Consider the following 262,235-nt stretch of genomic DNA (forward strand, 5'->3'; position numbering starts at 1 on the left):
GACCATGACAGAACCCCCACCCCCGAAACGATCTCGTTCAAGAACACAACAGTCAGCATAGCGTTCATTTCTCCTACGGTAGACGCGCACCCTGCCATCACCACGTTGTAAAGAAAATCTGGATTCATCCGAAAAAAGAACGGTATTCCAGCGTCGCCGTATCCAACGAGTGTGTACACGTGCCCAATTAAGACGATTTAGACGATGACGTTGCGTTAAAACGCATCCGACGTAAGGACGTCGTGCATGTAAACTGTTCTCCCGCAGACGATTACGAACAGTTTGCCCACTGATTCGGTTATTATGAAGCCCAGGTGTGTTAGCAGCAGTAGCAGTGGCAGTTTGGAATCGATTGCGCAAATGCGTGTTCATGATATAGCTGTCTTGACCACGCGTTGTAACACGCGGACGTCCACGGCGTGGCAAGTCGTTGGTGCTTCCTGTCGTTCGAAATCTTACGCAGAGATTTCGTATCGCTCGACTAAAACTCCCAACATGCCTCGTAACGTCTTCTGTCGACATGCCAGCATCAAGCATGCCAATCGCCCGTTCGCGTAAATTATTGGGTATTCTTGGCATACTAAAAATGCTTTAATGTAAAAAACGTTAATTTTTTAACACATTTTGAAGCGTTTTCGTTCACTTGACAACAATGTCAGTAAGACAAGTAAAACAAATTGACTGAATACTACACGGGACATGTAGAACCATGCATGCACGTGCAAATTGAATTTCACGATGTCGACGATTAACAGTGCAAAAATAATCGATAAAATTCATGAATCCTGATAATACAGCTCAAGGCTAATACTACCTATATAATTTCATTACACAATGAATTCTTTAACACAACAAATACTATATGTACAAATCGGAAGTTTCTTTTTTTGTTCAGTATATATCGCCGTTTTGTGGAACGTTTATATAGGTAGTCCTTCTTTGCGAAAAGGTTTCTGCACGATATCGGATATATAGTATCACTGCTGCCGAGTTAGATGTTGTGAAAATACGCAACATCGATTGGTTGGCTTTGGACACATGGGCGTGGCCATGGATGTTTTAAGCCGTTTGTGGGCGTGTCTCCCTGAATGTGCATGTACGTGTTTTAAACTCAAACTATACCCGGTTTTTTTTTGTCCCCTCCCCTCCCCCCCCCCCCCCCCCCCCTTAATTTATCAACAAAGCCCCCAAAACAAAACAGAAAAACAACCCAACAAAAAAAAAAAATAGAGTAATCGAAATTATATCCAACCATGTTTTCAAATAACTGTCATTAAACTCTTGCTATTACAAAATGTCTTAGTAAACTGAGTCACCATTTATTTTACAAATGAAAAACGACATAATAAACTGAGTCGTCATCAACATTTTGTAGTCTGTTGCTAAACAATTTTTCATTAAACTTATTTTTCGTGCTTATATCCAATTAAGGTTCAAGCACGCTTTCCTAGACACACACCTCAACTATCTGGGCTGTCTGTCCAGGACAGTTGTTAGTTAGTGGTTAGTAAGAGAAAAGGGGGTGTAGTGGTTTTACCCCTACCCATTAAGTCGTGAAAACTCGCTCCGCGTGGGAACCGGTACCGGGCTGTGAACCCAATACCTACCAGCCTTATGTCTGATGACTCAACCACGACACCACCGAGACCCGCTAACAAAAAGGGTTAGCAAAGGCATGACACCAGCGGTTTACCCTTCTCATTATGTATGTCCTTAAAAGTTTATTTTCTTTAACCCACTAGAGCACATTGATTTATTAATCATCGGCTATTGGATGTCAAACATTTGATAAGTTTGACATATAGTCTCAGAGAGGAAACCCGTTACATTTTTCCATTAGTAACAAAGGATATTTAATATGCACCACCCCATAGGCAGGATAGCACACACAACGGCCTTTGATATACCACTCGTGGTGGACTACCTGGAATGAGAAATAGCCCAACTGGCACACCGACAGGGATCGATCCCAAACCGACCGTGCATCAAGCGAGCCTTTACCACTGGGTTACATCCCGCCCATACCACATATATATGATACCATATAGCCATAAATAAAAATGTGTTGAGTGTGTAATTAAATATAAATTTTATTATGTTTTACAATTGGTAGGCCTACAGCGTATTTTTTACATATATAGGGAAACTGGTGCATGTTAGGTGGCATTTAGGCCAGAGGTACGGTGCTCGTTTGATATATATGATAGATGAACACTGGTATTTTCCAGTCTCTAGTGACTTGTATATCAAAGACCATAGTATGCACTGGCATAGCGCCCCCCCCCCCCCATCACACCTTCCCCCGCCATAACGTTTTATATTTGTCTATTATCCTATAACACGACTATTAATATCAGTGCATCTCCAGTATAAAATTCTGGCTACTCCAGTGATGGTATGTGCTATCCTGTCTGTAGAAACAACACACATAAAAGATCACTTGATGCTCTTTAATAATAGTCCAGAGAATTCATTTACGCCCCCCCCCTCCCCCAATGACATGTTGGTTCAAAGTAAAAAAACAAAAAACTCTAAAATGTGTAATAAAAATATAACTGTCGCAAAATTTAGGAGGAAGCAGATTTCCTTTCTGATTGGGGCAGGACGTAGCCCAGTGGTAAGGTGCTCGCTCGATGTGCAGTCAATGTGGGATTGATCCCTGTCGGTGGGCCCATTGGGCTATTTCTCATTCCAGCCAGTGCACCATAACTGGTATATCAAAGGCCGTGGTATGTACTACCCTGTCTGTGGGATGGTGCGTATAAAAGATCCCTTGCTGCTAATTGAAAAGAGTAGCCCATGAAGTGGCGACAGTGGGTTTCCTCTCTCAATATCTGTGTGGTCCTTAACCATGTCTGACGCCGTATAACCGTAAATAAAATGTGTTGAGTGCATTGTTAAATAAAACATTCCTTTCTTTCTTTCCTTTCTGATTTTAAACTGTCAATGTGTCACCATAGTTACAAATTTTCTAAGGTGTTGTAAAACTAGTATCTTCCTGATGAAGGTTTTGTGATCAAGCCAAGATGACCAAATAAGCATACCATCTACATTTTTTTTTAGTCCAGTGTATATATTATGTCTGGGTCTCCCACTCTCGCTGTATGGTGTAACTGTCTTTCTTTGTATGGTAATATTTGGGGCGGGACCATAGCCCAGGGGTAAAGTGCTCACTTGATGCGCGATCGGTTTGGGATTGATCCCCATCGGTTGGCCCATTGGGCCATTTCTCGTTTCAGCCAGTGCACCACGAGTGGTGTATCAAAGGCAGTGATATGTGCTATCCTTTCTGTTGGATGGTGCATATAAAAGATCCCTTGCTGCATTAGAAAAAAAATGTAGTGGGTTTCCTCTGATGACTATATGTCAGAATTACCAAATGTTTCACATCAAATAGCCGATGATTAATGAATCAATGGGCTCTAGTGATGTCGTTAAACAAACCAAACTTTACTCTTTGTTATGCGAGTAGAATCTAAGTCAATCAGTAGCTCTAGAGATGTGCTTAGGTCAACGTAACAAACCCCCTCAATGGACCGATTTTCACCCCCTCCCCCAACCTGCACCTCTTGAGTAGGACACCAAAGATTATGGTATATACTGTCCTATTGCAAATTAAGATTTCCCAATATTTTGACCACAATACCTTATGTGGCAACAGAAGGTTTCATCTCTCTTGAACCTAAATGTACGAGACAGCAGGGCAGGGAGGCAACTCCCCCCCCCCCCCCCCCCCATCCTAGAGCTGTAGCAAAACCTTAAATTTGGGAAAAAATTAGACATATATGGGGGAAATGTGCTAGCCCGAGACCTTTTTTACCATGTATTTAAATCATTCTACGCTCAAAATTATTTGTAATCTATGTAAAAATGTGTAGCGATTCATTTGCAACCCCTATATAGCCGTTTGGTAGTAATGTTGTTATCCAGATTCAGGCATTTTCGTCTAATTCGGACAAAAGCCAGCCTGAATCCCCCAACAAAAATGGAAGCCCTATGTCAATGTAAATAACCATAATATGCAGTTTACCATGTGCCAAGGTTGAGGTGTGGTAAACAGCCTTTTTATTTGTAGATTGGGTTAGTTTATGTGCATCCCGGACAGGACATAGGCCAGTGGTAATGTGCTCGTCTGATGCGCAGTTGGTCTAAGATTGATCCCCATCAGTGGGGCCCATCGATCTATTTCTCGTTCAAGCCACTGCTCCGCTACTTTAATGGGACATTCCTGAGTTTGCTGCATTGTAAGATGTTTCAGACTAATAAAATATTTCTACGATTAAACTTATATAATTAAACATATCTTCTGGTTTAGAATACCAGTGTCTGTATATTGAATGTGTTTCTGGTCACCTTAATATTTGTAAGAATCCCAAACTGAATTTTGTCTTCAAATAATTTTGTACGTACGAAAAAATTATATTTTTGGAAATGAAATGAAATTTAACCTAGTACAAATATTAGAATGATCAGAAACACGTTTAATATACAGCCACTGATATTTTATGCAGAAAAATATATTTGATATTTAATTACAATCGTTAAAAAGTATTTTAGTCAGTAACATCTTAAAAAGTGCAGCAAACTCAGGAATGTCCCTTTAACAAACTCCATGGTATGTACTATTCTGTCTGTGGCACACTACATATTAAAGATCTCTTGCTGCCAATTGGAAATTGTAGTCCAATGTGTGGGGAGTCAGTTTCCTCTCTTATTATCTAATCAGGGGCGGAATTTAGCTCAGTTGGTTGAGTGCTCGCTTGAAGCGCTTGTGTAGCAGGATTGAACCACCTCGGTGGATCCATTCAATTGATTGTTTTTTTTTCCTTGTTCCAACCAGTGCACCACAACTGGTCAAAGGCCGTGGTATGTTTCTTTCCTGCCTGTGCGAAATGCATATAAAAGATCCCTTGCTGCATTAGAAAAAAATGTAGCAAGTTTCCTCTGATGACTAGGAGTTAGAATTACCATATGTTTGACATCAAATAGCTGATGATTAATTAATCAATGTGATCTAGTGGTGTTGTTAAACAAAAAAAACACCCTTTTTTAATTCAACATTTCTCCTTGCACTGAATTTTCAATGAGAATGTCTTCTGCTGTTTATTGCAAACTAATACTTCAAAAAAAAAAAGAGGAAGAAATTAAAGCACAACTGGATAAAAAGAATTGAAACCCCCCCAAAACAAAACAAACCTGCTCCCACATCTCCCCCAAAACTATAACAAAACAAAACAAAACAAAACAATAACAACAATAGGTTGGTAAATGTACTTTAATATTGCTGCCTGGCAAACAAGTGCCATTCTCGCCAGTGAATTAGAATTTAAATATATACATGAATATATTTACATAATATTTATATACATATAGTAAATGAAGAAATCAAAGAAAGAGTAACAAGTCTAAACATAATATGTTGACAACAGCTACTTCTGTGGAACCTGAATTCCACAGCAAGATATCACAAGATGTGTGTATCGATCAAAATATACCAAACAAAAGAAACCTAAATTCCACAACAAGATATCACAATATGTGTGTATCGATCAAAATATACCAAACAGTAAAAGAAACCTGAATCTTATTTAAGTTTTCTCAAATTTATTTTAAATATTTTTAATTTGGCCCAATTCATTCTTGTGTCTATTAAAATTATCATTTCCATTTTCTTATTTTTGTGCTTATATCCAATTCAATCACACTGTCCTGGGCACACACCTCAGCTATCTGGGCTGTCTGTCCAAGACAATGGGTTAGTTGTTAGTTGGTTATGGTTAGTAAAAGATAAGAGGGTTACACCTACCCATTGAGCCCTTAAGAACTCGCTCTGGGTTGGAGCCGGTACCGGGCTGTGAACCCTGTACCTACCAACCTGTAGTCTGATGGCTTAACCACTGTGCCACCGAGGCCGGTCTAAAATGATCAATGTCTTGTGTAATTTGTTTTGGGCCAATTTTGACAGTTTATTTATGGAAACAAATATATAAAAAATATCTGCGTTTCTTTTGTTGTGCAGTATGGTAGTTGACCTACTAAAGGTAAATACATACATTAGTGTTTTCCCTAGCTTGTTTTAGCATGGTGCGGCACCATGCCTCCGTAGTCTAGTGCCATCTTGCCGTAACCAGCACCATGCTGCCCTGATATTAAAGAAGCCTTTTTCAATAATTAATTCTAAAATAGCCTTTATAAAATACCCCAAAAGGTATTATTAATTAATAAAATATGCCTTTTATATCTTTTTCCATTCATTTATTAAAGCAAACACATAAATAACATTAATGTTTATTTTAATTAATTTTTGTCTATTTTTAATGAAATACAAGTGCCCCACAAAATGGTGAAAATGCCCCAAAAGTGTTTGGTCTACCATGCCTTGCCTAATTTCTAGGGAAATCACCAATACATGACTTGAAATATACACTTCGTGTACATTCCTTTCAAGCAGATCACCCACTGTGGGTGGGGCGGGTGTGAGGGGTGGGTTGGTGTGTCAAAATAACCAAATACACAAATTTGTTTCTGTTTATCCATATATCAAGGAAGCTTTCCACAAAATTTGACTGAAATCGGTCAAGTAGTTTTGGAGAAGTCAGAACTATGAAAAGTTTAATCACAACTGATGACACGGGACAAAAACAGATTGCAATAGGTCATGTGAGACTTTGGCTTAGGTGACCTAAATATTTTTGTTAAAAATCATGTGAGGTACTTTGTGACAAATACATATCCATAGCAATGGTTAAAAACTGCATGTACAGTCAACCCTGTCTATTAAGGCCATCTTCAATAGCAACCACCTGTGTGAATAAAGAATATACATGCATTAAATACCTAAACACTGACCAGTGATCCACAACTGGCAAAAATTATGTCCTGGCCCATGGTGATGCTGACTGGCTAAAACCGACCAGGATTGCATTTTTTTGACCCCTGCAAAGAAATCCAACCATTTTGAAATATTTGTCCAAAAAAAATAAAAAATGAAAGGACATAATTCTTAAAGGGCGTACTTTAATGTGATTTAATTGGCTGGGAGCTCACAATTTGTAGTAGGGAATAGAACATGTTCTAATTACCAGGGTTAAAAAAATCCATTATCCGTCGGTCCCGGCTAGTGAATTTATGGTCTGGACTAGCAGATTAGCCAAAGCATCTGTTAGGGCTACCCCGTCGGTGGGCCCATTGGGCTGTTTTTTGTTCCAGCCAGTGCACCATGACTGGTATATCAAAGGCCGTGGTATGTACTACCTTGTCTATGGGATAGAGCATATAAAAGATCCCTTACTGCTAATCGAAAAGAGTAGTCCATAATGTGGCGACAGCCGGTTTCCTCTCTCAATATCTGTGTGGTCCTTAACCATATGTCTGACGCCATATAGTAAATAAAATGTGTTGAGTGTGTCGTTAAATAAAACATTTCTTTCTTTTTTTCTTTCTGTTAGGGCTAGTGACTTTTTTAAACACAAATTACTATGATGTTTATATAACTTATAATACCCAAACATGTAATTACGATTTTGGGGTTCACATTTTACGATTCACATCTACAAAAGTTGTACAAGAAAACACACCTTAAAGGGACAGGGCCACAGCTAGATCCCCCCCCCCCCCCCCCCCCCCCCCAATAATCTGCCCATTTTTCGAAATTTTTCGACAGGCTTGACTGTACAGGCCAATTTATCGAGAATGATAGTAAATATACATATTAATGGAAACTAATGTATATTGTTAGTAATGAATATATACATGAAAAGTCAATATCCACAAATGTGATAAATAAAATACATGTATATATACATAAACATCATAATACACTAACAATTTAATAAATATAGGTCAACTCATATGTTTCTGCTGTAATGGTACACTGATTAACATTAAAATTGTAATCGATTACATTGCCCATTAATTTCAAGTAAAATTAAAATTATTTAACGGGCAAAGTTAAAATATATATAAAAAAAATAATTGCGTAAAAACAGTTTTCATAAAAATATAAACCATAAAGCAACAAATATCAAACTGATATACAAGTTTAATTACATATACATGTAGCAATAATGCACCAAAGAAAACAGAAAACTGGTGGGTAAGAAGTAACCAAGATAAAAACCTTTTAAAGGGACAGAGCCTAGTTTCAACCTGTGATAATTAACACAAAATTTAGTTAATCTACGAACCTGTAACACATTTGGATAAAGTTACAATTGAGTGAAACATGAGTCAGTGACTTTGAAATGGTGAAATACCCTCTAAAAATAAGACTAAAACTCGACTCCATAACTGTTACTTCTCAGATGCACATGCATTAAAAAAAATATGAGAAATGCATTTTGTGATATTAAAAACACAAGGATGACCAAAAACACTTTAAATTTATGCAAATTGATAATCTAAACCATATAATCTAAGTAAAAAATGATTTCAGTATCAAAAATGGCTATAATAGTAAAAATTATGCCTTAATGTTTAAAAACTAGGGTGTGTCCCTTTAAAAAATCACCAAATTGTATAACATATGATATAACCTGGTAGACATGGGGGTTTTGTAACTCTGTTTTCAAATGAGTAAATGTTCATGCCTCTGAGAATTAAAAATTTGTAGAAACCATTTATAAATTAGTAATCCCGGTTACGCTAATAATTTTAGGTAACCCAATCCTTTCTGTAGTATCCGTTATGAACATGTTAATGATGTCATAAACTTAATATGCAAATGAAAACTGGGTTACACAAGACCAGGCTTGTGTAAATGAATCTATTGTTTTTGCCATTTTCAGAGAACTGAATGTTGTATATATGAAAGATAATACAATGTATATGTATGCTCAAGCTGAAATTAAATAATATATATATATATATATTTTCTCCACAATGGAAAGTTGAAGCTTGGGCCTTACAATCTTGAAAATATCGGTTGATGAATGTGATGGGTTACAAAGGTTATAATATTGGTCACAAGTTAATTAACTACTGTGCTAAAATAATAAATTACTCAATCTATAGATACACATGAATATGTATTTTAAAAATAAACATTAGAATTTCATTGGATAATGCAACTGCTGTGTAAATAAAGACCTCATAATTAAACTGGCAAATCAATGAGTTATGGCATGGACTTTGTGGGGGTTGGGTGGTTTAAAACATTTTCACATAGGGAAGAAGTGGTGGAAGAGGTGGATGAGAAAATCAAAATTTTAACATAAAATTTTGTTACATGTTATTTACTGCACCCTAAAACCTCAGGATATGAGTCTGTAACATCACAAATAAATAGAATATATTAGGACCATTCTAGAAATTTGAGTAAACCATTTATGGGTTTAAAAGCAAAAATGAACTCGCGTAACCCATTTTGTTTTTATGTAACCCATCATGAACACATAAATGATGTAGTAAATTCTATTTGCAAATGAAAAAAAAAAGGGTTACGCAACTATACTTATATGAGAGACGTGTGAACGAACCTATCACTCTTACAATATTCAGAGGCCTGCCCTGATTATGTTTGATTTAGAAAATTTGTTTCAAATTTTTATTATTATTCATACTTACCTAGTACTAGCACAACAACAATGCTATACAACCTGAGTCATCTCCTCCACTGCAGAATTGTCTTCCCTTGTATATCCATATCTGTGCATGGGCAGACCATTGTTCTCAATTCTGAAGTCCTCCATTGCGGACGTACTTTTAACGAGCTCTGCAAAACGTTTCGGTTTTTTGTCTTTTTGTACCACGTGAAACATTTTATTAAAATGTAATATTGTCTCTGTTCCATAGCCCTTACCAAGACATAGGTTGTTTTGGCGATAATTGGGGTTACGTATTTATTTATGTTGTATAGCATAGTTGTTGTGCTAGTACAGTAAATTGAATAAGACTAATACAGATATGTGTATTTGGAATTTAATGCAAATAAAGTCAAATTACATTTACTTACTTTTCTTCTATGCAGAACTTACCATTCAAGGGGAGCTATCACTTTTCATCCTTTATCACTTCTTTTAGACTAGTTCAAGAAGTCATTGTTATCTCCCCTTAGCGTGTCAATTTATAAATATCACCATGGTAATATTTTTAATGGCTTCCCATGATCCAAGTTCGGGGAGAAATTAATCATTCTTCTTCATGTTGTTTTAATGGTGAGGTATGTTTGTGGTTGCTGAGAATTCGGGAAAAAAAACAGTCAAACTAAATTTATTTAAATTTATTCTGTGATTGCTGGGTATAAGAAAACTTACATTGCTGTCTTCATGTAGTAATTTATTCTATCAATTTGATGGTAATTTTTTCCAAATTGATATACTTCAAGGATTATGACATACATGTTGGGGTGGACAATACATGAGGGGTCCACAAGAATAACCTATGACATCAAAACAGATATTATTATAATGGTTGTGTATGTCAAGGTCACAATGACACACTAAATAAAACCCTATAATTATGGTAGGCCATTAAAAGTAGTTTGGTAAATTATGCTTGGGAATAAATATTCCATGTTTGCAGAGTTGTAAACGTCAAAATTATAAAAAAATCACCTTATTAATAATGTGACATAACAGGTTATTTCCATGGACCCTTCACACATGTATAAGCTATACTTTTTAATAATGATATATATAACTTGTTGATCCTTTGCCAAATTACAAAATGTTAATTAAAGTTGAATTTGGCAAATGTATTTCATTAATAAATGATAAAACGTTTTAAATATGTTGAATAAAAGAAGAATAAACTAAAATTCAAGAGTTGGTCGGCAACCAGCAACCACTAAAATAAAAATAATACAGTAAACAGGCTGAAATGGCTTTCACCTTTTCTTACAGGGAACATTTTGCTTTCAAAGTCTTGATTAACAAATATTTGTTGTTAATTAAAAATTGATTAGCAACTACTGTTGAATGTTTTAGAAGTGTGTGGCAATCTCTGAAAATTGCGTATGTTGAGTGATACTGAACAAAATGTTTCCTGTGTAACATTATTAAGTTTCTGTTAAAATAAATGTGATAATTAAAACACCAAAACTCTAGCACTATACTAAAGTAGAAAGTTTATCCTTATCATCTGATAAGGAGCGGTGTTTAAACTGGTCGGAAGATTTGCTGCCGGAAGCCATTTCCCAAGGGAGACAACTCTCAGATACATGATTGTAAATGTCATGATTTCCTTTAACTGGGACGGGACCATTGGGTCTGTTCAACTGCATACCAAAAGAAGCCACTCTCAATCGGGACTTGACCTCGGAAACCGAAACATTTGGTTGCCATGACTGCGATGGCATGGCGTGAAAGCTATGACGGTGCGATGCCGATTTGACCTGCGAAAAACCTCCCGGATGACTCTGACCTTGAAACAGTCTATAAATATCGGTCGATGCAGCAAACAACGGTCTCCCTGATTTCAGCGACATTTCGGAGGAAGCACGAATCTGATTGGACAGTTTTGGTGGCTCGGGTATCCGCTCAGACAAATTGTGATTGTCTGTATCGCTGAATTTTCCTTTCAGAGAATTAACATCACAGTAGTCCCAGGAATGGCGTTGTGACCGTCGCGCGGGCGCACACATACCTGACGGTTTCGGCCTCATCTGCACATGTGACGTGTCGACACCATTTTCAAAATGGTTGCCAGCTTGATCAAAAGGAGCATTTAAGTTGGGCATGGAAATCATGCGACTCGGTTTCTGTCTTAAGTCCTGTTGTATGGAAGATACATCATGCGGTAAACATCTTTGAGAGGTTTCTGATCTAGAATTACCGTTCCTCAGAATACCTCGGTGACCACCACTCACATTTTCACTTCTCTGATCACGGTCAATGCCGTTCACCAATGGATAACTGGATTCGCTAAAATAATTATCATCCGACACATTGTCTGAACTATTCCAAGAACGATTATTTCCATTAGAAATTCTGTTATCCAGTATTTGGCGATTTCCAACATCGGACGAAACATGTATGGGCTTTGCCCTGAACACCCCCTCCCTAACATAACCCTGCCCCATTCCTTGGAAATTATTCCCGTCCTGAATGCTGTTGAAGCACTGATCAGCAGAATACTTGCTGCCAGCACATGAACCTGCGGAACTGTTTCTCGTGTTATTCCAATCTTGATCGACGGCTGCCGATGACGATGATTCCTCTTCCTGAATGGTGGTTAGAGCTCGTAATCTCTCCATTAAAGAATTGTCACTTTTTTCCACGGGCTGTGCTTTCTTTTTCGCAACCATCGCTGGCTTGTTGCCGACGACCAATCGTCCGCTTCCTTGAATTTGCTGCGGTCTCGAGTTCAAGTTCATCACGTGACTCGTGTTTTTTTTCAAACTGCCTTGACTAGAAGAGCTCTCCGATGTCAGTAGCGACGACAAACTAGACGACAATGGCGATGCCAGTGATGCAGTCGTGTTGGTGCGGCTGTCAGTGCCGTAACCTTCGTCCACATTTACATCATAATCCAAACACTGGCCCGACCGAAACTCGCCAGCTGTGCATTGCTCATAGTTACTATGGTTACCAGACTGTACGCTGTATTCCTGAGAGAACGGATGTTTCGAATGCTTCCGGAGTTCGAACGCTAAGAAACTATTTTTAATGCTTTCTTCATTTTTACGTTCTTCCTCTGTGGTCATCATAATCATGGTATCGCTAGATGAACCACTTTTGTCACTACCCAAATCGATTAGTAAATCCAGTGGATCAAACTTTTCCCACAATTCCTCGATAATTTCTGGAGTAATATGCTTCAGAGGTGGTGAAAACAAAGAATTCTTATTAATGTTAAGACCATAAAATCCATCGGATAGTTCCTTATTCCATATGCGGTCGTGTTTCGTCACGTTCAGGCGAGTAAGAGGTTGTGGCTGTGTCGATAGCTGCATAGTTATCTCCCTTCTCCGTCACTCTCGTCTCACAAAAGATCGGTTTAATGAAATGCATGGATTCCATTGGTTTTCAATCAAAAGCTATTCAGCCTTACATAATTTTTTTTTTTAAATAGAAATTTGTTGGTTTCACAAATATTTGTTAACAGTTTTTAAATAAGACCTAAAATGTCATAAAAAACATTTAAATGAAATAACGATATTGAAATAACAATGCCTTTTCATGTATTTCCACAATTTTTTCTACATCCACGTCTTTCTGTTTCTGAATTCTGCGTCAACAGCACAGACCAAAATTATGAGCTTTCTCAAGTATTGCAGCACTTTTTTCACATTCACAATTTTCACTTTAGTTTTACTTTTACTTCAATAGCACAAACTAAATCAAAGCCTTTCTCAAGTATTGTAGCACTTTTTTCACATTCACAAATGTCCTTTTGTTTTAATTTTACTTCAGTAGCACAAAATAAACCAAAGCCTTGCTCAAGTATTGCAGCACTCTTCTTCACATTCACAATTTTCACTTTTGTTTTACTTTTACTTCAGTAGCACAACCTAAACAAAAAAGCGATTGATGCACTTTTTCCCCCCTTCACATTTACAATTCTCTTTGTGCTGTAACTCCAGTTCAAGTAATATTCCCAGCACCACTCACTGACAAATCGTTCCTGCAGGAAGACAACAATGGCACATCTTCTTCAACATGTCACACCATATTCAAGTTACGACAATATTTTCCCGGTAATCCTGACAGCGCTATGTCACCATGATGGATCAGCAGTTACGGTTGCGATGGCCGTAGTGGCCGAAGTTTCCCCTCGACACCTGAAAAATACAAATAGTGATTGGTGAAAAGCTGTGTGGATAAGTCACACAAATGGACGAGACAGACAAACAACACAAATCTGCGAACGCTTTTTAAACCTGACGGTTTAAGACACTGAAAATGGATTTGTGCAGGGAAAATGGAGGAAACAGGAGAATGTTCGTTTAACAGCACCTGGTTTAATCAGAGGTTATCAGAAGAAAGGAATGTCAGTTTAACAACACCCCAGTGCATTGTTCTATCAGCAACTACATTTAGAATGGAAAGGAATGTTAGCTTTTGTTTCCTTCTTTTTTAATGACACCACTAGAGCACACTGATTTATTAAACAATGGCTAAATTGGATGTGAAACATTTGGTAATTTTGACATATAGACTTAGAGAGGAATTAAACCCGCTACATTTTACCATTAGTAGCAAGAGATCTTTTATATGCACCATCCCACAGCAGGGGCGTTGGCTGGGGAAGCAAATGGTCTGCTTTCAGAACTAAAACATACAGGTTTATACATATGGAGTTTCTGGTGGTGCAAAAACAAAATAGAAAAAGGTCGACTTGAACCCCCCCAGGTCCAGCTCACGCTACGCCCCTTCCACAGACAGGAAAGCACTGCTTGGAATGAGAAATAGCCAGTGAATCCACAGATGGGGATTGATTCTAGACCGACAGCGCATCAGGCAAGCACTTTACCACTGGGCTACGTCGAATTCATCCACCCACCCACCCAGCCAATCATTCATCCATCCACCCACCCACCCAGCCAATCATTCATCCATCCACCCACCCACCCAGCCAATCATTCATCCATCCACCCACCCACCCAGCCAATCATTCATCCATCCACCCACCCAGCCAATCATTCATCCACCCACCCACCCAGCCAATCATTCATCCATCCACCCACCCAGCCAATCATTCATCCATTTCATTTACTTTAACCTGGCACTGTTTGTGCCAGGTTAATACAATCAGAAACGTGTGGATCAAGTCTATGAAAATTTAATTGCTGGACAAACAAATTAGAAGGCAAAGAAAAAGAAAAGAAATTTAATTAATCTTGTGTTTTCGGAACCTGATCAATAAGTTTAATTTAGCACCACTATACACATGTATACTTAAGAAGCATGCTCCCTGCGGCTCATAGCAAACATATCATGCAGGGCTTGAAATTAATGTTGGCCCTGACGACAATTGCCACAGCTGCAATATTTCATTCATTTAGTGCTATTTTCATTCATATATCCAATTAAGGTTCAAGTTTAAAGTTTGTTTTGTTAAATGACACCATTAGAGCACAATGATTTATTAATCATCGGCTATTGGATGTCAAACATTTAGTAATTTTGACATATATTCTTAGAGCCGATATGTATTTTTGTGCTGGGGTGTTGTTAAACAAACATTCATTCATTCATTCATTCATATTCTTAGAGAGGAAACCTGCTACATTTTTTCCCTAGTAGCAAGGGATCTTTAATATGCACCACCCCACAGACAGGATAGCACATACCATGGTCTTTGATATGCCAGTCAGGGATCATGATTACGGTGAGACAGGAGAAACCTTACCAATGGTAGTTTTTTGCTGCTGAATTAAAATTATTGCTATTATTATTATTAATATTATATTGGGATAATCCTTACCAGCCTTGCTGGAATTGTGGTTAAGCCATCGGACATAAGGCTGGTAGGTACAGGGTTCGCAACCCGATACCGGCTCCCACCCAGAGCATTTTTTAACAACTCAGTGGGTAGGTGTAAGGCCATTACACCCTGTTCTCTCCCACTAACTAACCCACTGTCCTGGACAGACAGCCCAGATAGTTGAGGTGTGTGCCCAGGACAGCATGCCTGAACTTTAATTGGATATAAGAACGAAAATAAGTTGAAATAAAATGGATAATCTTTGGTTTTTAATTTTGTGTTTATATGTTGCAAAAATGACTGGTTTAAAATTACTCTAGGTGAGTATTTAGCCTGCAACAAAAACTTTCAAAATTGCCAAAACAAATTCTTAAATCCGAGACCTGGATAGGTACATCAGTACAAAAAGGTCATACAAAGACGATTAAGTCTTTACTACATTTAGGGCATTGAATGACCAACACTGAACATGCATGTGCTTGAAATATGAAATATAATAAATAAATTATATAAAAAAAATCACTAAAAATATGGTCTTTAACTTAATTTATCTGTGCTTGAAATATGAAATATAATAAATACAAAAGAAATTCACTTGAAAGAATGTTCTGTGTTGACTTAACTTGTCTGTGAGAAAAGCACACAACAGATGATGGCTAAGAAGACTACAAAGTTCAAAAGATTAGAAAGCTTATCACTAGAACAGCTCTTGGTATGATTAACATCCACGTCATGGCAATGAGCTAGAACATAGAAAGAGCTGTTTTAACAACCTCCCCCAACCCCAGGACATAGTTCCAATGATGCAAAATGAACAGCTATGTTCTGCATATTAGACAATAAGTCCCCAATGGTTGATCAATCCCATGATACTTAAAAATATTTTTAACAGGTGAACAGTATACTGATGGAAAGAAATAAGGGAACACATCGAATTGTAGACCTAATTTAATTAACTACTAGCGTAGTAATGTCTGTATTTCATACCAAGTTGTAATGTGAGATTGAATGTCTGTAGTGTTGAATGTACTGCCTATATAATGTTCCCAGTCAGCTTCTGACAATATGAATTGATTTTTAATGCAGTCATTATTTCTTGTTGTTATCTGTGTGATCCTTTATTTCTTTCCATCTGTATATATTGCATTACCATAACCATACAATTAAGGACATAATTTTGTTAATATATCCAAGCAGAGAGAAGTGTAACCCAGTGGTAAAGGGCTTGCTTAATGCGCAGTTAGTCTAGGATCAATCCCCATTGTTGTGGGACCATTGGGCTATTTCTTGTTTGTACCAGAGCACCACGACTGGTATATCAAAGACGTGCTATCCTGTCTTTGGGATGGTGCATATAATAAATCTCTTGCTACAAATGAAAAAATATAACAGGTTTTTAAAGAAGGAAGGAAATGTTTTATTTAACAACGCACTCAACACATTTTATTTATGGTTATATGGCGTCAGACATGGTTATGGACCACACAGATATTGAGGAAGGAAACCCACTGTCGCCACTTCATGGGCTACTCTTTTCGATTAGCAGCAAGGGATCTTTTATATGCACCATCCCATAGACAGGATAGCACATACCACAGCCTTTAATGTACCAGTCGTGGTGCACTGGCTGGAGCGAGAAATATCCCAATGGGCTCACCGACGGGGATTGATCCCAGACCGACCGCGCATCGAGTGAACGCTTTACCACTGGGCTAGATCCAGCCCCTGTTTTCAAAGACTAAGTGTTGGAATTACCACATGTTTGACATCCAGTAGTGTATGATTCATAAATCAAAGAGCTCCAGTGGTGTTGTTAAACAAAACAAACTAACTGTTAACTGTTCAATGATGTAAAATAAATGGCTACTGTAGACTGGACGATAACACGTTACACAAGTCCACCAATAGCTATCAATCCTATTATTTACTTCTTTTTTTTTTTTTTTTTTTTACAGGTAAATACAGAATAATTCACACAAACCATACAGTTAATGGCATAATTTTCTTTTACATCCAAGCAAACATAACTAGCAATGAAATATTTGTACAAACAACATTTATAATAAATTCATAGAAAAAAAAAGTATTGCCAAGTCATGAAACATACATTTATAACATGGTGTCATTTTAACATTATATTTAAGGCAGTGGCAGATCCAGAAAATCCATTTGGGGGGGGGGGGCAATGACATCAGGCTGAATGCCAATGGAACTTTGGGGGAGGTTTAGAGGGAATCGTAAAAAAAAGAAGAAAATTAATATAAAATAATATTATAACTGTTGCAAAATTTAGGGAGGGAGGGGGATCACCCCACCCCCCCAGGATCCACCTCTGTAAGGGTTCAAACTTAATGATGACAATTGCCATAGTTGTGCTATTAACTGCTATAAATCAGGGGCTTTTCTGATGGTATTTGTTTTTTTTGCAATTGGATACAAATTATTCCCATCCATTGATGATACATTTTGGTTTTTATATTTGTCACAAAAGATACTGGTTTAAAATCGCAATAGGTAGGCTAAAAAATGTTTGTAGGTGAGCATATTTACCTGTGGCAAAAACATTCCAAAACTGTTGTAGGTAATCAATTCTTGAATTTGAGCTCCAACAGTTATAATACTGACCCTATAATTTTAAAGGTACAGGCAAAGATGAGCATTTTACCTGTGGCAAAAAACATTCCAAAATTGCTGTAGGTAATAAATTTGAGCCCCAACAGTTACAATATTGACCAGATAATTTTAAAGGTACAGGCAAAGATGAGCATTTTACCTGTGGCAAAAAACATTCCAAAATTGCTGAAGGTAATAAATTTGAGCCGAAACAGTTACAAAACTGACCCTATAATTTTAAAGGTACAGGCACAAATGAGCATTTTACCTGTGGCAAAAACATTCCAAAATTGCTGTACCGGGTAGCTAATAAATTCTTGAATTTGAGCTCCAACAGTTATAATACTGACCCTATAATTTTAAAGGTACACGCAAAGATGAGCATTTTGCCTGTGCCAAAAGCATTCCAAAATTGCTGTAGGTAATAAATTTGAGCCCCAACAGTTACAATATTGACCAGATAATTTTAAAGGTACAGGCAAAGATGAGCATTTTACCTGTGGCAAAAAACATTCCAAAATTGCTGTAGGTAATAAATTTGAGCCGAAACAGTTACAAAACTGACCCTATAATTTTAAAGGTACAGGCACAGAAATGCTTTCATCGTATTTGTGCACTCCAGATAACTCCCAACACAATGAAACGGAAAATACCTTGCAAAGCAACTGACCATTTTTCGGCTGGCAGCCATCGACAATAGTTTAATCCGCATAGCTGTCATGCTTATCGGAAGAAAGGCCTGACACAGAGAACACAACAGCACTTTCTCTTTATAGCTGTCCTAATACTTTTGTCCCTGATAAGACAGCCACACATTGCTCTCGCTTTCTGAATGAACCCTGCAAAGCTGGGTATCTAAATGGTTTTCATAACATACCTGCCTGCTTCAATGTTCACAGTGGCGGATCCAGAAAATCTATTTATGGGGGGGGGGGGCAATGACATGAGATGGAATGCCAATGGAACCTAGGGGGAGATTTGGAGGGGATTGTAAAAAAAAGAAAGAAAATTAATATATAATAAAATTATAACTCACAAAATTTAAGGGGGGAGGGGGGGGGTGGGGGCCCCACCCCTAAATCTGCCTATGGTTCAAAAGAATTAAAGGGACTGTCACGAGTTTGCAGCTATTGTAAGATATTTCCGTCCAACAGATTGAAGTTACAAATTCAATATATTTTCTTGTTTAAAATATCGCTGTCAATATCAGTATCAAATTCAAGCATTCCAGACCCGTCATACCTTGTTAATAAAACTACAAATAGCAAATAGCAGACTGCCAAAATATCTTGTATTTGTGTAAAGCAAATTATATCAACCATCTTACAGTTACATAGGCTTTGGTCCATCAAAAATATGGTGCATATAAAAAAAGAAGACGTTTGTTTTGTTTAACAACACCACTAGAGCACATTGATTTATTAATCATAAGCTATCGGATGTCACACATTTAGTAAATCTCACAGTCTTAGAGAAGAAAGCCTCTACATTTTCCTATTAGTAGCAAGGGATCTTTTACTTGTATATGTACCATCCCACAGACAGGACAATACATACCACAGCCTTTGATATATCAGTCGTGGTGCACTGGCTAGAACGAGAAATAGCCCAATGAGCCCATCAATGGGGATCGAACCTAGACCGACCGCGCTTCACCACCGGGATACGTCCTGCACCCCAGTGCATATAAAAGATCCCTTGTTAATATTGCAAAAATGTAGCAGAGTTTCCTGTCTAAGACTATACATCAAAATTGACCTCCAATAGACAATGACTAATAAATCAATGTGCTCTAGTGATGTCAGTAAAAAAAAACCCCAACAAAGCTTAGTCTTGTACTATATAATGCAGCCCAGCTACACAGGGTATCTGCACTTGAAAAGAAAGTTTGTATACATGTAGTAAGTAACTGCAGTATGGAACCAAAGCCGGAGTGTAGCATTATCTAAGACACGCGCGTATCATCTTGCCTCCAATCTGGCAGAACATAAACCCTCTGTTGTTAGCACACCCACAACCAGCAATTTACCAGACTGTCAAAACAAAACGCTTCTTGTGTTCCCAGCTTAAACCAAATTTGACACTCTTACATCCACAAAACTGTTGAATTTCTGTAACGATAGCATCCTTTTTTTCCCCCTACATACTTTTCCCCCCTACATACGTACCTTTGTTTGACACCCCAATAGCGGATAGAGTTTTATGGTCTGGGGTATCATTTTAAACATTTAAGTATTGATTCATTTACCGGCAATCCCTGTCATACCTTGTTAGCAAACCTTCAACCAGCAATACCCTAGACTGCCAAAACAAAACACTTCTTGTATTTATTCTTCCATCTACAAAACTGTTGAAATTTTGTACCAATATGTGCCAGATCCCAGTTATATCCTGTTAGCACACTTTCAACCAGCTATACCCTGGATTGTCAAAACAAAACATTTCTTGTATTTATATTTAAACCAAATTTGACATTCTTCCATCTACAAAACTGTTTAAATTTTGTAATGATAACATCTGTTTCATCCCCCCCCCCCCCCCCCCCCCCCCCCCCCCAATATGTATACCCCAATAGCAGATTACGTTTTTTACTTGCCGGGTTATCAATTTAAATATTCATGTATTGATTCATTTAATCCCTGTCATACCCTGTTAGCACACTTTCAACCAGCAATACCCTAGACTGTCAAAATAAAACACTTCTTGTACTTATACTTAAACCAAATTTGACACTTAATTCCATCCACGAAACTGTTGAATTTTTGTAATGATAGTATCCTTTCCATCCACACAAACATATGTATACCCCAATAGTGGATTAAGTTTTTATGTGCTTGGGTATCATTTTAAACATTCATGTATTAATTCATTTAATCCCTGTCATACCCTGTTAGCACACCTTCAACTAGTAATACACCAGACTGTCAAAACAAAACACTACTTGTGTTTCCGCCTTAAACCAAATTTGATACTCTTACATCCATAAAACTGTTGGAATTTTGTAACGATAGATTCTCCTTCCCTGCCTCCACATACGTATACCCCAATAGCGGATTAAGTTTTATGTGCTGGAATATCATTTTAAACATTTAAATATTGTTTCATTCAAATACTGTCATACCAGACTTGTACCAAATCACACACAGACTGTGTTGTACCAGACTTGTACCAAATCACACACAGACTGTGTTGTACCAGACTTGTACCAAATCACACACAGACTGTGTTGTACCAGACTTGTACCAAACCACACACAGACTTGTACCAAATCACACAGACTGTTGTACCAGACTTGTACCAAATCACACACAGACTGTGTTGTACCAGACTTGTACCAAATCACACACAGACTGTGTCGTACCAGACTTCTACCAAATCACACACAGACTGTGTTGTACCAGACTTGTACCAAATCACAGACAGACTGTGTCTACCAGACTTGTAGCCAATCAACCATTTCACACAGGCTTCCGTCCACCAAAAGATTCAAGCATGCCTGTCCTGACCCACAGGAATATTGGATATGACTTTAATTGCACAGATTAAGTGACCAGTTTTAACCATGCATGTACACTGTGTGTATCTTCCTATTCAATTAATGCTTGCCTATGTCCGCTGTTTTCCAAACATTTTAAATGGCTAACATTAAAAAAAAAAAATTGTAAACTTATATACAGGGCAGATTATTATAAGATTCTAAACCCGTGCATCAGCTATTAGATGTCAGACATTTGGTAATTTTAAAAATATATTCTTAGAGAAAACCCGCTACATTTTTCCATTAGTAAGACATCTTTTATATATATATATATATATATATATATATATAAGACAGGATAGCACATACATGTATCACAGCCTTTAATAGGCCAGTCGTGGTACACTGACTGGAATGAGAAATAGCCCAATGGGCCAACCAATGGGGATCAATCCTAGACTGACTGCACATCACGCGAGCACTTTACCACTGAGCTACATCCCGCCCAGACACTGAGAACAAAGATGACCTGATGCTCGTATTTTACTGAAAATAATCTATTATATCACACACAAGTCTCAACTAATTCATCAATCACAACACTATACCAGTGTGTCACTTATAGCGCTACTATACAATATACTACGTAATTACTCGTGGATATTAACACAGAATCGAACCTAAAGCGACTAAAGTAATAATGTCTTTTCAAAGAAACAGTATTGATCTACATATAGCAATGAGTTGGGGGGTTTTGCCAGCTTAGAAGATTTGAATATCAATTTTTAATTTGTATTTATTGTGTTCTTCTGCAAATGTCAGAAAAAGTATTGACAAAATAATGTGCAACTAACAGCATGGGAGGGAAAAAACATGAAAAAAAAGAATGTTTAAAAAGTAAAGTTTGTTTGTTTTATTTAACGACGCCACTAGAACACATTAATTTTTTATCTCATCATCGGCTATTGGACGTCAAACATATGGTCATTCTGACACTGGTTTTTTTTAGAGGAAACCCGCTGTCGCCACATAGGCTACTCTTTTACAACAGGCAGTAAGGGATCTTTTATTTGCACTTCCCACAGGCAGGATAGCACAAACCATGGCCTTTGTTGAACCAGTTATGGAACACTGGTCAGTGCAAGTGGTTTACACCTACCCATTGAGCCTTGCGGAGCACTCGCTCAGGGTTAGGAGTCGGTATCTGGATTAAAAATCCCATGCCTCGACTGGGATCCGAACCCTGCACCTACCAGCCTGTAGACCGATGGTCAAATGTTTAAAGCTTATGTTAAAGACATTGATCGTTTAATCATGCATTGAGAAAAAAAGAGAGAGAGAGAGAGAGAGAGAGAGAGAGAGAGAGAGAGAGAGAGAGAGAGAGAGAGAGAGAGAGAGAGAGAGAGAGAGAGAGAGAGAGAGAGAGAGAGAGAGAGAGAGAGAGAGGGGGGATAGGAAGAGAAAGGGAGGGAGAGAGAAAGAGGGAGGAAGAGAAAGGAAGAGAGAGGGAGGGAGAGAAAGAAAAAGGGAGAGAGAGAGAGAGAGAGAGGTGGATAGGAAGAGAATGGAGAGAAAGAGAGGGAGAGAAAAAGAGAGAGAGAAAGAGAGAGAGAGAGAGAGAGAGAGAGAGAGAGAATATTTTTCTCAAGCACTTAATTCTCTGTGTTTCACACCTCTGTCCAATACCCAACAGTATTTCTTTCTTTCTCACTCCTCTCTCTCTCTCAAAGACCACACTCTCCTCTCCACAGCCTTACTGTCTACGTATATCTTCTCTTTGTTTTTTCTCCATGCCCCCCTCTCTGTCTGTCCCTCCCCCAAAATATTACTTAGAAATCATCATGAAATATCCACCTATAATTTCTTGTGGTGACATGCCAAACTATCGGACGTATCATCGACATTAAAACTATCAACACTCGACAAACAGAGTTCATGTTGAGAAATATTTACGATCTCTTAAAACTATGTAATATGTTGACCCAGAGGGAAGCAAACAATCCTGAACAGATTACACAAACATGCAGGACAAAATCAATCGAATACTTTCCACCAAAACCTTGACATTTTGTCAAACTTGGAGAAAGAGAAAAAAAATCTCTACAAAAAAACCCACCTCATTTTCAGCAGGACAAAGAAAGAATCAAAAGGAGATAAAAGAAGCATTATATTATGTTTTGGGGACAAGACAAGTAGAGGAATTATGACAGTTGAATTGTAAATTTGGAATATTAGCCTACACAGAACCTTAAAATATCATTTTACCATAATGACTGCAGACACTTTGAACAATGTCGGCAAGTTTGGTGGACCGCACAGTGCCACCATTATTTTCAATCTGTGTTAGACGAAATGATGTGAGAAAAAGAAAGGAATATATGTTCACTGATACGTCAGCATATTTTAAACTATAGCCATTTGGTATCAAGCATATATTATTTTGACACTTGGTCGAGAGTATAGAGGAAGGAAGGTCCTTTTCCACAGACAGAAACATGTTAAAGGGACAGACTAGATTCAACCTGTGAAAATTAACACTAAGTATAGTTAATCTACAAACCTGTAACACGTTTGGATAAAGTTACAACTGAGTGAAACACGAGATTGTGACTTTGAAATGGTGAAACCGGCCTCGGTGGCGTCGTGGCAGGCCATCGGTCTACAGGCTGGTAGGTACTGGGTTCGGATCCCAGTCGAGGCATGGGATTTTTAATCCAGATACCGACTCCAAACCCTGAGTGAGTGCTCCGCAAGGCTCAGTGGGTAGGTGTAAACCACTTGCACCGACCAGTGATCCATAACTGGTTCAACAAAGGCCATGGTTTGTGCTATCCTGCCTGTGGGGAGCGCAAATAAAAGATCCCTTGCTGCCTGTCGTAAAAAAGAGTAGCCTATGTGGCGACAGCGGGTTTCCTCTAAAAAAAAAAAATGTGTGTGGTCCTTAACCATATGTCTGACGCCATATAACCGTAAATAAAATGTGTTGAGTGCGTCGTTAAATAAAACACTTCTTTCTTTCTTTCTTTGAAATGGTGAAATACCCTAAAAAAACATATAGACTAAAATTCGACTCCACAACTATTACTTCTCAGACACGTGCATTTAAATAAATATGAGAAATGCATTTTGTGATATTAAAAACACCAGGATGACCAAAAACACTTTGAATGTACGGAAACTGATAATCTAAACAATAAAATCTAAGTAAAGTATTATTTCAGTTATCAAAAATGGTTATGACTTTAGAACCTGCCAGTTTGTCTACAAAGTCCTCAACAAACTATCTCCATCATATCTAGAAACAATGTTTCAAACAACTTCAGAAATTCACTCCTTAAATCTGAGGTCAACTCAACATAATCACCTTTATGAATTAAAACCAAGAACAGAATTTTATCGCCATAGTTTTTCATGCAGGGGAGCTAAACTGTGGAACACACTACCTTCAAAGATAAAATATTCTCAATCCCTCGCCTCATTCAAATCCAGTTATTTTAAGCACTATTCAAATAATAATCAATTTTAAGATATACCTTTGTTGTTGATTTTGTGTTTGTTAAAATAATTATGATGTATTGAGCTATCACTGACTCAAGTTTCTTAACAAATTGAAATATTATTTATATATTCATAATATGTGCTATTGTTCCTCATGCTATACATATTAAATGTATGTTGATGTTGTTTCTTTGAATGTATGTATGTATAATATCATGTATAGATTAGAGAGGGCCTCATGGGAGACCAGTCACCTTGTACTGAATGTGTTTACCCTCTGAAAATAAAGAATTTTATTTATTTATTTATTTATTTATTTAATAGTCAAAAATATGCCTTAGTGTTTAAGAACTAGGGTATATCCCTTTAAAGTTTGTTTTAGGGCACAAATATTTCAAAATCTCAAATTACCAGAAGTTGGTTCACATCATTTTTTACCGAGATAACCAAATGTTCGATTACATGAATTATATTTTCAAAATTTGGAATAATTGATGCCATCACTGCCACGACCATTGTAAAAGTAATACCTGTATCAGCTGTATGTCACCTTCTAACTGGTATGGTGTTTATGAAGATGGCTGAATAAAATACATTTAGGGACAAATCAAATTATATTTGATCAGGTAATACTTTGTTAGACCATTAAATAGGTCAGTGGTCTGTGACGATATGCCTTTAAATAGCAGATGCTAATCAATTTTCAACTGACTAGAAATATATTGCTGATCAAGATTTTAAAAACAAAATGACATTTAATGCACCACTCTACAGATCAAATATCGTATCAACCTTGAATGAAGAAGTTTTGTTTAATGATACCAGTAGAGTATATTGATTAATTAATCATTGGCTGTTGAATGTCAAGACATTTGGTACAGTACTTCTGACATGTAGTAAACAAAGGACTAGGATCAATCCCCATCGGTGGGCTCATTGGGCTATTTCTCGTTCCAACCAGTGCTCCACAGCTGGTGTTAGAAAGGCTGTGATAAGTACTATCCTGTCTGTGGGATGATGCATATAAAAGATCCCTTGCTGCTAATCGAAGAGTAGCTCATGAAGTGGCGACAGTGAGTTTCCTCTCTCCATATCTGTGTGGTGCTTAACCATATGTCTGATGCCATATAACCATAAATAAAATGTGTCGAGTGCGTCATTAAATAGAACATTTCTTTCATTAAAGGAAACCTGCTACATTTCTTCCTAATGCAGCAAGGAGCCTTGAATGATGGCTAATACTAAAGTAAATAGCTATACATGCAATTTCAAAATGTTCTCGGGTGTCATTAAACACACATTCCTTTCTTTTAAACCACAGCTTCTTGTCTGAAAAATATTCATGTGTGTGTAACTTACTTTACTTTAGCCTAGAACTCAACATGACTATGACCAAATGGCCAGAGTCCATAGATTGTAAATACTTTCTGAAGTCACCGATAGGATCATGATAGAGATAAAATGTAAATAAAGATAGATAGCCCGAGCCTACTACCAACAGGTTCGCATGTCCACCTGTCACCTGGGGCTAATAACACAGGTGAATAAATGAGAACTCGTCAAGATCAAAGAAACGAACAGAGTGCAACCTGCATCTAGAAGAAAGGTTTGATTTGTGAGGCAGCAGACATCAGTTATAACTTGATATACTACATCAAACTACTGGCTGAAGATGGGCACTTTGAACTGTTGTAAATCATTATTTACAATATCATAAATACAGGTACAGGTAAAATAAATATCTGTATGTAGGTAAACCTTATATTTATATATCTGTACAGGTAAACTATATATATATATATATTATATTATATATATATTTATTTATATAATTGTACAGGTAAAATAAATATCTGTACATATGTAGGTAAAATATACGTATATGTATAGATCAAATAAATATCTGTACAGAAGAAATATATACACAGGTAAAATGAATACACTCACTCTATATCTATATAGATAAGGTAAAATATACCCATACATATATAGATAAATACATATCCAGTTAAAATAAATTCATGTAAATGTAAAATTAATACATGTACAAGTAAAACATGTGTGTGTATACAGGTAACATATATACAACGTACCTGTACAGGTGAGATATACAAGTGTACAGGTAACATATATACAACATACCTGTACAGGTGAGATATACAAGTGTACAGGTAAAATATGTGTGTATACAGGTAACATATATACTATGTACCTGTACAGGTGAGATATACAAGTGTACAGGTAACATATATACAATGTACCTGTACAGGTGAGATATACAAGTGTACAGGTAACATATATACAATGTACCTGTACAGGTGAGATATACAAGTGTACAGGTAATATATATACAACGTACCTGTACAGGTGAGATATACAAAGAAAGAAAGAAATGTTTTATTTAACGACACACTCAAAACATTTTATTTACGGTTATATGGACTCAGACACAGATTTTGAGAGGAAACCCGCTGTCGCCACTACATGGGCTACTCCTTCTGATTAGCAGCAAGGGATCTTTTATTTGCGCTTCCCACAGGCAGGATAGCACAAACCATGGCCTTTGTTGAACCAGTTATGGATCACTGGTCAGTGCAAGTGGTTTACACCTTCCCATTGAGCCTTGCGGAGCACTCACTCAGGGTTTGGAGTCGGTATCTGGATTAAAAATCCCATGCCTCGACTGGGATCCGAACCCAGTACCTACCAGCCTGTAGACCGATTGCCTAACCACTACACCACCGAGGCCAGTGTGAGTTATACAAGTGTACATGTAAAATATGAACAGGTAAATAAATACAGTGAAAGCTCTCAAAACTGGACCCTCTGTAAACTGGAATTCCCCCAAAACTGGACATTTTTCACAGTCCCTTTTTAAAAATAAGTACAAAACGTAACCTCTCTAAACCGGATACCTCTAAACACTGGACATTTTACCTGGTCCCTAGGGTGTCTGGTTTAGAGGGGTTTCGCTGTACATGTCTAGGTAACATGAACAGTTGTACAACTAAAATAAATTTTTGGTCTATTCAATGAAAGAAGAACCCCACCACAAGCACAAATCAACAGCAGTGTCTCATATGCATTATTCACATCCATGATAATACATAAATGATATGACATTTAATATATCAATCACAGATTGAACAAAGTGGCTTGTTGATTTTAAAGATTTTAAATTCAATTGAGCATAATTTAAATTTACATGCATGCAGTAACAACATATTTATATTTTGTAACAACAAGTTATGCAAAACAAGATGATTACCGTAATTCTATCCGAAACGCAAAGTATCCAAAGCACATAACAAATAATGCAGATTTCCATACCACCCATCCATCAAATCAGGACAATAAAATGTCAATTCGACTGCCGATTTTAACCTGTCAAGAAATATTTTCCCCAAGATCTTTATCTCCAAGCTATAAAAAAGCTAGTATGTTCGCCTGGAAAAATAATCCCATGGGTTGAATGAGGACACTGTCTCCCTCCTTAGATCTGCATTGCCAAAAACCTGTCCCTCTGTTGGAGATAGTCAATTAAAATTCCCCGACCTTTGTTCTCTGTGGCTGGATCTCCCTGCTAAGTGGAGGAAAACCCAGCTGACCAATGAAAGTTTGAAAAGAGCCCCGAGGGTACAAGGTCCGTTGATTTGGCCTGCCCGAAGGTGTCAATCAGGTATGTAAAATAACAGACAAGAATGAATAGAAACAACAAGAAAAAAACCAAAACAAGAAAAACAAGAATGGGGGGGGGGGGGGGGGGGGGGAGGGAATGAAAGAAAATGAAAGGCAATTCAAGATGAAAAGAAAAGCACCAACAAAAACAAAAAAGATCAAGAATGGATATCTTTTTCCTCCCCACAAACAAACAAAATTCCAAGAAAGGAAAAAGTATATGAAAAAAGAAATGCAATTCATGATGAAAAGAAAAACAACCAAAAAATAACAAGAATAAACCCTCCCATGAACAAAAAAAAAAACGAAGAGAAAAAAGAGAACAAATTCCAAGAAATGAAAAACTATGTGAAAAAAGAAATGCAATTAAAGATGAAAACCCCCCCAAAACTCAACAAGTTTGAACCTCTCCCCCACCCTCAAAAAAAAGAGAAAGACATTTCAAGATGAAAAGAAAAAATTCAAGATGAAAAAAAAACCCCAACAAGTTTGAACCTCTTCCCCCAAGAAAAAATTTCAAATAAAAGAAAAACCAAGAATGTTGAAGAAAAAATAAAAATAAAGAAAGAATAACCCCGACTTGAAAAGAAAAAACAACACACTTCCATTTGTCATGTCCTTACTTGCTGTAGCAGCTTAATAAAGTCCAGTTTAGAAAATAGTTCCTCAATAATAAAAAAAATATCACAAAATTCTCGACATTGTTGTATTTTTTTTACAGTATATATTTTGACATAGAAATTGTATTGAACTGCATGGAGTAATTAATGGTGGTGTGTAAGTATAACAGCAACACAAAAAATTTTTTTTGTTTTTGTGGTTCGATCCTATAATCTAATCACTTCGGACTGGCCTCGGTGGCGTCGTGGTAGGCCATCGGTCTATAGGCTGGTAGATACTGGGTTCGGATCCCAATCGAGGCATGGGATTTTTAATCAAGATACCGACTCCAAACCCTGAGTGAGTGCTCCGCAAGGCTCAATGGGTAGGTGTAAACCACTTGCACCGACCAGTAATCCATAACTGGTTCAACAAAGGCCATGGTTTGTGCTATCCTGCCTATGGGAAGCGCAAATAAAAGATCCCTTGCTGCTAATCGGAAGAGTAGTCCATGTAGTGGCGACAGCAGGTTTCCTCTCAAAAATCTGTGTGGTCCGTAACCATATGTCTGATGCCATATAACCGTAAATAAAATCTGTTGAGTGCGTCGTTAAATAAAACATTTCTTTCTTTCTTTCTAATCACTTCGGGTTAGTGCATTACCGAGTTGAGCTAAATCTCGCCCCAACTTGACATGTCAGCCAAGTGTAATCAAACAATGGTGCCCCACAATAAGAAAAGCAACCTATAATCCATCCCATCCTTCTACAAAACTGTTTTTTCTTAAAGGGACATTCCTCAGTTTGCTGCATTGTAAGATGTTTCCGACTAATAAAATACTTCTACGATTAAACTTACATATTAAATATATTTTCTTATTTAGAATATCAGTGTCTGTATATTCAATGTGTTTCTGGTCATCTTAATATTTGTAAGAAGCCCAAACTGGATTTTGTCTTCAAATAATTTCATACGTACGGAAAAAAATAGTTTAGCAAATAAAATTAAATTTACGCTAGTACAAATAGTAGAACAATCAGAAACATGTTTAATATACAGCCCCACTAATATGTTATGCTGGTAAATATATCCGATATGTAATTACAATCGTCAAAAAGTCTCTTAGTCGATTACACCTTAAAAATTGCAGCTAACTCAGGGATGTCCCTTTAATCATTTCACTTTGGTTTAATGTAAGAAGAAAAGTAAGTGTTTTGGAAATAACAATAAAATACTATTTTTGTGTGCAAGTTACAAAATAATTGGCTCAAAAATAAATAACTTATAGTAAATTTCATAGTATGAAAAAAAAAAAGGCGTTCCCTGTGGAACAGACTATATATTTGTCTGAATATTTGTAAACAAATAATCTAAAAAAAAGAAAAAAGAAGGAAAAAGGAAAAAAAACCTAGCAAAATAAACGTGTGCATATAAAACATAATGTAGTCCAGCCAGTGCACCACAACTGGTATATCAAAAGCTGTGGTATGTGCTATTCTGTCTGTGGAATGCTGCATGTAAAAGATCCCTTGCTGCTAATAAAAAAATGTAGTGGGTTTCCTCTTAATGACTGCCAAAATAACCATATGTTTGACATCCAATAGCCGATGATTAATAAATCAATGGGCTCTAGTGGTGTCGTTAAACAAAACAAACTTTAACTTTTAGATTTCTCAGAATATTTGTAAAAAATTATTCTAAAAACAAATTAGAAGGAAAAAGGAAAAAAAAAAACTATCAAAATATCAAAACATTATGTGTGGTCCTTGACCCAATCAATACATTCCTTATTCCGTTATCGATTCTTATATTGATGTTCGTCTTTGATTAATACGATTACTGTAGAATGCTACTTTCCTGCAGAGTAATGATGATTAAAGCTAATCACCCAGGTGAAATAAAAACATACCTGTCTAGATTTTTCCTGAAGTGTTTTAATCATTTGTGACAAGTGACAGCCAGGTGACAGTTGTTTGGCACTTTGCCAGTTATGAGGACTGCAGTGTGAAAATATCACATAAGGACTGATCAACCGAATGAATGAGTCGCCAAACGTACACACACAAGCTACGTCCATGCTACAATAAGTTTCTACGATCCATGCATGCCAAGCAAGAATTGCAACAACAGCCTTTATACACTAATTGATTTTTTAAATACATTATTTAACATTTAGCATAGAATTTATGACTTTTAGTATTTAATAATCACTGAACCTGGTCGTTCAGTTACTGGAAGAATTTTGAAACAATATCAGCTACTTGGTAGCTACATGAAAATCTCAAAAAACAAAAAGTTAAAGTTTGTCTTGTTTAACAACACCACTAGAGCACATTGATACCTGTATATTAATCATTGGATGTCAAACATTTGGTAATTTTAATATATAGCTTTAGAGAAGAAACATGCTACAATTTTCCATCATGGTCATGATCATAGGTTTTAACATGCACATTCAGAGCAAGCCGGCTACTCTGACCAGGACAGCAGCTAGGAATCTTTTACATTCACCATCTAACAGAGAGGACAGCACATACCACAGCCTTTGATAGACCAGTCATGGTGCACTGGCTGGAATGAGAAACAGCCCAATGGGTCCACTGATGAGGATCGATCCCAGACCGAATGTGCATCAGGCTACGTTCCACTGGCTAGGTTCCGCCCCCCAAAAGAACACAAAAGTTACAGATAATTAACTACAAATTGGAATGAAAATAGTTATTAAATATAATTACTACCTGATATATATATATATATATATATACATTAACAAATTATAAATATAAAATGTAAAATTTAATTTGAAATAAATAAAAGGAAGGAACTGTTTTATTTAACAATGCACTCAACACATTTTATTTATGGTTATATGGCGTCAGACATATGGTTAAGGACCACACAGATACTGAGAAAGGAAACCCGCTGTCACTACTTCATGGGCTACTCTTTTCGATTAGCAGCAAGGAATCATTTATATGCACCATCCCACAAACAGTATAAGTTCATAACACATACCACAGCCTTTGATATACCAGTCGTGGTGCACTGGCTGGAACGAGAAATAGGCCACCGATGGGGATCGATCCCACACAGACCGCGCATAAAGCCAGCGTTTTACCACTGGGCTACGTCCCGCCCTTAAAATAAATAAATGTGCTTTCAGAAATCTGTCAAATCTAGCCTTCTCGGAGTAGATCTAACTTTTGATAGAGCACTCGCATGTGGTCACAGGATCAAACCTCCATGGTGGACCCATTCTCTTATTGGATTCCCCCCCCCCCCCCATCCCAACCAGTGCTGAAACAATTGGTGTATCAAAGTCTGTGGTATGTGAAGTCCTGTCTGTGGAAAAGTACATTTAAAAGATCCCTTGCAATTTCCTCTTAAAGACTCAGTCAAAGTTACCAAATGTTTGACATCCAGTAACCAATGATTAATAAATCAATGTGCTCTAGTGGTGTTGATAAACAAAACACACAACTTTAACCTGTGGTCCTTCCTAGCAGCAACCTGTTTATTTCTCAACTGATTGTTGTTGTTTTTTTAAATTACACACAAAAATAGTGCTTTATCGTTATTTCTAAAAAAACTTCTACTTTTTTTCTTCTGTCAAAGTAAAGTTTGTTTTATTTAACGACGCCGCTAGAGCACATTGATTTTTTATCTTATCATCGGCTATTGGACGTCAAACACATGGTCATTCTGACACTGGTTTTTTTTAGAGGAAACCCGCTGTCGCCACATAGGCTACTCTTTTTTACGACAGGCAGCAAGGGGTCTTTTATTTGTGCTTCCCACAGGCAGGATAGCACAAACCATGGCCTTTGTTGAACCAGTTATGGATCACTGGTCGGTGCAAGTGGTTTACACCTACCCATTGAGCCTTGCGGAGCACTCACTCAGGGTTTGGAGTCGGTATCTCGATTAAAAATCCCATGCCTCGACTGGGATCCGAACCCAGTACCTACCAGCCTGTAGACCGATGGCCTGCCACGACGCCACCGAGGCCGGTTTCTTCTGTCAAATGAAAGTGATATTATTTTCAAAAAACAATGTTCATGGAGGCTGGAAAGGCCAACAGCTACATGTACCTGATCTGTACGACAATTTCTCAGTTTACTTCATTGTACAATGTACAAGGAAGGAACTATATAGATTGCATGGTACCAAAGGAGAGAGTTCCGTGTCAAAGTTCGAAGTGCACCGTCAAATATTTACGGAGTGAAAACAACTGTGGGTGTGATTGGTAGTAATATGTGAAATTGATTATTTGTGCAAATACTATTATCCACTGACAATAAATAAATATACTTTTATTTGTTATACAGTTCTTATGCAGTATATACCAGAGGTAGAAACTAATGCGGGGTACCCCCAAAAATGGAACAGCAATTTTCAGCAAAAATGATGGTTGCTATAAAAAACATTAATTAAATCTCTTAAATGGTATGTGATCCCCCATTTTCTTGGAGGTAGATTAGATGTGAGGTGCCACACTTTTTATTGCTGTACTAAATTCCTGGGTGTTTTGATACACTGCTTATATCACTTTTATTAGTAAAGGTTAACATTATCGGCAGTAGTAATTGATTTGGTCTATTAGAACCTATACATGCATGCTATTTCTGCAGAACTGTTTTCCTGAAATAACAGCCTGATGAGGTGTATATGAGGAGAAGACATTACTGTTAAAAGATGAGAAATTACTAAACCGGCTGCCGAAGTCGTGAAGCTGAGAGAAGAATGATTGCCCAGCTGTGAAATGGAAATCAATTGTCGTAAAACCTTTCCAGTAATTCCTAAGCAATTAGCAATGATCAATCAATCACTGAAACCAGAAATACACGTGTAGTTATGGAGAGAAGAAAGAAAAGAAAGGAATATTTCTTTAAGAATACCTTAGCAAATTTTTAAACTGCAGCTGGGCCATTTTATATATGGCAATCATGGATCCAGGGAGATGGGGTGGGTGGTGGTGGTGGTAGTGTGTGTGTGTGGGGGGGGGAAGAGGGGGAGTGGATCTCGAGCCCCCTGCTTACTTATTGTGAAGTATATTCACCATGTAAAGGTCTCACTTTTGTCCAACCCAGAACATGTATTGCTTATTGCAAATAATTGCAAAATTGCAAAAAATGTCTGAAAATTTGAAGGAATGAAAGAAATGTTTTATTTAACGACACACTCAACACATTTTATTTATGGTTATATGATGTTGGACATATGGTGAAGGACCAAACAGATACTGAGATTAGCAGCAAGGGATCTGTTATATGCACCATCCAACAGACAGGATAGTACATACCACAGCCTTTGTTACACCAGTTGTGGAGCACTGGCTGGAACGAGAAATTGCACAATGGGCCCACTGATCAGAATTGACTTTTGATTGTGCATCAGGCAAGCACTGTACCACTAAAGATTTGAAAGCAAATTATTAAAACAATTCTCAATAAATATATGTTATATTCCAATTATTACAGCTCGAAACTACCCCCCCCCCCCCCCCAAAAAAAAAAACCCCCACAACACACCCACACAACAACCAAACAACAAACCCCCCCACAAAAAAAACAAACAAGACACACCCCTCACAAAACAACCAAAAACAAAACCCAAACAACACAAAAAAAAAAAACCCCAAATACAACAACAAAAAAACCTCACAAAATCAAAATAACACCCCATCAGTAAAAATAAAATTACCATTAACCAACATATGACTGCAAATTTATAAAAAAAAGTAAATTAAAACCACTGCTCAATCATAAATGCTATATGTTCCAGTAATTACCAGTTACACCTGGCCCTCTCCCCCCCACAAAACAAAACACCAAAATCCCAACAAGAACAGCAACACCCCAGGAAAGCGAATGAAAATAAACCTACCATTAAAGCAATGTATGTCAAGGAATAGGACAAATCACTGTGGTTTTTGCCTGGCTAGCTCCAATGTGGTCCCAATCTTTTGATCAGCATTTGTTAGCACTGCCATCGACTTACTTATGCCATTCACAGTGTTTCGTATCGGGTATCAGAATACCAGGGCAAATACTTGTGGTCAGGATATGTCAGCACTGCCATCGACTTACTTACGCCATTCACAGTGGTTTGTATCAGGTATCAGAATACCAGGGCAAATACTTGTGGTTAGGATATGTCACATAAAGTAGTAACGGAGAAAGGTACTTATACATATGTACACACAGGTACCTTAATATAGTCGGACTGTACTGAAACGTACTTACATATATAGAAATATAGTTGGACTGAAGAAACGGTGACTTACATACCGTACATACAGGTACCTTAATATAGTTGGACTGTATATAGAAACGGCTGAAAGGTACTTACATACGTACATACAGGTACCTTAATATAGTTGGACTGTATATAGAAACGGCTGAAAGGTACTTACATACACACAGGTACCTTAATATAGTTGGACTGTATATAGAAACGGCTGAAACGTACTTACATACACACAGGTACCTTAAATAGAAACGGCTGAAAGGTACTTACATACACACAGGTACCTTAATATAGTTGGACTGTATATAGAAACGGGGCTGAAAGGTACTTATATATGTACATACAGGTACTTAATACAGTTGGGACTATATAAACAGTTAAAAGGTATGCTACTCAATTTTCAACTGATCACCATATGTCAACATTTTAAAAACAAAATGTTTGTTTACCACATTACATGATAACTACATGAACACTACAGAAATCAAATAACATTTTAAACAATAAAACTTGTAAAATTCCTGAAACGATTATAATAATTACAATACTAAATTAAGCAATAAATACCTTTCTGTAACTTATATAAGAGCAATGTGTGAATCTCTAAACAAACAAACCAAAAAAATGCACATATTCAGAATATGACAAATCAACTGGTCCCTGGACCTGGCTTTGAATTTTAAACTTCTAAAATTACTAAAATGGTTCTAATAAAAGATTAAACAATTTATACCTTCCTATATAACAAGAGCAGAGTGTGAATCCTTAAACAGACAAGACAAAAAAATGCACTTACTACGGGCAATTACCTGTACACAAACACAAACACACGAGTGTCACTATCTCGTACTCCATCCATCAACTGTAAGTACGATCTCAGGTTAAATGTGTGTTGTTTACAACAAGCAGATATATAAAAACAAACGCAGTGATATAGCTATCCCTTACAGAGGTGCGGCCGAGTCATTCGGTAAACAGCGGTCACAACATTTTATAAGCCGGTTCACTCCATCTAAACCTGTATCACTGTACAATCCACAAATGTGTCTAATCGTAAGGAGATTAATTAAACTTGATAGCCTTAAGTCTAGTGTTAAGTTGATATTGATCTTAAAGGGACATACCCTCGTTTTTAAACACTAAGACATCTTTTTTTACTATTAACCCCATTTTTGATAACTGAAATCATAGTTTACTTAGATTTTATTGTTTAGATTATCCATTTCCGTACATTCAAAGTGTTTTTGGTCATCCTGGTGTTTTTAATATCACAAAATGCATTTCTCGTATTTTTAGAAATGCATTTGTGTCTGAGAATTAACAGTTATGGAGTCGAGTTTTAGTCTATTATTATAGGGCATTTCACCATTTCAAAGTCATAGACTCATGTTTCACTCAATTGTAATTTTATACAAATGTGTTACAGGTCTGTAAATTAACTAAACTTAGTGTGCATTTCTGTGGGCTGAAACTAGGTTCTGTCCCTTTAAGAGTTGAATTCAATCTGGAAAGTTGCTTTTATATATACTGATAAGGGATCACCTCAGAAGTATACACCAGTGTTTACTACTGGTATTTGTTTTTACTTAGAGGTGGGACATAGCCCAGTGGTAAAGCGCTCGCTTGATGCAAATGTCGGTTTGCGATTGATCCCTATCAGTGAGCCCATTGGGTTATGTCTCATTCCAGTCAGTGCACCACAACTGGTATATTAAAGGCCATATGGTATGTGCTATCCTGTCTGTGGGATGGTGCATATAAAAGATCCCTTGCTAATAGAAAAATGTAGTGGGTTTCCTCTCTAAGACTATATGTAAAAATTAAAACATAAAAAAAAAAATGTAATAAATACAGAACTTCACATACGTTGTTTTCGCATCATATTTATTGCACTCATTTATTTTGCGAAAGAACATACCACTCGACCGCTACGTGATCTTGTGGTTTATATTCTTGCACAAAATAAACTCGTGCAATAAATAGGAAGCAAAAACAACGTATGTGAGGTTCTGTATATTTATTATATATATACTGAGAGAAACAAGGGATCACCTCAGAGTATACACCAGTGTTTGCTACTGGTATTTGGTTTTACCTTCTAAAATTAGGTACATGTATACTCTTTCACTCACTGGAAAAGAAAGGAATGCCTGTGTAATATGACACCTTATTATCCATATGGTTCAACATAACCGAGTTAATAATAATGAGACGAAGCACATGTGTAATAACAAGTGTTATTATATATGGTTCAACATAACCGAGTTAATAATAATGAGACGAAGCACATGTGTAATAACAAGTGTTATTATATACGGTTCAACATAACCGAGTTAATAATAATGAGACGAAGCACATGTGTATTAACAAGTGTTATTATATATGGTTCAACATAACCGAGTTAATAATCATACAAAGCACACGTGTAATAACAAGTGTAATGCCGTAATTTTGGGAAGCGACATCATCACATGACGTTGCTTCTCCAGTCCAAACTCAGACTGTGCATTTGAAATATGACATCGTTTCGTTGTCTCCTAGTTGTGGCTGAAACATTTGTAGTTGGGTCTTCTTATTGATACAGAAAACAACAATAATAATATGGATAATAAAGAAATTAATACACTCGCGTGTGAGTCGTACTGATTTTACGAAACTCGTGTCAGGATTCATGTATTACCCTTGCTCTCGCTCGGGCAATACAAAAATCCTGACTCTCGTTTCGTAAAATCAGTACGACACACAAGCTCGTACAATAATCTCTATTTAGTATATATTGTTTAATCAGCTGGTATTATGTACGAGATGAATGTGATATATGTCAGTTAATACACAATGGGATTATTATAGGTTTCGCCTCAACTGTTAAGAACATGGTGTAGCACATCGATTTATTCATCATCGGCTGTTGGATGTCAAACATTAGATAATTTTGACAATTTTGACATATTCTTAGAGAGGAAACTAGAGCACACTGATTTTTTAATCATCAGCTATTGGATGTTGAACATTAGGTATTTTTGACATAATCTTAGAGTGGAAACCTGCTATATTTTTTCCATTAGGTGCAAGGGATCTTTGATATGCACCATCTCACAGACGAGATAGCACATACCACAGTGCTTTTATATATACTGATCACAAAGTTTGTTTTTAATAACACCACTATAGCATATTATAGTCTTAGAGAGGAAACTTGTTACATTGTTTTCCATTAGTAGCAAGGGATCTTTTATATGCACCATCCCACAGACACTGGCTGGAACGAGAAATAGTCCAAAAGGTCCACTGATGGGGATCGATCTATTGTCCGAACCAAATTGTTAACAACTACGAAAAATTACTCTCCTACCTTTAATTGCCGTTAGATTTCCTCCAAAGTTTGTCCAGATACAAATCTTGAAAAAACCATTACAATGACACAGATTCCACATACCAGATGATAACCATATCACCTATATCAACTTCGTTGAGAGCGCATAGGGAAAAAAGCATGTAATTTTGTATCAGCTGCCATTTTGACTTTTTATGGAATATTCTTCAAGAGGGGTGAAAGGATAGGACTGAATCTAACAACGTCATAACATGTTATGATATAAAAGCAAATGTGATGACGTCATATTATTATTTTTTATTATTATTATTATTATTATTATTTTAATTATACCACTAGAGATCATCGATTTCATAGTAATTGTGTCGCATACTTTGGAGGCTTTCACCCCTCTTGAAGAGTATTCCATAAACAAGCAACATGGCAGACGGCAGAAAACTGCATGAATTTTTCCCTATGCAATCTCAGCAAAGACAATATCGGCGACATCGTTGCAGTCTCATGTGTGGAATCTGTATATTTGTAGTGGTTTTTTTGCGATTTGTGTCTGGACAAACTTTGGAGGAAATCTAACGGCAATTAAAGGTAGGAGAGTAATTTTTTGTAGTTGTTAACAATTTGGTTCGGACAATAGAACTGACCGCAAATCAGGCAAGCGCTTTACCATTGGGCTACATCCCACCCCTCACATTCAATCCCACATCAGGTTTGTATTATACATAGATATTGCCATGCCAACAGTCAATAAAATGTTGTAAACATCATAGCATAATTGCCTAACTAATTTTTAGAGTTTTTGAGACCAGTGGAATAAACAGATTTTTATACGAACATAATGATTTTTTTTTTAAAGATTATTTTAATAAAAATAAACAAAATCTGCCAGTTTTAACAACCCAACCAACAATTCCAAATTCTGCTTATGCCAGTGTGAATGTAGACCTGTTTAGTAATACATTTGTTTATTTACTTTCACTATAATATAAGAAAACAACCACTCGACCAAAACATACTTATACAGGAGTGTTTCTGCTTTTATACTCCCAGTAATAAATCAGATGTGGCTTTCCACCAATGAATAATGTATTAAAAAAGGTTTTAATATCAATACCTAGATCTGAATTCAAACAAGAGTCCACCATGTAGGTACTTAGTAATACACTTGTTTGTTTACTTCCAGTAAACTAAGAAGAAAACCAGTCAACCGAGTCACACTTTAACAAGGTGTGGTCCTCTTTTCATAATAGTATAACTAGTAAACCAAGTGTGTGTGGTGACTTCTACCTACATAATAATTTCAGGTATTGAAAAGTGTTTTTTTTATATGGCAATTTAATCTAGTGGTTAAAAGTAAGTGATTAAATGATGTCAAAACTTATGCTTGGCATTAAACCAAAACATACATGTACTGGTACAGGTAAACAAAGTGTAAAAAAAATTAAAATAAAAAATAATAAAACTAGGAAGAGTCTCCACGAGCACTCAGGCATGAGCAGAGTCTGGTAAGACTCGTATCCATTCACAGGACTCTAGTCCGTTCACTGGACTCTAGTCCGTTCACAGGACTCTAGTCCATTTACTGGACTCTAGTCCGTTCACAGGACTAGTCCGTTCACTGGACTCTAGTCCGTTCACAGGACTAGTCCGTTCACTGGACTCTAGTCCATTCACAGGACTCTAGTCCATTTACTGGACTCTAGTCCGTTCACAGGACTAGTCCGTTCACTGGACTCTAGTCTGTTCACAGGACTCTAGTCCAGACAGGACTCTAGTCCATTTACTGGACTCTAGTCCGTTCACAGAACTAGTCCGTTCACTGGACTCTAGTCCGTTCACTGGACTCTAGTCCGTTCACTGGACTCTAGTCTGTTCACAGGACTCTAGTCCGTTCACAGGACTCTAGTCCATTTACAGGACTCTAGTCTGTTCACTGGACTCTAGTCTGTTCACAGGACTCTAGTCCATTTACTGGACTCTAGTCTGTTCACTGGACTCTAGTCCATTTACTGGACTCTAGTCCGTTCACAGGACTCTAGTCCGTTCACAGGACTCTAGTCTGTTCACCGGACTCTAGTACCCATGCAAGAAAGAGCATTGTCATTTAATTATTATTATTAATTTGTTTACATCATTTTGCCATATGCCAGTTACATTTTAGGGCTATGAGACATGGAGGAAAAGCGAAAGTCGAATGTGTGGAATGTAATACAATAGCATGATTTGGCATCCACGTTCAGTGAAGGAATTAAAATACATAATGCTATTTTACTTTATTCCTTACTCTCATTATGATTATCATCTTAGATTCTAGTGTAAGTGTTGGGTACTTGGGTCCGGGTTGAGTTTGATGCTGGAGTACCCAATATTTTGGACTCGTGGAGGCCCAGTAACAAGGGATGAGGACATATGAAAACAAGGTGTGTTTGTTCTGGGGAAGAGGGGACAGACTTGGTAATTTAAAGTTTTTAGGGGGGTTGGGTCATGCTTGCCAGAAAATACATTTAAAAAATATTTAAAACATATTTGAGTCCGGGTGTTCAATCACCAAACTCACCTTTTGCACACACACTTGAGGTCCTGTAATTCTACCCCGACTAGACACAATGGGCTATGTACATCTGATATGACTATAAGTGACATTTGAAATACATCCTTGTTGTACACAAATTAGTGTAGGTATTCATAGATATACTGGGGTGATTTGTCACATGTCACAAGTGATAAACTGTTGATAATTATGATCTGTCAAGTAGTTTTTCTCATATTTGTTATGTAAATGGTATATAAATTTTTTTCCAAATGTTTGAACTTGTATTTTCAAGTAATTAAATAACAAGTCACATAATTATTTTATTTGCATTTTATGGGCTCCAGTTTCTCCCCATATCAGTTAACAGTGCCCCACCAACTAGTACATCAAAGGATGGGGTATACATGTGCAAATAAACAATTCCACAGGAATAGCCTCCAAACCCCCCACCCCATATCTCTGTCTTCCTTTCTACTTTCTCCTTCACTGTTTGACAGCCAGATCTTTCTGTGTGTGTGTTTCTACTCAGTCTGTCTGTCTGTCTGTCTGTCTCTCTCTGTGTGTGTCTCAGTCTGTCTTTTTGTCTCCCTCATTTTCTCCCTCTCAATCTGTCTCTCTCTGAGTCTCCACTCTCTTTCTCTCTCAGTCCATTGGTCTCTCTCCGAGTTTCTCTCTCTCTCTCTCTCTCTCTCTCTCTCTCTGTGTGTGTCTCAGTCTGTCTTTTTGTCTTACTCATTTTCTCCCTCTCAATCTGTCTCTCTCTGAGTCTCCACTCTCTTTCTCTCTCAGTCCATTGGTCTCTCTCTCTTTTTCTCTCTCTCTCTCTCTCTCTCTCTCTCTCTCTCTCTCTCTCTCTCTCTCTCTCTCTCTCTCTCTATGTCTCTCTGTATGTCTCTCTCTCTCTCGTCCAAAAGTCAAAATAACCTTACCTTGATTAGCTTTGCAGCATCCAGCAACAGACAGAATACCGGTAATGTAGGTTCAGGGACAGTACGTGTCAAAGTTCAGTGACACACACACACACACACAGAGAAATAAAGTACAGCCATCACATAACAATTATTATTGCCATTATACCTCACCGTAATGTGGCCCTTTCTGCCAACAACATTTACCTCACATATGACATATTCCCACTGGGGCCATGCACAATACATTTATCACATTGTTAATGCCATCCATTGTTTTCTATTGTCATACTTGATCAACCAGAGAAATATAGGTTGCATTAAACCAAACAGAATCCAATAAATGACAATGTAAATGAATGTAGCTAATGTAGCTAAAAGTATTACTTAGTGGTCGAAATACTTCCGTCTTTTTGTCTACCATCCCATCAGACCGGCAATTATCCATTTATACTGTAAATAAGATAAGATAAAATTTATTGCATTTAATCATTCCACATGGGAACAGAGTGCACAACATATCATCAAAAATGTATGTGTTGGTTCATGATAAAATATTTGGCAGGAATTTAAAGGCATACTGTCATGGATTTAAGGACCTTATTTCTCTAAAAAGTGGATAATAACTAAAAATTACATTAATTGTTGGAAACCAAATCTAGCTATTGCATCACCTTAACTGAACAATGATGGAGTGAAATCCATGTCAACCCTCTCGGCAATTTTGGTTTTTGAATTATGGACCATTGCCATAATTCAATTATTTTTACAAAATATCATTAATAAATTGAGTATGGTGGTTATAAAGATAGTTGAATAAAGTACATTTAGGGACAAATCAAATTATTTTTGTTCAGGTAATACTTTGTTAGACCATTAAATAGGTCAGTGGTCTGTGACAATATGCCTTTAAGTCAATTTCAATTCCTGCTATTAGTATATGAAATATACCAATCAAATTATGACCCATAGATTTGTATACTACAACCCCTCCACCAATATACATGTAGTACCATAACTAAAGAAAGCGGAACCTGTCATGGCTCATTTTCAATATAACAGGATGCTTTTACAACACCTCTAGTTAAGCACAAAATTGTAGTACAGTTACTTATTTATACAAGTATCCCATACACCTTTTAAGTACATCAGCTGAATATAGTACAGTGGTACTGTATGAAATACAATTGCATACACTTTTTGCCCAGATAAATGTTTATTTGACAACCAACACTGTCACATTTATCACCAATGGTAGGATTGGTAGTATTAACTGTGTTATTAAAAGTTAGGTGCACTTTGAACTCTGACCCAGTCAGATATTAAATGTTATAGTTCTATATAGCTTCCGACAGTCACACGTCTTTAAAATAAAAATAAGATATTTTGCTGCTTTATAGTAGAGTACATGTATATTATGTTGAAAATATATTATTTTTTAAGAAAAAAGTATGGTTAAAAAAAAGACTGCATTAATTAATAGGATTAATATAGATATAAATAGACTTCTATAAATATGTAAAGAACTCTTTCAAAAACAACAACACACACACCCGCGCACATACACCTACACCTACACGCACGCACACACACGAACTCACACACACACACACACACACAAACACATTTACTGCTTTTCATATACAGTGAAACCTTTCAAAACCGGACCCTCCGTAAACCGGAATTCCTTCAAAACCGGACCCTCTGTAAACACGAATTCCCTCAAAACAGGACCCTCTATAAACCAGAATTCCCTCAAAACAGGACCCTCTGTAAACCGGAATTCCCTCGAAACATGACGTTTTTCATGGTCCCTTTTTAAATATCTGTGCAGAAGAGAACCTCTCTAAACCGGATACCTCTTAAAAGCAGACTTTTTAATTGGTCCCAAGGGTGTCCGGTTTAGAGAAGTTTCACTGTAGTGGTATTGAAAATATTTGACATGCATATAAATTTACTTAATATTTTAAATCAGAAATATATTCTTGAAAGAGCTCATGAATAAAAGACCACTAGAGGTTTTAAACACCTTTTACAGTGTTCAAAATAAGCACCTGTCTATCTGTCTGTCCTGACAAGTGAAAATCTGCTCGGACAATGTACCTCAATGGTTATCAGTGGACAAGTAAAATGTTCAATGCAGTTTCATTTTGAGCAAAACTACAGTCCTTGAACTTGAATAAAACAAAGCATTTGACGAGTGAAAATATTACTGGACAAGTAGATTTTGCAATGTACTTGTCCGGTGGACAAATACAAAATTCTGCTTGTTTCTATTGTTGTTTTAAATAAAATGTTTTTGGTTAATTAACCCTTCATGACAACATTACACTAGTCATACTGCTTGCTCTACTATCAATATTTAGATGTGTGGATAGAAAAAACCAGTTTTTACCTTCTTCACGAAGAGTTCACATTGGAAAGTAAATCAGTCTTGCCCTTTGGCAGTATTGCCAAATCATCACTATCTCTGCTCCTGGCGAAACATTACATAAATTTATACGACTGCCGGTTCTTCCATTAACTGATCTTCATTTACAAACATTTGTTTCTGCTGATCTAAACACCATCTAAGAGAAGGTGATACTCTAGGGAACTGACTTTGCAAAGGTATCTGGGATAAAAAGTTATTTTAAACCCACGATCAATGTTAATTATTATTGATGACTGTTGGAAGATGAGGAATTTGATATAGTATCTGCCAATTTAGAAATAGCTGGAGCTCCTGCCTTACAAGTGGAATGTAAGCAAGGAATATCTGGCATGTGTGTTAATTATATAAAAATAGGAAACAGTTTTGTATTAATAAAAGAAATGATACTATTAAACAGAAAAATTGGAACATATAAAGAAAGGAGAAAAAACAGAAAGATACAAGCATAATGGTAAAAAACAAACAACCAATAACAAAAACATCATACCACAGTATTTATATAACACATTGCCACAATGAAATCTATTCCTTTTTTTTTTTTTTTTATAAAGAACAGATCAACCAGTCTCACATTCCAAGATGGTCGCCATCTGTTTGGCAAAGACAGATGTAAAGGTTTATGGACCTGCCCTCACCCAGCCACCACCACCCACACAACTGACTGATTCCCTTTCATATATATGCAGTATATACTGAAAACACATGGATGTAATATTCCGGTTTAATAAATAAACAGTATATAGACATCATATTAATAGGTCACCTATGCAGACACCTAGGAACCAGGGGGCTTAATGTGCCCCTCCCCCCACCCACTTACGAACAAAACTGTATATATATGTAAAGACTTGTACCCCACTAGAGACTGTGGCACCCCCACTAGAGATTATACCCCCACTAGATTGTGCCCCCCCCACTAGAGATTGTGCCTCCACACGGGCCTGCTACATGTGTATGTTAACCAGAGATTAATAACAGATGGGTAACAGACTGATGTATTAAAGCTTGTTTTTGTTTAATGACACCACTAGAGCACATTGATTAATTAATCATTGGCTATTAGACGTCAAACATTTGGTAATTCTGACCCGTAGTCATCAGAGGAAATTACCCACTACATTTTTCCATTAGCAGCAAGGGATCTTTTGTATGCACTTTCCCACACAGGACAGCACATACCACAGCCTTTGACCAGTTGTGGTGCCCTGGCTGAAACAAGAAAAACCAAGGTGGTTCGATCCTGCGAGCTACTCTCGATTCACTAATACCAAAACCTATATTAGCTCAGCCATTTACCTTTCGACCGACCGTTCAAAATTGCACCAAATTTCCTCAATCAAAATTGCGCACCCTTTTCTCTTTGGCATTAACTGCTCCATTCAAAATTCCATAGCACCACCACCACCACCACCCCCACCCGCCTCTCCCCTCCCCCCACCTTTCCTGTCATGGCGTGCACTACAACAGCTTGTTCTGAATGTGCACGTAAAACCCTATGACATGACATGACATGATCCTGCGATGCAAACACTTCAGGTGAGCACTTAACCGACTGAGCTAAATTATTTAATATATGCAGTATGTATTTGAAAACGTGTATGAAATACGATTGTGGTGTGATAAAATTACAAAACAAACCTTATAATGGGTGATCTATGTCTCTGAAGGACAGTATAACTGAATGAAATGAGTAACTGAGGTTTTTAATCTATAGTTCCCCTCATCCCCCCACAAAAAAAGAAAAAAAGAAAAGAAAACCCCAACAACTCTCAAAGACTAATATGTTTTTATACATGTATATTTGTGAAGTATTTATTTGAAAACACACTGATGTAACAACTCTAGTCTGCTAAATGGTATGATAAATATTTACAACAGGTATTTAATCTGAAGGGCAATAGTTTTTGAATTAAGTTCATCCCCTGCCCCACCCCCACCCTCCAAAGACTGAGTTGTTATTTAAAAACAGATTGATCTGCTGTGATAACAGAATAAACAGAAAAAACCCGTATAATATGTGATTTATATAATATACCAGATGGATGACAGAAGTTGTGAATCCAATGCCAAAATTCCCCACCACCAAGATTGATTTGCCGGTACCAGTATTTGAAAACAGATTGATGCAAACAAGGCTGGTATGATAAATAAACAGCATATTAACATCACTACAGGCGACCTATGTCATATGGAAGGTAACAGAATTTGTATCAAAGAGATCCCCCCACCAAAGACTGGTCTGTTTTAACATGTGCAGTATTTATTTGAAAACAGAATGATGGAATAAGAATGGTATGATAAATAAACAGCATATTAACATCACATATAACCTATGTCATATGGAAGGTAACAGCATTCGTAACAAAGAGAACCCCCTCCAAAGACTGATCTATTTTAACACCTGCAGTATTTATTTGAAAACAGATTGATGCAATGAGAGAACAGATCTTATACTCATAATAGGCGATGTATGTAATCTGAAGGGCAGTTTAGCATGCTAGATGGGTTAAAAAAAATGGTTTTAATCCAGTGCCAAAAACTCACATAGGATTGATTTGTTTTAATATATTCAGGGGCAGAATGTACCCCAGTGCTAAAGTGCTAGTTTGATGTGTAGTTGGTCTATGATCTACCCCCATCAATATGTCAACTGTCTTGTCTGCGGCATCGTGCATATAAAACATCCTTTGATGCTAATTGAAAAGAGTAGCACATTGAGTGGTGGCAGCGAGTTTCCTTTCTCATTATCTGTGTGATCCGTAACCATATGTCTGACGCCATATAACCATTAATAAAGTGTGCCGAGTGAGTAATGTTTTGTTCTTTCTTTGATATATTCAGTATTTATTTGAAAACAGTAAAGTTTGTGTGACATATGAACAAAACAGACTTCGCAGCAAGTAACATATGTCATATGGAAGGAAACAGCAGATGGTCAAGTACTTTTATTTAATATGCCACCCCCAGCACTACTGATTGATTTGCTTTAATGCAAGACTGACGTAATATTTTCTGGTATGATAAATAAACAGAACAGAGCTCAGAATAGGTGACCTACTGGTATGCAGTATTTTTGTTTGTGAAAAAGGTTTATGTGATGAACGTTCAGCACATTTCAAAATTACAGCTCTTTGCTGTCTAACATATGGTGTTTCTACACTTAGTAAAGTATTTTTGCTTGTAAAAAGGTGTATTTGATCAACGCTCTGCACATTTCAAAATTACAGCTATTTGCTGTGTAACATGGTATTTCTACACTTGGTAAAGTATTTTTGCTTGTAAAAAAGTGTATTTGATCAACTCTCTGCACATTTCAAAATTACAGCTATTTTCTGTCTAACGTATGGTATTTTTACACTTGGTAAAGTAAAATGAGTGAAAACGTAAACTAATTCTACCCCCCCCCCCCGCCAAAAAAAAGCACCAAGGGATCTTTTATGTGCACTTTCACATAAACAGGACAATACATACCACAACTTTTGATGTTTCAACTGTGTGGCACTGGTTGAGATGGGAAATGTATTAATTTAAAAACAGACTGCTGGAGAAGACTCTACAGGTATATTACTGTGATCAGATTCTTTCTTAACTGACATACCATGAAACCACCACCCCCACCCCCACCCTCCAATGCATTATTTTGGGCTAGATACCCTTGTTGAATATGCAATACAATGACACCCCTCATAACTAGACCCTCAGTAAAAAGAAAAGAAAAAAGTTTGTTTTGTTTAACTACACCGCTAGAGCACATTGATTTATTAATCATTGGCGATTGGATGTCAAACATATGGTCATTTTGACAATCATAGAGAGGAAACCTGCTACATTTTTCCATTAGTAGCAAGGAATCTTTTATATGCACCATCCCACAAACAGGACAACACATACCATGGCCTTTGATATACCAGTCATGGTGCACTGGCTGGAACAAGAAATAGCTCAATGGTTCCACTGACGTGGATCGATCCTAGACTGACCACGCATCAAGTGTGCACTTTACTACTGAGCTACGTCCCACCCCAGACCCTCAGTAAACCAGATCTCTCTCCAAACTGGATGTTTTCACAGCCCCCTAGTAAGTATCAGTTCAGGACAAGAACCTCTCTAAACCAGATACCCCTTAAAAGCAGAATTTTTACCTAGTCTCATGGCAGTTGTCGGAATACTGTCTTCCCAATCAGTTTTTGCTTGTTAACATCATTGGCAGATTTTTATTAGGTCCGGTGGAATTTGTAGCTTGCCGTACCAAATGTCTGGCCTGAACCCACCTGACATCCTCGTCCTCTGCCGTTAATAAAGGTGGTCTGGCCTATGGCACTAACTAACGACCGCCGGTAGATGGGGAGTATAGTAGGTAGTTGCAAGTGCCTCTTAACAATGCCAGAAGTAACTACTAAACACTCTCCGAAGTGGTCAGACTAAAATCACAGTTAAAAGCTGGTCTGACCTACGGCACTAACTAACGACCGCCGGTAGTAGGGGAGCATAGTACTACTAGTAGGTAGTTACAAGTGCCTCTTAACAAGGAAATTTAACGACACACTCAACACATTTTATTTACGGTTATATGGCGTCGGAGCCTCTTAACAATGCCAGAAGTAACTATTGAACACTCTCTGAAGTGGTCAGACGCAGCCCACAGGGAATGAATGACAGGTGTGTGGCATGGATAACCACAAGAGACAAGCACCTGTAGCGGTTGGAGAAACCAGGACTGGGATGTGGAGGTGGACAGCAAAAGAAGTTGAAAGATGGGAGTTGCAAGATCGGGAAGAAATGAGATGGAATTCAAAGGAGTCAAAGGAAAGGGGCCAGTGGGATATATTAAAAAAAAAAAAAAAAAAAAAAAATGTCTGGCCTAAATGTCCACCAATTTCGACCCCTGCATGGGTGTTTGGTTTAGATGGGTTTTCCCTGTATTTATTTCAAAACAGGTTCTTGTAATATTCTCTGGTCTATTCTGCTTAAAATCGGCCAAATTGCTTCACAGTTTCTGATACACACCATCTGGTGGCTAAACCTTTAATGATTAGTGATTAAGACATCAGCCATGGACGGTAATATACCTAGAAGCTGTTAGTCTGCCAATTAAGACAATGAACAGATGCATTGCTGGCGGCAGCGTGGCCAATAAACGTGATCATCTTTAAACAGTGATGTGATAGAGATGGCAACAACTGTCATTAACGAAAGTGTCAAAGTTTAACATTTAGTTACTGTCCAAAATGATTGGATCTGAACTGTGGTGAAAGATGGGGAAAAAAGAGAGCAGAATTGGGTAGGGTGACTCAGAGCAAGGTGGAATAGACAGGGTGTGGCATAATAAATGGTAAAATATATACATGTACTTTATTTCATAACACAAAACCTGCTCGATAGCTACTGTAGCTATATATAGACAGTAATGAAATAAAATAAAATGCAAGGAAAGCAACGGAACAATACCCCAGCACATTATTCAAATTAAACTATTTTTTTTCTTTTTTGTTAATGACCGAGATATCCATTAGGTAGTACTGAACCAAATAACTTCTGGCATGGATCAAATTTCGAGGTGCACCCAACTTTTGACAGAGAAGTGAACACCACAAGTCCTGTGATTGGTGATAAATGTGAGTGTATTGGTTGTAAAAAAAATAGTTTCATCTGGGCAAAAAATTTATGCAATTTTATTTCATCTTGTATCACTGTGTCAAGTAGCCTTGTACTTGAAACATGTATGGGGTACCTGTAACAAAAGTACTCAAATTGTGTGCGGAACTAGGGTAGTCATAGATGCTACCCATTATGTCAGAAATGAGCAGCTTGACCCCAAAATTTTCTGATTCACTTTAAAGGTGAGGGGTGGTATTTATATCCGTAGTGTTTGTCGACTGATACGCTGCAGGTAGGAGTTTTAGCCACATATGTTACTATTGTCATCTATGGGATTTGATTTGGTCATATACACCCATTATAGCACATTGATTTATTAATCATCAGCTATTGGATGTAAACATTTTTATAACTTTGACAGTTTTAGAGAGGAATCCTGCTACATGTTTACATTAGTAGCATAGGATCTTGTATAGGCTATGCACCATACCACAGACAGGATAGCACCAGTCATAGTGCACTTACTGGAATAAGAACTAGCCCAATGGATCACTCCTAGATCGACCACACATCACACTTTACCAATGGGCTACGTCCCGCCCCATAGTGCACTTACTGGAATAAGAACTAGCCCAATGGATCACTCCTAGATCGACCACACATCACACTTTACCAATGGGCTACGTCCCGCCCCATAGTGCACTTACTGGAATAAGAACTAGCCCAATGGATCACTCCTAGATCGACCACACATCACACTTTACCAATGGGCTACGTCCCGCCCCATAAGAAAATGAATGTAAATAAATCAAAAGAGGAGAAGTGGTTAGAATGATTGGGAACTGTTAACAATGGCCTTGCATATTACATTATAGGTAGCACAAAACCAAATAACTTCCGGCTGGGTCACAGTTCGAGGTGCACCGAACTTTTGATAGAGATGTTAACATCACAAGTCTAAACTAGGGGTGTTGTAAAAACATCCGGTTATACCGAAAACGAACCATGAAAGGTTCCATTTTCTTCAGTTAATACTTTGAGGTAGGGGTTGTAGTACTGATATTTATGGGTCATAGTTTGGTTGGTATATTACATATAGTGTTTTTTAAACATAAACGTTAACTTTGTCGCCTATGGGATTTTATTTGGTATAGTATAACCTCTAGAGCAGGCTCATGAATCATGTATATTGAACTCTGCAGCAGAACAATAAGATAACAGGTGTTGCACCCATTATTCACCACTCCTCCACACATTGTTAAACTCTTAATCTGCAATATATACAGTCAATCTATTCCTATGATGTCACACTATTGTGTAAACCTATCAATAATTGTTCTACAATCGGCAGCTGGGAACAATGCTATTTGAAATTTCTCAGTGTTCAGGTCAGGGATTCGAACCATAAACAACTAAATCTCATACACTGACTAAAGGTTTTATATCCTGTCTTTCTGGTATATCAAAGGTAATGGCAAGTGCTGTCCTGTCTATGGGAAAATGCATATAAAAGATCCCCAATAGGCTAATGGAAAAATGTAGCTGATAAAGACTATGTGTTAGAATTACCAAATCTTTGACATCCAATAGCCGGTTATTAAAAATGGTATCAAGGGCAGGATTTGGACCAGTGGTAAAGTGCTCAGTTGATAGTGGTCGGTTTAGGATCAATCCCCGTCGGTGGGCCCATTGGGCTATTTCTCGTTCTAGCCAGTGCATCACAACTGGTATATCAAAGGCTATGGTACGTGCTATCCTGTCTGTGGGATGATGCATATAAAAGATCCCTTTGTACTAATGGAAAAATGTACCAGGTTTTCTTCTCTAAGTCCACATGTCGAAATTACCAAATGTTTGACATCCAGTAGCTGGTGAATAATAAATCAATGTGCTCTAGTGGTGTTGTTAAACAAAACAAACTTTAACATTAACAATGGAAGGAAATGTTTTATTTAACTACGTACTCAACACATTTTATTTACAGTTATATGACATCGGACATATGGTTAAGGACTACACAGATATTGAGAGAGGAAACCCACTGTTGCCACCTCATGAGCCACTCTTTTCAATTAGCAACAAGGGATCTTTTATATGCACCATCCAACAGACAGGATAGCACATACCAAGGCCTTTGATATACCAGTTTTGGTGCACTGGTTGGAATGAGAAATAGCCCAATGGGCCCACCGACGGGGACTGATCCCAGACAGACCGCGCATCAAGCGAGCGCTGTACCACCGGGCTACGTCCCGCCCCTTGATATACCAGTCGTGGTGCACTGGCTGGAACAAAAAACAGCCCAATCGATCCCAGACCGACTGTGCATCAAGCAAGCGCTTTACCACTGGGCTTGGTCCCGCCCCCATTAACAATGGTGTCATTAATCAAAACAAAAGTTCAACCTTGGACAGGAACTAAACATCACACATGGCTTGCGTAGGAAGCAGGGGGGGGGGGGGGGGTGTGTGTTACAGGGCAGTTTATAATAGTGTAAAAATTTGTAAATATAAAAGTGTGCCCCCCACCCACCCTTTTTGGCACCTTCCTACGCCACTGGATGCACCTGTCACACATCTGCATCATGAAATAAAACTGTAATCTGAGCCTTATAAACCTGATACTACAGCAGTATAGTAATCTAAGTAAGGCTGTCAAACTCTAAACCAGTAGTCACGGTTTACGGATTTTGCACATCATGGGCCTAATTCACAAAGGTCTCTTAAGCTCTGCTAGACAAAAGAGCATTCTCTTTGCATGTCTCTTGCATTGCACTGCGATATCGCAAAGTTGCGAGAGTTTAGTGAATTAGGTCCCACGTCTATAGATGTAACATGCTTTATAAACCAGCCATCCACTCGGGGCTTCTAGATTATGGTAGCCCGACTCCCATGGCTAGTGATATTCAATGTTGGGCTAGCAAATTACTATAACTAGCCCGATGGCTAGTGAAAAAAAAATACCTTGTCAAATGCAGTGTTTACATATTTTGTAAATATAAATATCCTGGCCCCTTTCTACCCCAATCTAAGGATTTTTAAGCTCAATCTCCCTCTTTAGGTGATGTATCTATTTATTACTATTAGTAAAGTAGGGCTAGTGAATATTTAACCACGGCTAGTACATTTTTAAAATCACTGATCCCATGGCTAGTGGATTTTTATCAAATTCTAGAAGCCCTGTATCCACTGCTGAAAGAAAACCGGCCTCGGTGGCGCAGTGGTTAAGCCATCAGACTAAATGGTTCGGTACCGGCTCCAACCCAGAGCGAGTTCTTAAGAGTTCAGTGGGTAGGTGTAAGGCCACTACACCCTCTTCTCTATCACTAATCACTAACCAACTAACAACTAACACACTGTACTGGACAGAGCCCAGATAGCTGTGGTATATGCCCAGGACAGTGTGCTTGAACCTTAATTGGATATAAGCATGAAAATAGAAGTTGACACACATGCTGAAAGAAAAGGATGTTTGATAATCCACTTTCTTACACACAGGACAGTCAATACCACAGTCTTTGATATATTGATATATTAGTCACCAAGCATAAATTACTACTAAATGTATCTTTGATAATCCACTTTCTTACTCACAGGACAGTCAATACCACAGTCTTTGATATACTCATGGCTAGATCTGGGTGAGTAAAACATTTAACCAAATTGTCTATTAAAATTCAAAAATTGCAGAAATCAGAAATCTTTAAAATGTCAATTATTACCTGAAATTATTTTGCCAAATTAAAATAAAATTCGCCAACTGCTTTCAAAATTTGCCCCTGGCGAATTTGGCAAGTGCTAGAGCTAGCCCTGATACTGATGTATTAGTCATGAAGAAAAAAGAAAAAAAACCCTAACCTGTACTACAACCTGATACTACAACCTGGTACTAAAGTAAAGTAAAGTTTGTTTTATTTAACGACGCCGCTAGAGCACATTGATTTTTTATCTTATCATCGGCTATTGGACGTCAAACATATGGTCATTCTGACACTGTTTTTAGAGGAAACCCGCTGTCGCCACATAGGCTACTCTTTTTACGACAGGCAGCAAGGGATCTTTTATTTGCGCTTCCCAACCTGGTACTACAACCCGGTACTACAACCCGATACTACAACCCGGTACTACAACCCGGTACTACAACCCGATACTACAACCCGATACTACAACCTGTACTACAACCTGTACTACAACCCGATACTACAACCTGTACTACAACCTGTACTACAACCCAATACTACAACCCGGTACTACAACCCGGTACTACAACCCGATACTACAACCCGATACTACAACCTGTACTACAACCTGTACTACAACCCGATACTACAACCTGTACTAGATACTACAACCTGATACTACAACCTGATACTACAACCCGATACTACAACCCGATACTACAACCCGATACTACAACCTGTACTACAACCCGATACTACAACCCGATACTACAACCCGTACTACAACCCGATACTACAACCTGTACTACAACCTGTACTACAACCCGATACTACAACCCGATACTACAACCTGTACTACAACCCGATACTACAACCTGTACTACAACCCGATACTACAACCTGTACTACAACCCGATACTACAACCTGTACTACAACCTGATACTACAACTCGCTGCATTTAAGGTGAATTCTCTACCACGGAGCTGAGGTGGGACATAGCCCAGTGGTTAAAGCACTCACCTCATGCAAGGTCGGTCTAGGATCGATCCCCATTGGGCTATTTCTTGTTCCAGCCAATTCACTACAATTGGTATATCAAAGGTTGTGGTATTTGCTCACCTGTCTGTGGGATGGTGTGTATAAAAGATCCCTTGCTATTGATGAAAAATTGTAGCAGGTTTCTGCTCTAAGACTATCTGTCAGAATTATCAAACGTTTGACATCCAATAGCCAATTAATTAATCACTAGTGGTGTCATTAAACAAAACAAACTTCATGGCATTGAATGAAAAATAGTGCAATGGGCTATTTTATAATGAAGTACAATGCAAAATGTTAAAGCATAATTCATTATATAATTCTTCTGGGAAGGGAGAAGTCATTTCTCCAACTTTTTCAATTCTAGAGTACGGCCTGTAATTCTAAGACATTTACCTTCTACCAAAAAAAAACCCCAAAACATTTTTTTTAAAGTCTACAGCTGCGTTTACTTTGATTTAATCAAAAACATGATGGCCAAGTCAGCTAGATGGCAATTCAGCTGGCTGCTGGCTGCCGGCTGCAAACAAACAGGCTCTTAGTGAAGGTAAACTAAGAACATTTCCTACATGGTTGATGTCTATCAGCTACACTTGTTTATCAATTCCCCCACAAGCCCTAAAGGTTATTTGTCAGTGTATTATTGCAGGGGCTAAAATTACCAGGTCTGGGGTGTTTAATGATGCCCTGAACTCCTGTTATGAAGTCTATGGTGCTTGCAGAGGCCCTCAAAGAACGTCAATATTATTTCTGGACACCAACAATAATCAAGTCAGTTTACTGCTGGGAATTAAGCAAATAATAAACACTGGGAGGTTAACTTTACAATACCAGAATAGCCCACTAATTATAGTGACCAATATACTGTTAACTTTACAATATAAAAGCTCCAACATTGACCAGAAACAAGATTTTTAAAGCTTCAAACTCAAGTATTATTATTTAATCATTTAAAATACTAAACCATGCATCCACTTTAATTGTCTTCACACAACATGCCAAAATGTTCTTCGTATCTCCACTGTTTTTAGTACAAATATATCTTACAATATTAGAACTGTAATTTTAGGAATACCAAAAGGAAAGAGAGAATAATCTACTGACACCAGGAAATGTTTTATTTAACGACGCACTCATCACATTTTATTTATGGTTATATGGCATCAGACATACATGTATGGTTAAGGACCACACAGATATTGAGACACTACTTTCCCACAGACACAGGAAAGCACATACCACAGACTTTGACCTATTGTGATGCACTGGTTGGAACAAGAAAACCACCAATCAAATGAGCACTCAACTGACTGAGCTAATTCTGGCCCCACCTAACAACAAGTGCATGGTCTTTTAATTCAAATCCTTAATGGAGACAACTTATGTTCAATAATTCTTTGAAATGTTTTAGAAATGTTTTATTTACCAACACATTCAACACATTTTAATTACGGTTATATGGAGTCAGACATATGGTTAAGGACCACACAGATATTGAGAGAGGAAACCCACTGTCGCGACTTCATGGGCTATTCTTTTCAATTAGCAGCAAGGGATCTTTTATATGCACCATCCCACAGACAGGATAGCACATACCATGGCCTTTGTTAGACCAGAGCACTGGCTGGGACAAGAAATAGCCCAATGGGACCACTGACGGGGATTGATCCTAGACCGACCGCACATCAAGCAAACACTTTACCACTAGCCTACGTTCCACCCCTCATATAATTCTAACCATTTGTGTAATCGAAAGTTGATCGGTTGTTACCAACTGATTATGACCAATGATTAATGATGAGATTTCAACTCTGATTCCCAACACTACCAGTTGGGACGAAAACAAAGTAAAATCCGCCAACGGTTCCTGATCCTACAACCTCTCACATCTCGAGCAAGTGCTCTACCACAGAGCCACATGCACATCCCAACTACTTTATGGTTATGTGGAGATGAAAAGAAATAATAAAACGAAATGTGAAGCTAAATGAAATGAAAAGAAAATGAAATGCGAAACGAAATAAAACAGAAATGTGAATGGAAATAAAACTATACTATAATACATATCAGAGCAAGGCTGACCGAGTTTCCTGTTTGATATATAGTAATGGCCATGAAGTCTACCTGAATCTAATCATTTCTACCTGACTTTCTCACCTGTACAGGTAATTATGGTACTTATCCTCACCACATTCCACCACCAGATCAAAGGCAGTTTTACCTGGACAAACGTGGCTACCTTGTCACACCTGGTCAGATACACGCCCTCTTGTTACACACCTCAGAAGTATACACCAGTGTTCGCTACTGGTACTTTTTTCTTTCTTTCGTTATTTACTAAGATAATGCATACTCTGTTTCACTCAAAGGAAAAGAAAGGAATGTCTGTGTAATATGATACCTCAGTACATTGTTTAATCAGTGGGTATTATGTACGAGATGAATGTGACATATGTCAGTTATTACACTTGGGGATTACAGGTTTCATCTCAACTGTAAGGAACACGATATAGCTCAGTGATAGTTAAAAGTTTGATTGTTTAATGACACCACTAGAGCACACTGGTTTATTATTTATTGACTACTGGGTGTCAAATACAATTTTGGTAATTCTGACATAGCCTTAGAAGAAACCTATTAGCATCTGTTATATGCACTTTCCCACAGGACAGCACATACCACAACCCTTGATCTACCGATCATTGTGCACTGGTTGAGATGGGATAACCCCTAATCAGAGCACTTGCCGAAAGTGCAATAGGTCATAGGATCAATTGCCCTCAGTTGACACAAGTTTTCTCCATCCCAACCAGTGACCACAACTGGTATATCAAAGGCTGTGGTATGTGCTGTCCTGTCTGTGAGAAAGAGCATATTTATAAAGAAACCCTTGCTGCTTGTTGATAGGAGTGACCAAATAGCCATAGATTATCTTTATCAGATACGGGGCGGGACGTAGCCCAGTGGTAAAGTGCTCACCTGACGCGCGGTCAGTGTAGGATCAATCCCCGTCAGTGGGCCCATTGGGTTGTTTCTCGCTCCAGGCAGTGCACCACGACTGGTATATCAAAGGCCATGGTATGTGCTATCCTGTCTGTGGGATGCTAATAAAAAAAGAGTAGCCCATGAAGTGGTGACAGCGGGTTTCCTCTCTCAATATCTGTGTGGTTCTTAACCATATGTCTCACGCCATATAACCGCGAATAAAATGTGTTGAGTGCATCGATAAATAAAACATTTCCTTCCTTCCTTTATCAGATAAACTGGACACCCATGTGACCAAATAAAAAGGCTGGTTTAGAGGATTATCCAGTGTAGGGAGTTTCTCTTCTGCATTGACATTTAATTTTTAAAAAGGGTCCACGAAAAACGTCTATATTTATATTTATTACTATATCCAAACATGTCCACACAACAGATGTTGATCGGTCAATCCTACATCTCACACCTATTACCGGTATTCTAAATCAGTATCCCAATATAATGACGTTTGTTTTGTTTACCAACACCACTAGAGCACATTGATTAATTAATCATCAGCTATTGGATGTCAAACATTTGGTAATTCTGACACGTAGTCATCAGAGGAAACCTGCTACATTTTTCCTAATGCAGCAAGGGATCTTTTATATATGCACTTTCCCATGCAGACAGGAAAGCACATACCACAGCCTTTGACCAGTTGTGCACTGACTGGAACGAGAAAAAACCCAATCAGTTGAGCGGATCCATAGAAGTGATTTGATCCTGCGACGAAAGCACCTCAAGCAAGCACTCAACTGAGTGAGCTAAATCCTGGCCCCACCATGTAACAAATACAAGTCAATAACTCAACTGAGTGAGCTAAATCCTGGCCCCACCATGTAACAAATACAAGTCAATAACTCAACTGAGTGAGCTAAATCCTGGCCCCACCATGTAACAAATACAAGTCAATAACTCAACTGAGAGCTAAATCCTGGCCCCACCATGTAACAAATACAAGTCAATAACTCAACTGAGTGAGCTAAATCCTGGCCCCACCATGTACAAATACAAAATAACTCAACTGAGAGCTAAATCCTGGCCCCACCATGTAACAAATACAAGTCAATAACTCAACTGAGTGAGCTAAATCCTGGCCCCACCATGTAACAAATACAAGTCAATAACTCAAAATAAGAAAGACATGTTTTATTTAACGACGCACTCAACACATTTTAATTACGGTTATATGGCGTCAGGCCTATGGTTAAGGACCACACAGATATTGAGAGAGAAAACCCGCTGTCGCCACTTCATAGGCTACTCTTTCCGATTAGCAGCAAGGGATCTTTTATCTGCACCATACCACAGACAGGATAGCACATACCACGGCCTTTGTTAGACCAGTTGTGGAGCACTGGCTGGGATGAGAAATAGCCCAACATTTTATTTAGTTATATGACATCATTTCATTTCAACTTATTTTCGTGCTTATATCCAATTAAGGTTCAAGCACGCTGTCCTGGGCACACACCTCAGCTAACTGGGCTGTCTGTCCAGGACAGTGGGTTAGTTGTTAGTTGGTTAGTGGTTATATGACATCAGACATATGATTAAGGACTACACGGATATTGAGAGAGGAAACCCACTGTAGCCACCTCATGAGCCACTCTTTTCGATTAGCAGCAAGGGATCTTTTATATGCAACATCCCACAGACAGGATAGCACATACCACAGCCTTTGATATACCAGTCGTGCATGGTGCACTGGCTGTGACGAGAAATAGCCCAATGGGCCCACCGATGGTGATCGATCCCAGATCGAGCAAGTGCTGTACCACTGAGCTACACGTACGTCCTGCCCCTAACGCAAAATAAGCACCAGCTATGAATTAAATTACTATAATCACAGATAAGCTACGCTTAATACAAATACTTTTCACAAAACATATTTGGCATTTAACAGATCCTATATCAATGTGAAGTCAAAGGTCAACCTGTTCTTTCCTTATTATTTACTGTCAGTGACCATCAATGTGAAATATCTTCAATGATGCAGAGAAGGAATTAATGCAGTCGCCGAAGCTCCGAATTGAGATGGAAAGTGCTTCAATTATATGACTCATTGTGAGTAATACACCAAGCTAGTAAAGTACTGATACCATGATAGGGAATCTGAAATAGCCATTAAATAAACGTATATAAATGTGTAATAAGAAATGGCCTGTTGCAGGGCTGTACCCAAAGGAGTGCAATAAGGGTATATATGCACCCCGTGTAGGAACAATTGTTTGAAAAAAAAACCCCACCGAATAACATCCATTTATAATTGGTATAACTCCTGCAAATGCCCAAGGCAATTGGCAATGCTGTGACAGTGTTCGAGATTAATGGTATCCCGATATTATCCTGGGGATACCAGAATTTAAATTTGGATACCAGACTTCAATAAGCCAGTATCCCACTGGGATACCATATAATGTTGTTCGGTTTTTTAATCCTGCATTGTTATTTTTCACTGAAACAATGAAAGTCGTCATTTACTGGTGAAGTTAAGTAACAGTATTTTCGAGCACATACCCAGTCTAATGCTATGCTGTAACAATATCTCACCCAACTCGTACCCAGGCTAATGCTACACTGGAGCAATAGCGGTGTAGCAATGGACTGAGAATCGCTAAGTCGCCATTGTTTTTGTTGGATGTTTCCTCCCTTCAAATTTTATTTGAGATATTGATTCCCCATCTGCAGAAAATTGACACAGGTAGATTTATCATTAGTACCGGGTAATGTCAGGAACACTTATAGATTACTGCTAAATATTAATTTATGTCAGTATTACTCAAAAATAGATGCAGCGATTTCGATTATGGCGTAGCAATAGACTGGGAATGAGAACAGTGTCATCCAAGTTTGTTACGATGTTATTTATGAATTTCATTTACACTGGATACTAAATTCTCAGGTGGGATACCAGATTTTGAAATGTTAGTATCCATCTGGGATACTGCCCCAAAGTTTTAATCTCGAACACTGTGTGGAGTTCTTAATTCTCCACAGCACTTTTTTTGCCTTTCGAGCCCTGAAATGGGATATGCCAGAAACCAATTCATTTAACTAATTTCCTTTTCGCGTAATCCGTCATGTCCATGTAAATGATGCTTTAAATTTTGCGAGGACCAAAAATAGGTTCCACAAAATTAGATAAGTGAATGAAATGTTTTATTTAACAAGGCACTCAACACATTTAATTTACGGTTATATGGTATCGGACATATGGTTAAGGACCATAGAGATATTGAGAAAGGAAACCCGCTGTCGCCACTTTTCTCTTTTCTTTATTCTTTTCGATTAGCAGCAAGGGATCTTTTTTATGCGCCATCCCACAGACAGAATAAAACATACCACAAAATTAGATATGCTGACACCTTTAGTTTATAGCCATCTTGAAAATGCACAACAAATCTCCATGTTTATGTAATGTGTATATCTGATGATGTAATGTTACAGAAAGTTGATTTGGCTGTGATTATCAAGCCCTGATTTATTACCTGCTAGTGTCACCAGCCTGACCAACATCCCACAGTCTGTCTAATAAACCGCCTCAAGGGAGAACACCCAACCTCGTATTACACAACCGTACATGAACTGGCACATATGGCTTGTTAATACATGTGTGGGGTATCAGTGGTATAGCACCACAGCTATGTAATAATCCAACAGTACACAGGTACATGGTGTGAAAATGTGAGTGGAATATATACATGTACGTAGCTCAGTGCTAGTATTTTAAATTGATTTTACCATCTGGAAAAATCCCTGCATTATACATTATATCGAAATCTGATGTGCAAAGAATAATTCCCATTTTCAAAATGAATTTTGAGCCTTGATCAAGATGCAGTAGATGTTATGGGTTTAAAAACCAGATGGGTCCACCGAAGGGGATTGTTCCCATAACCCATATCACACAAAGAGCTTTTACAAATTAAAGTCTGTTTTGTTATAACACCACCACTAGAGCACATTGATTTAGTAATCAATGGCTATTGAATATCAAACATTTGGTAATTATGAGATAAAACCTACTACATGTTTCCATGGGATCTTTTATATACACCATCCCACAGACAGGATTGCAAATTACATGGCCTTTCCCATACCAGTTGTGTTACACTGGTTGGAACAATAAAACAGCCCAATGGGGATCCATCCTAGACCGAACATACATTAGTTGAGCACTACATTTGTATATCCTGCCCCATCTACATCTATGAGAAAGTGTTTATAAAAGATCCCTTGTTGCTTTTTCTAACAGAAGTAGCATGTGTGGTAGTAGAGGGTTTCCTTTCTCTCTTCTGACCAACTTAGTTTCCAGACAAGTATATGTTGAACACCAAATAGCCATAGTTTAAAATGTGCTGATATGTCGTTAAACAAAGATTCCTTTCGTTTTCTTTTGGTAACACCCTACTTCTTTACTCTATTTATTATCTGTGGCCGTAAGGAAAAGTTACAGAATACATATACAGGTACATATCACCTTTATCAATTTATGACATGGAATAAAGGTTACATGCCTCAGGGGAAATAAATTTATTTAAAATAAAAAAAGTTACCTGCCTCAGGGAACAAAACCAGGGCTTGAACTACACAACTGTACATGTACATCGTTAATATTAATGAGTTCGAACACAAAGGAAATACAAGCTATCAGATTAGTGGTTGCGCCGGCCATTAATATTGCACATGTCGGAAGAAGATATTGACAGAAAAAGAAGACAATGTTTTATTTAAGATCCACTCCACATTTTATTTACGGTTTATTTATGGCGTCAGACATATGGTTAAGGACCACACAGATATTGAGAGAGGAAACCCCCTGTTGCCACTTCATGGGCTACTCTTTTCAATTAGCAGCAAGGGATCTTTTACATGCACCATCCCACAGACAGGATAGCACATACCACGACTTTTGATATACCAGTCATGGTGCACTGGCTGAAGCGAGAAATAGCCCAATGGGTCCACTGATGGGGATCGATCCTAGACCGACCACGCATCAAGCGAATGCTTTACCACTGGGTTGTGTCACACCTCCTGGCTGGAACGATGAAATAGCCCAATGGGGATTGATCCTAGAACGAACATACATTAGGTGAGCACTACATCCTGCCCCATCTATGGGAAAGTGTTTATAAAAGATCCCTTGTTGCTTTTTCCAACAGAAGTAGCATTTGTGGTAGTAGAGGGTTTCCTTCCTCTCTTCTGACCAAGTGTCCAGACAAATATTATGTTAAACACCAAATAGCCATAGTTTAAAATGTGCTAATATATCGTTAAACAAAGATTCCTTTCGTTTTCTTTTGGTAACACTCTACTTCTTTACTCTATTTACTATCAGTGGTCGTAAGGAAAAGTTACAGTATACATATACAGGTACATATCACCTTTATCAATTTATGACATGGAATAAAGATTACATGCCTCTGGGGAAATAAATTTATTTAAAATTTAAAAAAAGGTTACCTGCCTCAGGGAACAAACCCAGGGCTTGAATTACACAACCGTACATGTATGTCGTTAATATTAATGAGTTCGAACACAAAGAAAATACAAGCTATCAGATTAGTGGTTGCGCCGGCCATTAATATTGCACATGTCGGAAGAAGATATTGACAGAATGCAAGAGCTGTTTTAGAATTCACTATATAGGGAGTGGGGTGGGGGTGGGGGGTGGGGTGGGGGGGGGGGGGGGAGGAGCTGCATCAGGAAAATAGAATTGATTAAACTGAATGTTTTCCATAGAAATTTGGCAAGGCACGATTGATCGACTAAAGAATTTGGAGGCATTTTCGCCATTTTTCAAGGCACTTTTTTTTATCAATAAATAATTGGAATAGAAATAAATGTAATTGGAATAAAAATAAATGTAATTGGAATAAAAATAAATGTAATTAATGTGCAGGGATACTTTATTAATTAATAATACAATTTTTTAGCGTTCTATCATGGCGATTTTGAAATTATTTATTTGACTGCACTGATTAAAGGAAGATGGAGCTCGACTATTGATGCATGGTGCTGCACCATGCTAAAACAAGCTAGGGAAAACACTAATAGAAGGATCGAGGGAGACACTAAACATACAGAAATGTTTAAAAAAACTTTTAATCTATATTTTTAAAAATGTGTCTGCATTATTGAGGGTAAGAATCCATACACACAAAGACTTTGAGGGTACAGATTTTTACCCTTTTGAAAATCCCTGCAGTATACTATATTATGTATAAAATAGACAAAATTGTAGTCTTTTTCCTATATGTATATGTACACAATATACTTTTATTGACACTCAGTAACTGATACATACATTTTTATAATGTAATAATGTTTAATAGTCATTTAGTCACCAGTTTAAAACACCATTTTACTATCTAGATGCTTGGAAATTGCATTTGAGGCTACCATGCTACCCCCTCACCCAATTTCAAATATATCAGCCTGTCCTCCCCTAAATTCAAACATTCTTTCCATGGTCTAAGGGACACTATATTTTCTTGTAACTGATCTACTATATAGTAAACAAATTTAAAAAAATCCATACCAATAAAAAACAATATATATTCTCCTCTTTTATCACACTGTAAAATACAATGAATTACACACACACACACACACACACACACAAAAGAAGAAAAAGCGTACTCAATATTTTTACAAATAACTGATAACCTACAGTTCAAATATACATTAATTTGATGGCAGCAAGTTGTACATACAGAACTGTGAATTATATCCGACCAAATATATTGGTAATTTCTGGCCCATTATAACTACCGTAACTGTTCAGCTTTATGCAGAGTGTACGTTCAGTGATTTGTACAGTTATTGCTCATAAAAGATAAAGCCTTAGCAAATTCAAACATTCTTCCTATGGTCTTTGGGAGACCAACTATACTGATGGAAAGAAATAAAGGATCACATAGATAGCAACACGAAATAATGACTGCATTAAAAATCAATTCATATTGTCAGAAATTGACTGGGAAGATATAGGCAGCACATTCAACCCCACATTACAACTTGATATGAAATACAGACATTACTACGCTAGTAGTTAATTAAATTAGGTCTACAATTTGATGTGTTCCCTTATTTCTTTCCATCAGTATATGTTTTCTGGTAACTCATCTGCTATAGTAAAATGAAAAAAAAAAGCACCCAATAATCCTGTATATTAGCCTGCCCTCCCTTCAATTCAAACATTCTTTCTATGGTCTAAGGGATGTTTTCTTATAACTGATCTACTATAGTATATTAAAAAAAAGAAAAAAAAAAAGAAAAGAAAAATCCAAACTAATTAAAAAACAATATATTTCCCCTCTTTTATCACACTGTAAAATACAATTAATTACCCCCTCCCCTGCCAAAACAAAAAGCGTACTCAATATTTTTTACAAATAACTGATAACCTACAGTTCAAATATACATTAATTCGATAGCAGCAAACTGTACATATAGAACTGTGAATTACAACCGACCAAATATATTGGTCATTTCTTGCCCATTATATTAAACTAACTGCTCAGCTTTATGCAGAGTGTATGATCAGCGATTTGTACAGGAAGGAAGGAAATGATTTATTGAATGACACACTCAACACATTTTATTTACGGTTACATGGCGTCGGACATATGGTTAAGGACCACACAGATATTGAGAGAGGAAACCTGCTGTCGCCACTTCATGGGGTACTCTTTTTTTTTTTTTTGATTAGCAGCAAGGGATCTTTTATATGCACCATCCCACAGACAAGATAGTACATACCACAGCCTTTGTTACACCAGTTGTGGAGCACTGGCTGAAATGAGAAATAGCTCATTAATGGGTCCATCGACGGGGATCAATCCTAGACCGACCGCGCATCATGCGAACGTTTTACCAATGGGCTACGTCTCACCCCTGATGAAGATTGATTTGTACAGTTATTGCTCATAAAAGATAAAGCTTTAGCAAATTCAAACATTCTTCCTATGGTCTTGGAGAGATCAACTATGTTTTCTGGTAGTTAAAAAAAAAAAAAAAAAAAAAAACCATCCCAAAATGCTGTATATTTCCACTCTTTTTATCACACTATAAAATCATAAGGATTAAAAACACACGAAAAAGCATACTCATGGTTTTTACAAATAGTAAAAAACCCTAAAATCCTATATACACATGTATTTCCACTCATTATTATCACATTGTAAAATCCTAAGGATTAAAAAGACACAAAATAGCAAACTCATGATTTTTACAAATAACTGACAACATACAGTTGAAATATACATTAAAATCGACAGCAGCCAATTGCACATATAGAGCTGTGAATTATATCCAACAACATATGAAGAGTTTCATAGCAAAACGCGATAAACACCATATTAAAAACAATTGTTCACATGTAGACAAAGACAAGTTCAAATTCAGTTTTAAGCAAAATGATTGTCTGAGCATATATTGCAGATTGCAGAGAAACTGGTATAGTGTTTATGGTGGTTTGGAATAAAACGTTTTTAGGACTGGGTGTGTATAGTGGCATTTATCACGCTTTGCGATGAAACTCTTCATATATTGGTCGTTTCTTGCCCATTACAACCAACTGCTCAGCTTTATGCAGTTTGTACACTTTCAGATTTGTACACAGTTATTGCTCATAAAAATACAAAGCCGTAGACATGGAGATCATTTTAATTCTGTGATTACTCATACGTGACCGAGTTCAGATTTCTCGAACCAAAGATCAATCGCCAAGTATCAACAAATAGCAGAAGACTTATAAATATTCATAGTTTGGGTTTTTTCTACTATTTTGTAAATGGGCTGAGGTATTTATTGTTCATTCAGGGTGAACATATAATTAAGTCTCACCTATAATATAATTACAGTTATTTTCCACATGAATGATAATTTAATGTAATACCTCGAGTCTAGCGGTGAAGAATTAGACAAAGAACACCTGTACATGGGTTATTAAACCCTGTAATATGCTGAAATTTCTTAAAAATAGCTCTATAGATAAAACGTTTGCCAAACTTAGATTTTTTATTAGTTATAAATTTGCCATCTCATGTGTATTTTTATTACTAGATATTTTATCAAACACTACGCTCATTTCGATGTCAAATAAAACATTTGTCACAGATTTTTCTTATTAGTTATAAATTTGCCATCTCATGTGTATTTTTATTACTAGATATTTTATCAAACACTACGCTCATTTCGATGTCAAATAAAACATTTGTCATAGATTTTTCTTATTAGTTATAAATTTGCCATCTCATGTGTATTTTTATTACTAGATATTTTATCAAACACTACGCTCATTTCGATGTCAAATAAAACATTTGTCATACATTTTTTTTATTAGTTATACATTTTTTTTTTAAATCAAAATTAATGATGCCATCTCATGTATGCTTATAATATTTCGATGCGTGAAAAAATAGCTATAGATAAAATATTTGCCAAACATAGATTTTTATTACTTATAAATTTATTACTGGGTATTAATATTTTTTCATCAAAATTAATGCTACCATCTCATGTATATATTTTTATTACTATATGTTTTATCAAACACTATGCTCATTTCAGTGCCTGAAAAAAATAGCTGGATAAAACATTTCCAAAACAGATTTTTTAAATTCCTTATAAGTATTTTTTTCTTTTCAAATCAAAATTAAAGCTGACATCTCATATATATTTTTATTACTAAATAGATAGCCAGCCCTCATTAGCAGAGGCTATATATAGACCGCTACTGAATACACGGCTATTTCTATTCAAAGATAGTGACATCGAGGTTGTATTTATGGAATTCATCTTTGTATGCAACATTTAGTATGATGAGTGTTCAGTAACTGACAGGATCCAAATGCAAAATGATCCTTGTATGTATTGGGGGCGAGACGTAGCCCAATGGTAAAGCATTTGCTTGATGCGCAGTAGGTTTGTGATCGATCCCTGTCAGTGGGCCCATTGGGCTATTTCTCACTCCAGCCAGTGCACCATGACTGGTACATCAAAGGCTGTGGTATGTGCTATCCTGTCTATGGGATGGTGCATATAAAAGATCCCTTCCTGCTAATTGGAAAGAGTATCCCATAAAGTGGCGACAGCGAGTTTCCTCCTCAATATCTGTGTGGTCCATAACCATATGTCCGACGCCATATCACCGTAAATTAAATGTATTGCTTACACCATTAAATAAACCATTTCCTTCCTTGTGTGTGCGGCATCAGGTTAAATACAAAAAAAGGTGATCGGTAGTGGAGATCAAAGACTAGAAGTGATCAGAACGATTGAAAACTGTTAAAGAAATCTTCAGAATTATATTATTACTACATGTAACCCATACATCAAAGTATAGATGGGGGTGTGATGGTGGCCTATTCAGGCTTTCTTTCAAATATATAACCGTCCTGTAGATAGCCAGCCCTTATTAGCTGAGAAAAAATACAATATACATGGCAACCACATTTAAATAACAGATATGGCGAGCTCAATTACAGTTGTATTTATGGAATTCATCTTTGTATGCAATATTTAGCATGAGTGTAAAACAAATCCTTGCATAGTGCGGCATCAGAAACATGTAGAAGGCAGTTTGCAGTACAGATCACAAAATGAGAAGTAATCAGAACAATTGCAAACTGTTAAAAAGGCTTTGTGTATTATATTAACGATTTACTCATTTAGAACATATCCTGATCAATTCTATCACCATTGCACACCATTCTTCAATACCTTTTAGCCACAGTCACTATAATCCACATGGAGGTCAGATAAAAAATGTATTTGCTCTATTTTGTCAGTTCTACATACCTGTTTCCACTGCTCTTTGTTGCTTACAGTTTGTTAAACTTGTTGTGTTTTGTTTTTTCTTGGGATTAAAGGCCAATATTATTCCGAAATACACCTACATGATATACTGTGAACCACAACAACTTCAAATCTGACACACATTATAAAAAAACATCAATCTTGCCCAGCCAGCCATCTCACAACACGATTTATTTAATAAGTTCATGTAATCAACATCTGTATACAAACACTCCACTGTTTAGCCGGGGCTATAAAGACATAAATAAATATTGATGTCATATAAGCATGTTAAAGCAGAGGGAACCGGATTTGGTTTTGTCTAAGCTCTAGTATTTACTCTTCACATTATCAAGACCTTTTATCATTTAACTTGGATCAAATCCAAAGGCCATTGTACATGCAATGTACATGTAGAATTAGAGTTATCTACCCTAGCTGGTAACAGATTATTTTTAATTGCTGCTGAAAAAGCCCCTCAAAAGAAAACATGTTTTACAAAGAAAATAATGTGCAGAAGAACCAATATTTATTTAACAACGTTGCCAATTACAGAACAATGGAAATAAGTTTTCATAATAGTGTTATATAATAAGTGAATTTAATGAAGCTGGTATACTTGTATACAGAAAGGAAAGAAATATTAACATTGCTTAATAATACATGTATAGCATACTGTCAGCGACTATTACAGGATTCAAAATTAACATGAAAACCATGGTCGCCAGTTGGGCCAGTTGAAGAAAAATCTTACTGGCCCTTCTCAAATTCAACTAGCCCTCCAATTTAACTGTATAACCAAAATCTAAATCTTTGTTGAATAATAAGAATGTATAATAATACCCGGTAATATACATACTAGTATATATTATAATGTATATAGTCCATCTCCGTTAAAACGTATACGATGAATTGCCATGTAACTTCATAATGAATGAAGTTAAAAGTCATATTAAACAACATATTATTAAGTTTTAAACCCATACCAACCCCCAAAAACCTTTTTTGAAAAAGAAATCCATTATAAATAAAAATATTTCTTTACAAATTACAATTAAATAATACAGATTAAATATGTTTAATACAGGAGTAAAGAAAAATGCTAGAACAGCCAATTTATGCAGCTTGACGTGCATAGTTTCTGAAGTAATCGATAATGCAATATACAGAGACTAAAACCTTAAAAGGTAGTACAGCGACTGCTTTAGTAACTTAGTCTGCGAGTGGCAGTCCTGTCTATGGCGATGCAAGAGGAATGAACTCTAAAGTATAGGATTTCTTAGGGAGTGGCTGTCTGTAGTTTGCGCCAGCGGAGACGCGGTGTATTTTTTATTTTGTCACATTTGTAATTCAATTCAGTTTCAGTGCATTTATTTTTTAACAGGTACCATGCTCGCCAGACTCTAAATATCAATGGTCGCCCAATGGACTACCTTTGTAAAATTCTTAGTCACCCTTAACCAATAAAGGTCGCCATGGGCGACTGCTAATTTTCAACCCTGCTATTAGGTATTTAACATACAGTACTTGGGATACTCAGTTCAGAAGGAAGGAATGTTTATCTCACAAAACCGCTGCGCATTTTAAACTACATGTATGGCAAGTTGGTGTGTCATATACAATGGTGTAGGAAGGTGCCAAAAAGTCGGGGTGGGAACACTTTTATACAATTAAAAAGCAAATATAAAGCAAAATATCTGAAAAGTGGGGGGGGGGGGGGGGGGCAAATGCCCCTTGCCCCCCACCCCACTTCCTATATATATATATATATATATAGGAAGCAGGGTGGAGATATATATATATATCGTTATTCTGACACTAGGTCCAGACAGTGGGGTCTCCACGAGTACTCTCGGGCACAGGCCAAGTCTAGTAAGACTGGAGTCCATTCACAGAACCAAGTTACGGTTAAGCACCATGCAAGTAAGAGCATTAATTGTCATTTAAGTATACTTTTTACATCATTTTTGCCATATGCAGCATGCAGCCGATTACATTACAGGGCTATATGCTAATGTGTGCAATGCAATACAATAGTATGATTTGGCATCTTATGTTCAGCGCTGGAATTAAGATGCATAATGCTATTTTACTTTATTCCTTAGTCTTAGCATCATTAAGAGAAAGTGTCGGGTACTTGGGTCTGGGTCGAGTTTGACCCTCAAGTACCCGAGTCCAATATTTTGGACTCGTGGAGACCATAAATGACAGAGAGATGAAAAGAAATAAACATGAATTTAATAACACCTCAGCACATTAATAAACAATGGCTATTTGGTCTTTGAATGTGTTTATTTTGAAAATGTTAAAGATAAAAGTTTGTTTTGTTTAACAACAATACTAGAGCACACTGATTTATTGATCATCGGCTGATAGATGTCAAACATTTGGTTATTTTGACATAGTCTTATAGAGGAAACCTATTACATTTTTTCATTAGTAGCAAGGGATTGTTTATATGCACCATCCCACATACCATAGCCTTTGATATACCAGCCATATATGGTGCACTGGCTTGAAGGAGAAACAGCCCTATATGAGCCCACCGATGGGGATCAATCCCAAAACAAAGACGCATCTGGTAAGTGCTTTACCACTGGGATACATTTCACCTCTTACGAAAGAAGGACTTTGTTTTGTTTAATGACACCACTAGAGCACATTGATTTATTAATCATCGGCTATTGGATGCCAAACATATGGTCATTTTGACAGTCATAGAGAGGAAACCCGCTGCATTTTTCGATTAGTAGCAAGATATCTTTTATATGCACCATCCCACAGACAGGATATCACATACCACAACCTTTGATATACCAGCCGTGGTGCACTGGCTTGAACGAGAAATAGCCCTATATGAGCCCACCGACGGAGATCAATCCCAGACCAACCACGCATCAAGATGTGCGCTTTACCACTAGGCCACGTCTCACCTCTAAGAAAGAGAAAGAAAAACCTTAGCCACCACTTGTTTATATGCACTTTCTCATGAACATTACAGTACATACCACTTCTATTTTATAGTGATAAAATGCTCGCCTGATGTGCGGTCGGTTTGGGGGAACAGGTGGGCCCATTGTGCTATTTCTCGTTCCAGCCAGTGCACCACGACTGGTAAATCAAAGGCCGTGCTATGTGCTATCCTGTCTGTTGGATGGTGCATATATAAAAGAACCCAAGTTGCTACTAACTGAAAAATGTGGCGGGTTTCCTCTTTAAGACTGTATGTCAAAATGACCAAATGTTTGACATCCAGTAGTTGATGATTAATAAATCTGTGTGCTCTAGACTTAGTAGTGGTGTTGTTAAACAAAACAAACTTTATAAAAGATCCCTTGCTGCTAAAGGAAAAATGTAGCAGGTTTCCTCTCTAAGACTATATATCAGAATTACCCAATTTTTTTTCATCCAATTGCTGATGATTAATTAATTAATTCAATGTGCTCTAGTGATTTCGTTAAACAAAACAAACTGTTCACCTGTTAAATCTAAATAATGAAATTATTTGTAGGCCTGCTAAATGTAAAAAATGGAATTATTTGTAGGCCTGCTAAATGTAAAAAATGGAATTATTTGTAGGCCTGGTAAATGTAAAAAATGGAATTATTTGTAGGCCTGCTAAATCTAAATAATGGAATTATTTGTAGACCTGCTAAATGTAAAAAATTGAAAGCTTCGTGAAATTTGATGTTTCGAGCCCTGTTACCATGCAGTAGTGTGTGGGGTAAGCAATGTGACCCCGTGTCAATTGTGGTTATTACTGTGGTGTTGTGTGATGGTCCACACACACACACTGTGAATACACCGTAATTCCTCGAGTGTTTTGCGGTTGGCAGACTATTGTCCAACACTCTCAGCAGAAATGTGATACGCACTTCTGAATGGCTAATTTCGGTTTGACGTGTCACAAAGTGAACCGCAAAGTTACAGTGTCGGTTTGCTGTCAAAGGATACAAAGAACCCCCAGTTTGAACTTGCTGTCTTACCATGTTGACAGTTCATGCTTGTTTTTTATCTTTACAAAAATTTAAGTCTTTAAAAGAAGTTCCAGTCATTGATTATCAGGAAGTGAATTTTAGTGTGTGTATGTGGGGGGAGGAGGGGGATTCACACGTACACACATGTCAAGATAATAAAATAAATTCACCACTGAAACACAACAAAAACATAGTCTCAGGTCACCAAATATAAGTGTACAAGTATTTGATAAAACTGTGTTTTTCTGTATGCTTCACACATTTTCTTATCAAAAAAAAATCCAAGACTTTTATATTCCAATCATCAGCACAATTTAATATTATTACAGTTCTTGTTTACATGGAATCAGCAGGGCTACCTCTGGCACTCGCCAAATTCGCCAAATTCACCAATTGCGAATTTTGAAAGCAGTTGGCAAATTTTATTTTAATTTGGCGAAATAACTTCATGTAATAATTGACATTTGTTTAGAAAATAACTGTTGAATTCTGCAATTTTTGAAGTTTAATAGACAATTTGGTGAAACGTTTTTCTCACCCACAGCTAGCCCTGGATCAGGGAACAATTTGCTTTCAAAATCTTGATTAGCAATATTTCTAGTCAACTGAACTACTGTTTAAATGTTTGAAAATTATGTAGCGATCTCTGAAATCTGTGTAGCGAATCACACACGATACTTAACAGAATGTTCCCTGGGAATAAAATTAATGATGAACTAATTTTCTTTTTTTCTTAACTTTTCATACGACCCAACTCAAAAATGGCATATGCAAATATCATGACTTTCTACAAGAATTAGTTGTTCTAAACATTAAAAAAAAATTTATTTAATATTTAATTTTAGCCATTAAAAAGCTCTTGTGATCAAAAACATATTGCAATACAATTAATGATTGAAAACTCGATCAGAACAGTCTATTTAAGAATTCTGTATCACTGCTGAGCAAATTCGTGTGGGTCATTGATTTTGACTAGATGTTCTAAATAAGAACATACATTGTATTTTTATGTAATTTTACTCATTAAAAAGGCTATATTGGTCAATAACATGTTTAATACAATGGCATGAAACCCAGGACAGTTTCTCCAAGAAGCCTGTATTATTTCTCAAATGACAACAGAAAGTTTGAGTGGGTCATCGATTTTGACAAGATATTCTAAATAAGAAAATTTATTATATAACATTTAGTGAAATATCTTAAAATGTCAGTGAAATAAAAGTGTTATCAGTCACTCAGTGACGATAACACATTTTAGAGTGAACATTTCACTCTAAAATGTGTTATCGTCACTGTAAGAAAGCCAGAACTATTTTGCTGAAAACATTTTAAAAATAAAGGTAAATTGCCAAAAGTTATATAATAAATAGAAAATTTCATGTTTTTTATCAAACATGATTTATATCTCATCTCGTGAAGTTTGCAATCATATATTCCCTCACTCGATTACAAACTTCACTCTATGAGATAAATCATATTTGACAAAAAACATGAAATATCCTCTATATATTGTATTTTTATGTAATTTTACTCATTAAAAAGGCCATATTGATCAGAAACATGTTTAATACAATGGCTTGAAATGCAGGACAGTATCTCCAAAAAGCCTGTATCATTGCTCGGCTGACAACAGCAAGTTTGAGTGGGTCATCGATTTCGACTAGATGTTCCAAGTAAAAAAATATATTGCATTTTTATGTAATGTTACTCATTAAAAAAGCTATTTTGGTCAGAAACATGTTTAATACAATTAATGGCTTCAAACCTAAGACAGTTTCTTCAAAAAGTATGTATCACTGCTGGGCTGACAACAGCAAGTTTGAGTGGGTCATCGATTTCGTCTTCAGTTAAGTGCTATTGATACAGGATATCACTGTTGACAAATCAGTGCCCAACACAACCACCTGTTACCCTGGTGTGAATATACATTAGGCCATGGAGACAGGATATATACAACTAGTTTACTGAAACCGTGGCAACTCGCAGCACACTGCCATCAGCTTGTGACAGACATTAATTAAATAGAGCCAAGATTTATTCCAAATACATGTACGTAACAGATAAAATTAATATCCAAATGTAAGTGATAAATCAACCTCCACAGAGAGGATTCGAAACAGGAACACTGAGCAAGAGACTAGATAGAAGGAAATGGTTTATTTAATGACGCATTCAACACATTTAATTTACGGTTATATGGCGTCAGACATATGGATAAGGGACCACACAGATACTGAGAGAGGAAACCCACTGTCACCACTTCATGGGCTACTCTTTTTGATTAGCAGCAAGGGATCTTTTATATGCACCATCCCACAGACAGGATAGTACATACCACGACCTCTGTTACACCAGTTGTGGAGCACTGGCTGGAGCGAGAAATAGCTTAATGGGTCCACCGACGGGGATCGATCCTAGACCGACCATGCATCAAGCAAACACTTTACCACTGAGTTATGTCCCACCCCTTAGACTGGATAGTGCTTTATCAACTGAGCTAATTTAGGGAAATTCCCACTAGCCACTGCCAGTAGGAGCACCATAGGTAGTACTATACAAAATAACTTCCGTATGGGTCAAATTGTGAGGTGCACCAGACTTTTGATAGAACAGTTAATACCACAGGTCTTGCCTGCCATTGGTGATAAATGTGAGTGTTCATTGTAAAAAAAAAATCATTTCATTTAGGCAAAAAGTGTATGCAATTTTATTCTATAGTACCATTGTGTCAAGTAGCCTTGTGCTTGAAACATGTATGAGGTACCTGTAAAAAAATAAAAGTACTCAAATTTTCTATGAAACTAAGGGTGTTGTAAAAACATCTGGTTATACCGAAAATGAGCCGTGAAAAGTACTATTTTCTTCAGTTAATACTTTGATGTAGGGGTTGTACTTGTAGTACGGATATTTATGGGTCATAATTTGGTTGATACATTGCATAGTGTTTATAAAACACAAATGTTAACATGGTCACCTATGTGATTTTATTTGGTATAGTATACCCTTTATGCCAACACTAAAACATGTAGATGAAGAAAAAAGTCCAATGCTCTATCAGCTGAGCTAATAAGAGAAATTCCCACTAGATACATCATTCATTCATTTGTAGTTATTTTTGTGCTAATAATCCAATTAAGGTTCAAGCACACTATCCTGTGCACACACCTCAGCTATCTGGACTGTGTGCAAAACAGAGGGTTAGGTGTTAGTGAGACGGAAGTCGGTGTAGTGGCCTTACACCTACCCATATAATACATGTTGCATATATATGAATATCTGCTCTGTAAAATATATGTTGTATATAAATGTCTGCTCTGTATAATATATGTTGTATATGTCTACTCTGTATAATATATGTTGTATATATGTCTGCTCTGTATATGTTGTATATATGTCTGCTCTGTATAATATGTTGTATATGTCTGCTCTGTATAATATATGTTGTATAAATGTCTGTAGACATCTGCTGTCTGTTGCTGAAACTCTTTACCATATGAAAAACGTTCTTTCTTTGTGTAGATGCATGTTCAGGTACTGGCAACAAACAATGAATGCTATTTCTCCGAACACCTGTCGTCAATCTGGACACCGATTCACTCCAGCTGCTTGAAATTCTACACATTTCTCAAACTATTTTGTAAATATCACTACCACTTCCTCACCCCAGAATTACTTATGTAGTTAAAGTTTGTTTTGTTTACCAACAGCACTAGAGCACATTGTTTTATTAATCACTGGTTATTGAAGATAATTTTGACATTTAGTCTTCGAAAGGAAACCCACCACATTTTTCCATTAGCAACAAGGAATCTTTTATATGCACCATCCCACAGAGGACAGCTCATACCACGGCCTTTGATATATTAGTTGTGGTGCACTGGCTGGAATGAGAAATAACCCAAAAGGAATGATTCCAGACTGACCACACATCAGGTGAGCACTTTACCATTGGGCTGCATCCTGCCCCCACCAGCTGCTTCAAATTCTCCAGTCTCCACAGCACTTTTGTTTGCTGTGGGCTATATTAGAATGCTTTTTCCCCACTACTTGTTCTTTGCTGTGAACGTTTTCTTAATTGCAAAGCTTGTAGTAGTAGTACTGGTATAGGGTGTATACTACCAAATCAAATCCCATAGACGACAATAGTAACATATGTGGCTAAAACTCCTACCTGCAACGTATCAACCGACATAAACGCCACGGATATAAATACTACCACCCCTCACACTTAAAGTGAATCAGAAAAAATTGGGGGTCAAGCTGCTCGTTTCTAAGATAACGGGTAGCGTCTATGACTACCCTAGTTCCGCACAAAATTTGAGTACTTTTTTTTTTTACAGGTACCCCATACATGTTTCAAGCACAAGGCTACTTGACATATTGGTACTAGATGAAATAAAATTGCATATTTTTTTTGACCTAGATGAAACTATTATTTTTTACAACCAACACACTCACATTTATAACGTACCAAGCACAGGACTTGTGGTGTTCACTTCTCTATCAAAAGTTCGGTGCACCTCGAACTCTGACCCAGCCGGAAGTTATTTGGTTTAGTACTACCTATAAAGTGATCCTAATGACAGTAGCTACTTTGAATTTGCAGGAATGTGTACAGGAAATTTTGTAGGGGAGGAGACCTAAACTGGTGAGCACCGATGTAGGAAGTGTGTGTGTGGGGGGGAGGGGGAAGGGGGGAAAGTGCCCCCATTTTTCTTGATCCAGTAGCAGCAGCGATGGTTTATTTATATTTATGTGCCCCCTCCCCCCTCAACTTTTTGGCACCTTTCTACGCTACTGGTGAGTGATATGTTTCTAGGTGGGTTCAGATCATGCTCCCTTGGAAAATATATAGAGGATTCGTCACGAGTATTTTTTAATATGGGAAATATCAACCGAGGCTTCGTTAATCTGTATTTGTCGAGCCTTTGGCGAGACAAATACAGATTAACATGTCCAAATGGGTTGATATTTACCATATTAAAAAGATACAAGTGACGAATTCTATTTATCATATCACTGTCAATTTTGTTTATTTTTCACTTAAATGATTAATAAACAAAACCCCAACACTCGGACGTAACAATTTGTTATGACGTATGAATACATGTACATGTCAATCACTCAGCTGATAATCGGTTTGTCAATACACCTTGAAGGTTATCTATGCTTTCTGAAACTAGGTTAAAAGCGGACAGAACGATTGTAGCTATTTAAACAATTTAATACTAATTTAACAGTTTTATATATACACAATGAAATTATAATAAAATAATTGACAATAGCCAAATTTTTCAAAATAACTTTTCGCGGAATTTTGCTGAATACTACGTCATTGTCAGACATAGGCGTATCTACGTCACTGACCTATTTAAGGGCTTCATCAAGTTCAGTCGCCGTCGGAATCACGGTCAAAAATGATTCTTCGTTGTTTTATGGGGACAACAGGACTTTTAGGCTGAGCCAGATTTATTACGATGTTGCCCCCACTGGCATTGCCTCTAAAAATGGTGTTCACACCGCCGGAAATATTGATGATCTGTGATTGTTTCGAATTTAAAAGTGTTGTCAGATTTCCTTCGAAGATGAACACACGGGAACCAAACTTGAGGATTCACAAGATGTAGATATCGCGGACAGAATGTGCGACAGTTCTTTGTGTTGGTCGTGATTTATATGGCTGTATGCATTAACTGAATGAATATTTTTGTGTCCTGTTATCTGCATGTTTTAATGAGCAGGAACGTGATTGTCGTTCAGTTTTTGGACCAGATATTTGTGTGCAGAGTGGTTCGTCAGTCGTTTAGTGGTACAAATATTACCACTCGAACACATGTTTTTCATCAGTCCAGCAAGTTTATTTCTACCAATGCATTGCCCGAGGAACCACTGTTCTGCTTTCGGCATACCGAGTGTGTGTGTGTGTGTGTGTGTAGCAATGTAGAATGGGTCGTCAGCACAAACGTTTCGCTGTCGTTTTGAAGAATAAAACTTGAAAACTTCAACGGGACACCGAAGGGGATTTTGTGTGTTTGCCTACATTTTTGGAATAACGTCTCTGCAATTGCGGGGATTTTCTCATACTTTGCATACTTGCAAAAGACAACTTCAAAAGACAGTTTGTTTGTTCATCAACAATTTTGACAGGTGAAAATAGTTCCACATTTTGGTATATAATTTGCGTAATAATGTAATTTGCATACTTATGTTCTAAATATTTGCATACTTATGTCTCAAAATATGTGATTTATGTAATGGGCGTGCCCAATGCTATTCCTTAGTAGTGATATGATAAATTTAAACATCACCCTGGCTAACTTTTCTAAAATATTAACTCAGTTGATAGGATCTTGACTCTTATACAGCACGTTTCTGGTTCAAATTCCTTTAATGCACGGAGGCCGATATATTTAAAAAAAACTTTTTTTCTTAAAATTAATTAGCTTAATTTGTTTTCCTGATTCAAGCTGGAGGTAATACTTCAACTTATGTGGGGCAAGATTTAGCTCTGTCGGTTGAGTTCTCACTTGATGTGCTTGCGTTGCTATAGCGAATCACCTCAGTGGATCCATTCAGCTGATTAGATTTTTTCTTGTTCCAGCCAGTGCATCACAACTAGACAAAGACCATGGTATATATGCTTTCCTCTCTGCTAATGGGAAAATGTACTGGGTAGCAGGTTTCCTCTGATGACCAAGTGTCTGAAGTTGTTTAATGACACCACTAGAGCACATTGATTTATTAATCATCGACTATTGGATGTCAGACTTTTAGTAATTCTGACCTATATATATATATATATATATATATATATCTTAGAAAGGAAACCTGTTACATTTTTCCATTAGTAGCAATGGATCTTTTATATAATATGCACCATCCCAAAAACAGGATAGCACATACCATGGCATTTGATATACCAGTCGTGGTGCACTGGCTTGAACAAGAAATATCTGTACATGCAGCATAGCACCTCAGTAGGTTGTATACTTCACTTTATTAGTCTGTGTTAAAAGGGAATTGATGAACTGACACGTAACTCTAGTCTATAATGAATAAAGTTAACATTCTTACACACACACACCCCGACATATTAATTACGTTTTAAGCCGATACCAATTTAAAAATAAAATAAAAATCAATGTAAATAAAAAAAAATCTTGTGTCCCCCCTCCCAATATAGTTTGCATGTGCCCTCCACTCAATATTGTCCTCCCACTCCAGATCAGAGGCAGATCTAGGGGGGTGGTGGGGTGGGGTTAGGGACCTGGGACCCCCTAAATTTTGCGACAGTTATAATTTTATTATATATTAATTCTACTCTTCTTTTTTTTTACGATTCCCCTCCAAACCTCCCCCAAAGTGCCCTTTGAATTCTGCCTCATGACACTGAGCCCCCCCCCCCCCAAATGGATTTTCTGGACCTGCCACTGCCAATATAATTTCTACCATCATGTGTACAATCTAATATTTTATTTCGAAATCACCTGTTCAACAATTATCTAAGAAACAAAATGACTCATCTGCCTAGCTGTCACTTAGTCACATTCAGAAAGGGCCTCACACCTGTCGTTATTCCACGATTACCAGCACCCAGGTGTATTGAGTCTAAACAATTAATTATGAATAAAACCTCAACTTTCAATACTTATATATAGTCATAATTATAGTGCTCTGTGAAATTACACTAAATCCAAAGAATTAAAGACACATTTACATGCCACTACTAAATAAGAACATGTAAGTTCCAAACCTTTGAAGATTTCTGCTTCAATTCCAAAACACAAACTGCAGTGTACAATCGTACGGTTGTGTTTGAGATGGTGAAAGTTTAAGTTTAACACACGTTATACGGTTATGCAGGTGTTGGCAGATTTTGTCCTTCGTCGCAATTTCAAAAATAAAATAAAAATAAAAGACCTCCAGCTCCTTCTCATTGAATTCTTTCAATGTCGTGAACAGTCGCTTCTTTGTGTCAGTCTCTGTTTTTGGACGAGACCAGTGAATAAATAAAATCCCCTCAAGAATCCAAGAAAGCCTATACGCCGCTTGTTCGTCTGTTGAACGAAGTCGACGATAACAAACGAACGAAAAGCGCGCCGCGAGAACGAGGCTGTGTCCCAGTTTTCCCTGATTGCTATTTACACGGTCTCAGGTGCAAATTCCGTCCCGCAGGTGAGAGTGTCGAAGCAGTGCACGTCCTCTAACGGCGACGTCTGACACTTGGTTGCGGTATCTTTAGCGCTCGTGCTAAGTATGCAACTTGATATTTGTCCAGAGAAATGCCTTTTGTTTTGACAAAAAACTTCACGCGTTTTAAACGTCACCTTACATCCGCCAAAACTCGATAGTCACCCCATTTCCAGGGGCGTAGGCTGGGGGGGACGGGAATTCGGGGGTTCGGACGAACACCCCCGCTGAAGCAAATGGTCCGCTTTCAGAACTAAAACATACAGATTTATACATGTGGAGTTTCTGGTGGTGCAAAAACAAAATAGAAAAAGGGTCCACTTGGTTCATATTCGACCCCCCCCCCATGTCCAGATCACGCTACGCCCTGCCCCCCCCCCCACCCGCGCCACTATCCTAGCTAGAGTTTTATATTGAGGGCACCAAAATTTGGATAGAGACTACACTCATTGTGTTATATTATGGGGCGACAACAAACTATTAAACGTGCTGGAGGAAATAAGGCATGATTGGTGGGGCTATACCCACCCTCCCCCGGCTACGTCAGTGCTCCACCCCTACCAAAATGAAACCAGACCACACACTCCAACCACCACAAAACAGAACCTAATAGGGAAACGGGCGTGTGCAGAAGAGTAATCGGGTTTGAGAGGTGTCTCAACTGTGGCGAGCGAAGTTTGTAAGGGGGTTTGGGTAACGCTCCCCCCCTAAAATATTTGTAACGCATCCTATAATTTATTCGTCATCCTAAGCGTTATGTAATTACAAATAAATACCTAATTTTTAGCTGTTCATATTTGAGTTGCGTATAGACAGCTGACGATATTTGTTTATATACTCTTCAAAAAAAGAAACGCAAAAGGGTACAAATGGGTTATAACTCCGATTTTATGTTTCCTACCGGTTCATGCTTTGTGAATATAAGGTCATTGCATGTCCCAAACACATTCCCACGGTTACATTCGATAAAACGCAGCTACTGTACAACAAAGTTCCAAAATGTGAATATTCGCAAAAACGCAGCCACGTGCAAACCATGTCACCACTGCACGTGCGTTGTCTGCACGTGCAACATGAACACCGACAGTATAAAAGTGCAGGGTGTTCGCTTGCCTGGCCTCTGTATCTGGCCGACAGTTGACAATCCAGGACATGCCACGTCTCAGTGAACCGCAGAGAAACAATGCCATCGGCCGACTAGACGCAGGCGAATCCAGAACGGCCGTTGCCAGGGCATTCCATGTGTCCCCAAGCACCATCTCCAGACTGTGGGACCGTTACCAGCAACATGGATCAACACGTGACCTCCCTAGATCCGGTCGACCACGGGTCACTACCCCCGGGCAGGACCGCTACATCCGGGTACGCCACCTTCGGGAACGATTGACTACTGCCACCTCCACAGCCGCAGCAATACCAGGTTTGCGCAGGATATCCGACCAGACCGTACGGAACCGCCTACGTGAGGTAGGAATTCGTGCCAGACGTCCAGTTCGAGGTGTCATCTTAACACCACAACACCGTCGACTCCGACTGCAGTGGTGCCAGATTCATCGACAATGGCCTCAACTGCGATGGAGACAGGTGTGGTTCAGTGACGAGTCCCGATTTCTGCTCCGACGTCATGATGGAAGATGTCGCGTGTATAGGCGTCGTGGTGAACGTTATGCGGCAAACTGCGTGCAGGAAGTGGACAGATTCGGCGGGGGTAGTGTCATGGTGTGGGCAGCCATCTCACACACTGGCAGAACTGACCTGGTCCACGTGCAGGGCAACCTGAATGCACAGGGCTACATTGACCAGATCCTCCGGCCACACATCGTTCCAGTTATGGCCAACGCCAACGCAGTGTTCCAACATGACAACGCCAGGCCTCACACAGCACGTCTCACAACGGCTTTCCTACAGAACAACAACATTAATGTCCTTCCTTGGCCATCGATATCACCGGATTTGAACCCAATTGAGCATCTATGGGACGAGTTGGACCGACGCCTCCGACAGCGACAACCACAGCCCCAGACCCTGCCCGAGCTGGCAGCAGCCTTGCAGGCCGAGTGGGCCACCATCCCCCGGGACGTCATCCGTACTCTGGTTGCTTCAATGGGCAGGCGGTGCCAGGCAGTTGTCAACACACGCGGAGGCCACACCCGGTATTGAGTCCAGATGACCTTGACCTTGGTGGTGTGTCCTATCACTTACTCACAATGGACTAGAGTGAATTGTGAACAATCCTGCAACATTTGGTAATTATCGGACTCACCATTCAATAATTAAATCAATTCTCCAAATGTTACGACAATGTGGTTTTGCGTTTCTTCTTTTGAAGAGTATATAATGAAAACACACACATTTATTAAAACTATTTTACTATTAGTAAAATAAAGGTAGGCTCTAGAAGTTGAATATGCCATATTTGAACACCTGGAATTGTCTAGAGTAAGCATGCCCACCCACCCCTCAAACACCCACCCCAAAACCCAAACCAACCAAAAAAGAAAGAAAGAAAAAATCTAACCCATAGGGCTCTCAAATTTCCATCCCATGGCACTGAGTGTTCCCTCCCAGGCGCGTGCGCAGGAGGGGGGGGGGGGGGCCCCCCTGCTCAAGGCGAAAAAAAAAATCATATTCCCCCAGACCCCCCGCCACGGGCTTCGCGCCTGCGGCGCTCGGTGTGTCGGGCTTCGCCAGACACCTCGACCCCCCCCCCCCCCTGCAAAATTTCCTGCGCACGCCCCTGCCTCCCCCACCCTTTAAATATGCTCCGCGTGCCATATGAAGAGAAACCGATAAACGTTTTCATTTCAACTTATTTTCGTGGTTATATCCAATTAAGGTTCAAGCACGCTGTCCTGGGCACACACGTCAGCTATCTGGGCTATCTGTCCAGGACAGGGGGGTAGTTTTTAATTGATAGTGGTTAGTGAGAAAGAAGAGGGTGTAGTGGCCGTACACCTACCCACAGAGTCGTTAAAACTTGCTCTGGGTGGTAGCCGGTACCGGGCTGCGAACCCTGTACCTACCAGTCTTAAGTCCGATGGCTAAACCACGACGCCACCGAGAATGCGGAACTATTTGACGTGCCCATATCCAACTTAGGTCGGGCACGCCCGCCTCGGATTTGGCCTCTGACATAGCCAGTGAGCAATTCCGGGGCGGGAGGGTGCCACCGAGACCGGTACCGATAAAATATTATACTAATATATATGCTTAAAGTTATCAAGGGGGGTAACTGCGTAAGACGTGATATTACAAGCATCACCTATTAGCTCCCCTTTGGGCCGCTTTCACGTATCGGCGACAAATGACGACATTTCATTTCATTACACACACACCTCAGTATTAAAACTCGCTCTGAGTGAGAGCCGGTACCGGGCTGCGAACCCAGTACCTACCAGCCTTATTATTATTATTTTATTTTTTATTTTAGTTTTAACGACACCATTGATTAAATAATCATTGGCTATTGGATGTCAAATATTTGGTAATTCTGACTCGTAGACATCAGAGGAAACCCGCAATTTGTTTTCTAATACAGCAAGGAATCTTTTAAATGCACTTTACCACAGACAGGAAAGCACATTGTGGTGCACTGGTTGCAACGAGACTAAACCCAATCAGTTGAATGGATACCAGCCTTATATCCGATAGCTTAACTATACACCACTGAGGCCGGTAAATGACGGTAATAATTTTAAGGGGCCGTTCAAATATTACGTAGCCCTGGCCATTTTGGTTATAATTACAGAGACCCACGTACTCAATTTCTATTTGGATGCAACTTGAAGCAATACTAAAACAAATCACAGACGTTTGTAAACGGAGTTGTACATAACATTATTTCGTGATCATGAACAGCTCTAGATAACTTCCAGACGGCACCTAACATTGAGTCAGGGATCGGAACGTAGCTATTGGTTTTTAGCGCTCGCTTGATGGGCGGGCGGTGGGCCCATTGGGCTATTTCTCGTCACAACCAGTGCACCACGATTACTATATTAAAGACAGTGGTATATGTGCTATCCTGTCTGTGAGGTGGTGCATATAAAAGATCCTTGCTACTAATGGAAAAATATAGCGGGTTTCCTCTCTAAGACTATGTCAAAATAACCATATGTTTGACATCCAATAGCCGATGATTATTAAATCAGTGTGCTCTTGTGGTGTCATTAAACAAAACAAACTTTAACAGACTCTGACTTGTTTAGTGTCATTGCTCACTTGGCACCATGTCAGTTTGTGTTTTTACTTTGGTGGCAAACTACATCAACACATGTCGCGCCATTTACAGTGACCAGTCCAGCGTTTTTAATTCTTGGCCACATTCATTTCAGGATCAGTATTGTGCAAAAATACGGTATTGAATATGTTATAATGGCATATTCATAATCGTCATATACATGTACATCTTTTGACTTATATTGCATAATATCAAAAATGTATGTTGTTTTGGTGCAGGGTTCAACGCTGTTACCTACGGCAGTTTCGAAAAGTTAAATTTTTTTATTTCGTAAGCAAAATGCACACCTACGTACGGCAGTTTTGAGTATACCTACGGCAGTTTTAAACTTTTATAACAATTATCACTGGGGGGGGGGGGGATGAACACTACAGCCAACGGCAATATTTTTTATCTGGGAAAAAATTGCCGTTGGCGCCGTCGTTAAGTTCGAACCCAATTTGGTGACTTGGTGTAGCGCTCGCAAAAAGATTAACTCACGTCCCAAAAGCATTACAGTGTGTGTGGGTGGGTGGGGAGTATGTGGGGTCAACTTCCACCCCTACCCTTTGGAGGGGCAAACATTTGCATTCGGGCAAAAGCGATGAAGAACTTCCAGCAAAAGATCCTTGTTTATTATAAAATTAGGGAGCGCTGTCAACTGACGAAATTACGAATACTGTTCTTCATGTTTTCTATTTCCGGTTCCGCTAAAAGATTGGCTCAACGTTTTAAAAAAATTAGTTTTTTTTAACTGAACTTCACTGTGTTGTAAGTAATTTCGTCTCTTTAAAAATCTGTTTTGTTTATTTAGTAAGACTTGTAGTCAAAATCGACCTAAATATAAACGGATCCAACTTTTCGGAATCAAATTGAAATAGTCAATTGAGATTTTCAGCCAAACCTAAATAATAAATAAATAATAAATCCAAAAAATTGTATTTACAACTATGATAAATTATTTTCCTACCTTTAATTACCATTCAGTTTGTCCCGTATTTTGTCCAAACGCAAATCGTGAAATGTTTTTTTTTACACAAATTCCCATGCTATAGTCGGGATGCAGTTGATTTGTCCACTGGACAATTCGTCCACGGATGATTTGTCCACTGAAAATTCGCAGAGTTCGACAAATCCGCTAGCCCGACGCCCGTGGCTAGTGGTTTTTAAGTTCGGGCTAGTGAGAAACGCAAAACCACTAGCCCCTGTGGGCTAGTGGTTTCCCCCTCCTCTCGGCATCGCTCGATCGTGGTTTTTTTTCTTTCTTTCTTTCTTTTTTCTCTCGGCTGAAATTTCGTTTAATAAATTTGATTGTGACGTTTGTCATCGAATAATATCAACAACGCAATCAGTATATAATAATAATCCACTTGAGCTAGGTCTGCAAACTGCAGTAACATGCTATCTCTACATCGTCACAGTTACAGCATGCATTGTTTACCTTTCCCTTTCAAGTTTCTGGCACAGGAAATAAAGTCTAATGACATGCGTGTTTTGATTGGTTAGACACGTCACGTGGTAGTTAATCTCTCACATATGTTTTAGGCTAAGAACTTGGAAATCACCAATCGCGACGACAGGTTAATCTCAATCAAGTAAACCCCAGTCATGCTTTGAATTTCAGTGTTTGTTTTATTTACCTATTGTTTTCTAATTTAACACTTCGCTAACATGTGGTTATCGGCAATCAGGAAAACAATTTACTTTAATGGTAACCGCATATGCAATGACTCGGCTTGGCCTATTACGTGTAGCGGTTTGGATAATACGTCACAGCTGCCGATACAAGATAATACCTTTTTTGTTCATCAATTAACAACGGATTAGATGTCGCCGTTATATTCTTTTGATATCGGTCTGACACGGGATAATGCCCTGTATTTGGCATCACCGTTCCTGGCGACATAAATAGTAGGCCCTAAATATATAACCAACTACCAAATACACTGAACCATCTATTACCGTGTGTCACACTGTCGTACCCTCATTTAACTTTAATTATTTTGATAGTGTGTTTAGATACCAACCAAGAGTTTGCTCAATTATTTTTCCCCGGGGGGGGGGGGGGGGGGGGGGGAACGGGACAATGACGATGGATCACACTTGACAAAAGACAACACATACGACACGACAAAAAACTGAAAGTTACAACATGATTTAAGTGTTTGTTTTATTTTACTGTTATACTCGTAAATGTGTAATGTTACAAAAATTATATAAAAATCCAGTTATAATTGATCAGGAATTTGGGCTAGTGCTTTATCTTGGTGGGCTAGTGGTTTTCACAAACCCACTAGCCCTGTGGCTAGTGACTTTTCAAAATATTTGTCATACTCTGAAATTCGTCCACTGAGGAACTCGAGACGATTCGTCCACTACACAAAATCAGTTCCGGACGATTCGTCCACTGGGTTTTTATTTCCCCAGTACATTTCGTCCACGGCCTAAATAATGTGTACTACATATACGTGGGGACTAAATAAATTATTAGATATATTTTACCCCGTTTTTTTTTTGCTGTGTCATAAATGATATTTCATTAGATTACGCTTGGTAGATGTTTTTGTAACAATGCTCTGCAGACATAATTATTTGGTGTTTCTATTTATTCAGTTATTATTTGTTTTTATAATGTACGCCTTTCACGCTACATGTCGTAGGATGTTTTTAGTACAATATGCCCAGTAAAGATAATCTTTAGCCCTTCCCTTTCAACTTGTTTGGTTTCTGTTTGCTTTACCAATTAAGTGTACAGGTGTACTCTATTGTGATATCGTGAAGTAATTAGCAATGTAGGCTTATTACTGCTTACGCTTGTTTCACCAAGTTGGATCCAGTAGCGTCTAAAACAACACACCTTATTTCAAAGCGGCACCGCTAACTACCTGTATGGACGGAATGAATGAATGAATGTTTAACGACACCCCAGCACGAAAAATACATCGGCTATTGGGTGTCAAACTATGGCAATGCAAACAAATAAGGTGATGATCAACATCAATATAAAAATTCAAGATTTAAATAAAAACACTGTAAAGAATTGTGCAAAAATACAAATATCACAGATAGATACTGACTTTTACTCAAAATTTCAATGTGTGCTGTATTGGCCATACTCAAAGAGAATGTTACACCCCAGCACCACAGTGAGGTTACAGCATGCTCAGGGTGTATGGACGGAGGGGTAATAAAGTCTTCCGACGCAGAGGCTTGCATTACCTATTTACCACATCGTGTACGAGCGAGTGGACGAATCGTCCGTGGACGAATTATCCACATAATAATGAATACAAACAGTTAATAAAAACTGGATAGTAATGTTGAATTCTAACTCTATTTTACTTTTTTGGTTATAGTATACCACAAAATAATGTTAAGAAATGATTACAATGTCAAAGAAATAACTATTAATATGTTTGAAAAAAATGCAGTCGAGTGGACAAATTGTCCGAGGTGAGTGGACGAATTGTCTGTGGACGAATTGTCCAGTGGATGAACTGTCTGGAAAGCCTATAGTCCATCCCACATACTAAGTATGTAATTTACTACAAGTAGAGATGGTTGCTAGTCATTTCGTACCCTGGACATTTCGTACCATTGCAAAAATTCATTTCGTACCTTGGTCATTTCGTACCATGGCATAACAATTTATAGCAATCACCCTGGTAGTGTCTTTTACAAAATAACATTAAATTACAAATTTGTGGTTAATTTAAGGGATATTTTATCAGCAAAAGACTAAACATTATTGCCACTTTGTATAAAGACTAGCAGTTGGCTAATTTGGCAATCAGTAAGGTAGTTAATTTTTAATTGTTGTTATTTCTTAAACAAATAAGATGCAAATAAGTAATATTCGGCCATTTCGACTGGTAACTGAGTAGAAACACTGTTTCCCTTCGTAGACATATTTTTCCATACAACTGTGCAAGTAATCTGCCTCTAAGTTCTTTTCTCTTGTTTGATGAAAATTGTATAGAAAACTATACAGATTATCTTGGACCTGAAATGTATTCATATCACCTGCTTTAAGGACTATGTATGTTTAATGTGTTGGTTAGTTAGGGTACGAAATGACTGGGGTACCAAATGACTTGGGTACAAAATGACTTCACAATGGTATGAAATGACTAGGGTACGAAATGACTTTTTGCAATGGTACGAAATGACCAAGGTACGAAATGACTAGGGTACGTAATGACCAGGCAGCATGGTACGAAATGGATGGTATGATATGACTTGGGTATGAAGTGACTATGATTTGTAGAGACCGCACTGGAAGACTGATATCGCCACCCACTTCCGTTATACCATTTCCGTATGCAATGTTTATGTTTAGTATTGCAAGAACATCAGTACTTGTGACAGGTATAAAAATTAAAATACGTAGATAAAACTTTATACCAAATATAGAACTCATGTTACTTACACTTTACATTTTGTATAGTTGCAAATTGAAAAATTAACGATACCGCCTTTAATTATTGAAAAATAGTGTTGTTGTCGTTATTGCAAGTACCGGTATTTATTTTTGTGAGCTAATTATTTTTAATTTATTACTCATGCAGTACATGACAAAATTTAGATGTTTTGATTTATTGTATAACTTTGATCGCTCGTTACCAACATCATCCTATGTGTGTTTTTAGTGCAATCCAAAAATCAGAATGCCCTTGCACCGGTCTGCCAATTTAAATGATAATACTTCTCCTTCTAGATGCACATGAAAATAAAAATAGTTTTAAAGCAATGTGAAGGCAGAGATTTTTCCCATTCAGCATTATGTGTAGTTTAATAAAAGAAACAAATTGAGTAAAAAATCAAAACAACAATAACAAACAAAAAATTAGCATGCCTACCATTGACACCGGAATCTTCTATAACAATATTTAATGTAACTTAATTTCATCTGCTATATGTATGTATGTGTCTCTGTGTGTGTGTATATATAGAAGCAATGATTTTCCGCGATCGCGGAATTGTGGAAATACCTATCTGAAACGGAATTCCCGATTTTTTTCCAAAACATTATTTAACTTTAAATAGCGCATTTGATTAATTAAAATTAATTTTTCGAACTAGAAACTATGGACACCAACAGCTGCCTGTGCTACGCTATGACACTAGTACCTTTGAATGTTATGCCAAATGTTTAATGTAGAGTATCTAGACGTTTTACCAGTCGTGTTTTCTTCGCTTATTCACGGCGATTTAATGGGAAAAACCGAACATTGTGAGCTAAAATTGTCCGATATTTACTCAAGTGAAAGATATACTATGTTATGTTTGCTTATTAATTTTTAACATTTGTGGCATTGCCATACTTCCGATCTCACAAAGGAATGCAGTAATTGCATATTGTATGCCAGGCTTTGTTCAAAATAAATTATACAAGGGAAGTGGTTTATAGTGTGATTGTTTGTAATTATTTTCCCGATCACATCGTAAAGAAAACCGAAAATGTCCGAAGTCTGTGTTGTGGCGTATTCGTGTTTAAATTTAAACCAAAAATAAATACAAACTATACTGACATGTTTTGCCTCATTGCATAGTTATTTATTTTATACAAGCAATTAATTGCGGTGTGTGTGTGTGTGTGTGTGGTTGTAAAACAAAAACAGAATTTGTTTAATACTAAAATGGAAAAAACCGGAATTTGTAACATTATGAAACGGAAAAGGGAAAAATCTGAAACAGAAAATCAGTGCCTCTCTCTCTCTCTCTCTATATATATATATACACACACACTTTAATATTCACTTTCAGTGTTCACAGATAACAATTTAAATTTTTCTTTTTAGAGGCATCATGTCTGATTCAGGCGGTGCTGATAGTGCATATGAACAGGGTGAACTCGAACCAAGTCCTGAAGCAGAGCATCATGTGAAAGGACGACATCTTTCTCTGTCTCCACATTCACAGGAAACCATTGACGACGACATCATTATTATTAAAGACAGGTACTCGATAGTGGTGGGCGGCATTACCGGTTTACAGCCAATTGACCTATATACCATTCCAACCAGTGCATCACAATTGGTATATCAAAGGCCGTGGTATGTGCTATCCTGTCTGTGGGATGGTGCATATAAAAGGTCCCTTGTTACTAATGGAAAATTGTAACGGGTGTTCTCTCTTAAGACTAAATTTTAAAATTACCAAATGTTTGACACCCAGTAGCGAAAGATTAATAAATCAGTGTGCACTAGTGGTGTCGTTAAACAAAAACAAATTTTATTACTGGCTTACATCTTTGTATCCACATTTGCAAGAAACCATTGATGATGATGACATTATTAAAGGGACAGTCAACTCAAACAAGAGCCTTATGTGTTGGAAAGATGCATACCCGGACCACCAACACAAACTGACACTTTAACAAATGAAAAACGTGTAATTTTAGAGTTAATAAAAAAACATGATTATTCCTGCTAACTGGGGGCAGCCATTAAACTATTTAACTAAATATATTTCAATTTGCATCAATAGAACGAAATGGAGTTATAGTATTTTTCTCTTTTAAAAGATCCAAAGAAAAAATGCATATTATTAGGCCTATTGGTAGGGTACGTTCGAGTAAAAACGACCACTCACAATACCGAAGTGATAATTCTCTTTTCGTTGGGACTACGTAAATGGTCAGTTTTGTGATTTTAGATGGGAAAATCTACTTAATCAAAGGTTTTACAGAATTATTTACGGTAATAAAGCAGGATGGCTGATAATGTCCATTACGATTTGAGGGGTGTCTGCACGGTTATCACACAATACCCTGTGATCTTAATAAAAGAGGCAAGTCTAGACACAGTGTCTGAGGACTGTCTAAATATACACCTGCCAATCAGGAACCACAGATACAGGCCACGGAAAGAAAAGACCAATTAACCAAGAAAACATTTCGATTATTATTTCAGTACCTGGTTTAATTTATGTACAAAACATAATACAGTTATTTCAACACTGACAATGGTGGCTTATTTTGTATTGAAAAATAAAATATACTTGTTGCTGGCTTACTGGGATGGATATTATTACAGAACATTGCGATGCATCCGCAAAAATCAGGTATGTTTTGTTTCTTCAGTTCGAAGACTAATTCTTGACATGACACGTTAGGTGTTTTATGTAACCACCAGCTCTCCAGAGGGTGTATTCACTGGGATGGTACAAAATGGCTGCTCCCGTTAAATATAATAGCCATCACATTTAACTGTTTTATTAATTAACTATACAATTATACTTGTTATATTAAGCAATAATGTGCATTACATATCGTTGACAATGCATACCAGGCCAAATGCCTTAATTGTCCCTTCCTTTAAAGACAGGTGTTTATGTACTGTTGGTATCACTTAGGCTTCTGTTTCGTTTGTTTTACGTCCCACATTTTTTTATTCGTACATTAAATTTTATGCTTTGACTTACATGTATATAGTTTTGCCGCCATTATGAATTGAACAAAATCAAATGGATTATTTGAAAAATGGCTTGAAAAATGCAAATCATTAAACAAACATTCCTTTCCTTTCCAGAGACGACGGTGTTAGTGAACACGAGGAGTTGGACATCAAGCCTCCGCAGTCGCACGCGGGGAAGAAAGATAAGTCTCACAAACACCGCCACAAGGAGGAACACCGGCGAGAGAAAGAGCGCAGAAGTCGAGTGCGCAGAGACCGAATGGAGAGGACGGAGTGGGAACACCACGAAAACCGAGGTAGTTGGTCTATTTTTCATGAGCCCAGTGTGTTTGGTGTGAATGCATGGTTAAAGGGACATTCCTGAGTTGTAGGAAGCCAAAACTGTATTTTGTCTTCAAATAATTTCGTATGTACGGAAAAATATATTTTAGGAAATAAAATTAAATTTGACCTAGTACAAATATTAGAACGATCAGAAACACGTTTAATATACAGCCACTAATATTTTATGCAGAAACATATATTTGATATGTAATTAAAATCGTTAAAAAGTCTCTGTCAGTCGATAACATCTTAAAAATGGCAGCCAACTCAGGAATGTCCCTTTAATCAACATCCAGAGCTTTAGATTGCATCAAAGTTGAGGTGATACATGTTGTGCCTAAAATACATTTATGCTTAAAGAGACGGACCCTAGTTTCAGCCCATGAAAATTAACACTAAGTTTAGTTAAAGAGACATACCCTAGTTTCAGCCCATGAAAATTAACACTAAGTTTAGTTAATCTACAAACCTGTAACACATTTGGATAAAGTTACAACTGAGTGAAACATGAGTCTGTGACTTTGAAATGGTAAAATACCCTCTAAAAATAGACTAAAACTAGACTCCATAACTGTAACTTCTCAAACGTACGTGTGTTTTTAAAAATATGAGAAATGCATTTTGTGATATTAAAAACACCAGGATGACCCTTCGAATGTACGGAAAGTGATAATCGAAACAATAAAATCTAAGTAAAGTATGATTTCAGTTATAAAAACGGATATAATAGTCAAAAATATGTCTTAGTGTTTAAAAACTAGAGTATGTCCCTTTAAAATAATTATACCTAAATTAACTACAAACCAACTGAATTCAAAATATTTTACCAAAAAAACCCCCACAGAAATGTTTAAGGTTTATTAGATTAAAATAACTTGAAATTCATTTCTGAACATTGATAATTCTAAAACGACTTTCCTGTGCCCAAAAAAGACAAACGTTCCCACTGTGCCCAAATTAGTGAGATCTACAGCAGTGTGTCCATTTGACATAAATTTGGTTTGCAGTCACTGTGTAATTAAAATCAATCATTTTTACACACATGGAAAATGCGCCATACTTACCTTCCAAACCATAACATAGTTCATACGGGTCTTGGAAATACCTTAGCCGTCATAGAATTTCATTTTGTCAGAATTAAAAAAATACGTATGTGTGGAATTTTGAGTTAGCAGGCTAGCTCTGGCATTCATTTACAAATTTTATAAACAATTGGCGAATTTTATTTTAATTTTATCGAAATAATTACATGTAATAATTGAGACTATTGTGGAAAATTATGGAAAGTAAAGGAGCTAGCCATAACTCCAGAATGTTTATTCAGAGTTCCAAACTAAACCTAATCTTAAGCCTAACCCTGAGGTTCAGATTGAAAAAAACCCTGGGAGTCTGTATATCAACTGCAATAAATATACAATAAAATCTCGTTGGCTCGACCTCGGAAGGGTTGATCACACCACAATGCTCGAACCAAAAACCAATTATCGGTCCTGTCTGTGTTATTAGCTATATTTCCCTCGACTGGTGATCCATCAAATATTAAATGGAAAACCACTGAAAAGGACCAACAATTGCTGCACTTGCGCAGTTGGTTATTACAACCTTTGGATTAATTATATAAGTGGAACGAGCTATAGATGAATCAGAGAATCGCAACAATAGCCATGCAATCCCTTCTTTACCATACCTGTCAAGTTGTGTGTTAATTGGTTATCGGTAATGATCTTTCAAGTACAGCTAGTGGTACGGTACCTGTTTAATGAACCGTGATACCAATCAAACAATTAGTGCACAAAATGGCCTTGGCGTAAAGCGTTACTCTGAACAGTTTTAAATGAAACAATGGGCGAGTTACTCAGCTGTCATCACTTCAGCAACCACACAGTTAATTAATACTGACAAGGGCTTCTGTATCACACACTCAGAGTAATTTGTAATAAATTCCTTCACTGTGCTATTTTGCTATATAACACCTTGATGAAATTTTTAAGTTTGTAGTTGCCAAAATAATATGTATTTAATTCAACTTTCTAACTGATGTTACGGAGATGGGGTTCAAGCCAACGGGATTCAACTGTATATAAATTGCAGTCAAATTTGTTTGCCTGGAATGAATGATTGATTAAAGCTGCTAATCGATAAACGAAGTGTATATTATAAGTTGTAGAAGCATCACGAGGGGTATATGGCTTTTTATGTACCCTCTGTGTGTTCTTTTACCCCGAGCCGAAGGCGAGGGAGTAAAAGAGCACACAGAGGGTACATAAAAAGCCATATACCCCGAGAGATGCTTCTACAACGAATTTATCTTGCCGACATGTTAAACCATATAGCCAAATAATCAAAATAACGCCAGAAAATAATTGTTAACAATTTATTAACGGAGCCGTACCACGCGGACGCGAACGAAACCACTTGCCAGTGACGAAAAATAGTTCTGTCGATAAACGAGTTTTTAACTTCAAATGTTTGTAATACGAAATTGTCTGAAACAGATATTAATAACAAAAATAAAAAACACTTTTTTTTATATTAGAAATGTATGTAGTAAAAAAATAAAAATATTAAAAAACAAAACAACAACAACAACTGTTGCTAATCGCGCATTAATACAATAACACCACGACCGTAATTAGGTGGCCGAGTTCAACATTGCAGCTTTTAAAAGTATTGAAATAGTGTATTTTATAGTAAAAATAAAATTAATTATGTATACTTGGTTGATTATCAATGTTATTTATAATCTAATTATTGCTTTAGCATTAACTGGGGCGGCTGGATACTGTTGGAAATTACAGACGGGGTATAAGAGAATTTGGCTCCGCCCACAGGGGGATAAGGGATTTGTCCAACGGCAAACAACCAATGGGATTAAAGAATTTTACATGAAGGCGAGATGATATAATATAGTGGCAGCACTCTTGGAGTTTTAATGGGAGCCCCCAAAATACATGTATTAGCAATTTGACAATTTGGTCCATAAATCGGCAGTCTAATTCAGTTGAATTAGCCACAGACAGAATGGCAGTAGATGTACAAAGGAAAATATGAGGTTTGAGTTTAGTATTTGGGTGACTTAGTAACAAACTAATCAGGGTTCCCATTGGGAAAAAAAATATATAGAGTATTTCCTTCAAAATTATTAAAACATGGTTAATTTAAGAAATATTTTATTAGCCACAGACTAAATGATGAAGTCACTTTGTATACAGATTAGTAATTCGCTAATTTGGCAATGGACAAGGTGAACCCTAATATTTGAGAAATTCAACTTTTATTTGCATTTGATGATTTGGTGAATGACAGCTTAAACTGCTATCTGAATAGTGGGGGGGGGGGAGGGGGGGCACGTGGGACGTAGCCCAGTGGTAAAACACTCGGTTGATGCACAGTAGGTTTGGGATCGATCCTTGTCGGTGAGCCCATTGGGCTATTTCTCATTCCAACCAGTGCACCACAACTGGTATATCAAAGGCCATGGTATGTGCTATCCTGTCTGTGGGATGGTGCATATAGAAGATCCCTTGGTACTAATGGAAAATGTAGCAAGTTACCTTTCTAAGACTATATGTCAAAATTACCATATGTTTGACATTCAATAGCCAATGGTTAATAATCAGTGTGCTCTAGTGGTGTCGTTAAACAAAACAAACTTCTTTTTCTGAACAATGGTCTCAACTACCAGATTTTTTATTCAGCAGTGTCTTGTGATGAAATTGAATGGAACATTCCTCCTCTTTGTCGGGGATGAATAAATCTGTGTGCTCTAATGGTGTCGTTAAACTTAGACTTGGACTCGGAACTCTATTTATGTTCCCGTATACCGCAGTGGTTTCAGACACGTCCGTCCCAGGTCCAATCTCAGGCTCGGCCAGTGATCGAACTGACCTGGGATGGAGGATATGTCGTTAAAAAACCCAAAACTTTAACACTTTCTTTGCAGGGGTTTACCCCGGTCACACCGAGGCCCCGAGGGGCCACCACACAGTGCACAGTCACGACAGACGTGAGTTTAAAGATGCTGTGCCGATACAGCCGAGGAACCCTGGGCGTGAACGACCCCTGGAGCGCGAACGCAAGATAGGCCGGGACCGAGTGGCTGAAACCAGTGCAGAGCGGCAACTGCGGGACGAGTCGAAGGAAGCCAGAGAGATGAGAAAGAGACAAGAATCGTTAGATGAACGGTAAAATAGAGAATTTAATTAAATTAAAAACATTTCTCTGTCAAGTCTTGTTTTCTTTCTCTCCTCTTCTTGCATGTTTCTCCCTCTACTCCACATCACTGTAATTTTGTTTTCTATTCCCCTTTAACTTATGCAGGTCTCTGAGTATTGAAGATTTGTGTAACCCTTTTTGTTTTTTAGTAACCAAAAAATGGGGTTACGCTAACTATACTTACGCGAGTGATGCACGAACGAAACCATCACTCTTGCAATATTCAGAGGCCTGTTACGTTATGTTCAGTCTGTCATCTAGTTTATATGAAGGGATGGAATGTAACCCAGTGGTAAGGTGCTCGCTTGATGTGCAGTCGGCCTGGGATCGATCCCCGTCGGTGGGCCCATTTGGCTATTTCTCGTTCCAGCCAGTTCACCACGACTGGTATATCAAAGGCTGTGGTATGTACTAGCCTGTCTGTGGGATGGTGCATATAAAAGTTCCCTTGCTGCTAATCGAAAAAGAGTAGCCCATGAAGTGGCGACAGTGGGTTTCCTCTCTCAGTATCTGTGTGGTCCTTAACCATATGTTTGACGCCATATAGCCATACAAAAAATGTGTTAAGTGCGTCGTTAAATAAAACATTTCTTTTTCTAGTTTATATGAATGTGTCTTTTTTTATTTATTGAGAAAGGTCCTAATATAAGCTTAAGCATGTCAGCCAGCCCCACCGCCATAATAAAAGATGGAATACTATTGTTTCAAACATAAAAACATCGGGGTAAAATATGTTGGATAATATTTTTTCGATAATTGCTCATTGTGCCTACAGGGCTTCTAGATTATGGTAGCCCCACTCCCATGGCTAGTGATATTCAATGCTGGGCTAGTAAATAACTAATACAGGGCTTCTAGATTATGGTAGACCCACTCCCATGGCTAGTGATATTTAATGTTGGGCTAGTAAATAACTAATACAGGGCTTCTAGATTATGGTAGACCCACTCCCATGGCTAGTGATATTCAATGTTGGGCTAGTAAATAACTAATACAGGGCTTCTAGATTATGGTAGCCCCACTCCCATGGCTAGTGATATTCAATGTTGGGCTAGTAAATAACTAATACAGAGCTTCTAGATTATGGTAGACCCACTCCCATGGCTAGTGATATTCAATGCTGGGCTAGCAAATAACTAATACAGGGCTTCTAGATTATGGTAGACCCACTCCCATGGCTAGTGATATTCAATGTTGGGCTAGCAAATAACTAATACAGGGCTTCTAGATTATGGTAGCCCCACTCCCATGGCTAGTGATATTCAATGTTGGGCTAGTAAATAACTAATACAGGGCTTCTAGATTATGGTAGACCCACTCCCATGGCTAGTGATATTCAATGCTAGGCTAGTAAATAACTACTATTGTCATGTCCGATGGGGCTTCTAGATTATAATAGACCCACTCCCATGGCTAGTAATATTCAATGCTGGGCTAGTAAATAACTACTATTGTCATGTCCGATGGGGCTTCTAGATTATAATAGACCCACTCCCATGGCTAGTGATATTCAATGCTGGGCTAGTAAATAACTACTATTGTCATGTCCGATGGGGCTTCTAGATTATGGTAGACCCACTCCCATGGCTAGTGATATTCAATGTTGGGCTAGTAAATAACTACTATTGCCATGTCCGACGGGGCTTCTAGGTTATGGTAGCCCCACTCCCATGGCTAGTGATATTCAATGTTGGGCTAGTAAATAACTAATATAGGGCTTCTAGATTATGGTAGACCCACTCCCATGGCTAGTGATATTCAGTGTTGGGCTAGTAAATAACTAATACAGGGCTTCTAGATTATGGTAGACCCACTCCCATGGCTAGTGATATTCAATGCTGGGCTAGCAAATAACTAATACAGGGCTTCTAGATTATGGTAGACCCACTCCCATGGCTAGTGATATTCAATGCTGGGCTAGTAAATACATATAACTACTATTGCCATGCCCAACAGGGCTTCTAGATTATGGTAGACCCACTCCCATGGCTAGTGATATTCAATGCTGGGCTAGTAAATAACTACTATTGTCATGTCCGATGGGGCTTCTAGATTATAATAGACCCACTCCCATGGCTAGTGATATTCAATGCTGGGCTAGTAAATAACTACTATTGTCATGTCCGATGGGGCTTCTAGATTATAATAGACCCACTCCCATGGCTAGTGATATTCAATGCTGGCTAGTAAATAACTACTATTGTCATGTCCGATGGGGCTTCTAGATTATGGTAGACCCACTCCCATGGCTAGTGATATTCAATGTTGGGCTAGTAAATAACTACTATTGCCATGTCCGACGGGGCTTCTAGGTTATGGTAGCCCCACTCCCATAGCTAGTAATATTCAATGTTGGGCTAGTAAATAACTACTATTGCCATGCCCAACAGGGCTTCTAGATTATGGTAGCCCCACTCCCATGGCTAGTGATATTCAATGCTGGGCTAGCAAATAACTACTATTGCCATGTCCGACGGGGCTTCTAGGTTATGGTAGCCCCTCTCCCATAGCTAGTAATATTCAATGTTGGGCTAGTAAATAACTACTATTGCCATGTCCGACGGGGCTTCTAGGTTATGGTAGCCCCTCTCCCATAGCTAGTAATATTCAATGCTGGGCTAGTAAATAACTACTATTGCCATGTCCGACGGGGCTTCTAGGTAATGGTAGCCCCTCTCCCATAGCTAGTAATATTCAATGTTGGGCTAGTAAATAACTACTATTGCCATGCCCAACAGGGCTTCTAGATTATGGTAGACCCACTCCCATTGCTAGTGATATTAAAAGTTGGGCTAGTAAATAACTACTATTGCCATGCCTGACGGCAAGTGAATTTTTTTGGGTCAAATGTTGCAGTTAAGTCTAATTTTGTAAGTATGAATATCCTACCCCAACCCCAATGTTAGTGTTTTTAATCTGTATCTCCCTCTTTAGGCGACATGTCTGATTATTACTATTATTTAGTAAACTTTTATTAACTTAAAGAAAAGTAGGGCTAGTGAATTTTTAATCATGGCTAGTAAATTTTAAAAATCACGATCCAGTAGCTAGTGGATTTTATAAAAATTCTAGAAGCTCTGGCTTCTGCAGCCACTGATTGGCTGACTTAAAAATGACAAACTTTGATTGATCATTTTAAATTTTTTGTGGTTTGCCCTACTTACTTGCTACCTTTCTTCGACAGTCAGACATTGTTAACGGCAAGAAAAATTGCCAATGTGCCTTCCCATGCATCCCATGATAAGGATCTATGTATTCTACATTGTGAATAGTAATAAAAATTTGCGAAACAATTTACTGTTTGATGAAACGACTTGCAAAGGGTTTTTATCTCAATTTTTATTAATAAAAAATGCAATCAGTTTTGACATTGTGTCCCTTCAATGACATTGTGCCCCTTCAACTTGTCTTGATGTACAAAGTTTTGTTATTAAACTGAAGGCAACACTTGCTGTTATCACCCAAAATAAAAATTTACACATGACAAATATGTTTTTTCTTTGTTTTAAACAGTGACAGACTGGAGAGACTTGAGCGCGAGAGACAAAGGGAACGAAAAATGCGTGAAGAACGAATTAGAAAACTTGAAGAAAGGGTTGCCAGAGCGAAACGGAAAGAAGAGGTGAGAAGAAACGTCCAGTCCAGGGTCGAAGGTTGGTGCTAATGGTCGTTACAGTCACTTTTGTTTGTTTGTTGGATTCTTTATAAACAGCTGCTCATGTCATTGTTGGCTCTCTGAGAAATGTTTTTTACTGGCGTCGTGGTTAGGCCATCAGTCTACAGGCTGGTAGGTACTGGGTTCGGATCCCAGTCGAGGCATGGGATTTTTAATCCAGATACCGACTCCAATCCCTGAGTGAGTGCTCCGCAAGGCTCAATGGGTAGGTGTAAGCCACTTGCACCGACCAGTGATCCATAACTGGTTCAACAAAGGCCATGGTTTGTGCTATCCTGCCTGTGGGAAACACAAATAAAAGATCCCTTGCTGCCTGTCGTAAAAAAGTAGCCTATGTGGCAACAGCGGATTTCCTCTAAAAAACAGTGTCAGAATGACCATATGTTTGACGTCCAATAGCCGATGATAAGATAAAAAAATCAATGTGCTCTCGTGGCGTCGTTAAATAAAACAAACTTTACTTTACTTTACTGAGAAATTTTGAAAGTTATTGAGGCTGTACATTATGTGATCAGGGACCTAATTCACAAAGCTCTCTTAGGCTCTGCTAGACAACAAAGCTGTCTCTTAGGCTCTGCTAGACAACAAAGCTCTCTTAGGCTCTGCTAAACAACAAAGCTCTCTTAGGCTCTGCTAGACAACAAAGCTCTCTTAGGCTCTGCTAAACAACAAAGCTGTCTTAGGCTCTGCTAGACAACAAAGCTCTCTTAGGCTCTGCTAAACAACAAAGCTCTCTCTCTGCTAGGCTCTCTTAGGCTCTGCTAGACAACAAAGCTCTCTTAGGCTCTGCTAGACAACAAAGCTCTCTTAGGCTCTGCTAGACAACAAAGCTCTCTTAGGCTCTGCTAGACAACAAAGCTCTCTTAGGCTCTGCTAGACAACAAAGCTCTCTTAGGCTCTGCTAGACAACAAAGCTCTCTTAGGCTCTGCTAGACAACAAAGCTCTCTTAGGCTCTGCTAAACAACAAAGCTCTCTTAGGCTCTGCTAGACAACAAAGCAGTCACTTTGCCAGTCTGTTTTGCATTGCACTGCGATATCGCAAAGTTGCGAGAGTTTAGTGAATTGGGCCCCAGGTCTTTATATAGCCGGCAAAATTAATGTGTTATTTGCCGAAAGTCTGCTCAAGTCGCTGAGTCATTAACGTAGCCCAGTGGGAAAACGCTCGCTTGCTGCATGGTCGGTCTAGGATCGATCCCTGTCAGTGGGCCTATTGGGCTATTTCTCGCTCTAGCCAGTGCACCACGACTGGTATATCAAAGGCCGTGGTATGTTCTATCCTGTCTGTGGGATGGTGCATATAAAAGATCCCTTGCTACTAATGGAAAAATGTAGCGGGTTTCATCTCTATGACTGTGTCAAAATGACCATAATGATATTATGACATCCAATAGCCGATGATTAATAAATCAGTGTGCTCTTGTGGTGTCGTTAAACAAAACAAACTTTAACAGACCCTGACTTGTTTTAGTGTCATTGCTCACTTGGCACCATGTCAGTCTGTGTTTTTACTTTGGTGGCAAACTACATCAACACATGTCGCGCCATTTACAGTGACCAGTCCAGCATTTTTCATTCTTGGCCACATTCATTTCAGTAATGCAAAAAAATTATTATTATTACTTTAATTTTAACATAACGACACATCAACTACTTAGTAATATCACCGATAAATGTTCACTTCGCCTATTTTTATCAAACTTCTCCGCTTTCTTCTGGGAAGGGAGAAGTCACTTCTCCAACTTCTTCAATTCTAGATTTGGACCTGTGTGATGCCATTAAGAATGGAAACAGAAGGTGAAAATTAACTGTTATAACCAGTCAAAGTTGTTGGCAATGCTTCAAATGTCATGTAATATAACCTGGTTGAAGCCAAAGACCTAATATTAAATATTAACAAATCAGGAACACATTTTCAGAACCATGTACAAAATATTGAAATCTGGTCAAGAAATATTTAGTTTAATTCTGAGAATATCAACTTTATATTGTATTTTATTTTACTTTATATTTTAATTTATTATTATTAGGGGTCATGGCATAGCCCAGTGGTAAAACGTTCGTTTAACTCTTATCTACCCAGCTTTACAACCAGAAAACGTCGTCACTGACCAGAGTTTCCATTGTGAAATATGTAATTTTGAACCTACATTATTCAACCTCAAATTGTAAAACCCCCCAACAAATTTAACACTATTTTGATGTGTGTCATAGTTTAGAGGACATATTAGTGAGTCTAATTAAAAAAATAATTAAAAAAAAATATTAACAAGTTCTTCTAACTTATTAATATTTTAAAATTTCTTTTTTTTAAAAACCCTACAATCACGATCCATGACGTTATTGTTTATGACAGTTTATTTTCCCTTTCAGTCGACGATGAGTAATCCATCCATCATCTACTTCAAAGTCTGTACTGATAATTATCAGTTATTTTCGGCGATTACATCCTTTACAAATCTTCAGTTTTAAAAGAAATAATTATACAAATCATGAGAAATCGAACACATGTACACGTTAACGTTTACACAAATTTAGACCGATTTTTGTTTTCTTTTCGATATTGTGATAACTTAAATACAAATACTAGTCAACATAATACACTCAGCGTGTTCAACTATCATTCTACTATGTTCTAGCGTTCACAGAATCAAGATTATCTATCAGGTTATCTACTCCTGTGAATGTTGACAGCTGTGTTTACAAAGACCGGTCGCGTTTCGACTACAGTCGACAATGGGTTTTTACGTTAGTGTTTTGCGTGTCTTGACTGCAGTCGAGAATGGGAGGGAAAGAGTTAATGTGCTGTCGGACTGGGATCGACCCTGGTTGGTGGGTCTGTTGGGCTATTTCTTGTTCCAGCTAATGCACCTCGACTGGAATGTTAAAGGCTGTGGTATGTGCAATCCTGTCTGTGGCACATATAAAAGATCCCTTGCTACTAATGGAAAAATAAGTGGGTTTCCTCTCTAAGACTTAATGGACTAAATGTTTGACATCCAATAGCTGATGATTAATCAATCAGTGTGTGCTCTGGTTTCATTATTATTATTAAATCATTAGATGACATCTGATGAACATCCAAAAATACATTCCTATTCTTCCAAAATACTATTATTTTTAAAAATTAAAGGGACATTCCTGAGCTTGCTGCAATTTTTAAGATGTTAACAACTAACAGAGACTTTTTATCGATTGTAATTACATATCAAATATATTTTTCTGTATAAAATATTAGTGGCTGCATATTAAACGTGTTTCTGATCGTTCTAATATTTGTGCTAGGTTAAATTTCATTTTATTTCCTAAAATATTATTTTTTCGTACGTACGAAATTACTTGAAGACAAAGTCCAGTTTGGGCTTCCTACAAATATTAAGATGACCAGAAACACATTGAATATACAGACACTGATATTCTAAACAGGAAACTATATTTAATGTAAGTTTAATCGTAGAAATATTTTATTAGTCGGAAACATCTTACAATGCAGCAAACTCGGGAATGTCCCTTTAAAGAACCATAACTTAAGTCACAAACTAGGTAAACTGTCTGGGGCAGGACCTGAGGTGCGTTTTCATAAAATCAAGCATCTTTGGTGGATCCATTATCTGACTGAGTTTTTCCCATCCCTACCAGTGCCCCTCTTTCCTCTCTGGGATCGATCCCCGTCGGTGGGCCCATTGGGCTGCACTACGACTGGTATATCAAAGGCCATGGTATGTTCTATCCTGTCTGTGGGATGGTGCATATAAAAGATCCCTTGCTGCTAATCAAAAAAAAAGTAGCCCATGAAGTGGCGACAGCAGGTTTCAGCTCTCAATATCTGTGTGGTCCTTAACGATATGTCCGACGCCATATAACCGTAAATAAAATGTGTTGAGTGCATTGTTAAATAAAACATTTCTTTCCTTCCATCCTCTTTCTTTTCCAACTCTATTCACCAAGTGTTGATATAATCTCAATAATCTGGACACCACATACACACAGTTTAAATGTGTTAATGTGACATTAAACAAATTTTCTTTTCCAAAAAATAACTGTAGTTTAATATCTTCTATTGTGTCATTAAACAAACACTCCTGTCCTTTTCAAATAGTCATTATATAAAATGTGCTGAGATGTCTTTAAACAAACATTCCTTTCCTTTCCTCTCACTATCTATAACAACTATTGAAATAACCACACCAAATAGTCGTAGTCTAAAACGTGCTGATGTTTTATTAAACAAACATTCCTTTCTTTTCCTCTCTCACTATCTATAACAACTATTGAAATAACAGCACCAAATAGCCGAAGTTTAAAATGTACTGAGATGTTTTTACACAAACATTCTTTTCCTTTCCTCTCCCACTATCTATAATAACTATTGAAATAACCACAACAAATAGCTGAAGTTTAAAATCTACCGCCATGTCATTTCACACACATTCATTTTCTTTCTAAATAGTCACAGTATAAAATGTGCTGCAGCATTGTTAAACATACCTTCCTTTTCTTTCCAGATCGTAGTAAGAGGTCGCGCAATGAAAGGTCAGTGAGAGACAGGAGCCAAAGTGATGACAGACGTCACCGACGTGACATGGAGAAGAACACAGACAAACTGAGACTGAAGAAGAAAGACACAGTGGAACAGAGAGGTATTTTAGAAACTGTGTATGACTCTGAGGTTGATGAAGGGCAAAGTATTAAAAATATGGCACAACTGGACTGGAAAATAGTACAATCACTGGATGATGGTTTACAGCCGTGGATAGATTGTGTTATAAACGGCAAGAGGATAGATTATATTAGAAACGGCAAGAAACCTAATAGGTTATGAGAGAACTGGAAAAGAAAGGTATATTAGGGAAAGCAACAGTTATGAATCTAGTGGAATCGGACATTACTAGGAGACTTGATGTGTAAATGTTTGACTGTTGTACATGGATAAAGTCATACATTTTTTATAAACAGTACCTATAATTATAAACAACTCAACTAATTTAGATCGAAATACATGTAAATCAGATTTTGTATTGTTGTTATAATGATTAAGTTTCCATGACATCATCTGCATTTTTTGAAGGAATAATATTAAGTTATTTTAGTAGTGTCATCCAATTAGTTACTTAACTGCATACCACACATGAAGAATACATGTTAAAATACCCCCCCCTCCCATCCCACCAAAAAAAGAAAAAAAAAAAAAGATTTTTAATAAAAGTTGTCACACTGCCTGAGGAAGAGGTTGCTACTTACAAATTCTGTTTTATTAACTTTTTCATTTTCAGTGAAGGTTGTCGGACCGCACACCCCACCTGAAGAAGACTTTGAAACTCATAAACATGAGGAGACTGAGGAGGTTGAGGGTGAGAGTGAGGAAGAGGAGGAGGAGGAAGAAGAAGAGGAGGAGGTTGAGGAAGAAGAGGAAGAGGTTGAGGAGGAGGAGGTTGAGGAGGAAGAAAGTGTCAATTCGGAATCAGCATCGGATTCAGAGTCAGGTACACGATCGCACTTCAGACAGAACTATCAGTTCATCGTCTCTTTGTCTGGTCGGGGTGTGGTGGGGGAGATGTAGCCCAGTGGTAAGGCACTTGCTTGATGTGCGGTCAGTCTAGAATCGATCCATGTCTGTGGCCCAATGGGCTATTACTTTTCAACATCACCTGTACTCATAACTAGTGCATATTCCCTACGATTAGTAGACTGGTCCGAACATCGAAACAGCCAGTGGGATGGCTTAAATTCTTCCACTGTGTACCCTTCCTGTTCCGGTCACATGACTACAACTTCCTTCTTTTTCCTTTGCTTCTAGCGGTTCGGACGTTCTTTACTTGCTCTGTCGTAATCTGAGCCATCTGTTTTATTACTTTAGTTTATGTTTCGATTTATTGTGGTGACACATTCTTTAATGTTGTTACTTTGCTATTATACCATTATTTTGGTTGTAATCATTTTACTTTAAGTGTTATTTACACTTTACACTTTACACTTTTGCATGTGTGCCGGTTACCCTGTAGATCGCCATTTTAAAATGGCGTCTATTTGTTTACCGGATTTGTGCATTTTTATGTGTTTGCTTTCTCATTACAGTATTGTTGAGAATGTCGGATACTAGCTCTTCTAGAGTTATGTGTTGCTGTATCAAATGCAGGAACGTTTTGGCGGTAGAAGACCCGCACGATGTCTGTCCCGTGTGTCGGTCACCCTGTGATGTCGAGTCATGTTGTCTACTCTGTCTTCCTCTCGGCCCGGCTGAATTGACAACTATTTGAAGGTCTTGACTCAGCGGGCTAAGAAATCGGATTCTGTTTCGGCGGCTTCCCCTCCAGCTACGCCGACTTTGGAGTTTGTGGCTGAACTGCTCAAGTCGCTATTCCCAAGTATGGTTCAAGAAACTATCGCTTCACTACAAGCCACTACTAGACCAACGGCTACCGTGATGGTACCGGTTACTACTCCAGTGTCTACTACAGTGTGCGCTACAGTGACCACGGCTACCACACCGACGGATGCTACAGTGTTTCGACCGTCTAGGGATTCCACTGCGGATCATCGCCGATCTACTTCATCTGTTTTTGGGCACGATCTACGGCTTATTCCAGTTGCCGTCTTCGGTCGCGAAGTATACAGAATCATGTCTCACAGTCACCCTCCGGTTCCCGTTACGGCCGTTCACGGTTTCCACGACCTTCAAGTACTGAGGATCGGCATGCTTGTGGTCGACTTTTGCGATACTTACCTGAGAATGAACCACACAGTTCTGTCGTGGATGATACAGATACCGCGGATAAGATGACTATGAAGGTCTGTTTATCCGTTGTTACGAGCTTCTACCATCACTACCTCGGCCACCGGCGCCTACCCGGAAGGGACCGGTTACCATGATTGCTACCGACGCAGTCCCAGAGGATGTTGTGATTAAATCTTCACGGCCTCCCACGGGCTCCATGGATTATCGTCGCCGATTTTTGGCTGAAGCGGCTTCCAGAGTTTCTAAGGGTTCCAGATGGGACCGTTTACGGTTTGGTTCGGTTCGGTTCAGCTGCGTCTTCCACTATTGATGATCACCTTGCCGGTGTGCACATTATGAGAGCAGATGCGTCTTCGACTGCTTCCGTTATAGATACAGATTTGCGGACTACATGACGATGAGGGGTTGTCTGGCAGCGGTTTACGACATGTTCCGTCACGTCTACATCCGCCGACGCATTCCAAGATGGGCTTGACACCGATGATTGCTTCGGATGTTCATTGACAGCCGGTACTTTGCAGGTTTGCAGGTCGGTGCTACCGACGAAGTTGCAGAAGACGTTGTTCATGACTGCCATGGTTTCTGCGATTTAAAAAAAAAGAAAAAGAAAAAAAGAAGGCGGGTTCAGTGGCGTTTCCAGCGACACCTGTTACCGGCCCCATCTAGCCTTCGCCTGTCTTGATGTTCCGGATGCGTTCCATCCTGCGGCTTTACTTTGCTGTTTACATCGCCTGCGGCTACCCTGCAAGGGACTTCAGCGGTTTCACCGGAATAGCGTTCTTCATACTCTTCTCGTGACCAGTCTGAGTCATCTCACCGGAGCTGTGCACGCAGTCGGTCTTTATGGCCTATCACGGGTCTCATGGACCGTTGTCACCGATCTTCGTCTGATGTTCGCTTCCAGGTTCCTGGAGGATTCCGACGCGCCTTTTCATGGTCTCCATCTCCAGTGACTGCCTTTCTGTCCGTTGGTCTGCTTATGCGCGCCTTTTGACGAATTTCCACATGATGATCCAGTCTCATCTGTGGTTGAGAATACGGTGTTCTTACTTTATATGACTATGCGTGTTTGACTTGCTGCTGTTATGAAATATTAGTCACATGGAACCTTCGACGATATGTCTCTCTCCGAGGTTGATACAGACATTCCGCCTGATGACAAACTGTTTTCCAGTTTCCTGTTGATTGTTTGCTGTTGCTGTTGGGCCACACAGTCAGTTGTGCTATGGCATCGATTCGATGTTACATGCATACCGGGTTGGTGTTGATGACAGAATGCGTCGGTCCGGTGGTTGTTCGATGACTTTACCGATACATTCGGCAGATTGATCGCTACATCCGGTGGTGTTGCCAGTCAGTCGCTACTTCATCTAGCTCCGAAAGTTATTCAGTTGCCATCATGCGGTTTGGGTTTTTTAACCGCGACTATTTACTATGGTCCAGTGCGGTTTATCCTCTCACTGCGTTCACTGTTGTGTTGTCAGAGTTGGATCTCCGGTTCGTATTGCAGGGAGTGTACAACGAGTGGATGGTTTTGCCGTTGGCATTTTGGTACTTCTTTGGCTGTTCACAAGAATAACAGCCTCAATGGCACGGGTTTTCATCAGCAGGGCATATCATTTTACCCATGCCTGGACGACTGTCTTTTGAAGTGCCAGAACAAGACGAAGTTAGCGGGCCAAGTCAGCTACGTACGTCAGTTCTTGAACTGTCTCAGATGGATTGTCGACCAGAGAAGGTCTCTACTGCTACCAACACAGAATCTCCAGTTCATTGGGATTCAGATACGTACCGATCTGGGACTCCTTCAGGTTCCTGCAGACCAAGGGAGCCAGATTCAATTGGTGGTATCCAAAGTTCTAGTCGAACCTGTGACATTCCATATGTAGCAAAGCCTTCTGGGCCTGTTGACTTCAGCCCAGGACTTAACCTTACGGGGTCGCCTACAGTTACGAAGTTTACAAGTCTTCCGGAATCCGTACATAGTATTGAACAACCCCAGTCTGTTGATAACTCTACCCGACAATCTTCGACACAGTCTACAATGGTGGTTGACTCCGTCGAATGTCTTACGAGGAGTCTCTTTGATGCCATTCCAAGTGACTCACCATCAGTTTGTGGACGCTTCAAGAGAAGGTTGGGGAGCACATCTCAACAGGCAGACACCTCAAGTTTTCACATCAATGTGCTAGAGCTTCTGGGAGTGTTCAATGTGATACGTCATTGGCGTCATCTCTTGATAAATGCAACACTAATGGTAGCAACCGACAATGTGACAGCGGCGGCTTACATCAATCGTTTGTTCAAGATGACGGATGCCATTCCGCTATATCTCAGAGCATGATACATCTCAGGAGCGTCAAATGTTCTGGCCGACACATTGTCCAGACCGTCCGCTCCTCAAAGCACTGAGTGGATGCTCAATCCGGAAGCGTTCTGGTGGGTTTGTCAAAGACTGTGGACCCCGAATGTAGGTCTGTTCGCGACTCGGTTCAATCATCAACTAAGACTGTACGTGTCGCCGGTACCGGATTCCAAAGCACTGGATATCGACGCCTTAGCCATCAGCTGGGACAATCTGGACGCGTATGCTTTTCTGCCTCCAATATTACTACCACGATCCTCCAGCGATTTCAGGAGTTCCATTGTCGATTATTTCTCATCGCTCCAAATTGGCCAAGCAGAATCTGGTATCCAGACCTTCTACATCTTGCGGAACCAGATCCTTTACCGCTACCAGATTGGGACATTATCTCCGAGGGTTTAAGGAAGAAGGGATTCACTTCGCAAACCACATCGGCGATATTGAAAGCACACAGAGATTCTATAGCTGCTGCATAGAACGTTCAGTGGTTATGCTTTCATCGATGGTGCCTCAGAAAACAACTAAAACCTCAGACTATTCGCGTTGAAAGACTTGCTGATTTCCTGCTCGGGTTCGCTACAGCGGCAAGAGTGTTGGAAATACATGCTTTAAATGTCGACATGATGCGCTTTAATCGCGATTACTCTACAGTGTCATTGGGACTTTTGATGAACTTTGTTGCTAAAAATCAACTGCCTGATCAATGTCCTCGTACTTATGATGTTACAGCACTCTTCTATCGTTGGTTTACACGACGTGGAAGACTTGTCGTTGGGTCCTGTTCGAGCCCTTAAGCTGTATTTGGAGAAAACTGCCTCTTTTCGCAAACATCGAAAGAGATTGTTTCTCTCTTGTAATCAGAGACGTCTAAAAGACATTACTAAAAACACAGTGTCTACTTGGATCCGATCCATGATTTTGTGTGTCTACAAATCAGCTGGCTTACCTCCACCGCCGGCTTCTAACCCACATGAACTGCGTGCCTTAGCCGCTACTATGTTGCTGCATTGTAACACTCCGGTTTCCATTATTGTATCCGGGTGTTATTGGGCCACTGATTCCATCTTTGCTAACTACTATCTGCGGGATGTATCGACCAAAGATGTAGAGGGATTCCATCATCTGGGTCTGGTGGTTGCAGCTCAAACTTTGGTTAACTCTGGTCGTCCGTGTCTTCGTTGATGTCGGATTCAGGACTGTACCCCAAGATGTCCATTGAATCGACAAGTGAGGACTTCATTTGACAAATTGTTTTTGCACACCTTTCTGAAGTTTTGCACCAGTTGGTGTCGGAACCTTTTTGTATGGACAACACTAGTTAGTTAATGCACTGCACACTAACGACCTGTTTTCCTATTAATTGAACTAACTTCTCCACCGTTTTACTAGTAAGAAAAAATTGGGGCTTTGTTGGTTTAATGTTCTGATGGATGCTTCCACCATATTTGTATCCGTTTGGTATACAATTATTGGTTGGTTGGTTAACTGACACCTGCATCCGCGGTGTATGGATAACACTAGTTAGTCAATGCACTGCACACTAACGACCTGTTTTCCTATTAATTGAACTAACTTCTCCACCATTTTACTAGTAAGAAAAAATCGGGGTTTTGTTGGTTTAATGTTCTGATGGATGCTTCCACCATATTTGTTTCCGTTTGGTATACAATTATTGGTTGGATGGTTACCTAACACCTGCATCTGCGGTGGTGATGCTTACCCACCATTCAAAACTTCCTTGTTGGAGAACGAATTTCTGACCCTTTTCGTAATTCACGACTTCATTCATCCACACCACTGATGGATGCCACCTTACCCACTGTCAATACTAACAGCATGGATATTGGTTGTTATGCATCGCTTGGAGGATGGGCTAATTTTGGTTGGCTTTCTTTCTTCCACTGTTAGTTTTCTACCAGTCCATGGGGAGAAGACTTGTGCATCTTCGGAGTATGGAACCCGCCACCATCTGTTGTGAGGACAGGTGATGTTGAAAAGAAATGGAGAAAACTTGAGGTGTTTTCTCTTTTATAGATACATCACCTGTCCTCATGGGATGATTCCCACCCTTCCTCCCCTCTTCCAGTTCTCCATGCAATTCGCTCAGGGAAAAGAAGGAAGTTGTAGTGATGTGACCGGAACAGGAAGGGTACACAGTGGAAGAATTTAAGCCATCCCATTGGCTGTTGGGATGTTCGAACCAGTCTACTAATCGTAGGGAATATGCACTAGTTATGAGGACAGGTGATGTATCTATAAAAGAGAAAACACCTCAAGTTTTCTCCATTTTTCATTCCAGCCAGTGTTTTTCTCTATGGTCCTTAACCATATGTTCGATGCCATGTATTGTTAAATAAAACATTTCTTTTGTTTCTTTCGAAATAGGCATTAATTTTTATGGAGGTACTGGTTAGCTGAGTAACTAATTTTAAATGGTGCATTCAATAAGGCAACATGTGCCATTGATGAGACACATGGCAGGTCTTGTCGTAAAGTATTGTTTCATCTGGCCAGTAAAATTCCTGCAGTTTAATTTGAACTAGTACCAGTGTACCAACTACTATTGTCCCTACATGAGAGCAAAAGTAATAATAACGCTTTTAACTCATTGGAAGTAAAAAGTAAACTGTAAAATAGTTTTAAAACAGATACCTTATAGTTAATATTTAAAAAAAAAAATTTTTTAATTTTAAGGATGAGTGATATTATTATTTATATCCATAGTGTATATGTTGACTGAAACATTGCATTTTCAGGGCTAGCTCTGAGTGAACAATGAAGAATTTTGCCAAGTTATCTATTTAAAGTTAAAAAATTGCAGAAAAATACCATTCAGGGCTCGACCTTAGCGGTAGCCTAGGGTGTTTTGGCTACCAAATGTTTGCTTGGGCTACCAGATGCCTAAACATGGTAGTCCACCAGGCTACTATATATTTGTTTTACACGTCCAGTTACTCTGCAATCAATGTATACAAATGTATATTTCACGGTATATTTCTCATGATTTAAAAAACCCCTAAAACTTGTGTAAATAAAAATAAATGATTTTAATATTTTCTCGTTTTTTTTTTTAATGTATTAAAATTATGGGGCTACCAATTTTTACTGGGGGGCTACCAAATTTCATAACCTGATAGCTTGGTTGGTTACCACTGAAAAAAGTTACGGTCAAGGCCTGCTGGCATTATTTCCAACAAAATATCAATCATTATATACAATTATTTTGTGAAATTAAAATAAAGTTTGCCATTTGTGTTTAAAATTTGCTATTGGCGAATTTGGCGAGTGGCAGAGTTAGCTTTAGCCACTTATATTACTTACTATTACTGCTTGTGGGATTTGTTTTAATGGTATGCACCCTGTGTTTGATAAGACACAAGTCCTAACCCTGACTGTCTTTGTCTTTCACTGAAGACTTAAGGCGGGATGTAGCCCAGTGGTAAAGCGCTCACTTGATGCGCGGTTGGTCTGGGACTGATCCCTGTTGGTGGACCCATTGGGCTATTTCTCGCTCTAGCCAGTGCACCACGACTGGTATATCAAAGGCCATAGTATGTGTTATCCTGTCTGTGGGATGGTGCATATAAAAGATCCCTTGCTGTTAATCGAAAAGAGTAGCACATGAAGTGGCGGCAGCGGGTTTCCTCTCTCAATATCTATGTGGTCCTTTACCATATGTCCAACGCCATATTTCTTTCTTCTTTCATTGAAGACTCATCCACTGAGAGTGACAGCAGTGCACAGAACTCGGAACCTGGGGCCGGAGCCGGACCTATTGTGAAACACGGTGAGTAGGAGACACATCCACTGATACGTTCATAGACAATTCTTGTTAGGCCATAAGAAAATAAATTATAGATTTTCAAGCCGGGCCCACCGGCAGTAAAGTCCTAAAAATATAAAATGAAATTTCACCCCATGCCTATGTCCATTAATAAAATAATGGGATGAAAATTTATCATTTATTTTATTATGCCCTAAAAGAAACATTTAAGACTTTTAGAAGAAACTCAAGTCAAAATTTCATCATTCGAGTAGAAGTGTTGTTATTATAACTTTTGCAGAAAAAGTTAAGTGCATTTTTTTGTATTATAATAATTTTTTAAAACTATTTACAGAGAAAGTGAAGTCAAAATTTGATCATTCTGAGGAAGAAAGCGAAACAGAATCTCCTGTAACAAATGAAAGGGACAGCATGGAATATGTTCAAGCCTCCCCGTCACCATCCCCCGTCGATGAGGTATCGCACCTCCCCCTGTACTTCCCTGCCATACAGGGCTGTCGGAATGTGGAGGAATTCCACTGCCTTAACCGAATTGAAGAAGGGACGTACGGTGTTGTGTACCGCGCTCGTGACAAGAAGACGAATGAAATTGTCGCGCTGAAGAGGTTGAAGATGGAAAAGGAAAAGGAAGGATTCCCCATAACTGCCTTGAGAGAGATAAACACATTGTTGAAGTCGCAACACCCTAACATTGTAACTGTGCGCGTAAGTGTTTTAACCCAATCCCTGTCCTAAGACAGATAAACACCTTGTTGAAGTCGCAGCACCCTAACATTGTAACTGTGCGTGTAAGTGTTTTAACCCTTTCCCTGCCTTGATAGATATAAACTCGTTGTTGAAGCCGCAACACCCTAACATTGTAACTATGTGTGTAGGTGTTTTAACCCTATCCCTGTCCTAAGAGAGATAAACACATTGTTGAAGTAGCAAAGCCCTAACATTGTAACTGTGCGCGTAAGTGTTCTAACCCTATCCCTGTCCTAAGAGAGATAAACACATTGTTGAAGTCGCAACTCCCTAACATTGTAACTGTGCGCATAAGTGTTCTAACCCTATCCCTGTCCTAAGAGAGATAAACACATTGTTGAAGTCGCAACACCCTAACATTGTATCTGTGCACGTAGGTGTTTTAACCCTATCCCTGTCCTAAGATAGATAAACACATTGTTGAAGTTGCAACACCCTAACATTGTCAATGTGCGCGTAGGTGTTTTAACCCTATCCCTGTCCTAAGAGAGATAAACACCTTGTTGAAGTCGCAACACCCTAACATTGTAACTGTGCGCATAAGTGTTCTAACCCTATCCCTGTCCTAAGAGAGATAAACACATTGTTGAAGTCGCAACACCCTAACATTGTATCTGTGCACGTAGGTGTTTTAACCCTATCCCTGTCCTAAGAGAGATAAACACATTGTTGAAGTCGCAACACTCTAACATTGTCACTGTGCGCATAAGTGTTTTAACCCTATCCCTGTCCTAAGAGAGATAAACACATTGTTGAAGTTGCAACACCCTAACATTGTCACTGTGCGCGTAAGTGTTCTAACCCTTTCCCTGCCGTGAGAGATATAAACTCGTTGAAGTCGCAGCACCCTAACATTGTCACTGTGCGCATAAGTGTGAAACAGCCCCTCGACAGCAATTGAAAGCCTGCCCATGGCAATTTAAAAAAAAAGAGAGACTTTTGAAGGAAACAGATGACTGAAAGATTATTTTGCTGTATGAAGACATATTTTAAATTTACTAATGTTATATACTGGCAGATAACGTACATCAGACGTAAACATTTTGCCATCATTAAGGAGCTTTACTGATGGCACTTTTGTACTGTTGGTGATGTCCCTGACCTATTGCAATTTATATCAGCAATGACAATTGCGTCGGTGCTGTCGTTAAGTTCGAGCTCTGCATTAACAATTGTTATCCAGCAGAAAAAAGAAAAAAAAAGAGTTAAAATCTTGTCTCCTGTAGTTACCTTTGGTGTAATTTGCTGAGTTCAAGCCCTGCTTGACTTTCTTCACTCTTGCCTGTACCTGACGTGAGTTTGTTTTCTGCAGGAGATCGTGATAGGCAGTAACATGGACAAGATCTACCTGGTCATGGACTACGTTGAACACGATCTCAAGCGACTGATGGAGTCCATGAAAAGTCCATTTCTTGCAGGTAGGTCGTAGAGAATATTAGAAGAAGTTTGTTTTGTTTAACGACACCACTAGAGCACATTGATTTATTGATCATCGGCTATTGGATGTCAAACTTATGGTCATTTTGACACAGTCATAGAGATGAAACCCGCTACATTTTTCCATTAGTAGCAAGGGATCTTTTATATGCACCATCCCACAGACAGGATAGCACATACCACAGCCTTTGATATACCAGTCGTGGTACACTGGCTAGAGCAAGAAATAGCCCAATAGGTCCACCAATGGGGATCGATCCTAGACAGACCACGCATCAAGCGAACGCTTTACCACTGGGCTATGTCCCGCCCTAGAGAATATTAGACCATTAAATACCAGTTACCTTACAAAAAATTGTTTGAAAACTTGAAATCTAATGAGTGCAAGTGAGTAGTCAGTAAGTTGGATACATTTTTAACCCTTTGACGTGGAGAACGACATTTATGTCGCTTACAGCTTTACGGGCAAATCGACATCTGTGTCGTTTTAGCAGTGCTGTGAATCATACATGTTTTCAGACTGCATTGCATGCAAGTGCGTTTTTATCAGTGATTAATTTAACCAGAAATATAATTCTATTAATAAGAAAGGTAACTCTTACTGCGATAATTTGTTTTCTTTATGACACCCAGTTAATGTTACTAGGTAATGAAGTAAACAAACTGGCGGCATTCATGAAATATGCATTGGATTTGTTGGCTATTGTTTTTACAAAGCATTTGGTATAAACTGTACATAAATGTTTGTTTTTTTGTTTTTGTTTTTTTTAAACAATATTTATTCATTTAAAATAAATGAAATGGATCGGCAAACAGGCTGTAGGCCTATGTAAATGCCTCTCCACATGTTTTTAAATTCTACATTGTTAAATAATATGTCTATTTTTACTACTTTACAGTAACTGTTATTACTTTAGTTATTTTATGAATTAAAGTTATTTTATGAATTAAAGTTATTTTATTTTCAGTTTTTTTGTCAAATTAATTTTCCAGGGAAGTGTGGCTTAAAATATATCTCCCCTTCAAAGGGTTAACAATAACATGTGAGATAAGTGCTGTCGGTTTCTTAAAAAACAAGGTTATAAGAAATTTAAACATATTTATCACAGTGCATACATGTGTTTGCAGTTAACTCGTACATAATAGAATTCAGTTTGGTTTTAGGTTAATTTATAGATCACAGAGCAATCAATTTTGCTCATGTTAGTTTCATTAGATGGGATGGTATGGCTTTGGCATTTTGGGGCATCACTTTGGAGTAGTCAGTCAGATGTCTTTAAATAGATACCTCACGTATATATGTAATGACAAATATCTCGCATACTGTTTTCTCCAACGGGTGTGTAAGAGTTTGACTGTCTGAGATTCTAGACATGTAATACCTGTTTATCAACCAGTATGCTCTGATCAAGGTTTTTTTGTCACCAAAAATGCAGATTTTTCAGCAGCTAGGGAGAAAAGCTTAGTCCCTTTACTTTGTATATCTATGTTAATTTTTTCTAAATAAGATTTTAACCTTTGTTTCTGGGTAAGATAAAGGTATTAATGCATTTGTTAGAGCTGTGATTCAATATCCATAAACATGTAATGCAGCTCTGTGATACAGTGCTTGCATGACGAGCTGTGGGTCATAGGATCGATCTCGGGCAAGTTAGCCTCCCATCTTTTTGTAGCCATGTTATTTTGTTTCTAAATAAGATTTTACCTTGTGTTTCTAACTGAGGTAAAGGCATTACAGCTGCTATGATTCATTTCCATGGCAACTAGATGCAGTTCTGTGGTAGAATGAGGGGGTAGGATGTAGCCCAGTGTTAAAGCACTCGCTTGATGCATGGTTGGTCTAGGATCAATCCCCGTCGGTGGATTCTCACTCCAGCCATTGCACCACAACTGGTATATCAAAAGCCATTGTATGATCCTGTCTATGAGATGGTGCATATAAAAGATCTCTTGCTACAAATAGACCATATGCCAAAATTACCAAATGTTTCACATCCAATAGGCAATGATTAATAAATCAATGTGCTCTAGTACTATCAGTAAACGAAACTATGTTAGAATGCTCACTTGAGGCACAGTGGGTCTTAGGGATGATGTTAGACCAGCAGTTTTTATGTAGCTACGAGTGTATTTTAATTCTCAATACGATTTTAACTTGTGTTTCTAGGTGAGGTGAAGACGTTAGTACAGCAGCTGCTGAGAGCGGTTATTCATCTCCATGACAACTGGATTCTCCACCGTGATCTGAAGACATCCAACTTGTTACTGAGTCACCGCGGTATTCTTAAGGTAGGTGGGACAGAGGTAGATCAGTGGGTAGTAGAGCACTTGCTTGACGTGTGGATGGGTTTCTGGATCGATTGCTGTTAGTGGATTTGTCAGGGTTTTATCCCACGTGCCAAATATTGTCACAACGTAGCCCAATGGTAAAGCACTCACCTGATGCACAGTTAATCTGGGATCGATCCCTGTCAGTGGACCCATTGGGCTATTTCTCATGTTTAAAGACACCACTAGAACACATTGATTTACTAATCATCGGCTATTGGATGTCAAACATATGGCCATTTTGACACAGTCATAGAAAGGATACCTGCTACATTTTTTTCCATTAGTAGCAAGGGGTCTTTTATATGCCCCATCCCACAGACAGGATAGCACATACCACAGCCTTTTGATATACCAGTTGTGGTGCACTGGCTGGAACGAGAAATAGCCCAATGGGCCCACCGATGGGGATCGATCGTAAATCGACTTCACATCAGGTGTGCACTTTACCACTAGGCTACATCCTGCCCCATACAGGAAAGAGCCCTGTGAAAAATTCCTTGCTGCTTTATTGACAGGAGTAGGCTATGTTGCAGCAACAAATCTCCTGTCCGTCTGTCTGTCTCAGTGACGGAATCTAGCTAAATTGGTAGAGCACTTGGCTGAGATGCTTTGGTCACTGGATCAAATCAGGTTGACCCATTCATTTTCCTTCCCAACCAGTAGCCCACAACTGGTATAGCAAAGGCTGTGGTATGTGCTGTCCTCTATGCAAAAGTGCATATAAAAGATCCCTTGCTGTGATTTGTTGACATCCAGTGATTCATTAATCAGTTCTCTCTACTGGGTCATTAAAAATAAAACAAACTATCTCTTGATCTCGACTTTGTGTTAACATATCCATACGTTAGACATCAAAGAACCACAGTATAAAAATGTGCTGAGGTGTCGTTAAACAAACATTGCTTTCCCTTCAGCAGGTAATGTATTTGACAGTTCGACTGATCTACTTTGCAGGTTGGCGACTTTGGTCTGGCTCGGGAATACGGTTCCCCGCTGAAAAATTACACTCCAGTGGTGGTCACCTTGTGGTACAGAGCGCCAGAACTACTTCTAGGGGTGAAGGTACGAGATTTCTTATCTTATTGGTATTTATAGCAAGTATTTTAAATTACTATGCATGCTCTTGTTAGCAAATGTTGCCGAATGCTACGTCTTCCAGAATCAGTGGTTGGATGTGCTTCCCAGTGAAATACACGTATTGCAATCCAGATTTTAATCATTGTCTGCACACTATTAAAATTATTGAAATCCAATGAAAATATTTCAAATTTTGTTGCCACTTGCATGGACTAGGGTAAGTATCTTTTTTCATCAGCCGTAAAACCGTTAAATTTTCCTTTCTCCATCTCTTTCTCTTTTCCTCCTCTCTCATCTCTCTCTTGGTATCTTTTTTTTCTTCTTTCTGTAGCTCTCTTTCTTGCTGTCTCTCTTGTTCTTATTCTCGTTCACTCACTCCCATTCATTCTCTCACTCCCATTCTGTCGGGGCCTCTCTCTCTCTCTCTCTCTCTCTCTCTCTCTGTCTGTCTGTCTGTCTGTCTGTCTGTCTGTCTGTCTGTCTGTCTGTCTGTCTGTCTGTCTGTCTGTCTGTCTGTCTGTCTTGTTCTTGCTCTCGTTCTCACTCTCCTTCGTTTTCACGCACTCATTCTGTTGAGGTCTCTCCGTCTCTTGCTCTCTTTCTCTAGTTCTCTTGTTTTCTCTTTCTTTCTCTTTATCTCTTGCTGTCTCCATCTTTCTTCCCCCCCCCCCCCCCCCCCCCCAAACCCCAATGCACAAATAGCCATTTCTTAGACAGCAGGTAACTATAGTTTAAAAGGTGTCAATAAAATTCTTTCTCATTTTTGTTTTTAGCAATATTCGTGTCCAGTCGACATGTGGTCTGTCGGGTGTATATTTGCCGAGTTCCTCACCATGAAGGCTCTGTGGCCTGGCAAGTCGGAAATCGATCAGCTCAACAGAATATTTAAGGTAGGTCAACTTTTGTGATGAGGTTTTAGAAGTAGACTGACTTAATTTTCAAACTCCTCGATTAATTTTTAACAAAAACTGTGTCGGGTATATCTTTTGCTTATATCTTTTCACAATTTTTTTTTTAATAAATACATAAAATGATGTTCATATCTCAAAGGGTAAGAATTATTTTTATGTTTTTTTGTGTAAAATTGTGAGATAGAGGTATTACATTTGTGACAGCGGCAATGGCGTCAACTTTTGTGTTAAAAGTTTCGTTCTATGGTCAGTTTTTGTCAAAAACTTAAATTTACAAAATATGTAAATGCAGCATTTGACAAGGGTTTTTTCCACTAGCCGTCGGGCTAGTTAGTAGTTATTTACTAGCCCAACACTGAATATCACTAGCCATGGGAGTGGGGCTACCATAATCTAGAAGGCCTGGCTATCGATTAACACTGATGCGACTGTCGAGTCTGCATTAATCGGTAGGTGTGTGCCAAGCTTTAGGGTCAGCTAACTTAATATTAACCAAACAGTTAGTTTGTTTTGTTTAACGACACCGCTAGAGCACATTGATTTATTAACCATTGCCTTTTGGATGTCAAACATTTGGTAATTTTGACATATAGTCTTAAAAAGAAAACCCGCTACCTTTTTTCATTAGTAGAATAGGTTCTTTTATATACACCATCCCACAGTTACTTAGCTGAAAAGTAATTAACTGATTGATTTTTGTTTACAAGACATTTGGATATATTGTCCCTTGTTTTTGTTTTTTTACAAATAACATGATTGCATGCTTGCTCTCGTCTGCAGGATCTCGGCACCCCAAACAAGAAGATCTGGCCTGGAGTCGAGGACCTGCCCGTTATGAAGAAGTGCACGTTCACAGATTACTCGTACAACACGCTACGCAATCACTTCGGTTCCTATCTCACCGACACGGGATTCGACCTTCTAAACAAGTAAGTTTTATCTTACAACATGTTACGCAATCGCTTCGGTTCCTATATCTCACTGACATGGGATTCGACCTTCTAAATAAGTAAGTGTTATCTTACAACATGTTAGGCGATCACTTCGGTTCCTATATCTCACCGACACGGGATTCGACCTTCTAAACAAGTAAGTTTTATCTTACAACATGTTACGCAATCGCTTCGGTTCCTATATCTCACTGACACGGGATTCGACCTTCTAAATAAGTAAGTTTTATCTTACAACACGTTACATGATCGTTTCGGTTCTTACATCATGATATCGGGATTTGACCTTCTAAACAAGTAAGTTTTATCTTACAACACGTTACACAATTGCTTCGGTTTCTATATCTCACAGACACGGGATTCGACCTTCTAAATAAGTAAGTTTTATCTTACAACACGTTACGCGATCGTTTCGGTTCTTACATCATGATATCGGGATTTGACCTTCTAAACAAGTAAGTTTTATCTTACAACACGTTACACAATAGCTTCGGTTCCTATCTCACAGACACGGGATTCAACCTTCTAAACACGTAAGTTTTATCTTACAACACATTACACAATCGCTTCGGTTCTTACATCACGATATCGGGATTCGACCTTCTAAACAAGTAAGTTTTATCTAACAACACATTATGCAGTCGCTTTGGTTCCTATCTCACAGACACGGGATTCGACCTTCTAAACAAGTAAGTTTTATCTTACAACACATGCAATCGCTTCAGTTCCTACCTCACCAACACATGATTCGACCTTCTAAACAAATCAGTTAAAAAATTAATTATTTTTTTTATTTTTATTAAAAGGTATTTGCTTTTTGCTCAATGATAAATGTTTACCTCTATATCTCAGAAACTGTAATTTTGAGAAATTAAATCTCTTGCTTACCATAAAGATATTCAGTGTCACTAATAGTTGCACCGGCCTCGGTGGCATTGTGGCAGGCCATCGGTCTACAGGCTGGTAGGTACTGGGTTCGGATCCCAGTCGAGGCATGGGATTTTTAATCCATATACAGACTCCAAACCCTGAGTGAGTGCTCCGCAAGGCTCAATGGGTAGGTGTAAACCACTTGCACCGACCAGTGATCCATAACTGGTTCAACAAAGGCCATGGTTTGTGCTATCCTGCCTGTGGGATGGGCAAATAAAAGATCCCTTGTTGCCTGTCGTAAAAAGAGTAGCCTATGTGGCGACAGCGGGTTTCCTCTAAAAAAATCTGTGTGTTCCTTAACCATATGTCTGACGCCATATAACCGTAAATAAAATGTGTTGAGTGCGTCGTTAAATAAAACACTTTTTTCTTTCTTTCTAATAGTTGCATCCATACGATGTTCATCTCAATACATGTTAAAAACCCCCACCCTAAAACAATTCATTAAATTAAAAAAAGAAATTCTGTTTAACAAAATTCAGTTAAAATTCTAATTTCATTTTTATTTTTTTAATCTTTGTCACATGCAACTATAAACCAAGTTTCACTGATCTAGAACTTTTTGTTTTCCCCAGATTTTTAACGTATTGTCCTGAGCGACGAATCACAGCGGAGGATGCACTGAAACACGAGTACTTCAGGGAGGCTCCACTTCCCGTGGACCCGTCCATGTTTCCAACCTGGCCGGCCAAGAGCGAACAACAGCCCCGCAAACATCAAAGTTCACCAAAACCTCCGTCGGGTGGAAAAGCGTATGCTAAGTTACTGGTGAGGGCTTGCTGGTTATATTTGTAATTGTTGGAAAGTGACAGGGGTGGGTGGGACGTAGGCCAGTGGGAAAGCATATGCTAAGTTACTGGTGAGGGCTTGCTGGTTATATTTGTAATTGTTGGAAAGTAACAGGGGCGGGCGGGACGTAGGCCAGTAGGAAAGCGTATGCTAAGTTACTGGTGAGGGCTTGCTTGTTATATTTGTAATTGTTGGAAAGTGACAGGGGTGGGTGGGACGTAGCCCAGTAGGAAAGCGTATGCTAAGTTACTGGTGAGGGCTTGCTGGTTATATTTGTAATTGTTGGAAAGTGACAGGGGTGGGTGGGACGTAGCCCAGTAGGAAAGCGTATGCTAAGTTACTGGTGAGGGCTTGCTTGTTATATTTGTAATTGTTGGAAAGTGACAGGGGTGGGTGGGACGTAGCCCAGTAGGAAAGCGTATGCTAAGTTACTGGTGAGAGCTTGCTGGTTATATTTGTAATTGTTGGAAAGTGACAGGGATGAGACGTAGCCCAGTAGGAAAGCGTATGCTAAGTTACTGGTGAGAGCTTGCTGGTTATATTTGTAATTGTTGGAAAGTGACAGGAATGAGACGTAGCCCAGTAGGAAAGCGTATGCTAAGTTACTGGTGAGGGCTTGCTGGTTATATTTGTAATTGTTGGAAAGTGACAGGGATGAGACGTAACCCAGTAGGAAAGCGTATGCTAAGTTACTGGTGAGGGCTTGCTGGTTATATTTGTAATTGTTGGAAAGTAACAGGGGCGGGCGGGACGTAGGCCAGTAGGAAAGCGTATGCTAAGTTACTGGTGAGGGCTTGCTTGTTATATTTGTAATTGTTGGAAAGTAACAGGGGCGGGCGGGACGTAGGCCAGTAGGAAAGCGTATGCTAAGTTACTGGTGAGGGCTTGCTGGTTATATTTGTAATTGTTGGAAAGTGACAGGGATGAGACGTAGCCCAGTAGGAAAGCGTATGCTAAGTTACTGGTGAGAGCTTGCTGGTTATATTTGTAATTGTTGGAAAGTGACAGGGATGAGACGTAGCCCAGTAGGAAAGCGTATGCTAAGTTACTGGTGAGAGCTTGCTGGTTATATTTGTAATTGTTGGAAAGTGACAGGAATGAGACGTAGCCCAGTAGGAAAGCGTATGCTAAGTTACTGGTGAGGGCTTGCTGGTTATATTTGTAATTGTTGGAAAGTGACAGGGGCGGGCGGGATGTAGGCCAGTGGGAAAGCTTATGTTAAGTTACTGGTGAGGGCTTGCTTGTTATATTTGTAATTGTTGGAAAGTAACAGGGCTGTGATGTAGCTCAGTGGGAAAGCGTATGTTAAGTTACTGGTGAGGGCTTGCTGGTTATATTTGTAATTGTTGGAAAGTAACAGGGGCGGGCGGGACGTAGGCCAGTAGGAAAGCGTATGCTAAGTTACTGGTGAGGGCTTGCTTGTTATATTTGTAATTGTTGGAAAGTAACAGGGGCGGGCGGGACGTAGGCCAGTAGGAAAGCGTATGCTAAGTTACTGGTGAGGGCTTGCTGGTTATATTTGTAATTGTTGGAAAGTGACAGGGATGAGACGTAGCCCAGTAGGAAAGCGTATGCTAAGTTACTGGTGAGAGCTTGCTGGTTATATTTGTAATTGTTGGAAAGTGACAGGAATGAGACGTAGCCCAGTAGGAAAGCGTATGCTAAGTTACTGGTGAGGGCTTGCTGGTTATATTTGTAATTGTTGGAAAGTGACAGGGGCGGGCGGGATGTAGGCCAGTGGGAAAGCTTATGTTAAGTTACTGGTGAGGGCTTGCTTGTTATATTTGTAATTGTTGGAAAGTAACAGGGCTGTGATGTAGCTCAGTGGGAAAGCGTATGTTAAGTTACTGGTGAGGGCTTGCTGGTTATATTTGTAATTGTTGGAAAGTAACAGGGGCGGGCGGGACGTAGGCCAGTAGGAAAGCGTATGCTAAGTTACTGGTGAGGGCTTGCTGGTTATATTTGTAATTGTTGGAAAGTGACAGGGATGAGACGTAACCCAGTAGGAAAGCGTATGTTAAGTTACTGGTGAGGGCTTGCTGGTTATATTTGTAATTGTTGGAAAGTGACAGGGATGAGACGTAGCCCAGTAGGAAAGCGTATGTTAAGTTACTGGTGAGGGCTTGCTGGTTATATTTGTAATTGTTGGAAAGTGACAGGGATGAGACGTAGCCCAGTAGGAAAGCGTATGTTAAGTTACTGGTGAGGGCTTGCTGGTTATATTTGTAATTGTTGGAAAGTGACAGGGATGAGACGTAGCCCAGTAGGAAAGCGTATGTTAAGTTACTGGTGAGGGCTTGCTGGTTATATTTGTAATTGTTGGAAAGTGACAGGGATGAGACGTAGCCCAGTAGGAAAGCGTATGCTAAGTTACTGGTGAGGGCTTGCTGGTTATATTTGTAATTGTTGGAAAGTGACAGGGATGAGACGTAGCCCAGTAGGAAAGCGTATGTTAAGTTACTGGTGAGGGCTTGCTGGTTATATTTGTAATTGTTGGAAAGTAACAGGGATGAGACGTAGCCCAGTAGGAAAGCGTATGCTAAGTTACTGGTGAGAGCTTGCTGGTTATATTTGTAATTGTTGGAAAGTAACAGGGGCGGGCGGGACGTAGCCCAGTAGGAAAGCGTATGTTAAGTTACTGGTGAGGGCTTGCTGGTTATATTTGTAATTGTTGGAAAGTGACAGGGATGAGACGTAGCCCAGTAGGAAAGCGTATGCTAAGTTACTGGTGAGAGCTTGCTGGTTATATTTGTAATTGTTGGAAAGTGACAGGGATGAGACGTAGCCCAGTAGGAAAGCGTATGCTAAGTTACTGGTGAGGGCTTGCTGGTTATATTTGTAATTGTTGGAAAGTGACAGGGGCGGGCGGGACGTAGCCCAGTAGGAAAGCGTATGCTAAGTTACTGGTGAGGGCTTGCTGGTTATATTTGTAATTGTTGGAAAGTGACAGGGATGAGACGTAGCCCAGTAGGAAAGCGTATGCTAAGTTACTGGTGAGGGCTTGCTGGTTATATTTGTAATTGTTGGAAAGTAACAGGGATGAGACGTAGCCCAGCAGGAAAGCGTATGTTAAGTTACTGGTGAGGGCTTGCTGGTTATATTTGTAATTGTTGGAAAGTAACAGGGGCGGGCGGGACGTAGGCCAGTGGGAAAGCGTATGCTAAGTTACTGGTGAGGGCTTGCTGGTTATATTTGTAATTGTTGGAAAGTGACAGGGATGAGACGTAACCCAGTAGGAAAGCATATGTTAAGTTACTGGTGAGAGCTTGCTGGTTATATTTGTAATTGTTGGAAAGTAACAGGGATGAGACGTAGCCCAGCAGGAAAGCGTATGTTAAGTTACTGGTGAGGGCTTGCTGGTTATATTTGTAATTGTTGGAAAGTGACAGGGATGAGACGTAGCCCAGTAGGAAAGCGTATGCTAAGTTACTGGTGAGGGCTTGCTGGTTATATTTGTAATTGTTGGAAAGTGACAGGGATGAGACGTAGCCCAGTAGGAAAGCGTATGCTAAGTTACTGGTGAGGGCTTGCTGGTTATATTTGTAATTGTTGGAAAGTGACAGGGGTGGGTGGGACGTAGCCCAGTAGGAAAGCGTATGCTAAGTTACTGGTGAGAGCTTGCTGGTTATATTTGTAATTGTTGGAAAGTGACAGGGATGAGACGTAACCCAGTAGGAAAGCGTATGCTAAGTTACTGGTGAGAGCTTGCTGGTTATATTTGTAATTGTTGGAAAGTGACAGGGATGAGACGTAGCCCAGTAGGAAAGCGTATGCTAAGTTACTGGTGAGGGCTTGCTGGTTATATTTGTAATTGTTGGAAAGTAACAGGGGCGGGACGTAGCCCAGTAGGAAAGCGTATGCTAAGTTACTGGTGAGGGCTTGCTTGTTATATTTGTAATTGTTGGAAAGTGACAGGGGTGGGCGGGACGTAGCCCAGTAGGAAAGCGTATGCTAAGTTACTGGTGAGGGCTTGCTGGTTATATTTGTAATTGTTGGAAAGTGACAGGGATGAGACGTAGCCCAGTAGGAAAGCGTATGCTAAGTTACTGGTGAGGGCTTGCTGGTTATATTTGTAATTGTTGGAAAGTGACAGGGATGAGACGTAGCCCAGTAGGAAAGCGTATGCTAAGTTACTGGTGAGGGCTTGCTGGTTATATTTGTAATTGTTGGAAAGTAACAGGGATGAGACGTAGCCCAGTAGGAAAGCGTATGTTAAGTTACTGGTGAGGGCTTGCTGGTTATATTTGTAATTGTTGGAAAGTGACAGGGATGAGACGTAGCCCAGTAGGAAAGCGTATGCTAAGTTACTGGTGAGGGCTTGCTGGTTATATTTGTAATTGTTGGAAAGTAACAGGGATGAGACGTAGCCCAGTAGGAAAGCGTATGCTAAGTTACTGGTGAGGGCTTGCTGGTTATATTTGTAATTGTTGGAAAGTAACAGGGGCGGGCGGGACGTAGGCCAGTGGGAAAGCGTATGTTAAGTTACTGGTGAGGGCTTGCTTGTTATATTTGTAATTGTTGGAAAGTAATGGGGCTGTGATGTTGCTCAGTGGGAAAGCGTATGTTAAGTTACTGGTGAGGGCTTGCTGGTTATATTTGTAATTGTTGGAAAGTAACAGGGGTGGGGCGTAGCCCAATGGTAGAGTGCTCGCCTGATGTCTAGTCGGTCTAGGATCAATCCCCATCGATGTGCCCATTGGGCTATTTCTCATTCCAGACCGTGCACCACAACTCAAAGGCAATGGTATGTAGTTTGTAATTACCAGAAATGTTTTTTTTTGTGTGTGTGAATTTATCAATATACATGTACCTGTATATTACAGTAACAAAGAAAAGAAAAAAAAAAGAAGTATAAAATCACTTCACTAAGTACACTACGTAGTTTTATACAATTTGTGACTGTAGTACATTTATAAATTAACAAAAAAAGATATTGCTACACATAATGTCATAATTAGAAAATAACTAACAAGCTATGAGGAATTACGAGTTATCTGCCTCGAGTGCATGAATATAGTAAAACCAAGCCTCTGGCGAGGGTTTTACAACATTCATTTACGAGGGACAGATAATTTGTAAATCCTCATAGGCGAGTTGGTTATTCTCTTTATTACCCATTGTCACTTTTAACTGTTTTTTAATATGTCTATCAGCCATTAAGTCCTATAACCTTACGCTCCTTACATGACGTAATGTAAGTGTCGTCATGAAACATTTTCTTTTTACGGCCAAATATTTACAGTACATTTTTATTAGCAAACAATTATTTTTCTATATTGTTGGTGCTGCTGCTTATGAAATTATTCCACTGCATGTTTAGGAAACAAATGAGTCAAACTTTAACTGTACATTTCTATAGATCACTTAATGTGTGTGTAATCTTGACTTATGAATGAAAACATTAAATGAATGAAAGTGATAATCCAGCCTTAGCGAACAACCGACCAAACATCATAATTTTTAAGCCAGCCAATTGGTGGCTGCAGAGTTTGTTTTGTTTAACGACACCACTAGAGCACATTGATTTATTATCCTCGGCTATTGGATGTCAAACATTTGGTAATTTTGACATATAGTCTTAGAGAGGAAACCCGCTACATTTTTCCATTAGTAGCAAGGGATCTTTTATATGCATCATCCCATAGTTAACTAGCTAAAAATTAATTAACTGATTTCTGTTTACCAGAAATTTGGATATATTGTCCCTGTTTTTTTTAACAAAAAACATGATAGCACATACCACAGCCTTTCCCTATACCAGTCATGGTGCACTGGCTGGAACGAGAAATAACCCAATGGGCCCACCGACAGAGATTGATCCTAAACCGACCGCACATCAACCGAGTGCTTTACCACTGGGCTACGTCCTGTCCCCCGGTGGCTGTAGAAGCAATCTGCACACTGTGCAATCACCTAAAAATCTGCACACTGTGCATTCACCTAAAAATCTGCACACTGTGCAATTACCTAAAAATCTGCACACTCTACAATTACCTAAAATCATATTAGCCCTGATATTTGAGTCTATATGGGTAATAATACTCGTTTGTTTGTTTTTCAGGATGATGAAGAGTCGATAGGTTTCCACATGAGCAACGCTGTCAAAGGAGCTTCAGCTCAAGGTCCAGGATTCTCACTCAAGTTCTGATTGGCTGGAGTTTTTTGTAAAGTCGTGTTTTGATTTGATGGAATTTTTACTCAGTTTGTGATTGGTCAGGACTCTCAAGTTCTGATTGGCCAGGACTTGCACGGAAATTGTGATCAACCAGGATTTATACCATCACTCAAATTCTGATTTATCAGGATTGGCAGTCAAGTTCTGATTGGCTGGATTTTTTGTAAAATCATGTTTTGATTTGCTGGAATATTTACTCGGTTTCTGATTGGCCAGGATTTTCACTAAAATAGTGATTGACCAGGATTTCCACCATCACTCAAATTCTGATTAGCCAGGATTGGCACTCAAGTCCTGATTGGCTGGGGTTTTTTTTAAAAACTGAAGTTTTGATTGGCTGAGGATTGTTATTCAATCTCTGATTGACTTGAAAACTTTACTCTTGTTCTGATTTGACCAGGATTGTTTTTTCTACGAAATCTCATAATGGCCTGGTATTGACGCTCGAGTTTTGATTAGCTGTGCAGAAGTTGGACAGAAAATCTTGAGCTAATTACTCCAGTTCCCAATCATCCTTAAATCACCGGCCTTGGTTGTGTAATCAACTTTAAGGCTGTAGGGCTTCTAAAATGTTTATAAAATCCACTAGCCATGGGATCAGTGATTTAAAAAATTTACTAGCCACAATTAAAAATTCACTAGTCCTACTTTAATTTTAAGTTAATACAATTTTACCAAATACTAATATTAATCAGATATGTCACCTAAAGAGAGAAATAGAACTTAAAAGCTCTAACACTTGGTGCAGGATATATATATATATATTTACAAAACAGACTGCAGTATTTGACCTTTTTCACTAGCCGTCGGGCATTGTAATTGTAGTTATTTACTAGCCCCACATTGAATATCACTAGCCATGGGAGTGGGGCTACCATAATCTAGAAGCCCTGCCTAATTACTCTAGTTCCCAGTCATCCTTAAATCACCGACCTTGGTTGTGTAATCAACTTTAAGGTCATATCTCAATGACGATATAACCACGATTCATGGTTCAAACTCGGTGTAAAAAACAATCAGCTGAACTTTGTATTTCACGCTAACTGGATGATTTTTCACATAAAATAATCATTTCTGACATGATCAGTGCTTTAATTGTAAACCAAGTCACAGTCACAGGGTTCGACAAATCCACGGCTAGTGAATTTGTGGTCTGGGCTAATGGAAATGATCAGCTTTAATGGTATAATACATCTAGGGCTCTATGGCTAGTGACTTTCTCAAACATTTGTCGAAAACTGATAGTTTAGAGTTTAAGCCACAGGCATTTCAACCACCGATGAGAAATCAGGATCCTGACTTGTTGATTGCATATTTCGCATTCCAGTACCAGCAGCAACGCAGAGTGTTAATGACTCGGTAGGGAAATACAGCAACATCTCACTATCTGTTAGTGATGTTCTGATGATAGAAAATTGATAAGTTTTCGATCTAGGAATGTGATGATCGATTATGAAATTATGGTTGATTGCATATTTCTCATTCCAGTACCAGCAACAACTCAGAGTGCTAATGACTTGGTAGGGAAATACAGCAACGTATCTATTAGTGGTGTTCTGAAATTATAATCGATTTCTGCTGGAAATGTTAACTGTAATTATTTGTGGAGTTTAGATAATGAAATATACTGAGTTGAATTAAAAACTTCACAACCGTTTCATCTTGGCTAATTAGATTAGAAAATATGACAGAAGAATGTGTTAAATAAGGTATTTTTTTTATTGTATGACTTCCAAAGAAAGAATAGGAATAAATGTCCAGTGAAAAATCTGTTCGATGCACCCACAGCATTCGTCAAAACCACAAACAGTCAAAAAGGTAATTCACAAGCAGGGTTGTCTGATGAAATCACAGGTTCAGTAGCTTGCATGCCCTCCATGTGTACCCACAACTGTAAGGCAATGCCTCCTCATTGACTGGCTGATGCATTGAAAGTCTGCATTAGGGATACAGCGCCATTGTTCCACTAATGAGGCACCAAGTTCTTGCAAAGTCTGTGGAGGGTTCCTGAGAGTTTGCAGGTGTCTTCCCAGCACATCCCAGACATGCTCGATGGGATTCAGGTCGGGCGACATTGAAGGCCAATCCATGACATTGATGCCCACGTTCCTCAGGTAATCCTTTGTCAAGATGGCCGTGTTGGGTCTGGCATTGTCATGCTGAAAGATCACGCCTGGACCATGAGCTGCCATGAAGGGCACAAATTCCTGGGCCAGCACCTGGTTGCGGTATGCAGCAGCGTTGTGGTTGCCACGGATGACAAGAAGTTGAGAACAGCCATTTCCACAGAACGCACCCCAAACCATTAGACTTCCGCCTCTGAATCTGTCAACTTCACTGACACAAGACTGAGTATGACGTTCACCACATTGTCTCCAAACTCTCTGCCTGCCATCGGCAAATCGCAGTGTGAATCTTGATTCATTGCTAAACACGACTCTATTCCATTCCCACCGAGTCCAAACCAAGTGGTGTTGTGCCCACAGTTGACGTTGATGAAATTAGTTCAAAATTGGTCCAACATATGGGTGCCGTGAGCGGTTCGCAGCTGATTTCGGATCGTTTGCGCGGACACCCGACATTTGAAAAGTTCATTACTGGTTGCTACATAGCTGTCATGAAACGGTTGTGGAGGTGACATAACACAATATGACGGGTCTTGTTCCCCTGGAAAATACATTTAAAACAACATTCTTGCAGAGGGAAGATGGGGTGTGTGTTCGACACCCCAAACCCCTGCACACGTGCCTTATAACTGATATTAAATGAGCATTTAAAATTTGTTACATGTAAAAGGTAAACATGACAATACATGTAAGCACATAGTCCTAATGATTCAAATTCTGTTTTTAAGTTTGTATACATTCAAACCGATTGCGTAATCGAAAAATTGATCGGTTGGTGCAAACCTGTTATAATGATAATAAAAACTGCAACCCATTCTCAAGACGGCTAATAATTGAGCATTAACCTCTATGTAAGATGGATTATCATGATAGAGGTGTTTGCCTAGGACAGTGTTCTATAACTGTAACTGTATATCAGTGATAGAAATAAGCAGAGTCTCGGGGCACAATATTTCATGAGAACCGTTGTTCTGTTCGCATGTCAGTTACGCAACTTTATAATCACAAATCGGTTACGTGGTCAACAATGACATTTTAAAATTAAAAGTACCATATATCAGTAATGAAAGTGAAAATCAGTTTGTTTTTAAATACATTTGAACCACCAATGTAAAACAGAACCGTAGTTCAAGTGTTTTAGGATGATACAGTAAGTCTTAACTCATTGGTTACGAGAATTATATTCACGTAACCGAACAATCGGTTACCTAAGTAAAACTCACATGAACTGACTTCCGGTTACCTAAGATTTTGAAATATTGTCCCCTAAATCTTTTACCAGTCCACTGGACAAGTGCATCTAGAAATCTACTTGTTTTCATTTGTCTAAATAAGTTTTAAGTTTTTTTTCAAGTGCAAGGACAATGCTTTTGATTGATTAAAATGAAACTGCATTGAAAATTTTTACTTGTCCATTGAACAACCACGAAAGTACATTTTTCTTGTCCGAGCAGATTTTCTCTTGCCAGGACAAACGGATAAGTGCTTATTTCGAACACTATATATAAATATGTAAATAAATAACAAAATGAAATTGTTAGATCAATAAAATTTCAAAATATTATATTGGATTTCACACTTCATCTCATCCACTCACATAGTTAGAACATTGAGCAGAGTGATTAATCGCTCCTCTAACTTAGATTATGGGGAGCCATTTAAGATATTACCATACTGATACTGTATAAATTCATAGGTTAAGGGGAGCTAAAAGTTACCCTCCTTGAACTAGTCTCAGGGGAGTGATGGGGAGAGAGAGTGATGGCTCCCCTTAAACGGCGATGTCTGTAAAAGAAGTATAACTACTAAGATTTTACTTACTAAGCAGTTGGTAGTATACAATGGCGTAGCCATCATAAGGCAGACGAGGCGCTTGCCTCGTCTGGAATTTCCCCAGATTTATTTTATTTTTCCCATGACACTGATATTTATTTTACAGGTCTGGGTTTGCCTTGGTTTTTTTCCTTTGGCTACGCCCCAGGTATGTCTGAATTTGTAGTTTGAAACTCGGGAGGGGGTGGGGGGGGGGGGGATTAATCCTATCATTCCCATACACATACTTCTCATTTGGTACTACTACTAGTTTTTAAACACTACAACATATGTTTTCACTATTAGAGCCATATTTTATTGTTTGGATTATCCATTTCCGTACATCCGAAATATTTTTTATTCTCTTAGTGTTTCTAATACCACGAAATGCATTCTTCATATTTTTAAAAACGCACGTGCGTCTCAGAAGTAACGGTTATGGAGAACTAGTCTCTCTCTCTCTCTCTCTCTCTCTCTCTCTCTCTCTCTCTCTCTCTCTCTCTCTCTCTCTCTCTCTCTCTCTCTCTCCCTCCCTCTCTCCCTCCCTCTCTCTCTCCCTCCCTCCCTCCCTCTCTCTCTCTCTCTCTCTCTCTCTCTCTCTCTCTCTCTCTCTCTCTCTCTCTCTCTCTCTCTCTCTCGTGGCGTTAAGTATTCTAGAGAGAGTGTGCAAAAAGCAATATCTACAGTTTAAAAAAAACCCAAAAATAATAATTCCGACATGCACAGTATATTTGGTGAGGTGGGGTGGGGACACAGCCTCTAGTGGGGTGGGGGCGCACAAGAGCATTGTCTCTAGTAGTGGTGCACAAGCCAGTTTTTATCAGTGTTACAAAAACTGTTAACCCCACCCCATATGTTTGAAAACATGTCAAGTTTTCTAACGATGGAAGGAAGGAAGATATTTTAGTTACAGTCTGTCCAATCATCCCCAACAATTGTTTTTTGTTAATAATTTCAGTTTGGTTTGACGTAAGAAGAAAAATAAAAGTGTTGTGTAAATAACACAAAATTACTATTTTTGTGTACAGGTTACAAAATAATCTGCTGAGAAATAAATAATTTGTGGTAATTTTATAATATGAAAAGGCGTTCCCTGTGGACGGATTATAGGTTATATGGCGTCGGACACATGGTTAAGGACCATAATGATGATGAGAGAAGAAACGCGTTGCTACCACGCAATGGACTATTCTTTCCAGTTAGCAGCAGGGGTTCTGTTATATGCACCATTCCTCATACAAGAAAGTACCTAGCACGAGTACTCTGACGGCAGGAGAGCTAGACGGACATTTGGATGTAGCTGGTGGCTCTCTTAACAATCTATATTAATTCTGCACAATTGCCGCCTACCTAACGGTAGTCAAAGAATCCCGCTACAATACAACAACAATCCTATATTTGACATTAAATACCTTTACATCGAGTTCCTTGATTCAACAGAATTCACATATTAATCACTAATGCACATACTACACGAAGAAACCCCTGTCCTAGGTAAGAGGGTTACTAGTCCGGAAGGACGTAGTGAGTGTGGTGAAGAAACCCTCTGACGGTAAAAGGGCTACTAGTCCGGAGGGAGGTAGTGAGTGTGGTGAAGAAACCCTCTGACGGTAAGAGGGCTACAAGTCCGGAGGGACGTAGTGAGTGTGGTGAAGAAACCCTCTGACGGTAAGAGGGCTACTAGTTCTGAGGAACGTAGTGAGTGTGGTGAAGAAACCCTCTGACGGTAAGAGAGCTACTAGTCAGGAGGGAGGTAGTGAGTGTGGTGAAGAAACCCTCTGACGGTGAGAGGGCTACTAGTCCGGAGTGACGTAGTGAGTGTGGTGAAGAAACCCTCTGACGGTAAGAGGGTTACTAGTCCGGAGGGACGTAGTGAGTGTGGTGAAGAAATCCTCTGACGGTGAGAGAGCTACTAGTCCGGAGGGACGTAGTAAGTGGTGAAGAAAAGTATTGACTTAACGTGCTCCATGCACTAGAGAGTTACCAGCTGCCCAAATGTCCGTCTAGCTCTCTTACCGTCCGAGTACTCGGGCTACAACCATGACCTTTGTTATACAACTGGCTGGAATGGGAAATAACCCAATGAACCTACCGACGGGCATCGATCTTGGAGCAGACTGGGATGCATATTCAAACCTGAATGTGCACCGACAAAGGGAAGATTAAATACAAATAATTACTAAAATCGGTAAAGAATGACTAGTGGGGGGAGGAGGGTGTCGGTACACTCTCGTATTAGGTTTTTGAACTAAATTATCTTACATAGGGATCGTTCAACAATTACTACGTAACGCCTTAGGGCGTATGGTTAACATTGGACGCGAGAGTGCAGGAGTAATCATCAGTTTGTATGAAACGTATATATTCAAAACCATTTTGTTATTTGTAGTCATAAATTAAATACAGACAGACAGACATGGCAACATTTTCTATAACAGTTGATGCATATAATACCGAAGTAATACAACGGGAAATTACAGTAGCAATGTTTTTTTCTTTGACAAACGAATGGGATCCCAAAGACATGATAGGACATATCACGGCCTTTGTTATGTTACACCAGTTGCGTAGCACTGGCTGGAACGAGAAATAACCTTATGGGTCCACCGATTGGGATCGACCCTAGACCGACCGCGTATTAAGCTAACGCTTTAACACTGGGCTTATTCCCGCCCCTTGCCCCACACATTGGAGGGCCTAGGTTTTAGTCTAACTGTCGCTCGGCCCCGTTCCACGAAGCGATCGTAGCACTAAGATCATCTTAAGTGCATTAGGTAGTTATGCATTTAAGGTGATCTTACAGTTAAGATCGCTTCGTGGAACGTGACCCTGTGCTCCCTTCCATGATCTTAGTGCTAAGAAGGAAGGAAGGAAGGAAAATGTTTTATTTAACGACACACTCAACACATTTTATTTACGGTTATATGGCGTCGGATATATGGTTAAGGACCACACAGATATTGAGAGAGGAAACCCGCTGTCGCCACTTCATGGGCTACTCTTAGCTGACTTTGCAAAAGAGGCCCGGGACTTCCGCCTATACTAAAAATAGTAAGGTGAATCACCTTGGACGCTTTCGGTTTCTGTGTCCCTGTTGTTAGCTGACTGAAAGAAGACTGCACGATTTCTCGGGTAAATATTAACATTTTGTTTGATTTTTCTTTATAACGGCGTATGAATATGTGGTATTCCGGGTAATGCACCCCAGAAATATCTACACGTTCAAATTTGCAGAAGAAAATGTCCAGGTTTGTTAGCCACTGGTAGTTGGTAAGTTGAATCTCTCCTAGTATAGCCTTCACGTATAAACCACATATAGTTCATGTCTACATAGAAATTTGCTTTTAAACCAGGGATTTAGGGGTAGGGTGGGGTGAGTTACACACAGTGTGTACATACACTGTTTTTATTTAACTTGAATTTTTATACCGATGTTGACCATCACTTTAGTTTTGTTTGACACCCAATAGCCGATGTATTTTTCGTGCTGGGGTGTCGTTAAACATTCATTCGTTTATTCATTCATTCATTCATTCACAATGTGTACATGTGTGTGTGTGTGTGTGTGTGTGTGTGTGTGTGTGTGTGTGTGTGTGTGTGTGCTTTAAAAGTGCTATTTTTCTTTAGCTGGAAACGAGTAAAGACTTGTGCCTTGCTTCGTTTATTTTTGAGACGGGATGTAGCCCAGTGGTAAAGCGCTCGCTTGATTCGCGGTCGGTCTAGGATCGATCCCCGTCAGTGGACCCATTGGGTTATTTCTCGTTCCAGCCAGTGCATCACGACTGGTACATCAAAGGCCATTATATGTGCTGTCCTGTCTGTGGGATGGTGCATATAAAAGATCCCTTGCTACTAATGGAAACATGTAGCGGGTTTCCTCTCTATGACTGTCAAAATTAGAATATGTTTAACATGCCATTGCCGATGATTAATAAATCAATATGCCCTAGTGGTGTCATTAAACAAAACAAACAAATTTTCTTCATTTATTTTTGCCCCACCCCCCCCCCCCCCCCCCCCCCCCACCCCCCAGTATGCGCCGTCGCACATACACAATAGAGTGAGCACTATCGATAACACCGTTGCTCTGTCGTGATTATGTTACGGTCTTCACTGTCATGTAAAATAAACACAAAATATAAAGCGCTGTAAAAAATATAATTGCACTTACTGGTAGTACTCCACCAAATAGCATCTCGGCTGAGTCAAAGTTCGAAGTGACCCGAACTTTTAATGGAGGAGTTAAAGGCGTGAGTCCTGCCATTGGTGATAAATGTGACAGTGGTTGCTTGCACCAAGTACAGTTTTATTTAGGTAATAAATGCATGCAATTTTATTTTGTGCAGTACCAGTGTGTCAGGCACTACCATTTTGTGCGGAATTGACGGGGCTTGTAACAACATCCTGTTATCTCGAAAATGAGCCATGAAAGGTGCCATTTAACTCAGTCACTACTTTGGGTGAGGTATTGTAGTATTCATATCTATGGTTCATATTTTGGTTGATACGTTGTGTATAGTAGTTTTAGGCCAATATCTTAACACTGTCACCAATGGGATTTTAATTGGTATAGTCCAACCTACTCATGTAACGTTCAGTGACTAATCTAGGTCGAACGATAGTTTGGGTAGAGCTATTTTTCCTCTCAATACCCTCCCCTCCCTCCGCCTGGTTGGTTTTAATTACTTTAAAAACCTATAACACTAAATTGCCCTGGAACTTCGTCTTTAGCACCTTTATTTCAAAATATTTCAGACTGATCATGCCCTTGAACCCTTCCTCCCCCATCTCGCTCTCTTCGGCACTATAACTTGTCCTTTTCTCAATTTTGTGATTTTGTGGAATCCTCTTGCAAAGACCTGGACCCACCCCTTCCACTCTAATGAAGCCAGTATCATACTTACAAGTGCCATATTTGGCTATTTTTACATTTTTATTTTGTTATAAATAATTACCAATTAGTTTTTTGTTGAAGAATACCACTAGAGCACATTGATTTATTAATCATCGTGTATTGGATTTGACATATTTTCTTAGAGAGGAAACCCGCTACATTTTTCAATTAGTAGTAAGGGATCTATTACATGCACCATCCCACAGACAAGAAAACAACAACCTTTGATATACCAGTCGTGGTACACTGGCTGGAACGAGAAATAGCCCAATGGGCCCATCGTCGGGGATCGATCCTAGATACCTGCTACCTTCCTATTATTTTTCAAGGTAGTTCCCTTTGAGGTTCACACACGTCCTTCGGGCTCGCTTTGACGTACTTGCAGATGCTAGATCTTAATCCCCGGTCACACTGTCAAGGATCAAGGGTTAACCACGGATACGATCCGGCATCAGTCGTGACAATCCGTTGTGGTCCGTACTAAACCTTACTTATTTTTAGTGATCCGTAGCGATCCGTAGCGACCCGTAGCTCTCCCCGTTGTCAACTAACCCCAATCATTAATAATCCTTGGTTTATCCGTCAAAAACCGTAGTTAAACCGTGGTGCATCCGTAGGGGACAGTGCCTTAGGCTTTGTATTGGTGCTTTTAGAACATCTCTTGTAGAGAACTTATACGTTGATGCATACGAAACTTGTTTGGGTGCTAGGCGTGCAAAGCTTTCTCTGCAGTATGCTACCAAGATTAAATCATTACCGAAACATCCTAGACATACAGCGGTGTTTGATAATAAATATATGAAGTTGTTTGATGCAAAGCCAAATGCTATTCGTACATTTGGTCTTCGAATGAAGTGTTTGGTTTTTTTGTGGTCGATTTCCAACATTTGGAACACTTTGGAAACTCCTTTATATTTTGTTTGACCATCTTGGTGTATTACACTACCTAAAATTGTAATTGATCTTGCGCATCTGAAGAAAGGTCGTACGGATGCTATTGTAAACAGAGAGAGAGAGAGAGAGAGAGAGAGAGAGAGAGAGAGAGAGAGAGAGAGAGAGAGAGAGAGAGTGAGAGAGTGTACTACTTGAGTGGCGACTTTTTTAAAACAACGTATTGGGTTTTTTCCCCAGGTGATTTTGAAAAAACAACCAAAACAACTTTCTCTGTTCCGAGTGATGCTGTTCAAAGCAAGATGGCGACAGGTCTCCGGGTGATAAGGGGTCCTGACTTGTCGTCTGGAAGTAAAGATGGCGGAGAGGGGCATGTCGGGACGGTGGTGTCCTACGGAACGGACCAAACGGCTGAAATTATCTGGGATAATGGAAACCAAACAATCTCGAGAATAGGGAAAGACGACAAGTTTGACCTGAGGGTGTTGGACAACGCTACAGTTGGTGAGGTCTTGCACTGATAACAAATATTAAAGTTGCATACTCGTTATTTAAAGCTGCAATGTCGCTTTGTTTTTTTTTGTATTAAAGGTTGCGTCATGAAAACGTGCATTTTAAAACAGGTTTGATGATCTATATGTATATGTAGGATATCAATAACTTAGGAGTCTATAATTGGTTACTAAAGAGTTATTCCACTGACTACCATGCGTTAAACTGTATGTCAACTGGACGAGAGCTGGTTAAAATAGACCCAACCCAAAGTGTATTCAACCATACCATACCATACCCAATTTTGGTCAAAACGTACACATACCAAAATATACCTACCAAAACGTACCAACCGAAACGAACTGGTATTTTGGTCAAAACGTATCTTATTAAAAAAAAAGACTTCGTAAGATACAGTAAGAGCAGTTTATTGCCACATTTGGACAACTGGTTTAGTACTGATTTTTTAGAGTTGAACTGACTGAAATATCCTTGCCAAATAAGGAATATTTTCATCCCCACCCTTGAGTTACTGTTAATCAACGTTACGCCAAATAAACAATGCTCTCATGAGCAACATTGCATCGTCCCTGCATGCCATTTTGTGTTGCACTGCAAGATTCGCAAGTGGCGAAAGTTTATCCAATTAGATCACAGATCTACTGTCATAGATTTGACGATCGAACTCGGTGGCAGATCCAGAACATACTCTTCTTGTTCTTGTTTTTTTTTTTTGGGGGGGGGGGGGGGGGGGGCGGAGGGGACAATGACATGCTCCGAAGGGATTCTTCGGATTCTTGAACATAAACAATTAAACAAATGAAAGTATATATAACTATCGCAAAATGTATGGATGGGGGGGGGGGGAGGGGGGGGGGGGGGGGGGGGGGGGGGGCGAGTGCGATCCGCCACTGGAACTTCATTACTATAGTAGTTTTTTTTGTTGTTGCGTAAAACCAGATATTGCTCAGTCGATCCATTCAACTGATTGAATTTTTTTCTGTGTGCTAAAGAAATACAAATGAATGAAAATCATCACACACGCATTTTGTCTGGCGACATGAAAGCCTCACTTTAAACCAAACAGTCAGCAAACAGTTACAGTCCTTCCCCACGAGACATATTTTAACGGCTATTGTTTTGGGTTTCTAGAATAAAACACTGTGAAAAAACATTCACGTCTATGTCCACTGTGAATACAAAAATACAACAACATAATAGACGTTATACAATGAAGCCAAAACCAACATCAACGTCACTTACACCTGGCCTATACATATTGTTATTATTAATTGTTGTTGTTTCTTTGCTTTTATTTGTTTGCTAACACCAGTTTGTTTGGTAATATGCAATACATTGAATTGAATACACCATGATCGCACACCTGCACCAAGGTCATTGTCTCCTACACAAAGGCCATTGTTTCCTCCATGGCCATTGTCTCCTATACAAAGGCCATTGTGCCATTGTCCCCTACACAAAGGCCATTGTTTCCTACCGAGGCCATACACCTGCACCCTCCTATACAAAGGCCATTGTTTCCTATACAAAAGCCATTGTGTCATTGTTTCCTACACAAAGACCATTGTGTCATTGTTTCCTACACAAAAGCCATTGTTTCCTACCAAGGTCAGACACCTGCACCCACCTATACAAAGGCCATTGTTTCCTACACAAAGCCCATTGTCTCCTACCAAGGTCAGACACCTGCACCCCCCTATACAAAGGCCATTGTTTCCTACACAAAGCCCATTGTCTCCTACCAAGGTCACGTGATCACGGGAAAGTAGGTCATGACCCCAGACAGGCCTGTATACTACTTGTGATATTTGTCTTTTTTGCACAATTCTTTACAGCATGTGTTTATTTCACTGTTAAAGTTTTATATTGATGTTGATAATCATGTTGTATTTACCATAGTTTGATATCCAATAGCCGATGTCTTTTTAGTTCTGGGGTATCGTTAAACATCTATTATATTCTATTGTGTCATGTTTAAAACGAGTTTATTTATTTTAAAAATTATAAGGTTATTGTACACATTAATATTTATGTGTCTGTCTGTGTTTTCATGTGTTAGCGCGCGCGTATGTGTATTGTAGTCTCTCACATTTTATATATTTTCTTACAGGTATTCGGCATCAGAGCATCACGTGTGGCGAGTGCCGTGAAGTGGGTGTTGTGGGCATGCGCTGGCACTGTACGAGATGTGATGACTATGATCTGTGTTCGCTGTGCTACGTCACGGGAAAGCACGATCTAACACATCCCTTCACCCGTTACGACACCCCCAAGTCGCAACCGTATGCAATATCTAATATATATATATATATATATATATATATATATATATATATATATATATATATATATATATATATATATATATATATATAATTGTAGCTTTATCGATGCAATATAAAATCGCAGTTTTATCAGGAAACCGGAAATGTTTTATTTAACAAGTTTTATCAGTGCAATCTCTAATATTTAATAGGTGTTTTTTTCAGTTTTGTTACAGAAAAAAGAAAGATGTTCAAGCACGTGCTTTACCACTGGGCTACGTCCCAACCCCAGTTTTATCAATATCTTATGTAATATTTAATTGCAGTTTTATAAATACAATATCTAATATTTAATCACAGGTTTATCAATGCTACATGTATATCAAATACTTAATGGCAGCTTGTAATTGCATTTTATCGATACCATATCTAATATTTTTATCGCAGTTTTATTGCTACAGCTAATATTTATTTAATCAGTTTTATCAGTGCAATATCTAATATGTAATCGGTTTTATCAATGCACTATCAAATATTTAATCACAGTTTTATCAATGTAATATTTAGTATCTTATCATAGTTTTATCAATGTCATATCAAATATTTAATCACAGTTTTGTCACTGCAATATCAAATATTTAATCAGTATTATCAATGCAATATTTAATATTCAATCACAGTTTTGTCAATGCAATATGAATTATTTAATCACATTTTTATCAGTGCAATATCTAATATTTAATTACCTATTTATCAATGCAGTATCTAATATCTACTTACAGTTTTATCAATGCAATATCTAATATTTAATCACACTTTTATCGATGTTATATCTAATAATGATTTAATCACGCTTTTATCAATGTCATGTCAAATATTTAATCAGTTTTGTCAATGCAATATTTACATTATGTAGTATCTAATCATACTTTTATCAATGTCATGTCAAATATTTAATCACAGTTTTGTCAATGCAATATCAAATATTTAATCAGTTTTATCGCTACAGTATCTAATAATTAATTATTTAATCACATTTTTATCAGTACAATATCTAATCGTTATCTAATATTTTATCGGTTTTATCAATGCAATATTTAATATCTAATCACATTTTTTTTTTTTTTTATCAATGCAACATCTAATATTTAATCACAGTTTTATCGCTGGAGTATCTAGTAATTAAGTATTTAATCACATTTTTATCAGTACAATATCTAATCGTTATCTAATATTTTATCGGTTTTATCAATGCAATATTTAATATCTAATCAGGTTTTTTTTTTATGAATGCAGTATCTAATATTTAATCACAATGTTATCGCTACAATATCTAATAATTACTTAATCACTGTGTTATCAGTGCAATATCTAATATTTAATCGTAGGGCTAGTACTGGATTACACTGTTCAACCACTCGCAGGTGCTACTGATCCTAGTTTCGTCCTATGGACAATGCACGTCCACATCTTGCTTGGGTCGTTGATGGCTATCTGCAACAGGAAACCATAGTGCGAATGGAGTGTCCAGCTTGTTCTCCAGACCTTAACCCAGTTGAACGTGTGAAACATGCTACATATAGCTGGTTCACACCGCCAGGGCCCGTGCTTATAAAGCTTTTAGAGTCTTGACTCAGTCTCTAATGATGTCACGCACGCACAATTTATATTGCGTCGTCATGACATTAATATCTCAGATTCTATTAATCTTGAGTCTAGACTCTTACCAGTTTTATAATCATAGGGCCATGCCCAGCTACAGACCCTCTATGGACTAGAATTTGCACTTTTGAAGGATTGTCCCACCGGTGGCATTATGCATGACGGGTGTCAACGGTGGGGCAGAATAATATCAAATTTCGCGAACACCTGATATGATCACAGTTTTGACGGTGATTAATGAGTGCACGTCATCACAACTTCCAATGAGCTCTGCCGGTGCTAGTTGTGATTTAGTAAACTAGTCCAGGAGTGGCAGTCCTCTGTGACGGTGCAAGTAGGATGAAATCTGCAGTAAAGGATCTCCTCGGGAGTAGTTGTCCTATAGACGAGACACTTGGAAGAGATTCATGGAACCAACCACTATTTTGCCAAATGCCCACTCGACTCTGTATTGTGCAGATATACAGCCCTGATATTAGAGTTTTGTTTGATTAGAGAGTTACCAAGCCAAATATCGTCCCGCTGGGTCAATGTTGGAGGTGCACCGAACTTTTGATAGAGACGTTAACACCACATGTCATGTGATTGGTAATACATGTGAGCGTGTTCATTGTAAAAAAAATAGTTTCATCTGGGCAAAAAATGTATGCAATTTAATTTCATCTAGTAACACTGTGTCAAGTAAGCTTGCGCTTGAAACATGTATGGGCTACCTGTAGATAAAAAGTACTAACATTTTGTGCTGAACAAGGGTAGTCATAGACGCTACCCGTTATCTCTGAAATGAGCAGCTTGACCCCTATTTTTTCTATTTATATCCATGGGATTTATGTCGATTGATACGCTGCAGGTGGGAGTTTTAGCCACATATGTTACTATTGTCATCTATGGGATTTGCTTTGGTTGTATACACTCTATAGAAGCATAGTACGACGATGCCATGTTATTGTGACTAAGGTGTGTGTGTGTGTGTGTGTGTGAGTGTGAGTGTGAGTTTGTGTGTGCCTGTGAGACACACACACACACACACACACACACACATACACACACACACACACAGAGAGAGAGAGAGAGAGAGAGAGAGAGAGAGAGAGAGAGAGAGAGAGAGAGCGCTCATGTGTTCGTCCTTATGTGTTTGTGATATGTGTGTGGTGTGCGCGCCTTTTGTATGTTTTCCTACTTTTTTAAAACTTTTTTTTTTATCGTTGTGCGTTTGTTTGCAGAGTGACTGTATCTGCGAGAAATAAAAGCCTAAAGGTGAACGCTCTGGGAATATTCCCGGGGGCCACTGTCGTTCGTGGGACTCACTGGGAGCAGAACGATACAGACGGTGAGTGGTGACACTACTGTGATCCACGGCAACGACATCATCATCAATATCATCATCATCGTCGTCGTCGACACCATCATTTCTATCACCACCATCATCATCATTGACATCACCATCATCATCGTCATCACCACCATTATTCTCATCGTTATCATCAACATCGTCAACATTGTTATCATCATCATTATTTTACCACCACCATCATCATCATCATGTTCATCATTGATATCACCAACATCGTCACCATCATCATTGATATTATCATCATCGTCGTCACCATCACCATTATCATTGATATTATCACCAACGTCGTCGCCATCATTGTTATCACCATCGTTATTTCCTTTTTATACGTCGATCTATGGATCGTATTATGGATGGCGTTGTCCGTCCGTCCGTCTGTTAACTTTTTCTTGTCTGGACCATATCTTGCATACAGATGCATACAGGACCATCAACCCTCACATATAAGAACAACTTGGGATGGCGGTGTGTCGCGTACTATTACTAGGTCACAGTGACCTACTTTTCACGGTCTACTGTACATAACAGTAAATCCTTGTCCAGATCATATCTTGCATACAGATGCATACAGGACGATCAAACCACATGTAGAAACAACTTGGGATGGTGGTTGGTCCAAAACTGTTCATCCATCCCATTGCAAAAAAAAAAAAATCACATAATTAGAATTGAATCATACCCGTAACATATTCATTAATATAGACATGGTTTTCCATCAAACTCCTGATGGGCGTATCATGTAACTTGCCGGTACTTTTGTTAAATTAATTTTGTATCCAGGATTTTGAATTTCATGTGTTCAAAAACGGCATTTCCAACATTCTCTGCACAATATCGGATAAATAGTCACGTAAATAAAAATATATGTATTTGTATCAGTATCTTAACCTGGAGACGAGTAACTGCTTAATTATGTTTGTGATCAATTGAAGTGTTCTGAATCGTCAAACACCCTGTCGTTTCATTAACATGAAGGTATTCTCACCAAAAAAAGAAAAAAGAAAAAAAAGAAGAAAAAAGATAATAAAATAATAATAATAAAACAATAAAATACAAGTTTTATTTTGTTTAACGACACTACTTGAGCACATTGATTCATTAATCATTGGTCATTGGGTGTCAAACATTCAGTAATTTTTGGCACGTGGTCTAAGGAAAAATCGGCTTAATTGTTTCATTAGCATAACGGAATCTTTTATATGCACTTTCCCACAGACCTGACAGCACATACCACGACCTTTGGTATACCAGTCATGAGGCAATGGTTGAGACGGAAAACACCCATTCAGAGAATAGGTCAACTGATGTGGTTCGATCCTATGACGCAAGCACCTCAGGCAAAACGATCACATCATGACACTGGCTTCAACTTCAAGAGGCGAGGGTGGGGGAGGCGGCAAACGTAGCTTAGTGGGGTAGCGCTCGCCTGACTGGCTTATCAAAGACCCTTGGGTGTGCTATCCTGTTGTGGGTGGTGCATAATCCCTTCGTACTCTTGCAAATAAAGGGGCGGGATTTAGCTCAGTCGGTTAAGTGCTTGCTTGACGTGCTTGCGTCGCAGGAGGGAACCACTTCAGTGGATCTGTTCAACTGACTGGGGTTTTTTTTCCCGTTGCAACCAGTGCACTACAACTGGTCAAAGGCCGTTGGATGTGCTATCCTGTTGTGGTGTGATACCAAATTCCTTGGTACTCTTGGGAAAATGTAGAGAGGTTTCCTCTCTAAAACTACATATAAAAATTAACAAATGTGTGACATCCAGTAGCTGATGATTAATCTAAATCAGTGTGCTCTAGTGGTGTTGTTAAACAAAAACAAACGTAACTTTTCAGCTTCAGAGTTATATAGACAAAGACAATAAACAACAAACAAAAAGGAATTATTTTTATTTCTCCAGGCCAATGTTTACAAAACCGTGTAGTCTAGACTCAATCTCTAATGACGTCACACGCATACAATTTGTATGGTGTTGCCATGACGTTAAAGTATCAATCTTCAGTCTAGACTAAAAGTTATATAAGCGCTGGGCTTGATGTGCAATACTTACAGCGGAGTAATTGGAATAAATACTACTATGATTAAATCTTAATTTGGATAAACTATAAATATAATAATAAAATTTATTATGTTAATTTATGACAAAAGGTGGGTGTGGGAAGACAGGAATGGTGGAATCATTGGTTACGCCGCATTCTAAATCACCAAGGTCAGCTGTGAATGTCAAGTGGCAGTCAGGAAAGATCAGCATTTGTCGTGTGGGTTACGAGGGGAAGGTGGATATCAAATACACGGATGAGGCGCCTGGGGTGGAGTACTACCCCCAACATATACCCGTCTTAGGTGAGAGTATAATGTATCTATATATCTTCATCAATAGCACAGACGAGTACTACCCCCAACATCTACCCGTCTTAGGTGAGAGTATAATGTATCTATGTATCTTAATCAAATACACAGACGAATACTACCTCCAACATCTGCCCGTCTTAGGTGAGATTATAATATATCTATATACCTATCTTCCGATTACTAGTTTCCGAACGGATAAGTGTAGATCGCAGATTTCGTGAAATATACAAAACGAAACTTCAAATTGTTGTTCTTACCTGTAAATTGATTATTTAATCCATGAAATAAACACAGTTCCTTACGAAAACAAAGTCCTCGGTAACACGTATGGCCGTCATTACATAGCTTGACAACATCCGCTAGACACATGTTACGTCATTAGTTTACGAACACCTGATTGGGTAGCACACACGGGGCTTTCCTGGAATGTCACAACCGTGTATGAAATAGGGCAGTTAACTATCAAACGGAATCAAATGTATTTAACTAAAAACAAATTGTTGTGAAATCGGATCAAAGTTGTTAGATGCACATGAGTAGATTTTATTGTCAAGATCTAGATTTACTCTTCCTTTTCATTATGACAAGGGCACCAAAAATCAGAATTTCGGCGGACAACTCGTACAGGGGTGCAACACTTTTAAGTGTGACCAGTGTTGGCACGTGGGATGTGTACACTGTGCCCAAGTGACAAACATAATCGAGGCACTCTCCTTGATTTCAACAGGTTGGAAGAGATTGCAGTGGCAACCCACCTCATCATCATCAGTGTTTGAATCCGAGTCTGTATCCACCTGGGTGGGTGGTAACTTAGCAGTACCAGATGTTGATGGTTTTGGAGAATCTTTGGACGATCTTTTCACCACAGATGACTTTTTCTGAATCTGTTTCTTTGGGGGTGGGTGTGATTTCTGGTGGTCCTTCATCTTTTCGAAGGTACTGTCGTCGGTTATTGCTCTACCACCTACAATAGCACTCATCACTTTTCTTTTCTTTGTGGGTTTTGCAATGCTGAACATATTTTCTTCAAGTTGCGAGAAGAATCCTGTTGCAGACGGTGGCAAAGTGACATCGGTGACTTCTGATGATTTCCTTTTGTTCGTGTTGTTGGATTCTTCTAGTAATACTGCCTGATCTTCAGAAGACTTGAACAACTGAGCTGGCACAAAGTGCGATTTGTTTACCGCATGTCTGTTGAAAGGGAAAATTCCGCACTTTCTAAAAGACGCCTGCAGATTGGCTTGTGTTAATGCCCTTGTGTATGCCTGACAACCCAATCGACATATACAATGCTTCTCGATGCCCTTTGTTGAATGCTCACGCATGTACGTGTATCTAAGGTTGCAGTAGATTTTCTCGAACGGCCCAAAGCAACCAACATCCATTGGTTGAAGTACATGTGAGGTATGTGCTGGAAGCACAAACAGGATGATGTGTCTCTCGCCCATTCACTCAGTGCTATTGAGACGTGCGACTCGTGACCGCCATGCAAGATCAACACTGGTTTCTCTGCTGTTGGCTAGACAGAGTACTCGACAAAGTGCTCTGCAAGATACTTCTGCAAGATTTCACTGTTGGACCAGCCCGAATCACTGACAGTTCCATTAGCTCCTGGCAACAACCTTCCAATAGCTCGTCTCGCATTCATTTCCCTTTGAAAATGAAATATGGAGGGATGGCATGTCCAATGGCATTGCCACATCCGATCACTGTCGCCGTGCTCGACCTCGGCAGTGTTACTGCAACTGGCACCGATTTACTGGAGGCAACAACGTTTGGAGGCTTGTGATTCTCTATTAGTCCTTTTTCATCTATGTTGTATATAGGCTCAGGACTGTTCTTCAAGTCGTTGTCATCGAAAATCTTTTCCAAGTGGGAGTAGTAGCATGAAACTGTTTCCTCGGACGTTGCTTTGGCTCTCTGGATATCCAGGGACATCGGCTTCTGTACCTTTAATTCAGGCTATCTCCTCATAAGACCATGCAACCAACCTAAGGACACTGGCTTATCAGCTCCAGTCTTCTTCCCTAAATAAATGGCAAGATCACCAAAGGCTGCCATGCTCTGTACATGCGACACCAGTTTTACCTCTTCATGGGTAGACAAGAATGGTTCAGGTCCGGATTTATGGCAGGCCGCATCAACTTTCCAATGTATCGATCATGCAATGTACTAAGGGGAATACCGAATGTTCTTAAAGCTTTCCGGATGCCCATGCGATCTTCCACAACAGCTACATATGCCTTAGACACTGTTTCATCCGAATATGATCTGTATCTTGACTTTTCTGGCCGTGGAATAGTCTAAAACACAAACATAAAAACATATTAAGAAATCGCAAACTGCATACATCAGAATTCTACATAAGAAATGGTCCGAATGGGCTTCCATACTTTCAAAAATTTGACAGCAGTTCCCTCCCTTTTGTATTGTAGACCGCTAGTATAGATAGTAAACAAAGCAGCCAACGCTTTCTCGTGAGTACTGAACTTTTCGTTTGTGTGTTATTGGTGACTTTTTAATGACGATGCATTTACAAAACGTGTCACAAGGCAAAATGACATAAGATTACAAGATATAAATGTCATACTTACGCATGAGAGTTTTACCCGAAGCATTTTTGTAGGGCTAGCGAAAATAGCTTGGCTGTCAACTTGCGACCCTTGATGACGTCACATCTCTATTTATATCGCGAGAAATCCTGAACAAAATGGCCGTTCGGAAACTAAGGTCTCACTACACAGATCACTTCCGGGTGACAGTTCATTCATCACGGTCCTCTATAGTTCCTAATTGTGACACATGTTATGGTTCACATATTCACTTCTAGGAAATGGTGAAGAATTAAAACAATATGTATGTTTAACGGTAAGCCTTGTGGCTGTATTTTGCCCATGTTATTTTGTAATATTGTGCATCGACCTTTTGGGACATGGGTATATAGCGCAAGTGACAGCCGGAGTGAATCGGTTAATGAACCACCTGTTCGGACCGGTACTACAGCCAGATGCGGTCATATAGCAAAAAACTGAGACGGAAATGTTCTCAATTTTGGAGTGAATACAAATGCTTATATAATGTATGTTCGCAATGGTGTATGTTGTTAGTGCCAACGAGAACCCGTTCTATGGGCAATCTTCGCTTGAAGTTGGGCAGTTTAACATGGGTTTCAATGGCAGATGACATCTGTGTAGTGAGACCTAATGATGTTCGAAAACTAATGACTGGACGATATATATCTTCATCAAATACACAGACGAGTACTACCCCAACATCTCTATATTTTCTACTCATTATACTCTACTTTTTAAATATGACAAGAATGATATTGATTGTTTGTTATACTGAAGAAATACCTTTAAAAGAATTTAAAAAAAAAAAAAAAAAAAAAAAAATTCAATTGGCCCTGACCCCCCAAATACAAATTTTGTAATCAGGGTAGGTAACTATTTTGCCAAAAAAAAAAAAAAAAAAAAAAAAAAAAGTTTGGCACACTAAAATTTTTAGGAATGTATTCATTATTTTCAAATAAAATACCTTCAGTACCATTAATATAATCAGTATAATCGACTAATTGGTCATTATAATACCCATCCACCCCAAAAAGGGTTCAGCATAAGAAAACGGCCATTTTTGTTGCATAAGCATATATCATACAACATGTGGAATGTAATAAAACTTATTTGTGCATTACAAATGAACATTACCATCATCGTCATGTGCTACATGTATGTAGTAATCAGTAACTCCTCATTCGTTACCCGCATTATCACAGCATTCAGTTGTACAGAGTAAAGAGCACCAGTCGACAATGGAAAAAGTGATATACAGGTCAATGGTCAATATGTAAGAGGACACAATGTGTACCATTAATGTTGTATCTCTGTCAAAATGTCAACTTGTGTGTGTGTGTTATATGAGAGATAGAAAGAAGAGACAAATGAGACAGAGAGACAGTGAGAGAGGAGGGAGAGAGGAAAAGAAGGACAGAGCAAGAGAGATAACAGATGTATGTTAGGTTTTGGGAAATTGAGTTTCTTTATAATTACCAAATTTGAAATAACTTAGAGAATGCTTCATTGTTGGTTGTATGGCTTATTAGCTAGCCTGTCTTTGATTTTTTTTAAATAAGTTGGTGGCATTAAAAAACAAAATTACATCACCCGTGCTGTTATTGAGACAATTATATACACATTTAGTGCTGTCGTTGTCAAAGGTGTGCAAACAGTGGTTTAATTGGTGAAATGAAAAGTTGTAGAATACATGTAGTTAGGATTTTAAAAAGTTTTTTTTACACATTAAGTATAATGTCAAAGTTGACATTTTTACCTGGGTACCACTTTAATAGATTACAGCCAGTGCTCCACAACTGGTGTAACAAAGGCCGTGGTGTGTACTCTCCTGTCTGTGGGATGGTGCATATAAAAGATCCCTTGCTGCTTATCGAAAAGAGTAGCCCATGAAATGGCAACAGCGGGTTTCCTCTCACAATATCTGTGTGGTTCTTAACCATATGTTTGACGCCATATAACCGTAAATAAAATGTGTCGAGTGCGTCGTTAAATAAAACATTTCCTTCCTTCCTTCCTTCCACTTTAATAGTTGATATTTTGACTTGACATTTTTTCCAGTCACATTTTGTCCTACATCCGTTAATTATAAAGATGTGGTTATAAGGATTATTTTTATGTGATTCCCTAACAACAGATGTGTCAGGGCCACAATAAATGTATTCATAATAACAAATCATTGAAAATGTAAACAAATATCCGCCATCTTGGATTGTAGTAAACACACAAATAGGAAGATGTTGTTAACGGGCGATCACAGTTATACAGTAAATCAAAACATCTAAATTTGGTCATGTACTGCAAGAGTAATAAATTAAATATAATTACCTCACAAAAATAAATACTTGCAATAACGACAACAACATTATTTTTCAATAATTAAATGCGGTATCGCTACTTTTTCACTTTGCCACTGAATAAAACGTAAAGTGGCAAGTAACATGAGTTCTATATTTGTTATAAAGTTTTATCAATGTATTTTATACCTATTATAAGTACTGGTATTCTTCCAATATTAAACAATAAATGTTTTATAGACGTTAACTAACGTGTGCTTTTCAAACCTTGCATTCGGCAATGGTGTAACAGATGTGAGTGGCGCTACCAGTCTTCCGGTGCGGTCTCTACATCAATAACACAGACGAGTAGTACCCTCAACATCTACCCGTCTTAGATAAGAGTATAATATATCTATATATCTTCATCAATAACACAGACGAATACTACCTCCAAAATCTACCCGTCTTAGGTGAGATTATAATATATTTCTCTGTAGTTAAGATTACAGATATCTATCTATCTATCTATCGAGAGAGAGAGAGAGAGAGAGAGAGAGAGAGAGAGAGAGAGAGAGAGAGAGAGAGAGAGAGAGAGAGAGAGAGAGAGAGAGAGAGAGAGATGTAGGACTGTTTGTTTATATCATATCGGCGCTAAGACACCTATATGTGCAATATATGAGATTGTCTATTTAGATTATTATGTTTGCACTAAGGCTCCTATATACATAATGTGTTATCTAGATAATATCGGAAATAAAGCTCCTATACATGTAGGTACAATATGATTGCCTATTTAGATGATGTCAGTGCTAAGGCTCTCATTGACATACTATATGATTGTCTATTTAGATGATGTCAGTGCTAAGGCTCTCATTGACATACAATATGATTGCCTATTTAGATGATGTCAGTGCTAAGGCTCTCATTGACATACTATATGATTGTCTATTTAGATGATGTCAGTGCTAAGGCTCTCATTGACATACAATATGATTGCCTATTTAGATGATGTCAGTGCTAAGGCTCTCATTGACATACAATATGATTGCCTATTTAGATGATGTCAGTGCTAAGGCTCTCATTGACATACTATATGATTGTCTATTTAGATGATGTCGGCGCTAAGGCTGCTATTGACATACTATATGATTGTCTATTTAGATGATGTCGGCGCTAAGGCTGCTATTGACATACTATATGATTGTCCATTTAGATGATGTCGGCGCTAAGGCTCCTATTGACATACTATATGATTGTCTATTTAGATGATGTCGGCGCTAAGGCTCCTATTGACATACTATATGATTGTCTATTTAGATGATGTCGGCGCTAAAGCTTCTATTGACATACTATATGATTGTCTATTTAGATGATGTCGGCGCTAAAGCTTCTATTGACATACTATATGATTGTCTATTTAGACGATGTTGGCGCAAAGGCTCCTATTGACATACTATATGATTGTCTATTTAGACGATGTCGGCGCTAAAGCTTCTATTGACATACTATATGATTGTCTATTTAGACGATGTCGGCGCTAAGGCTCCTATTGACATCACACCATCAGACTTGGAGCTAAAAGTGGGAGACAAAGTCTGTATAGAGTTAGAGGCATCAGTACTGAAACAAATCATGGAAGCCGGAAGTTTGTGGTCTGTAGGGATAGCCAAGGTTTGAGTATTTGTTGAATTATTTATTGTATGAAGTATTATTTATAGTTTACTCACGTGTATTACGTAAGCACGCACAAAAATACACTGGATTCCATTTATCCATTCATTTGGATTTTATCTTAGATTTCTTTGGATCCAAGACAAAAGCAACCAGTAACCTGTAAATGCATATGTATGAAATAATAATATGGACTAAATAAAAAAAGCGGTCGGGTATTGTATTTATAAATGTTATTGGATATATAAACATAAGTATACTGATTTTGATTGCAGTGTATTGGACAAAATGGAGTGGTGACAAGTTTCGCCGCAAGCGGAGACGTGAATGTTGAGTTTGGACAGATGAAGTACAGACTAGTGCCCATAGTGCTGAGGAAGGTAACCCTCTGTCTGTTTGTATGTTTGTCAGCCGGTCGTTCACCTACATACCCAACATACACGTACCAATCTAATTAAAATTAGTTCCACTATTACATGTGGATCTAACAGCAGCCAGTTGGAGCTCATGTCCACCAATCAAAACCTTACTTGCAGAATCATGCCAGTGATTTGAAAATAATTTGAAAATATGCCGAATTATGCCGAGGGTATACGATGTTTCGTGTGAATTACAGCGAACCATACCAATACGTACGGGATGGGTTATCAGTCTTTAATTTTACATTAAAAATTATTTATTTATTTAAAAAAAAATAAAAACCCAACTAAATCAGTCTTCAGTTTTACATTACAAATTATTTATTTTATAAAATAAAACATGTTTTAAGGCATTCGTAATTCACACGAAACATGTCGTATACCCTCAGGATAATTCGGAATGTTTTCAAATTATTTTTAAATCACTGGCATGATTCTGCAAGTAAGGTTTTGATTGGTGGACATGAGCTACAACTGGCTGCTGTTAGATCCACATGTAATAGTGGAGCTAATTTTAATTAGATTGTACACGTACGTGATCCCAATTTAGTGTGTGTGTGTGAGGCTTATTTTTGCGGGAATTAAACGAAAATGCCTAAATCTGGATAAAACATGCCCAACCTTATATTTATATTAGCATTACTATCAAATAGCTATATAGGGTTTCAAACAATTCACTGCGCATTTTTACATGGATTACAAGTAATTTTGAGCAAAGAATGATGGAAATGCATGGTAAAAAGGTCTCAGGTTAGAATATTTTGGCCGAATATATCTATAATATTTGCCCGAATTTGAGGGTTTGCTCCAGAACTAAGGAGGGTGGGGGACAGTTATTAATTTCACTTTTAATTGAAACGGAGCAATGCATAATTCTAGTACATTTAACATTCATTTAACATTTATCGTTACAAAGTTTCTTCTATTTTTAATAGTAAATGTGATACAATCTTTTTGAAATCTATGGGAGATTTCTTTTGAAAAATATTACCAGAATTTAAGCCAATGGGGTTTAATTTCGGTAAAATCTTCCATTTGTAAACACATGGGCTTCATTTTGCGTGCACTTAAAGGTAGACTAAACTCCAACAAGAGCCTTATGTGTTGGAAAGATGCAAACCCGGACCACCAACACATACTGACACTTTAACAAATGAAAAACGCGTTATTTTAGAATTAATAAAAAACCGTGATTATTCCTGCTAACTGGGGGCAGCCATTTTGTTTCGTTTTTGTCACGTCCGGTGGTATAGCTTGGGGCGAAGTGACGTCAGCTCAGGTCCAACTTCTCTTTTATGTACAGTGTAAACAAATGCTCTAATTTACGACAAGGCGCTTCGCTTTCATCAACCTGACTTGTAAAACAACATAAATGACTTGATAGTATAATAAACTATTTAACTAAATATATTTCAATTTGCATCAATATAACAAAATAGAGTTATAGTATTTTTTTATTTTAAAAAATCCATAGAAAAAATGCATATTATTAGGCCTATTGGTAGGATACGTTCGAGCAAAAACGACCACTCACGATACCCAAGTGATAATTTTCTTTTCTCTGGGACTACGTAATTGGTCAGTTTTGTGATTTTAGATGGGAAAGTCTACTTAATCAAGGGTTTTACAGAATTACTTACAGTAATAAAGCTGTTAAAGTCCATTACGATTTGAGGTTATCACACAATACCCTGTTATCTTAATAAAAGAGGCACGTCTTATTAGTGTGTCTAGACAGTGTCTAGGGACCGTCTAAATATACACCTGCCAATCAAGAACCACAATACAGGCCATGGAAAGAAAAGACTAATTAAGCAAGAAAACACTCCGACTATTATTTCAGTTCAGTAATTTATATACAAAATATAATACAGTTATTTCAATACTTTGACAATGGTGGTTTATTTTGTATTGAAAAATAAACCACATATACATGTTGCTGTGTTACTGGGATAGATATTATTACAGAACATTGCGATTAATCCGCAAAAATCAGGTATGTTTTGTTTCTTCAGTTCGAAGACTTAATTCCTGACGTGACACGTTATGTATTACGTAACCACCAGCTCGCCAGAGGGTGTATTCACTGGGATGGTACAAAATGGCTGCGCCCGTTATATATAATAGCCGTCACATTTAACCGTTTTATTAATTAACTATATGATTATACTTGTTGATATTAAGCAATAATGTGCATTATGTATCGTTGAATATGCACACCAGTCCAAAAGCCTTGCTTTAGCATTCCTTTAAGTTTGGGAAATCCGGGTACAATTTTATATGGCTAACCTTGTTTATTGATCATAGTTATGCTAGGGTCAGACTATCAATTGTCGCGACGAGGTTGGTCAACTCGATGGTTGCGTTATGATTTTACCAACTCCCGACTTACGATGGGTGCGCTCAGATTAACAATTAATCGGTTATAGGCGTTGTATACGACGAGAATCGAATTGTAAGAACGCTCAGACTGGACAGTCGTAGAAGTCACGAAAGCGGCGAGTTGGCCAACTCCGTCGTGACAGTTGGCAGTCTGATACTAGCTTAATACATGTTTTGTAGATCGAGCCTCTAGAGGCTGGAAGTGTTGTTAGAATCACCGATGACATAAGCAAGGCAAAGATATTGCAGGAAAATCACGGAGGATGGGTGGATGATATGAGCAAGGTAAGAACAAACTACCAAAGAACAAACAAATGAAAGAAAGAAAGAAAGAAAGAAATGTTTTAGCTAACGACGCACATAATATATTTTAATTACGATTAAATGGCGTTGGACATACAGTTACACGAAGTTAATATAGTGACAGATAGAGAGGTAACCCTTATCATATCAATGTGCCCCTAATAAGTCCTTGGGTAGTAAAAAGAATTTGAATACGGTAACTGTTTTGTCATTCAGATTAGTTTTGCCCTTATAAAAATCTTGTGTTACTGTGCTCTGATTATGTTTTTATTCAGTGATTTCAACTTTGACTTCCATAGCTATTACCGATTTTTGATAGAGTTATGGACCTTGAACTCAGGAAAAACGAAAAAGTGTTTTTCGGACTTTCTGTTTTTTCCGCAATGCCTCAATAAAATTTTATGTGTAGCTTTATTATGTACTGTTACAGTTTAAGTTTAACTTTCGTGGCAATTTACCCATTTTCCACAGAGTTATGGCCCTTGATTATAGGAGATACGAAACTTTGTTGGGCCCGGTAGGAGACATGTATTGCTAAAGGAACGGCACTGATACATCTAACACAACACTGATGATTAAGCACAATGTACTTTTGCTTCATATACTTTCGCTTCTTACAGGTTTTGGGTAAAGTGGGCCATGTTAAGAAACTCAACTCTCACGGCAACGCAGTTGTTCTATTTGGCAGACAACAGTGGATTTTCAACCCGGCGTGCTGCACCCCAGTCTCCGAGTCAGAACTGCCCTCGAAGTCCGACTCCGAGGATAATTCTGATGACGTAGGACTCACAGGGTTGTCACGTGGTTGGTTCTTTAACTGTTTCTTGGATCGTGTATTCTTCTTAAAGGGACATTCCTGAGTTTGCTACATTGTAAGATGTTTCCTACTAATAAAATATTTCTACGATTAAACTTACATATTAAATATATTTTCTTGTTTAGAATATCAGTGTCTGTATATTCAATGTGTTTCTGGTCGTCTTAATATTTGTAAGAAGCCCAAACTGGATTTTGTTTTCAAATAATTTCGTACGTACGAAAATAATATTTTAGAAAATAAATGAAATTTAACGTAGTACACATATTAGAACGATCAGAAACATGTTTAATATACAGCCATTGATATTTTATGCAGAAAAGTATATTTGATACGTAATTACAATCGTTAAAAAGTCTCTGTTAGTCAATAACATCTTAAAATGTGAGCATCAAAGAAAAGCTATGGGGCAGACCTGGTGAGCTCCAACTGATACAGTTCTTTGATGCAGCACATCTCAGGGTTTAGTGAGCATATGAAACCGAACGAAAAGAAGAAAAAGAAGACGAAGAAAATGTGCAGCAAACACAGGAATGTTCCTTTAAAGGTAGACGTGTACCGACACGGCGATATAAAGAAAAAGAAAGAAGTGTTTTATTTAACGACGCACTCAATACACGGCGATATAGTATACATATAGATACGTGACTCACAATACAACACATCGATTTATGGAAGCTGTATCGCGATCTACGTTCATGTCTTAAAGTCACTGACCCTAGTTTTCAAGCTACACACTTTTTCTGCACGCATCGCACGCATCCAGTTTAGTCACTCTCATAGAAAGTAATGTATTTCGATTTTTTTGTTGTAGCTGAACTGCACGCACGCGTCGCATACAGAGTCTATATGAGTATTTTTATACCTATCTTATATGCAGGGCAGTAGCTAGGATTGTGTGTATGTGTGTGTGTGTATGTGTGTGTGTGTGTGTATGTGTATGTGTATGTGTGTGTGTGTGTATGTGTATGTGTGTGTGTGTGTGTATGTGTATGTGTGTGTATGTGTGTGTGTATGTGTGTGTATGTGTGTGTGTGTATGTGTGTGTGTGTATGTGTGTGTGTATGTATGTGTCTGTGTATGTGTATGTGTGTGTGTGTATGTGTGTGTGTCTGTGTGTGTGTGTATGTGTGTGTGTGTGTGTGTATGTGTGTGTGTATGGTGTGTGTGTTTGGTGTGTGTGCATGTGGGGCAATGAATTCTGCACATACCTTAAATTCCTCAAACGGGTTAGAAGAGGATTTTTTTTAAAGTTTCTATTATTTTACAAAATCCCCCAACCAGCTAGCTACGGTCTTAATATGTTACAAATCAAACGGCCGTAGCTAGGATTTTTTATATATTTTTTTTTTTTGGGGGGGGGGGGGGGGGGGGGGGAGAGCAATTGAGTAGTTAATAGTCTAAAACTCCTTAAACAGTTAAGAAGAGAATTTTCTTTAAGTTTCTATAATGCTTTCCGGATTTGCCCCCCTGCTAGCTACGGCCCTGATTTATCACATTCACATCTGGTATAGGCAATGACCTTTGTAATATAATAATTACAGTATTGTGTCAACTCTCTTTGGATCCATTCTAAACTGGGTACATATGACTTTAAATTACTTTTTAATACTAGTGATTTGATGATAATTATAACAACATTAATCGAATCATTATTACTCATCATTTTAAAGCCAAAAATAATATTTTCTTTTGACAAATTAATTCTACTATTTGTTTTCTTATCAGCCAATAATCTTTATACATGTGTTATATGTTACAAATCTAGCGACCAACCAATGATCTTTATTCATGTATCATATGTTACAGATTTACCGATTAACCATTAATCTTTATACATGTGTTATATGTTACAGATCTAGCGATTAACCAATAATCTGTATAAATGTATCGTATGTTACAGATCTAGCGATTAACCAATAATCTTTATACATGTGTTATATGTTACAAATCTAGCGATTAACCAATAATCTTTATACATGTAACATATGTTGCATATCTAGCGATCAACCAATACTGTTTACACATGTGTCATATGTTACAGATCTAGTGATTAACCAATAATTTTTATACAAGTGATATATGTTACAGATCTAGCGATCAGCCAATACTGTTTACACATGTGTCATATGTTACAGATCTGGCGATCAACCAATAATCTTTATACAAGTGATATATGTTACAGATCTAGCAATCAACCAATACTGTTTACACATGTGTCATATGTTACAGATCTGGCGATCAACCAATAATCTTTATACAAGTGATATATGTTACAGATCTAGCGATCAACCAATACTGTTTACACATGTGTCATATATTACAGATCTAGCGATCAACCAATACTGTTTACACATGTGTATATGTTACAGATCTAGCGATCAACCAATACTGTTTACACATGTGTCATATGTTACAGATCTAGCGATCAACCAATAATCTTTATGCATGTGATATGTGTTACAGATCTAGAGATCAACCATTACTGTTTATACATGTGTTATATTTTACAGATCTGGCAAGTAATTTAGCTAATGTCCTACATGGAATGATGCTGTTGGGAATGAGGGCTCCAAGTCAAGGTAGTGGAATCAATCACTTGATTAAAGCAACAATAGATGGTGATGTCACAAAAGTCAGAGATATTATCGCCCAAAATCCACAAGTTGTAAGCTATTAAATAATTTATTAGTAATGCTGTTCAACTTCTCAAGTTGGAAACAATTAAATAATTGTTAATTCAATTTATTAGTAATATATATTGACCAACTACACAATATGTAAGTAATTAAATAATTATTAAATTATTAGTAATGTTGTAAGAAATTCAACAATTGTTTATTAGTAATGTTGTTAACATTTACAAGTTGTAAGGAATTAAACAATTATTGTTAATTTATTAGTAATGTTAATATCAACAAGTTATAAGCAATTATGTAGTTGTCAATTTATTAGTAATGTTGTTAAAATCTACATTTTATAAGTTATTAAATACTAGTTCAGTTATTAGTAATGCAAATTGTAATAAGGAGCCCTACATAATTGTTAATTTCAACACGTTGTACGCAAGTAAATATTGTTAATTTATTAGTAATTGTAAATATATGTTAATTTTTACGATATTAAAATCAACAGTTTTTTTTTAGAAATTATTATTTTAAAATTGTTAAACATTTATAGTTGCTATTGTGTTTTTAATGCTGTTGAAATCGACAAGCTATAATAGGCTACATTTAAAGAATTTTAATTGACAATTTATTTATAATTCTGTAAAAATCAACCAAAAAAACTGTGTTGTTTATGTTATTATTGTTTAGAGCTTTTTTTTATTTGTTATTATTATTGTTTTATTTCTTTGCCACTGTGTAGTCATTATCGTTGCAGTATTGTTAAAATCGACACTGTTGGAAATTACATCATTCTTAATTTATTTAGAATTCTGCAAAACAGATTTTAGGGATACAAATCCATCTTTTTTGTTGTCGTTTCTGTGATAGTTATTTACGCCATTAATGTAATACAGTTGCGTGACGTTGATAAATCAAACCAGCCACCTTATAAGGCAAAGTTAAAGTTCGTTTTGTTTAACGACACCACTAGAGCACAATCATTTAGTAATCATCGGCTATTGGCTATTGTATGTCAAACATTAGGTCATTTGACATATAGTCTTTGAGAGAAAAAAAACCCGCTAAATTTTTTATTAGTAGCAAACAGATCTTTTGTATGCATCATCCCACAGACAGGATAGCACATACCACGATCTTTGGTATACCAGTTGCAGTGCTTCGGCGAGAAATAGCTCAATGGTCCCACCGATGGGGATCAATCCTAGAGCGACCGCGTATCAGGCGAGCGCTTTACCACTGAGCTACGTGCCGACCCTTATATTTTCGTTGGAAGATTATACCCCCCTCCCCCAGTTGAAAGGTGAATTACTATATAGGTGGCCACACCAACTGATGGGGAGGGGACAGGGCCCCTAGCCTGATTATTGTTATTACTAGATGTAACCCGTGCTTAGATGGAAAGTGTTGACGGGGTTTGGCAGAATTTCACTGGGCTTTCACACAAAAATATTACCGCCGTGTAGATAGCCAAGGCTATATATGTTACAGTCAATCTGTGAAACCAGTCATTACGCGTAATGCCTAAACAAATCAGTCATTTTGAGAAGTGCCTATGACCACCAGCGAATACGCGAAATGACTGAAAATTCCAGGCATTTTATGAAATGACTGAAAATCATGGCCAGCCATTACACAAAATGACTAAAGTGATTCAAGTCTTATTGTTGACACTTGTATACAGGCTTTTGGTCTTAAATATTGATAAAAATCACACGATTTAATTATACGATTTAAAATACTACTGGTCTGGTTTATTCTTAAATAAACAATACAGAATCTGCCAATCTGATTAAAATTAGCTCTACTGGGTCTACCAGTAGATCTAACAGCATTGCGTGGACTCCCATGTCCAGGTGACATTTCATCTAGAAGTAACAATTACATTTCGCCTTTTATAGCGTTATTCGGGAGCATACAAATTCTAAAATATCGGGCGAGACTATTTCAACATTGAAAAAGTTGTTTATTTGTGTTATTTAGTTTATCTATATATATATAATTTTTTTTTTGGCCCTATGGCTATTAAAAGACAGGAAAGTTGGTGCTACGTAGGTACCCCCAATTTCCTCCTGCCTCTTGAATATAATATCTTTATTTGTTCAACTTATATTGTTTAAATATTAAAATTATTTTTGTATAGTTTAATTACCTTCCTCTTAGCATTTTAGATATGTTATGTTTTAATTATATGCTAACCCTTCTTTTTTAATTATTCGAAATACGTTTTCATAGGCTATTAACTTAATCAGCCAACTATTATATAGAATAATAAAAAAAATAGCCTGGCTGATACTCAGGGACATCCGTTTAATGATTAAGTGGTTCTCCGGATGCCCCTGAGGCCTATATAGCAATGACTTTTGTCATCCGTATAGGTGACGCATCCTCCTGGATGTTATGCTCACGGATGCTTGGGGAGCTTTTTGTGACACCTTCGGAATTAATGCTTTGACCAACTTCCATTGTTTTCAACCATACTACAACAAATACGTTTCCACCCACCTCATCCGGACGACGACTGGCGGGCTGTTCATCTTCGTCATTGTCACCCTATATCCTATCATTCCCTCCCTTCCTTCTCTTTTAGCATATACATATTTTAAATTCAGCCCCAATCTGCTGCATGGATAACTTGGGGGTGGTCGAGATTGGGGGGGGGGGGGGGGGGACGCCGTTGTAGGGTGCTTTTGTGGGTGCGTTAGGGCGTAGGCGGTTTGGGCCATAGGAATGCCTGTTAGGAGGCCTCCCTCCCCTGGTGCGTCCGCCTCATGGAAATCCGGACCAGCTACCCTGGGCTCAGCCTGGTTGTTGGATCGCGAGCCGGATTGGGCGCGAAGCCAACCACCCCCCTTTGCCAACCCTTTTTCCTCCAGGGCTTAATTGGTAAATAGTTATTTTATATATATATATATATGTAAATATATTAAGTAAAGTTATTTAATTCATTTAGATCAGCCGACTGAAAATAGCACCAATTAAGTTTCATTAAAGTTCATATCCCGATTATATTTATTTTCATGGTGCAGCAAGAAATTTTTATATATTTAGTCATTCTTTTTTGGCCTTGGTCTTACCATTAAATTTTTTTAAATTGCCCCCTCATCTCAACTGCATCCTCCACTCCCCTCCCCCTCCCTGCCCCGGAATTGGTCACTGGCGAAGTCAGAGGCTAAGTATGGGGTGGGCGTGCCTGAACCTTTATTGGATATGTGCACGTAAACAGAGTTCCTGTTCCCATAAGTTCTTCTGTTGCAACCAGTACATGATGGCAGAGTCCTATGAAGATAAATTTAAAACTGAGATTTACAAAAAGTATGAAGTTTGTAGAAAAGTGTTAATTCCAAAAGATGCATATTTCACAATGCTAGAAGATCTTAAAACAACAGCAACTGATAGTGGAACAAAGAGCAGACATGAATACTATCTGCTATCAGAGTAAGTGTATTTCAATACATTCAATATCCATCTACTAGCGTGAATGAATGAATGAATGAATGAATGTTTAACGACACCCCAGCACGAAAAATACATCGGCTATTGGGTGTCAACCCACGGTAATGCAAACAAATAAAGCGATGATCAACATAAAAATTCAAGATTTAAACGAAAACACAGTGTAAAGAACCGCGCAAAAATACAAATATCACAGTAAGATACTGACTTTTATTCAAAATAAGAAAACAAGGGGATTTGTGCTGTATTGGCCATTCTCAAAGAGAATGTTACACCCCTGCACCACGGTGAGGTTACAGCACGCGCAGGGGATCTACTAACGATGTGGTGATTCATTGATAAATTCTAACACTACAATATTTCTGTCTGATAAATGCACCATTCTATGTGTGTGTATGTGTGTGTATGTGTGTGTGTATGTGTGTGTGTGTGTGTGTGTATGTATGTGTGTGTGTGTATGTGTATGTGTGTGTGTGTATGTGTGTATGTGTATGTGTGTGTGTCTGTGTGTGTGTGTGTGTGTATGTGTGTGTGTATGTGTATGTGTGTGTGTTTGGTGTGTGTGTTTGGTGTGTGTGCATGTGGGGCAATGAATTCTGCACATACCTTAAATTCCTCAAACGGGTTAGAAGAGGATTTTTTTTAAAGTTTCTATTATTTTACAAAATCCCCCAACCAGCTAGCTACGGTCTTAATATGTTACAAATCAAACGGCCGTAGCTAGGATTTTTTATATATATATTTTTTTTTGGGGGGGGGGGGGGGGGGGGGGGGGGGGGGGCAATTGAGTAGTTAATAGTCTAAAACTCCTTAAACAGTTAAGAAGAGAATTTTCTTTAAGTTTCTATAATGCTTTCCGGATTTGCCCCCCTGCTAGCTACGGCCCTGATTTATCACATTCACATCTGGTATAGGCAATGACCTTTGTAATATAATAATTACAGTATTGTGTCAACTCTCTTTGGATCCATTCTAAACTGGGTACATATGACTTTAAATTACTTTTTAATACTAGTGATTTGATGATAATTATAACAACATTAATCGAATCATTATTACTCATCATTTTAAAGCCAAAAATAATATTTTCTTTTGACAAATTAATTCTACTATTTGTTTTCTTATCAGCCAATAATCTTTATACATGTGTTATATGTTACAAATCTAGCGACCAACCAATGATCTTTATTCATGTATCATATGTTACAGATTTACCGATTAACCATTAATCTTTATACATGTGTTATATGTTACAGATCTAGCGATTAACCAATAATCTGTATAAATGTATCGTATGTTACAGATCTAGCGATTAACCAATAATCTTTATACATGTGTTATATGTTACAAATCTAGCGATTAACCAATAATCTTTATACATGTAACATATGTTGCATATCTAGCGATCAACCAATACTGTTTACACATGTGTCATATGTTACAGATCTAGTGATTAACCAATAAATTTTATACAAGTGATATATGTTACAGATCTAGCGATCAGCCAATACTGTTTACACATGTGTCATATGTTACAGATCTGGCGATCAACCAATAATATTTATACAAGTGATATATGTTACAGATCTAGCGATCAACCAATACTGTTTACACATGTGTCATATGTTACAGATCTGGCGATCAACCAATAATCTTTATACAAGTGATATATGTTACAGATCTAGCGATCAACCAATACTGTTTACTCATGTGCCATATATTACAGATCTAGCGATCAACCAATACTGTTTACACATGTGTCATATGTTACAGATCTAGCGATCAACCAATAATTACCTTCCTCTTAGCATTTTAGATATGTTATGTTTTAATTATATGCTAACCCTTCTTTTTTAATTATTCGAAATACGTTTTCATAGGCTATTAACTTAATCAGCCAACTATTATATAGAATAATAAAAAAAATAGCCTGGCTGATACTCAGGGACATCCGTTTAATGATTAAGTGGTTCTCCGGATGCCCCTGAGGCCTATATAGCAATGACTTTTGTCATCCGTATAGGTGACGCATCCTCCTGGATGTTATGCTCACGGATGCTTGGGGAGCTTTTTGTGACACCTTCGGAATTAACGCTTTGACCAACTTCCATTGTTTTCAACCATACTACAACAAATACGTTTCCACCCACCTCATCCGGACGACGACTGGCGGGCTGTTCATCTTCGTCATTGTCACCCTATCTCCTATCATTCCCTCCCTTCCTTCTCTTTTAGCATATACATATTTTAAATTCAGCCCCAATCTGCTGCATGGATAACTTGGGGGTGGTCGAGATTGGGGGGGGGGGGGGGGGGACGCCGTTGTAGGGTGCTTTTGTGGGTGCGTTAGGGCGTAGGCGGTTTGGGCCATAGGAATGCCTGTTAGGAGGCCTCCCTCCCCTGGTGCGTCCGCCTCATGGAAATCCGGACCAGCTACCCTGGGCTCAGCCTGGTTGTTGGATCGCGAGCCAGATTGGGCGCGAAGCCAACCACCCCCCTTTGCCAACCCTTTTTCCTCCAGGGCTTAATTGGTAAATAGTTATTTTATATATATATATATATGTAAATATATTAAGTAAAGTTATTTAATTCATTTAGATCAGCCGACTGAAAATAGCACCAATTAAGTTTCATTAAAGTTCATATCCCGATTATATTTATTTTCATGGTGCAGCAAGAAATTTTTATATATTTAGTCATTCTTTTTTGGCCTTGGTCTTACCATTAAATTTTTTTAAATTGCCCCCTCATCTCAACTGCATCCTCCACTCCCCTCCCCCTCCCTGCCCCGGAATTGGTCACTGGCGAAGTCAGAGGCTAAGTATGGGGTGGGCGTGCCTGAACCTTTATTGGATATGTGCACGTAAACAGAGTTCCTGTTCCCATAAGTTCTTCTGTTACAACCAGTACATGATGGCAGAGTCCTATGAAGATAAATTTAAAACTGAGATTTACAAAAAGTATGAAGTTTGTAGAAAAGTGTTAATTCCAAAAGATGCATATTTCACAATGCTAGAAGATCTTAAAACAACAGCAACTGATAGTGGAACAAAGAGCAGACATGAATACTATCTGCTATCAGAGTAAGTGTATTTCAATACATTCAATATCCATCTACTAGCGTGAATGAATGAATGAATGAATGAATGTTTAACGACACCCCAGCACGAAAAATACATCGGCTATTGGGTGTCAACCCACGGTAATGCAAACAAATAAAGCGATGATCAACATAAAAATTCAAGATTTAAACGAAAACACAGTGTAAAGAACCGCGCAAAAATACAAATATCACAGTAAGATACTGACTTTTATTCAAAATAAGAAAACAAGGGGATTTGTGCTGTATTGGCCATTCTCAAAGAGAATGTTACACCCCTGCACCACGGTGAGGTTACAGCACGCGCAGGGGATCTACTAACGATGTGGTGATTCATTGATAAATTCTAACACTACAATATTTCTGTCTGATAAATGCACCATTCTATTGATACTTAAAGCTACAACGTCTAGAATATTTTTAGAATTTAAACTGTTTTAATTATCACCTAGTCCTGTTTTGTGCTTATGGTAGGTCGTTTGTTGCATATGGTTGATACATGTGGAAAGCTGCCTTCTGCATAAAAAACCTATTAAAAATATTATATTAATCACTTTTCTAGATGACAATGATTGTGTGTGTCTGTCAAGATTAGTACTGTTTTAATAATTATACAGTCTGCCTGTTCTTCTATAACATAGACTTTAGAACTAAAAATTTAGAGGATAAATATTCCTTGATTACAAATCTATGTATGACCAAATTATGACTACGATTGGTCAATAACCTTTTAGTGAGAGGATGTTTCTCAAATGTCTAATCTTCACCTAGAAACTAAATAAAATGTTGAAAATATTTATGATTTCCATGGATTTTTGCATATTAAGAACGTTCCTATGTAAACTATATCTTTTAAAAGATTTCCCCACTCAAGAAATATATTTTGTACTTTAAAATAAGTAAAATAGCTTGTTAAATGGACCAAAAAGGTTGTCTTCTAAAATTTTATATCATCTACATACAAAACTTTAAAACCACTAAAATAGCTTACTTGGTATTTGTGATATGGCCAAAAAGTTTATCTTCAAGAAGTTTTCAGACATGAAGCCATGCCAAACACTAGTCAGGAACCAGATGAGTGGGACAGTGAACTTGATCCTGATATGCCAGTGCTCTCAGCCACGATTGATTTAGTTTCAAATTCAACACCATAATATGGCGGTCCACCTCTGATGAGTCCTGTCCCGGCTGATTTACTCAAGGCTCGCATACACAATATCTTAAATGAGAGAAATGGTGCGAATTCCTCCCAGATGACTCAGGCTGAGCGTATGGTCAAGAAGAGTAGACTGGAGCTAACAGCGTTTACCAGCGTTTGCTTACTGATGCTGATGTAAATCGTACAAAGTCTGTGACCTTACGCAAAGTTTGTTAATCACGAATCCAACTGTGGTGGACAGGGATATGTTAGGTGTAACTGTGCTGGTCCGAAGAGATTTGAGTCCAATCGATGCAAATGTTTCAAAACCAAACTTCAATGTTCCAGCCGTTGTCATAGTAGCCTTGTGTGCAAAAAAAGTGACCTTTCTATACCAATGTATTACTTTCATGGTTTGACACTGACTACTTGGTAACATTCAACTTCATCTTCATGTACAACTTCTGAAATAATTTGATAGTTTAAATAAAGCGTTACATAAGGACTTGAGTGGTGTGGTATTATAGATAGCCTAGCACTTTAGTCATTTTGCGTAATGGCTGGCCATGAAATGCCTGGCCATGAAATGCCTGGAATTTTCAGTCATTTCGCGTATTGCCTGGTGGTGACAGGCACTTCGCGAAATGACTGATTTGTTTAGGCATTACGCATAACTGGTTTCACAGATTGACTGTAACATATACACGACCACCGCGTATATAGCCACGTGTATACTAAGTGATAAAGATGGCGGTGTTCATCTCTAAGTACTTGTAACTAAGATTTCGGCAGTGTAAATGAAAAGAGAAGAGATCAGAACAATCGGGAAGTGTGTTAAACGGCCTTGCGTATTATAGTATAGACGGCTATTTGTAGTTTTAAGTTGTTTTTAATTATTGTTATTGTTTTTATCATTGTTATTTTTTTATATAATTTTTTTAGTATTGTTATTGCTATGTTAAAGGTGAACGAGCGATTCAACGAACTCTGCAACTCCACGTGTCTACACATTGCCGCTCATAAAGGGAAACTAACCATCGTCAAACTGCTTATAGAAAAGAAATCTGACATAAACGCGACTGATGACGATGGTGACACACCACTGATTGTAGCTACTGGAAAGTACGTAGTATTCGCTATTCAGCTGTGGCAAATAAAGTGATTGATTAAATTATTGTTATAGTGATTGATTATAAAGCTCCGATTGCAGGCATGTATACAATATTTTTAATTTGTGCGTGTGTGTGTGGTAACATTAATGCAATGTCCATGTAGTTCGATGACCCAAATGCAAAATAAATTACTTGACCCCTCCCACCCACCCACCCCCTCCGAGAAAACCAAACAAAACAAGTCAAGCACGCAGTCATCTATCTTTTAATATGACCAGACTTGCTTTATTATTAGTTAATAATTGCACCCCCCCACCATCCCGCCCATCGGATTCTGACGCCTATGAACATAATTAATTGTTTTCGTTTTAGTAAGGAATTGTTATGTCTATGTTATCTGTGTGCACCCCCTTTTCTTTAAAATTGTACCCTCTCCTTTAAAACAATCCTGCATCTGCCTCTGTCGGTCGCCCCTATTGTTCACCAATTGCGATAAAAATGTATGTATATAGAGAGAGACACACAGTAATTATATGCAACACGTGTGTAGGCTTTGTAAGTTCGGTCTCAAATGTTTTGAGCTTCAAAAGGGAGGCTCTAGTCGTCCCCCAGTACCCAACGTCTCTTTAACTTTGCTTTGTTTTTATTCATTTCAACTGATTTTCGTGTTTATGTCTAATTAAGGTTCAAGCACGCTGTCCTGGGCACACACACCTCAGCTATCTGGGCTATCTCGCTCTGGGTTGGAGCCGGTACCGGACTGCGAACCCTGTACCTACAAGCCTGTAGTCCGTTGGCTTAACCACTGCGTCACCGAGGCCGGTATCTGCTTTGTGCTGAGATACGTTTTTTGATATGGTACGTGTATTTTCTTAATAATTACAGACAACAGACAGAAGTTGCCGAGTACTTGGTCAGAACTGGTGCGCAGTTGGACTTGAAAAACAACAAAGGAAGAACCGCTATTCATAACGCCGCCTACACAGGCCAAACGACGCTTATACACGCTCTGATTGGACGAGGCTGTGACGTCAACGTCATGGTAAATCAGCCCTCCCTCCAAAAAAACCCCAACTCCAAAACAACACCAAAAATAAATAAAAATAAAAATATATACAACCACCTCCCCCCCCCCCCCCCCCCCCCCCAAAAAAAAAAAAAAACCAAACAAAAAAAACAACGAAAAAACACACACAAAAACCCAAGAAAAAAACAACAAAACCCCCAACAAAAACAGTACTCAACCCCATATAACATAAACTAAAAATCAGCAAAGCAAATAATAATAATAATTAAAAACTCCCAAGAAAAAACGACAGAGCAAACAATAAACGTCCCAATAATAGCAAAACAAAACAAAAAATAAACAACCACTAAGGGATTACATGTAGATAGTAATTGTTTAAAATTGTTTGTGTTAATATATGAAATAATGTGAGAATTTACTCATTCGACTACTGACGAGAAAAACCGAATCAAAGAATGGTTATTCCTCTTATTCTGTGTATTAAATGTTTTAAGAAAGAGTTCGAATGTTATTTCATACAATGGCGTAGCGAGGGTGGATGGGTGGGGTGCTGGCATGGGGGCCATGTCCTCCCCAATCAAAACTGTTTTTTTTTATGTATTAAATTTGATAACATGTATATACTGTGGTCCTCCCAACAGTGGATTGCTACCCCCATCCCCCGCAATATAAAATCATGGGTACGCCAGTGATTTTATAATATTTATATTGATGCAATTGTTATACACTTAGAATTTGAACATGATAATTTGAAGTATGAATCACAGAACCACTTTACACACCGTATGAACGGCGTAGTTGATGAAAAATTGTTGTTTTCTTTTCGATTTTCTTCTTTTAACAAATTATATTAAAACAAATGTTGTTTTCTTTTGAGGTTTTTAAACATTAATTTTATATTATGACCTTAACACGTGCCGACAATATTTTAATGTTCAGTTCAATACTACCGCTGTATTTCAGTACTTGGTGAATTACTTGTATTGTCTTGTAATGATTGTCTTTTAAAATGATTTACACAGGATGAGTCAGGGGACACACCTCTTCATGACGCCATTGCTAGGGACCACACAGCTGCAGTTGAGCGAATTCTGACGTCACCGAATGTGGATTTGACGAAAACCAACAAACGGGGATTCAACCCTCTTCACTGGACAGCTTGTCATGGAAGAGCTGGGTAAATTGTTGGGACAGTGAAGAGTAATTTTGAATTTTGGAAAAATGAAGAATAATTTTGAACTGGGACAAACTGATATCAAATTTTACACTTCGGACAAGGGATCTTTATTATCCACTTTCATAGATCTTAAAAGATGTCAGTTCTGGGGTGGAGTTATTAAATGTTGCACACCTGCCCCGAACCCTCCTCCCCCCCCCCCCCCAAACCAACAACAAAAACAGCAACAACAACAGAAAAGCCCCAACAACAACAACAGAAAACCCCAAACAAAACAAACAAAAACCACACAAAAAGAAGGAAAAAGATAACCCTACTGAATATGGGATTGTTTCACAAGTATGAGGACTGTACCTTTGATATTTCACACCCATTACTATATGGATATTTACTACCTTCAGTATACAGTTTAGGCTCATAGGTCAAATATTGTTAAAACAGCAACATATTCAAAAGTGTAAGTAAAATGCTACAGACAGGAGTGCAATAAGTATCTAGTACAATGGAAATACTGCGGCTTCACCATTCATCTCATCATCATCCATGTTTGTAATGTCCTAAAATTTGTGGCATTAAACACCCTCCCCCATCCCAACTATTACTTCTCAGACGAACGTGCGTTTTGGGAAATGTCTTTGTCTGTGTGTTAAATGTTTGTGGCATTTAAAAAAACCCTGACCCCCCCCCCCCCCCCCCCCCCCCCCCCCCCCCCCCCACACTATTACTTCTCAGACGAACGTGCGTTGTTGGAATTATGAAAAATGCTTTTTTGGAGTATTATAAAAACCAGGATGACCAGAACCATTTCAGGTGTACGAATAAGTAATAAAATGTAAGTACTTATAATTTAATTTATCAAAAATGACTTTGATAGTGAAAAATGCGTCGTAGTCTATAATACAACTGCGTGCTAATGAAAATTGCGTCTATAATGTGCGTGCTAATATATTACTGTTGTCACCTATGGGATTTAATTTGGTGGTATACATCTCAGCTAACATCCACTGATTAACAATGCCCTTTCATTAAGTTCTCGACTTTTTAGAATTGTAGAGAAAATACTGCAGAGAAATAAAAGTATCATCGACAATAAGAAGGAGGATGGATTTACGGCACTCCATCTTGCAGCAATAAACGACCATACAGATATGGCAAGAATTCTCATTAAACAGGTAAAACGTCAATTATAATTACACACCTGCTTAGGAAGAAAACACCAATATGTCTTTACATAACAGACAGACAGACAGACACACACACACAGAGCGAGAGTAAAGTAAAGTTTATTTTATTTAACGACGCCACTAGAGCACATTGATTTTGTTTATCTTATCATCGGCTATTGGACGTCAAAACAGAGTGAGAGAGATAGTGGAAGGACAGAGAGAGAGAGAGAGAGAGAGAGAGAGAGAGAGAGAGAGAGAGAGAGAGAGAGAATGAGACTAGATGAGAGAGAGAGAGAGATCTATTTTCTAGAGAGAGAGAGAGAGTGAGACAGAGAGTGAGTGAGTGAGTGAGAGTGAGTTATTTTGTGGATGGATGGGCAAGTAAATGTGAGAAATAAACAGTGAGAGGTGAAAGAAAGAGATTGGGCGAGATATACAGACATGTATTTTACAAATGATACTACGTTTTTTTTTTTTCGTTTTTTTTTTTTCAGGGAGCAAGTGTAAATTCGAAAGCAAACAAAGGACTAACTCCTTTACATGTTGCTTGTGCCGAATGCTACATTGAGCCCATCCAAGTACTGATATCTGCAGGTACTCTTAATGCTCATATGGGCGGGGTTTAGCTCAGTCGAGGTGCTTGCGTCGCAGGATCTTACCACCTCGGTGGATCCATTCCATTGATTGGGTTGTTTTTCGTTCCAACCAGTGCACCACACCTGGTCAAAGGCTGTGGTATATGCTTTCCTGACTGTTGGGTGGTGTGTATAAAATATCCCTTGGTACTAATGGAAAAATGTAGTGGGTTTTTTCTCCCAGATTATATGTCAAATTAGCAAAATGTTCTGTAGTGGTGTTGTTCAACAAAATAAACTTTACGTTTATCCAACAGCCGATAATTATTTGATGATAGTTCTTTAGCGGTGCCAAAATCCAACTTTGTAGCAGAATGATATAATTAATATATAGATACATTGTGGCGTGTTCTGGAGGCCAAGCGCTCGCAAACTAGTTGCCCCCCCCCCCCCCCCCCCCATCCTCCACCTTAGTTCTGGTGCAAATTCTCAAATTCGTGCAAAAACGATAGAGATATTCGTGCAAAATGTGCTGACCTATATAAACATATATTTCCATCATTCTACCAGCAAAAATGTGCAGTGATTAGTTTGCACCCCTATATAGTTGTTTGGCAGTAATACTAATATGAATAAATGTTTTTATTTAGATTTAGGCATTTTCTTTTAATTCGGGCAAAAACCAGCCTGCCCTTTACAAAAATGGGATCCCATACGCCTGTGTATTTAGTACGTGGAAATTGTTACCTCCACAACCATAGTATTGGACATTGTGAAGAAAAAAATAATTTCCACGTGCTGACGTCAAATAGTGGATTTTGTTAGCTTCAGAATTGCATGACATCATGTCCACTAGCTAATGAATAAGATTATATTAAAACCTATACTACTGTCTTATTACCAAAAAATAAAAAAAAAAAAATGTGCTATGTGTTTCCTTTTTTGAAGAGTATATTTATAATCCTTAAACACCTGCGTTTAAGACTTCATACCTCTTGTGTTTGTCCTGAAGTTACAGGCGTGTGTACAGAGGGGGGGCAAAGGGGGCTTCAGGGGTGGAATCCCTCGTCTCAAATATAATTTCCTTAATTATAAAATATATTTTTCGGTGAATCATCACCCGAACCCCCCTAACACGCGTCAGTCTAGACTCCTACCTGCATAATTTCCTAGACCCGCGCCTGATTTATAATGGTTTTGCATTTCTCTTTTTAAGGTGCCAATGTTAATGCAAGTGATAATATTGGAAACACACCTTTACACCTTACCATAATGCAGAGCCAAGCAACTGACATGGTAAATATATTTCATTCTTTACAACTTACACAACATATATATATATGTGTGTGTGTATGTGTATGTGTATGTGTGTATGTATATGTGTATATGTGTGTGTGTGTGTGTGTATATGTGTGTGTACTCATGGATTTAAAAATCCTGTACATCATTTAAAGTCCCGCAACTCCTACTTTTGAATACTCTTATTTGGTAGAGTGTATGAAAATCACAAAAAATATCGTGTGGTTCCTCCTAGCGTCAGTATATGTGTGCGCTTACAGTTTTATCGCATCGATGGTTAATTGCTTCACCCTAATTCAACTGGCGTTTTCATGAACAGAATTCACGTTGCTGAATACAAAGTATATTTACACGTGTTGCATAGGAACCGGTTTCAGTGGTCAATGCACACACAGACAAGGTCACACACACACACACGTAGATGCGCTGCGCACAGTGAGCTCTGGCACACTCATCATGGACGCACGCACTCGCGAGTGTTTATGATGTACTCTCCGAACACAAAAAAATGGGGATATTCCTCAAAATTATCAAAAGTCAGTAACTTTGAAATAATCTCAATTTTTGCCACCCCACACCAATATATACTCAACTTCCATATGCACGGATTTCATTGGGTACCATAACAGATGTTGGTAGCGGTAATGTCAGTCATGGGTGGAGTCATGAAAATCACAAAATTTCAGTCGTGTTGGACTTCCTCTAGCGTCAATGATATGTGCATTACCCTTCCAGCGCATGCTTGGCGATGTCCACCCTAATTAACCAGAGTAAAGGTGGTTAAGATGTTGCTGAATACAAAGGATATTCAACACGTGTTCTTGTTAAAAGGTCACGAACTGTCAATGCTGGCTAAGGCGGAGGTCTGGATTTGATGCCTGTTGTAGAGTTCTGTGGTAGTGAGCTCTGGCATTGATCATCATGTTTAAATCTTGCGCCATGACGGTGAGCAAATGGTAAACATGTCGATTGACGTCTGTTATGACAGTTGAAGTCCACTTGGTGGTCTCCCGGAGGCCACTCTGGTGATAAGGAGTCTGTCTTGGCGATCTGGTGGTGACAATCTTGGAGGTCCACTTCCTGCGCCAGACGGAGGGCTTGGTGATAAGGAAGTCTGTCTTGGATTCTAATGGTGACAGTTGGAGGTCCACATCGTGTCCATCGGAAAGACTCTGGCGATAAGGAGCTGAGCTTGGCGATGTCTGACAGTTAAACGTCCAGGTACGGTATTACGGGCACTAACAAATGATGTAGGGGCTACGAACTGTTGGTGTGCAGACTCGACAGTTGGACTGTCCAGTTCGCGGACGTCCACTTGATTTGATGATTACGAAGCGTCCTGGTGATAAGAAATCTGTCTTGGCGTCTGGTGGTGACAGTTGGATGTCCACTTCGTGGTCTTACGGAGGGCTCTGGTGATTAGGAGTCTGTCTTGGCGTCTGGTGGTGACAGTTGGAGGTCCACTTCGTGGTCTTACGGAGAGCTCTGGTGATTAGGAGTCTGTCTTGGGGTCTGGTGGTGACAGTTGGACGTCCACTTCGTGGTCTTACGGAGGGCTCTGGTGATTAGGAGTCTGTCTTGGGGTCTGGTGGTGACAGTTGGACGTCCACTTCGTGGTCTTACGGAGGGTTTGGTGATTAGGAGTCTGTCTTGGGGACTGATGGTGACAGTTGGACGTCCACTTCGTGGTCTTACGGAGGGCTCTGGTGCTTAGGAGTCTGTCTTGGGGTCTGATGGTGACAGTTGGACTTCCACTTCATGGTCTTGTCTTTTACTCTACTGGTTGTTCTGTGTCGCTCCCATACTCTGCTAATGACTGACTGTGAGACATTCATGTGATGAGCTGTGTAAGTCTGTGTTTGTCCAGCCAGGAACATCTCTATGGCTCTAAGACGTGAGCAGTATACACACATACATACATACAAGTATGTATATGAAGAGAAAGAGACAGATGTGAGAAAGAGTGAGAGACAGACAGAGAATGTACGGGAGTGAGAGAGAAAAGATGGAAGGGAGAGAGAGAGAGAGAGAGAGAGAGAGAGAGAGAGAGAGAGAGAGAGAGAGAGAGAGAGAGAGAGAGAGAGAGAGAGAGAGAGTTGCTAAACTTCAGTTAATCTCTGATCTGTCTTTTTATACAATTAAAATTATCATTGTGTATATGACTGCTTAACTAAATATAACTAACTACTGTCTGTATATTTTCTGTATAGTTCAAAGCACTTCTTGGACAGCATGGGCAACGTACTGATAAACGGGCACAGATTGCCTCCTACCTGTTACAACACGGCGCCGATAAAGGAGCCAAGAACCACATTGGTTTAACTCCTGTTGATATATGCACCGAAGAGAAGCTGAAGAAGGTGCTGCAAAATTTCACACAAATAAGGTATACAAGTTTGTTTCGTTTAATAAAGAACATTCATTTATTAATCTTCTACAGCTTTCCCTCAGTAGATCCTTTATATGTACCATCCCGCAGACAGGATAACATATGCCACAGTATTTGATATATCAGTCGAGGTGCACTGGCTGGAACGAGAAATAGCTCAATGGGCCGCCGACGGGCATATATCCTAACCCGACCACACATCGAGCGAGTGCTTTACCACTTGGCTACGTCCCGCAATTTAGTAGTATTAGTGGTGGTGGTAACAGTAGTAGTAGTGTGGTGGTGGTGGTAGTAGTAGTAGTACAGTAGTAGTAGTAACATAAATTGGTGAGGGTGGGGGTGATTAAAGAAAAGAGAATCGGAGCATAATAATATAAGGTCTTCTCCAGTCAGACAAATCTACTTTTAGCCTAATATCCCCCTTCCCCATGGCCCTTCCAAGGATCTTTTTGCCCTCGGGTCCAATCAACTACCGTACACACATCATGCTAAATAGTGCATACAAAGATGAAATCAATAAATACAGCGTGAATGGAAGCCGACATATTTGTCACTTGACATAGATAATGTTGTTTACACGGTGGCCGTGTATACACAGGGGCCGTGTATATAGCCCGTGTATATAGCCTCGGCCACCACACTTCATTAAAACAAATTCCGTACGGATTACATCTAGTATTTCTATTTTCTAGTTCACCACCAAGCAGCTCCACTGTGAATGCTACAGCTTCAGGTTTTGTTGAGGACGTCTTGTGTTCCAGTTGTTTGAGACAGAGGGCCAATGTCATCATTCTGCCCTGCTCTCACAAAACCTTGTGCAGGGCTTGCTGTCAGAACGTCAGACGATGCCCTGTGTGTGGAAACGACGCCAACAAAAAAATTGGAGAAGGTAAGAACAGCAGAGTTTGATTATCTAAATTTTTGATCTAGAATAATAAAGGGAAGTAGACAGGCAGGCAAACAGGCAAGCAGGTACTCAAGTAAGCAAACAGCCAGGCAGACAGGTTCTCAGGCAAGTAGACAAAGGGTCAGACAGACAGACAGACAGAAGACAGAAAGACTAGCGGGCAATTCTTAACCCTAACCCTAACCCTAATAATATTATACAATGATACATTAGTATGTCATTGAAATGTTCCTAATATACTTCAATATTTTTGTCATGGCAAGGTGCCCAATATACTGTTTCACAGTAGTGTGCCATGACAAAGTACCTAATATACCACAACATGTTATAACGTGTCATGCCAAGGCATTTGATAAATAACCTGATACATTAGTCTGCTGTTGAAAAGTGCCCGACATACTGTGGCACATTAGTGTACCATGACAAGGTGCCTATATATACTACAACATGATAGTGTGTCATGATATAGTGCCTAATATTCTTTAGCATGCTATTTTGGCAGGGAAAAGTACTTGATATTCTTGTGACATACTAGTGTACCATAACAAAGTACCTAATTCACTGTATTACATTAATGTGCCATAACAAGGTGCCAAATATTATGTGACATTTTATTGTGCCATCACAATATTCCTATTATTCTGTAACATGTTAGTATACCATGATAAGGTGCCTAATATACTACGACATATTAGAGTATCATGATAAGATGCCTAATATACTGTAATGCGTTAGTGTGATAAAAAGGTGCCTTATATTATGTTACATATTAGTGTACCATGACAAAGTGCCTAATGTACGGTAACATATTAGTGCACCATGACAAGGTTCCTAATGTACTGTAACATGTTAGTGTACCACAACAAGGTGCCGAATATACTTTACTACATTAGTATGACAAAGTACCTATTATACTGTGGCACATTATACTACAAAATACTAGAGTCCATAACAAGGTGCCTGATATACTGCAATACATTAGAATGACAAAGTACCTATTATACTGTGGCACATTATACTACAAAATACTAGAGTCCATAACAAAGTCTAGCATACTACCATACTTTCAAATTATAGAAAAGTTCCTCAAATGTTAATTGACTTGATTATTTTATTTCAGATGGCAACTTGATTGGAAATTAGTGTATCATTCAGTAAATGGAAGCGGAAGTGCATGATACTTTACTCGACGGCTAATATGTGCATTACGTCATAGACTGCGATTCAAGAATTTTACAATCAAGGAACATATTTATGCTCTTTTTGCGTACAATATATATATATATATATATATATATATATATATATAAAATATAAGATATTATATAAGAAAATATTTATACAAAATAATAAGAAGGCGTGAATCTATGGTTACTTAGTTTTAAATAGAGTTCTGCACACATATTATATTCTCCTTAACTATTTTATACCAACACCTTCCATTATGTCTGTAAATGGTTATATTATGTTATAACGTAGATAAGCTTATGAAAACGTGCCTATTAACCAAACCTCTTTGATATGCTTGGTAACAACTCAAGTAACAGTGCTAGTAGTTTGGTGCAGCACTGAGCAAAGGGACTATCCTGATTTTGTATCCTTTTAACATGTTTTTTTCTGGTGTCACCGGTAACAGTCGATCAAACTCGATCTATTGTTTTCTATATTTTCATTTCGGGCTAATGTTGCATTTCAAACCATTATTGTAAGTAAACATTTTTTAAAATGTATCTATGTGTTCATCTATAATGTGTTTGGTGTTTGCTATGTTTTTTATTCAAATAAAACAACGACCAAACTAATATCGAAAGAAACTAGGAGTCAGTTACACATTGCCTAATTTAAATTTTTTATGGAAAGTTGTGACTTTTTTTCCTGTGACGTTTTGTCCTGGGGTTTTTTAATGAGTTTTTACCTGTCAAATGAATCAGTTAATTTACAAGTTGACTGAAATAATTGATTCTCCAGAAGTCACGTGGCAAGAAAGTGCTGGAGCAAAATATTTTCTGAACCGGTAGAACACTAAAAAAATATCCTATTCTTTTAATCTTTCTTTTTTAACTTGTGGGTTATATTACTTTATATTAATGGTTACCTAAAATTGTAACGATTGTAGAGATGCTTTGGAGGGAGGGGTTATATATGTTAAATAACTTATTGCTGTGTGTGGATTTGGCTGCCCAGTCAAGCTTAAGGTTGTGCGCTGTCCGTCTGCAGTCATTAATACTAACAAAAGCAAAGAGTCTGCCACAGTACAACCGATCGCATTCAACACTTTTGATGTATTGTCAAATGATCATAGTTGACAACTCGTACCCTTGATAACTGTAAACTACATGTCTTGTTTTATGTGACACTAAACTAGAGCAGTTCGGTGATTAAAGGGGCATGCTTTGGTTTCTTTTAGCAGCTTGGGGATTAACACACACGTAATTACGTTTTGTCGTTAAATATAATAATATGTTTTAAATATTCATGTAATAAGTAAAGTTTGTTTTGTTTAACGACACTACTATAGTACATTGATTAATTAATTATGGACTATTGAATGTCAAACATTTGGTAAATTTGACACAGTCATCAAAAATAGTTCATATTTGTGAAAATGTAATCATGATTACTGGGCAGTGTAATCGCCATTGTAATCGATTAATATCATTTTCCTTGTAATCGTAATCGTAATCGTAATCATGACATTCTTAAGTAATCGTAATTGTAATAGATAAATATATATATATATATATATATATATATATATATATATATATATATATATATATATATATATATATATAGATAGATATAGGTATATATATTGATATAGGTATATAGATATAGGCAGATAGATAGATAGATAGATCGATAGATAGAGAAAGAGATATATAAATCTAAATGTTAAACATAAACTGACAGTATTACATAATTACGTGCGATATTAACGTAGTTACTTTGAACTCTGTTGAGGTATTAAAAATATAATCTCATAATTTCTTCTTTTATAGTAACATATGAAACCTGTCTAAACCGGATCATGGACCTAATGTTTATCCGATTTAGACAGAGTCCGGTGTTTAGAGGGTCCCGTTTTAGAAGTTAGAATCTCTGGGTGTATTAAACTCAGCCGATTTTGACAGGATTATGTTATGTTCAGGTTCCAGTTTAGACAGGAATATAATATCATAGTTTCTTCTAATTATTATGTGTGTGTATGTGTGTGTGTGTTCGTGTGTTTGTGTGTGTGTGTGTGTGTGTGTGTGTGTGTGTGTGTGTGTGTGTTCGTGTGTGTGTATTTGTGTTTGTGTGTACGTATGTGTAAGTGTGTGTATGTGTGTGTGTATGTATGTGTGTCTCTGTGTGTGTATGTGTAGCGGAAATGGGTTTGAATTATATAAGTGATGTAAGGGAAATAACTCTATTTGTATAAGTCTGTTATGTCATTATGTTATTATTATGTTATTGTTAAGTAATTAAAGTTGATTAGAGTAATTAACTAATTGGAGTAATGTTAAGTTTATAAATGGTAGTTATTAGTGGAGAAAGTAATTAGGTTGGGTTTGGTCTTGAATTATTAGTTGTTAATTATTGGTTTTAAATTATTTATAGTCTAAATACCACCATTGAGTTTTGTGTTAAGGAGTATATTAAGCTTAGCTTAGAGGGTTTAGTTTCGAGTTGGCAGAGGGTGAGTAAACTTCACTCATTGGCTCCCCCCCCCCCCGCCCCCCCAATTAGGCCAGGGGCATTAGGTTAAACCTGGAACAAATTGGTAACAAGCTGAAAATTTCAGGAAATGTCCAGAAAAGTGATGTAAATAACATATTAAAAGTCCCCAGAAATCCACCTTGTGCTAACTTGGGAATCCAAGATGGCGTCCAAAATGGCCGCCGTTATCTAGTATCTTTGCAACCAGACATAGTACAAATGCAAATAAAGTGTCTAAACATAGGTTTTTCACACAATCAATGTCATGAAATCATTCATTACACGATTTGAAAAACAGATATCACAAACATTAACATAGTGGTCATTATGTCCAATACAAACCACACTATTTGCAACTCTTGCGATTAGGCACACATAAATGGCATGTAATATAAAGCATGGCTTCTTAACATCATGAAGGAGGGCCACATGCGACCTGAGAAGCAATCATAATTATGATGATGTAATGTTGTTTTAAATTACTAAATCCAAAATAAGTTGTCGGAGTCAATACTATTTATAAACTGAAAATGGTGGATTAGTACATTGACACCATGTTGAGCAAAGTGTCTGGAGCAACAGCGAGGTCAGTTTCCATTGGTGTGAGTGTATCATCCTGTGATCTCCACCCCCATTTCGTTGGTGGCAAAGGATTTCCCATCCATTCCTGAACCGTGTGATAAGTGCGGTGCAAATGCTGCTTTGCTGCAGCACTAGTTGGTGGTAGATCTGCTAGCTGAAATGATGAACTTAGGGAAGTTCGACCAATTGCCCGCTTGTATGCGATGTGGCGGTATTCATCAAGTGATTCAAAGTTGCTGGCCCCATACAGCTTGAGAATATTTTTTTCTCCTGCACTTTTCACCTCGTCATGCGTGCTTCCAGTCTTTGTGAATGTGTCCAACAGTTCATAGTCCTGTTTTTTGTGGATTATGTCGAAAGCTTTGCGCTTGCCCTGACGATATATTGCAGACACAGTATCACAGCCTGTCACGGCATGTAGAAACATCAAGTGTTTGGTTGTGTCTCCGATAGCATGCTGAATTTCATGAATGTTGTACAGTGTTGTGGGGCTGCTGCGGCATAGCATGTACATGGCTGTAGAAGGGGTCGCCCGAGCCACCAGCATTACCAGCATGTCTGTATCTGTCCCAACAACAATGACAGGCAGCTCTTCTGACTCTGCTGTGGTCAGCGCTGTTGAGACAATCAGTGTGTCTGCATCTGCCTCAGCTTGCTTGACATGTATGCCAGCCATAAGCATCTGTTCACGTAGAGTTTGTATCAGTCTCTTCTTATTATTACTGTTAGCCAAGAATGCTGCTTGGGTAGTGGTAGTTGGCATATTATCATCGAATATGATATCACAGGATGTATGTTTCTGGGCTCTACGTCTCTGCTCAGCTACCTTTGTTGAATGTGTGCTACCATATCCACCAAACACCACTGTTGATCCAGCACCATAATGCTTCAGTGTGTATGAAATATATGACTGACATACACCACCATATGTGGATGGTTGTAGCCAAACAACTGTTTGAAGCAGGTGACCACCACCTACAACAAAAATGCTATTTTCTTGCCTGTTGCATTGCTGGGTGGTGAATGATTTCAATATGACTCCCAGGGCACTCTTTACTGGTTTCCGCATCACACCATCTTTGAAAAGGGAAGGTGGCTGAGGAGCAAGTTCATAAGCCAAGAATGCTGCCATCTCGGAACTATTATTCAGAACACGTGATTCTGTTGAATAACACACTTGGATTGACTACTGCATTTTGTCCCCTGACTTTGATGATCTTACACTTTTCACCAATAGTCGTCACTTTGTCATTTCTGTGTAGCTTGATGTCTGTGAACGTTTGACCATCCATTTGTGATGCTGCTGCACGACCAATTTCTACTGCATTGTCACAGTTTACAGATGCATCTGCAACAATTCCAGTTGAAAGGGACACCAGACGATCTGGTTCATATCCAGCAAATGGTGGGTATGCCTTCAGCCACTGCACAACGATGCCATGATCCCTGTTGTCCCTTGACTGGGTGCTTGGGCGCAGGTCTTTATGTTGCTCTGAGGTAGCAGTGTGCACCCCTGTAAACTGTTCCAATGCATCACAAATAGGAACACAGCGAGGTAGTGCATGGACCTACTTAGTTAAGGTACTGTCTGTGATACCCCGACCATGCGTCTTTCCTCCAGATGTTTTCATCATCCGCATCAGGAATTGTTCGATCGTCTGGTCAGAGAAGTTTCCACCCCAGAATTCATCAAGAGGACGAATGGTAAAATAACCCTTCTCTGTAAACATTGCGAACTCATCTGCTGGTATGGTTTTCTCCAAAGCTTCCATCTGTTGCAGATACAGCCGGGCAGACTTTGCATAAGGAAGATGTCCCGCAGCATGGAAATGTGGAATCATTTCCCCCACACAGTACAGGTGCAGCTTCCAGTCCCCTGTTCTTTCAGCACGAATGAAATGTTGCATCAGGGCCACTTGTTGGATATACTGCACCCAGAGTTTCCCACTTCTGCTCTGACTCACAACCTGGGTAAGGAATTGTGAAATAATCAGAGTTAACTGCTTGATACACTCCTCCTCGGCTATGTCAGTGGTGTTCTGTTCCTTGTTAAGAACGGCTTGGTAAAAGTTCCCCAAATGATCTTTGTTAATGCTGTCCATGCGTCCAGATGTCTCCATTAAGACAAAAATAAGAGCTGCTAAGGTAAGAATGTGAGCACGAAGTGCACGCGAGAAGGCATGTCCAGTTAACATGTGCACAACTGATCCTTTTGCATACACTCTTTCCCATAGCTCTGGTAGACCGCTTCCTGTCATAATCTGGCCGATGCAACCGAGGTAAGGCATCAGGAGATGGAATCCACCAAGACGCACTATGATTTTGTTTAGATCTTGTTCAGCTGCTACTATTTCTGCAGCCTTTATGTATAAAGGCTGGTCAAATGTTACTGGGCATATTTGAAAAGAAAGCACACAAAATTTATATTAAGCTAAACTTATGTTTAACTAAAATGGCCCTATCTTGGTCACCATGTTAATTTTTGAGATATCTGTTTTTCAGATCATGTAATAAATGATTTCATGACATTGCTTGTGTGATGGCCTATGTTTAGACACTTTATTTGCATTTGTACTATGTCTGGTTGCAAAGATATGATAAAAACTAGATAATCTAGATTCCCAAGTTAGCACAAGGTGGATTTCTGGGGACTTTTAGTATGTTATTTACATCATTTTTCTGGACTATTCCTGAAATTTTCAGCTTGTTACCAATTTGTTCCAAGTTTGGGCTATTTCAAGCTATTACTCCTGGCCTACATCTCTTCGGAGTTGGGTTAGTGGGTTTAATAATTGGGGTTTATTTTTTTTAGTTATGGTATAGAAAAACCGCTCTTTAACTTTTGTTTTAATGTAGTTTTAAAAGGGCCATGGAAGTTGAAACACATGTTTATTTTTGTTATATAAAAGAATGGTTTATGATTTTATTTTTTAAATAAATGATTGATTGAGTTGAGACTATCTCGTTTAGTTGCTTTATTCTTAGTTGGCTATGAATAAATATACGAACTTGGGTTGATCTAACAAGATGGTGCAAGATATTAAATTGAATAATTACACCTCCTGTTACATATGTGTGTGTATATGTCTGTGTCTGTGTTTATCTGTGTGTGTGTGTGTGTGTGCGCGTGTGTGTGTATGTGTTTGTCTGTGTGTGTGCCTGTGTCTCGTGTGTGTGTCTGTGTGTGTGTGTTTGTCTGCGTGTGTGTGTGTGTGTGTGTCAGTGTGTGTATGTGAATGTGTGTATATGTGTATTCTCTGTGTGTCTGTGTCTGTGTATGTGCGTCTGTGTGTGTGTATGTGTGTGTGTCTGTATGTGTGTGTGTGTCTGTGTGTGTTTGTGTGTGTGTATGTGTGTCTCGTGTGTGTGTGTGTGTGTCTGTGTGTGTGTATGTGTGTGTGACTGTGTGTATGTGTGTGTGTTTGTTTGTGTGTATACGTTTGTGTGAGTGCGTGTATGTGTCCGTGTGCGTGGCTGTGCGTATGGCTGTGTGTCTGTCTGTATGTGTTTGTGTGTGTGTCTCTCTCTCTCTCTCTCTGTCTCTCTTTGTGTGTGTGTGTGTGTGTGTGTGTGTGTGTGTGTGTGTGCCATTTGGGGATGGTGTGGGTGGGATGGGGTGGGGTGGGCATGTCCCCATGTCTCCCGTTACAAACTTCAATTTTTTCTTTCCTTCTTTTTGTTTATTTCTTTCAACCATTCTTTCTTTCTTTGTCCTTTTTTATCTACTTCTTCACCACCACCACCATCACAATCATCATCATCGTCATCATCATCATCATCACAATATTCTTCTTCTGCAGTATGCAGATTAAATCAATGCCAAAACATCCTGCACACAATGTGCTGTTTTGATAATAAATATATGAAGTTATTTGATGCGAAACTGAATGCGATTCGAACATTTGGTCTTCGCATTAAACAGTTTTTATCCGTTTCCAACATTGATTTAACAGACATTTTGGAAATGCCTTCATATTTTATTTTGCCACCTTGGTGTATCAAACCACCAAACATTGTATTCAATCTTGTGGATCTAAAAAACGATCGCACAGATGCAGGTATTTATGAAGAACATTTCATGTAAATCCAAGAGAGGTACTGTGATTACATTCCTGTTTACACAGACTGATCACGGGATGGGAATTCTGTGGCTTGTGCGACAGTTTTTTCATCAGACGCAATAATTTCCATGAGATTGCCCGACTCAGCATCAATCTTTACTGCTGAAATTTAGGCAATCATTAAAGCCCTAGAACAGATTAAGGATTCATGTGCATCCAAATATATTATTTTTACAGACTCACTTTCGTGTCTGCATGCTTTACAGTACATGAAATTGGAGCATCCTTTAGTTTGGCTGGTGATACGAAAGTGTGTCTTTTTATCAATTGCCAATAAAGATGTTATATTTTCTTGGGTACCTAGCCATGTTGGCATTAAGGGTAACGAAAAGGCAGATGTTGCTGCCAAGTCTGCTTTGAAATTGTTCCGTGTCCATGTAGGTGTCCCCTACAGTGATTTTAAATTTCATATTAACCAATACATCTTTTCGACTTGGCAAGACAATTGGGACGATGAAACTATTTTGTTTACGACCAACACGCCCACATTTATCACTAATCACAGTACTTGTGGTGTTCACTTCTCTATCAAAAGTTGGGTGCACCTCGAAATTTGACCCAGCCGGGAGTTATTTGGTTTAGTACTACCTCTAGTGGTGTTGTTAAACAAAACAAACTTGATCTTTTCAGAAGACCGTAGGATCATTCATTCATTTATATATTCATTCATGTATCTCTTTTAAAATCCATATTCATTCGCTTTAAAACTAAAAGAGACAATCAACGAAAAAACCCACCCAGACGTTTCTTTACAAATTACCATCATATTGATAGGTTAAATCTCATTTTTTGAAACGGGAATGCAAACAACTGATGAAACAACCAAGGTAATGCATTCGTATATATGTACTGCATTATCAACTACTTGCGCAAGTAGGTAAAACTGAGTACCTTGGTTGTTCCAAATTCTTTACTTCAGCCCCAATCTATTTAAAAACTATATATTTAATAACAAGTTTATTACCCCAGAAACAAATACGATAGTGTCAGGGATGCGGCCATGATATCACTACCTTACAGTCATGTTATAATATAAATATATATATAATAATAATTATTATTATAGCATATTACAACAGTACTAATATACATGGATATACATGTATTAAGGCATAGACATTCTATAAATGGGGTCAAGTCAACAATGGAAACTTGAAATAAAACAAAGAGTTAAAGAATGAAAGAAAGGAAAAAAGAGAGAAAAAGAAAGGACGGAACAAAGTAAACTTAGAGATAGAAGTTAGTGCATTTTGTTTTGTCATACATTTATCTAGAACAATATACTGACATGCCTTGTTTCTAAGAATTTGAATCCAGGTGCCCAATAGTACTCGTATTCTTCGAATTGACAGTTTTATATATATATATATATTGTTTTAATTTGTATTTTATTTTTCAAATTAAAAAAAACAACAAAAAAACATATACGTTACGTTCCTGATTTTGCATTTTTCTTATATATAATATAATATTTTACATGAATAATGAGCCAATTGGTAGTATATATATATATATTGTTGTATTTATGATTCCAAACAAAACTGTCTTTTTATTAAATTGTATATGCTCACTTTTGTCCTGGCTCCACTGTTCAATTTATTTCCATATATAAGTATCTAAGCCTTTGGAACAGTCATAGAACACATGTTCCAATGTTTCTGGTTGTTGATAGCAAAACTCACTAATATTTGAATCTATATATTTTATTTTATAAAGAAAAATGTTAGTTGTTATTATCCTATGTAGTATTTTATATTGAAACCGTAAAAATGTTGAGTCTTTTAAACATTGAAATTGTAAATTACTGACATTTCTCCACTCTTGTAAAGATAATAATTTTTTCTAAATGCTTCATAGGTTAAAAACTGGCCCTGTTCATCCATTAAATCTTGAATAAATATAGCCCCATTTTTCATGTAATGTTCATTATGTAAGGGTTTCCGATCAACAATTATTTAACTGTTGTTCCAAATATTGATTCTAAATATTTCATTTGTACACTCAGGAATTTGTTTTTGTTGAATTAACCACCAATTTTGTAAAACATCTTTCCAAAAACTGCTGTTTTGTTTTTTAGTTTGCATTTTAATAAAATTATCTCCACAGATAATGAGTTTTTGTATTGATAATTTCGTAGAAACTTCAAAAAATATTTTCCAATTTGCGTTTGTTAAAAATAAGTCTGCCAGTCCATGACAATTATAACGCTATCATAAAATTAAAAATAATTGGTTACACTAATTGTCAAAGAAAACACGCAGGTGTGTGTGTGTGTGTGTGTGTGTGTGTGTGTGTGTGTGTGTGTGTGTGTGTGTGTGCGCGCGCGTTTTTGTTCGTGTTTGTATATGTGTCTGTATGTATGCACCTCTCTTACAACCCACTTTTATATGCACAAGTAAATTCACAGTTCCTTAAAACAAGAGTAGAGGCCTTGGAATCGTGGTTCTCTGTAAGAATCCGAGATTTTCAATACTAATGTGGCTGATGGCGATCATTTTAAAATTGAAAGTAGAGGCCACCAGACGTAGTTATTTCTCTTTCATCATCTCTCGTGTGTGTGTGTGTGTGTGTGTGTGTGTGTGTGTGTGTGTGTGTGTGTGTGTTGTTGTTGTTGTTGTGGCCGCGTCCCAAGGATATCAACAATATCCGGAGAATATAAATAACATTCACAGATGACAAAGCCGAAGTGTTCATGTTTCCAGACTTATAAATTTATTTAAAAGTTATGAGTAAATGAAAAAAGTTATCACGGAAGTGTCCGTTTGTTTTTCAGTTACGATCAGAGAATTACAATTGAACTTTACTTTGACGAAAAATAAACCCAAAGCTACAGACATGGCCATATAAACACATTTAATTTATAATTTTTAAGATGATTGAAAAAGTAAAGACATAACCAGGGACAAAAAATAAACCAAAAAAAGTCTTCACGACGATCATCTTGTGGCCGTTATAGCAGGTTCAACCTGTGATTTTGGGTGGAAAATAATGACCGCTGGCCGTTATGAACAGGTGACAGTTATGTACAGGTCAAATAAGGAAGGAAATGCATGGGGGGATTTATAGTGGCCGTTATAGGCAGGTGACCGTTATGTACAGGCGATCGTTAGACCAGGTTCGACTATATATATATATATATATATACAGTCGAACCTGTCTATGGCGGCCACTCGTGGGACATGACAAAAGTGGCCGCCATAGAGAGGTGGCCGCCGTATGCAGGTCATATATAAGTCCGAATTTTTAAAAACAATTACACGTATGTTGCAATAGAACTATTAAGGAGCCATATACATGTGCAAAAACGTAATTAAAAACAAGACAAAAAATTATCATCTATATGAAATTTTATTAAGTGAAAAAGAGAATATTTAACAAACAACAGAATAATGGAGCACTGTTCTGCGCATTAAAGTCACTGATTATCCTTTAATGTTCACTTGCTAAAGAAGTCACGTATCTTGCTTTGTTTGCACGTATTTTCAACTCGCATGTTTGACACACTTTCTTACGGGTTTTTTTACGATTGCCGACATTTCTTTATAACTTGCACTAAAAAACAATTGTGGCCGCGATAGCAGGTTCATTTTCGCTTTTTTATGACAAAAGTGTGGCCGCTGGCCGCGTTGAGCAGGTGGTTGCCATATAGAGGTAAAATATATAGTAAAATTCATTGGGGGGACCTCAGGGTGGCCGCCATGGACAGGCGGCCGCCATATGGAGGTGGCCGCGAAGGCAGGTTTGACTGTATGTATATATATATATATATATATATATATATATATATATATATATATATATATATATATATATTGTCATGGATGTGCAACCACTTTCCCCTGTGACCTGGAATTTTCTTAATTAATTCTAATTACTAATACACACAGAATTTATTTTAACAATTAATAGTAATTATTTTATAATTTGCCGCTATTGAGTGATGTTTGGAACTTTTGTCACTGATTATAGTTATTGTTTAATGAAATTTTGAGTAGTGCAATTTGTCGTATCGCGCACTATACTGATAAAAACGAACTGCGTATAACATTTTGTTGTATTTCCTAAAAAACCCAGTGGTTCAGTTTATGTTTGCAGATAGTTACCATAATTTATTTATGGGATATTCGTATATTATGATCGCCAAATGTTTTAAGTTAATGCCCGATGTAGTTTTTTGGCGATGTGGTCATCGACCTTGCAATTTAATTACCAGATTCCTGTGCATATAAAGGCTATTACATTACGTTGACATTAGTATTATTTATCAATTATTGACCGTTATTGAGGGCAAATGTCATGTTTTATGGACCGAAGAAATTGATATTGACCTCGGCCGTTGACCTCGGTCAGTATAAATTTCTTTGGTCCATAAAACATGATATTGCCCGAAATGTGGTCAATAATTGTTTTATTACATAATGTCATCCATAAGACTCGTACATTCCTGCTTTGTTTAACTATCAGAATCGAAATACAGCAAGGCTTGCGGAAATAAACAGTTGAAACATTACCCAGACAAAAAATCAAATTCGAGACATTATAACCAGCAAGAGTGCCAAAATCATATTAATAGCAAAATAAAACACAAAATGTGATAAATCTGAACATACATTTATACTGAACAGTTACCGATTACCTTCAAATGCATTTTTTATTTGTAACATAAAATCCTGAGAGTGCCCATTCCAACTGCATTTTGATGTATCATGTACGTTTCTAAATCTGCGATACATTCCATACACAATTTGACGATTACTGACATTGTTTTTGTCATATTTGTCGGAATTAAACTCGGTATGATTAAAGATGTTATCTTTTTGCTGAAGGACACCAAAGCCTTTTGTCACAAGTTTGCAAGAATTAGCAGTTGACGTTGCATTACGTTACCTACTCATTTATTGGATAGAATTTATTTTCATTGGTCAGGGCAATATATAGAGATTATTATACGAGCTTGTGTGTCGTACTGATTTTACGATACGAGTGTCAGGATTTTTGTATTGCCCGAGCGAGAGCGAGGGTAATACATGAATCCTGACACGAGTTTCGTAAAATCAGTCCGACACACACGCAAGTGTAATAATTTCTTTATTATTTATATTATTATTGTTGTTTTATTTATGAATAACAAGACCCAATTCAAAATATTTCAGCCACAACTAGGAGACGACGAAATGACGTCATATTTCAAATGCACAGTCTGACCTAGAAGTGGAGAGGCAACGTCATATGTTATGATGTCGCTTCCCAAAATTACGTCATTACACTTTTTATTACACGTGTGCTTCGTATGATTATTATTAACTCGGTTATGTTGAACCATATGGATAATAACACTATTTACGGACGGTCATGTGTGTGTAATTACCCAATGACGATATTCGATGGACTTAGTAAATTTGAATTAATTTCCGTTTTAACGACTGTTTTAACATGGCTGCCATAATAACCTTGCCCTTAGTAAAGTATTTTCCTCCAAAACGTGTACGATCGATTAGCTATTTTCTTAGTTAAACGTATCCTAATATTGTTTGTACATTATGGCAAATCATTTTATTAATTAAGTGAGGTAATAATTGTAAAACTGATTACTGTAATATTAGTGCTTTTAGGAACTATATCCGTGTACGCTGAGAACCTGTTTACGCATACAGGTTACTAAGGTCTGATATATCGATACACAATGTTTGTAAACAACAGTATATAGCTGTGTTCACATATACACGGATCCGGATCCGGATACAGCAGAAATCGCTAACCATTGTTTTCAATAGAGGTGTTCACATCTGGATACGGACACGATTATTTTGATCGTCCAATTTAGCGAATGAAATCGTATCTGTATGCCAAAACGCACGCCAAAAGTCATAGTTATCACAAGAAATACAGTTCACTTTTACACTATACAACTTGTCTTTCCACCAGAATGCCCTTTCCGTCTCATGGTTTTAATTACATTATGTGGTTTTGTCATTTTAATTTTTAATTATATTTAAAAAGAAATATGTTTTTTCTGGGAATATGACACTACTTACAAACAAAAGACCAACAGTAATTCTTTCTTTTAAAGTCGTCCCCCCACCAGCTGTCTTTAATTAATAAGTATATATATATATATATATATATATATATATATATATATATATATATATATATATATATATATTGTAACGAATACATAATTATTCCACCTAAGCCTTTATAACGAAGCTTGGTTTATTAATAAGATAAACATAAGATTTGATTTAGTTTCAATACATAAACAAACGGCCAACTGACACTGGATAGAAGTACACTGTGTTTACATGGAGTCTAAAAGGGCGCCAGTATTACATCAACGTAATGACGTCATGTTGGTGACGTGAACAGTAGACGGTCTTTGAATATCTCTAACGCGCAGTAGCTTCAATGTCCGCTGATTAGGAAAGACGTGTTGTGATTTTTAGTTGGAAAAGAAGTAATTCAATAAAACTAAGAGTAGGGCGAGATTTCAGGAGAAAGTTAGTATAAAAATATATTGAAGGATATAATCGTGTGTTTTTTTTTCCCTGGGCTTATTATTTTATAGATAGAAATTGTATAATTTTTAGTAAATACGCTGAGTGATAAATTTTAATTTCTTAACCGTCAACAATTATTTCTGCGTCAAACAAGGTTCTTCTTTTAGATGAATAGAATAGGTTATTTGGTACAGGTGATGCGCCAGTTCCGGATCACTTCCGGAACACCTGTAGTTACCGATCAGTCTGTCGGTATATTCAATATTTAGTCATTTCTATGTAAATTTTATTAAACAAATATTCTAACAAAAAATAATACATGTTTCTTGAAATTGTACGTAAAATAACTGTAACAGTATATAGTCTTGGTTTTATTTTGGACGGCGATACATAACCACTACTAAAACTTTACACGAGCAGACGACATGAAAAAAAGAAGACGTTTAAAAAGAGAGATGAAGTTTTTGATGTTTTTCTTTTTATATCCTTTGAAATTTTATAGTACGAGATGGGGAAACATATATAGATTGTGCATGACTAGTTTTATGAAAAGTGATGCTGCAAACGACTTACTGTAACTCCTCAAAGGGGACACACTTGATACGCCAGTTGCGGATCACTCACAAAACGGAAGTATTTACGTTGTAACTGCCGCTAGATGGGGCGATGAACGCAGGGTTTATCTCAAGACTCAAAAACGTTGAACACGGTGGAATTTTTGTCTCCCACTTTTCCCCCTTTCTTTATAACAATAATGATGATGATAATAATAATAATAATAATAATAATAATTATTATTATTATTATTATTATTATTATTTTCTTCTTAAACCTCTCTTGATTCGTCATTTTAACCACTAGTTCATAATAATTCGACTCTGTATGTGTCGGGGCCCATGTCATAGTAGCCCTAGACTGTTCGTCCCATGGCCAGTCATCCTCTACAAAATATTATATTAATCGTTGTAGTTCCACCTATTTCTTTTTGTATTATTTTTGTTTTCTACAGGTAATGACAATATGTATATAATGTAAAGACACGTATTTTATAAACTGAAACTACGATTTTAGGTGTTCGTCCACTTGTCTCTCACGTTATATTTGTAGGCCTACATGTAATTAGCCATTCGTACAAATACCAGCCGCAGTCATTCACAAATATGGCTAATATAAATAAAATGTAGTTTTTAAAAATTCCTTTTCGTTTAATTCGGGCAAAAATCAGTCTGCCCTGCCCCCTACAAAAATAGGAGCCCGTATGACCTGTTAGATCGCCAGTCTAGAATCGCTAAAATCGCTGCACATGTGTCTTGTATTTGCCCCATAAGAGTATTCAGTAATGTTGCCCACCCCCCTCAGTGTGATAGCCGTCCACCCCATTGCTTGCTTGATTGATTGATTGAAAAAACCCACACAAAAAAACCACATTTTTTACTGTACAAAGAAAAGAATCGGCACAAGTTTGACATGAGGACCTTTATAAAACCATGCCACCGCCAGTGGTCTGTTTCGCATGTGCCATTGCACGTGCATTTCGCATACTCGACTACTCGACTGCTCGACTTTGGGAAAGAGGGGGAAGGGGTCCTCTATTTGGTTTTGTCAACGAAGTGAAAATATCTTATTCGGCTTAATTATAATTCGCATTTAAACAGTCTGTACCACTTTAAAGGGTGGATTATTTTTTTTCAGTGGAATTTTTGTTTTACACAATCGCATTCTGATGCAGGAGAGTCAGTCGGCCACTGATCTGTGTATTCACACGGTCAATCTGAGTTAGCCCTAGCCTTTAGACCGTCGTAGAAAATAATTCTGTATTCAGGAGTAGATCCAGGAATTATTTTGCGGGGGGTGGGGGGGGGGGGGGGGGGTGGGAGACTAACCAGAAAAGGGCAAATGGAACAACACGTCAAAAATAATAATTAATAATCCACTTTTGTGACTGTTTAGTGTGTGTCACTATATTAATATTTATCATTATTAACTAGGGGTCTAACCGTCCTGCTTCAAAATTATTTGCTTAATTTCAATATTTAAACAGGGGCGGATTATATCCGGCTAAAAAAAAAACCCACCCCCACCACGTAGATAACCTGTATAATTTATAATTTCAAATTATAAACATTTACATATCATTTCGGACCCCCCCCCCTCCCCACCTAAAGCATAATCCGCCCCTGTATTATGATAAATACTAAACAGTCCCAAAGTTGATATTTTACTGATATGTCATTTCTTTCTATTTTCAAGCCTTTGTTCCTTTCACAAAGAAAATGTGACTTTTAAAAGTCATCTATATAATAATAATATTATTACTATTATTATTATTATTATTATTATTATTGATATATACAATAATAAATGAAAACAATTATTTATTATTAGTAATAATAATATTAATTATTATTATTATATACTAGAATGCCAGAAATCAAATATAATTCAACTTGTTGAAAGTACACAACGAAAATAATAAGGATCGCGCACCTTTACTTTTGACACACGCCCCGTATATCTGACGTCATGGGACGCCATCGTTGATTTTCAATCGATTTTAGAAATTCTAATTAGGGGCGTAATTAGGGGGGTGGGAACCCTATGGAGTTGCAAATGATCATAAAATATGTCCGGCAGGATCCACGAACATGCTGAAAGTGCTAACATGTTGGAAATAGTGTTCTTGAAGGCGTAACCCTCAATTTTTCGAAAGTGATCCGGAACTGGACAAAGTGATCCGCAACTGGCTAAGTACGCCAGCTCGAACAACACTGCTTTTGGTGCCAAATGTTTACCTAAATTTACATTTTATATCACTGTTTATTTATATGGTTGATTATCTTTATTACCAAGAATTTCTTTTAAAGTCATACGCGCGCATATTGACAGAATTCACAATTTTGTTTGAAGTGATCCGGAACTGGCGCATCACCTGTAATAGTAATATAGGATTATTTATTATATTACTAATGTAGTTTTATTCTGAAATCTAGCGATCTGACGGGAAAAAGTTTATAGTTCACGCCAGGGCTGTTGATCTACCACCAGATCTGGCGTATAGTTACTGAAGCAGAAGTTAGATTTGTCACCACCAGACCTGGCCTATAGTGGTTTAGTTCACCACCAGATTTGGCGAATAGTAGTTTACCACCAGATCTGGCGTATAGTTATTGTCACCACCAGATCTGGCAAACACTGTTATTTAGTTCACCACCAGAACTGGCGAATAACTGTGTAGTTTATCACCAGATCTGGCGAATAGTACTTTACCACCAGATCTGGCGTATAGTTATTAGAGCAGAAGTTAGATTTGTCACCACCAGATCTGGCGAACACTGTTGTTTAGTCACCACCAGATCTGGAGTATAGTTTAATAGTTTACCAGGATTTAGAGTTTACTTAATAACCTTCACTAGCGATTTACTTACATAAATAAAGCAAGGGCAAACTTAGGAATTTAGAAAGAGCTTTAGTTGAATAAAGTCAAAACAAGGACACGCTTGGGAACTTAGCATTTACTAGTATAAATAAAGTTTACTATTTAATTATAAAAGTGTATTTTGTGTTCATTTCCAGTTAAGTGTTTATTAATGGAAGTTTCAAATTAATGACTCGAGCAAACGAACCCTAATACATTTTATCTGTGTAATCACACTCGCAGGGTGTGTTCGCGACAACTGGAGCCGACGTAGGGACACGACGATTAGTAGATCTAATTTGTGATTTTGTTCACACAGACGATTTTGTTCATTGCTCGTAGTTTCTCTTGAAACAAAGTTGATAATAATGATAAATAAATTGAAAAACAAAACAAAACAAACTTAACTGGATTTAAAGCAATTAAAAAAAAGAAAAAAAAGAAAAAGAAATATTTAAATGGATAACTCTAGTGATACTGAGGTAGTTTTCTCTAATCAGTGTGACCACAATGGTGCTGAAAGTGTAGACATAACTGAGGAATATTGTGAGGATGTGTTACATCGGACTCCGTCAGAAAATGGTAGTCCGAGACAAACAGGTTACAGGTGAAGTCACCAGAAACAGACGAAAACTCAAACATGTATGAGTTATTACGAAAGTCTCTCCAAAATGAACTACGTGAAGGGTTCACATTTTTCAAAGATCAAATTAAAACTATGACTAATTTGATGAAAAGTACTACAGATGATTTAAAGATATTTGTAGAAACCTCCCTAGGGATAAATCAAAACGAGAAGAACAATGCAAGTCAGCTGGATGGTAGACATAGAGAGTGTTTAGTGACGCCTAGTGCACCATTTTTAGATGATGCTACTGTCTATAATAACACCTGCATCATAGTCCAGATAATACTAATTACGGGGAGTGGAGTCTTGGTGCACCTACACGGTCTGATTTACGACCACACGATCAGGTGGTTGTGCACCAACCCGGAGGTAGAGAGAATAGTGTTCAAATGCAGCAATGTGTTGAACCTAGTCGGGTTATGAGCCATAATGGATGTAGTAGCCAAATCAACCACCCTTCTATGAAGCCTCAACCGTATGATGGTAAAGATGACTGGGAGGAATATTTAGCGCAATTTGAAATAATTGCAGAACTACATAACTAGGATGCAAATACTAAGGCACTGTATTTAGCAGGTAGTCTTAAGGGTACTGCCAGATCACCTTTAGGTGAGCTTACAAATGAACAGAGAAGAAACTATAGGTTTCTAGTAAGGGCCATTGCAAACCGATATGGGTCGGCAAATCGTTCAGAGCTACATAGGGCACAATTGCAAATGAAGGTTAAGGGAAAGGATGAACGTATAGAAGCTTTAGCGCAAAGTATAACGAAAATGACACGTAGAGCCTACCCAGAAGCCCCTGCTCCACTCATCAAAACACTGGCACTAGATCATTTTATTGATGCTTTGCCTGATAGTGAAATGAGATTACGATTAAGAGAATCAAGAGCTCGGGATCTTGATGAAGCAGAAACGTTAGCTGTGCAATTTGAGACATACAGATTAGCAGACAGACAGCGAGCAAGATCTGTTAGATTTGTTCATCAAATGGTTGATGATTCACCGACGGTAACCATGGACACTAGTCTTGAACAGAAAATACAGCGTTTAGAAAATAAATTAGATGTCTTGAGTAATTCAGTCCAAAATCCTTGCAATCAAAATAGTGGTAATTGTTCAACCATTATAAGGAACAATCAAATGGGTACTTCTTCAGGTGAAGAGAGAGAACAAAATGGAAGACCAACAAATGATTTTAATATCAATAGAAACGCTGGCAGAAACTCAAATATGAATTCTAGATGGCCAAACCACATAGACAGACATCCTGAATATAGACCACAGGGAAACGTTCGAGAGCCGAGGATAGGGGCCAGACCTCGACATCTATACCAGAGGCCCAGTTTGCAGTTGGAAGTGCATGGGGTAGTGATGAAGGGTTGTTTGTGAATGTTGTGATTTGTGATAAGCCTGTAGTGATGCCCATAGATACAGGAACAAATATCACAATTCTTAACAAGTCTTTAGTTGATCAGTGGCCACCTTTATCACGACCTAGTATACAAAGTGTCAGAGCCACATTACGAACAGCTACATGTGAACAGGTGAAGTGTCTCCTTTCTTGGGGAAAGCTATTGTTGAAATGAAAGTGGGAAATGGCTCATTTCAACACAATGCTTTCTTTGCAGATATAAAGAATGATGGAATCCTGGGCATGGATTTTATGTCTACTTACAATTGCGATGTCATTCTTAGTAAAAAGGCACTTTTAATGAGTGGTGAAATTATACCTTGCTTTGAAATAGAAAACAGTGATTTCGCTCTATGTTCTCGAGTGGTAATTTGTGAAGATACATTAGTTCTTCCTAGAACTGAAATAATTGTACCAGGGAGAGTCATCAGTGTAGTACCATTATCTAAGGCAGCAATAATAGAACCGTCTTCTATGTTAGCTTTCAAAAAGGGTATTATAGTTGCAAAGACCGTTGTTGATCCTAACAAAGAGGTATTGCCCTTGAGGATAATAAATACCTTGGATACCCCTTGTACCTTATACAAAAACACAGTTGCAGCAACTGTCGAAGCAATAGATCCTGCAAATATTAGTCCTTGTTTGAAAGAGGTATCAAGCTGTACACTAGCAGCAGGATTGTCTATTAACAAGTCCAAAGTACTGCACGAGTCTCTAAATACTTTATTTGAAAGAAGTATTAAACATCTAGATGAGTGTCAACAAATGCTGTTGAGAATCTGTTGAAAGATTATGAAGATGTATTTACACTAACACCAAATGACTTGGGTAGAACAAATATAGTTGAACATAGAATAAATATGGGGCAAGCTCATCCCATTAGACAAAAGGCCAGGCAAGTTCCACTTGCAAAACAAAACAAAGTAGAAAAGGAAATAAATAATATGGTAGAAAAAGGAATTATAGAACCCTCCACTAGCCCTTGGTGTAGTCCAGTTGTATTAGTTCAGAAAGCTGACAATACAATACGATTGTGTGTTGATTATAGAAAGCTCAATGATATTACTACAAACGACAGTCACCCTTTGCCGAGAATAGATGACACATTAGATCAGCTATCTAATTCAAAGTGGTTTTCCACCCTAGATCTTAAGAGTGGATTTTGGTAAGTTGGTATGGATGAGTATGATAAGGAAAAGACGGCTTTTGCTACTTGGGGTTGTAGGTTTTGGCAATTTACATTAATGCCATTAGGACTTTGTAATGCACCAGCCACTTTTGAACGACTGATGGAAAGTGTCGTAGCTGGATTATCCATGCAAGCATGTTTGATATACCTGGATGATGACATAGTGATGGCACCGTCCTTCGAAAAACAATTAGAAAACCTAAGATTAGTTTTTCAAAGATTTAGAAGTGCGAACTTGAAAATGAATCCAAAGAAATGCAATCTTTTTGAGAAAGAAGTGGCATTCTTGGGATATATTGTGAACAAGAATAGAATATCCACTGACCCTAGCAAGGTAACAGCAGTAAAAGATTGGCCTATTCCTAGAAATATGAAAGAAATCAGAAGTTTTCTTGGACTTTGCTCCTACTATAGGAGATTTGTTAGAAACTTTGCTGATATAGCTAGACCACTGCATAGACTCACGGAACATAGCTGTCCATATGAGTGGACAGATAAATGTCAAACAGCATTTGAGACATTAAAATTAGCTCTGATTAGTGCACCAATTGTGCCATATCCACAGACAGATAAATTATTCATACTTGATACGGATGCTAGTAATGAGGGAATGGGCGCTGTACTATCCCAAGTGGATGATGGTACTGAAAAGGTAATTTGCTATTACAGCAAAGCATTTAGTAGGGCAGAAAGGCGTTACTGTGTAACCCGAAGAGAATTGCTTGCAATGGTATCTGCAGTCAAACATTTTCATCATTACTTATATGGCAGAAAATGTAAGGTTCGTACTGACCATGGTGCGGTTAGGTGGTTATTAAATTTTAGGAATCCAGACGGGCAAATGGCAAGATGGCTTGAGGTCCTATCAGCATATGATATGGAGATTGAATACAGAGCCGTTCGAGTTCACTCCAATGCTGATGCATTGTCGAGAAGACCGTGTATTGTGACACACTGTTTACACTATGAACGATTAGATTTGAAAGTTGTGAAGCCTCAGGAATGTGTTGAGCACTGTGACCATTGTACCAAAGAGTTGAATTGTAGGACACATGCTAAGTGGATGCATGCATCTCAGACTACTGCTACGTCTGGTGAGACTGGAGGAAAGCATTGTGTTAATGCTGCTACCAGACTAGATAAGCAGGAAGCTTGTGTTGTAGGTTCATCATTTCCACATTGGAGTAACATGCAGTCAAATCAACCTGGTGAGAACAATAGTCAAGTGATTTCACCACATGGTGTTAACATGCAATCAACTCTTATCTAGTGAGACTGGAGCAACGCATTGTGTTAATGCTGCTACCAGACTAGATAAGCAGGAAGCTTCTGTTGATAGGTTCGTGGTTGCCACTTGGTGATAGCATGATGTCAAATCAACCTGGTGAGAGCAGTAGTCAGGTGATTTCACTTGAACGAATGCACCAGCTCCAGATGGAAGACCCAACTATTGCACCTTTTATTAGGTGGATAGAGGTCGGTGGACGATCTGAGTGGTCTGAAATTGCCAGTGAGTGTAGAGCAGTAAAGCATTACTGGGTAAAATGGGATTCCTTAACTTTAGAGAAAGGAATATTGTTTTGAAAATGGAAAAACAATACAAGAAGTCATGTTGATTTGCAAGTGGAGTTCCCTAAATCACTGAGAAATTTTGTACTCGGTGAACTTTATGGAGCACCAACTGCAGGGCATTTAGGTGTGACAAAAACACTAGGACGTGTTAGGCAGAGATACTTTTGGTATGGTTTAAAGAAAGACGTTATTCATTGGTGTAAGGTTTGTGATATTTGTGGTTCCAACAAAGCTTCCCGCCCCAAACCTAAGGCACCAATGAAGCAATACAATGTGGGAGCACCAACGGAAAGGCTTGCTATTGACGTAATGGGTCCTTTAGCTCATTCGAATAACGGGAATCGTTACCTGTTAATAATTGGTGATTATTTCACCAAATGGTTTGAGACTATACCCATCAAAGATCAAGAAGCTGTTACTATAGCACAGGCATTGATATATAGATTCGTATCTGTTTTTGGTGTCCCAAAGATGATCCATTCTTATCAACCATTTTTAAGGAGGTATGTCGATTGTTAGGAATTGACAAGACCAGGACAACATCGTGTAGACCGCATTCAGATGGAATGGTCCAGAGATGTAATCAAACCATCAAGAACATGTTATCTGCATTTGTGTCAGATCATCAGAGAGATTGGGATACATTTGTTCCATTTGTAATGATGGCCTATAGATCATCTATCAATGAAACAACTGGTCAGACGCCATCAGCGATGATGTTAGGGCGTGAAATACAGTTGCCGATAGATTTTCTCTTTGATATCCCAGATATCGACCATCACAATCAGTATCAGTCTGACTATGCTTATGAGCTGTCCAACAAACTAGAAGACATTCACCAGTTAGCTAGGGAAAACATTAAAATGGCTAGTGATAGAATGAAAAAGGGTTATGATCACAATATTAAGAAATACATGTACTCCCCTGGAGATTGTGTATGGTTGTATAATCCACAACGTAGAGTTGGGGTATGTCCAAAATTACAAAGACCATGACATGGTCCATTTGTTGTTATACATAGATTAAATGATGTAACGTGCCGAATGCAAGAAGGTCCACGGTCAAAACCAAAAGTAATTCACCATGACCATATAGTTTTGTTTGAAAGGGCAACCGGGGCTGTAGGTCTGCTTTGTGAGGAACGATTTGAGGAGTAGAGAAGGAATATGTTGCCCTCCATTTTAGTGAGTTTGAATCGTAGTCGATCATCGCCGACTCACAGAACCCTTCAATCGAGAATGAACCAAACGAAATCAAAGGAATGAAGATCACGATCACCTCTAAGAATAAGACCACGATCACCTCGTTCTAGATCGCCTTTAAGGGCACCTGTCTGATCTCCTGTAATGTCACCAGTGCGACCATCTATACGAGTACCAGTGCGATCACCTGCGAGATCACCTGTACGATCACCTGCGAGGTCACCTGAGCGATCATCTGTGGGGTTCCCTGTTGTTATTACAAAAGTTGTAAAATACTGTTTAGTATAAAAGGAATAACTAAATAAAACAATTTTGAAAAAACAATAACCACTACCTCTAGTACTACCACCAATACTACTACTAGCAGTAGTAGTTGATGTAGTAGTAGTTGTTGTAGTAGTAGTTGCAGTTGTAGTAGTAGTAGTAGTAGTAGTAGTGGTAGTAGTTGTTGTAGTAGTAGTAGTAGTAGTAGTAGTAGTAGTAGTAGTAGTAGTAGTAGTTGTAAACTACAAAATTAACGGGACATTTCTGAGTTTGCTGCAATTTTTAAGATATTATCGACTAACAGAGACTTTTTAACGATTGTAATTACGTATCAAATATATTTTTCTGCATAAATTATTAGTGGCTGGCATATTAAACATGTTTCTGATCATTCTAATAATTATACTACGTTAAATTTCATTTATTTCCTAAAATATTATTTTCGTACGTACGAAATTATTTGAAGACAAAATCCATTTTGGGCTTGATACAAATATGAAGACGACCAGAAACACATTGAATATACAGACACTGATCGTCTAAACAAGAAAATATATTTAATATGTAAGTTTAATCGTAGAACTGTTTTATTAGTCGGAAACATCTTCCAATGCAGCAAACTCAGGAATGTCCCTTTAACAATAACAATAATCATCATAACAATCATAATAACTGATATTTGGTATGTCTATACCTTATTTGTGTGACATTTTGCACCACGCTCTTCAGCTTCTCATCGGTGCATATCTCAACAGGAGTTAACCCTCTATGGTTCTTGGCTCCTTTATCGGCGCCGTGTTGTAACAGGTAGGTGGCAATCTGTGCCCGTTTATCAATATTTTGTCCATGGTGTCCAAGAAGTGCTGCCAACTTATATAGAAAATATACATACTTCAGTTTAGTAGTCGTGTAAATCAGAATCAAAATGGACTTAGAAAATAGATGGATCATCTTATTAACATTAGTTCTAACAGCCTCCTCTCTCTCTCTCTCTCTCTCTCTCTCTCTCTCTCTCTCTCTCTCTCTCTCTCTCTCTCTCCTCTCTCTCTCTCTCTCTCTCTCTTCCATTCTCTCTCTCTCTCTCTCTCTCTCTCTCTCTCTCTCTCTCTCTCTCTCTCTCTCTCTCTCTCTCTCTGTGTGTGTGTGTGTGTGTGTGTGTGTGTGTGTGTGTGTGTCTGTCTGTCATTTAAAGACATATTGGTGTTTTCTTCCTAAGTAGGTGTGTAATTATAATTGACGTTTTACCTGTTTAATGAGAATTCTTGCAACATCTGTATGGTCGTTTATTGCTGCAAGATGTAGTGCCGTGAATCCATCCTCCTTCTTAGAGTCGATGATATTTTTATTTCTCAGCAGTATTTGCGTTTCAATTCTAAAAAGTCGAGAACTTAATGAAAGGACATTGTTAATCACTGGATGTTAGCTGACAACAGTAATATATCAACATGCACATTATAGATATAAATACTACATATCCATATAGTAATGGGTGTGAGATACAGAGTTACAGTCCTCATACTTGTGAAACAATCCCATATTCAGTAGGGTTATCTCATATCATTGATTGATATATACACATGTATATATCATGGATTAGCTAGTAAGTCCATTATAATCAAAGTATGTGATAATTTTCAGATCTAATACTTTAGGAATTTGATAATTTTGCAAATTAGAATTAAATTAATCGAGTTCACGGCACTACGTTTCTATATAATGTTCAAAATAAGTAGTGGATATTCAAATATAAAACAATATAACAGAGATGCATTAATTGTTATTGCAATAATAATTAATGGTAAAACACAAGCACTCATGTGACAAGGGATTGGCATTACAGATTATAGCCAGGATAGTGATGAAGGTTCGGAGGAGACATAGATAGGCAACAGGGGTGGTGCTTGTGAATTTGACGTTTTCAATATTTGCACTAGTAACTGGTTAAAACCCCTGCAGTTAGCCAAGCACGCACGAATCCGACGTGGCATGTGCCTAATTAAACATCCAATAACGTTTTGGGGGATCCTGTCCCATTCCTCTTGGGGAGCCAAGTTGGTTGGGTGACGTTGGCGTTCTCGGAAACGTCGTCCGATGATGTCCCACATGTGCTCAATGGGTGAAAGGTCTGGGTTTAGGGTTGGCCACGGTAGTGTAGTGATGTTCTGTTACTGAAGATACGCAGTGACCAGTAAACTCCAGTGAGCACGGGCGTTGTCGTCATGAAAAACAAAATGGCGTCCAGCCTGACGTGCGAAGGGCACAACGATCGGTGCAAGGATGGTGTCACGGTAGTACTTCCCAGTAACGTCTCATGAACACTATGCAGCTGGGTTCTGACAATCATAGTGTTGCCACCCACACCATAACAGATCCTCCTCCAAATCGGTCATGAGGACGAACGTTGACGTTGGCGTAGCATTCATTGGAACGTCACCAGACACGCTGTCGTTAATCATGGAAGTCTAGTGTGAATCTGGACACGTCTGAAAACATTACCCGAACCCAACGCCTGTTAGCCCAATGTCTACGATGTGTACACTATTGACGTCTGGCAGCAATGTGTATCGCAGTCAAATGTGGGGTAACGTAGGGTCGACATACGTGGATGTTACTTCTATGCAGTTTGTTACGAATAGTCTGACCAGACACTGTAACGCGATTTGATTGGGTGATTGACCTCGATTCCTCAACGTGTAAGTCCTAATGAAGCGGTCCTGAACCGGAGGTGTGGCCTTTGGCCGTCCTGAACGGGGACCATCATCCACATTTCTGGTTTGTCGATATCTGGCCCACAATCGGCTAATGACTGATTGTGACACATGTCTATGGGCCACAATTCGCTGGGTGGTGCCAACTTTGAGCATGTCTACAGCCCTGAGACGTTCCTGAAGTTGGAGACGTTGCATTGTTGAAAAGTTACACAATTATGTAATTTGGGTATTTCTTCCCTGTATCTCTCTCGCTGTCTTCTCTCTATACCTTTGCCCACAACACACGCTCGGGCATTCTCATATATACAAAAACATAATACAATACATGTATATGTTGAAGATAACATATATTGTATAAGTAGTAAATATATTTACCAGGTCAGTTGCTTGGCTCTGCATCATGGTGAGGTGTAAGGGTGTCTCCATCAGTATCACTTGCATTAACATTGACACCTTAAACAAACATGTAACTGTAACCCGGGGCTGAAGTAATTACAAAACTTCTTGCGGTTCCAAAGTTTTATTCATCGTATTGGAAAAACCAGATATCCGCAATGTCTATTTTATTAAAGACTCTTGAAATGCAGCAGTGTATAACTTATATTAAATAAAGACCCACTTCTTATTCTTTGCAGAATATTAAGTACAAATAATATGTAAAGAAATTATGAATGTCTGCTTCTGATAAAAGCTGATCGTAATGTGACAATTAGGAAAATCTAGTTATAAAGTAAAGGGTGTAGTCCAAAGCATGCAGTGCATGTCTCGGTGTCGAGTCATCAGTCCAATCTGATTAAAATTAGCTTTACTGGTCTACAAGTGGAGCTAATGTCACTCAGACTGGTCATCAGTCTTGCGTGAACTGTCACAGTCGCACATGAAACAACAACTACTAACAAACGCAACACAATAAACAATGACTACTACTAACACAAAAGATGGAATAGACAACACTATTTTATATTTAAAGATTGAAAGCTACAAATTAGTTTGAAAAATACTTAATATATTATAACTAATATTTAATTGAAATCTTGGCTAATTAATAATTTAACACCTGGTTACATAACCATAATAACTTCTCGATAAATGCAGGTGTATAGACAGACGTTTGACACAATTTCGTCTCAAGTTCTTACTCTCAACCCTGCAATTGATATTTGTTGAGTTATGGAATCTGCATCTCTGCAGATAAAGGCTGTGAAATGTGAAGGCATTCATAAAGTGAAGGTTCATAAAGTTCACAGTGGTGAAAAGCTTAAACTAGCTACACAACATCGTATTTCAATTACTGTAAATGAAATTAAAAAAACCAAAACAAAACTTGATACGTGGTCGGTCTAGGATCGATCCCTATCGGTGGGTCCATTGGGCTATTTCTCGATCCAAGCCAGTGCTCCACGATTGATATATCAATGGCCATGGTATGTGCTATCGTGTTTGTGGGATGGTGCATATAAAAGATCCCTTGCTACTAATGGAAAAATGTAGCAAGTTAGTTCTCTAATTAATGTTCAAAATGAAAATGTAGCAAGTTATTTCTCTAAGACTTAATGATGTACAACTTAATGTCAAAATGACAAAACATTTGACATCCACTAGCAGATGATTAATAAATCAACGTGCTCTAGTTGTGTCGTAGAATAAATGCTGTACATGAAGGTTACACTACTCATCAACAGGTTCAGTCTGATAGCCGTCCTATTTTCTGTGAAAAGAAAATCAATAGAAAACGCGAAACTACAAACAGACCGTGGTGCATTCTGCCAAAACAGTACATTGGTAATCTTGAGATACACCCAGATAGCAACTCTAGCTTCCAGGCATTTGGAAAGTATAAAGTGAAAATCAGGAATCCTGTTAGAAAACAGTACATTGGTAATCTTGAGATACACCCAGAGAACAACTCTAGCTTTCAGGCATTTGGAAAGTGTACAGTGAAAATCCGGAATCCGGTTAGAAAACAGAAATATAATGTCCACTTTGTGATTGTTGAAGAAAATCTAACTCCAGTAGTTAGTAGTAGAGCCGCTAAGAAAATGGGACTCGTAGCTATCAACTACCACAACTTCGATCAAGTAAGCATTATTCTGCTTACAAACACGTTCGTGCAAGAATTCTCTGATAAACTTAGGAAATTCATTGGTAAACTTTGGAAATTCCCTGGTAAGAAAGTTCATCTAACTGCAAATTCTGATGTGGAACCTGTTATTTGACCTGCTCGTATTATACCTGAAAGTCTTAAGGCTGATCTCAAAGCTAAACTTGATGAACTTGTTCGTACTGAGTGAAGTTATCACTCCATTTGATGAATTTACTGATTGGGTCAGTCAGATGTCCATTTTAAAAGGAAATGCTAGCAATCATCTTCGCACTTGGAAAAAAGTGGCACTAGTTCACATTATGGTCGTTGAGTCATTGTTTTATTTGCCATAAACCACTTGAGCGTATCATGATAAAGCCAATCGATAGAGCCAAAACGTCGTCACGGTTAACGTTAATAAAATGCTTTTGAACGTGATCCAACAGTTGTATATGTACAGAAAGCGATTCATCGTTCATCCTTTGTACTCATCTATTATTAAACAAATGGATGAACGGCTCAATGCACTTGAGAGCACAAAGAAAAAGTCGACTATGTGTCACACCACATACGCATTTTGTCTGGCGTCATTAAAGTCTGACTTTAAACCAAACCATGTTCTTTTCATAATTTGCAGACTATCCTTTCAAATTCACCAGTGAAAGACATTTTTACTGATACAACAAATATACCCCCCACCTCCACAAACACAAAAGGTGGCCGTACCGTCTGCAAACATCTGTATCGTTTTCTGGACGAGAAATGGTTTTTATGGCTGTTGATTATTTTTGGTGTCAAGTCAACTAGAATAAAAATAACAAAGGCACTGTGAAAAAACACACGTGTATGTCCACTTTGAACACAAAAAAACTACACAGTAGACGTTATACAAGAAGGAAAAAAGGAAATGTTTTATTTAACGACGCACTCAACACATTTTATTTACGGTTATATGGCGTCGGACATATATAGTTAAGCACCACACATATTGAGGGAGGAAACCCGCTGTCGCCACTTCATGAGCTACTCTTGTTCGATTAGCAGCAAGGGATCTTTGATGTACCAGTCGTGGTGCACTGGCTGTAACGAGAAATAGCCCAATGGGCCCACTGACGGGGATCGATCCCAGACCGACCGCGCATGAAGCGAACGCTTTGCCACTGAGCTACATCTCGCCCCCTCATACAAGAAAGGCAACAAGAAAGAAAACGCCAGTTGACTGCACGTGAGATAAAATACAGACGTACCCTTGATCAATGTCACGCACCTGCACACCAAGGCTCATGGTCACGCACCTGCACACCAAGGCGCTCTCTCTCTCTCTCTCTCTCTCTCTCTCTCTCTCTCTCTCTCTCTCTCACTCTCTCGCTCTCTCTCTTTCACGCCCCTCCCCCCTCTCTCTTTTTCTCCCCCTCTCCCACCCCCTCTCTCTCTCTCTGTCTGTCTGTCTCTCTCTCTCTCTGTCTGTCTCTCTCCCTCCCTCCCCCTCTCTGTCTGTCTGTCTGTCTGTCTGTCTCTCTCTCTCTCTCTCTCTCTCTCTCTCTCTCTCTCTCTCTCTCTCTCTCTCTCTCTCTCTCTCTTCTCCTCTCTCTCCTCCCTCTCCTCACCTCCATCCCTCCCTCCCTCCCTCCGTCCGTCCGTCCGTCCGTCCGTCCGTCGCTCTCTCTCTCTCTCTCTCTCTCTCTCTCTCTCTCTCTCTCTCTCTCTCTCTCTCTCTCTCTCTCTCTCTGTCTCTGTCTCTATGGTGGTGGTGTTCAGTTTTGTAGAGAGTCGGTGCAAAAAGTATCTAGTTTTGAAAAAAAACACCCACCAATATAATTCCGACATGCACAGTATATTGGGGTGGGGTGCACAAGAGCACTTTATCTTTATAAAAAGCATGACTAAAAAATGTAAACTCCACCCCATATGTTTGAAAACATGTCAAGTTTTCTAACGATGACAAGCAGACTGGGAAGGAAGGAAGACATTTTAGTTATAGTCTGTCCAATCCTCCTACACAAATGTTTTTTGTTAATAATTTCAGTTTGGTTTGACGTAAGAAAAAAAGAAAAAAGTGTCGTGTAAATAACACAAAATTACTATTTTTATGTGCCGGTTACAAAATAATCTGCTGAGAAATAAATAACGTGTTGTAAATTTTATAGTATGAAAAAAAGCGTTCCCTGTGGGACGAATTATAGGTTATATGGCGTCGGACACATGGTTAAGAATCATAATGATGATGAGAGAGGAAACGCGTTGCTACCACTCAATGGACTATTCTTTCCAGTTAGCAGCAGGGGATCTGTCATATGCACCATTCCACATACAAGAAAGTACCTAGCACAAGTACTCTGATGGTAAGAGAGCTAGACGGACATTTCGATGTAGCTGGTGGCTCTCTTACTGTCAGAGGGGCGAGGCGTAGCCCAGCGATACAGCGCTCGCTTGATGCGCGGTCGGTTTGGGGTCGATCGCCGTCAGTAGGTCCATTGCTTTATTTCTCGCTCCAGCCAGTGCACCACGACTGGTACATCAAAGGCCGTGGTACGTGCTATCCTGTCTATGGGATAGTGCATATAAAAGATCCCTTGCTGCTAATCGAAAAGAGTAGCCCATGAAGTGGCGACAGCAGGTTTCCTCTCTCAATATCTTTGTGGTCCTTAACAACATGTCTGACGCCATATAACCGTAAATAAAATGTGTTGAGTGTGTCGTTAAATAAAACATTTCTTTCCTTTCCCTGTTGTTAGCTGACTTTGCAAAAGAGACCCGGGACTTCGGCTTATAATAAAAATAGTAAGGTGAATCCCCTTGGACTCTTTCAGTTTCTGTTTCCCTGTCGTTAGCTGACTTTGCAAAAGAGGCCCGGGACTTCGGCTTATACTAAAAATAGTAAGGTGAATCACCTTGGACTCTTTCGGTTTCTGTTTCCCTGTCGTTAGCTGACTAAAAGAAGACTGCACAATTTCTCGGGTAAATATTAGCATTTTATTTGATTTTTCTTTATAACTGCGTCTGAATATGTGGTATTCCGGGTAATACACACGTAAAATATCTACACGTTCAAGCGTGCAGAACAAAATTTCCCAGTTTGTTGGCCACTGGTAGTTGGTAAGTTGAATCTCTCCTAGTATAGCCGTCACGTATACACCACATATAGTTCATGTCTACATAGAACGTGATGTCATTTAGGGGTGGGGTGGGGTGAGTTACACACAATGTGTACATACACTGTGTTTTTATTTAACTTGAATTTTTATACCGATGTTGACCATCACTTTAATTTTGTTTGACACCCAATAGCCGATGTATTTTTCGTGCTGGGGTGTCGTTAAATATTCATTCGTTCATTCATTCATTCATTCATTCATTCATTCATTCATTCACAATTTCTTCTTTTATATATATGAAACCTGTCTAAACCGGATCATGGACCTAATGTTTATCCGATTTTTAGAGGGTCCCGTTTTAGAAGTTAGAAACTCTGGGTGCATTAAACTCAGCCGATTTTGACAGGATTATGTTATGTTCAGGGTCCAGTTTAGACAGGAATATAATATCATAGTTTCTTCTAATTATTATGTGTGTGTATGTGTTCGTGTGTTCGTGTGTATATATGTGTGTGTGTGTGTGTGTGTGTGTATGTGTGTGTGCGTGTATGTGTATGTGTGTGTGTGTGTGTATGTGCGTGTGTCTGTGAGTGTGTGTGTGCGCGTGGGTGTGTACGTGTATCTGTGCGTGTGTCTGTGTGCGTGTGTGTGTGTTTGTGTGTGTGTATGTATGTGCGTGTGTGTGTATGTTTGTGTGTGTGTGTGTGTGTGCGTGTGCGTATGTGTGTGTGTGTGTTTGTGTGTGTGTCCGTGTGTGTGTATGTGTGTCCGTGTGCGTGTATTTGTGTGCGTGCGTGTGCGTGTGTGTACGTGTGTGTGTACGTGTGCGTGTGTGTGTGTCCGTGTGCGTGTGTTTGTGTGCATGTGTGTGTGTACGTGTGTGTGTGTCCGTGTGTATGTGTGTCCGTGTGTTTGTGTGTGTGTGCGTGTGCGTGTGTGTGTGTGTACGTGTGTGTGTACGTGTGTGTGTGTGTGTGTGGTTTAAAAGTGCTATGTTTATTTAGTTGCAAACGAGTAAAGACTTGTGCCTTGCTTCGTTTATTTTTGAGGCAAGACGTAGCCCAGTGGTAAAGCGCTCGCTTGATGCGCGGTCGGTCTAGGATCGATCCCCGTCGGTGGGCAAATTGGGCTATTTCTCGTTTCAGCCAGTGCATCACAGTTGGTACATCAAAAGCCATTGTATGTGCTGTCCTGTCTGTGGGGTGGTGCATATGAAAGATTCCTTGCTACTAATGGAAACATATAGCGGGTTTCCTCTCTATGACTGTCAAAATGAGGATATATTTAACATCCCATTGCCGATGATTTATAAATCAATGTGCTCTAGTGGTGTCGTTAAACAAAACACAACTTTTCTTCATTTATTTTTGCCCCCCCCGTTAGTTTGGGCTAGGCGCTGCCTTGTTGGTTAGTAGACCAGTATGCACTTACTCATGTAACGTTCAGTGACTAATCTAGGTCGAACGATAGTTTGGGTAGAGCTATGTTTTCTCTCGATGCACCCTCTCCCTCCGCTTGGTTCGTTTTAATTACTTTAAAAACCTATAACACTAAATTGCCCTGGAAATTCGTCTCAGGACCTTTATTTCAAAATATTTCAGACTGATCATACCCTTGAACCCCACCTCCCCAATCTCGCTCTCTTCGGCACTATAACTTGTCCTTTGCTTAATTTTGTGATTTTGTGGAATTCTCTTGCAAAGACCTGGACCCACCCCTTCCACTCTAATGAAGAATTCTGCCAGCCAGTATCATACTTACAAGTGTCATATTTGACTATTTTTACATTTTTATTTTGTTATAAATAATTACAAATTAATCAAAAGCGCTTTCACGCCGTGTAAACAAGGATGCAACGAGAGACCAAAAGTTATCGGCCTAACTAGGACGTGCTTGAAGCCAATTAGTTTTTTGTTGAAGAATACCACTAGAGCACATTGATTTATTAATCATCGTGTATTGGATTTGACATATATTCTTAGAGAGGAAACCCGCTACATTTTTCAATTAGTAGCAAGGGATCTATTACATGCACCATCCCACAGACAAAAAAACAACCACCTTTGATATACCAGTCGTGGTGCACTGGCTGGAACGAGAAATAGCCCAATGGGCCCACCGTCGGGGATCGATCCTAGATACCTGATACCTTCCTGTTATTTTTCAAGGTAGTTCCCTTAGAGGTTAACACACGTCCTTCGGGCTCTCTTTGACGTATTTGCAGATGCTAGATCTTATAGACATACAGAGGTGTTTGGTAACAAATATATGCAGTTGTTTGATGCAAAGCCAAATGCTATTCGTACATTTGGTCTTCGAATGAAGTGTTGTTTTGTTTTGTCGATTTCCATCATTTGGAACACTTTGGAAACTCCTTCATATTTGACCGGCCTCGGTGGCGTCGTGGTTAGGCCATCGGTCTACAGGCTGGTAGATACTGGGTTCGGATCCCAGTCGAGGCATGGACTTTTTAATCCAGATACCGACTCCAAACCCTGAGTGAGTGCTCCGCAAGGCTAATTGGGTAGGTGTAAACCACTTGCACCGACCAGTGATCCATAACTGGTTCAACAAAGGCTATGGTTTGTGCTATCCTGCCTGTGGGAAGCGCAAATAAAAGATCCCTTGCTGCTAATTGGAAAGAGTAGCCCATGTAGTGGCGACAGCGGGTTTCCTCTCAAAATCTGTGTGGTCCTTAACCATATGTCTAACGCCATATAACCGTAAATAAAATGTGTTGAGTGCGTCGTTAAATAAAACATTTCTTTCTTCTTTTTTTTCCTTCATATTTTTTTGACCACCTTGGTGTATTACACCACCTAAAATTGTAATTGATCTTGCGCATCTGAAGAAAGATCGTACGGATGCTGTTGTAAACAAACAGGGAGAGAGAGAGAGGAGGAGAGAGAGAGAGAGAGAGAGAGAGAGAGAGAGAGAGAGAGAGAGAGAGGGGAGGACGAGAGAGAGAGAGGGCGGGGAGGGGGAGAGAGGGGGGGTCGGAGGGGGGGGGGGGAGAGGAGAGAGGAGAGGGAGAGGGAGGAGAGAGAGAGAGAGAGAGAGAGAGAGAGAGAGAGAGTACTACATGAGTGGGTCGTTGGATACCATTTATCTTACGGCGAGTTGTTAAAAAAACATATCTAACGAGGAAAAACGAGTTCGATATTTTTTTTAAACGTTTTTAAACGATTTTTTCCCCAGGTGATTTTGAAAAAAACAACCAAAACAACTTTCTCTGTTCCAAGTGACGCTGCTCAAAGCAAGATGGCGACAGGTCTCCGGGTGATACGGGGTCCTGACTGGTCGTCTGGAAATAAAGATGGCGGAGAGGGGCATGTCGGGACGGTGGGTATCCTACGGAACGGACCAAACGGCTGAAATTATCTGGGATAATGGAAACCAAACAACCTCGAGTATAGGGAAAGACAACAAGTTTGACCTGAGGGTGTTGGACAACGCTACAGTTGGTGAGGTCTTGCGCTGATAACAAATATTAAATTTGCATACTCGTTATTTAAAGCTGCAATGTCTCTTTGTTTTTGTGTTAAAGGTACATGTTGCGTCATGAAAACAGGTTTGATGATCTATATGTATATGTAGGATATCAATAACTTAGGAGCCTATAATTGGTTGCTAAAGAGTTATTCCACTGACTACCATGCGTTAAAATGTATGTCAACTGGATGGGAGCTGGTTAAATCAGACCTAACCCAAAGTGTATTCATCCATACCATACCCAATTTTGGTCAAAACGTACACATACCAAAATATACCTACCAAAACGTACCAACCGAAACGAACTGATATTTTGGTCAAAACGTATCTTATTAAAAAAAGTCTTCGTAAGATACAGTAAGAGCAGTTTATTGCTATATTTGGACAACTGGTTTAGTACTGACTTTTTAAGGTTGAACTGACTGAAAGATCCTTGCCAAATAAGGAATGTGTTTATTCCGACCCTTGAGTTACTGTTAATCAACGTAAGGCCTAATTAACAATGCTCTCATAAGCAACATTGCATCGTCCCTGCATGCCATTTTACGTTGCACTGCAAGATTCGCAAAGTGGCGAAAGTTCATCCAATTAGACAGAACATACGCTTCTTCCTTCTTTTTTTTAGGGGGGGGGGGGGGGGGGGTGCGAAAGACCATGACATGTTCCGAAGGGAGTACTCGGATTCTCCAACATAAAGAATTAAACAAAAGAAAGTATATATAACTGTCGCAAAATTTATGGGGGGGGGGGGGGCGGGACGAGCGCGCTCCTGGGGCCCAACCTTAGATCCGCCACTGGAACTTCATTACTATAGTAGTTGGTTTCTTTGGCGCAAAACCTGATATTGCTCAGTCGATCCATTCAACTGATTGGATTTTTTTTTCGTTCGAACCAGTGCACCACAACTGGTCAAAGGCCGTCGTATATGCTTTCCCGTCTACGTGAAAGTGCATATCAATAGATTTCTTGCTGCATTGAGAAATGTAGCGGGTTTCCTCTGGTGACTGTCAGAATGACCAAATGTTTGACATCCAATAACCGATTATTAATTAATCAATGTGCTCTAGTGGTGTCGTTACACAAAAACAAAACTTTTGCTGATATTGCAGATATAGCGTTTCGTATCTTTACATTCATGAAAAAAATATTTTGAACAAAATTAGCAAAAAATGTAAATATTAATGTTAGTGTAAAAGCCTGTACTAACTACTTTTCGTTAATACATGTAGTTATACCTTTGACTGCGAATGATATCACATTTTGTGTATGTGTGTCGTGTTTAAAACGAGTTTATCAGACACGGCGGAGCAGGGGTAGCTGTGGGTGTCTCTAGCCACCCCCAATAATCCTAAATTAAAAATAGTATTGGTAGAGATGAATTTTACTTGTAGAAGGCAGGAAATTGCATTTCATGACATCTAGTTTTCATTTTTTTTTTACGGGGGAATATACCCCCGAACCCCCTACAAACTTTGCTTTGCACCCTCGATATCAGTCAGCCACGCCCACCCCAATGTCTACTTGCTTCCGCCGTGCCTGAATAGGCCTACTTTCGATTGCGTATGATAGTGCACATTGTGAATTTGTGTCATATTTGCGATTGCGTATGATGGTGCACATTGTGAATTTGTGTCATGTTTGCGATTGCGTATGATAGGGCGCATTGTGAATCTGTGTCATGTTTGCGATTGCGTATGATAGCACACATTGTGAATTTGTGTCATGTTTGCGATTGCGTATGATAGCACAATTGTGCATTTGTGTAATGTTTTCGATTGCGTATGACAGCACACATTGTGCATTTGTGTAATGTCTGCGATTGCGTATGATAGCACACATTGTGAATTTGTGTCATGTTTGCGATTGCGTATGATAGCACAATTGTGCATTTGTGTAATGTTTTCGATTGCGTATGACAGCACACATTGTGCATTTGTGTCATGTTTGCGATTGCTTATGATGGCGCACATTGTGTATTTGTGTCATGTTTGCGATTGCGTATGATAGCGCACATTGTGCATTTGTGTCATGTTTGTGATTGCATATGATAGCGCACATTGTCATGTTTGCGATTGCATATTATAGCGTACATTGTGAATTTGTGTCATGTTTGCTATTGCGTATGATAGCACACATTGTGAATTTGTGTCATGTTTGCGATTGCGAACAAGCTTCATGCTATCAAGCCAGTCTTGAGAGAGTGGCAGTCCTCCTATAGGCAGTGCAGGAAGGATGAAATAGTTTTGTGTCGTGCTCGCATCGGTCATACATATTTGACTCATTCATTTATCTTGAAGAAAGATCCTCCACCACATTTTGCCGGAGTGCCATTATCTCAATGAAACTACAAAAAGATATATTTAGTCAAAGAAATGTGATTGAATCCTTTCGATTCCATACAGAACCTTTATTATACTTTTTACGTGATACTGACTTTTATTCTAAATTTTAATTTTATCTATCTGTGATATTTGTCTTTTTTTTACACAGTTCTTTACAGCGTGTGTTTATTTCACTGTTGAATTTTTATGTTGGTGTTGATAATCACTTTGCATTTACCAAAGTTTGACACCTAATAGCCGATGTCTTTTTAGTGCCAGTGTGTCGTAAAACATCTATTCTATTCTATTGTGTCATGTTTAAAACGAGTTTATTTATTTTAAAAAAATTAAGGTTATTGTACACATTAATATTTATGTGTGCGTGTCTGTGTTTTCATGTGTTAGCGCGCGCGTATGCGTATTGTACTCGATCACATATTTTATCTATTTTCTTGCAGGTATTCGGCATCAGAGCATCAACTGTGACGAGTGCGATGAAGTGGGTGTTGTGGGCATGCGCTGGCACTGTACGAGATGTGACGACTATGATCTGTGTTCGCTGTGCTACGTCACGGGAAATCACGATCTAACACATCCCTTCACCCGTTACGACACCCCCAAGTCGCAACCGTATGCAATATCTAATATATATATATATATATATATATATATATATATATATATATATATATATATATATATATATATATATATATAATCTTAGCTTTATCGATGCAATATATACTGACACACAATGAAAACGCAAAAACAACTTTTTATTGCAAATAACGACAAACTATTAATGAATTGATGGATAATATAATATGACATTAATGACTGGTATTCATGAGATACATTCACATGGAAACATGGCCATTTATCATCAGTAATCGAGTTGAATTCGTAATCGAAAAGTTCAGGCCACCCCCCCCCCCCCCCCCCCCCCCCCAAGGTCAGTATCTGGTGTGTCCTCCATTGGCCCGTGAGCATGCGTGAAGACGACGGGGAAAGAATTGGCACAAATATCTCAAATAAGCCACAGGAATGTTCCTCCACTCCTCCTGCAACGCCTGTACAAGCTCAGCGACATTACGCGGTGGTGGCTGGCGATGACGCACACGACGTCCTAACTCATCCCACATGTGTTCAATTAGGTTCAAATCCGGTGAAACGGCGGGCCAGTTCATAATGGTGATACCGGCTTGTTGCAGGAATGCCTGGGTAATTCTTGCAGTATGTGGACGGACATTGTCTTGGTCTTCGGTGACGGCGTAAAAGTGGCTGGAGAACTGGTCTTAGAATAACGTCAACATAACGTTGGGCTGTAAGGGCATCGTGGACAATGATGAGATCACTCCTGAAATCACAGTTGATTGCCCCCCATACCATCAGACAACCGCCGCCAAACCGATCACGTTCCCTCACACATCCGCCATGAGTAATGGTAAAAGGCTGGTGGATGATTACCATTCTGGAGAGCAGACTGTAGTCTCGCAGCACGATGTCGCGGTGTCATGATGTTACCGTTGTACGGGCGTCTGCATCTGAGTCCAGCCGTTCTGAGTCGACGGATGACCGTCTTCGGATGGATAGGCCTTCCATGACGTCCTATCGTGTTGCTTGCTGTCATCGTCGCAGTTCTGAACCGGTCACGGAGGTGGTGTCGTCGAATCTGCCGATCTTGGCGTGGGGTCGTAACGGGACGTTGACCAGGTCGGAGTCGATCACGGACACTCCCGGTCTGTTGATGACGTTCAACAAGTCGTGCAATAGTTGATGGATGGACTCTGAAGGTCCTAGCAACTTGGCTTTGCGAAGTCCCCCCTTGAACCATGCCCAAATCTCGCTCCCTTTGTTCTTCTCTGAGTCGTGGCATTCTTAATGTGACGAGGAATATGGCACCGTTACGTGACTTTTATGTGTCCACATACTGGCATTTCACGTGCATTGCATGCAGCATGATTGAGCATGTAGTGAACGCATTTCACACCATTTTGTGTGTTTATGCTATTGTATGTGTAACGAGAACAAAACCAGGATTAAAACCCAGACCAATGTACCAATCAATGGCTTCCTCTCATAAATTGTTATTTTAAGTCCAATAAATATATTTTTCATTATTCACAACAAAATATTGAAAAATATCTGTTTTGCGTTTTCATTGTGTGTCAGTATATAATCGCAGTTTTACCAGGAAACAGGAACTGTTTTATTTAACGACGCACTCAACACTTTTTATTTAAGGTTATATGGGGTTGGCACTTTTATCAGTCCAATCTCTAATATTTAATAGGTTGATTTTTTTTCAGTTTTGTTACAGAAAAAAAAGAAAGATGTTTTATTTATTATTTACCCAAGAACTCAACACCTTTTACCCAAGCAGTCCACCACGGCTGGTTTATCAAAGGCTATGTGCTATCCTGTCCGTGGGATGGTGCATATAAAAGATCCCTTGCTACTAATGAAAAAATGTTGCGGGTTTCCTCTCTAAGACTTAATGTCGAAATTATCAAATGTTTGACATCCAACAGCCGATTATTAATAAATCAATGTGTTCTAAAGGTGTCGTTAAACAAAATGGGGCGGGACGTAGCTCAGTGGTACAGCGCTCGCTCGATGCGCGCTCGGTCTGGGATCGATCCCCGTCGGTGGGCCCATTAGGCTATTTCTCGTCACAGCCAGTGCACCACGACTGGCATATCAAATGCCGTGGTATGTGCTATCCTGTCTGTAGGATGGCGCATATAAAAGATCCCTTGCTGCTAATCGGAAAGAGTGGTTCATGAAGTGGCGACAGCGGGTTTCCTCTCTCAATATCTATGTGGTCCTTAACAATATATCTGACGCCATATAACCGTAATTAAAATGTGTTGAGTGCGTCGTTAAATAAAATATTTCTTTCTTTTTTAAACAAAATAAACTAAATTTCAACACCTTTTAATTTACGATTATTATGGCGTCAGACATATGGTAAAGGACCACACATATAATTAGAAAGGAAACCTGATGTTATCACTCCTTGGGTTTTGGTTTTGATTAGCATCAAAGGATCGTTTTTTGTGCACTATCCCACAGACAGTATAATACATACCATGGCCTTTATTACACCAGTTGTGGAGCACTGGCTGGAATTAGAAATAGCCTAACTGTCCAGCCGAAGGTGACCGATCAAGCAGGTGCTCTACCACTGGGCTACGTCCCAACCCCAGTTTTATCAATATCGTATGTAATATGTAATTGCAGTTTTATAGATACAACAGAGAATATTTAATCGCAGGTTTATCAATGCTATATCAAATACTTAATGGCATCTTTTAATTGCATTTTATCAATACTATATTTAATATTTTCTCGCTATTTCATAAATATATTATCTACTATTTTATCGCAGTCCTGTCCTGGACGGAGGAGTCGGCGCTACAACAGCTCTGAATGTGCACGTTAATTCTCTTGAAAGTTTATCGCAGTTTTGTTGCTACAGAATCTAATATTTATTTAATCACAGTTTTATCAATGCAATATCAAATATTTAATCAGTTTTATCAATGCAATATCTAGTATCTAATCATAGTTCTATCAATGTCATATCAAATATTGTATCACAGTTTTGTCACTGCAGTATCAAATATTTATTCAGTTTTATCAATGCAATATTTAATATCCAATCACAGTTTTGTCCATGCAATATCAAATATTTAATCACAGTTTTATCTAATAATTATGTAATCACATTTTTATCAGTACAATATCTAATCATCTAATATTTTTTCGGTTTTATCAATGCAATATTTAATATCTAATCAGTTTTTTTTATCAATGCAATATCTAATATTTAATCACAATTTTATCGCTACAATATCTAATAATTATTTAATCACTGTTTTATCAATGCAATATCTAATATTTAATGTTATCGCTACAATATCTAATAATTATTTAATCACTGTTTTATCAGTGCAATATCTAATATTTAATCGTAGAGCTAGTACTGGATTACACTGTTCGACCACTCACAGGTGCTACTGATCCTAGTTTCGTCCTATGGACAATGCACGTCCACATCTTGCTTGGGTCGTTGATGGCTATCTGCAACAGGAAACCATAGTGCGAATGGAGTGTCCAGCTTGTTCTCCAGACCTTAACCCAGTTGAACGTATTCACACCGCCAGGGCCCGTGCTTATAAAGCTTTTAGAGTCTTGACTCAATCTCTAATGATGTCACGCACGCACAATTTATATTGCATCGTCATGACGTTAACATCTCAGATTCTGTTAGTCTTGAGACTACGGTTTTATAAACATAGGGCCACATACCCTGTATGACCTAACCATTGCACTTTGAAGGAATGCCCCACCTGAGAGAGACAAAGACACAGAGAGAGAGAGAGAGAGAGAGAGAGAGAGAGAGAGAGAGAGAGAGAGAGAGAGAGAGAGAGAGAGAGAGAGAGAGAGAGAGAGAGAGAGAGATTTTTTTTATAACCATAGGGCCAAGCCCTACAATTTGCACTTTTGAAGGAATGCCCCACCGGTGGCAGTATTCATGGCATGTGTCAACGGTGGGGCGGAATATGTTCACATTTCGCGAACACCTGATATCATCACTGTTTTTGACGGTGATTAATAATAAGTGCATGTGATCACAACTATACTTATTCCAGTGAGCTCTGCCGGTGCTAATTTTGATTTAGTAAACTAGTCAAGGAGTGGCAGTCCTCTTTGTGACGGTGCAAGTAGGATGAAATCTCCTGTAAAGGATCTTCTCGGGAGTAGTTGTGCTATAGACGAGACACTTGGAAGAGATTCATGGAATCAACCACTATTTTGCCAAACGACCACTCGACTCTGTAATGTGCAGATATACAGCCCTGATATTAGAGTTTTGTTTGATTAGAGAGTTACTAAGCCAAATAACATCCCGCTGGGTCAAAGTTGGAGGTGCACGGAACTTTTGATAGAGAAGTTAACACCACAAGTCCTGTGATTAGTGATACATGTGAGTGTGTTGGTTGTACAAAACATCAGTTTCATCTGGGCAAAACATGTATGCAATTTAATTTCATTTTAGTACCACTGTGTTAAGTAGGCTTGTGCTTGAAACATGTATGGGCTACCTGTAAATAAAAAGTACTAACAATTTGTGCTGAACAAGGATAGTCATAGACGCTACCCGTTATCTCTGAAATGAGCAGCTTGACCCCTATTTTTTCTGATTCACTTTATGGGTGAAGGGTGGTAGTATTTATATCCATGGTATTTATGTCGATTGAGACGCTGCAGGTAGGAGTTTCAGCCACATATGTTACACGATGCCATGTTATTAGGGCTAAGGTTCTCACACACGGAACTGACATTGCTCCGATGTTGTAAATTATGAGAGAGAGAGAGAGAGAGAGAGAGAGAGAGAGAGAGAGAGAGAGAGAGAGAGAGAGAGAGAGAGAGAGAGAGAGAGAGAGAGAGAGAGAGAGAGAGAGAGAGAGGGTGTCATAGGGTGTCTGACCATTATGTGTTTCTTTGCAGGGTGACTGTATCTGCGAGAAATAAAAGCCTGAAGGTGAACGCTCTGGGAATATTCCCGGGGGCCACTGTCGCTCGTGGGGCTCACTGGGAGCAGAATGATACAGACGGTGAGTGGTGACATCACTGTGATCCTCGGCAACGTCATCAGCATCATTGTTATCATCATCACCATCACCATCATCATCATTGTCATCATCATCATTAACTCATCATTATTATCACCATCATCATTGTTGCCATCATCATCATCATCATCATCATCAACATCATTGTTACTATCATCATCGTCACCACCATCATCATCGAAATTACCACCATTATCGTCATCATAATCACCACCATTATTCTCATCGTTGTTATCATCATCATCGTCAACATCATCGTCACCACCATCAATATCAATATCATCATCATCATCATCATCATGATGTTAATCATTGATATCACCATCTTCGTCACCATCACCAGTGATATCATCATCATCGACGACTTCGACATCATCATTATCATCGTCGTCGCTATCATTGTTCTCAACATCATCGGCGTTACCATCGCCATCGTTATTTCCTTTTTGAAAATTAATTTTCTATCCAGGAGTTCAAATTTCATTTGTGCAAAAACCCGGCATTTCCAACATTCTCTGCTCAGATAAATAATAACGTAAATAAAAGTGTGCGTATTTGTATCAGTATCTTAACCTGGAGACGAGTAACTGCTTAATTATGTTTGTGATCAATTGAAGTGTTCTGGATTGTCAAACACCCCGTCTTTTCAATAACATGAAATTTTACAAGGTACTGTCTCTCACTCTCTCTCTCTCTCTCTCTCTCTCTCTCTCTCTCTCTCTCTCTCTCTCTCTCTCTCTCTCTCTCTCTCTCTCTCTCACACACACACACACATAAACCTAACATTATTATTTTAAAAATCTGGCGTGCGCCAAACGATCACATTGAAGTAAAAGTTTTGTTTTGTTTAACGACACCACTAGAGCACATTAATTTATTAATCATTGGCCATTGGGTGTCAAGCATTCGGTAATTTGTGACACGTGGTCTAAGAAAAAAATCCGCTACATTTTTTCATGAACATAACGGGATCTTTTATATGCACTTTCCCACAGACATGACAGCACATACATGTACCACGACTTTTCGTATACCAGTCATTACGCAATGGTTGAGACGGAAAAACACCCTTTCAGAGAATAGGTCAACTGATGTGTTTCGATTCTATGACGCAAGCACCTGAGGCAAAAGGATCACATTATGACACTGGCTTCAATTTCAGGGGGGCGGGGGGGGGGGGGGGGGAGGGGTGAACGTAGCCCAGTGGGGAAGCGCTCCCTTAACTGGCTTACCAAAGGCCGTTGGATGTCTATCCTGTTGTGAGTGGAAATCATGGGGCGGGATTTAGCTCAGTCGGTTAATTGCTTGCTTGCGTCGCAGAATGGAACCACTTCAGTGGATCCGTTCAACTAATTGAGGTTTTTTGTCGTTCCAAGCAGTGCACCACAACTGGTCAAAGGTCGTGGTATGTGCTTTCCTGTCTGTGGGAAAGTGCATATAAAAGAGCCCTAGCTGCATTAGGAAAAATGTAGCGGGTTTCCTCTGATGACTACGAATCAGAATTACAAAACATTTGACATCCAATAGCCAATGATTAATTAATCAATGTGCTCTAGTGGTGTCGTTAAACAAACCAAACTTCTTCTCTTGCAAAAATGTAGCGGATGTCAAAATTACCAAATGTTTGACATCCAATAGCTGATGATTAATCTAAATCAGAGTTCTATAGACAAAGAAAACAAAAAAGAAACAAGAAGGAAATTTGTTTATTCATCCAGGCCAGTGCTTACAAAACCTGTTAGACTAGACTCAATCTCTAATGACGTCACACGTATACAATTTGTATGGTGTTGCCGTGGCGTTAAAGTCTCAGTCTGCATTCTAGACTGAACGTTTTATAAGCGCTGGGCTTGATGTGCAGTACTTACAGCGGAGTAATTGAAATAAACATTACTACCATTAAATTCTAATTTGGATAAACTATAAATATAATTATAAAGTTTATGTTAATTTATGCCAAAAGGTGGGCATGGCAAGACAGGCACGGTGGAATCATTGGTTACGCCGCATCCTAATTCACCAAGGTCAGCTGTGAATGTCAAGTGGCAGTCAGGGGAGGTCAGTGTTTGTCGTGTGGGTTACGAGGGGAAGGTGGACATCAAGTACACAGATGAAGCGCCTGGGGTGGAGTACTACCTACAACATCTACCCGTTTTAGGTAATATTATAATACATCTATATATCTTCATCAATAACACAGACGTGCACTACCCCAACATCTACCCTTTGACATACTATATGATTGCTTATTTAGATGATGTCTGCGCTAAGGCTCCTATTGACATACTATATGATTGTCTATTTAGATGATGTCGGCACTAAGGCTCCTATTGACATACTATATGATTGTCTATTTAGATGATGTCTGCGCTAAGGCTCCTATTGACATACTATATGATTGTCTATTTAGATGATGTCTGCGCTAAGGCTCCTATTGACATACTATATAATTGTCTATTTAGATGATGTCTGCGCTAAGGCTCCTATTGACATACTATATGATTGTCTATTTAGATGATGTCTGCGCTAAGGCTCCTATTGACATACTATATGATTGTCTATTTAGATGATGTCGGCGCCAAGGCTTCTATTGACATACTATATGATTGTCTATTTAGATGATGTCGGCGCTAAGGCTCCTATTGACATACTATATGATTGTCTATTTAGATGATGTCGGCGCTAAGGCTCCTATTGACATACTATATGATTATCTATTTAAATGATGTCGGCGCTAAGGCTCCTATTGACATACTATATGATTATCTATTTTGTCTATTTAAATGATGTCGGCGCTAAGGCTCCTATTGACATACTATATGATTGTCTATTTAGATGATGTCGGCGCTAAGGCTCTTATTGACATACTATATGATTGTCTATTTAGATGATTACGGCGCCAAGGCTCCTATTGACATACTATATGATTGTCTATTTAGATAATATCGGCGCCAAGGCTCCTATTGACATACTATATGATTGTCCATTTAGATGATGTCGGCGCTAAGGCTCCTATTGACATACTACTATTCTGATGATGTCGGCGCTAAGGCTAATACTGACATACTATATGATTGTCTATTTAGATGATGTCGGCGCTAAGGCTCCTATTGACATCACACCATCAGACTTAGAGCTGAAAGTGGGAGACAAAGTCTGTATAGAGTTAGAGGCATCAGCACTGAAACAAATCATGGAAGCCGGAAGTTTGTGGTCTGTTGGGATAGCCAAGGTTTGAGTATTTGTTGAATTATTTATTGTATGAAGTATTATTCATAGTTTACTCACGTGTATTACGTAAGCACGCACAAAAATACAGTGGATTTCATTTATCCATTCATTTGGATTTTATCTTGGATTTCTTTGAATCCAAGACAAAAGCAACCAGTAACCTGTCAGTGCATATGTATGAAATAATAATATGTACTAAATAAAAAAAAGCGGTCGGGTATTGTATTTATAAATGTTATTGGATATATAAACATAAGTATACTGATTTTGATTGCAGTGTATTGGACAAACTGGAGTGGTGACAAGTTTCGCCGCAAACGGAGACGTGAATGTTGAGTTTGGACAGATGAAGTACAGACTAGTGCCCAAAGTACTGAGGAAGGTAACACGTCTGTCTGTTTGCATGTTTGTCTGTCAGCCGGTCGTTCACCTACATACCCAACATAGACGTACGTGATCCCAAATTAGTGTGTGTGGGAGGCTTATTTTTGCCGGAATTAAACGAAAATACCCAAATCTGGATAAACAATGCCCAAACTTATATTTATATTAGCATTACTATCAAATAGCTATATAGGGTTTCAAACAAATCACTACGCATTTTTACATGGATTACAATTAATTTTGAGTAAAGAATGGTGGAAATACATGGTAAAAAGGTCTCAGGTTAGAATATTTTGTTCGAATATATCTATAATAGTTGGCCGAATATATCTATAATATTTGCCCGAATTTGAGGTTTTACTCCAGAACTAAGGAGGGTGGTGGTGGGTGGTGGGGGGGGGGGGGGGGGGGGGGGGGGGGGGGGGGGGGGTTTATTAATTCCACTTTTAATTGAAACGGGGCAATGCATAATTCTAGTACATTTAACATTCATTTAACATTTATCGTTACAAAGTTTCTTCTATTTTTAATAGTAAATGTGATACAATCTTTTTGAAATCTATGGGTCAGACTATCATTTGTCACGACGAGGTTGGCCAACTGGATGGTTGCGTTATAATTTTACCAACTTCCGACAATGAATCGGTTATAGGCTTTGTATACGACGAGAATCGAATTATAAGAATGCTCAGACTGGACAGTCGTAGAAGCCATGGAATCAGCGAGTTGGCCATCTCCGTCGTGATAGTTGGCAGTCTGAAACTAGCATTATACATGTTTTTTTAGTTCGAACCTCTAGAGGCTGGAAGTGTTGTTAGAATCACCGATGACATAAGCAAGGCAAAGATGTTGCAGGAAAATCACGGAGGATGGGTGGATGATATGAGCAAGGTAAGAACAAACTACCAACGAATAAATAAAAGAAAGAAAGAAATGTTTTAGCTAACGACGCACATAATATATTTTAATTACAATAAATGGCGTTGGACATACAGTTACACGAAGTTAATATAGTGACAGATAGAGAGGTAACCCTTATCATATCAATGTACCCTTGATAAGTCCTTGGGTAGAAAAAAGAATTTGAATACGGTAACTGTTTTGTCATTCAGATTAGTTTTGCCCTTATAAAGATCTTATGTTACTGTGCCCTGATTATGTTTTTATTCAGTGATTTCAACTTTGACTTCCATAGCTATTTACCGATTTTTGACAGAGTTATGGCCCTTGAGCTCAGGAAAAACGGAAAAGTGTTTTTCGGACTTTCTTTTTTTCCGCAATGCCTCAATATATTAAACTGAAAGTTTATGTGTAGCTTTATTATGTACTGTTACAGCTTAAGTTTAACTTTCATGGCAATTTACCCATCTCCCACAGAGTTATGGCCCTTGATTATAGGAGATACGAAACTTTGTTGGGCCCGGTAGGAGACATGTATTGCTAAAGGAACGGCACTGATATATCTAACACAACACTGATGATTAAGCACAATGTACATTTGCTTCGTGTACTTTCGCTTCTTGCAGGTTTTGGGTAAAGTGGGCCGTGTTAAGAAACTCGACGCTGACGGCGACGCAGTTGTTCTGTTTGGCAGACAACAGTGGAATTTCAACCCGGCGTGCTGCACCCCAGTCTCCGCGTCGGAACTGCTCTCGAAGTCAGACTCCGAAAATGATTCTGATTCTGATGATTCTGATGACGTAGGACTCACAGAGTGGTCACCTGGTTGGTTATTTAACTGTTTCTTGGATCATTTATTCTTCTTAACGCTAGACGTGTACCGACACGGTGATATAGTATCATAGTATCGTATCGCAAGACGTGACTCACGATACAATACATCGATTTATGGAAGCTGTATCGCGATACGTGACTCACGATACAATACATCGATTTATGGAAGCTGTATCGCGATACTTGGCTCACGATACAATACATCGATTTATGGAAGCTATATCGCGATCTACGTTCATGTCGTAAAGTCGCTGACCCTAGTTTTCAAGCTACACACTATTTCTGCAAGCATTGCACGCATCCAGTTTAGTGACTCTTATTGAAACTAATGTATTTCGGAGGTCTTTTTTGAACCGCACGCACGAACCGCATCCAGTCTATATGAGTCTTTAGTTTATACCTGTCTTATATGCAGGGCCATAGCTAGGATTGTGTGAGTGTGTGTGTATGTGTGTGTTTGGTGTGTGTGTGGGGGGGGGGGGGGGGGGTGTGTGTTTGGTGTGTGTGTGGGGGGGGGGGGGGGGGGGGGGGGGGGGGGGGGGGGGAGATGAATTCTTCACATACCTTAAACTGCTCAAACGGTTAAGAAGAGGATTGTTTTAAAGTTTCTATTATTTTACAGAATCCCCCCACTCGGCTAGCTACGGCCTTACTATATTACAAATCAAGCGATCAATCAATAATCTTTTAAAATGTGTTGATATGTTACAGATCTAGCGATCAACCAATAATCTTTATATATGAGTCATATGTTAGAGATCTAGCGATCAACCAATACTGTTTATACATGTGTCACAACAATACAATATATACATTCGTATTATCATTTTCTACATTTAGTAAGTAGACATGTAACTAATACTATACTGTACTTCTGTTATGTTATAAATAAATCGTGACAAACGGACCTTTGTAATATAATAATTATAGTATTTTGTCAACTCTCTCTGGATCCATTCTAAAGGTAGTACTAAACCAAATAACTTCCGGCTGGGTCAAAGTTCGAGGTGTACCCAACCTTTAATAGAGAAGTGAACACCACAAGTCCTGTGATTGGTTATAAATGTGAGTGTGTTGGTTGTAAAAAAAATTAGTTTCATCTGGGCTAAAAATGTATGCAATTGTATTTCATCTAGTACCACTGTGTCAAGTAGCCTTGTGCTTGGAACATGTATGGGGTACCTGTAAAAAAACAGTACTCAAATTTTGTGCGGAACTAGGGTAGTCATAGACGCTACCCGTTATCTCAGAAATGAGCAGCTTGACACCCACTTTTTTGCGATTCACTTTAAGGGTGAGGGGTGGTAGTATTTATATCCGTGGCGTCTATGTCGATTGATACGTTGCAGGTAGGAGTTTTACCCACATATGTTACTATTGTCGTCTATGGGATTTGATTTGGTAGTATACACCCTAAACTGGGTACATATGACTTTAAATTACCTTTAAATACTAGTGATTTGATTATTATTATAACAACATTAATCGGATCATTATTACTCATCTTAAAGCAAAAATTATATGTTCTTTTGACAAATTAATTCTACTATTCGTTTCTTTTATCAGCCAATAATCTTTATACATGTGTTATATGTTACAAATCTAGCGATCAACCAATACTCTTTATTCATGTGATACATGTTACAGTTCTAGCGATCAACCAATACTCTTTATACATGTGTCATATGCTACTGATCTAGCGATCAACCAATAATCTTTATACATGTTGTCACTGAGGTTCTAACGCCGTTACCGGCAACTTTTCCCACCATTCAATTCCCCGGCAACAGAATCAGAAACCCGCAATGAGTGTAACAGTATTTCTCCAAATATCCCAACCTATACATACAGATCTCCCTCTATCGATCTACCCAAATGGCTAGCTCTAGGGGTATTAAGGGAACAAGATCGTATATATATATATATATATATATATATATATATATATATATATATACAGTGTCCGAGATTAAACATTTTGGGCAGTATCCCAGTTGGATACTAACATTTCAAAATATGGTATCACACCTAAGAATTTACTATCCCACTTAAATGGAATTCATAAATAACATAACAAACTTGGAAGACACTGTTCTCGTTCCCAGTCTATTGCTACGCCGCAATCGAAATTGGGGATTTAGTGAAATTTGCAATCAAACTGAATCAGCAAAAAGATTTGTTGCATTTATTTTTGAGTAATACCGACATAAATTAATATATACCAGTAATCAGGGCCGTAGCTAGGATTTTTTGTTGGGGGAGGGGGTGGGGGGTGGGGGGCAACGGAGTAGTTAATAGTATAAAACTCCTTAAACAGTCAAGAAGAGAATATTCTTTAAGTTTCTATAATGCTTTCCGGATTTATTCGGGAGGGGGGGGGGGGGGGGGCAACTGCCCCCCTTGCACACCCCACCCCATCCCCGCTAGCTACAGCCGTGGTAATATATAAGTGTTTCTACCTGTATCAATTTTCTGCAGATGTGGAATCAATATCTCAAATAAAAACAAACAATAGCGGTTCCCAGTCCATTGCTATACCGCTATTGCTCCAGTGTAGCATTAGACTGGGTAAGGAGTTGGGGGAGATATTGTTATGGCATAGGATTAGACCGAGTACAAGCTCGAAAATACTGTTACTTAACTTCAACAGTAAATAACGACTTTCATCGTTTCAGCAAAAAATAAAAATGCAGGATTAAAAAAACAACAACATCCTGGTGGGATACTGGGTTATTGAAGTCTGGTATCCAAAATTGAATTCTGGTATCCCCGGGATATCGGGATACCGTCAATCTCGAACACTGATATATATATATATATATATATATATATATATATATATATATATATATATATATATATATATATATATATATATATATATATATATATTTACTATTAACAAACGTTAAATTCACTAGAAAGACAACAACACAAGTTTGGTTTCAGATATGTATTATATAATACCAGGAAAGTGTTACAGCACTTACATGGCCTGTTACAACTGGTGTCACACAACCTCTAGGCTGAGCACCACACGTAAACTTAATCACTTGGCAATTAGGGATATAGTTACCCCTTACAGTTAAAACATCACTCAACCTTAGACTAATTAATTATTATCCTCAGTCTTCTCTACATGTAATATTCAGAGGACCTACAATTTACCAGGTCATGATTCTAGGATTACCAGTTATAGATATTATAACTATTCGTAACTTCTGGGTAAGAAACGCCTACAGTTTACTTTAGTCGTTTTGGCTTAGATTACCAGCTGTCCTTCCCACACTAATAATATTCAACTAACCTACAGTTTACCAAGTCATGGGACTAGAATTAACAGTTATAGATATTTTAAACCTCTCTATATATTTTGGGTAAGCGACGCCTACAGTTTACTTTAGTCGGTCTGACTTAGATTACCAGCTGTCCTTCCCACACTAAGCAAAACAAGAATACACATAATTATAATACTTGAATGCCACAACAAAATACCTTTTAGTTACTACAGAGCAGGAAAATATAGTTACCTATGTCAATTGGACTAATATAGTTCGCCCAGCCGACAGCGTTTCCACCGCCTCCTTGTATGTGGTTGCTACCCAAGTACCTATACAGAAAGAACTCTCAGCTTATATCCCGTGGTTTGGTTTTTGGCAGCTGGGTACCATCTTTGGCAGTCCTATCATTTATGGACGAGTGGCGAAATAATGGCCACACTAATTCTCTAAAACTATCAACAATACAGATACCACCTAACTAATACGGGGAACCTTCTTGGGTTAATTACTCCATGCACTGGCTTTGGATCATTAAAGTGCTACTTCATTTGTTTCAGACCCCGGTCAAAAGTTAATGTGCAGACGGCTGTCTCCATCACAATTGTTTATACATGTGTCATATGTTACAGATCTGGCGATCAACCAGTAATCTTTATACATGTGATATATACTATGTCAAAAAAGAAACGCATAGGCGAAATATTCATGGAATTATCTCTTTAATACAAAATGGCATAATTTCGTTATTTATTATCGTATCACAGTCAAATTTGACATGAGTATGTGACAATGTTCTTGCTATGGACTGACGGCAGTGGAGGCGTTTTCGTCACCAAACAGCATCGCACGAGGGCGCTGAAATCAGTACCTTGTGTGGCCACCAGCAGCAGCAACCACTGCGCGACATCTCCTTGGCATAGACTGAATGAGTATCTGAATCCTAGCCCATTCTTCCTGCAGTGCATGTAACAGTTGCGGAAGCGTCTGAGGCTCTGGGTCACGCTAGCGTACACGTCTGTCCAGTTCGTCCCATAGATGTTCAGTGGGGTTGAGATCTGGCGATCTTGATGGCCATGGCAGCACATTGATGTTCTCATTCTGTAGGAAATCCATTGTTACACGTGCCGTATGCGGCCTGGCATTGTCCTGCTGAAAGAGTTCTCTCTGTCGATCCAAAATGGGAAGCATGTGACGGCGAAGAATTTCATCCCGGTAGCATACAGCTGTCAGTTGTCAGGTTGCCTTCTACGAACAGAAGTTCACTTCTGTCAGTGTATTAGATGGCTCCCCACAGCATGACACTCCCTCCACCGAATCTGTCAACTTGGACGATGCAGTTGTTGGAAAAACGTTCATTGCGGCGTCTGTAAACACATTAACGTCCATCACGTCGCTGTAGAAGGAAACATGACTCATTGCTGAACCATACTCGCCGCCAGTTTCCCAAGTATCACCCCTGCACATTCATGCACCAGCGAACACGTTGACGTCGCAGGACAGGGCCAACATACGGTCTCCTAGCTCGTAAACCAGCTTCTCGGAGTCGGTTGCAAATGGTTTGTGCAGACACCCTTCTCAAACCAGGTATGCGTCCAGCAGTGTTCGTTGCTGTGGCAGTTCGGTGACGCAACTGCAGAACCCGGATGTAGCGATATTGTGCTGCAGTTGTTATGCGAGGTCTTGAAACTGCTGGTACCTATCCCAGAGACATGAAATGGTGCTCTGATGGACGTTCATGTGGCGTGCGACTACTGACTACGATTCACCTAACTGGAGGCAGCCTATTGCAATGTTTCGATTCGGCAGGCTTAGGCTTGGCATCTTGTAACTCGTCTACGTCGAAATGGAAATGAGGCATCGTTACAAGCATTGCAGCTTTAAATACCCATCACTACCTCAGTCTTTTCCCCGAGTTTTACGTGCATTTGCCAAAATCTGACCATTTCACGCCAATTTCCTGCAATTGTCGCACAACGTGCGTTAAATTTGTTTTAATGTGCATTTGGGCATGCTGTCCTATTCCAGGAACATTGACAAACATGGTCATTCAGCAACATTGTACAAAAAACCCACGATATTTGATAAAATCAAACACTTTTCTTCTTTCCCTGTCACCTGTGCGGTTTTTTTTTTTTTTTTTTACATAGTATATGTTACAGATCTAGCGATCATCCATTACTGTTTATACATGTGTCATATGTTACAGATCTAGTGATTAACCAATAATCTTTATACATGTGTTATATGTTACAGATCTAGCAAGTAATTTAGCCAATGCCCTACGTGGAATGATGCTGTTGGGAATGAGGGGTCAAAGTCAAGGTAGTGGAATCCATGACTTGATTAATGCAACAATAGATGGTGATGTCGCAAAAGTCAGAGATATTATCGCCCAAAATCCACAAGTTGTAAGCTATTAAATAATTGTTAATTTATTACTAATGTTTTTCAACTTCACAAGTTGGAAACAATTAAATAATTGTTAATTTAATTTATTTTATTAGTAATATACATTGTCCAACTACACAATATGTAAGTAATTAAATAATTATTAAATTATTAGTAATGTTGTAAGCAATTCAACAATTGTTTATTAGTAATGTTGTTAAAACCTACAAGTTATAAGTTATTAAATACTAGTTAAATTATTAGTAATGTTATTAAAAGACACACATTGTAATGAGTTAGCTGTTACATAATTGTTAATTTCAACAGGTTGTACGCAAGTAAATATTGTTAATTTATTAATAATATATGTTAGTGAAATTCACAATAGTAAACTATTATATAATAACTTTTAATTTATTAGCAACGATATTAAAATCAACAGGTTTTTTTAGAAATGATTATTTCAAAATTGTTAAACATTTATAATTGCTATTGTGTTTTTAATGCTGTTGAAATCGATAGATTTAAACAAAATTAATTGACAATCATTTATAATTCTGTAAAAATCCACAAAAAAAAGAAGAAAGTTGTTTGTTATTATTTTGTTTTTTGTTTTTTTTATTTGTTATTATTATTGTGTTATTTCATTGCCATTGTGTAGTCATTATCGTTGCAGTATTGTTAAAATCGACATCATGGTTAATTTATTTAGAATTCAGCAAAACAGATTTTGGCTATACAAATCCAACTTTTTTGTTGTCGTTTCTGTGATAGTTTTTTTACGCCATTAATGTAATACAGATGCGTGACGTTGATAAATCAAACCAGCCACCTTATAAGACAAAGTTAAAGTTCGTTTTGTTTAACGACACCACTAGAGCACATTGATTTATTAATCATCGGCTATTGCCTATTGGATGCCGTTGGAAGATTATACCCCCCCCCCCCCCCCCCCCCCCCCGACGGTTGAAAGGTGAATTAATATATAGCTGGCCATATCAACTCACGGGGAGGAGACAGGACCCTAGCCTGATTATTGTTATTACTAGATGTAAGCCGTCTTTAGATGGAAAGTGTTGATGGGGTGTGGCGGAGTTACACTGAGCTTTCACACAAAAATATTACCGCCATTTAGATAGCCAATGCCATATACACGACCGCCGCGTGTACAACCACTTGTATAATAAGTGACAAAGTGACCATTGTATTTATGGAATTCATCTTTAAGTACAACGAAGATTTCGGTAGTGTAAATGAAAAGAGAAGAGATCAGAACAATCGGAAAGTGTTGAAACGGCCTTGCGTATTATATACTCTTAAAAAAAGTAGGGGAACTCTAATAAGAATTTACAATTACCCAAATTGTAAGGTATATTAGCTATTTGTAGTTTTAAGTTGTTTTTAATTATTGTTATTGTTTTTATCATTGTTATTTTTTATATATCATATTTCTATTGCTATTGCTAAAGGTGAACGAGCGATCCAAAGAACTCACGTGTCTACATATTGCCGCTCATGAAGGGAAACTGCCCATCGTCAAACTGCTTATAGAAAAGAAATCTGACATAAACGCGACTGATGACGATGGTGACACACCACTGATTGTAGCTACGGGAAAGTACGTAGTATTCGCTATTCAGCTGTGACAAATAAAGTGACTGATTAAATGATTGTTTAAGTGATTGATTATTCAGCTCCGATTGCAGACATGTATATACTATTTTTAATTTGTGCGTGTGTGTGTGTGTGTGTGTGTGTGTGTATGTGTGTGTGTGTGTGTGTGTGTGTGTGTGGTAACGTTAATGTAATGTCCATTTAGTTCTGTGACCCAAATGCAAAATTAATTACGTTCTTTACAATTGTACCCCCTCCTTTAAAAAAATCCTGCATCCGCCCCTGTCGGTCGCCCCTAGCGATAAAACTGTATCTATATAGAGAAAGAGACACAGTAATTATATGCAACACGTGTGTAGACTTTGTAAATTCGGCGTTTAATGTTTTGGGCCTCAAAAGGGAGGCTCTAGCCCCCCCCCCCCCCAGCACCCAACATCTCTTTAACTCTGTTTTGTTTTTACTCATTTCAACTGATTTTCGTGCTTATATCTAATTAAGCTTCAAGCACGCTGTCCTGGGCACACACACCTCAGCTATCTGGGCTATCTCGTTCTGGGTTTGAGCCAGTACCGGGCTGTGAACCCTGTACCTACCAGCCTGTAGTCCGTTGGCTTAACCACAGCGCCACCGAGGCCGGTATCTGCTTTGTGCTGAGATACGTTTTTTGATATGGTACGTGTATTTTCTTAATAATTACAGACAACAGACTGAAGTTGCCGAGTACTTGGTCAGAGCTGGTGCGCAGTTGGACTTGAAAAACGACAAAGGAAGAACCGCTATTCATAACGCCGCCTACACAGGCCAAACAACGCTTATACACGCTCTGATTGGACGAGGTTGTGACGTCAACGTCATGGTAAGTTGTACGCCTACACAGTACAAATTATACTCATTGGATAACAAAACAACAACAAAACCCACCCTCTCCACAAAAAACAACAACAACCCCCCCCCCCCCCCCAAGAAAAAACAAACAACCAAAAAAACAAAAAAAACAGCACCCAACCCTATATAACATAAAACAAAAATCAGCAAAGCAAATAATAATAATAATAATAATAATAATAATAATTAAAAACGCCCAACAAACAAGGACAAAGCAAACAATAAACGTCCCAATAACAACAAAACAAAACAAAACCAAACAACCACTAAGGGATTACATGTAGATAGTAATTGTTTAAAATTGTTTGTATTAATATATGAAATAATGTGAGAATTCCCTCATTCGACTACTGACGACAAAAGCCGAATCGCAGAATGGCGATTCCGTGTATTAAATGTTTTAAGAAAGAGTTTGAATGTTATTTCATACAATGGCATAGTGAGGGTGGGTCGGTGGGAGGGTTTTTGGTGTTATGGGGGTCATATCCTCCCCAATCAAATTTTTTTTCCCCACTGTATTAAATTTTATAAAATCATACATACACATACACACATACATACATACATACAATACATACATACATTCATATACATACATACATACATACATACATACATACATACATACATAGTGTGGGTTGGCCCTCATAATAGTGGGTTGCCACTTCCACCCCACCCCCCCACCAATATAAAATCTTGGCTACGCCAGAGATTTCATAATATTTATATTGATGCAATTGTTATACACGTAGAATTATAAAATTTGAATATGATAATTTGAAGTATGAATCACAGAACCACCTTACACACTGTATGGACGGCGTAGTTCATACAAAAACCAATGTGTAAAACGGATCTGTGTTTCATACTTGCACTATTTTTTAGTACTTGGTGAATATTTGTTTTTTTTGTTTTCTATTTTCTTCTTTTAACAAATTATATTAAAACAAATGTTTTCTTTTGGTGTTTTTAATCATAAATGTTATATTATGACCGTGACAAATGCAGCCAATATTTTAATGTTCAATTCAATGCTAGTACTGTTTTTTTTCAGTACTTGGTGAATTATATGTACTTGTATTGTCTTGTAATGATAGTTCTTTAAAATGATTTACACAGGATGAGTCAGGGGACACACCTCTTCATGACGCCATTGCTGAGGACCATACTGCAGCAGCTGAGCGAATTCTGACGTCACCGAAGGTGGATTTGACGAAAACCAACGAACGGGGATTCAACCCACTTCACTGGTCAGCTTTTCATGGAAGAGCTGGGTAAATGTTCGGGACAGTCAAGAGTAATTTTGAATTTTGGAACCATGAAGAATAATTTTGAACTGGGACAAACTGATATAAAATTTTACACTTCGGACAAGAGATCTTTATTATCCACTTTCATAGATCTCGAAAGATGTCAGTTCTGGGGTGGAGTTATTAAATGTTGCACACCTCTCCCAAAAACCCTTCAACCCCCCCCCCCTCTCGAAACCAACAACGAAAAACCCAACAACACAAACAGAACAAAACAAAACAAAACAAAACAAAACAAACAAAAACCATACAAAAAAAAGAAGAAAAAAACTAACCCTACTGAATATGGAATTATTTCAACAGTATGAGGACTGTAACTTAGATATGTTACACCCTTTACTTTTACCATATGGTTATTAACCACCTTCAGTAAACATTTTAGGTTCAAATATTATTAAAACAGCAATGGATTCTAAAGTGTAAGTAAAATGCGACAGACAGGAGGGCAATAAGTATCTAGTACCATGGAAATACTGCGGCTTCACCATTCATCTCATCATTATCCATGTTTGTAAAGACCGAAACAAAAATGTCTTTGTCTCTTGTTAAATGTTTGTGGTATTAAAAAAAAAAGCACCTAAAAAAACACAACAACAACCCCAACCAAACGTGCGTTTTTAGAATTATGAAAAATGTATTTTTAGACTATTATAAAAACCTGGATGACCAGAACCAGTTCAGGTGTATGAATAAGTAATAAAATGCAAGTACTTATTACTTATATTATGAAAATCTTTGATAGTGATGCGTCGTAGTGTTAAAAAACTAGGGTCTGTCACTTTAATGGAATTGTAGTATTTATATCTATGATGTGCGTGTTGATATATTACTGTTGTCATCTATGAGATTTAGTTTGGTGGTATACATATCAGCTGACATCCAATGATTAACAATGTGTTTCATCAAGTTCTCGACTTGTTAGAATTATAGTATTTATATCTATAATGTGCGTGTTGATATATTACTGTTGTCATCTATGAGATTTAGTTTATCAGCTGACATCCAGGTGGTATATATCATATGTGCGTGTTGATATATTATCAGCTGACATCCAATGATTAACAATGTGTTTCATCAAGTTCTCGACTTGTTAGAATTATAGTATTTATATCTATAATGTGCGTGTTGATATATTACTGTTGTCATCTATGAGATTTAGTTTGGTGGTATACATATCAGCTGACATCCAATGATTAACAATGTCCTTTCATTAAGTTCTCGACTTGTTAGAATTATAGTATTTATATCTATAATGTGCGTGTTGATATATTACTGTTGTCATCTATGGAATTTAATTTGGTGGTATACATATCAGCTGACATCCAATGATTAACAATGTCCTTTCATTAAGTTCTCGACTTGTTAGAATTGTAGTATTTATATCTATGATGTGTGTGTTGATATATTACTGTTGTCATCTATGGGATTTAATTTGGTGGTATACATATCAGCTGACATCCAATGATTAACAATGTCCTTTCATTAAGTTCTCGACTTGTTAGAATTATAGTATTTATATCTATAATGTGCGTGTTGATATATTACTGTTGTCATCTATGGAATTTAATTTAGTGGTATATATCTCAGCTAAAATCATCTATGGGATTTAATTTGGTGGTATATATCTCAGCTAAAATCCAATGATTAACAATGTGTTTCATCAAGTTCTCCACTTGTTAGAATTGTAGAGAAAATACTGCAGAGAAATAAAAGTATCATCGACTCTACGAAGGAGGATGGATTCACGGCACTACATCTTGCAGCAATAAACGACCATACAGATGTTGCAAGAGTTCTCATTAAACAGGTAAAACGTCAGTTATAATTACACACTTACTTAGGAAGAAAACACCAATATGTCTTTAAATGACAGACAGGCAGACAGAGAGGTGGGGTAAGACTGGTATGGAAAGATGCAGAGAGGGGAGAAAGGGCAGTTAGGGAAAGAATACTGCAGAGAAATAAAAGTATCACACACACACACACACACACACACACACACACACACACACACACACACACATAACGAGAGAGAGAGAGACACACACACACAGAGAGAGAGAGAGAGAGAGAGAGAGAGAGAGAGAGAGAGAGAGAGAGAGAGAGAGAGAGAGAGAGAGATTTCTGTTCATCCGTATTTGTGGACGGATGGGCGAGTAAGTGCAAGAAGTAAACAGTGAAAGAGAGATAGAGAGAGATTGGGACACACGCACACACATTTTACAAATGATATTACGGTTGTTGTTTTTTTGGGTTTTTTCTTTTCAGGGAGCTAGTGTAAATTCGAAAGCAAACAACGGATCAACTCCTTTACATGTTGCTTGTGGCGAATGCTACATTGAGCCCATTCAAGTGTTGATATCTGCAGGTACTCTTAACGCCCATATGGGGCGGGATTTAGTTGCGTCGCAGGATCGAACCATCTCGGTGGATCCATTCTATTGATTGGGTTGTTTTACGTTCCATCCAGTGCACCACGACTGGTCAAAGGCCGTGGTATATGCTTTCCCGTCTGTGGGATGGTGTGTATAAAAGATCCCTTGGTACTAATGGAAAAATGTAGTGTGTTTCTTCTCCAACACTATATGTCAAATTAACAAATGTTTGACATCCAATAGCCAACGATTAATAAATCAATGTAGTGATGTTGTTTAGCAAAATAAACTTTATCTTTATCCAACAGCCGATAATTATTTAATGAATATTCTCTAGCAGTGCCAAAATCCAACCTTGTAGAAGAATGATATAATTAATATATAGATACATTGTGAATATGTTGGTAAATATACGGTGTGTTCTGAAGGCCGAGCGCTCGCGAACTAGCCCCCTCCCCCATCGTAGTGCTGGTGCAAATTCTCAAATTCGTGCAAAAACGATAGAGATATTCGTGCAAAATGTGCAAACCTATATAAACATATATTTCCATAATTCTACCATCAAAATTAGTTATAATATATACTGATGGAAAGAAATAAAGGATCACACAGATAGCAACAAGAAATAATGACTGCATCAAAAATCAATTCATATTGTCAAAAGTTGACTGGGAACATATAGGCAGCACATTCAACACTACAGACATTCAATCCCACATTACAACTGTGTGTAAAATACAGACATTACTATGCTAGTAATGAATTACATTTGGTCTACAGTTCGATGTGTTCCCTTATTTGTTTCCATCAGTATATGTAAAAATGTGCAGTGATCAGTTTGCACCCCTATATAGCTGTTTAGCAGTAATACTGTTATGAATAAATATTGTTATTCAGATTCGGGCATTTTCGTTTAATTCGGGAAAAACCAGCCTGCCCCTTACAAAAATGGGAGCCCATACGCCTGTGTATTTAGTACGTGAACAATGTTAGCTCCACTACCATAGTATATTGGATATTGAGAAGAACACCCCCCAAACATTTCCACGTCAAATAGTGGATTTTGTCAGCTTCAAAACTGCATGCCGTCATGTCCACTAGCTAATGAATAAGGTTATGTTAAAACCTATGCTACTGTCTTATTAACAAATAATGTGCTATGTGTTTCCTTTTTTGAAGAGTATATTTACAATCCTTACACACCTGCGTTTAGGAAAATCAGACTTCATAAATTCAACCTCTTGTCTTTGTCCTGAAGTTACAGGCGTGTGTACAGGGGGAGGGGCTTCAGGGGCGGAATCCCTCGGCTCAAATAAAAATTCCTTAATTATAAAATATATTTTCCGGTGAATCATCACCCGACCCCCACCCCCTTAAAACGCGACAGTTCAGACTCCTACCTGCATAATGTCCTGCATCTGTGCCTTATTTATAATGGTTTTGCATTTTTGTTTAAGGTGCCAATGTTAATGCAAGTGATAATGATGGAGACACACCCTTACACCTCACCATGATGCAGAACCAAACAACTGACATGGTAAATATATATACTCTTGGAAAAAAAACGTTCCTGTAAATCATTAAACTTTAATACTCATACTTTTGAACACTCTTGTTTGCCATACATGTATTATTTATGTTAAAAATTACTGTGCTCCAGTCCTGGCCTTTGGCAAGCTGTGCGCATAAAGTTTGAAACATCGAAGGGAATTGCTTCACGATAATGTCCTGGAATTTTCATGAACAGAATTCAAGAATATGTATTGTAATGTTCTGCTTCAACAAAATCATTTCAAAAATGATAGTGGCTTTTATTCATATTAAGAACACAGACTTGTCTTCTGCTTGGCCATCCTTTAACCGTAGGATACAATTCCGGGCATTGTTATTAAAAAAAAAATGTATTTGCATAACACCCGCATATGGACAGAGCAAAAAATAACAATATAATATACATTTATCTGCAGTAACAATGACATAAATATATATTAATTACATGAACAAACATCTGCATCAACAAATACATATGTAATTTAAGCCTTATTAACCTGATACTAGTGATGATAATAATACATTTAGGTAAAGCCAAGATTGTCAGAAATGTAGAGCCATGAAAAACCACCAATTCGCCCCTATGGGGTTCATGAATTATTTTTCACGAATCCACACACCCTCGTACATTCTCCATTAGTTTGTACAGACGTGAAATGCAAGCAATTTGAAATTACTCCCAACTCATATGCTTTCACGCAACTTAAAGCATCTCTTTACAAAATTGCAAATGATAGGGCATAATTCCGGAATATTGTTCTGTGTAAGAAATAAGAATTTTTTATTATTCGTTAGAAAAAAGAAGTGATTATTGTTTTATTATTTTATGATGTAAATCATTTCTAAAAGCATTATATATAGGACACTTGATAATGAAATGATATTCGTCTTCAACTTCTAGGGGACAGTTGGGGCAATATCTCTCATTCGCAGGGACAGGTGGTTTCTTGTGTCTTCCCGTTTTGATTATAGGTGAATGTGCACTCAAACGAAGCCAACTAAAAGCTTTTCTGCTTTCACAGTCTTTGGTATGTAATAAATAGGTCTCAACTGAACTCGAAATTTGTTTGAATGACATATATGTGCGCATTTTATTACCATATTTGTTAGAATTTTTGTTTGATGTTAGCTGTGTCATAATATACTGCAAAAAGTACTGTTCGCATTTAATTACGAGTTCACCTAAAGTGCATGCAGTCGGTAACTCTGGAGTTGAAGATAGATGCATAGGAATTCCAATTAGGTTTGCAACATTAATAGGTTTAGCTACCCACGACGGTTTGTTGTTCTGAGCTGACTTTGAACTACCAATAAACGCAGCAGTTAATAGTGGGTTGTTTGAAGTCATGATATGTAATACATATTTAAAGGCATTAATAAATATATCATACGTCAGTGGCAGTCTTCTTAGTTCTGCTAATGCTGCAGCATTACTGGTATATTTATTGACCCCCAAAAACCCATTTACAGAATTTTATGTGTAGGGACTACGTTTTCTACACAAAGAATAAAATAATTTGTGTTACAAACTTGTGATCCCCAAATTTCACTCTCATATAACAGAACTGGTTTAATTAATGTATTGAATAGTTTAGTGCAAATATTGATAGTTGGATTGTGTTTGAGAATGGATTTTAATAAGTGATTTAAAGATTTAAGTCCTTTGTTTTGTTATGTTAACACTTCCGGTAATTGTAACTAATAGCAACTAGTAATAGTTTAAAACATAATTCCTTGAAAAACTACTGAAAGAATGTTACTGAACACTAACATGGTTAACTTAATCCCACATTAAAGTTCACTTTCTTTTGTGATGCAAATAAACTAAAATGTATATTTATCTGGAACAGTGCATAATATCATAATACACACTGTTAACTTATTCATCTCGAACAGTTTTTAACTTGTTTATCTAACTAAAATGTTAACCTTGCAAATTAACTTCAGAGCAAATAACTCATTTTAGAACAATACTAAAATAACACTGATATATCTCTGCAATAGCACTGTCAAATATCTTTGCACTTAAAGATTCAGTCTGTCTGGTGGTTTTGAATGTCTAGTAGATCTGCAAACAGGTACTGGAGGGTTGACAGGCTCTGGAGCGGGCTGCTCCACAGGGTTGAGAAAAATGGGTTGACTGCGCTGCACAGGGTTGAGAACAATGGGTTGACTATGTACTAAGGTCGACGACAGTCACTTTTCGCACCCTTCTTTTAGCCTCGTACACAATATGGCATATCTCATTGTAATTTTTTTATATGATATATTTGACAAAAGGTACTTTTTATTTCTTTCATCTTTTAAAACTTAAAATTAATAGTTTGTCCAGAATAATGAAAAATAAATAAATACCAACCTGTAAACAGCGTTGTCTGCTTGTTATAGAAATTTGACAAGGGTCAAGGTTAGGAGACCAGATTTTATTTTAATATGGCGAAGCATTGTAATTTTGAATTTGAATGACGTCAGTATACCAATGAGGTCACTTTTCATCAACCATACACTGGGTACATGACGTTTCCGTTTCAAGAATGCTGGAAAAATTCCAGTGCAAAACTGCTATTGAATTATTATTTTTTGAACATTACTAATGCCCCTGAATGTGTTTGAATAAAATATTGTGATTAAAAAAATGTACCTTTTACGAAATATGGATTTCAAGTGAAATTACGGTATTTATTGTGTACGAACCCAAAACAAGGGCGCAAAAAGTGACTGTTGTAAACCATAGTGTGGTATGTTGTGTGGTATTCATGTAATGCAGGGCCTGGTTGTTCGAAACCTGGGTTAGCACTAACCCTGGGTTAAGGAATTTAACTCCCAGTTAGTGTTAATCAATGATTAAATTAACCGGGCCCAGAATTCACAATTTCACCAACAGAAAGAGTTTTGTTTTTGCAGTGTGTATCATGGTGAACTTTTTGTTTTGCTTGAACGTTTTTAATTTTTGCAGTCTTATCAGGGTGAAGGAGGTCAAGATGAGAACTCAATTTCCTCCCCATTAAATCTTCTGAAGGCGACTTGCCAGTCGTCAAGTGTGGCATAACTCAGTATCTGAAAAGAAAGTGAGACACTTTTGATTCTGCAGATCGCCCCTCGATTTTTTTCCTTGTTTCTTTGAACGTTTGGACACAACGTTCTGCTAGTCCATTGGATCCGGTAGTAGGATGCAGTCTTTATGTGTTCAATATTGTTTCAAGCCATGAATGCTTCAAATTCACTGCTTGTGAAAGAAATTCCATTATCGGATACAACGGTGGTAGGCAAGTCATGTGTGGCAAATGTCATTTCCAGTTTCTCGATTGTAGCTTGCGAAGTTGCTGTTGTCATCACATGTAAATCCATCCATTTTGAGAAAGCATCAACTATAATCAGAAACATTTTGTTCATGAAAGGACCAGCATAGTCAATGTGGATGCGTTTCCACGGACCTTGTGAATACTCCCAGGGGTGCATGTCCACAGCTGGTGTGCTTTTCGCATTTATTGGCACGAATTACAGTTGTGAACTGTCATTTCGATTTCAGAGTCAACGTTTGGCCACCAAACATAACTACGCGCAAGGGTCTTCATTTTCACGATTCCAGGGTGTGAATCATGTAACATTGTGAAAACACGTGCACGTCACTGTGGGAATACGACTACTCTTGATCCCCATAGTACAATTTCACCATAAGTGCTCAGCTCATTTCTTCAAACATGATATGGTTTCAATTCAGGTTCATCTGAATTCATCCAACCATTCGTAATGAATCTTTTCACTCTCAAAAGAACAGGATCAGCACGAGTCAGTTTATCAATTTCCTCAGCTGTAACTGGAGAAGAATCCAGAAAGTTAATCAAAAATACATTTTTTGCGGGGATAGACATAGATTCAGGTTTCATAGCTTGCGGAAGTCTACTCATGGCACCAGCATGCCCAATGTCTTTACCCCGAATATACCTGAATGTGTAGGCAGAAAGAGTTAATGCCCGTCTCTGTATACGAGCGGAAGCCATTGTTGGAGTTCCTTTAGATTCCCCAAACCGTGTTTGTAATGGCTTATGTTCATTTGCAATGCAAAATGTTCAACCAAACAAATACGAGTTGAAATTTTTAACACCAAAAACTACAGAAAATTCTTCTTTTTCAATTTGCGAATACTTTTTCTCGGCAGAGTTCAGGGTTCTAGAGTCGAAAGCTACAGGTTTCTCTGCTCCATCAGGCATTTTGTATGATAGTACAGCTCCAATGCCACACTGTGAAGCGTCACAAGCCAGAATTAATTATTTATTGGCATCATAATGCACGAACACTTTGGAAGACTGAAGTAGTTTTTTCGACTCGTAAAATGCTTTTTTGACTCGTAAAATGCTTTTTCTTGGTCACTTGTCCATCGCCATTTTACATCTTTTCTCTTCAGAAGACTCACATTCAGAAGACCAAGGTATGACTTGAGTTCAGTGACATTGGTAGGTGAAGGAGCATTTGCGATATCTTCGACTTTTTTGAACCAGATGCAGTCCTTCTGCGTCAATTTTGTGACCCAAGTACACAACCTCTTTGGCTTGAAAAGTAAACTTGTCCTGCCTAACACGCAATACCTGCATCACAAAGTCTCTTGAGAACAGTTTCAACATTTTGAACATGATGAGCATCATCTTCACCAGAGATCAGAATGTCATTCTGATATTCATATGTCATTGAAATCCTTTGAAGGAGATTATCCATACACCTTTGAAAAATTGCTGGAGATGAAGACATTCTAAACGGAAATCTATTGTAGCAAACTAGACCACGGTGAGTATTGATGGTTGTGAACTGCTTTGACTTTTCATCCAGAGGAAATTGAAGATACACACTTTTGAGATAATATTTTTGTGAAAATGTACCTCCAGATAGTGTGGCATAGAGATCTTCAATCTTCGGAATTGGATAAGAGTCTAGTTTCGAAACTTGATTTATGGTGAGTTTGTAATCACCACAGATCCTAACTGTTTTCTTTCAAAATAGGTACAATTGGAGTTGCCCAGTCACTATACTTCAATGGTTCAATGATTCCTTCTTTCACGAGTCTATCCAATTTGAGTTCCACTTTTGCACGCATTGCATAAGGCACTGGTCGTGGTTTCAAGAATTTAGGTTGTGCATTTGGATCAACATAAATTTTTCCAAGTACCCCTTTAATGTCTCCCAGTTCATCTTTACAAAAATATCAGAGTACTTGTCCAGGATTTAAGGGAAAGATGTAGCTTTTTCCACATGACAAATTTCGTTCCAATTCAGACGAATATTTTTAAGCAGGTCTCTCCCAAGTAGATTTGCTTTTTGACCTTTGATGATCATAATAGATGCATCAACCTTTTGTCCATGATATTCTACGCAAATGTCTATGACACCTTAATTTGTTCACCTGTGTATGTACGAAGTACGGCTTTCGATTTCCTCAACAGAGGAGCTTCACGTTCAGACCACATTTTCTTATAGCACGACTCGCTCATCAGAGATACACTGGCGCCTGTGACAATATGCAGTGTAACTGGTTTACCGTTCATACAGACATCCACAGTGATCGGTACAGACGATGATCTTTCACATCCATTTACATGATACAATGAGTATTCCTCCTCATCAAGATTCACATAGAATGAACCATCATTGTCACTATCTGAGTTATCCTTTTGCTGAACCATATTGGTTGTGTGAGTGGTTTGTCTAGCTTGGCGACGACAAGCTTTAACAATGTGCCCTTTTTATGACAATAGTTGCAAATAATATCTTTAAAACGACACTTTTCAGAAGAATGTGATCCATCACATCTGTAACACTTCACGTTCGGATTTCTAAAGTTTTTAGCACGGCGACTAACAAATTCTTTAGACCTGTTGTGAGTGTTGTCATTATGGCCTAGACTGTTTTGTTTGTTTTTGTGAACCACTTTATTTACCTTTTCCTCCTGTCGAGAAGAAACAGGACCATGCATACCATTTTGAATGCATGTCACGTTATGAGCAGCCATTTCAATACTCCACGAAATTTCTAGTGCAGGACTGAAATTTAGGTTTGTTTCGAACAGTAAATGTTTCTGGACACCTTCATCAGAAACCCCACATACAATACGATGACGCAGCATGTCATCTAACATTGCACAGTATTCACAATGTTTCACGAGACACCTCATTTCAGCAACAAACTCAGAAATTCCTTGACCTCTGTTTTGGAAACATGTGTTAAATGTAAATTGCTGAACAATAACCGATGGTTTTGGGTGGTGGTGATCTTGGATAACCTTTATTAATTCCTCAAACCTTTTGTCAGTAGGATGGTCAGGAGATACGAGATATCGCATTAATGCATACGTGTTTGGTCCAATAACACTCAACAGACTAACTCGTTGTTTAAACGCATCAGTAACTTTATTAGCTTCGAAGTAGGCCGATAGGCGTTCAGTGTACGCGGTCCAAGATTCAACATCCTAGTTAAACGGATCAACTACCATGAACTGCCATAATAACCAAGTTACAGATTTACCTCATCGTCAGTTCTGTTAAGTTCTTGTTCAACAAACTCATTTCAAAAATGATAGTGGCTTTTATTCATGCTAAGAACATAGACTTGTCATCTGCTTGGCCATGCAGTAACCCTAGGATAGACTTCCGGGCATTGTTATATTAACACTTCCGGCAATAGTAATTAAACGATAATAGTTTCTATATTGCTATTGGTATTAATGCTATATACATTACATGTATATATTTATTTGTTGCACAGGAACCTTATATGTAAAAATGTGTAGTGATTAGTTCCCACCTCTATATAGCTGTTCACACAAAAAAGTAGGGGATATTCCTCAAAATTAACAGAACTCTGTAACTGAAATAATGTCAACATTTATTTCAACACTAACAAATACATAACTTACATGTGCTGGATTTCATTGATTTTAACAATATGAGAGATGTTTTAAGTCCCGCAATAAAGGTAATGTCAGTCAGGGGTGGAGTAATGGAAATCACGAGATGTCAATATCGTGTTGGGGCCCCTCTAGCGTCAATAAATGCATTACACCTTTATTGCATGGTTAATATGATGATGATTGATGAGGCTATCTCTGTAGTACAGACCTGTCACTCTCCTTTGACATGTCATGGTGATGTCACCCCTCGCATTATTGACCGACTTCCATACCGATCACGAGGTACCACAGCAGTCTCTTGGTATCGTTTACGTAGCCTGCGACAAGCCCTTACACGACCGTTATTGAAGGCCAGATTAAACCTGGATTCGTCACTAAACATGACATTTGACCAACGAGCATTTGTCCATCGAAGATGACGTCGACACCATTCATTCCAGCCGAGTTTGGCGATGTCTTGCAGTTAAAGGTAAAGGCATGTACGGTCTACGAGTGCAGCATGCACAGGGTTACGAACTGTTTGAGTGCAGACTTGGATCTCTGTTTGCCTGTTGGAGTTGCTGTTGTAGTTGAGTTGCACTGATTTGACAATTACGGGTGGCTCTGGTGATTAGGAGTCTGTCTTGGCGTCTGATGGTGACAGTTGGACGTCAACTTCGTGATCTTGTCTTGCACTCTACGGTTGTTCTGTGTCGCTCCTATACTCTGCTAATGACTGACTGTGAGACATTCATTTGATGAGCTGTTTAAGTCTGTGTTTGTCCAGCCGGGAGCATCTCTATAGTTCTAAGACGTGAGCAGTATACACACATACATACAAGTATGTATATGAAGAGAAAGCGACAGATGTGTGAAAGAGAATGAGAGACAGAGGTTTGCGAGTAGAGGGAGTTAAAGACAGAGAGTGTACGGGAGGGAGAAAGAGAAAAATGGAAGGGAGGGAGAGAGAGAGAGAGAGAGAGAGAGAGAGAGAGAGAGAGAGAGAGAGAGAGAGAGAGAGAGAGAGAGAGAGAGAGAGAGAGAGAGAGAGAGAGAGAGAGAGAGAGAGAGAGAGACAGAGAAGGTGCTGCTAAACTTCTGTTAATCACGGATCTGTCTTTTTATACCATTAAAATTATCATTGTTTATATGACTGCTTAACTAAATATAACTAACTACGGTATGTATATTTTTTGTATAGTTCAAAGCGCTTATTGGAGAGCAAGGACAAAGTACTGATAAACGGGCACAGATTGCCACCTACCTGTTACAACACGGCGCCGATAAAGAAGCCGAGAACCATGCAGGGTTAACTCCTGTTGAGATATGCACCGAAGAGAAGCTGAAGAGCTTAGTGCAGAATTTTGCACAAATAAAGTATACAAGTTTGTTTTGTTTAATAAAGAACATTGATTTATTAATCATCAGCTATTGGACGCCAAACATTTGATAATTCTGACATATGGTCTGAGAAAGGGAAGCTACAGCTTTCCCTCAGTAGATCCTTCATATGTACCATCCCGCAGACAGGATAGCATACACCACAGTATTTGATATATCAGTCGAGGTGCACTGGCTGGAAGGAGAAATAGCTCAATGGGCCACCAATGGGCATCGATCCTAACCTGACCACACATGGAGCAAGTGCTTTACCACTCGGCTACGTCCCGCCCTTTAGTAGTAGTAGTGGTGGTGGTGGTGATGGCGGTGGTAGTAGTACCGTAGTAGTAGTAACATAAATTGGTGAGGGTGGGGGTGATCAATGAAAAGAGAATCGGAGTGTGATAATATACGGTCTTCTTCAGTCAGACAAATCTACTTTTAGCCTAATAGCCCTCTCCACCCACCCGGTCCTTCCAAGGGTCATTTTGCCCTCGGGTCCATCAACTACCGTACACGCATCATGCTAAATAGTGCGTACAAATATGAAATCTATAAATACGTCGTTAATGGAAGCCGTCATATTTGTCACTTGACATAGATATTGTTGTATACGCGGTGGCCTTGTATATAGCCTTGGGAAATGGGGGCTAGCTATCAACATTGCAGTCGTATTTGGTGGATGTGGGTGTGTGGAAGACCAGTGTAAGGCTGCCACACTCCATTTAAAACATTTCCGTATGGATTACATCTAGTATTTCTATTTTCCAGTTCACCACCGAGCAGTTCCGCTAGGAATGCTACAGCTTCAGGTTTCATTCAGGACGTCCTGTGTTCCAGTTGTTTGAGACAGAGGGCCAATGTCATCATTGTGCCCTGCTCTCACAAAACCTTGTGCAGGGCTTGCTGTAAAAACGTCAGACGATGCCCTCTGTGTGGAAACGACGCCATTCGAAAAATTGGAGAAGGTAAAACAGCAGAGTTTGATTATCTAAGTTCTTGACCTAGAATCATAAAGGGAAGTAGACAGGCAGGCAAACAGGCAAGCATGCACTCAAGTAAGCAAGCAGCCAGGCAGACAGGTTCTCAGGCAAGTAGACAAAGGGACAGACAGACAGACTAGTGGGCAATTCCCAACCCTAACCCTAACCCTAATAATATTATACAATGATACATTGTCATTGAAATGCTCCTAATATACTTCAATATTTATGTCATGACAAGGTGCCCAATATACTGTTTCACATTAGTGTGCCATGACAAAGTGCCTAATATACCACAACATGGTGTCATGTCAAAGCACTTGATGAAAAGCCTGACATATTAGTCTGCTGTTGAAAAGTGTCTGGTATACCGTAGCACATTAATATGCCATTACAAAGTACCTAATATACTGTGACACATTAGGGTACCACGGCAAGGTGCCTATATATACTACAACATGATAGTGTGTCATGACAAAGTGCCTAATATTCTTTAGCATGCTATTTAGGACAAAGTACTTAATATTCTGTGACATACTAGTATACCATAACAAAGTACCTAATTCACCGTAATACATTAATGTGCCATGACAAGATGCGAAATACTATGTGACATTTTAGTGTGCCATCACAATATTACTAATATTCTGTAAAATGTTAGTGTACCATGACAAGATGTCTAATATAGTGCAATGCGTCAGTGTGTCATGAAAAGGTGCCTTATATTCTGTTACATATTAGTGTACCATGAAAAGATTCCTGATGTACTGTAACAAGGTAAAAAAAGCCATGATGGCATTATATAGATATCAAAACAAATTTGGTGATATTCCTTGCGAAGATTTATTTAAGATATTTGATTCTATGGTAACGCCAATTTTATGTTATGGTTCAGAAGTATGGGATATTTGTTACTGTAAACTTATTGAAGATGTTCAGATTAAAATGTGTAAATGGTTTTTAAAATTAGGGAAAAACACCAGTAATATTATGGGTTTAGGTGAATGTGGTGGAGAACCTTTACAGCTTATTTACACTACTAGAGCTATTAAGTATTGGTGTAGGCTATTACAACTGAATATAAACAGGCTTCCCCGTCAATGTTATACGATGCTACAGACACTGGATGAAGCAGGACGCACCACATGAGTGACTCACATTAAAAATATTCTTTTTAGATCAGAATTTGGCTATGTTTGGATAGCTCAGGATGTTGGAGATGTAAAATTGTTTATAGTCAAATTTAGACAACGATTGTTTGATAATCTTCAGCAAAAGTGGTGTAGTTCTGTTGCAAATGTATCTGATACTTTTTATTATAAGCATTATAAGTCATTGTTAAATGTAGAACGTTATTATCTCAGTTATGAAATCCCTGTTTATCTTAAAGTAATATATACAAGATTTAGATGTAGTAACTTTAGACTTGCTGTTGACCAAGGAAGATATAACAACATAGCCTACACTGAAAGACTCTGTCCATATTGCCTGGATCATGAATTAAGATATATTGAGGATGAACTCCATATTTTGCTTGTATGTAAGCGATATAATGCACTAAGAGATCACCATATTTCTAAATTTATAAAAATAATTCATTGCAAACCTTTATAGATATTATGACATCAGAACATTTGGATGTATTATTTAATGTATGTCTTTATCTTTATAATGTACCAAAACTTAGAAATACTTAAATATTTAAATATATACCTATATACCTACAGTAAAATGTGCAAACACTACACATGCGCAAACATGTATGACAGTTTCTGACTGTATTATGGGCCTATGGCATTTATACTGAATAAAAATTGTCTTGTGTTGTTGTGTCTTGTCTTGTAACATGTTAATGTACCATGACAAACTGCCTAATATACCGCAGTACATTAGTATGACAAAGTATGTATTATACTGTGGCACACTATACTACAAAATACTAATGTCCATAACAAAGTCTAGCACACTATCATACCTTCAAATTATAGAAAAGTTCCGGAAATGTTAATTGACTTGATTACTTTATTTCAGATGGCAAAAAAATTGGAAGTGAGTGTGTCATTCAGTAAACAGAATCGCCTGATACTTTACTCGACTACTAGTATGTGGCATTACGTCATAGACTGTGGCTGAAGAATCTTACAATCAAGGAACATATGCTTTTTTTGCATACAATTTATATATATATATTGTCATGGATGTGCTGCAACTTTCTGCTGTGACCTGGAATTTTCTTAATTAATTAATTAATTCTAATTACTAGACAAACAGAATTTGTTTTAACATTTAATAGTAATTATTTGATTATTTGCAACTATTGAGTGATGTTTGAAACTTTGCCACTTATAGTTATTGTTTAATGAAATGTTGAGTAGTGCCGTTTGTCGTGTCGCGCACTATTCTGATAAAAACGAACTGCGTAACGAGTGTTATTATTGATCGTTTGGATGCCTAATACGAGTATAACATTTAGTTGTATTTCCTAAAAAAAAAAATGGTTTCAGTTTATCAAACTATGTTTGCAAATAGTTGCCATCATTTATTTATGGGATATTCGTATATTATGATCGCCAAATGTTTTAAGTTAATTTCCGATGTAGTTTTTTGGCGATGTGGTTTCCGACCTTGCAATTTAATTACCAGATTCCTGTGCATATAAAGGCTATTACATTACGTTGACATTAGTATTATTGAAGTAAATCTTACCATGATTGCAATGTGTGTGTAATTACACCATGACGCTATTCGATGGACTTAGTAAACTTGCCCTTAGTAAAGTATTTTCCTCCAAAACTTGTACGATCGATTAGCTATTTTCTTAGTTAAACGTATCCTAATATTGTTTGTACATTATGGCAAATCATTTTATTAATTAAATGAGGTAATAATTGTAAAACTGATTACTGTAATATTAGTGCTTTTAGGAACTACTAGTATATTCTTGTACGCTGAGAACCTGTTTACGCATACAGGTTGCTAAGGTCTGACATATCGATACACAATGTTTGTAAACAACAGTATAAAGCTGTGTTCACATATACACGGATCCGGATCCCGATACAGATACGGCAAAAATCGCTAACCATTATTTTCAATAGAGGTGTTCACATATGTCCGAATACATATACGAATACGGTATCTGGATACGGACACGATTATTCTGATCGTCCAATGTAGCGAATGAAATCGTATCCGTATGCCAAAACGCATGCCGGAAGTCATAAGTTATGAGAAGAAATACAGTTCTCTTTTACACGATACAACTTGTTGTTTCTTGTCTTTCCACCAAAATGCCCTTTCCGTCTCATGGTTTTAAATACATTATATGGTTTTGTCATTTTAATTTTAATTATATTTAAAAAGAAATGTGTTTTTCTGGGAATATGACACTACTTACAAACAAAAGACCAACAGTAATTCTTTCTTTTAATGTCGTCCCCCCACCAGTTATCTTTAATAAATAAATTAAAAAAAAAAAAATAATAATATATATATATATCGTTAATCACCTCTCTTGGAATACAGTGCTTCACAAGCTCATTCCCTGACCCAATGTGGAATAACACCTGAGTAGACTGTTCTCTAGATAAAATAAAATAAATAAGTAAGCCGTACATCTCTTGCATTTATAATCGTGCGTATGTGAACACTACGTCCGATTATCGGATCGCGTTCCGTATACGATGCCGTATGAGCGTATCTGAATCCGTGTATATGTGAACACTACGTCCGATTATCGGATCGCGTTCCGTATACGTATGCCGTATGATCGTATCTGAATCCGTGTATATGTGAACACTACGTCCGATTATCGGATCGCGTTCCGTATACGATGCCGTATGATCGTATCTGAATCCGTGTATATGTGAACACTACGTCCGATTATCGGATCGCGTTCCGTATGCCGTATGATCGTATTTGAATCCGTGTATATGTGAACACTACGTCCGATTATCGGATCGCGTTCCGTATACGATGCCGTATGTGCGTATCTGAATCCGTGTATATGTGAACACTACGTCCGATTATGGGATCGCGTTCCGTATACGATGCCGTATGTGCGTATCTGAATCCGTGTATATGTGAACTCTACGTCCGATTATCGGATCGCGTTCCGTATGCCGTATGATCGTATCTGAATCCGTGTATATGTGAACACTACGTCCGATTATCGGATCGCGTTCCGTATGCCGTATGATCGTATCTGAATCCATGTATATGTGAACACTACGTCCGATTATCGGATCGCGTTCCGTATACGATGCCGTATGATCGTATCTGAATCCATGTATATGTGAACACTACGTCCGATTATCGGATCGCGTTCCGTATACGATGCCGTATGTGCGTATCTGAATCCGTGTATATGTGAACACTACGTCCGATTATCGGATCGCGTTCCGTATACGATGCCGTATGTGCGTATCTGAATCCGTGTATATGTGAACACTACGTCTGAACCTTAATTGGATGTAAGCACGAAAGCACGAAACTGTATGCGTTCTAAAATAATACACATGTTACTCACTTGTCTCATAATACTGCAACAATTAACACTACACGCTACAATTAGCTACTAATATCCACAATTACACAGTGGTTTAATAATTATGTCTCAAATTGAAGCTAAACGTGGCGTGCATATTGAAACCAGTATGAGTTCTATGTATATATAAAAAATATATCTATAATGCTGTAACAAAAAGATAAACATATTGTGAATATTAAAAACAGTATGAGTTCTCAGAATATACACCTGTTATAAAACTGTTTTATACAGTAACAATAGCTAAACTTAGTATACCTGTCTACGACCGAATTGTTTAATTATTTGCTATATGAAAATCTAAATTTAGCGTGAAGATTGTAACAACATCACTATAGAGCACATTAATTAATTATATGCTAGTGGAATTCCTGACACGATGTCTGCAGAGGATATATACACACATTCAATTTTGTATCCATTAAAGGGACATTCCTGAGTTTGCTGCCATTTTAAAGATGTGATCGACTAACAAAGACTTTTTAACGATTGTAATTAAGGGACATTCCTGAGTTTGCTGCAATTTTTAAGGTGTTATCGACTAACAGAGACTTTTAACGATTGTAATAACATATCAAATATATTTTTCTGCATAAAATATTAATGGCTGTATATTAAACTTGTTTCTGATCGTTCTAATATTTGTACTGGGTTATATTTCATTTTATTTCTTAATTTTTGTTTTTCGACTAACAGAGACTTTTAACGATTGTAATAACATATCAAATATATTTTTCTGCATAAAATATTAGTGGCTGTATATTAAACGTGTTTCTGATCGTTCTAATATTTGTACTGGGTTATATTTCATTTTAATTCTTAATTTTAGTTTTTCGTACGTACGAAATTATTTGAAGACAGAATCCAGTTTAGGTTTCTTACAAATATTTAAACGACCAGAAACACGTTGAATATATAAACACTGATATTCTAGTTTGGACATTTTGGTCTCATAACATTTGTACATCTACTCTAATGGTATCTCGATTGGTGAGGAAGTGGTATATAAGCACGTTAACCTAGTTACCTACCTACCTGTGAGAAGGAGGACACAAACTCAGTCCCGACTTTTAAAAGCGGGATATTAACATTTGACTGTAATAAAAACTATGTGTTCAGACCAGAACGCATTTAAAACAACAAGCAGAATAAATAACATTATTTTATTGATTAATATCACATAAAATAGGGATCTGAATTTATTGTTTTAGATAGATCGGTATGATGTAATGCAGCTATGAACACATACAAATAATAATACGATTTATCTTGCTACCTACACCCGTTACTACAGGTGTTGTTCATTGTTTATTAAGCTTTCAAAGAGGCGCAATTATTTCATAACACTTTCTGTGGTGTCCTAGTTAATGGGGAAATGCCGTCATTGTTTAAAAGGTGAGTACTGACGGGCAAGTTCAAGTTCTTTATTGCGTTAAGTTTTGCAACTTATCAGCATTATAATAATGAAATACAATATTATGTACAATAGTTCGGAACAATGGTGGAGAATGACTTACATAAATACATACACATATACCGATAAAAACAATCCATCTATTTCTATATATAAACCCATATCAGCAATATGGGTCACACAACCATAGATATATTAAGTTCTTTATAGTAATAGCATATCCCTCATTGTGTTCGCCTGTAGTAAGTATTTGCCAAGGTTATTTATGTCCTTATTGTTTGTAGTTGACAATAGCTGTATTAGTTTAAAAGCACTGGGGTTCTTCGAGTAGTTATGAAGAATTTTACATAATGTACAATCTCTTTGTGTTCTCTCGATATTCTTGTGCCTACCAGCTTCAATATTTAGCCTGTGTGCACAAATTCTCATTTTCGTTATTTCTTTTATATTACGTGAATCAATATATATATATATATATATATATATATATACACATACACACACACACACACACACACACACACACACACACACACACACACACACACACACACACACAAACTGTAAATATACAAACTTTGTGTTTCTGTGTGTTTGTATGTATATATATATATATATATATATATATATATATATATATATATATATATATATATATATATACACACACACACACACGCACGCAATATTTAATTACGAAATACAAGACCCATGTTTTTTTTTTATCGTTCTAGGCTTGGTACCCTCCACTGGCGTAGGGAGGATTTTATGTTGGGATTGGTGGTGGTGGGGGAGGGGGGGGGAACCCACACTATGTACACATGTATGTATGATTTTATAAAATTTAATAGTTTAAAAAACAAAAATGATGGGGTGGGGGTGGGGCGTGTTCCCATGGGACCCTCCCTACGTCACTGCAGGAACGAGGCATGGCTGTAACACTTTTCACAGAGGCACTTTTGTGGGTTATATTTGTTGTATCTGTGAAAATGTCCTTCTCAATTGAATTTGAAAGAAGAGTCTGGCAACCTCGAACCGTACCACTATATTTTACACTGTCGCCCCTGCTCTGGTACCCTGCCCGCCTCATCCCCCTATCTCCAAAAGAATATTCCATGCATACAATTCAGTTCAATAGAATACAATTTTCGCGTTTTAAAAATACACGTGTTAAACCTTCCCAGTAAAATGTCTCAAAGGCTGCGAATCACGCTTTCATGTTATGACGCTTAGCGCGTCACGGGGTCACGTGACTTAGCTCTTAGATTCGACATGCGTTTTGGCCACCGATGGGAAAAACGCGACTTTTTATTGCGTATATATTAAAAACGGGTAAATTAAATTTTATTTTATTTTATTGATACTTCATATATATTGTAAAAGGTATACGTAGATACCAAACAATAGTGAATTATGTTTTTGATAAACGTGGTCCTTTAATATGTAAGTTTAATCGTAAAATATTTTATTAGTGGGAAACATCTTACGATGCAGCAAACTCAGGAATGTCCCTTTAACAACAAGGATCGATCTTGTATGTACAGTTCCGCACAGACAGAAAAACACATATCACGGCCTTTGATATATGAGTAGCGGATGTGGGTAAATACAATGGGTCCGCCGAGGAGGTTCGATCGTACGACCCAAGCACCTCGGACGAGCTTTGTCTCGCATTCAATTCAAACCCAGTATCTACTAGCACTGACCCATAGACCATTCAACTACGCCGCCGAGGACAGAATATTAAAGTCACTATCAATGACAACTCGCATGATTTTATTGAAATTAAACAAATCTTTTTGTACATATGGCGGCACAGAGTGAAACAAAAAATATGGTACGGCTCGAGGTTGCCAGACTCTCCTTTCAAATTCACCTGTGAAGGACATTTTCACAGATACAAGAAATATAACCAAGCAACCCCCCCCCCCACAACAAAAAACAACAACAAAAAAATCAATAACAAAAAAAATAAAAAAATCCTGGTATGTCCATGCCATACCTCTTTGAATAGTGGGGCAGGACGTAGTCTAGTGGTAAAGCGCTCGCTTGATGCGCGGTCGGTTTGGGATCGATCCCCGCCAGTGGGCCTATTTGACTATTTCTCGCTCCAGCCAGTGCACCATGACTGGTACATCAAAGGCCGTGGTATGTGCATATCCTGTGTATGAGATGGTGCATATAAAAGATACCTTGCTGCTAATCGAAAAGAGTAGCCCAAGAAGTGGTGACATCGGGTTTCTTCTCTCAATATCTGTATCTGTATTTCTTCTCTCAATGCGTCGTTAAATAAAACATTTTCAGTTTCTGTTTCTTTGACAATTGTTTTTTTATTATCAACAGTTGTTAAAGGAAGGAAGGAAATGTTTTATTTAACGACGCACTCAGCACATTTTATTTACGGTTATATGGCGTCAGACATATGGTTAAGGACCACACAGATATTGAGAGAGGAAACCCGCTGTCGCCACTTCATGGGCAACTCTTTTTCGATTAGCAGCAAGGGACGTTTTATATGCACCACCCCACAGACAGGGTAGTACATACCACGGCCTTTGAAATACCAGTCGTGGTGCACTGGCTGGAACGAAAAATAGCCCAATGGGCCCACCGACAGGGATCGATCCCAGACCGACCGCGCATCGAGCGAACGTTTTACCAATGGGCAACGTCCCGCCCGCCCCCCCCCCCCCCCTCCAGTTGTTAAAGGGACATACCCTAGTTTTCAAAGGGACATTCCCAAGTTTGCTGCAACTTTTAAGGTATTATCGACTAACATAGCCTTTTTAACGATTGCAGTTACATATCAAATATATTTTTCTGCATAAAATATTAGTAGCTGTATATTAAATGTGTTTCTGATCATTCTAATATTTTTACTAGGTTAAATTTCATTTTATTTCCTAAAATATTATTTTTTTCGTACGTACGAAATTATTGGAAAACAGAATCCTGTTTGGGCTTCTTACAAATTTTAAGACGACCAGAGACACATTGAATATACAGACACTGATATTCTAAACAAGAAAACATATTTAATATGTAAGTTTAATCGTAGAAATATTTTATTAATCGGAAACATCTTATAATGTAACAAACTCAGGAATGTCCCTTTAAAAGATTGAACGTCGTTCACAATTTCGTATTCCCGCTTTCAGACTATTCCAAAGATCGATTGCTGAATATATAAATTACAGTTTTAACACATTTTTTCCAAGCAAAACGAATAGATATATCCACAACTGGTGCAACAAAGGCCGTGGTATGTACTATCCTGTCTGTGGAATGGTACACGGTTCATGTTCAGGATATACATTCTCAGGAAAAAAAAAATCCAACTCCCTACCTCTAAAACAACAACAACAACAAAAAGAAAAACCCACACAAAAAACCCCAAAACAAAACCAACACCCCCAGCACCACCTTTCCACACACACACACACACACACACACACACACACACACACACACACACACACACACTTAAAAATGAAGTTACCAGAACATTCCGGAAAAAATATGTTCATTAGGTTGGTTGCCCTGCACACATACACACACACACACACACACGCGCGCGAACACACACACACACACACACACACACACACACACACACACACACACACACACACACACTATCCACTGAATTGCTAAAATGATTAGCTTAGGATTTAAAACGATAAATATCTCATTGCAAGAAACGTGTGATCCAAAAGGAGTTTGGGAAGAGGGCGCAGCCATGGAAGTCCTTTCCATGGCTTGAGGGACGGGGAGGAAAGAGGAAATGAAAATAAACAACTGCTACATAAAATAAAACAGACATTCATTGGAAGACGTGGATGAAAGCCTAAATTTGATAAACCTGAAAACGAAAGTTTTATTCAATAAAATTGGAACTAATTTCATATTGAAAATGAAAACAATTAATTACTTTTGTCTAGCAATAATCGTATTTTCTATAAATCATACATTTTCTTATAAATGTAGTCTAAAGGAAACAAATAATGTGTATAAAAATGAAAACAATATAAAAACGTATATTAAAATAGAATACATTTCCTTGTGTAGTAAATATCATGCATCTCTGTTCTCGTGCTGTTGTATGTTTCTTTACTGATCACAGTCGGAGTGCTGTAATTTCGTTTTCGAAAAAATGCAACTAATACATCTTAACATGTAGCCTATGCGGTACAACCAAAACTTAGCATGTTGATTACACGTGTGCATATCCTTGACAATTAAAGGGACATTTCTGAGTTTGCTGCATTGTAAGATGTTAAAGACTTATAAAATATTTCTACGATTAAACTTACATATTAAATACATTTTCTTGTTCAGAATAGCAGTGTCTGTATATTCAATGAGTTTCTGGTCGTCTTAGTATTTGTAACAAGTCCAAACTGGATTTTGTCTTCAAATAATTTCGTACGTACGAACAAATAATATTTTAGGAATTAAAATGAATTTTAACCTATTACAAATATTAGAACGATCAGAAACGCGTTTAATATACAGCCACTAATATTTTATGCAGATAAATATATTTGATATGAAATTACAATCGTTAAAAAGTATCTGTTAGTCGATAACATCTAAAAAATTACAGCAAACTCAGGAATGTCCCTTTAAAGTAAACTGAGTTCCGTGTATGTCCTTTACAATTAAGTCCAAACTTTGATTTTCACGTCTTTGTCGCGCAAGTTGCTTAATTTAGGATACTGTTTCACCCTATCACTGAATCTGTTGTAGGAGCACTTGTAATTTGAAATGTCCGTTGTTGTTTATACAACTTCGGAACGTCTGGAAATATAAAATGACGAGGGTACATGACAATATTTTACATATATGTCAGTTGGTACATATCGAATTTTATTACACACCAGTGTAAGGTATTGCTAATGTCATAACAATCACTCCATATCTAACTGGTGTAATATTGGCTAGCCCGAGTACTCTGACTGTAAGAGAGCTAGACGGACATTTGGACATAAATATGCTCTCATTACAGCCAGAAACCAAACTATGTATTTTTTTGGCATTTGCCGACAACCAAACAGTTGTTAAAGATTTCCGCTCTAATACCACAACAATCCTATGTTTGACGTCAAATTGATCATTTTCGAGTTAATTGCTTAAAAAAAATTCACACATTAATCACTAATACACACACTACAGAAAGAAATCCGACAGCACCCACATTCAGCTACGCTTCGTGACACTCCGTCGTCATAATTACAAAGCTCGGCGATCTATTTCGAGACGTAGATCACGTGATCGCACACTGGGCGATTCCGCCTTGTGCAGCAGTTACAGGGGCCGTCTCATACCAAGTGACGTTACAACATGGAAGAGTTGGCTAATGCCGTTTTGGATGAATTTGGATTTAATTACATCATTAAACGAAAACAATTACAGATTATTGATTCCATTTTGAATTTGAAGGATACATTTGGGGTGTTATCGACAGAGTACGGCAAAAGTATGTGCTACGTATTGCCTCCTCTTAAGTAAGTAGTAATTTAATTTGATTATTTTATTTTTATGAATTAGTCACTAGTACAGTAGTAGAGTGTGCAGGGGCGTAGCGTGAGCTGGATCGGGAGGGGGGGGGGGGTTCAGAATATGAACCAAGTGGACCTTTTCTATTTTGTTTTTGCACCAACAAAAACTCCATATGTATGTTTTAGTTCTGAAAGCGGACCATTTGCTTCAGCGGGAGGGGGGGGGGGGGGGGGGCGCCTTTGCCCAGTGGAGTCCGTCCACAAAACATTTCCCCGGATTAAACGGACCTCGCCGGACCTTGCCTGACAAGGAACGCATTCGCTGAACGACAAACTGACAGGAAACGCATGTGAACGGACAAGAACGGGTTGACATTTTTTGCTCTCCGTCGGACGTCCGTTAACGCTATCCGGCAAGGCGTGACAGTAGCTTTAGCTGAATGTGGGTGCTGTCGGATTTCTTTCCTTAGTATGTGTATTAGTGATTAATATGTGGATTTTTAAAAATCAATTAACTCGAAAATGATCAATGTAAAGGTATTTGACGTCAAACATAGGATTGTTGTGGTATTAGAGCCGAAATCTTTGACAACTTTTTGGTTGTCGACAATTGCCAAAAAAATACATAGCGTGGTCTCTGACTATAATGAGAACGTATTTATGTCCAAATATCCGTCTAGCTCTCTTACAGTCAGAGTACTCGGGCTAAATATTGGCGTGACGTGAGCGTGACGTAGATCACTTTCTGCCCCACTTCGTAGAAAAATAATGTGTAGGAGATCTCGACATCTGCTTACTTCTGCGTTGCGGCCTGTTTGCAGATGGTTTGCAATAAATAAAAAACTATACTCGCTTGCCCGCCAATCTATTTTTACGAAACTCATGAGCAGTGTTGGTATCTGGCTCGCTTTCACCCGCCAGATACCAAAACTGTTCACTCATTTCATAAAAATGGTATGACAGGCAAGCTCATTTATTATTCTATATGTTTGAAACTATAGTATAATGCAGTTCATAAAACAAACGAATATACACTTCACCGTAAATAAATAAAGGGTTATTCAAGAGATTTACATTGAAAGAGGTCCAAAGTACCTCATTTTTGAAAAGCAAGACGCAGGACACCCTCCTTTCAATTAACAGTACACTACTAGACAATACAATTGCAATACGCTGTACACCGTTGTTTGGGGATTTAGACAAATATTTATAAAACTACGTTTTGTATAGTATAATTTACTCGATATATTTAATATAATTTAAGGGTCATTTACATGCAATGTTTGACATCCATGTCAAAATAAATCTTTAGTAAATGAACATTTTAACGAGTAAACGTGATAGATTTTGTTTTATTTGAAGATCTATCATTTCATGTCTTTCCGACGAAATAATTGCATTGGTAAATTATCTAGCAAGTAACCGCATAATGCTGTGCAATATAAATTAGCATCAGATCAAATAAAACGGAAAATAACTTA

The 262,235-nt window shown here is 38.3% G+C and overlaps 6 protein-coding genes and 1 long non-coding RNA gene across 7 annotated transcripts; 5 read left to right on the forward strand and 2 right to left on the reverse strand.

Annotated features, from left to right (window-relative positions):
- Nucleotides 1-8,282: 8,282 nt before the first annotated feature.
- LOC121390577 lies at nt 8,283-80,912 on the reverse strand. Its single transcript, XM_041522426.1, has 2 exons — nt 80,568-80,912; nt 8,283-13,720 (listed from the first exon to the last, which is right to left on the reverse strand). The coding sequence occupies exon 2, from the start codon at nt 12,890-12,892 to the stop codon at nt 11,048-11,050; it is 1,845 nt and encodes a 614-aa protein (XP_041378360.1). The 5' UTR covers nt 12,893-13,720; nt 80,568-80,912; the 3' UTR covers nt 8,283-11,047.
- A 5,022-nt stretch (nt 80,913-85,934) lies between these two features.
- Nucleotides 85,935-130,743, forward strand: LOC121389999 (cyclin-dependent kinase 11B-like). Its single transcript, XM_041521692.1, has 16 exons — nt 85,935-85,994; nt 91,025-91,183; nt 92,756-92,937; nt 96,909-97,149; nt 100,694-100,833; nt 105,360-105,494; nt 106,128-106,337; nt 113,668-113,742; nt 114,074-114,444; nt 115,799-115,904; nt 118,091-118,212; nt 119,209-119,316; nt 120,105-120,221; nt 121,023-121,171; nt 122,701-122,893; nt 128,976-130,743. Exons 2-16 carry the CDS (start codon nt 91,032-91,034, stop codon nt 129,060-129,062), a joined length of 2,388 nt encoding a protein of 795 aa, XP_041377626.1. The 5' UTR covers nt 85,935-85,994; nt 91,025-91,031; the 3' UTR covers nt 129,063-130,743.
- Nucleotides 130,744-136,133: 5,390 nt separating this feature from the next.
- Nucleotides 136,134-172,892, forward strand: LOC121390754 (E3 ubiquitin-protein ligase MIB2-like). The gene is made up of 15 exons (XM_041522660.1): nt 136,134-136,159; nt 139,053-139,316; nt 141,436-141,607; nt 144,475-144,581; nt 146,751-146,945; nt 153,329-153,474; nt 153,750-153,854; nt 156,456-156,560; nt 157,199-157,382; nt 159,909-160,063; nt 168,681-168,838; nt 169,714-169,870; nt 170,878-171,032; nt 172,078-172,204; nt 172,693-172,892. Exons 2-15 carry the CDS (start codon nt 139,115-139,117, stop codon nt 172,822-172,824), a joined length of 2,100 nt encoding a protein of 699 aa, XP_041378594.1. The 5' UTR covers nt 136,134-136,159; nt 139,053-139,114; the 3' UTR covers nt 172,825-172,892.
- LOC121390755 lies at nt 147,172-149,619 on the reverse strand. The gene is made up of 2 exons (XM_041522661.1): nt 149,549-149,619; nt 147,172-149,257 (listed from the first exon to the last, which is right to left on the reverse strand). Exon 2 carries the CDS (start codon nt 148,400-148,402, stop codon nt 147,554-147,556), a length of 849 nt encoding a protein of 282 aa, XP_041378595.1. The 5' UTR covers nt 148,403-149,257; nt 149,549-149,619; the 3' UTR covers nt 147,172-147,553.
- A 3,305-nt stretch (nt 172,893-176,197) lies between the features above and the next one.
- LOC121390638 lies at nt 176,198-180,057 on the forward strand. The gene is made up of 3 exons (XR_005960236.1): nt 176,198-176,458; nt 177,154-177,350; nt 178,489-180,057. It is a non-coding gene; the product is annotated as an uncharacterized LOC121390638 (long non-coding RNA).
- A 29,605-nt stretch (nt 180,058-209,662) lies between these two features.
- On the forward strand, nt 209,663-227,380 carry LOC121389681 (E3 ubiquitin-protein ligase MIB2-like). The gene is made up of 10 exons (XM_041521331.1): nt 209,663-209,708; nt 213,044-213,309; nt 216,117-216,288; nt 221,176-221,282; nt 223,264-223,458; nt 224,387-224,532; nt 224,809-224,913; nt 225,702-225,806; nt 226,442-226,640; nt 227,361-227,380. Exons 2-10 carry the CDS (start codon nt 213,162-213,164, stop codon nt 227,378-227,380), a joined length of 1,197 nt encoding a protein of 398 aa, XP_041377265.1. The 5' UTR covers nt 209,663-209,708; nt 213,044-213,161.
- A 4,833-nt stretch (nt 227,381-232,213) lies between these two features.
- Nucleotides 232,214-254,354, forward strand: LOC121389872 (E3 ubiquitin-protein ligase MIB2-like). Its single transcript, XM_041521530.1, has 10 exons — nt 232,214-232,338; nt 233,788-233,936; nt 234,632-234,788; nt 235,937-236,091; nt 237,808-237,934; nt 238,396-238,495; nt 239,960-240,039; nt 248,132-248,307; nt 249,082-249,278; nt 251,325-254,354. Exons 1-10 carry the CDS (start codon nt 232,219-232,221, stop codon nt 251,360-251,362), a joined length of 1,299 nt encoding a protein of 432 aa, XP_041377464.1. The 5' UTR covers nt 232,214-232,218; the 3' UTR covers nt 251,363-254,354.
- The last annotated feature ends 7,881 nt before the right edge of the window (nt 254,355-262,235 follow it).

Source organism: Gigantopelta aegis, chromosome 15, assembly GCF_016097555.1.
Source record: "Gigantopelta aegis isolate Gae_Host chromosome 15, Gae_host_genome, whole genome shotgun sequence".
Taxonomy (NCBI): Eukaryota; Metazoa; Mollusca; class Gastropoda; order Neomphalida; family Peltospiridae; genus Gigantopelta; species Gigantopelta aegis.

Bases quoted from the DNA above. Each gene is read 5' to 3' on its own strand.
- LOC121390577 (XM_041522426.1), bottom strand. From the start codon at position 12,892: ATGCAGCTATCGACACAGCCACAACCTCTTACTCGCCTGAACGTGACG.
- LOC121389999 (XM_041521692.1), top strand. From the start codon at position 91,032: ATGTCTGATTCAGGCGGTGCTGATAGTGCATATGAACAGGGTGAACTC. The intron at 92,938-96,908 runs GTAGTTGGTCTA...CTTTCTTTGCAG, and splicing joins GGAACACCACGAAAACCGAG to GGGTTTACCCCGGTCACACC. The intron at 118,213-119,208 runs GTAGGTGGGACA...TCTACTTTGCAG, and splicing joins GTCACCGCGGTATTCTTAAG to GTTGGCGACTTTGGTCTGGC.
- LOC121390754 (XM_041522660.1), top strand. From the start codon at position 139,115: ATGGCGACAGGTCTCCGGGTGATAAGGGGTCCTGACTTGTCGTCTGGA. The intron at 157,383-159,908 runs GTTGGTTCTTTA...TATATTTTACAG, and splicing joins ACTCACAGGGTTGTCACGTG to ATCTGGCAAGTAATTTAGCT. The intron at 160,064-168,680 runs GTAAGCTATTAA...GCTATGTTAAAG, and splicing joins TCGCCCAAAATCCACAAGTT to GTGAACGAGCGATTCAACGA.
- LOC121390755 (XM_041522661.1), bottom strand. From the start codon at position 148,402: ATGGGCGAGAGACACATCATCCTGTTTGTGCTTCCAGCACATACCTCA.
- LOC121389681 (XM_041521331.1), top strand. From the start codon at position 213,162: ATGGCGGAGAGGGGCATGTCGGGACGGTGGGTATCCTACGGAACGGAC. The intron at 213,310-216,116 runs GTGAGGTCTTGC...ATTTTCTTGCAG, and splicing joins GTTGGACAACGCTACAGTTG to GTATTCGGCATCAGAGCATC. The intron at 226,641-227,360 runs GTTGGTTATTTA...GATATGTTACAG, and splicing joins ACTCACAGAGTGGTCACCTG to ATCTAGCGATCAACCAATAA.
- LOC121389872 (XM_041521530.1), top strand. From the start codon at position 232,219: ATGATGCTGTTGGGAATGAGGGGTCAAAGTCAAGGTAGTGGAATCCAT. The intron at 238,496-239,959 runs GTACTCTTAACG...TTTTTGTTTAAG, and splicing joins TCAAGTGTTGATATCTGCAG to GTGCCAATGTTAATGCAAGT. The intron at 249,279-251,324 runs GTAAAACAGCAG...ACTTTATTTCAG, and splicing joins CATTCGAAAAATTGGAGAAG to ATGGCAAAAAAATTGGAAGT.